Consider the following 237,351-nt stretch of genomic DNA (forward strand, 5'->3'; position numbering starts at 1 on the left):
AGATAATATTTCTGAAGAACCATTCGTTTTCATGTGCCTCTGTGCCAAGCACATGTCTGCATATCTCCATGTGGGTGACTCTGTGTTCCATAATCTCAAAATGCACCTAGCCTGGCACAGCTGCTACGGTCACATCACTCAATGGCGGCTGTTCTCTTAATTTATTCACTGGTCACTATCTGTGTCCTCAAATCTTGATGCTTGCATTTCCACGTGTGTGTGTGTCCCTCCACATCTTAAAAATAATATTCTGCATGTATTTAGCATCTTGCATGAAAATTCCATCTATAAACGTGGTAGAATTTGTAACACATGCAGTTTTCGCGTGGAGGCATGATAATACACAGACAAGCGGGCAAAATAGCCAGAACCAGTGCCAACAATTGCTCAAGCTCTGTGGTCCTATATTGAGCGGCCGGCATGTGGGTCAGGAGTGTTCCACTTTTCATCCCAGTGCGACCCGCGGTTGCACACTTCTCCGTGATGCAGGGGAGGCTCCCGGCAGGCGTTCCCGAAAAAATGAAGATGTGAAGAGAGGCGGTGAGAGTCCTGGAGGGGAGTGAACTGGCATTGGTGCAGGGAGGACAACAAACGTCTCCCATTGATACGAGGCGACATCAACAACAAACGCAATTAACAGCAACATCCAGGATCAACTGGCGAATTCGAACAACACGCAGTTAACAGCAACACCGAGTCAACTGGAGTATCTAACAATACATGGGAGTTAATAGCGACATCTATTCGGCCAGTAAATTCTAGCAACAGAGTTCACAGCAACTCCTAAAGTCTACCAGAGTACAAATAAGACACGTAGTTTACACCAACTGCTCGAGTCACACAGGGTCTCCTGTAACTGCGACGTTAACAACACACGGATACAAGTACCCTGTATTTTTATATGGCCAAGATTATATGGCCTTCCAAAGATACACAAAGAAGATACACCCCTTCGTCCCATCGTCTCTACTATCAGCTCCCCCACCTACAAACTGGCACGTTTTCTTGCTGATATACTGCGACCTTTCACTGGAAAAACCACCTCTGCGGTACTAAATTCTACTCACCTGGTATCGACAATCAAAGGCATTTCCCTGTCCCCAAACGACCTGCTTGTCAGTTTTGATGTGGTGTCCTTGTTCACCAAAGTCCCGGTACCTGACACCATCACTATCATTGAAGACCTGGTTCATCAAGGACTGCATACTGATGTACCCCCCCTGGTGAGACATTGCTTAACCAACACTTACTTCACCTGGAATGGAACTTTCTACAAACAAACTGAGGGCACCCCAATGGGCTCCCCCCTATCTCCGGTTGTAGCCAACGTATTCATGGAAAAATTTGAAACTGACGCCATCCAGACTGCCACTCTACGCCCGACCTTATGGAAGAGGTACGTTGATGACACCTTTGTCATCTGGCCACATGGCCAGCCTGCTCTAGACCAATTCCGCGACCACATCAATTCCATACACCCAGCCATCAGATTTACCATGGAGGTCGAAAAAGATGGCAAACTACCATTTTTGGATGTCTTAATTAAAAGAAGACATGATGGTTCAATGAGCCACTCTGTCTACAGGAAAGCTACCCATACAGATGCTTACTTGAAACCGGATTCCCACCACCATCCATCCCAGAAGAACTCCCTCATCAAGACTCTATACCATAGAACCCAATGCATTTCCGACCAGGAACACATTACCAGTGAACTCAAGCACGTACACCAGGCTCTCAGGGCTAATGGCTACTCCGACTACACAATCCGCAAAGCCATCACTCCAGTCATGAAGAAGGATCCTCTTGTGGAGCCACTCTTCCAGACATACAGTACCTGGGCGTTTACAAACTAAAGTGCCTCTGTGGTAGTAGCTACATTGGAGAAACCAAAAGACATATCTCGGACCGCATCCGCGAACACAAAGCAGACTTGAAACACGGTAGGACGAACTCCTCTGCCGTGGCAGATCACTGTTATAATTCAGTGGGCTCACATGACATTGACTTCTCCAAGACGGAGGTTCTTTGCAAACCAACCGGCTACCATGAGAGATTCGTTCATGAGGCCATTCACATATACAAGCACAGAGACAATTTCAACCGAGAAGATGGATTCAGGCTTAGTAACCACTGGAAAGATGTTTTAAATCATTTCTGTTCTTAATTAATTGTATTTTTACGATGACCTTCAGACCGCAGCTCTTTCGCCAGCATTGCCTCTTAATACCTCTCACACCACGGTTAATGGTATAGTTTTACAATATGGAGCATACTAGGGCCTCGCAGCTGTCTCTCTCCCCCTCCTCTGTTCCGACCATGGACGAACTCGTCCGTCTGAACGGGACCCGTAGCTATCCGTGGTGCTGAAATTTGAGGGTAAGAATTCACCCATTTTTTCGCCATATAGCATTGTGATATATAACGACTTATTGTTGGTAGCTTAGCTGATTGGAGAATATAGAGTTTATTGATAACATGAAGGTAATTTATATTTGAGTTTGTATTGGTTCACTATATAGTACTGTGAATAGCTCAGATGTGTAGTCATTTCTGTGACCAGTCACTAGCTAATCACTCAGTTGTTTCAATGCTGGATTCGCCTAGTTATTTCAATGCTAAATTCTCCTGTTTGATTTGTACTAAGGGCCTCGGTGAATGTGTATGCTCTGACTTTAACGTAGCTATTTCTGCAGCAGGTACAAGCTCTATTTCTGCAGCAGGTACAAGCTAACCACTCAGCTATCTCAATGCTAAATTCTATGCTAATTCCATTGTCAAGATGTGTATGCCTTAACTTAGCTATTTCAATGCTAAATTCTATGCTAATCCCTTTAACAATGGGTGCCTCTGCGGGTGTGTATGCTTTAACTTTTAACATAGCTATTTCTGTGACCAGTCACAAGCTAATCATTCAGCCATTTCAATGCTAAATTCTATGCTAATTCCTTTGTCAAGGCGCTTTGTTCCTCTCACACAGCTTAAAGGCCGTATCTGAACGTGGCTCTTTCACTCCAGCGCTGTCCTACCAGACAGTCTCGCCCCCTTCACCTGATGAAGGCCGCTTGTGTTGTGGCCGAAACGTCGTGAGAATATTATTGTTATTTTATTTTATAAATTTATTATTTTATTATCATTCTACGTGACTTTACCGAAAGAACCAAAGAAGAAGTACCCTGTATGGCCAGTAACACCCAGACTCAACGGCAACACCCCAAAATACACCCAGTGTCACCAACATCATCTCACATTATCATTAACAGCTGATAATACCAGCTACAGCCAGCTACATTGAGCATCACCAGCAAAATGAGTGATAAACCAGCTTTAATACTTTCCATCAAATAATGAGAAACTCATGTCCAGCGCGTGTAAATAATAAGTTTTCACACGTGCAATGCCCATGCACTCTCACACAATCACATGAACATAGATGTTAGCACTCACATGTGCACACATATGCGCAAGCTTTTTTGATAACCCTGCACCCCCTGCATTACCAGTTTAATGACTTGTTCCCACATGGATGTTGTGGTGCTGACAAGTAGACCGCAAAGAAATTATAGAAAAATAAATTTGGTTTCACGTTTTTAAGCCTTCTCTCCTGCAGGAGGGACTTTGTCAAACGTGTCTTTTGTCGCTGTGTGTGTAGGTGTTTAAGGTGGGGAGTGGTAATGAATGTTGAACTTTTTTCTTCATGCTTTTGGAGTCCCTGACTGCTCACAATCATTAAGGACCTTGATGATGGTGGGTAGGCCCGAGTAAAGCTACGTGGCTGGGAGTCAGAGCCATTCCCTGTTCACCTTTGGGTGCGACAGGGATGTGCTGTGGCTCCAACATTATTTAACATCTTTTTCGACAACGTAGTTCGAGAAGCCTTCCTTGGCTGTACTGGCGGAATATCCATCTGGTACAGATACAGTGGGAGGCTGATCAATGTGGTCAAGGGATAGCTCCCTATTGGTCAACCATTTATATATGCTGATGATCTGGTGATTGCTGTTCACTTAGAAGAAGTTGGAAGCGCTGCTGCTAGACCTGGAGCATGCTACAAACTTACCATCAGCCCCACCAAAACTAAGCACCTGGCTGGGTATTTTGTGCCATCAAACACTCCACCCCCTCAACTCCCGATTGGTGATGGGGCAGTTGTAGAGAGAGTGGAGAGTTTTCCATACCTGGGCAGTGTGCTTATGACCAGCTCCGATTTGATAGCAGAAGTCTCACTCCAAATCAGTCGAGTGGCATCTGTTCATCGGCTGGGTAAAGCTGTGTGGAAGCTTCCTGGTCTGTTGCTCCACATGAAGCCTCGGGTATTCACGGCCACCGTCATGCCCTCCTGTATTCTTGCGGAAAAGCGGACCCCCCCCCCCCCCAATGGAACATCTTCGCCAGTAAAACACATTCAGGCTGGCATGCCTACGATCCATCCTGGGTTTAGCCAGGCTGTATTGTGTGAGGACTTCACAAAATCTTGAAAGAGCTCGACAAAGTTCATCGGTGAGCTCCGGGAGGCAAGGCTGCGTTGGCTGGGTTATAGAGCCTGCATGTACAGCCACCGCATGCCTAAATAGCTTTTGTTCAGCCAGATAGAGGGGGCCAAATGGACGTGGCAGGGGCTCGAGAAGAGATGTAATCATGTGGTACAAGAGGATGTAGAGCTAAGTGTGCTTTCCGATGACTGGTACCAGCGGTGTCAAGATCGGCCTCTGTGGAGGAGGCTTGTGAAGGACGCTACTGGGTAGTTGGAGGCAGTCGCCCTTCAGCATGAACGGAGGGCTATGGAGCGACGCTCACCAACCCGAGCAAGCGCCAGGTGGCTAAACATAGTAGGTGGGCACAGTTGGGTGCACAGGTGGTGCATCGGCCAGTCGCCTCACTTTAAAGTGCACTTCGCCTGGCATAATCACCGTGGTGATGTCACCGCCACGGAGTGGCGAATGGAGGTTGTTGTTGAACTTCTTTCGCACCGTCTGCATTCAACCGTGCTAATCAGAGATGCGGGGGAAGGACAAACTAAACACAGTTTTTTAAGTTAGTTTTTAATCTAGATTTAAAAGTGCATATCACCAGTCGTTTCCTAATATCGTCAAGAAAGCATTTCAGACGGCCGAATAGGACTCAAAATGTCATTCAATTTATTTTATTTTATTTCTACGTGACTTTACCGAAAGAACCAAAGAGTAATTCCTGCAGTCACGAAAGCTTCAAATCAAGTTTGGATCGTAATTAGGTTACAAAATTAAGGTATGGAAAAGTTGAACAAGATACAGGGGTGTCTATCGATGTGTAAATAATGAACAATTCGTTGATTGGGATTGACGTTTAGGTTCACCAGGTGAGAAGAGCGCAAGACCTGGGTCACCAACATGACAAAAGCGATAGAGTGAAAACATGTACATGTACAACGGTGCAGAAAATAGAAATTATAGCAAAAACAGCCAAACAAAAACGAACACGAAACAAAACTCAACACACTCGCCATTAACACCGCTGAAAAGGAAAACGGATAGTCTGCGAAATGGCCCATCTTCATATCGCATATAATTTAGATCAATTATCGCTGGTATAACTCTAACACAATAAAAAAATCGCAAAAAAGTTGTATTATTATTACATATTTTTTAAATATAACTGACGCTGATTTAAAACTTTCGTGACTGCAGTAATTCATATTCTTAGCTCTTTCGGTAAAGTCACGTTGAAGGGAAACAATAAAATACTAAAATATATATAAAACAATAAAAATATTTTATTGTTTCCCTTCAACGTGACTTTACCGAAAGAGCTAAGAATATAACTGACGCTGTTAGCAGGGATATACATATTAATAGCTATATTTCATATTCTTAGCTCTTTCGGTAAAGTCACGTTGAAGGGAAACAATAAAATAATAAAACATATATAAAACAATAAAAATTCTCACGACGTTTCGACCATAACACAAACGGTCGTCATCAGGTGTGTGGGTTTGCATTGATGTAGACCACCCTTGGCAGTGTCACCAAAGCTCGGGGCGACGTTGAGTGACGCAGAACCGGCCAGGGTGGTGACACCTGGGGACAACACGTTGGGTCTCACGCAGGCCGAGTGGGGGCGGCTGCAGGTAGAGGATGTGACATTGTTGAGCTTGCGGCGCCGCGCTGAGTTGAATCGCAAAGACCCTGCTCATTGGGGACTTCGCAGGTAGTCCCTCAGAAGGACTTTTGATGAGGTGGGACGAGGGGCTGCAGCATCACTGCATGGTGGTTCCCACTAGCCTGCAGGGGTCGGTTGATGCGGGTAGTACACGAGAATAAATTGTTACACCTCAGGGTTCCAAAAACGTTGCCATCTCTGCAGGTGTCTGATTTGTCGCGACTTGCTTGTCGGGCTTGGGAAGTGGTTGTCGGTGGGACGGAGGATGTCGGCGGCATTGTCGTTGACAAGCCATCACTCTGGCACCCTGGCACAATGTGGCCCAGTTGCTCACACCGGAAGCAATTCGTGGGTTCTTGCGGTAGAGGGGGTCGCCCTCTCTCTCTCTGCCTCCGATCTCGGGGCCGTCGTCGTGATGTCTCCTCCCTGCGTCGACCCCAGCCTCGCACTGCCACCGCCAAGTAGCTACACAAGGGAGCAGACATCGCGGCTCTCGCGATTGTTCACCTGAAGACGGGCGCTTGTGTTGCGTTCGAAACGCCGTCATTTATTTTATTTCTACCTACGTGATTTTACCGTAAGAACCAAAGAGTATAGTGACACATGCCACGGGCCCCGCGCTTTCAAGGGCCCCCCACTTTCAAAGCGAGGGGCGTCTCGGCCTCCCCTCGCCTCCACTGCAGGAATTTCCTCTGCACATTGGATGGTGGATCGAAGGCGGCTGCCATTTCGGAGGGTGCCTCGTCCTTTCTCGGGGATGTCTCGGAACGCTGCCAGAGCGTTATCGTCGAGGGCCGTCGGCAAGGCCCGTAGAGCCTCCTCCTCCTCCGTTCATCCAACAGATTCGTATGCTGCTTCGAACCGACAGGTAAAGGCGGTCCGGTCACATTCCCTCTGCCACGAATTCCCTGACGGGAGGTAAATGTCTGGGTCGGCCCGCCGCTCCCTCGTGTGCTGCCGGAGCGATCGTGCCTTGCGTCGTTTCCCGTGCTTTGCACGAATTGGGGGGGCCGTCGGACGCGCTGTGCCGTCAGTGGGCGAATTGGTGGCCAGATGACCGCGTGGTCTCCCCAGCGGGAACATCGGCGGCTTGAAACCACCCCGTCTAAGTCCCCTTCTCGCCGCAGCCGTGGGTAATTGTGCGTCGAGCTGCGCCACGGACACCAAGAGGCTCTAGTTATTCTCATCATGCTGATCGATGTCTCTTGATGTCTCTTGTATTCTGTTCATCTGCTTCCCATTCTAGTGCTGGTTCGTCTTCGTCATCTGGTTTTCCCGACTTTCGGCATGCAGGGGACCCATATTTGTTTCCAAGGAGCCGTGACGTAAAACATTGATTATATCACACTTAATATACATTTAGTAATCTAACTCGGGTCGCTGGGTAGGTAGTGCTGCGTGCTAAACATTGTGCTTGCGTTCCCCACACACAGACACGAGGTCACGTATGCACATGCAGAAACACCCACGCGCGTTTACACACGGACACTCACGATCACGCGCATTTGTTTTTTACCAGCTAAGGCTCGCTGAGCTATTTAGCACTTTTTTTAAGTGACCCAGTCGCAAATAAAATGTCAATGAAGTGTATTAAAGCTTTCGTGACTGCATAAAATTACTCATCATACATACGTGACTTTACCGAAAAAAAACAATGAGTGAATGAAGTGTCTTATCATGTCGAAATATATTGCAGCCAAATACTCCAAACGCGTGTTTTTTAATGTGTAGGGAAAAACCGGAGAACCTGTAGTGGATTGCCTTCTTTATGAATCTTGGGGAGACCACAGAATCTAGGGGGTCTTGCAGCAGAAGGTTTTAAGGAGGGACGTTTAGTTGGTTCGATTAGGGAGGTCGAACTTGTGATGATCTTGTTAGTTTTTATAGTTAGGCTATTATTAGGGTATTTTTTATTTTTTGAGTAACTTCCATCGTTGAGTAGGTTCTGGATTTTGTTGTTGTACGAATCTTTATCCATAAATACAGTAGCGTTTCCTTTGTCTGCTGAGAAGATGACTATATCACTTCTGTTTTTTTAAATTCGCGAGTTCAGAGCGTTCATTTTTGCTGATGTTGCTAATGGGTTTCTTAGCATTCTTAAGAATACCTTCTTTGGTTCTTTCGGTAAAGTCACGTAGAATGAGAATAAAATAATAAATTGATAAAATAAAATAACACAATAATATTCTCACGACGTTTCGGCCACAACACAAGCGGCCTTCATCAGGTGAAGGGAGCGAGACTGTCTGGTAGGACCGTGCTGGAGTGAGAGAGCCACGTTCAGATCACGGCTTTTAAGCTGTGTGAGAGGAACAAAGAGCCTTGACGAAGGAATTAGCATAAAATTTAGCATTGAAAAGGCTGAATGATTAGCTTGTGACTGGTCACAGAAATAGCTATGTTAAAAGTTAAAGCATACACATCCGCAGAGGCACCCATTGTTAAAAGGAATTAGCATAGAATTTAGCATTGAAATAGCTAAATTAAGGCATTCACTTGTAACTGCTACAGAAATAGTTACGTTGAAGTCAGAGCATACACATTCACCGAGGCACTTAGTACAAATCAAAACAGGAGAATTTAGCATTGAAATAACTAGGCGAATTTAGCATTGAAATAACTGGGTGATTTGCTAGTGACTGGTCACAGAAATGACTACAAATCTGAGCTATTCACAGTACTATATAGTGAACCAATAAAAAACTAAAATATAAATTACCTTCATGTTATCAATAAACTCTATATTCTCCAATCAGCTAAGCTACCAACCATAAGTCGTTATATATCACAATGCTATATGGCGAAAAAATGGGTGGATTCTTACCCTCAAATTTCCGTACCACGGATAGCTACGGGCCCCGTTCAGACGGACGAGTTCGTCCATGGTCGGAACAGAGGAGGGGGAGAGAGACAGCTGCGAAGCCCTAGTATACTCCATGTTGTAAACCATACCATTAACCGTGGTGTGAGAGGTATTAAGAGGCAATGCTGGCGAAAGAGCTGCGGTCTGAAGGTCATCATAAAATTACAATTAATTAAGAACAGAAATGATTTCTGTTCTTAATTAATTGTAGAAATGATTTCTGTTCTTAATTAATTGTAATTTTAAGATGACCTTCAGACCGCAGCTCTTTCGCCAGCATTGCCTCTTAATACCTCTCACACCACGGTTAATGGTATGGTTTACAACATGGAGTATACTAGGGCTTCGCAGCTGTCTCTCTCCCCCTCCTCTGTTCCGACCATGGACGAACTCGTCCGTCTGAACGGGGCCCGTAGCTATCCGTGGTACGGAAATTTGAGGGTAAGAATCCACCCATTTTTTCGCCATATAGCATTGTGATATATAACGACTTATGGTTGGTAGCTTAGCTGATTGGAGAATATAGAGTTTATTGATAACATGAAGGTAATTTATATTTTAGTTTTTATTGGTTCACTATATAGTACTGTGAATAGCTCAGATTTGTAGTCATTTCTGTGACCAGTCACTAGCAAATCACCCAGTTATTTCAATGCTAAATTCGCCTAGTTATTTCAATGCTAAATTCTCCTGTTTTGATTTGTACTAAGTGCCTCGGTGAATGTGTATGCTCTGACTTCAACGTAACTATTTCTGTAGCAGTTACAAGTGAATGCCTTAATTTAGCTATTTCAATGCTAAATTCTATGCTAATTCCTTTTAACAATGGGTGCCTCTGCGGATGTGTATGCTTTAACTTTTAACATAGCTATTTCTGTGACCAGTCACAAGCTAATCATTCAGCCTTTTCAATGCTAAATTATGCTAATTCCTTCGTCAAGGCTCTTTGTTCCTCTCACATAGCTTAAAAGCCGTGATCTGAACGTGGCTCTCTCACTCCAGCGCGGTCCTACCAGACAGTCTCGCTCCCTTCACCTGATGAAGGCCGCTTGTGTTGTGGCCGAAACGTCGTGAGAATATTATTGTGTTATTTTATTTTATCAATTTATTATTTTATTCTCATTCTACGTGACTTTACCGAAAGAACCAAAGAAGATGAATCATTGCAGTCACGAAAGCTTTAAATCGAAATTCTTAAGAATAGTTGCTATTTCAGCTCTCGCAACGTCTGCTTGGATGTGTCCTATGCCTTTAAGGGCCACATCGACCTGAGAGATGATATCATCTACAGGAATATGTTTCACCGCACGTCATGTTGCTCTCGTTTTGCGGTGAACAGCACACCATTCTAAAACCTAAAATGGTATGCCAAAAGGAAATATATCGGAACTCTGCTCTGTCTCTATGTATAAACAAAAGTATTATTTAGCACATTGGCCTATTGGCTTTTCAGTCCGTGTCTCACTGCTAAAATTAGTAATGGGCAGCCCCAAAACCCTCTTGCAGCCTCTCCATACAATAGCCATTGTTAACAGTTGATTGCATGCGATTCTGCATTACCCAAAATACCGTGCAGCATCTCCAATCTGTCGCGTTATTATGGCTGCCGTGGTCACGTGACGGACTCGATGGACCCCGAGGAGCGATTCGAAGGGCCGGTGGATGCCACCGACACCATCCTGGAGCGTGTGGTGGGTGAATCTTACTTTAGTACGAGTGCAGCTGGGCTAGTGCTGGGCTGATCTGTATTTCCATGAACTGTAGTGTTTTTCCACCGTGATTGCCACGCTCCCCTCTTATTGACCAGCTCTTGGTTCCCAGCAACCCTCGTCTGGCCGTATGGTCTTACTGTTGCTAAGCAGAGACACTGAAGTCTGAAATGCAAGGCGTTTGGATTGAAGACTAGTTATGCTGATGTGGTTGTGTATTTCACACGTGTGTAGTTTGTACGTGTGACTGTGCTTGCTTATTGCACTTTGTATTGACGCTCAAGTACATGTCTGGTTGGGAGTATGGCGATGTGTGTGGTAATATGTGATGGTGTATATTTCTATGTTACTGGTTGTGTTTACATGTTGTGTTAATGTGTAATATGTAGGATGTAAGGTTGCATTAGTCATCGGATGTGTGGAAACGCATGTATTGACCAAACCACCCTAGATCTCCAATGATTAGCAGGATTGTGCATGGATATTGCTTGCATGAATGATCACAATTCCTAATCGTTATTATATGTTCCCTGCACCTCCGATTAGCATGGTTGGCTACATACGGTGTAAAATAAGTTCAACATACAAAATTCATTTCATTCTCTACTCTACGTTCCCACATTGATGCTCCCCACCAACACACTAACCCACACTGAACAAATGTGAAGTATGGTCAATTAACCCCCTCAACCCAAATTGCATGGGGAGGCCCTCATCGATGAAGTGCTGATTGAGTGAGTTGTAAATGGAGTTGTAAATAGGGTGTATGGTTGTTGCGACATGAGTAGTAGGTGTCATGTGATGTCATGTGATTGTTGAGTGTTGTATGTGATTGTATACTTTTTTTACGTGGCTTTTATGCCTTGTGTATACAATTGTGTAATTATGTCGCTGTGTGTAGTTACATAGTTGTGTTGTGTATGTGGTTGTGTCATTGTTTTGCTTCGTGTAGTGATTGTCGTCTGTTGTGCATGTGGTTGTGTAATAATTTTTCCCTGTGTGGTGCAGGGCACGTTGTTGGACGAGGTATCAGGGGTGAACAAAAATAAGGCCCCCGTGCTCCCCCAGGGAACCCTGCCCCCCAAGACCATCGTGTCCTCGTGGAATCGTCGGGTACACAAATACACGACATTCACGACGCAACACACGACGAGTATGCACTAAATTCACACGCGTTATACGTGAAGTGTTGGATCCTCGCTGCCTGAAGATCACAGGAGACGGTCTTAGATGATTGGCAGATGCACCAACTGTGACATACACACAACAAAGGCATTTGGGACCCCCACACACACAAGACATATGTATGAAGTGGTTGGGTGGCTTACGATTAATACTGGATCAGAGATACTTGAGCTGGTACCACTGTGATCCTGGGTTTTAATCTGGGTTTCAGCCACCGAAATCTCAGGTGTATTGAGATGGTCTCCATCTAGTCACCAGAAGATTGAAAACACGTTTCAACCTTCTGTCAGTTCACTGCTGTATGACTATAATTAATATAAAACGTGACACACTCAATTCAAAGCGTGTGTCTTAAACGTACAAATCAATTTTAATGAATCTGTAACGTTGCATGCCTAGTTGTCGTCGACAGTGATCCGCTGACTCAACGTTTCAGTACTCTGCTGAGTCAGCATCTCGGCTCTCACGCAGAACCAGGAGTTTGCCTCGGCGCGAGGCCGCACATTCCACGCGCTGCAGGCCAAGAACATCGCACGGCCACAGCTCAGCTTCACGCAGAGAGTGGACAACTCAAACGTGCCTTTCCTGCCCAAGCTGCGTGTGAAGCCCAATGCCCTCAAGCCGCTGCCAGCAGGTACGGAAACACATCAGGGACACATACGGCCCATGGGGCCAGATGGCATGCAACCACATTTCATACAACCCATGACTTTGATGTGTGTTGAAATTTTTTGCGCACCGTCTTACGTAGCCAACCGTGCTAATCAGAGGTGCGACTGCACTTTATATATCCCGTAACCACATGAGGCCGAGCATTTTGAAATGGCACTCAAAGAATATTCATCTCTCGCTGAATATTCATCACACTCGTACAAATAAGCACATATGTTAACATGTAATAAATGACTAATGCATCTCAAATCTTCTCATGCTGTGACATGGATCACTTTACATAAAGAACCAAAGAGTATGGATCATTGCAGTCACGGAAACTGCAAATCTAGAATATTGCATAAAAGCTGTTATGTATGCAAATAATTACATCGAGGTGCATGCTGGGAATTACTGACAAGAAGAAGACGAATACAAACTGGAAAACAAATGGAAATAAAATATGGATTGTTTTGGGGAATCAAGTTGCCTTTGGCAGGAAGCTTTACTCAAAAGGATGGACAAGAAAGTTAATGAAATAACAGCCAAAGGAGTGAATCTTTTAATATGACCACCGTGGTGATTGTGTGATGAGATTTGCTCATGCACAGACGTGAGATGAATTGTTGAATCACTCGACAGTGAAGTATGGGGAGGCCTTTACCCAGCAGTGATAAACGACGGCTAATGAGGTTGGTGTGAATGTGTGTTTGTGTGATTGCAGCACTGCGTTTACGCCGGGACGTGCGCCCGGATGACCTGGACGTACCTCCCGCCCTCGCTGACCCCCTGCACCAGCAGCGTACGCATACACAGGAAGACGTGTACGTACACACACACACACTAACATACAGACACACGCACAGATGCACACACCAATACCATCGGAGGCACAAAGATATGTACTCATGCATGCATCAACACAATAAGATTCATGTATATACGTACTAATGGAGGCACATATAAAACAACAACAACAAGCACAATTTACCACTAGTGCTAGGCTAGGTACACTCTGAGGCCATGTGAAGTGTTGAAGGCTCACTGGCAGGAGGATAATATAGATTGTTGTGCTGTTTGTGAGCACTTATGAAGATTGGCACAGCACACAAGGGGGTAGTGTGGGAAACACCATGCCCAGGTGCTGTTTATCTCCCCATTACGGATGTATATACACTGCACTAGGTACTCATTCAAGGCGGAGTTGACCTAGCAAAGGCTCAAGACCTGTTCAGAAATTCTCCAATTGTAATATGAGGCGCAAATATATCGACTTGTACACTGATGTAAAAAGTTGCGCAAAGATGTGTACGCTTAAATCTTGACTTAAAGCTTTCGTGACTGCAGGAATTCATATTATTTGGGTATTTTGGTAAAGCCACGTAGATAGATCAAATAATAAAAAATAATAAAGATAAAAATAATAAAAAATAATAATATCACGACGTTTCGATCGCAACACAAGCAATCGTCATCAGGTGAGAAATATTGCGATAGAGCTGAGAATATATGGTGGGAGCGCTGCTAAGGTAAGGAGTTATAAAAGTTTGGGATGGGTGTAGCCCAAGGGTCAGTTGGAGGGGCTACAGATGAAATTTGCATGTAAATGTAAGATCGGGTAAATCTTGACAAACGAAGCTGTGGGGGTGGCCATTGTATTGTGAGAGATTAACATGTCAATGCAAGATATTAGCATGCCAATGTAAGAGATTAGAATGTCAATATAAGAGATTTGCATGTCTATGTAAGCTCGGATAGAGCTCGGCAAGAGCATCGCCACATGGAGGTGGAAAAGGATGGCAGGCCGCCATTTACTAACACGGCTAACGGTGGTTGTGTTAGTGAATGTAACTCAAGAGAGTCAAATAACTGCTAACATAGGGAGGGAGGGAGGGAACATCACAGCCGATTTTGACCTAAACTGTTTAATAACGTCCTTCCAATGATTGCTCAGTTTGTACCCATCGGTTGAGCTTACATTTACAAGCAAATTCCTAACATTGACATGCTAATCTCTCAAAATATAATGGCCACAGCTTCATTTGTCAAGATTTACCTAATCTTATTACAGACACGATTTCAACCGAGAAGATGGGTACAAACTGAGCAATCGTTGGAAGGACGTTATTAACCAGTTTAGGTCATAACTGGCTGTGATGTTCCCTCTCTACCTACCTATGTGAGCAGTTATTTTCAACTCTCTGTTACATTCACTAACACAACAACTGTTAGCTGTGTTCGTAAATGGCGGCTTGCCATCCGTTTCCACCTCCATGTGGCGAAGCTCTTGCCGAGCTCTATCCGAGCTTACATAGACATGCAAATCTCTTATATTGACATTCTAATCTCTTACATTGGCATGCTAATATCTTGCATTGACATATTAATCTCTCACAATACAATGGCCACCACCACAGCTTCGTTTGTCAAGATTTACCCGATCTTACATTTACATACAAATTTAATCTCTAGCCCCGCCCACTGACCCTTGCGCTACACCCATCCCAAACCTTTATAACTCCTTAGCAGCGCTCCCACCATATTCTCAGCAGCTCTCCTGCGATATTTCTCACCTGATGACGATAGCTTGTGTTGTCATCAAAACGTCGTGATATTGTTATTTTTTTATCTTTTTTTTATCTACGTGGCTTTAACGAAAGACCCAAACAATATGTGTACGGTTACATGCAGACACGCAAACGCAAATCAGATACACAAACAAATAGACATTGATACACACCAGAGTGTATTTGTGTTTCATACAAGTGTGTCTGTCCTGTGACTTCCCATCAGTGAGCATTCACTGCTCGTCATGGCTTTGGAATGCACCTTGCCTGGTGCTGATGGTCTGCTGATGGTACCAGCCAGTGCTGAATTGTTGCTGCTGTTGTGTGCCCATGTGTGCGTGCAGCTTTGTCCACTCATACCAGTTTGAGCTGGAGAGTTTCACTCCCAGTGAGGAGCTCCTTCAAGAGCCAGAACCACAGGTGAACACACACGTACACACAAGTACACAAACACGAATGTGTATATACATACAAAGACAAAGGTCCCCCATATAACCTGAACATACTTTTGTGGCAAGTGCTGTTAGCGAGCACCTCCGAAGGCCGGCATGGCAAACGAGGGGCTGGGTGGTCGATACCACACCCGGCCACCTTTATCTCTTCAGTACTAATGTTTACGCACTGCACCATTTACTCAGTTGAGGCTTAGTCGACCAAGGGGAGGCCCAGAACCGGTTCAAATGATCGTCACTGGTGTTGGCTTTGAGCAGGAATCGAACTTGGGTCGCTGGGTTCATAGCGTAGTGCGCTACCGCTCCTCACATACACGTATACACACAACAAAGTGCTGGTGCTACTGCTGGTGATGTTACTTTTAACAGTGTTGATGGAGATGATGAACATGGAGCTGGTAGTGGTTGTTGGTGTTATTGTTGATGGTGCTGATGTTGTTGGTTCTGCTTGTGATGTTGATGGTCTTGATGGTGCCATTGAGCAGAAGTTCCGGCCTCTGGAGGAGACGCCACTGACCTTAGTGACCTCCTTGGAAGAACTAGTGCAGGTCAACGAAAAGCTGCTCCAGTGCAAGGAGTTCGCTGTGGACCTTGAGGTAAGGGCGGTGTGAGTGTGTGTGTCGGCGTGAGTGTCAGTTTGTGGGAAGCTGTAGTGTAGTGGTTAGCATTCTACACTATGAACCCAGCCACCCGAGTTCGATTCCCACTCATGGGCAACACTCGTGACAATTATCTGAACCGGTCCTGGGCCTCCCCTAGTTTGACTCGGCCTCAATTGAGTACCTGGTGCGATGTTTAAAAACATTGTCGCTTGGGAGACAAAGGCGGCCGGGCATGGTGCTGGCCACCCAACCCCTCGTGTGCCGTTTCGGCCTTCATAGGTGCTCTCTAACAGCACTTGTCCCAACAGTCTGTTAAAGCTCTACGGGGGATCTGTGTTTGTTGTCTGGGTGAGTGCCAGCATGTGTGTGTGACGTGTGTGGTCGTATAATATCGAGTTGTGATGTGCGGTTGGTTTGTTGGGTTGTGCCGTCTGTGTGCTTTCGTCCCGCTCGACCGCCTATCTGCCTCTTCTACTGTTGTTTGTCTGCCGACCGTTGAGCGGCTATTCCTGTGCGTGGCCCCGTAGCATCACTCATAACGTTCCTTCCTGGGCATCACCTGCCTCATGCAAATCTCGACGCGCGAAGAGGACTTCATTATCGACACACTGATGCTGCGCAACGACCTGCACATCCTCAACGAGGCCTTCACCAACCCCAAAATTGTCAAGGTGAGAGGCACGCGTGCACGTAGACATGCATAAACAAAATAATCGAGTGAGACAGCATCCCTCTCCCTCGCCGACTTTGTAGCACGACGCCTGGGTCCCTCCAGCTTGCTGCCAATGTATCATTGCACTGCCTGCACACTCGATATGAATGCCATTGGGTGAATGTTTACGACAGTAAATTGCACTTGTATTGCACCTAAAGCGTAACAAACATCTCGGGGCGCAGAATTACACGGGGAGAACAGGAGGGAGCAGAATTTTTTATTTTATTTAAAGCTTTCGTGACTGCAGGGATTCATATTCTTGGTTCTTTCGGTAAAGTCACCACGTAGAAGGGCAACAATAAAATAATAAAAATATTAAACAATAAAATTCTTGCTGTGGTTTTCACACCTGATGACCATTGCTTGTGTTGCAGTCGAAACGTCGTGAGAATTTTATTGTTTTATATATTTGTATTATTTTATTGCTTCCCTTCTACGTGGTGGTGACTTTACCGAAAGGACCAAAGAATAGGAGGGAGCAGGTCGGACCGAGCAAGGGAAATAGAGAAAGGAAGCAATTAAGGGGGGCTGGCTGCAGCCATGCCTTGTTGACAGCGGCGGCGGCGACGATGGTTACTAGGGACGTTGTAACCATATCTTGAGCACCGGCCACGTGAGAGGCGTGGTGCTTGACGCGGCGACGCAGTGGCGCAGTGATTGCCACGGTGACGTGGTGATTGACGCTGCGGTGTGGCGGGGGCGCAGGTTTTCCACGGAGCGGACTCGGACATTGAGTGGCTGCAACGTGACCTGGGCCTGTACGTGGTGGGCCTGTTCGACACGCACCCAGCGGCGCGCTCCCTCGGCCTCGCCAGAAACTCGCTCGCCCACCTCCTCATGCACTACTGCAGCCTGTCTACAGACAAGCAGTACCAGCTGGCTGACTGGCGCATCCGGTACGCACGCCGCACTTGCTCGAACCTCTGCATACGCACGCGCATGCACGGGCTAACTTTTACACACGTACAAAAACAAAGGCAAAGATCCCCTGTATAGCCTCAACTAATTGTTGGGGAAAGTGCTGTGAAGGAGGGGGTGGGTGGCCAGTACCATGCACGGCCGCCTTTGTCTCCCCAGTGGTGATGTTTACACACCGCTACACCAGGTACTCATTTGAGGCTGAGTCGAGCTAGTGAAGGGCCGGGACCGGTTCAGATAATTGTCACAGGTGTTGGCCGTGAGTAGAAATCGAACTCGTTTCACCAGGTTCATAGCACAGGGTGCTAGCCGCTACTCTACTGCTTACACATTCACACACAAGGACAAAGATCCCCCGTGTCGCCTGAATAGACTGCTGAATCTAGTTGGCCAGGGTGAGGAATTGAAGTCCCATCACTGGGTTCATAGAACAGTACATATGAAGCACTTTCACCCCCCCCCCCCCCCTCCTCAAATTATCTTAGCGAGCCCCTATTAAGGCTGGCACAATGTTTGAGAGGGTAATGTGGTAAGCATCATGCCTGACCTCCTTTGTTTCCCCAGTGCTGATGTTCATATCTTATACTAGGTACTCATTTAAGGCCCAGTCAGTCTTGGGGGAGGTCCAATACTGGTTAGCCTTCACCGGAAATGAAACATGGGTCAACAGATAAATGTTGCGGTACTTTAATATCTGCGTCTCATACACACTCGCATGCACACACTCACACACAAACACATACACACTCACAATTGCATACACACGCACACAAACACTTGCACACTTCCACGTATGCACGCCACACACACACAGGCCTCTCCTGCCAGACATGCTGCACTATGCGCGTGCCGACACGCACTACCTGCTGTACGTGTACGACCGCGTCCGCGCCGACCTGCTCACCAAGGCGCTGGGCCGACCCAACCTCCTGCAGCTTGTGTGGGACCAGAGCCGAACTGTGGCCCTCAAGGTGAGTGGCGCGTGGGCAATGGCTGAGCCAGGATTTTCAGGTGGGGGGGGGGGGGGGCAACCCCTCCAAGCAATGAAAAAAGTTAGTGTTAGTAAGTAAGGACTTGTCCTTTGGTTTTTATTTGACGCGTGTGCGGCGATGGCGCAGCCATCGATCGAGGGTCGGGTTCGAACCGCGTTGTGTGATCGGCTTCGCGCTCGCTGAAGGTGTTGATGCCTTCAGGGAAGTCGTGTCCTGTATACGCAACTGCGCACAATTCTGTGAGTCACTTATAACTGCTTTGCCGTTACTTATTACCAATTATGGACTCGGACTATTGTCCTATCATCTCATAGAGTCCCTGACACGTAATAATATGCTACAAAGTGGCAGTGAAGGTCGCAAAATGCCGATCGGATCATTGGGGGGGCACGTGCCACCCCACCCCCCACTGGCTCCACCAGTGAGCAAGTTGCAAGCCTATCTTTGTAAGCAAATCCACCATTCTCACTCTCGATCGGGACAGTTTTCCCACCTCTCCAAAAATATTGTTTATTCCGTTACAAGTCCTCAAGCAATAAATAAAGAATATATTTATCTTTTTTACTAGATCAACGAAGTGATATAGTTCATGGTGTAATGTGTGTAGACTATTGTCCTATCATCTCATAGAGTCCCTGGAACGTAATAATATGCTACACAGTGGCAGTGGAGGGGGTCTCAAAATGCCGATTTATGTTCAATGTGGTGACTCGGGCCCGCCGTACCGTTTTAATGTTCATGCATCCTAATTAGTGCATTCGCGATAAAAATTCCCACAGGAAACATTGGTTACCGACTTTCAGAACTGGTAATTGATGCTGAAAACAATTACCAGTTAACCGATGATCGTTTTAACAACCCTGGTAATTATTGCTGCCGCTGTCACTACTTGCGTGGTTCCATCTCCCTCTCTCTCCCTGTGTGCGTCTGTGTGTGTGTCTCAGCGCTACCACAAGCCGGTGTTCACCGAGGACTCCTACCTGGAGCTGCTGCACAAGCACAAACAGCCACTGGATGTGCAGCAGAGCAGCGCCGCCCGGCTCCTGTACGCCTGGCGCGACCGCACGGCACGCGCCGAGGACGAGAGCACGGGGTGAGAGCGCACGCGGCGCTGAAATAGCCGTGTACTGCACTGCATAGCATAGTGCAGCAAAGCACGGGACTTTCCAACAGCGTAGAATAACACAGCAAACGGAACAACACCACAGTGTTCAAAATTTTTAACTTGATTTATCAGAATATTTATTTAGACTGGAGGAATCCGATGAGCTATGAACTCTTTATCACAGATGTCCAGAGTAGCGACAAATGTATGAATATAAAGTATATAAGTACAAATTGCATAATTACATTAATTACTGTAGATTTTTTAACACTCAATGCACTTTAGGGCAAGGCAGCAAAACAACAACAAAAACGATCCAAGACCGCACCAAAACAACACACAGTCTAAATTTTGATTTAAAACTTTCGTGACTGCAGTAATTCATATTCTTAGCTCTTTCGGTAAAGTCACGTTGAAGGGAAACAATAAATAATAAAATATTTATAAAACAATAAAAATTATCACGACGTTTCGACCATAACACATTAAAATGGAAATATCGATACACGGGTGTTTATAATATAGCACAGTCAAACACTGGGGTGTACGACGCAGCACTTTTTAATTTACCTGATCGTGATCCTGAACCAGTTGTAGAAACTTCACATTCCAGTGCCGTAGGTCAATGGTTGCGTAGTACGATTACTGTCGCTGTTGCGTTGTTGGGCCTGTACGGCCTGTGTGATTGTTGTTATTGCTGAGATGTGCATTGTGCCCTGGCCTGACCAGTGTGTGTTGTGCTGTTGCTGTCACAGATAAGTCCTCCCAAACCACATGCTCATGAAGATCGCAGAGGAGATGCCTCGGTAAGCCGCGCACGGTTGTGGTGGGGCCGGTGGTGGCAGGGACAGTTGGGATGGTGGTGCGAGTGATACCCATGATGGTATTGACAGCGGTGGTAAGATTCGCCCTCCAACAACAACGAAGGTCAGAAGAGCGATGCTCACAATAAAGAGCGGAGTGCCGGGCGGCTAAAATGCAGCAAGTTGGCACAGTCGCGTGCACAGCTGGTGCATCTGCTCCAGTCATTGCAGTCAGTCAACCCATGGCACCTGGCTCTGTTCCGTGAGCTCCTGTTAACGAGCCTTCGACACTGCACGTGGCTTCGGAGTGCACCTGGCCTGAGACAACCGCCATGGTGATGTCACCGCCACTTATTGGCATATGGCGCCTGTTCTTGTTGTTGGTAATAGTGGTGGTGGCTGATGATTGTGCTGGTAGTAGTGAGAGTGGTAGTGATAGTGTTGATGGTGGTGCCACTCATAATGTTTTGATGTGGATGGTGATCTGGATGCTGGTGATGATATGGATATGGTGATAGTATGATGGTGATGATGAAGGTTGCATTGTGGTAATAGCATTGGTTAGTATGATCCTGATAATGACCAGGCTATATATATGTACGCCAGACAAGACAGGCTTTACGTACGTATGCCAGCCTGAACACAATATACATACGTACGCCAGGATGAACAGGCTATACATACTCATTGGTTTTTTCGGTAAAGTCACGTATGTAGAAATACAATAAATAATATAATTTTATATATTAAAATTATATTATTTATATTAATAAATAATATAATTTTATTGTATTTCTACATATGTGACTTTACCGAAAAAACCAATGAGTAATTTTATGCAGTCACGAAAGCTTTAATACTTTATTAGGCTATACATTCATAGACTTTCCTGAGCTGCCTATACGCACGTACGCCAGAATGAACAATATACGTATGTACACCAGCATGAATAGGATATATGTACGCCATCTTGAACGGATATGCTTTTGCCAGTATCAACGGCTATATGCACCCTAGTCCATGCCATTGCTGTTTGATGCAAGACAGAGAGGGAGTGCTGGCTTGTTGTAACGTTGTGCTGTTTCTGTGAGATTGTGTTGTTGCTGTGACGTGGTTTTGCCGTGATGTTGCATTGCTCTGGCGTTGTGTTGTGACGCGTGTCGCTGCTCTAACATGTTGACATCGTCGTTGCCGACGCAGGGAGCTGCAGGGCGTGCTCGCGTGCTGCAATCCGGTGCCGCCCCTCTTGAGGCAGAACGCCAATGAGCTGTGACAGCTCGTCAAGCAGGCACGCCTCGTCCCGCTCATCAAGGTGAGCGCAGAAGCGGAGGCGGCTCGGTGGAGCAGCGAGGGGTTCATAATGGACAGCCACGGTTGAGATACGGATGAAGGATAGATAGGGCAAGAGAGTCGGAGAACGAGAACAGAGACAAAAGAGTGGGAGACAGAGACTGAAAGTCATAGGGGGAGAGGGATAGCGAGCGGTCAGAGGCAGAATGTTCATAAATAAATATAATCAAACATTTCATATAATCTTGATTTGAAGCTTTCGTGACTGCGGGAATCCATACTCTTTGCTTCTTTCGGTAAAGTCACGTAGGTAGAAAAATATTAGATCACGACGTTTCGATCGCAACACAAGCAATCGTCATCAGGTGGGACAACCACACCAACTGCTGAAGACAGCAGTGGGACAACCACACCAACTGCTGTCTTCAGCAGTTGGTGTGGTTGTCCCACCTGATGACGATTGCTTGTGTTGCGATCGAAACGTCGTAATCTATTGTTTTTCTACCTACCTGACTTTACCGAAAGAACCAAAGAGTATGGATTTAATATAGGTGGTGACTGGGTGGCTCCTGGGGCCAATACTGGGTCAAACACAATGATCCGGCACTGTTTCAATAATAATTTTTTTACTTGTGACACACTGCACATTATTCGCTCACTCGAAGCGAGAGAACAACTCAGAGGCGTGAGGAGGAACCACAGACGAGCGGGAAAGGCTACCAGGCGGTGAGCCTGTGCCAAATTTCCCCCCAAACTTTGTGGTCGTCTATATATGAAGGTGTTATCAACCAATTAATGAGTGTTTACATATGGGAGGGAACCGGAGTTCCTGGAGAAAACCCACACATGCGAGGAGGCAACAGTCGATCCCATGCAGAACGAATGATGAAGTTAACCTTTGCTGTACCCCCTTCTAGCAGGCCATGCTATGACACCTGAAAAGCAACGGGAAGGGAGTTTAACACCATTTGTGTGATCCACCCACCCTTGTTGCCTCCATAGTGCTGGGTTACAGGACTTCGCCACCAACACCACCCGGCTAAGATCCTAGGTTTTGGATCTTGGGAGTTTCAGCCACCCGTGGTTAAACGACGTTCACAAATGTAGCGAGTTGATGGTCACAACCAGGCACAAGTGACTGCAAAAATAATGACTCGTTGCAGTAAAGGTTGCGTTTGTTTAATAATCTTTGCTGCTGTTCCCGCAGAGCGAAACGCCCATCAAGGCTCCATCGAGAACATTCATCACCCGGGCAGAGGTGACCAGAGACCAAAACTCATCACACAAATGCCATCTTTACTTGCGATTATAAACTCGACATCTCATTTTCTCATCCGGCACAGAACTCTTCATTTGTGGTTCTTTTTTAAAATTCCACGTCCCCAAACCGTCGTGACAATGAGGAGCTCAGTTCATGTCCGTCCTTAGAGTGTGAATAATGTTACGATTGTCGTGTAGGTTGACACCCCTGTGTGATTTTGTTGGTTCATTGCCTGACCCTGACAGTACAATCTAGATGTTTCAATCCCCCAAAGGTGACATTAATGGTATCATTTGTATGCCCACCCTAGTGTGGCACTGATTGTTCAATCAATTTTCTTCTGTGTTTTGACAGCGATTGGAAAACCCTCTCTTGTGTCCTCACGATGGCTTATCATTGGACGACAGGCAGCCAATCACAAGGCACGGTACTGAAGGTAGCTCACACTTAGTTGTGCTGGTTATATCGGCAAAGCTCATGATATGGATTATATATTTTTTATTCGTGACCAGTGATGTGTACACCTAGCCTGTCACGAGTAAATTTCATTTTATTGACATGAAAAAATACCGTGCTGTTTTTTAATATCACACTTATAATTTGAGTAGTAATCATACAAATAATTGCCATGTTCTGCGTACAAATTAAACATAATTTAGTGAAATAAATAACAAGTAATGTCCTGACTGCATTTACAGTGGGGCACAAGCAAAATAACAAAATACTTTTCAGTAACATTGTCCTAAAAGTAAAACTTACATAATAGGTGATGTTTTAAGCAATGACCCTTCTTTGGCTGCTGCGTGTATGTGCGTATTATTTCTGTGACTATCTTTGCGTCTATGTCTGTGTTCAATTGCGTGCATTTCCATTCATATGTGTGTGTATTCATTCCTGTATCTCTGTTAACGTGTCTTTATTTGCCTGTCTGCATGCGTACGTTTTGTGTGTCAGCGGTTGCAACAGGTGTGTGGCCCTGTATATTATTGCTTGTGTGTGGGTGTGTGTGTTCACGTGTGTATTGTTCAGTCTGTATCTCTGTGCATCTTCTGTGCTAGCTTATGTCTGTATGTCACTAGAGAGCGGCTGTGCAGTGGTAGTGTGTAGTGGCACGATCCTGATGGCCTAAGTTCCATTCCCGGTCACGACGAACAGCAGTAGTTTAGCTGGTTAGCGTGCTGCACTATTAACCTGGCGACCCAAGTTCGATTGCTGCTTATGGCCAACACCGGTGACGAATATCTAAACCGGTCCTGGGGCTCCCTTAGATTAATTCAGCCTTAAATGAGTACTCAGTGCGTGTAAAGCATCAGCACTGGGGAGACAAAGGTGGCTGGGTGTAGTGTTGGTCCTCCCATCCCCTTCGTGTTCTGTGCTGACCTTCGTAGATGCTCGCTAACAGCACTTGCCCTAAAAGTCTTTTCAAAGCTATATTGAGGATCTTTGACTTTTGTCTTTGTGTGGTGCAGTGGAGGGAGCACGGAGGGCGGTGCCTGCCACGCGCCCGGTCCTCACCCTGTTTGACGTGAGCCCAACATCCTCACACGACCACAACCAACCCATGTCTCATCTCCCACACCGCTGGCGAAAGCACTTTGTGTGTGATCTCGTGTGCTGTAGCTTTCTGTACCGTGCTGTGTTTGCTGTGTTAGCCATCATGTGCTGGGGCGTTCTGTGTGTTCTCTTGTGTGCTGTCGCATTCTGAGCTGTGCTGAAATTGCTGTCATGTTGCTGTAGTGCGCTGCGATGTGCTGTAGCGCTCTGCGCTCTGCTGTGGTGTGCAGAACAGCGAAGAGCAGCAGAACGAGGCTCGCACTGCTCAGAGCTCCACGTCCCAGATGAAGGCAGCGCGTGTCCTGCAGACGTTCGTCAACCCCTTTGGCATGGTGAGACATGGGGAGACAGGGACATGTGGAGGCACAGGGGTAGTTGAGTGGCATTGAGATACATGGACTTTGAGACACGGGAATTACAAGGACACCAAGACAATGCAGCGATACAAGCGACTTAGGGACGTGGGGAACACACAGGAGGCATGGTAAATGAGAGACAGATAGGAGGCATAGAGACACAATATTAGCACAGGGTCACACGTGACACGGGGTCACTTAGGATTTGGATAAAACGGTCTTTATTGACGCACAAATCCTGGAAACATGAAGACGTGGGGACTCGAGGAAGTGGTTGAAAATAAAAAGTTCGCTTGTGCATCTGTTCATGTGCTTGTGCTTGCAGTATCTACCATCCAGTGACGGGAAATCTCTGCCATTTCAAGAAAAGAAATTGGATCCTAACTCAAAAGTGTTTGAGGTAACACGTGATTGTTGTGTGCTAACATCTTGCTCACATCTCCATCATCATCATTATCTCCATCATTCCATTTCACAAACCACTTGTGCGGATGGGTGCTGAGTGAGCAATTTTAGTGGTTTGGTGATTAATGTGGTTATTTGAGTGCATGTTTGAGCAGATGAGTGGGTGAATGAATGGTTGAGTGAGTGCTTGGGTAGGTGAGAGAGTGTAGTTGAGCGCATGAGTGGTTGGATCGTTGAACGAGTACCTGAGTGGCTGAGTAAGTGAATGAGTGTTTAAGTAGTTGACTGAGTGAGTGATGAGAACCCGTTGAGTGCTATCTCATCCGTCTCTGTAGATCTGTAGTCGCTGGAAACTGATGAAAGTGCCAGAGAAACCAAAGAAGAGCTCAGCACAGCCTGCAAAAGCCAAACACGGTGAAGGCACACACACACACCATGAACACAGAGACATGCACTAATCCAGCAGTCGCAAACACTTGCACGTGCATGTGCACACACACACACATGCAGACACGTACAGAAGTCGAGGCGTTGCTCACAAACACACGACAAAAAATCGTTTCACCTTTAACAGACTTGGGGCAAGTGCTGTTAGCAAGCGTCTCTGAAGATCCAGGATTACACGAGGGGTGGGTAGTCAACACCAGGCTCGGCTGCCTTTGTTTCCCCAGCACTGATGATTACACATCGTGCCCGGTACTCATTTAAGGCTCCGTCGACCTCGGGGAGGCGCAGGACTTGATCAAATATTTGCCATTGCTGTTGATCGGAAGCGGGAATTGAAATCAGGTCACTGGGTTTGCAGTGCATTAACCAGCACACTACTGCACGCACGCGCCATGAGTGACGGATCCCCGTGTCTGCAGCGGAGAAGAAGATGAAGGTGGAGCGCCCTCAAGAGGAGCCGGTCGCCGTACCGACTGTGCGAGAGCACAATTATCTGAACCGGTCCTGGGCCTCCCCTAGTTTGACTCGGCCTCAATTGAGTACCTGGTGCGATGTTTAAAAACATTGCCGCTTGGGAGACAAAGGCGGCCGGGCGTGGTGCTGGCCACCCAACCCCTCGTGTGCCGTTTCGGCTTTCATAGGTGCTCTCTAACAGCACTTGTCCCAACAGTCTGTTAAAGCTCTACGGGGGATCTGTGTTTGTTGTCTGGGTGAGTGCCAGCATGTGAGTGTGACATGTATGGTCGTATAATATCGAGTTGTGATGTGCGGTTGGTTTGTTGGGTTGTGCCGTCTGTGTGCTTTCGTCCCGCTCGACCGCCTATCTGCCTCTTCTACTCTTGTTTGTCCGCCCACCGTTGAGCGGCTATTCCTGTGCGTGGCCCCGTAGCATCACTCATACCGTTCCTTCCTGGGCATCACCTGCCTCATGCAAATCTCGACGCGCGAAGAGGACTTCATTATCGACACACTGATGCTGCGCGACGACCTGCACATCCTCAACGAGGCCTTCACCAACCCCAACAAAATTGTCAAGGTGAGAGGCACGCGTGCACGTAGACATGCATAAACAAAATAATCGAGTGAGACAGCAAAAGAAGGAGAGAGACATCCCTCTCCCTCGCCGACTTTGTAGCACGACGCCTGGGTCCCTCCAGCTTGCTGCCAATGTATCATTGCACTGCCTGCACACTCGATATGAATGCCATTGGGTGAATGTTTACAACAATAAATTGCACTTGTATTGCACCTAAAGCGTAACAAACATCTCGGGGCGCAGAATTACACGGGGAGAACAGGAGGGAGCAGAATTTTTTATTTATTTAAAGCTTTCGTGACTGCAGGGATTCATATTCTTGGTTCTTTCGGTAAAGTCACCACGTAGAAGGGAAACAATAAAATGATAAAAATATAAAACAATAAAATTCTTGCTGTGGTTTTCACACCTGATGACGATTGCTTGTGTTGCAGTCGAAACGTCGTGAGAATTGTATTGTTTTATATTTGTATTATTTTATTGCTTCCCTTCTACGTGGTGGTGACTTTACCGAAAGGACCAAAGAATAGGAGGGAGCAGGTCGGAGCGAGCAAGGGAAATAGAGAAAGGAAGCAATTAAGGGGGGCTGGCTGCAGCCATGCCTTGTTGACAGCGGCGGCGGCGGCGACGATGGTTACTAGGGACGTTGTAACCATATCTTGAGCACCGGCCACGTGAGAGGCGTGGTGCTTGACGCGGCGACGCAGTGGCGCAGTGATTGCCACGGTGACGTGGTGATTGACGCTGCGGTGTGGCGGGGGCGCAGGTTTTCCACGGAGCGGACTCGGACATTGAGTGGCTGCAACGTGACCTGGGCCTGTACGTGGTGGGCCTGTTCGACACGCACCCAGCGGCGCGCTCCCTCGGCCTCGCCAGAAACTCGCTTGCCCACCTCCTCATGCACTACTGCAGCCTGTCTACCGACAAGCAGTACCAGCTGGCTGACTGGCGCATCCGGTACGCACGCCGCACTTGCTCGAACCTCTGCATACGCGCGCGCATGCACGGGCTAACTTGTACACACTTACAAAAACAAAGGCAAAGATCCCCTGTATAGCCTCAACTAAGGCTGAGTCGAGCTAGTGGAGGCCCGGGGCCGGTTCAGATAATTGTCACAGGTGTTTGCCGTGAGTAGAAATCGAACTCGTTTCACCAGGTTCATAGCACAGGGTGCTAGCCGCTACTCTACTGCTTACACATTCACACACAAGGACAAAGATCCCCCGTGTCGCCTGAATAGACTGCTGAATCTAGTTCGCCAGGGTGAGGAATTGAAGTCCCATCACTGGGCTCATAGAACAGTACATATGAAGCACTTTCACCTCCCTCCCCACTCAAGTTATTTTAGCGAGCCCTTATTAAGGCTGGCACAATGTTTGAAAGGGTAATGTGGTTAGCATCATGCCTGACCTCCTTTGTTTCCCCAGTGCTGATGTTCATATCTTATACTAGGTACTCATTTAAGGCCCAGTCAGTCTTGGGGGAGGTCCAATACTGGTTTTTATATCACTCCCAAATGATGTTAGCCTTCACCAGAAATGAAACATGGGTCAACAGATAAATGTTGCGGTACATTAACATCTGCGTCTCATACACACTCGCATGCACACACTCACACACAAACACATACACACTCACAATTGCATACACACGCACACCAACACTTGCACACATCCACGTATGCACGCACACACACAGGCCTCTCCTGCCAGACATGCTGCACTATGCGCGTGCCGACACGCACTACCTGCTGTACGTGTACGACCGCGTCCGCGCCGACCTGCTCACCAAGGTGCTGGGCCGACCCAACCTCCTGCAGCTTGTGTGGGACCAGAGCCGAACTGTGGCACTCAAGGTGAGTGGCGCGTGGGCAATGGCTGAGCCAGGATTTTCAGGTGGAGGGGGGCAACCCCTCCAGAAATGAAAAAAGATAGTGTTAGTAAGTAAGGACTTGTCCCTTGGTTTTTATTTGACGCGTGTGCGGCGATGGTGCAGCCATCGATCAAGGATCGAATTCGAACCGCGTTGTGTGATCGGCATCGCGCTCGCTGAAGGTGTTGATGCCTTCAGGGAAGTCGTGTCCTGTATACGCAACTGCGCACAATTCTGTGAGTCACTTATAACTGCTTTGCCGTTACTTATTGCCAATTATGGACTCGGACTATTGTCCTATCATCTCATGGAGTCCCTGACACGTAATAATATGCTACACGGTGGCAGTGAGGGTCGCAAAATGCTGATTTATTACCAATAAACCCCAATGATCCGATCTCAATTAGGGATTTCGATCGGATCATTGGGGGGGCACGTGCCACCCCACCCCCCACTGGCTCCACCAATGAGCAAGTTGCAAGCCTATCTTTGTAAGCAAATCCACCACTCTCACTCTCGAAAGTTTTCCCACCCCTCCGAAAATATTGTTTATTCCGTTAAAAGGCCTCGAGCAATAAACCAAGAATATATTTATCTTTTTAACTAGATCAACGAAGTGATATAGTTCATGGTGTAATGTGTGTAGATTATTGTCCTATCATCTCATAGAGTCCCTGGAACGTAATAATATGCTACACAGTGGCAGTGGAGGGGGTCGCAAAATGCCGATTTATGTTCAATGTGGTGACTCGGGCCCGCCGTACCGTTGTAATGTTCATGCATCCTAATTAGTGCATTCACGATAAAAAATCCCACTGGAAACATTGGTTACCGACTTTCAGAACTGGTAATTGATGCTGAAAAAAATTACCAGTTAACCGATGATCGTTTTAACATCCCAGGTAATTACTCTTTGGTTTTTTCGGTAAAGTCACGTATAAATGAGAAATAATAAAATAAGATAAGCGTACGACGTTTTGGTTGCAACACAAGCAGCCATCATCAGGTACAGAAGAGCTAAATTTACGAGAGAGAGGAAACACATAACCCCAGATGTATATACAGACACCCAAGTAGGGGGGAACTAACACAGATACAACAGGCGACACAGAGAGAGAAGCATACCAAACCCTGGTAATTATTGCTGCCGCTGTCACTACTTGCGTTGTTCCATCTCCCCCTCTCTCCCTGTGTGCGTGTGTGTGTGTCTCAGCGCTACCACAAGCCGGTGTTCACCGAGGACTCCTACCTGGAGCTGCTGCACAGGCACATGCAGCCACTGGATGTGCAGCAGTGCAGCGCCGCCCGGCTCCTGTACGCCTGGCGCGACCGCACGGCACGCGCCGAGGACGAGAGCACGGGGTGAGAGCGCCCGTGGCGCTGAAATAGCCGTGTACTGCACTGCATAGCATAGTGCAGCAAAGCACGGGACTTTCCGACAGCGTAGAATAACACAGCAAACAGAACAACACCACAGCGCTCAAAATATTTATCTTGATTTATCAGAATATTTATTTAGACTGGAGGAATCCGATGAGCTATGAACTCTTTATCACAGATGTCCAGAATAGCGAAAAATGTATCAATATGAAGTATACAAGTACAAATTGCATAATTACATTAATTACTGTAGATTTTTTTACACTCAATGCACTCTAGGGCAAGGCAGCAAAACAACAACAAAAACGATCCAAGACCGCACCAAAACAACACACAGTCCCTCAATAAAATTGCACATTAAAATGGTAATATCGATACACGGGTGTTTTATAATATAGCACAGTAAAACACTGGGGTGTACAACGCAGCACTTTTTATTTACCTGATCGTGATCCTGAACCAGTTGTGGTAATAGCATTGGTTAGTATGATCCTGATAATGACCAGGGTATGTATACGTACGCCAGACAAGACAGGCTTTACGTACGTATGCCAGCCTGAACACAATATACATACGTACGCCAGGATGAACAGGCTATACATACTCATTGTTTTTTTCGGTAAAGTCACGTATGTAGAAATACAATAAATAATATAATTTTATTGTATTTCTACATACGTGACTTTACCGAAAAAAACCAATGAGTAATTTTATGCAGTCACGAAAGCTTTAATACTTTATTAGGCTATACATACATAGACTTTCCTGAGCTGCCTATACGCACGTTCGCCAGAATGAACAATATACGTATGTACACCAGCATGAATAGGATATATGTACGCCATCTTGAACGGATATGCTTTTGCCAGTATCAACGGCTATATGCACCCTAGTCCACGCCATTGCTGTTTGATGCAAGACAGAGAGGGAGTGCTGGCTTGTTGTAACGTTGTGCTGTTTCTGTCAGATTGTGTTGTTGCTGTGACGTGGTTTTTGCCGTGATGTTGCATTGCTCTGGCGTTGTGTTGTGACGCGTGTCGCTGCTCTAACATGTTGACATCGTCGTTGCAGACGCAGGGAGCTGCAGGGCGTGCTCGCGTGCTGCAATCCGGTGCCGCCCCTCGTGAGGCAGAACGCCAATGAGCTGTGGCAGCTCGTCAAGCAGGCACGCCTCGTCCCGCTCATCAAGGTGAGCGCAGAAGCGGAGGCGGCTCGGTGGAGCAGCGAGGGGTTCATAATGGACGGCCAGGGTTGAGATACGGATGAAGGATAGATAGGGCAAGAGAGTCGGAGAACGAGAACAGAGACAAAAGAGAGTGGAAGACAGAGACTGAAAGTCATAGGGGGAGAGGGATAGCGAGTGGTCAGAGGCAGAATGTTCATAAATAAATATAATCAAACATTTAATATAATCTTGATTTGAAGCTTTCGTGACTGCAGGAATCCATACTCTTTGGTTCTTTCGGTAAAGCCACGTAGGTAGAAAAATATTAGATCACGACGTTTCGATCGCAACACAAGCAATCGTCATCAGGTGGTACAACCACACCAACTGCTGAAGACAGCAGTGGGACAACCACACCAACTGCTGAAGACAGCAGTTGGTGTGGTTGTCCCACCTGATGACGATTGCTTGTGTTGCCATCGAAACGTCGTAATCTATTGTTTTTCTACCTATCTGACTTTACCGAAAGAACCAAAGAGTATGGATTTAATATAGGTGGTGACTGGGTGGCTCCTGGGGCCAATACTGGGTCAAACACAATGATCCGGCACTGCTTCAATAATATGTTTTAACTTGTGACACACTCCACATTATTCGCTCACTCGAAGCGAGAGAACGACTCAGAGGCGTGAGAAGGAACCACAGACGAGCAGGAAAGGCTACCAGGAGGTGAGCCTGTGCCAAATTTCCCCCCAAGCTTTGTGGTCGTCTTTATATGAAGGTGTTATCAACCAATTAATGAGTGTTTACATATGGGAGGGAACCGGAGTTCCTGGAGAAAACCCACACATGCGAGGAGGCAGCAGTCGATCCCATACAGAACGAATAGATGAAGTCAACCTTTGCTGTACCCCCTTCTAGCAGGCCATGCTATGACACTTGAAAAGCAACGGGAAGGGAGTTTAACAACATTTGTGTGATCCACCCACCCTTGTTGCCTCCATAGTGCTGGGTTACAGGACTTCGCCACCAACACCACCCGGCTAAGATCCTAGGTTTTGGATCTTGGGAGTTTCAGCCACCCGTGGTTAAACGACGTTCACAAATGTAGCGAGTTGATGGTCACAACCAGGCACAAGTGACTGCAAAAATAATGACTCGTTGCAGTAAAGGTTGCCTTTGTTTAATAATCTTTGCTGCTGTTCCTGCAGAGCGAAACGCCCATCAAGGCTCCATCGAGAACATTCATCACCCGGACAGAGGTGACCAGAGACCAAAACTCATCACACAAATGCCCTCTTTACTTGCGATTATAAACTCTACATCTCCTTTTCTCATCCGGCACAGAACTCTCATTTGTGGTTCTTTTTTTAAATTCCACGTCCCCAAACCGTCGTGACAATGAGGAGCTCAGTTCATGTCCGTCCTTAGAGTGAATAATGTTCCGATTGTTGTGTAGGTTGACACCCCTGTGTGATTTTGTTGGTTCATGGCCTGACCCTGACAGTACAATCTAGATGTTTCAATCCCCCAATGGTGACATTAATGGTATCATTTGTATGCCCACCCTAGTGTGGCACTGATTGTTCAATCAATTTTCTTCTGTATTTTGACAGCGATTGGAAAACCCTCTCTTCTGTCCTCACGATGGCTTATCATTGGACGACAGGCAGCCAATCACAAGGCACGGTACTGAAGGTAGCTCACACTTAGTTGTGCTGGTTATATCGGCAAAGCTCATGATATGGATTATATTTTTTTATTCGTGACAGTGATGAGTACACATAGCCTGTCACGAGTAGATTTCATTATATTGACATGAAAAAATACTGTGCTGTTTTTTAATATCACACTCATAATTTGAGTAGTAATCATACAAATAATTGCCATGTTCTGTGTACAAATTAAACATAATTTAGTGAAATAAATAACAAATAATGCCCTGACTGCATTTACAGTGGGGCACAAGCAAAAATAACAAAATACTTTTCATAATAGGTGATGTTTTAAGCAATGACCCTTCTTTGGCTGCTGCGTATATGTGCGTATTATGTATTTCACTATCTTTGTGTCTATGTCTGTGTTCAATTGCGTGCATTTCCATTCATATGTGTGTGTATTCATTCCTGTGTCTCTGCTAACGTGTCTTTATTTGCCTGTCTGCATGCGTATGTCTTGTGTGTCAGCGGTTGCAACAGGTGTGTGGCCGTGTATATTATTGCGCGTGTGTGGGTGTGTGTGTTCACGTGTGTATTGTTCAGTCTGTATCTCTGTGCATCTTCTGTGCTAGTGTATGTCTGTATTTCACTAGAGAACGGTTGTGCAGTGGTAGTGTGTAGTGGCACGTTCCTGATGGCCTAAGTTCCATTCCCGGTCACGACGAACAGCAGTAGTTTAGCTGGTTAGCGTGCTGCACTATTAACCTGGCGACCCAAGTTCGATTGCTGCTTATGGCCAACACCGGTGACGAATATCTAAACCGGTCCTGGGGCTCCCTTAGATTCATTCAGCCTTAAATGAGTACTCAGTGCGTGTAAAGCATCAGCACTGGGGAGACAAAGGTGGCTGGGTGTAGTGTTGGTTCTCCCATCCCCTTCGTGTTCTGTGCTGACCTTCGTAGATGCTCGCTAACAGCACTTGCCCTAAAAGTCTTTTCAAGGCTATAATGAGGATCTTTGACTTTTGTCTTTGTGTGGTGCAGTGGAGGGAGCACGGAGGGCGGTGCCTGCCACGAGCCCGGTCCTCACCCTGTTTGACGTGAGCCCAACATCCTCACACGACGACAACCAACCCATGTCTCATCTCCCACACCGCTGGCGAAAGCACTGTGTGTGTGATCTCGTGTGCTGTAGCTTTCTGTACCGTGCTGTGTTTGCTGTGTTCGCCATCATGTGCTGGGGCGTTCTGTGCGTTCTCTTGTGTGCTGTCGCATTCTGAGCTGTGCTGAAATTGCTGTCATGTTGCTGTAGTGCGCTCTGATGTGCTGTAGGGCTCTGCGCTCTGCTGTGGTGTGCATGACAGCGAAGAGCAGCAGAACGAGGCTCGCACTGCTCAGAGCTCCACGTCCCAGATGAAGGCAGCGCGTGTCCTGCAGACGTTCGTCAACCCCTTTGGCATGGTGAGACATGGGGAGACAGGGACATGTGGAGGCACAGGGGTAGTTGAGTGCCAAGGAGATACATGGACTTTGAGACACGGGAATTACAAGGACACCAAGACAATGCAGCGATACAAGCGACTTAGGGACGTGGGGAACACACAGGAGGCATGGTAAATGAGAGACAGATAGGAGGCATAGAGACAATATTAGCACAGGGTCACACGTAACACGGGGTCACTTAGAATTTGGATAAAACGGTCTTCATTGACGCAGAAATCCTGGAAACATGAAGACGTGGGGACTTGAAGTGGTTGAAAATAAAAAGAGGACATGCACAGGGTCGTGTGTTTGTTTCCTTGCGCGTGTGTCCTAGTTCGCTTGTGCATCTGTTCATGTGCTTGTGCTTGCAGTATCTACCATCCAGTGACGGGAAATCTCTGCCATTTCAAGAAAAGAAATTGGATCCTAACTCAAAAGTGTTTGAGGTAATACGTGATTGTTGTGTGCTAACATCTTGCTCACATCATCATCTCCATCATCATTATCTCCATTATTCCATTTCACAAACCACTTGTGCGGATGGGTGCTGAGTGAGGAATTTTAGTGGTTTGGTGATTAATGTGGTTATTTGAGTGCATGTTTGAGCAGATGAGTGGGTGAATGAATGGTTGAGTGAGTGCTTGGGTAGGTGAGAGAGTGTAGTTGAGCGCATGAGTGGTTGGATCGTTGACCGAGTACCTGAGTGGCTGAGTAAGTGAATGAGTGTTTAAGTAGTTGACTGAGTGAGTGATGAGAACCCGTTGAGTGCTATCTCATCCGTCTCTGTAGATCTGTAGTCGCTGGAAACTGATGAAAGCGCCAGAGAAACCAAAGAAAAGCTCTGCACAGCCTGCAAAAGCCAAACACGGTGAAGGCACACACACACCATGAACACAGAGACATGCACTAATCCAGCAGTCGCAAACACTTGCACGTGCATGTGCACACACACACACATGCAGACAAGTACAGAAGTCGAGGCGTGGCTCACACACACACACACACGACAAAAACAAAAATCGTATCACCTTTAACAGACTTGGGGCAAGTGCTATTAGCAAGCGTCTCTGAAGATCCAGGATTACACGAGGGGTGGGTAGTCAACACCAGACTCGGCTGCCTTTGTTTCCCCATCACTGATGATTACACATCGTGCCCGGTACTCATTTAAGGCTCCGTCGACCTCGGGGAGGCCCAGGACTTGATCAAATATTTGCCATTGCTGTTGATCGCAAGCGGGAATTGAAATCAGGTGACTGGGTTTGCAGTGCATTAACCAGCACACTACTGCACGCACGCGCCATGAGTGACGGATCCCCGTGTCTGCAGCTAAGAAGAAGATGAAGGTGGAGCTCCCTCAAGAGGAGCCGGTCGCCGTACCGACTGTGCGAGAGCACAATTATCTGAACCGGTCCTGGGCCTCCCCTAGTTTGACTCGGCCTCAATTGAGTACCTGGTGCGATGTTTAAAAACATTGCCGCTTGGGAGACAAAGGCGGCCGGGCGTGGTGCTGGCCACCCAACCCCTCGTGTGCCGTTTCGGCCTTCATAGGTGCTCTCTAACAGCACTTGTCCCAACAGTCTGTTAAAGCTCTACGGGGGATCTGTGTTTGTTGTCTGGGTGCGTGCCAGCATGTGTGTGTGACGTGTGTGGTCGTATAATATCGAGTTGTGATGTGCGGTTGGTTTGTTGGGTTGTGCCGTCTGTGTGCTTTCGTCCCACTCGACCGCCTATCTGCCTCTTCTACTCTTGTTTGTGCGCCCACCGTTGAGCGGCTATTCCTGTGCGTGGCCCCGTAGCATCACTCATACCGTTCCTTCCTGGGCATCACCTGCCTCATGCAAATCTCGACGCGCGAAGAGGACTTCATTATCGACACACTGATGCTGCGCGACGACCTGCACATCCTCAACGAGGCCTTCACCAACCCCAAAATTGTCAAGGTGAGAGGCACGCGTGCACGTAGACATGCATAAACAAAATAATCGAGTGAGACAGCAAAACAAGGAGAGAGACATCCCTCTCCCTCGTCGACTTTGTAGCACGACGCCTGGGTCCCTCCAGCTTGCTGCCAATGTATCATTGCACTGCCTGCACACTCGATATGAATGCCATTGGGTGAATGTTTACAACAATACATTGCACTTGTATTGCACCTAAAGCGTAACAAACATCTCGGGGCGCAGAATTACACGGGGAGAACAGGAGGGAGCAGAATTTTTTTATTTTATTTAAAGCTTTCGTGACTGCGGGGATTCATATTCTTGGTTCTTTCGGTAAAGTCACCAAGTAGAAGGGCAACAATAAAATAATACAAATATAAAACAATAAAATTATTGCTGTGGTTTTCACACCTGATGATGATTGCTTGTGTTACAGTCGAAACGTCGTGAGAATTTTATTGTTTTATATTTTTATTTTTTTATTGCTTCCCTTCTACGTGGTGGTGACTTTACCGAAAGGACCAAAGAATAGGATTGAGCAGGTCGGAGCGAGCAAGGGAAATAGAGAAAGGAAGCAATTAAGGGGGGCTGGCTGCAGCCATGCCTTGTTGACAGCGGCGGCGACGATGGTTACTAGGGACGTTGTAACCGTATCTTGAGCACCGGCCATGTGAGAGGCGTGGTGCTTGACGCGGTGACGCAGTTGCGCAGTGATTGCCACGGTGACGTGGTGATTGACGCTGCGGTGTGGCGGGGGCGCAGGTTTTCCACGGAGCGGACTCGGACATTGAGTGGCTGCAACGTGACCTGGGCCTGTACGTGGTGGGCCTGTTCGACACGCACCCAGCGGCGCGCTCCCTCGGCCTCGCCAGAAACTCGCTCGCCCACCTCCTCATGCACTACTGCAGCCTGTCTACCGACAAGCAGTACCAGCTGGCTGACTGGCGCATCCGGTACGCACGCCGCACTTGCTCGAACCTCTGCGTACGCGCGCGCATGCACGGGCTAACTTGTACACACGTACAAAAACAAAGGCAAAGATCCCCTGTATAGCCTCAACTAATTGTTGGGGAAAGTGCTGTGAAGGAGGGGGTGGGTGGCCAGTACCATGCACGGCCGCCTTTGTCTCCCCAGTGGTGATGTTTACACACCGCTACACCAGGTACTCATTTGAGGCTGAGTCGAGCTCGTGGAGGCCCGGGGCCGGTTCAGTTAATTGTCACAGGTGTTGGCCGTGAGTAGAAATCGAACTCGTTTCACCAGGTTCATAGCACAGGGTGCTAGCCGCTACTCTACTGCTTACACATTCACACACAAGGACAAAGATCCCCCGTGTCGCCTGAATAGACTGCTGAATCTAGTTCGCCAGGGTGAGGAATTGAAGTCCCATCACTGGGTTCATAGAACAGTACATATGAAGCACTTTCACCCCCCCCCCCCTCCCCACTCAAGTTATCTTAGTGAGCCCCTATTAAGGCTGGCACAATGTTTGAGAGGGTAATGTGGTTAGCATCATGCCTGACCTCCTTTGTTTCCCCAGTGCTGATGTTCATATCTTATACTAGGTACTCATTTAAGGCCCAGTCAGTCTTGGGGGAGGTCCAATACTGTTTTTTATATCACTCCCAAATGATGTTAGCCTTCACCGGAAATGGAACATGGGTCAACAGATAAATGTTGCGGTACATTAACATCTGCGTCTCATACACACTCGCATGCACACACTCACACACAAACACATACACACTCACAATTGCATACACACGCACACCAACACTTGCACACATCCACGTATGCACGCACACACACACACACAGGCCTCTCCTGCCAGACATGCTGCACTGTGCGCGTGCCGACACGCACTACCTGCTGTACGTGTACGACCGCGTCCGCGCCGACCTGCTCACCAAGGCGCTGGGCCGACCCAACCTCCTGCAGCTTGTGTGGGACCAGAGCCGAACTGTGGCACTCAAGGTGAGTGGCGCGTGGGCAATGGCTGAGCCAGGATTTTCAGGTTGGGAGGGGGGGCAACCCCTCCAGCAATGAAAAAAGTAGTGTTAGTAAGTAAGGACTTGTCCTTTGGTCTTTATTTGACGTGTGTGTGGCGATGGCGCAGCCATCGATCGAGGATCGAATTCGAACAGCGTTGTGTGATCGGCATCGCGCTCGCTGAAGGTGTTTGCCTTCAGGGAAGTCGTGTCCTGTATACGCAACTGCGCACAATTCTGTGAGTCACTTAGAACTGCTTTGCCGTTACTTCTTGGCAATTATGTACTCGGACTATTGTCCTATCATCTCATCGAGTCCCTGACACGTAATATGCTACACAGTGGCAGTGGGGGTCGCAAAATGCCGATTTATTACCAATAAACCCCAATGATCCGATCTAAATTAGGGATTTCGATCGGATCATTGGGGGGGCACGTGCTACCCCACCCCCCACTGGCTCCACCAGTGAGCAAGTTACAAGCCTATCTTTGTAAGCAAATCCACCACTCTCACTCTCGATCGGGACAGTTTTCCCACCCCTCCAAAAATATTGTTTATTCCGTTACAAGGCCTCGAGCAATAAACAAAGAATATATTTATCTTTTTAACTAGATCAACGAAGTGATATAGTTCATGGTGTAATGTGTGTAGACTATTGTCCTATCATCTCATAGAGTCCTTGGAATGTAATAATATGCTACACAGTGGCAGTGGAGGGGGTCGCAAAATGCCGATTTATGTTCAATGTGGTGACGGGCCCGCCGTACCGTTTTAATGTTCATGCATCCTAATTAGTGCATTCACGATAAAAATTCCCACTGGAAACATTGGTTACCGACTTTCAGAACTGGTAATTGATGCTGAAAACAATTACCAGTTAACCGATGATCGTTTTAACAACCCTGGTAATTACTCTTTGGTTTTTTCGGTAAAGTCACGTATAAATGAGAAATAATAAAATTGCATAATAGCGTACGACGTTTTGGTTGCAACACAAGCAGCCATCATCAGGTAAAGAAGAGCTAAATTTACGAGAGAGAGGAAACACATAACCCCAGATGTATATACGGACACCCAAATAGGGGGGAACTAACACAGATACAACAGGGGACACAGAGAGAGAAGCATACCAAACAAGTCTGAACCCTGGTAATTATTGCTGCCGCTGTCACTACTTGCGTTGTTCCATCTACCTCTCTCTCCCTGTGTGCGTGTGTGTGTGTGTCTCAGCGCTACCACAAGCCGGTGTTCACCGAGGACTCCTACCTGGAGCTGCTGCACAAGCACAAGCAGCCACTGGATGTGCAGCAGAGCAGCGCCGCCCAGCTCCTGTACGCCTGGCGTGACCGCACGGCACGCGCCGAGGACGAGAGCACGGGGTGAGAGCGCACGCGGCGCTGAAATAGCCGTGTACTGCACTGCATAGCATAGTGCAGCAAAGCACGGGACTTTCCGACAGCGTATAATAACACAGCAAACAGAACAACACCACAGCGTTCAAAATCTTTATCTTGATTTATCAGAATATTTATTTAGACTGGAGGAATCCGATGAGCTATGAACTCTTTATCACAGATGTCCAGAGTAGCGAAAAATGTATGAATATAAAGTATATAAGTACAAATTGCATAATTACATGAATTACTGTAGATTTTTTAACACTCAATGCACTCTAGGGCAAGGCAGCAAAACAACAACAAAAACGATCCAAGACCGCACCAAAACAACACAGTCCCTCAATAAAATTCCACATTAAAATGGAAATATCGATACACGGGTGTTTTATAATATAGCACAGTAAAACACTGGGGTGTACGACGCAGCACTTTTTAATTTACCTGATCGCGATCCTGAACCAGTTGTAGAAACTGCACATTCCAGTGCCGTAGGTTAATGGTTGCGTAGTACGATTACTGTAGCTGTTGCGTTGTTGGGCTTGTTCGGCCTGTGCGATTATTGTTATTGCTGTGACGTGCATAGTGCCCTGGCCTGACCGGTGTGTGTTGTGCTCCTGCTGTCACAGATACGTCCTCCCAAACCACATGCTCATGAAGATCGCAGAGGAGATGCCTCGGTAAGCCGCGCACGGTGGTGGTGGGGCCGGTGGTGGCAGGGACAGTTGGGATGGTGGTGCGAGTGATACCCATGATGGTATTGACAGTGGTGGTAATATTCGCCCTACAACAACAACGAAGGGCAGAGGAGCGATGCTCACAATAAAGAGCGGAGTGCCGGGCGGCTAAAATGCAGCAAGTTGGCACAGTCGCGTGCACAGCTGGTGCATCTGCCCCAGTCATTGCAGTCAGTCAACCCATGGCACCTGGCTCTGTTCCGTGAGCTCCTGTTAGCGAGCCTTCAACACTGCACGTGGCTTCGGAGTGCACCTGGCCTGGGACAACCGCCGTGGTGATGTCACCGCCACTTAGTGGCATATGGCGCCTGTTCTTGTTGTTGGTAATAGTGGTGGTGGCTGATGATTGTGCTGGTAGTAGTGAGAGTGGTAGTGATAGTGTTGATGGTGGTGCCACTCATAATGTTTTGATGTGGATGGTGATCTGGATGCTGGTGATGATATGGATATGGTGATAGTATGATGGTGATGATGAAGTTTGCATTGTGGTACTAGCATTGGTTAGTATGATCCTGATAATGACCAGGCTATATATACACACGCCAGACAAGACAGGCTTTACGTACGTATGCCAGCCTGAACACAATATACATACGTACGCCAGGATGAATAGGCTATACATACATAGACTAACCTCAGCTGCCTATACGCACGTACGCCAGAATGAACAATATACGTATGTACACCAGCATGAATAGGATATATGTACGCCATCTTGAACGGATATGCTTTTGCCAGTATCAACGGTTATATGCACCCTAGTCCACGCCATTGCTGTTTGATGCAAGACAGAGGGACTGCTGGCTTGTTGTAACGTTGTGCTGTTTCGGTGAGATTGTGTTGTTGCTGTGACGTGGTTTTGCCGTGATGTTGCATTGCTCTGGCGTTGTGTTGTGACGTGTGTCGCTGCTCTAACATGTTGACATCGTCGTTGCCGACACAGGGAGCTGCAGGGCGTGCTCGCGTGCTGCAATCCGGTGCCGCCCCTCGTGATGCAGAACGCCAATGAGCTGTGGCAGCTCGTCAAGCAGGCACGCCTCGTCCCGCTCATCAAGGTGAGCGCAGAAGCGGAGGCGGCTCGGTGGAGCAGCGGGGGGTTCATAATGGACGGCCAGGGTTGAGATACGGATGAAGGATAGATAGGGTAAGAGAGTTGGAGAACGAGAACAGAGACAAAAGAGAGTGGGAGACAGAGACTGAAAGTCATAGGGGGAGAGGGATAGCGAGTGGTCAGAGACAGAATGTGCATAAATTAATATAATAAAACATTTAATATCATCTTGATTTGAAGCTTTCGTGACTGCAGGAATCCATACTCTTTGGTTCTTTCGGTAAAGTCACGTAGGTAGAAAAATAATAGATCACAACGTTTCGATCCAACACAAGCAATCGTCATCAGGTGGGACAACCACACCAACTGCTGAAGACAGCAGTGGGACAACCACACCAACTGCTGAAGACAGCAGTTGGTGTGGTTGTCCCACCTGATGACGATTGCTTGTGTTGCGATCGAAACGTCGTAATCTATTGTTTTCCTACCTACCTGACTTTACCGAAAGAACCAAAGAGTATGGATTTAATAAAGGTGGTGACTGGGTGGCTCCTGGGGCCAATACTGGGTCAAACACAATGATCCGGCACTGCTTCAATAATAATTTTTTAACTTGTGACACACTGGACATTATTCGCTCACTCGAAGCGAGAGAACTACTCACAGGCTCACCAGGTGGTGAGCCTGTGAGTAGTATTTGGCACAGGCTCACCACCTGGTGAGCCTGTGCCAAATTTCCCCCCAAGCTTTGTGGTCGTCTATATATGAAGGTGTTATCAACCAATGAATGAGTGTTTACATATGGGAGGGAACCGGGGTTCCTGGAGAAAACCCACGCATGCGAGGAGGCAACAGTCGATCCCATACAGAACGAACAGATGAAGTCAACCTTTGCTGTACCCCCTTCTGGCAGACCATGCTATCACACCTGAAAAGCAACGGGAAGGGAGTTTAACAACATTTGTGTGATCCACCCACCCTTATTGCCTCCATAGTGCTGGGTTACAGGACTTCACCACCAACACCACCCGGCTAAGATCCTAGGTTTTGAATCTTGGGAGTTTCAGCCACCCGTGGTTAAACGACGTTCACAAATGTAGCGAGTTGATGGTCACAATCAGGCACAAGTGACTGCAAAAGTAATGACTCGTTGCAGTAAAGGTTGCGTTTGTTTAATAATCATTGCTGCTGTTCCCGCAGAGCGAAACGCCCATCAAGGCTCCATCGAGAACATTCATCACCCGGACAGAGGTGACCAGAGACCAAAACTCATCACACAAATGCCCTCTTTACTTGCGATTATCAACTCTACATCTCATTTTCTCATCCGGCACAGAACTCTCATTTGTGGGTCTTTTTTTAATTCCACGTCCCCAAACCGTCGTGACAATGAGTAGCTCAGTTCATGTCCGTCCTTAGAGTGTGAATAATGTTCCGATTGTTGTGTAGGTTGACACCCCTGTGTGATTTTGTTGGTTCATGGCCTGACCCTGACAGTACAATCTAGATGTTTCAATCCCCCAAAGGTGACATTAATGGTATCATTTGTATGCCCACCCTAGTGTGGCACTGATTGTTCAATCAATTTTCTTCTGTGTTTGACAGCGATTGGAAAACCCTCTCTTCTGTCCTCACGATGGCTTATCATTGGACGACAGGCAGCCAATCACAAGGCACGGTACTGAGGGTAGCTCACACTTAGTTGTGCTGGTTATATTGGCAATGCTCATGATATGGATTATATTTTTTTATTCGTGACAGTTGATGAGTACACCTAGCCTGTCACGAGTAGATTTCATTTTATTGACATGAAAAAATACTGTGCTGTTTTTTAATATCACACTCATAATTTGAGTAGTAATCATACAAATAATTGCCATTCTCTGTGTACAAATTAAACATAATTTATTGAAATAAATAACAAATAATGTCCTGACTGCATTTACAGTGGGGCACAAGCAAAAATAACAAAATACTTTTCAGTAACATTGTCCTAAAAGTAAAACTTACATAATAGGTGATGTTTTAAGCAATGACCCTTCTTTGGCTGCTGCGTGTATGTGCATATTATTTATTTCGCTATCTTTGTGTCTGTGTTCAATTGCGTGCATTTTCATTCACATGTGTGTGTATCCATTCCTGTGTCTCTGTTAACATGTCTTTATTTGCCTGTCTGCATGCGTATGTCTTGTGTGTCAGCGGTTGCAACAGGTGTGTGGCCCTGCATATTATTGCATGTGTGTGGGTGTGTGTGTTCACGTGTGTATTCTTCAGTCTGTATCTCTGTGCATCTTCTGTGCTAGCGTATGTCTGTATGTCACTAGAGAGCGGTTGTGCAGTGGTAGTGTGTAGTGGCACGATCCTGACGGCCTAAGTTCCATTCCCGGTCACGACGAACAGCAGTAGTTTAGCTGGTTAGCGTGCTGCACTATTAACCTGGCGACCCAAGTTCGATTGCTGCTTATGGCCAACACCGGTGACGAATATCTAAACCGGTCCTGGGGCTCCCTTAGATTAATTCAGCCTTAAATGAGTACTCAGTGCGTGTAAAGCATCAGCACTGGGGAGACAAAGGTGGCTGGGTGTAGTGTTGGTCCTCCCATCCCCTTCGTGTTCCGTGCTGACCTTCGTAGATGCTCGCTAACAGCACTTGCACTAAAAGTCTTTTCAAGGCTATATTGAGGATCTTTGACTTTTTTCTTTGTGTGGTGCAGTGGAGGGAGCACGGAGGGCGGTGCCTGCCACGCGCCCGGTCCTCACCCTGTTTGACGTGAGCCCAACATCCTCACACGACCACAACCAACCCATGTCTCATCTCCCACACTGCTGGCGAAAGCACTGTGTGTGTGATCTCGTGTGCTGTAGCTTTCTGTACCGTGCTGTGTTTGTTGTGTTAGCCATCATGTGCTGGAGCGTTCTGTGTGTTCTCTTGTGTGCTGTCGCATTCTGAGCTGTGCTGAAATTGCTGTCATGTTGCTGTAGTGCGCTGCGATGTGCTGTAGCGCTCTGCGCTCTGCTGTGGTGTGCAGGACAGCGAAGAGCAGCAGAACGAGGCTCGCACTGCTCAGAGCTCCACGTCCCAGATGAAGGCAGCGCGTGTCCTGCAGACGTTCGTCAACCCCTTTGGCATGGTGAGACATGGGGAGACAGGGACATGTGGAGGCACAGGGGTAGTTGAGTGCCAAGGAGATACATGGACTTTGAGACACGGGAATTTCAAGGACACCAAGACAATGCAGCGATACAAGCGACTTAGGGACGTGGGGAACACACAGGAGGCATGGTAAATGAGAGACAGATAGGAGGCATAGAGACACAATATTAGCACAGGGTCACACGTAACACGGGGTCACTTAGGATTTGGATAAAACGGTCTTCATTGACACCAAATCCTGGAAACATGAAGACGTGGGGACTTGAAGTGGTTGAAAATAAAAAGTTCGCTTGTGAAAATAAAAAGTTCGCTTGTGCTTGTGCTTGCAGTATCTACCATCCAGTGACGGGAAATCTCTGCCATTTCAAGAAAAGAAATTGGATCCTAACTCAAAAGTGTTTGAGGTAACACGTGATTGTTGTGTGCTAACATCTTGCTCACATCTCCATCATCATCATTATCTCCATCATTCCATTTCACAAACCACTTGTGCGGATGGGTGCTGAGTGAGGAATTTTAGTGGTTTGGTGATTAATGTGGTTATTTGAGTGCATGTTTGAGCAGATGAGTGGGTGAATGAATGGTTGAGTGAGTGCTTGGGTAGGTGAGAGAGTGTAGTTGAGCGCATGAGTGGTTGGATCGTTGAACGAGTACCTGAGTGGCTGAGTAAGTGAATGAGTGTTTAAGTAGTTGACTGAGTGAGTGATGAGAACCCGTTGAGTGCTATCTCATCCGTCTCTGTAGATCTGTAGTCGCTGGAAACTGATGAAAGCGCCAGAGAAACCAAAGAAGAGCTCTGCACAGCCTGCAAAAGCCAAACACGGTGAAGGCACACACACACCATGAACACAGAGACATGCACTAATCCAGCAGTCGCAAACACTTGCACGTGCATGTGCACACACACACACACACATGCAAACACGTACAGAAGTCGAGGCGTTGCTCACACACACACGACAAAAACAAAAATCGTATCACCTTTAACAGACTTGGGGCAAGTGCTGTTAGCAAGTGTCTCTGAAGATCCAGGATTACACGAGGGGTGGGTAGTCAACACCAGGCTCGGCTGCCTTTGTTTCCCCAGCACTGATGATTACACATCGTGCCCGGTTCTCATTTAAGGCTCCGTCGACCTCGGGGAGGCCCAGGACTTGATCAAATATTTGCCATTGCTGTTGATCGCAAGCGGGAATTGAAATCAGGTGACTGGGTTTGCAGTGCATTAACCAGCACACTACTGCACGCACGCGCCATGAGTGACGGATCCCCGTGTCTGCAGCGGAGAAGAAGATGAAGGTGGAGCGCCCTCAAGAGGAGCCGGTCGCCGTACCGACTGTGCGAGAGCACAATTATCTGAACCGGTCCTGGGCCTCCCCTAGTTTGACTCGGCCTCAATTGAGTACCTGGTGCGATGTTTAAAAACATTGCAGCTTGGGAGACAAAGGCGGCCGGGCGTGGTGCTGGCCACCCAACCCCTCGTGTGCCGTTTCGGCCTTCATAGGTGCTCTCTAACAGCACTTGTCCCAACAGTCTGTTAAAGCTCTACGGGGGATCTGTGTTTGTTGTCTGGGTGCGTGCCAGCATGTGTGTGTGACGTGTGTGGTCGTATAATATCGAGTTGTGATGTGCGGTTGGTTTGTTGGGTTGTGCCGTCTGTGTGCTTTCGTCCCGCTCGACCGCCTATCTGCCTCTTCTACTCTTGTTTGTCCGCCCACCGTTGAGCGGCTATTCCTGTGCGTGGCCCCGTAGCATCACTCATACCGTTCCTTCCTGGGCATCACCTGCCTCATGCAAATCTCGACGCGCAAAGAGGACTTCATTATCGACACACTGATGCTGCGCGACGACCTGCACATCCTCAACGAGGCCTTCACCAACCCCAACATTGTCAAGGTGAGAGGCACGCGTGCACGTAGACATGCATAAACAAAATAATCGAGTGAGACAGCAAAACAAGGAGAGAGACATCCCTCTCCCTCGCCGACTTTGTAGCACGACGCCTGGGTCCCTCCAGCTTGCTGCCAATGTATCATTGCACTGCCTGCACACTCGATATGAATGCCATTGGGTGAATGTTTACAACAATAAATTGCACTTGTTTTGCACCTAAAGCGTAACAAACATCTCGGGGCGCAGAATTACACGGGGAGAACAGGAGGGAGCAGAATTTTTATTTTTATTTAAAGCTTTCGTGACTGCAGGGATTGATATTCTTGGTTCTTTCGGTAAAGTCACGTAGAAGGGCAACAATAAAATAATAAAAATATAAAACAATAAATTTCTTGCTGTGGTTTTCACACCTGATGATGATTGCTTGTGTTGCAGTCGAAACGCCGACTGTGCGAGAGCACAATTATCTGAACCGGTCCTGGGCCTCCCCTAGTTTGACTCGACCTCAATTGAGTACCTGGTGCGATGTTTAAAAACATTGCCGCTTGGGAGACAAAGGCGGCCGGGCGTGGTGCTGGCCACCCAACCCCTCGTGTGCCGTTTCGGCCTTCATAGGTGCTCTCTAACAGCACTTGCCCCAACAGTCTGTTAAAGCTCTACGGGGGATCTGTGTTTGTTGTCTGGGTGCGTGCCAGCATGTGTGTGTGGCGTGTGTGGTCGTATAATATCGAGTTGTGATGTGCGGTTGGTTTGTTGGGTTGTGCCGTCTGTGTGCTTTCGTCCCGCTCGACCGCCTATCTGCCTCTTCTACTCTTGTTTGTCCGCCCACCGTTGAGCGGCTATTCCTGTGCGTGGCCCCGTAGCATCACTCATACCGTTCCTTCCTGGGCATCACCTGCCTCATGCAAATCTCGACGCGCAAAGAGGACTTCATTATCGACACACTGATGCTGCGCGACGACCTGCACATCCTCAACGAGGCCTTCACCAACCCCAACAAAATTGTCAAGGTGAGAGGCACGCGTGCACGTAGACATGCATAAACAAAATAATCGAGTGAGACAGCAAAACAAGGAGAGAGACATCCCTCTCCCTCGCCGACTTTGTAGCACGACGCCTGGGTCCCTCCAGCTTGCTGCCAATGTATCATTGCACTGCCTGCACACTCGATATGAATGCCATTGGGTGAATGTTTACAACAAAAAATTGCACTTGTATTGCACCTAATGCGTAACAAACATCTCGGGGCGCAGAATTACACGGGGAGAACAGGAGGGAGCAGAATTTTTATTTTTATTTAAAGCTTTCGTGACTGCAGGGATTGATATTCTTGGTTCTTTCGGTAAAGTCACGTAGAAGGGCAACAATAAAATAATAAAAATATAAAACAATAAATTTCTTGCTGTGGTTTTCACACCTGATGATGATTGCTTGTGTTGCAGTCGAAACGTCGTGATAATTTAATTGTTTTATATTTTTATTATTTTATTGCTTCCCTTCTACGTGGTGGTGACTTTACCGAAAGGACCAAAGAATAGGAGGGAGCAGGTCGGAGCGAGCAAGGGAAATAGAGAAAGGAAGCAATTAAGGGGGGCTGGCTGCAGCCATGCCTTGTTGACAGCGGCGGCGACGATGGTTACTAGGGACGTTGTAACCAAATCTTGAGCACCGGCCACGTGAGAGGCGTGGTGCTTGACGCGGCGACGCAGTGGCGCAGTGATTGCCACGGTGACGTGGTGATTGACGCTGCGGTGTGGCGGGGGCGCAGGTTTTCCACGGAGCGGACTCGGACATTGAGTGGCTGCAACGTGACCTGGGCCTGTACGTGGTGGGCCTGTTCGACACGCACCCAGCGGCGCGCTCCCTCGGCCTCGCCAGAAACTCGCTCGCCCACCTCCTCATGCACTACTGCAGCCTGTCTACCGACAAGCAGTACCAGCTGGCTGACTGGCGCATCCGGTACGCACGCCACACTTGCTCGAACCTCTGCATACGCGCGCGCATGCACGGGCTAACTTGTACACACGTACAAAAACAAAGGCAAAGATCCCCTGTATAGCCTCAACTAATTGTTGGGGAAAGTGCTGTGAAGGAGGGGGTGGGTGGCCAGTACCATGCACGGCCGCCTTTGTCTCCCCAGTGGTGATGTTTACACACCGCTACACCAGGTACTCATTTGAGGCTGAGTCGAGCTAGTGGAGGGCCGGGACCGGTTCAGTTAATTGTCACAGGTGTTGGTCGTGAGTAGAAATCGAACTCGTTTCACCAGGTTCATAGCACAGGGTGCTAGCCGCTACTCTACTGCTTACACATTCACACACAAGGACAAAGATCCCCCGTGTCGCCTGAATAGACTGCTGAATCTAGTTTGCCAGGGTGAGGAATTGAAGTCCCATCACTGGGTTCATAGAACAGTACATATGAAGCACTTTCACCCCTCCCCACTCAAGTTATCTTAGCGAGCCCCTATTAAGGCTGGCACAATGTTTGAGAGGGTAATGTGGTTAGCATCATGGCTGACCTCCTTTGTTTCCCCAGTGGTGATGTTCATATCTTATACTAGGTGCTCATTTAAGGCCGAGGTCCAATACTGGTTTTTATATCACTCCCAAATGATGTTAGCCTTCACCGGAAATGAAACATGGGTCAACAGATAAATGTTGCGGTACATTAACATCTGCGTCTCATACACACTCGCATGCACACACTCACACACAAACACATACACACTCACAATTGCATACACACGCACACCAACACTTGCACACATCCACGTATGCACGCACACACACAGGCCTCTCCTGCCAGACATGCTGCACTATGCGCGTGCCGACACGCACTACCTGCTGTACGTGTACGACCGCGTCCGCGCCGACCTGCTCACCAAGGCGCTGGGCCGACCCAACCTCCTGCAGCTTGTGTGGGACCAGAGCCGAACTGTGGCACTCAAGGTGAGTGGCGCGTGGGCAATGGCGGAGCCAGGATTTTCAGGTGGGGGGGGGGGCAACCCCTCCAGCAATGAAAAAAGGTAGTGTTAGTAAGTAAGGACTTAAATTTTGATTTAAAGCTTTCGTGACTGCAGTAATTCATATTCTTAGTTTTTTCGGTAAAGTCACGTTGAAGAGAAACAACAAAATAACAAAATATATATAAAACAATAAAAAATTCTCTTCAACGTGACTTTACCGAAAAAACTAAGAATATAAGTAAGGACTTGTCCCTTGGTTTTTATTTGACGCGTAGTGCGGTGATGGCGCAGCCATCGATCGAGGATCGAATTCGAACCGCGTTGTGTGATCAGACTCCGACTATTGTCCTATCATCTCATCGAGTCCCTGGCACGTAATAATATGCTACACAGTGGCAGTGGGGGTCGCAAAATGCCGATATATTACCAATAAACCCCAATGATCCGATCTAAATTAGGGATTTCGATCGGATCATTGGGGGGGCACGTGACACCCCACCCCCCACTGGCTCCACCAGTGAGCAAGTTACAAGCCTATCTTTGTAAGCAAATCCACCACTCTCACTCTTGATCGGGAAAGTTTTCCCACCCCTCCAAAAATATTGTTTATTCCCTTAAAAGGCCTCGAGCAATAATCAAAGAATATATTTATCTTTTTAACTAGATCAACGAAGTGATATAGTTCATGGTGTAATGTGTGTAGACTATTGTACTATCATCTCATAGAGTCCCTGGAACGTAATAATATGCTACACAGTGGCAGTGGAGGGGGTCGCAAAATGCCGATTTATGTTCAATGTGGTGACTCGGGCCCGCCGTACCGTTTTAATGTTCATGCATCCTAATTAGTGCATTCGCGATAAAAATTCCCACTGGAAACATTGGTTACCGACTTTCAGAACTGGTAATTGATGCTGAAAACAATTACCAGTTAACCGATGATCGTTTTAACAACCCTGGTAATTATTGCTGCCTCTGTCACTACTTGCATGTTCCATCTCCCTCTCTCCCCCTGTGTGCGTGTGTGTGTGTCTCAGCGCTACCACAAGCCGGTGTTCACCGAGGACTCCTACCTGGAGCTGCTGCACAAGCACAAACAGCCACTGGATGTGCAGCAGAGCAGCGCCGCCCGGCTCCTGTACGCCTGGCGCGACCGCACGGCACGCGCCGAGGACGAGAGCACGGGGTGAGAGCACCCGCGGCGCTGAAATAGCCGTGTACTGCACTGCATAGCATAGTGCAGCAAAGCACGGGACTTTCCGACAGCGTAGAATAACACAGCAAACGGAACAACACCACAGCGTTCAAAATATTTATCTTGACTTATCAGAATATTTATTTAGACTGGAGGAATCCGATGAGCTATGAACTCTTTATCACAGATGTCCAGAGTAGCGACAAATGTATGAATATAAAGCATATAAGTAAAAATTGCATAATTACATGAATTACTGTAGATTTTTTAACACTCAATGCACTTTAGGGCAAGGCAGCAAAACAACAACAAAAACGATCCAAGACCGCACCAAAACAACACACAGTCTAAATTTTGATTTAAAACTTTCGTGACTGCAGTAATTCATATTCTTAGCTCTTTCGGTAAAGTCACGTTGAAGGGAAACAATAAATAATAAAATATATATAAAACAATAAAAATTATCACGACGTTTCGACCATAACACATTAAAATGGAAATATCGATACACGGGTGTTTTATAATATAGCACAGTAAAACACTGGGGTGTACGACGCAGCACTTTTTAATTTACCTGATCGCGATCCTGAACCAGTTGTAGAAACTGCACATTCCAGTGCCGTAGGTCAATGGTTGCGTAGTACGATTACTGTCGCTGTTGCGTTGTTGGGCCTGTACGGCCTGTGTGATTATTGTTATTGCTGAGATGTGCATAGTGCCCTGGCCTGACCGGTATGTGTTGTGCTGTTGCTGTCACAGATAAGTCCTCCCAAACCATATGCTCATGAAGATCGCAGAGGAGATGCCTCGGTAAGCCGCGCACGGTGGTGGTGGGGCCGGTGGTGGCAGGGACAGTTGGGATGGTGGTGCGAGTGATACCCATGATGGTATTGACAGTGGTGGTAATATTCGCCCTCCAACAACAACGAAGGTCAGAAGAGCGATGCTCACAATAAAGAGCGGAGTGCCGGGCGGCTAAAATGCAGCAAGTTGGCACAGTCGCGTGCACAGCTGGTGCATCTGCCCCAGTCATTGCAGTCAGTCAACCCATGGGACCTGGCTCTGTTCCGTGAGGTCCTGTTAGCGAGCCTTCGACATTGCACGTGGATTCGGAGTGCACCTGGCCTGAGACAACCGCCGTGGTGATGTCACCAACACTTATTGGCATATGGCGCCTGTTCTTGTTGTTGGTAATAGTGGTGGTGGCTGATGATTGTGCTGTTAGTAGTGAGAGTGGTAGTGATAGTGTTGATGGTGGTGCCACTCATAATGTTTTGATGTGGATGGTGATCTGGATGCTGGTGATGATATGGATATGGTGATAGTATGATGGTGATGATGAAGGTTGCATTGTGGTAATAGCATTGGTTAGTATGATCCTGATAATGACCAGGCTATATATACGTACGCCAGACAAGACAGGCTTTACGTACGTATGCCAGCCTGAACACAATATACATACGTACGCCAGGATGAACAGTCTATACATACTCATTGTTTTTTTCGGTAAAGTCACGTATGTAGAAATACAATAAAATTATATTATTATATTATTTATTGTATTTCTACATACGTGACTTTACCGAAAAAAACCAATGAGTAATTTTATGCAGTCACGAAAGCTTTAATACTTTATTAGGCTATACATCCATAGACTTTCCTGAGCTGCCTATACGCACATACGCCAGAATGAACAATATACGTATGTACACCAGCATGAATAGGATATATGTACGCCATCTTGAACGGATATGCTTTTGCCAGTATTAACGGCTATATGCACCCTAGTCCATGCCATTGCTGTTTGATGCAAGACAGAGAGGGAGTGCTGGCTTGTTGTAACGTTGTGCTGTTTCTGTGAGATTGTGTTGTTGCTGTGACGTGGTTTTGCCGTGATGTTGCATTGCTCTGGCGTTGTGTTGTGACGCGTGTCGCTGCTCTAACATGTTGACATCGTCGTTGCCGACGCAGGGAGCTGCAGGGCGTGCTCGCGTGCTGCAATCCGGTGCCGCCCCTCGTGATGCAGAACGCCAATGAGCTGTGGCAGCTCATCAAGCAGGCACGCCTCGTCCCGCTCATCAAGGTGAGCGCAGAAGCGGAGGCGGCTCGGTGGAGCAGCGAGGGGTTCATAATGGACGGCCAGGGTTGAGATACGGATGAAGGATAGATAGGGCAAGAGAGTCGGAGAACGAGAACAGAGACAAAAGAGAGTGGAAGACAGAGACTGAAAGTCATAGGGGGAGAGGGATAGCGAGTGGTCAGAGGCAGAATGTTCATAAATAAATATAATCAAACATTTAATATAATCTTGATTTGAAGCTTTCGTGACTGCAGGAATCCATACTCTTTGGTTCTTTCGGTAAAGCCACGTAGGTAGAAAAATATTAGATCACGACGTTTCGATCGCAACACAAGCAATCGTCATCAGGTGGTACAACCACACCAACTGCTGAAGACAGCAGTGGGACAACCACACCAACTGCTGAAGACAGCAGTTGGTGTGGTTGTCCCACCTGATGACGATTGCTTGTGTTGCCATCGAAACGTCGTAATCTATTGTTTTTCTACCTATCTGACTTTACCGAAAGAACCAAAGAGTATGGATTTAATATAGGTGGTGACTGGGTGGCTCCTGGGGCCAATACTGGGTCAAACACAATGATCCGGCACTGCTTCAATAATATGTTTTAACTTGTGACGCACTCCACATTATTCGCTCACTCGAAGCGAGAGAACGACTCAGAGGCGTGAGAAGGAACCACAGACGAGCAGGAAAGGCTACCAGGAGGTGAGCCTGTGCCAAATTTCCCCCCAAGCTTTGTGGTCGTCTTTATATGAAGGTGTTATCAACCAATTAATGAGTGTTTACATATGGGAGGGAACCGGAGTTCCTGGAGAAAACCCACACATGCGAGGAGGCAGCAGTCGATCCCATACAGAACGAATAGATGAAGTCAACCTTTGCTGTACCCCCTTCTAGCAGGCCATGCTATGACACTTGAAAAGCAACGGGAAGGGAGTTTAACAACATTTGTGTGATCCACCCACCCTTGTTGCCTCCATAGTGCTGGGTTACAGGACTTCGCCACCAACACCACCCGGCTAAGATCCTAGGTTTTGGATCTTGGGAGTTTCAGCCACCCGTGGTTAAACGACGTTCACAAATGTAGCGAGTTGATGGTCACAACCAGGCACAAGTGACTGCAAAAATAATGACTCGTTGCAGTAAAGGTTGCCTTTGTTTAATAATCTTTGCTGCTGTTCCTGCAGAGCGAAACGCCCATCAAGGCTCCATCGAGAACATTCATCACCCGGACAGAGGTGACCAGAGACCAAAACTCATCACACAAATGCCCTCTTTACTTGCGATTATAAACTCTACATCTCCTTTTCTCATCCGGCACAGAACTCTCATTTGTGGTTCTTTTTTTAAATTCCACGTCCCCAAACCGTCGTGACAATGAGGAGCTCAGTTCATGTCCGTCCTTAGAGTGAATAATGTTCCGATTGTTGTGTGGGTTGACACCCCTGTGTGATTTTGTTGGTTCATGGCCTGACCCTGACAGTACAATCTAGATGTTTCAATCCCCCAATGGTGACATTAATGGTATCATTTGTATGCCCACCCTAGTGTGGCACTGATTGTTCAATCAATTTTCTTCTGTATTTTGACAGCGATTGGAAAACCCTCTCTTCTGTCCTCACGATGGCTTATCATTGGACGACAGGCAGCCAATCACAAGGCACGGTACTGAAGGTAGCTCACACTTAGTTGTGCTGGTTATATCGGCAAAGCTCATGATATGGATTATATTTTTTTATTCGTGACAGTGATGAGTACACATAGCCTGTCACGAGTAGATTTCATTATATTGACATGAAAAAATACTGTGCTGTTTTTTAATATCACACTCATAATTTGAGTAGTAATCATACAAATAATTGCCATGTTCTGTGTACAAATTAAACATAATTTAGTGAAATAAATAACAAATAATGCCCTGACTGCATTTACAGTGGGGCACAAGCAAAAATAACAAAATACTTTTCATAATAGGTGATGTTTTAAGCAATGACCCTTCTTTGGCTGCTGCGTATATGTGCGTATTATGTATTTCACTATCTTTGTGTCTATGTCTGTGTTCAATTGCGTGCATTTCCATTCATATGTGTGTGTATTCATTCCTGTGTCTCTGCTAACGTGTCTTTATTTGCCTGTCTGCATGCGTATGTCTTGTGTGTCAGCGGTTGCAACAGGTGTGTGGCCGTGTATATTATTGCGCGTGTGTGGGTGTGTGTGTTCACGTGTGTATTGTTCAGTCTGTATCTCTGTGCATCTTCTGTGCTAGTGTATGTCTGTATTTCACTAGAGAACGGTTGTGCAGTGGTAGTGTGTAGTGGCACGTTCCTGATGGCCTAAGTTCCATTCCCGGTCACGACGAACAGCAGTAGTTTAGCTGGTTAGCGTGCTGCACTATTAACCTGGCGACCCAAGTTCGATTGCTGCTTATGGCCAACACCGGTGACGAATATCTAAACCGGTCCTGGGGCTCCCTTAGATTCATTCAGCCTTAAATGAGTACTCAGTGCGTGTAAAGCATCAGCACTGGGGAGACAAAGGTGGCTGGGTGTAGTGTTGGTTCTCCCATCCCCTTCGTGTTCTGTGCTGACCTTCGTAGATGCTCGCTAACAGCACTTGCCCTAAAAGTCTTTTCAAGGCTATAATGAGGATCTTTGACTTTTGTCTTTGTGTGGTGCAGTGGAGGGAGCACGGAGGGCGGTGCCTGCCACGAGCCCGGTCCTCACCCTGTTTGACGTGAGCCCAACATCCTCACACGACGACAACCAACCCATGTCTCATCTCCCACACCGCTGGCGAAAGCACTGTGTGTGTGATCTCGTGTGCTGTAGCTTTCTGTACCGTGCTGTGTTTGCTGTGTTCGCCATCATGTGCTGGGGCGTTCTGTGCGTTCTCTTGTGTGCTGTCGCATTCTGAGCTGTGCTGAAATTGCTGTCATGTTGCTGTAGTGCGCTCTGATGTGCTGTAGGGCTCTGCGCTCTGCTGTGGTGTGCATGACAGCGAAGAGCAGCAGAACGAGGCTCGCACTGCTCAGAGCTCCACGTCCCAGATGAAGGCAGCGCGTGTCCTGCAGACGTTCGTCAACCCCTTTGGCATGGTGAGACATGGGGAGACAGGGACATGTGGAGGCACAGGGGTAGTTGAGTGCCAAGGAGATACATGGACTTTGAGACACGGGAATTACAAGGACACCAAGACAATGCAGCGATACAAGCGACTTAGGGACGTGGGGAACACACAGGAGGCATGGTAAATGAGAGACAGATAGGAGGCATAGAGACAATATTAGCACAGGGTCACACGTAACACGGGGTCACTTAGAATTTGGATAAAACGGTCTTCATTGACGCAGAAATCCTGGAAACATGAAGACGTGGGGACTTGAAGTGGTTGAAAATAAAAAGAGGACATGCACAGGGTCGTGTGTTTGTTTCCTTGCGCGTGTGTCCTAGTTCGCTTGTGCATCTGTTCATGTGCTTGTGCTTGCAGTATCTACCATCCAGTGACGGGAAATCTCTGCCATTTCAAGAAAAGAAATTGGATCCTAACTCAAAAGTGTTTGAGGTAATACGTGATTGTTGTGTGCTAACATCTTGCTCACATCATCATCTCCATCATCATTATCTCCATTATTCCATTTCACAAACCACTTGTGCGGATGGGTGCTGAGTGAGGAATTTTAGTGGTTTGGTGATTAATGTGGTTATTTGAGTGCATGTTTGAGCAGATGAGTGGGTGAATGAATGGTTGAGTGAGTGCTTGGGTAGGTGAGAGAGTGTAGTTGAGCGCATGAGTGGTTGGATCGTTGACCGAGTACCTGAGTGGCTGAGTAAGTGAATGAGTGTTTAAGTAGTTGACTGAGTGAGTGATGAGAACCCGTTGAGTGCTATCTCATCCGTCTCTGTAGATCTGTAGTCGCTGGAAACTGATGAAAGCGCCAGAGAAACCAAAGAAAAGCTCTGCACAGCCTGCAAAAGCCAAACACGGTGAAGGCACACACACACACACCATGAACACAGAGACATGCACTAATCCAGCAGTCGCAAACACTTGCACGTGCATGTGCACACACACACACATGCAGACAAGTACAGAAGTCGAGGCGTGGCTCACACACACACACACACGACAAAAACAAAAATCGTATCACCTTTAACAGACTTGGGGCAAGTGCTATTAGCAAGCGTCTCTGAAGATCCAGGATTACACGAGGGGTGGGTAGTCAACACCAGACTCGGCTGCCTTTGTTTCCCCATCACTGATGATTACACATCGTGCCCGGTACTCATTTAAGGCTCCGTCGACCTCGGGGAGGCCCAGGACTTGATCAAATATTTGCCATTGCTGTTGATCGCAAGCGGGAATTGAAATCAGGTGACTGGGTTTGCAGTGCATTAACCAGCACACTACTGCACGCACGCGCCATGAGTGACGGATCCCCGTGTCTGCAGCTAAGAAGAAGATGAAGGTGGAGCTCCCTCAAGAGGAGCCGGTCGCCGTACCGACTGTGCGAGAGCACAATTATCTGAACCGGTCCTGGGCCTCCCCTAGTTTGACTCGGCCTCAATTGAGTACCTGGTGCGATGTTTAAAAACATTGCCGCTTGGGAGACAAAGGCGGCCGGGCGTGGTGCTGGCCACCCAACCCCTCGTGTGCCGTTTCGGCCTTCATAGGTGCTCTCTAACAGCACTTGTCCCAACAGTCTGTTAAAGCTCTACGGGGGATCTGTGTTTGTTGTCTGGGTGCGTGCCAGCATGTGTGTGTGACGTGTGTGGTCGTATAATATCGAGTTGTGATGTGCGGTTGGTTTGTTGGGTTGTGCCGTCTGTGTGCTTTCGTCCCACTCGACCGCCTATCTGCCTCTTCTACTCTTGTTTGTGCGCCCACCGTTGAGCGGCTATTCCTGTGCGTGGCCCCGTAGCATCACTCATACCGTTCCTTCCTGGGCATCACCTGCCTCATGCAAATCTCGACGCGCGAAGAGGACTTCATTATCGACACACTGATGCTGCGCGACGACCTGCACATCCTCAACGAGGCCTTCACCAACCCCAAAATTGTCAAGGTGAGAGGCACGCGTGCACGTAGACATGCATAAACAAAATAATCGAGTGAGACAGCAAAACAAGGAGAGAGACATCCCTCTCCCTCGTCGACTTTGTAGCACGACGCCTGGGTCCCTCCAGCTTGCTGCCAATGTATCATTGCACTGCCTGCACACTCGATATGAATGCCATTGGGTGAATGTTTACAACAATACATTGCACTTGTATTGCACCTAAAGCGTAACAAACATCTCGGGGCGCAGAATTACACGGGGAGAACAGGAGGGAGCAGAATTTTTTTATTTTATTTAAAGCTTTCGTGACTGCGGGGATTCATATTCTTGGTTCTTTCGGTAAAGTCACCAAGTAGAAGGGCAACAATAAAATAATACAAATATAAAACAATAAAATTATTGCTGTGGTTTTCACACCTGATGATGATTGCTTGTGTTACAGTCGAAACGTCGTGAGAATTTTATTGTTTTATATTTTTATTTTTTTATTGCTTCCCTTCTACGTGGTGGTGACTTTACCGAAAGGACCAAAGAATAGGATTGAGCAGGTCGGAGCGAGCAAGGGAAATAGAGAAAGGAAGCAATTAAGGGGGGCTGGCTGCAGCCATGCCTTGTTGACAGCGGCGGCGACGATGGTTACTAGGGACGTTGTAACCGTATCTTGAGCACCGGCCATGTGAGAGGCGTGGTGCTTGACGCGGTGACGCAGTTGCGCAGTGATTGCCACGGTGACGTGGTGATTGACGCTGCGGTGTGGCGGGGGCGCAGGTTTTCCACGGAGCGGACTCGGACATTGAGTGGCTGCAACGTGACCTGGGCCTGTACGTGGTGGGCCTGTTCGACACGCACCCAGCGGCGCGCTCCCTCGGCCTCGCCAGAAACTCGCTCGCCCACCTCCTCATGCACTACTGCAGCCTGTCTACCGACAAGCAGTACCAGCTGGCTGACTGGCGCATCCGGTACGCACGCCGCACTTGCTCGAACCTCTGCGTACGCGCGCGCATGCACGGGCTAACTTGTACACACGTACAAAAACAAAGGCAAAGATCCCCTGTATAGCCTCAACTAATTGTTGGGGAAAGTGCTGTGAAGGAGGGGGTGGGTGGCCAGTACCATGCACGGCCGCCTTTGTCTCCCCAGTGGTGATGTTTACACACCGCTACACCAGGTACTCATTTGAGGCTGAGTCGAGCTCGTGGAGGCCCGGGGCCGGTTCAGTTAATTGTCACAGGTGTTGGCCGTGAGTAGAAATCGAACTCGTTTCACCAGGTTCATAGCACAGGGTGCTAGCCGCTACTCTACTGCTTACACATTCACACACAAGGACAAAGATCCCCCGTGTCGCCTGAATAGACTGCTGAATCTAGTTTGCCAGGGTGAGGAATTGAAGTCCCATCACTGGGTTCATAGAACAGTACATATGAAGCACTTTCACCCCTCCCCACTCAAGTTATCTTAGCGAGCCCCTATTAAGGCTGGCACAATGTTTGAGAGGGTAATGTGGTTAGCATCATGCCTGACCTCCTTTGTTTCCCCAGTGGTGATGTTCATATCTTATACTAGGTGCTCATTTAAGGCCGAGGTCCAATACTGGTTTTTATATCACTCCCAAATGATGTTAGCCTTCACCGGAAATGAAACATGGGTCAACAGATAAATGTTGCGGTACATTAACATCTGCGTCTCATACACACTCGCATGCACACACTCACACACAAACACATACACACTCACAATTGCATACACACGCACACCAACACTTGCACACATCCACGTATGCACGCACACACACAGGCCTCTCCTGCCAGACATGCTGCACTATGCGCGTGCCGACACGCACTACCTGCTGTACGTGTACGACCGCGTCCGCGCCGACCTGCTCACCAAGGCGCTGGGCCGACCCAACCTCCTGCAGCTTGTGTGGGACCAGAGCCGAACTGTGGCACTCAAGGTGAGTGGCGCGTGGGCAATGGCGGAGCCAGGATTTTCAGGTGGGGGGGGGGGCAACCCCTCCAGCAATGAAAAAAGGTAGTGTTAGTAAGTAAGGACTTAAATTTTGATTTAAAGCTTTCGTGACTGCAGTAATTCATATTCTTAGTTTTTTCGGTAAAGTCACGTTGAAGAGAAACAACAAAATAACAAAATATATATAAAACAATAAAAAATTCTCTTCAACGTGACTTTACCGAAAAAACTAAGAATATAAGTAAGGACTTGTCCCTTGGTTTTTATTTGACGCGTAGTGCGGTGATGGCGCAGCCATCGATCGAGGATCGAATTCGAACCGCGTTGTGTGATCGGACTCCGACTATTGTCCTATCATCTCATCGAGTCCCTGGCACGTAATAATATGCTACACAGTGGCAGTGGGGGTCGCAAAATGCCGATATATTACCAATAAACCCCAATGATCCGATCTAAATTAGGGATTTCGATCGGATCATTGGGGGGGCACGTGACACCCCACCCCCCACTGGCTCCACCAGTGAGCAAGTTACAAGCCTATCTTTGTAAGCAAATCCACCACTCTCACTCTTGATCGGGAAAGTTTTCCCACCCCTCCAAAAATATTGTTTATTCCCTTAAAAGGCCTCGAGCAATAATCAAAGAATATATTTATCTTTTTAACTAGATCAACGAAGTGATATAGTTCATGGTGTAATGTGTGTAGACTATTGTACTATCATCTCATAGAGTCCCTGGAACGTAATAATATGCTACACAGTGGCAGTGGAGGGGGTCGCAAAATGCCGATTTATGTTCAATGTGGTGACTCGGGCCCGCCGTACCGTTTTAATGTTCATGCATCCTAATTAGTGCATTCGCGATAAAAATTCCCACTGGAAACATTGGTTACCGACTTTCAGAACTGGTAATTGATGCTGAAAACAATTACCAGTTAACCGATGATCGTTTTAACAACCCTGGTAATTATTGCTGCCTCTGTCACTACTTGCATGTTCCATCTCCCTCTCTCCCCCTGTGTGCGTGTGTGTGTGTCTCAGCGCTACCACAAGCCGGTGTTCACCGAGGACTCCTACCTGGAGCTGCTGCACAAGCACAAACAGCCACTGGATGTGCAGCAGAGCAGCGCCGCCCGGCTCCTGTACGCCTGGCGCGACCGCACGGCACGCGCCGAGGACGAGAGCACGGGGTGAGAGCACCCGCGGCGCTGAAATAGCCGTGTACTGCACTGCATAGCATAGTGCAGCAAAGCACGGGACTTTCCGACAGCGTAGAATAACACAGCAAACGGAACAACACCACAGCGTTCAAAATATTTATCTTGACTTATCAGAATATTTATTTAGACTGGAGGAATCCGATGAGCTATGAACTCTTTATCACAGATGTCCAGAGTAGCGACAAATGTATGAATATAAAGCATATAAGTAAAAATTGCATAATTACATGAATTACTGTAGATTTTTTAACACTCAATGCACTTTAGGGCAAGGCAGCAAAACAACAACAAAAACGATCCAAGACCGCACCAAAACAACACACAGTCTAAATTTTGATTTAAAACTTTCGTGACTGCAGTAATTCATATTCTTAGCTCTTTCGGTAAAGTCACGTTGAAGGGAAACAATAAATAATAAAATATATATAAAACAATAAAAATTATCACGACGTTTCGACCATAACACATTAAAATGGAAATATCGATACACGGGTGTTTTATAATATAGCACAGTAAAACACTGGGGTGTACGACGCAGCACTTTTTAATTTACCTGATCGCGATCCTGAACCAGTTGTAGAAACTGCACATTCCAGTGCCGTAGGTCAATGGTTGCGTAGTACGATTACTGTCGCTGTTGCGTTGTTGGGCCTGTACGGCCTGTGTGATTATTGTTATTGCTGAGATGTGCATAGTGCCCTGGCCTGACCGGTATGTGTTGTGCTGTTGCTGTCACAGATAAGTCCTCCCAAACCATATGCTCATGAAGATCGCAGAGGAGATGCCTCGGTAAGCCGCGCACGGTGGTGGTGGGGCCGGTGGTGGCAGGGACAGTTGGGATGGTGGTGCGAGTGATACCCATGATGGTATTGACAGTGGTGGTAATATTCGCCCTCCAACAACAACGAAGGTCAGAAGAGCGATGCTCACAATAAAGAGCGGAGTGCCGGGCGGCTAAAATGCAGCAAGTTGGCACAGTCGCGTGCACAGCTGGTGCATCTGCCCCAGTCATTGCAGTCAGTCAACCCATGGGACCTGGCTCTGTTCCGTGAGGTCCTGTTAGCGAGCCTTCGACATTGCACGTGGATTCGGAGTGCACCTGGCCTGAGACAACCGCCGTGGTGATGTCACCAACACTTATTGGCATATGGCGCCTGTTCTTGTTGTTGGTAATAGTGGTGGTGGCTGATGATTGTGCTGTTAGTAGTGAGAGTGGTAGTGATAGTGTTGATGGTGGTGCCACTCATAATGTTTTGATGTGGATGGTGATCTGGATGCTGGTGATGATATGGATATGGTGATAGTATGATGGTGATGATGAAGGTTGCATTGTGGTAATAGCATTGGTTAGTATGATCCTGATAATGACCAGGCTATATATACGTACGCCAGACAAGACAGGCTTTACGTACGTATGCCAGCCTGAACACAATATACATACGTACGCCAGGATGAACAGTCTATACATACTCATTGTTTTTTTCGGTAAAGTCACGTATGTAGAAATACAATAAAATTATATTATTATATTATTTATTGTATTTCTACATACGTGACTTTACCGAAAAAAACCAATAAGTAATTTTATGCAGTCACGAAAGCTTTAATACTTTATTAGGCTATACATCCATAGACTTTCCTGAGCTGCCTATACGCACATACGCCAGAATGAACAATATACGTATGTACACCAGCATGAATAGGATATATGTACGCCATCTTGAACGGATATGCTTTTGCCAGTATTAACGGCTATATGCACCCTAGTCCATGCCATTGCTGTTTGATGCAAGACAGAGAGGGAGTGCTGGCTTGTTGTAACGTTGTGCTGTTTCTGTGAGATTGTGTTGTTGCTGTGACGTGGTTTTGCCGTGATGTTGCATTGCTCTGGCGTTGTGTTGTGACGCGTGTCGCTGCTCTAACATGTTGACATCGTCGTTGCCGACGCAGGGAGCTGCAGGGCGTGCTCGCGTGCTGCAATCCGGTGCCGCCCCTCTTGAGGCAGAACTCCAATGAGCTGTGGCAGCTCGTCAAGCAGGCACGCCTCGTCCCGCTCATCAAGGTGAGCGCAGAAGCGGAGGCGGCTCGGTGGAGCAGCAAGGGGTTCATAATGGACGGCCACGGTTGAGATACGGATGAAAGATAGATAGGGCAAGAGAGTCGGAGAACGAGAACAGAGACAAAAGAGAGTGGGAGACAGAGACTGAAAGTCATAGGGGGAGAGGGATAGCGAGTGGTCAGAGGCAGAATGTTCATAAATAAATATAATCAAACATTTAATATAATCTTGATTTGAAGCTTTCGTGACTGCAGGAATCCATACTCTTTGGTTCTTTCGGTAAAGTCACGTAGGTAGAAAAATATTAGATCACGACGTTTCGATCGCAACACAAGCAATCGTCATCAGGTGGGACAACCACACCAACTGCTGAAGACAGCAGTGGGACAACCACACCAACTGCTGTCTTCAGCAGTTGGTGTGGTTGTCCCACCTGATGACGATTGCTTGTGTTGCGATCGAAACGTCGTAATCTATTGTTTTTCTACCTACCTGACTTTACCGAAAGAACCAAAGAGTATGGATTTAATATAGGTGGTGACTGGGTGGCTCCTGGGGCCAATACTGGGTCAAGCACAATGATCCGGCACTGCTTCAATAATATTTTTTTAACTTGTGACACACTGCACATTATTCGCTCACTCGAAGCGAGAGAACGACTCAGAGGCGTGAGGAGGAACCACAGACGATCGGGAAAGGCTACCAGGTGGTGAGCCTGTGCCAAATTTCCCCCCAAACTTTGTGGTCGTCTATATATGCAGGTGTTATCAACCAATTAATGAGTGTTTACATATGGGAGGGAACCGGAGTTCCTGGAGAAAACCCACACATGCGAGGAGGCAACAGTCGATCCCATGCAGAACGAATGATGAAGTCAACCTTTGCTGTACCCCCTTCTAGCAGGCCATGCTATGACACCTGAAAAGCAACGGGAAGGGAGTTTAACACCATTTGTGTGATCCACCCACCCTTGTTGCCTCCATAGTGCTGGGTTACAGGACTTCGCCACCAACACCACCCGGCTAAGATCCTAGGTTTTGGATCTTGGGAGTTTCAGCCACCCGTGGTTAAACGACGTTCACAAATGTAGCGAGTTGATGGTCACAACCAGGCACAAGTGACTGCAAAAATAATGACTCGTTGCAGTAAAGGTTGCGTTTGTTTAATAATCTTTGCTGCTGTTCCCGCAGAGCGAAACGCCCATCAAGGCTCCATCGAGAACATTCATCACCCGGGCAGAGGTGACCAGAGACCAAAACTCATCACACAAATGCCATCTTTACTTGCGATTATAAACTCGACATCTCATTTTCTCATCCGGCACAGAACTCTTCATTTGTGGTTCTTTTTTAAAATTCCACGTCCCCAAACCGTCGTGACAATGAGGAGCTCAGTTCATGTCCGTCCTTAGAGTGTGAATAATGTTACGATTGTCGTGTAGGTTGACACCCCTGTGTGATTTTGTTGGTTCATTGCCTGACCCTGACAGTACAATCTAGATGTTTCAATCCCCCAAAGGTGACATTAATGGTATCATTTGTATGCCCACCCTAGTGTGGCACTGATTGTTCAATCAATTTTCTTCTGTGTTTTGACAGCGATTGGAAAACCCTCTCTTCTGTGCTCACGATGGCTTATCATTGGACGACAGGCAGCCAATCACAAGGCACGGTACTGAAGGTAGCTCACACTTAGTTGTGCTGGTTATATCGGCAAAGCTCATGATATGGATTATATTTTTTTATTCGTGACAGTTGATGAGAGCACCTAGCCTGTCACGAGTAGATTTAATTTTATTGACATGAAAAAATACTGTGCTGTTTTTTAATATCACACTCAGAATTTGAGTAGTAATCATACAAAGAATTGCCATGTTCTGTGTACAAATTAAACATAATTTGGTGAAATAAATAACAAATAATGTCCTGACTGCATTTACAGTGGGGCACAAGCAAAAATAACAAACTACTTTTCAGTAACATTGTCCTAAAAGTAAAACTTACATAATAGGTGATGTTTTAAGCAATGACCCTTCTTTGGCTGCTGCGTATATGTGCGTATTATTTCACTATCTTTGTGTCTATGCCTGTGTTCAATTGCGTGCCTTTCCATTCATATGTGTGTATTCATTCCTGTGTCTCTGTTAACGTGTCTTTATTTGCCTGTCTGCATGCGTATGTCTTGTATGTCAGCGGTTGCAACAGGTGTGTGGCCGTGTATATTATTGCGCCTGTGTGGGTGTGTGTGTTCACGTGTGTATTGTTCAGTCTGTATCTCTGTGCATCTTCTGTGCTAGCTTATGTCTGTATGTCACTTGAGAGCGGTTGTGCAGTGGTAGTGTGTAGTGGCACGTTCCTGATGGCCTAAGTTCCATTCCCGGTCACGACGAACAGCAGTAGTTTAGCTGGTTAGCGTGCTGCACTATTAACCTGGTGACCCAAGTTCGATTGCTGCTTATGGCCAACACCGGTGACGAATATCTAAACCAGTCCTGGGGCTCCCTTACATTAATTCAGCCTTAAATGAGTACTCAGTGCGTGTAAAGCATCAGCCCTGGGGAGACAAAGGTGGCTGGGTGTAGTGTTGGTCCTCCCATCCCCTTCGTGTTCTGTGCTGACCTTCGTAGATGCTTGCTAACAGCACTTGCCCTAAAATCTTTTCAAGGCTATATTGAAGATCTTTGACTTTTGTCTTTGTGTGGTGCAGTGGAGGGAGCACGGAGGGCGGTGCCTGCCACGCGCCCGGTCCTCACCCTGTTCGACGTGAGCCCAACATCCTCACACGACCACAACCAACCCATGTCTAATCTCCCACACCGCTGGCGAAAGCACTGTGTGTGTGATCTCGTGTGCTGTAGCTTTCTGTACCGTGCTGTGTTTGCTGTGTTAGCCATCATGTGCTGGGGCGTTCTGTGCGTTCTCTTGTGTGCTGTCGCATTCTGAGCTGTGCTGAAATTGCTGTCATGTTGCTGTAGTGCGCTGCGATGTGCTGTAGCGCTCTGCGCTCTGCTGTGGTGTGCAGGACAGCGAAGAGCAGCAGAACGAGGCTCGCACTGCTCAGAGCTCCACGTCCCAGATGAAGGCAGCGCGTGTCCTGCAGACGTTCGTCAACCGCTTTGGCATGGTGAGACATTGGGAGACAGGGACATGTGGAGGCACAGGGGTAGTTGAGTGCCAAGGAGATACATGGACTTTGAGACACGGGAATTACAAGGACACCAAGACAATGCAGCGATACAAGCGACTCAGGGACGTGGGGACAGACAGGAGGCATGGTAAATGAGTGACTGATCCCCGTGTCTGCATCGGAGAAGAAGATGAAGGTGGAGTGCCCTCAAGAGGAGCCGGTCGCCGTACCGACTGTGCGAGAGCACAATTATCTGAACCAGTCCTGGGCCTCCCCTAGTTTGACTCGGCCTCAATTGAGTACCTGGTGCGATGTTTAAAAACATTGCCGCTTGGGAGACAAAGGCGGCCGGGCGTGGTGCTGGCCATCCAACCCCTCGTGTGCCGTTTCGGCCTTCATAGGTGCTCTCTAACAGCACTTGTCCCAACAGTCTGTTAAAGCTCTACGGGGGATCTGTGTTTGTTGTCTGGGTGCGTGCCAGCATGTGTGTGTGACGTGTGTGGTCGTATAATATCGAGTTGTGATGTGCGGTTGGTTTGTTGGGTTGTGCCCTCTGTGTGCTTTCGTCCCGCTCGACCGCCTATCTGCCTTTTCTACTCTTGTTTGTCCGCCCACCGTTGAGCGGCTATTCCTGTGCGTGGCCCCGTAGCATCACTCATACCGTTCCTTCCTGGGCATCACCTGCCTCATGCAAATCTCGATGCGCGAAGAGGACTTCATTATCGACACACTGATGCTGCGCGACGACCTGCACATCCTCAACGAGGCCTTCACCAACCCCAACATTGTCAAGGTGAGAGGCATGCGTGCACGTAGACATGCATAAACAAAATAATCGAGTGAGACAGCAAAACAAGGAGAGAGACATCCCTCTCCCTCGCCGACTTTGTAGCACGACGCCTGGGTCCCTCCAGTTTGCTGCCAATGTATCATTGCACTGCCTGCACACTCGATATGAATGCCATTGGGTGAATGTTTACAACAATAAATTGCACTTGTATTGCACCTAAAGCGTAACAAACATTTCGGGGCGCAGAATTACACGGGGAGAACAGGAGGGAGCAGATTTTTTTATTTATTTAAAGCTTTCGTGACTGCAGGGATTGATATTCTTGGTTCTTTCGGTAAAGTCACCACGTAGAAGGGCAACAATAAAATAATAAAAATATAAAACAATAAAATTCTTGCTGTGGTTTTCACACCTGATGATGATTGCTTGTGTTGCAGTCGAAACGTCGTGAGAATTGTATTGTTTTATATTTTTATTATTTTATTGCTTCCCTTCTACGTGGTGGTGACTTTACCGAACGGACCAAAGAATAGGAGGGAGCAGGTCGGACCGAGCAAGGGAAATAGAGAAAGGAAGCAATTAAGGGGGGCTGGCTGCAGCCATGCCTTGTTGACAGCGGCGGCGGCGACGATGGTTACTAGGGACGTTGTAACCATATCTTGAGCACCGGCCACGTGAGAGGTGTGGTGCTTGACGCGGCAACGCAGTGGCGCAGTGATTGCCACGGTGACGTGGTGATTGACGCTGCGGTGTGGCGGGGGCGCAGGTTTTCCACGGAGCGGACTCGGACATTGAGTGGCTGCAACGTGACCTGGGCCTGTACGTGGTGGGCCTGTTCGACACGCACCCAGCGGCGCGCTCCCTCGGCCTCGCCAGAAACTCGCTCGCCCACCTCCTCATGCACTACTGCAGCCTGTCTACCGACAAGCAGTACCAGCTGGCTGACTGGCGCATCCGTTACGCACGCCGCACTTGCTCGAACCTCTGCATACGCGCGCGCATGCACGGGCTAACTTGTAAGATCCCCTGTATAGCCTCAACTAATTGTTGGGGAAAGTGCTGTGAAGGAGGGGGTGGGTGGCCAGTACCATGCACGGCCGCCTTTGTCTCCCCAGTGGTGATGTTTACACACAGCTACACCAGGTACTCATTTGAGGCTGAGTCGAGCTAGTGGAGGGCCGGGACCGGTTCAGATAATTGTCACAGGTGTTGGCCGTGAGTAGAAATCGAACTCGTTTCACCAGGTTCATAGCACAGGGTGCTAGCCGCTACTCTACTGCTTACACATTCACACACAAGGACAAAGATCCCCCGTGTCGCCTGAATAGACTGCTGAATCTAGTTGGCCAGGGTGAGGAATTGAAGTCCCATCACTGGATTCATAGAACAGTACATATGAAGCACTTTCACCCCCCCTCCCCACTCAAGTTATCTTAGCGAGCCCCTATTAAGGCTGGCACAATGTTTGAGAGGGTAATGTGGTTAGCATCATGCCTGACCTCCTTTGTTTCCCCAGTGGTGATGTTCATATCTTATACTAGGTGCTCATTTAAGGCCCAGGTCCAATACTGGTTTTTATATCACTCCCAAATGATGTTAGCCTTCACCGGAAATGAAACATGTGTCAACAGATAAATGTTGCAGTACATTAACATCTGCGTCTCATACACACTCGCATGCACACACTCACACACAAACACATACACACTCACAATTGCATACACACGCACACCAACACTTGCACACATCCACGTATGCACGCACACACACAGGCCTCTCCTGCCAGACATGCTGCACTATGCGCGTGCCGACACGCACTACCTGCTGTACGTGTACGACCGCGTCCGCGCCGACCTGCTCACCAAGGCGCTGGGCCGACCCAACCTCCTGCAGCTTGTGTGGGACCAGAGCCGAACTGTGGCACTCAAGGTGAGTGGTGGGCAATGGCTGAGCCAGGATTTTCAGGTGCGGGGGGCAACCCCTCCAGCAATGAAAAAAGGTAGTGTTAGTAAGTAAGGACTTGTCCCTTGGTTTTTATTTGACGCGTAGTGCGGCGATGGCGCAGCCATCGATCGAGGGTCGAATTCGAACCGCGTTGTGTGATTGGCATCGCGCTCGCTGAAGGTGTTGATGCCTTCAGGGAAGTCGTGTCCTGTATACGCGACTGCGCACAATTCTGTGAGTCACTTATAACTGCTTTGCCGTTACTTATTGCCCTTTATGGACTCGGACTATTGTCCTATCATCTCATCGAGTCCCTGACACGTAATAATATGCTACACAGTGGCAGTGGGGGTCGCAAAATGCCGATTTATTACCAATAAACCCCAATGATCCGATCTAAATTAGGGATTTCGATCGGATCATTGGGGGGGCACGTGACACCCCACCCCCCACTGTCTCCACCAGTGAGCAAGTTACAAGCCTATCTTTGTAAGCAAATCCACCACTCTCACTCTCGATCGGGACAGTTTTCCCACCCCTCAAAAAATATTGTTTATTCCGTTACAAGGCCTCGAGCAATAAACAGAGAATATTTTTATCTTTTTAACTAGATCAACGAAGTAATATAGTTCATGGTGTAATGTGTGTAGACTATTGTCCTATCATCTCATAGAGTCCCTGGAACGTAATAATATGCTACACAGTGGCAGTGGAGGGGGTCGCAAAATGCCGATTTATGTTCAATGTGGTGATTCGGGCCCGCCGTACCGTTTTAATGTTCATGCATCCTAATTAGTGCATTCGCGGTAAAAATTCCCACTGGAAACATTGGTTACCGACTTTCAGAACTGGTAATTGATGCTGAAAACAATTACCAGTTAACCGATGATCGTTTTAACAACCCTGGTAATTATTGCTGCCGCTGTCACTACTTGCGTGGTTCCATCTCCCTCTCTCTCCCTGTGTGTGTGTCTCAGCGCTACCACAAGCCGGTGTTCACCGAGGACTCCTACCTGAAGCTGCTGCACAAGCACAAGCAGCCACTGGATGTGCAGCAGAGCAGCGCCGCCCGGCTCCTGTACGCCTGGCGCGACCGCACGGCACGCGCCGAGGACGAGAGCACGGGGTGAGAGCACCCGCGGCGCTGAAATAGCCGTGTACTGCACTGCATAGCATAGTGCAGCAAAGCACGGGACTTTCCGACAGCGTATAATAACACAGCAAACAGAACAACACCACAGCGTTCAAAATCTTTATCTTGATTTATCAGAATATTTATTTAGACTGTTGGAATCCGATGAGCTATGAACTCTTTATCACAGATGTCCAGAGTAGCGAAATATTTATGAATATAAAGTATATAAGTACAAATTGCATAATTACATGAATTACTGTAGATTTTTTAACACTCAATGGACTCTAGGGCAAGGCAGCAAAACAACAACAAAAACGATCCAAGACCGCACCAAAACAACACACAGTCCCTCAATAAAATTGCACGTTAAAATGGAAATATCGATACACGGGTGTTTTATAATATAGCACAGTAAAACACTGGGGTGTACGACGCAGCACTTTTTAATTTACCTGATCGCGATCCTGAACCAGTTGTAGAAACTGCACATTCCAGTGCCGTAGGTCAATGGTTGCGTAGTACGATTTCTGTAGCTGTTGCGTTGTTGGGCTTGTACGGCCTGTGTGATTATTGTTATTGCTGCGACGTGCATAGTGCCCTGGCCTGACCGGTGTGTGTTGTGCTCCTGCTGTCACAGATACGTCCTCCCAAACCACATGCTCATGAAGATCGCAGAGGAGATGCCTCGGTAAGCCGCGCACGGTGGTGGTGGGGCCGGTGGTGGCAGGGACAGTTGGGATGGTGGTGCGAGTGATACCCATGATGGTATTGACAGTGGTGGTAATATTCGCCCTCCAACAACAACGAAGGGCAGAGGAGCGATGCTCACAATACAGAGCGGAGTGCCGGGCGGCTAAAATGCAGCAAGTTCGCACAGTCGCGTGCATCTGCCCAAGTCATTGCAGTCAGTCAACCCATGGCACCTGGCTCTGTTCCGTGAGCTCCTGTTAGCGAGCCTTCGACACTGCACGTGGCTTCGGAGTGCACCTGGCCTGGGACAACCGCCGTGGTGATGTCACCGCCACTTATTGGCATATGGCGCCTGTTCTTGTTGTTGGTAATAGTGGTGGTGGCTGATGATTGTGCTGGTAGTAGTGAGAGTGGTAGTGATAGTGTTGATGGTGGTGCCACTCATAATGTTTTGATGTGGATGGTGATCTGGATGCTGGTGATGATATGGATATGGTGATAGTATGATGGTGATGATGAAGGTTGCATTGTGGTAATAGCATTGGTTAGTATGATCCTGATAATGACCAGGCTATATATACGTACGCCAGACAAGACAGGCTTTACGTACGTATGCCAGCCTGAACACAATATACATACGTACGCCAGGATGAACAGGTTATACATACATAGACTAACCTGAGCTGCCTATACGCACGTACGCCAGAATGAACAATATACGTATGTGCACCAGCATGAATAGGATATATGTACGCCATCTTGAACGGCTATGCTTTTGCCAGTATCAACGGCTATATGCACCCTAGTCCACGCCATTGCTGTTTGATGCAAGACAGAGGGACTGCTGGCTTGTTGTAACGTTGTGCTGTTTCTGTGAGATTGTGTTGTTGCTGTGACGTGGTTTTGCCGTGATGTTGCATTGCTCTGGCGCTGTGTTGTGACGCGTGTCGCTGCTCTAACATGTTGACATCGTCGTTGCCGACGCAGGGAGCTGCAGGGCGTGCTCGCGTGCTGCAATCCGGTGCCGCCCCTCGTGAGGCAGAACGCCAATGAGCTATGGCAGCTCGTCAAGCAGGCACGCCTCGTCCCGCTCATAAAGGTGAGCGCAGAAGCGGAGGCGGCTCGGTGGAGCAGCGAGGGGTTCATAATGGACGGCCAGGGTTGAGATACGGATGAAGGATAGATAGGGCAAGAGAGTCGGAGAACGAGAACAGAGACAAAAGAGAGTGGGAGACAGAGACTGAAAGTCATAGGGGGAGAGGGATAGCGAGTGGTCAGAGGCAGAATGTTCATAAATAAATATAATCAAACATTTAATATAATCTTGATTTGAAGCTTTTCGTGATTGCAGGAATCCATACTCTTTGGTTCTTTCGGTAAAGTCACGTAGGTAGAAAAATAATAGATCACGACGTTTCGATCGCAACACAAGCAATCGTCATCTGTCTTCAGCAGTTGGTGTGGTTGTCCCACCTGATGACGATTGCTTGTGTTGCGATCGAAACGTCGTGATCTATTGTTTTTCTACCTACCTGACTTTACCGAAAGAACCAAAGAGTATGGATTTAATATAGGTGGTGACTGGGTGGCTCCTGGGGCCAATACTGGGTCAAACACAATGATCCGGCACTGCTTCAATAATATTTTTTTTAACTTGTGACACTGCACATTATTCGCTCACTCGAAGCGAGAGAACGACTCAGAGGCGTGAGGAGGAACCACAGACGAGCGGGAAAGGCTACCAGGAGGTGAGCCTGTGCCAAATTTCCCCCCAAACTTTGTGGTCGTCTATATATGAAGGTGTTATCAACCAATTAATGAGTGTTTACATATGGGAGGGAACCGGAGTTCCTGGAGAAAACCCACACATGCGAGGAGGCAACAGTCAATCCCATACAGAACGAATAGATGAAGTCAACCTTTGCTGTACCCCCTTCTAGCAGGCCATGCTATGACACCTGAAAAGCAATGGGAAGGGAGTTTAACAACATTTGTGTGATCCACCCACCCTTGTTGCCTCCATAGTGCTGGGTTACAGGACTTTGCCACCAACACCACCCGGCTAAGATCCTAGGTTTTGGATCTTGGGAGTTTCAGCCACCCGTGGTTAAACGACGTTCACAAATGTAGCGAGTTGATGCTCACAACTAGGCACAAGTGACTGCAAAAATAATGACTCGTTGCAGTAAAGGTTGCGTTTGTTTAATAATCTTTGCTGCTGTTCCCGCAGAGCGAAACGCCCATCAAGGCTCCATCGAGAATATTCATCACCCGGACAGAGGTGACCAGAGACCAAAACTCATCACACAAATTCCCTCTTTACTTGCGATTATCAACTCTACATCTCATTTTCTCATTCGGCACAGAACTCTCATTTGTGGTTCTTTTTTTAAATTCCACGTCCCCAAACCGTCGTGACAATGAGGAGCTCAGTTCATGTCCGTCCTTAGAGTGTGAATAATGTTCCGATTGTTGTGTAGGTTGACACCCCTGTGTGATTGTTGGTTCATGGCCTGACCCTGAAAGTACATTCTAGATGTTTCAATCCCCCAAAGGTGACATTAATGGTATCATTTGTATGCCCACCCTAGTGTGGCACTGATTGTTCAATCAATTTTCTTCTGTGTTTTGACAGCGATTGGAAAATCCTCTCTTCTGTCCTCACGATGGCTTATCATTGGACGACAGGCAGCCAATCACAAGGCATGGTACTGAAGGTAGCTCACACTTAGTTTTGCTGGTTATATCGGCAAAGTTCATGATATGGATTATATTTTTTTATTCGTGACAGTGATGTGTACACCTAGCCTGTCACGAGTAGATTTCATTATATTGACATGAAAAAAATACTGTGCTGTTTTTTAATATCACACTCATAATTTGAGTAGTAATCATACAAATAATTGCCATGTTCTGTGTACAAATTAAACATAATTTAGTGACATAACAAATAATGTCCTGACTGCATTTACAGTGGGGCACAAGCAAAAATAACAAAATACTTTTCAGTAACATTGTCCTAAAAGTAAAACTTACATAATAGGTGATTTTTAAGCAATGACCCTTCTTTGGCTGCTGCGTGTATGTGCGTATTATTTATTTCACTATCTTTGTGTCTATGTCTGTGTTCAATTGCGTGCATTTCCATTCATATGTGTGTGTATTCATTCCTGTGTCTCTGTTAACGTGTCTTTATTTGCCTGTCTGCATGCGTATGTCTTGTGTGTCAGCGGTTGCAACAGGTGTGTGGCCCTGTATATTATTGCGCGTGTGTGGGTGTGTGTGTTCACGTGTGTATTCTTCAGTCTGTATCTCTGTGCATCTTCTGTGCTAGCGTATGTCTGTATGTCACTAGAGAACGGTTGTGCAGTGGTAGTGTGTAGTGGCACGATCCTGATGGCCTAAGTTCCGTTCCCGGTCACGACGAACAGCAGTTGTTTAGCTGGTTAGCGTGCTGCACTATTAACCTGGCGACCCAAGTTCGATTGCTGCTTATGGCCAACACCGGTGACGAATATCTAAACTGGTCCTGGGGCTCCCTTAGATTAATTCAGCCTTAAATGAGTACTCAGTGCGTGTAAAGCATCAGCACTGGGGAGACAAAGGTGGCTGGGTGTAGTGTTGGTCCTCCTATCCCCTTCGTGTTCTGTGCTGACCTTCGTAGATGCTCGCTAACAGCACTTGCCCTGAAAGTCTTTTCAAGGCTATATTGAGGATCTTTGACTTTTGTCTTTGTGTGGTGCAGTGGAGGGAGCACGGAGGGCGGTGCCTGCCACGCGCCCGGTCCTCACCCTGATTGACGTGAGCCCACCATCCTCACACGACCACAACCAACCCATGTCTCATCTCCCACACCGCTGGCGAAAGCACTGTGTGTGTGATCTCGTGTGCTGTAGCTTTCTGTACCGTGCTGTGTTTGCTGTGTTAGCCATCATGTGCTGGGGCGTTCTGTGCGTTCTCTTGTGTGTTGTCGCATTCTGAGCTGTGCTGAAATTGCTGTCATGTTGTTGTAGTGTGCTGCGATGTGCTGTAGCGCTCTGCGCTCTGCTGTGGTGTGCAGGACAGCGAAGAGCAGCAGAACGAGGCTCGCACTGCTCAGAGCTCCACGTCCCAGATGAAGGCAGCGCGTGTCCTGCAGACGTTCGTCAACCCCTTTGGCATGGTGAGACATGGGGAGACAGGGACATGTGGAGGCACAGGGGTAGTTGAGTGCCAAGGAGATACATGGACTTTGAGACACGGGAATTACAAGGACACCAAGACAATGCAGCGATACAAGCGACTTAGGGACGTGGGGAACACACAGGAGGCATGGTAAATGAGAGACAGATAGGAGGCATAAAGACACAATATTAGCACAGGGTCACACGTAACACGGGGTCACTTAGGATTTGGATAAAACGGTCTTCATTGACGCAGAAAGCCTGGAAACATGAAGACGTGGGGACTTGAGGAAGTGATTGAAAATAAAATAGGACATGCACAGGGTCGTTTGTTTGTTTCCTTGCGCGTGTGTGCTAGTTCGCTTGTGCATCTGTTCATGTGCTTGTGCTTGCAGTATCTACCATCCAGTGACGGGAAATCTCTGCCATTTCAAGAAAAGAAATTGGATCCCAACTCAAAAGTGTTTGAGGTAACACGTGGATGTTGTGTGCTAACATCTTGCTCACATCATCATCTCCATCATCATTATCTCCATCATTCCATTTCACAAACCACTTGTGCACACGTGCGGATGGGTTCTGAGTGAGGAATTTTAGTGGTTTGGTGATTGTGGTTATTTGAGTGCATGTTTGAGCAGATGAGTGGGTGAATGAATGGTTGAGTGAGTGCTTGGGTAGGTGAGAGAGTGTAGTTGAGTGCATGAGTGGTTGGATCGTTGAACGAGTACCTGAGTGGCTGAGTAAGTGAATGAGTGTTTAAGTAGTTGACTGAGTGAGTGATGAGAACCCGTTGAGTGCTATCTCACCCGTCTCTGTAGATCTGTAGTCGCTGGAAACTGATGAAAGCGCCAGAGAAACCAAAGAAGAGCTCTGCACAGCCTGCAAAAGCCAAACACGGTGAAGGCACACACACACACACACCATGAACACAGAGACATGCACTAATCCAGCAGTCGCAAAACACTTGCATGTGCACACACACACACACATGCAGACACGTACAGAAGTCAAGGCGTTGCTCACAAACACGACAAAAAGAAAAATCGTATCACCTTTAACAGACTTGGGGCAAGTGCTGTTAGCAAGCATCTCTGAAGATCCAGGATTACACGAGGGGTGGGTAGTCAACACCAGGCTCGGCTGCCTTTGTTTCCCCAGCACTGATGATTACACATCGTGCCCGGTACTCATTTAAGGCTCCGTCGACCTCGGGGAGACCCAGGACTTGATCAAATATTTGCCATTGCTGTTGATCGGAAGCGGGAATTGAAATCAGGTCACTGGGTTTGCAGTGCATTAACCAGCACACTACTGCACGCACGCGCCATGAGTGACGGATCCCCGTGTCTGCAGCGGAGAAGAAGATGAAGGTGGAGCGCCCTCAAGAGGAGCCGGTCGCCGTACCGACTGTGCGAGAGCAGAAACAGGTGCGCCCCGCTCACTCGCGCTCCGGCGTTTCCACGGCCAATGGGGGAACTGGGAACCTAGATTTGAAGCTTTCGTGACTGCAAGGATCCATACTCTTTGGTTCTATTCGGTAAAGTCACGTAGGTAAAAAATTAAACAACAAAAAACTCGACGTTTCGACCGCTTGTGTTGTGGCCGAAACGTCGTGATTTTTGTTGTTTTATTTTTTACCTACGTGACTTTACCGAATAGAACCAAAGAGTGTGAACTGGGAACCTGTTGCAGGACCTGCACCCCCGGGCCTTGCGTTTGTGACTGGGCTTCGTGGGACCCGGCCCCTCCTGGTGCCCTTAAGTCCCCACCCACCCAGCCCCTCCCCACTCACTGCTGCCCTTTCCCATTCCATCTGAACACCAGCCTGTGTTGGGGTAGACATTGCTTACAAAATTGCATACGAATTCAGATGCGTTATTCTTGTGAACATTCTGCATGTGTTTCAGCGAATTACGTCGTGGCGTGCAAATTTTTGCCGTCAATAAAGTGGGCATCGGTGCGCATCACAGCGGAATGGGAATGGTACATGGGCATAGAGCAATAAAAATGTAAAAAGAAACCCGTCGCGAACTCGGCGGCTTACACCGACTGAGCAAAATAAATTGCAACCGCATGAAAAATAAAGTGCACAGGGAATCGCATAAGAAAGGTAAGGAGTAAATAATAATGAAATAAACTGTTTTTTCTTTCCCTGGTGCGCTGGTGATAACTCGACGAGGGTTAACGAATCGATACCCTATCCTGTGACTCGTGACTTGATGCTGGTAGCATCGTGGGGATAACATTGGGGGAAAAGACAAAAATCCGACACAAACCAGAATACCTCCCCACTGCCGCTCTCCCCACCCCCTCCCACTGTGTTGCCTTCATTCTCTCTCGTTCGGCCTCTCCCTTACCCCTTTCCATGGGCAGGGTGCCACACGTAGAGAGGCACCGGGGGCAGCCGAGGTCACGGAGGTCGGAGGGAAAAGGCAGCGCGCGGACTCGGCCTCATTGCCAGCGCCACCACTCGTGCCAGATGACTTCACCCCCCATGAGTACACGGAGGCCGACGCTCACATCTTCACAGGTACACACACATCTTCACAAGTGCATACGTGCACATCCACATCTTCACAGGTACACAGACACGCGCACATGTACATCATCGTGGGAAAAACGCACATCTTCACAGATACGCACACACACACATCTTCACAGGTAAGGTCAATGTGTGAGGGTGGGTATGTGAAGGTCAATGTGAGCGAGTTTGAGTGGGCGAGTGAGCGAGTTGTTCCCTGTTCCAGCCGGGTGCTCTCGAGGAAGAGATCAGAACAGACACACGACTCGGCAGGACAAGGTGCGTACGTACTTAACATCACCGCTATCATCATCGTCGCCATCATAACCACCACTACCATTGTCATCACACCATCACCACCCCTAATATTACAGTTTTATCACCATCACCACTACCATCAACACCATTACAGCTACCATCATCACCATCATCACCATCATGACCATCACTGCTACCAACATCACTATCATAACTCCCATATTCATCACCATCATCACCACTATCATTGTCATCACCATCACCATCAATAACACAACCATCACCCCTACAACTAAAGTATTATCTCCACTACTTTTAACACCATCACCGCTACCATGATCACTGTCATAACCACCATATTCATCACCATCACCGTTACCGTCACCATCAACACCATTACCATCATCTCTGTAACCAGTGTTGCCTTCACCTTTAACGTCATTAACACCATCATTAATGCCGTCACCACCATCATAACCACATTCATTGGTACCACTGTCAACATCATCTTCATTCCCACCACCATTACCACGATACACGTCGTGTAGTGCATTGCGCAGTGTGTTGAATCTTTGTGCTCCGCGTGCTTTTTGTGTCGTGTGCGTGGTGTCTGTTGTGCGCATGAATGCACATTGTGTGGTGTGTGTTTGATGTTGAGTACACATTTGCGTGTATCCGTTGTGTGTTTGTGCAGCATAAGTTGTGCGGGCGGGGGCAAGGTGGTCGTACAGTCTTCAGAGGATCGGCACGGGGCATGACGTACATGCAGGGACACAGTGGCCGGTTGGAGATCCCTCTCCCATCACCTACGTCGCCCTACGTGCATTCACGTGTCTTTTGTGTCCGCGTCGGACCTTGCATATCTAAATGTTTACCCCACGTGTCCTTGTGTGTCCCTGTGGGTCGCCGCATGTCTAAATGTGTACGCACATGTCTCTGTAATGTCCCACCTTCTCTCGGTTAGTTCCCCGCATGTCCCCATGTCCCTCCGTGTCACTACGCATGCTGCGTCTTCCTTTAGATCATAGATCACGGTTCCGTGCATTTTCACGTGTGTTCCTGTGTATACGTATGCCTTTGTGTCTGCACATGCATCTGCTTGCCTTTGTGTGTCTCAGTGTCAACGGTGTCAACAGTGTTGCTTTGTGTCAGTGGTACTTCGTGTCTGCTTGTGTCTTCACGTGCCCCCCTGTAGCATTGTTACCGTGCGTGTCGGTGTGTCACCGATGCGTTATAGCACATGTCATCACACAGGGTTCTCCCACTGGCACATCTGGCCCGTGAAGGCTTTTGTAGTGGCCTGCCGAGGTATAAATACAGGTTTCCCTCACTTTATGCGGTGGATACGTTCCAAAAAAAAGGGCACACAAAGTAAAACCGCACAAGACAGCGTCCTGCCGAGTAGTATATACGTACACATGCAATGTTGTGTCACATCTGACCGCAAAGTGGCATATAGAGTGAGTTCAAAAGACATGTAGCGAATTTTGTGGAGAAATAGGTAAGTCGCATATACGTGAAATCGCACAAACCAAACCTGAATCAACTGTGGAAACCTGTAGATACAGGTTAGTGAGATGAAAAGTGATATACAAGAGATAGGGATGAGAGTTGGAGACAAACTATGGTGATTAGCTGTCACATAGCTGACATTATGACGTAAATAAGTCATGTGACGTAACATTTACGCGTGGCACGTGATATTACATCGCTAACTTTTTGTAGCCCGCCAGATAATATTTCTGAAGAACCATTCGTTTTCATGTGCCTCTGTGCCAAGCACATGTCTGCATATCTCCATGTGGGTGATTTTGTGTTCCATAATCTCAAAATGCACCTAACCTGGCACAGCTGCTACGGTCACATCACTCAATGGCGGCTGTTCTCTTAATTTATTCACTGGTCACTATCTGTGTCCTCAAATCCTGATGCTTGCATTTCCATGTGTGTGTGTCCCTCCACATCTTAAAAATAATATTCTGCATGTATTTAGCATCTTGCATGAAAATTCCATCTATAAACGTGGTAGAATTTGTAACACATGCAGTTTTCGCGTGGAGGCATGATAATACACAGACAAGCGGGGTAAATAGCCAGAACCAGTGCCAACAATTGCTCAAGCTCTGTGGTCCTATATTGAGCGGCCGGTATGTGGGTCGGGAGTGTTCCACTTTTCATCCCAGTGCGACCCGCGGTTGCTCACTTCTCCGTGATGCAGGGGAGGCTTCCGGCAGGCGTGGCCGAAAAAATGAAGATGTGAAGAGAGGCGGTGAGAGTCCTGGAGGGGAGTGAACTGGCATTGGTGCAGGGCGGACAACAAACGTCTCCCATTGATACGAGGCGACATCAACAACAAACGCAATTAACAGCAACATCCAGGATCAACTGGCGAATTCGAACAACACGCAGTTAACAGCAACACCGAGTCAACTGGAGTATCTAACAATACATGGGAGTTGATAGCGACATCTGTTCGGCCAGTAAATTCTAACAACACAGTTCACAGCAACTCCTAAAGTCTACCAGAGTACAAATAAGACGCGTAGTTTATACCAACTGCTCGAGTCACACAGGGTCTCCTGTAACTGCGACGTTAACAACACACGGATACAAGTACCCTGTGTGGCCAGTAACACCCAGACTCAACGGCAACACCCCAAAACACACCCAGTGTCACCAACATCATCTCACATTATCATTAACAGCTGATAATACCAGCTACAGCTAGCTACATTGAGCATCACCAGCAAAATGAGTGATAAACCAGCTTTAATACTTTCCATCAAATAATGAGAAACTCATGTCCTGCGCGTGTAAATAATAAGTTTTCACACGTGCAATGCCCATGCACTCTAACAGAATCACATGAACATAGATGTTAGCACTCACATGTGCACACATAAGCGCAAGCTTTTTTGATAACCCTGCACCCCCTGCATTACCAGTTTAATGACTTGTTCCCACATGGTTGTTGTGGTGCTGACAAGTAGACCGCAAAGAAATGATGTAAAAATAAATTTGGTTTCACGTTTTTAAGCCTTCTCTCCTGCAGGAGGGACTTTGTCAAACGTGTCTTTTGTCGCTGTGTGTGTAGGTGTTTAAGGTGGGGAGTGGTAATGAATGTTGAACTTTTTTCTTCATGCTTTTGGAGTCCCTGACTGCTCACAATCATTATGCTGATGATCTAGTGATTGCTGTTCACTTAGAAGAAGTTGGAAGCGCTGCTGCTAGACCTGGAGCGTGCTATAAACTTACCATCAGCCCCACCAAAACTAAGCACCTGGCTGGGTATTTTGTGCCATCAAACACTCCACCCCCTCAACTCGCGATTGGTGATGGGGCAGTTGTCGAGAGAGTGGAGAGTTTTCCATACATGGGTAGTGTGCTTATGACCAGCTCCGATTTGATAGCAGAAGTCTCACTCCGAATCAGTCGAGTGGCATCTGTTCATCGGCTGGGTAAAGCTGTGTGGAAGCTTCCTGGTTTGTTGCTCCACATGAAGCCTCGGGTATTCACGGCCACCGTCATGCCCTCCTGTATTCTTGCGGAAAAGCGGACCCCCCCCCCCCCCCCAATGGAACATCTTCGCCAGTAAGACACATTCAGGCTGGCATGCCTACGATCCATCCTGGGTTTAGCCAGGCTGGATTGTGTGAGGACCTCACAAATCCTTGAAAGAGCTCGACAAAGTTAATCGGTGAGCTCCGGCAGGCAAGGCTGCGTTGGCTGGGTTATAGAGCCTGCATGTACAGCCACCGCATGCCTAAATAGCTTTTGTTTAGCCAGATAGAGGGGGCCAAATGGACGTGGCAGGGGCTCGAGAAGAGATGCAATCATGTGGTACAAGAGGATGTAGAGCTAAGTGTGCTTTCCGATGACTGGTACCAGCGGTGTCAAGATCGGCCTCTGTGGAGGAGGCTTGTGAAGGACGCTACTGGGTAGTTGGAGGCAGTCGCCCTTCAGCATGAACGGAGGGCTATGGAGCGACGCTCACAAACCCGAGCAAGCGCCAGGTGGCTAAACATAGTAGGTGGGCACAGTTGGGTGCACAGGTGGTGCAATCAGCCAGTCGCCTCACGTTAAAGTGCACTTCGCCTGGCATAATCACCGTGGTGATGTCACCGCCACGGAGTCACGAATGGAGGTTGTTGTTGAACTTATTTCGCACCGTCTGCATTCAACCGTGCTAATTGGAGATGCGGGGGAAGGACAAACTAAACATATTTTTTTTATAAGTTAGTTTTTAATCTAGATTTAAAAGTGCATATCACCAGTGGTTTCCTAATATCGTAAAGAAAGCATTTCAGACGGCCGAATAGGACTCGAAATGTCATTCTATTGTTTATTTTATTTTCTTTCTACGTGACTTTACCGAAAGAACCAAAGAGTCATTCCTGCAGTCAAGAAAGCTTCAAATCAAGTTTGGATCGTAATTAGGTTACAAAATTAAGGTATGGAAAAGTTGAACAAGATACAGGGGTGTCTATCGATGTGTAAAGAATGAACGATTCGTTGATTGGGTTTGACGTTTAGGCTCACCAGGTGAGAAGAGCGCAAGACCTGGGTCACCAACATGACAAAAGCGATAGAGTGAAAACATGTACATGTACAACGGTGCAGAAAATAGAAATTATAGCAAAAACAGCCAAACAAAAACGAACACGAAACAAAACTCAACACACTCGCCATTAACACCGCTGAAAAGGAAAACGGATAGTCTGCGAAATGGCCCTTCTTCATATCGCATATAATTTCGATCAATTGTCGCTGGTATAACTCTAACACAATAATAAAAACATTCGCAAAAAAGTTATATTATCATTACATATTTTTAAAATATAACTGACGCTGTTAGCAGGGATATACATATTAATAGCTATATTTCATAATCTTAGCTCTTTCGGTAAAGTCACGTTGAAGGGAAACAATAAAATAATAAAATATATAAAAAACAATAAAAATTCTCACGTTTCGACCATAACACAAAAGCTATATTTCAGTTCACACTGCATTCACTGAATTAAATACATTAAAATCGATGTTCAGAAATGTTTCACTCCGTGTATATATTTACAAATGTACAGAGTTGGGGAAATATATTTATACAGAACGCGGGCGTCTATGTACAGAAGCCGTGACAGTGGGAGAGACATAGGGGCGGGGCCGTGTTGGGAGAGTGGCGTGGGAGGGCGGGGCCACAGTTTGGAGGGGGCGTGGCTACGCCGGAAGGGGGAGGGGCTGGGCAGCGTAGCGTCATTACGTGGGCGGGGCGACTTCACTTCTACGCGATTGGGCTCCCACGACGGCCGCGAGCAGCAGAATCGCGTCTCCAAACTTCAAGATATTTTTGTTTTTCTCAACGCAAGGTAAGAATCTATTTTATACTGGTAGGAACGAAGTTGTAAACTGAGTGTACCAGCCTGCAATAGATTCATGTGTCCGTCCGTCCCCTTTCAATACTTTAACGAAGTGAAATCTCGTGCTGTTCTTAAACATTTACTTATCTTAATTATCGACTTATCTTAATCATTGACTTATCTTAAACATTTACTTATCTTAAACATCGATTTATCTTAAACATCGACTTTTCTTTAAAAATTACTTATCTTGAACATCGACTTATCTTAAACATCGACTTATCTTGAACATCGACTTATCTTAACATCGACTGATCTTAATCATTGACTTATCTAATACATCGACTTGTCTTAAACATCGACTTATCTTAAACATCGACTTATCTTAAACATTTACTTATCTTTAACATCGACTTATCTTAAACATCCACTTATCTTAAACATTTACTTATCTTAAACATTGACTTAAACATCGACTTATCTTAAACATCGACTTATCTTATCTTAAACATCCACTTAAACATCGACTTATCTTAAACATTTACTTATCTTTAACATCGACTTATCTTAAACATCGACTTATCTTAAACATTTACTTATCTTAAACATCCACTTAAACATCGACTTATCTTAAACATCGATTTATTCTTAACCATCGACTTATCTTAAACATCGACTTATTTTAAGCATCGATTCATCTTAAACATCGACATCCCTCCTAGCCACGTGTCCTACCCAAGCGCACTTTTCTTCATAGTTTGGATGCTACAATTTACCTACACTACACTATACACTACACTATACACTACACACTACACTATACGTTATCTGATACTGGTAGGAACGAAGTTGTAAACTGAGTGTACCAGCCTGCAATAGATTAATGTGTCCGTCCGTCCCCTTTCAATACTTTAACGAAGTGAAATCTCGTGCTGTTGGGTGTAATAAAATTGCGCAAAATTCCAATGTTCCTACCAGCCCACCCTGCAGGGACCTGTTTTATTTATTAAGGAAGACATAAAGCTGTTATATAGACCAAAATTACTAGTTTCGAACTGTTTCGGTCGCAACACAAGCGGCCGTCTTCAGGTGAGAATAATTATCTGCTGTTGCGGTTTTATATAGGCACGGGGAGGAGGAGTTTGCCTGTAGGGGTTAGGCACGGGGGGTGGGGGGAGGAGTTTGGCTGTAGGGGTTAGGCACGGGGGGTGGGGGGAGGAGTTTGCCTGTAGGGTTAGGCACGGGGGGGGGGAGTTTGGCTGTAGGGTTAGGCACGGGGGGGGGGGGTTTGCCTGTAGGGGTTAGGCACGGGGGGGGGGGGAGTTTGCCTGTAGGGGTTAGGCACGGGGGGGGGGGGGGGAGTTTGCCTGTAGGGGTTAGGCACGGGGGGGGGGGGAGTTTGGCTGTAGGGGTTAGGCACGGGGGGGGGGAGGAGGAGTTTGGCTGTAGAGGTTCACAGGGGAGAGGGGGAGGGTTTGTGGTGTGCATGGACGGGTGGGGCTGGAGAAATTAGCAAGTAAATTGACTTGTAGTCATCGGACAACAAGACACACGGGTGGGTGAGTGAAAATCATAGCAGTTAAAATATAACGTAGTTGATCACATCCTTCCAATGATTGCTCAATCTGAATCCATCTTCTCTGATTTTCACTCACCCACCCGTGTGTCTTGTTGTCCGATGACTACAAGTCAATTTACTTGCTAATTTCTACAGCCCTACACGTCCATGCACACCACAAACCCTCCCCCTCTCTACAGCCAAACTCCTCCTCCCCGTGCCTATATAAAACCACAACAGCAGATAATTTTTCTCACCTGAAGACGGCCGCTTGTGTTGCGACCGAAACGTCGTGATTTCTTTCATTATTTTTTTTACTATCTACATGACTTTTACCGAAAGAACCAGAGAGTATGGATTCCTGCAGTAACGAAAGCTTCAAATCAAAGATATCAGAATCTTTATTTATGCTGGAGAAATCCGGTGAGCTATGAAGCTCTTTTTCCTGTCTGTACTGCATACCTATGCCTGTGATTTAGCTTTATCACGTGTGTATCACACCTACATAGGTGATGCAGAGAGATGAAATTAGGACACAAACAAGACAAAGACATGTAGGGATATGATATGAGATACGGACAAAATTAAGTCGTACAATTAGATAAAACTAGATACAAATAAGATTTAGAGGTGTAAGGAGTTGTAGCCAAGAGACATAGTATGAATGAGATATATAGGCAAGAAATAACTATAAAAGAGAGTTGACAAAATATCCAAACTTAAGATACCTATTTAGCGATATGAGAGGAGTAGATAAGGGAGAGAAATGTTGTGAACTTGCTGAATGTATGCAAGCAGGAAATAAAGGCTATCATCAAACATGATCAATTCATTGGTGGATGAAGGCCTGATAAGCCTTTACCATCTCCCACAAGTCCTTTGATGCAACAATCCATCTAGTATCTAAAAACGAGCTGATTTCATTGCTCCATCTCCACGGATGTCCTCCTCTTGGGTGTATTTAATGTTCACCCAGAAGTGAAAATGTTACACCACAGGTGGTAGTTTGGCAGCAAGTCGTGTGTGATGTGGTCGAGTGTGGCGACTCCCACCTCTATCAATACGTCTCATTAGGGGGAAAGAGCAGATAGACTACTCTATAGAGATCCCTCTCGTGGAGGCCCTTTCACCATAAGCTGTATGAGCAAGCAATTGCAGGGCTGTACTTACTTACATTTGAAGAGACTGGGTGCAACAATTGTCCAGCACCGTTTGAGCGACTGAAAAAGTCGAACCTATTTAATGAACCCAAGGGGCATGCCGGGTTGAGTTAACCCCATGTGGATTTTTTTTTATTGAAACTAATTTCAATTTAAAGAGTAATGAGGAGTTAGGAAACTACTGTCAAAACGGCCACTTGTACTGATTGCTTGCACTCTTCTGCACCACTCCCTCTTGACCAGATGGCGACAAATCTCCTCAACAATCGCTATGCGGTTTTGGAAAAACTGGGTGAAGGAACATTTGGCCAGGTGTTCAGATGCTGGGACCACAGGAACCACAAGGAGATGGCCCTCAAGATGATTGACTCCACATTAAGGTGAGAGACCAAGTCATGATTGTGCATCACAATCTTCACTGAAAAGTTTTCCTGCAACACAAACTCACGTGTGCCTACCTCGACATGAAGAATTCTATTTTAATGATGATCCTATTTTCGACATTCTCAGAAGTGTTTGTATTTCTTCACGCAGCGTCACGGACGCGGAAGTATATAACGAGGCTGGCTTCCTCAAGATGTTGAGACACAAAAGCATCATCCGGCTTGAGGAAAACTTCGTCGTGGGAGATTACCATTATCTCGTGTTGGACTACATCAAGTAAGAACACTAAGTCCATTACAAGCGTGACACTTACAGGATGTGTAAAACTACAAGCTTGGCAGCTGCTTCATCTCGATCAGTGCTCAATCCTTAGCTATGCTACACTGCATTGTTAAGAAGCAGATGCATTAACCATTTCGTAACCAGTTTGCAAAAAAGAAAACAACTATCTGCAGTCAGCACGTATTCCATGCATTGTTACACCTCGAATGTCTTACCTCACTTTTAGTGTTCTAGGACTTGCCGTGCATGTGTGGATGTGCTGGTGCCTTTGTGCTTGATGCTGTGTTTAATTAACCATCCTGCACTCTGTGTGTTGTGCGTTTTCCGTTGTCAGCGCGGGCAGCCTCTTTGACGTGGTGAACTCGAACGGAGCATTTACTCTGTCCTCCGTCAAGAGATACGCCCGATCCCTGATGGAAGTGCTGGCCTTCCTGAAGAAGAACGGCGTAGTCCATGGGGACCTCAAGCTGGTAAGGGTTTATCATTACATTTCTTTTAGAGGAATTAAGCAGGTCTAAGGGACGCTGCCATGGTGTCATGGGTAGCACACTAGACTTTAAACCCAGAGGGAATCGATTAAATTTGATCTCCCGGCTTGGCAATTGCAACAGTGGACAGGTTCTGAAATCCCAACTCTCCAACCACCCACCCACCCACCACCTCTATACACCCAGAAGGATAAATAAGTACAACACAGTTCATCACAAAGTCACAAGTGGTGGCGTAAAGTGTGGGTATTCCGACCACTTTTGAGACATTTGGCTGTGTATACGAGTAGCCCAAAACCATTTAAGTAGCTCTCTCGACCTACTCAATGATGGAGGCCTTTCTGGAAGTAGAGGGGTGAGCAAATAATTGCAGGCCTGCACCTTTACGGTGATCTTTTAAACATATCGAGCAGTGTATGCGCCTCATGCACCTGTAGCTCTTTGCCACGTGGTGGCCAGTTGAATTCCCATCACAGCTGCCTCATACAGAAGAGCTCTTATCCGTGATCATATTACCTATGACTCCCATTATCCATGGCAGCTGTAGAGTCCACAGAAACACCAATTATCCGTGACCCTATTTTCATTCTTGTACGTAATTATTCAGGTTTTTCTTTTTTTACCATCCTGAATTGCGGAACAACTCCGTTCGCGCCGATGAGAAGAGTCGCCATGTCAATTCTTCCCATTATAAGTGTTTTGTTTTCATGACCAACTTCAGTACAAGATGTTGTATTGGATCATCTTTACGAGAGTTATTGATCCCCCTGCTTCCGACTCGAGAAATAATTCATTTACACTTATAACGTTAGATGTACAGTGCACAAAATGAACGCCATTCTTCCATACAGACAGGAATCATCTTAATGGACTCTCATTTGGTTAAATACAATACAAATAATGCGTCCGTTTTCTTAATTTTTTCAGGAAAACATCTTGGTGAAAGATCACCACACGGCAGCCATCCGATTGGCCGACTTCGGAGGAAGTTTTTTTGAATATGAATTTCGTAAGTTACACTTTATATACATTTATACACATCATCACATTTCTAAATATTCCTACAGATCCTGTTATCTGGAATAATTTTGTGTTTTATATAGCGTCGTTAATGCAAATTGCGTGAACGATGCGGATGTGAACAGGCATCACGCAGTGATGCCTGCGCATGGTAGCTCCACACGAGGTATTAAGGGAATGCTCACAACTCCTTACGACCTCCAATTCACAACCGTGCATTGGGAATGTCCACTTCCGTGTAAAATCACGTCCTGTCATATTCTGTTTGTTGCGGTTGCACCCGACTTAAGAGCCGCATGGCTCACAGGGCTATACCTAATAAATGAAAACTTGAAACTTGAAAACTGTCACATATCATGCAGGACAGGGTGCGAACACATTGGGGATTCTTTTAGTGAAACTATGACTCCTACAGGCCACCTAAGCAATATTGTATTTTTTATTTTTCTCCAGCCGATGATTTCTTTGGGACGCCCGGATACAACGCTCCCGAAGTCTTGCTGGGCCAGCCGTTTGGAACATCAATTGACATGTGGGCTGCCGGGTGCATACTAGCTGAGATATCTGTCGGCAAACGACTGATGTCAATGAGCAGCGAGAGTCAGGAGATCGCTGGCATCACAAAGGTAACATTAATTTTATAATTTTGTATATTTATTAGCGAAAGATTGTGGGTTTAAATCTGGTTAGGGTTTAAATCTGGTTGGGGTTTATTCAGCCCTACAGTGTCGATAAAATGAGTACTACTTTTTTATGGAAGTCGACATTAGTTGTCATAGAGATATATTCACCTGTGACGTATGAATGGAGTTTTACCACTGACTCAGGGCTGCAGCCAGGCTATGATCACTGCCTCAATGCTCATTTGACTTTGAGTACAAATTCAATTTTAAACAGCTTCATGTTACGTGAAATCAAGTGATTACTCAATAATGAATAATTTAATCAATATGATACGAACCATGTATGTAAGTACGTACAGAAAACGCCTCTTAACTTGCCAGTGACATGAGATCAAATGTATCGTTTATTTTCAGATTGTGGGAACACCACCCTTTGAGATGCTGCACGCTGCACCAGACGGTCCTCGGTATTTCTGTGAGTACTGCAAATTTTATTTTTAATATGCGATTAGGTGTTATAACATCACTCGTCTGGCTGCACAATTACGTGAAAGTTGGGTTGTTTCCCCACGTCCTTCACAGCCTTCATTGTACATCACAGCCTTGTGCACATGAATAATATTTTAATGCATGACATCGTTTGCGATTGTACCCACTGCAGACTTCTTTGGGCAACTGACCAAGGAATGTCTGCAGGAGACCCCTCAGTGTTGCCCGCTCAAGGAGTTTCTGAAAACGAGAGACCCATTGTTCCTGGACTTCATCAGCTCCATCCTATGGTGAGTGTCCCACTCTTTGAGTTTCCCTCAACTGTAACAAAATTCCAGTAAATTTCTATATCATAAGGGAATATGCATCCCCTTTGCAATGTACAGCTATCTTGCATCTCTCTGCAGAAGAAACTAGGTAAAGAATGAAAGGGCAAATGCAGTACTGTATCCTCATTTAACGCGCTAATAGATGTTCTGTATTAAGAAAAAATGCATTTAGTGAGGAATTACCGTTTACACATTACAGAGATAAACAAATAAAAACCATGCACATTTGCACATTTTCACTATAAAATTAGCTTGCAGTCATCCCATGGCGAGAAAAAAAAACTGTGATAAGGGTACGTCACCACGTACTATTATATTATTCCGCGCATATACCTAGAATTCCTATACTGCTCAGCCATGCAGCTGAATAAAGTTGTTTGTCATGAACCGCTCAGAAAGCCCGTACCCGAATGGAAGAACTTTACTTTAGCGATAACACATTGTGTACGCACACTTTGAGCGTGGACTTACCATACCTATCTTCACATACCTGCAAACCCTTAGATACTTTATCAAGTGGATGTAAGTTTATTGTATCACTATAATGTGTAATTTGGGTATGTATATTTTGCTGATCTTCTCATCGGTACTTGTCTCTTTGTTTTCAGCTGGAACCCAAATGACCGTCTAACTCCGAAAAGTGCTCTCAAGCACCCATGGATGAGTGCAGCTCCAGCTCCACCACCTGGACTTCACCAGGCACCAGCATGCAAGATCAACTCCCATCTGGCTCCTGCAACCAAGTCCTTCCCTATTCTGGACCCCTACAACATCCCTTCCAAGACAATGGACCCCTACAAATTATGCTGGCTGGATTCGGACCCCAACAACTTCTTCATCCCGGCTCCAGCACCTTGCCACCTTCCCTCAATTCCACAACTTACTTCTCCTGGCCAAATTCCAGTCGAATCATTTTGCAGCAGCTCTTTCGGAGTGGCAATTCCCATTTTGGCCACTAAGGTGTCCACTGCCACTTTCCTTCCATCTCCAGCCGCCGTTGCAGTCCCCTTAATTGAGCCAAGGACTGACGCCTTCCTGGCTTCTGCTTCTGTTGCATTAAGCGCCGGAACCATTTTGGATGTGGAGATGCCTACAGCCACTAGCTCAACATCCACCACAAAATGCAGCATTCAGGTGGAAGATGTGAACACTGCTGTGTCTTCGACAGCATCAATTGCTGACCCCCTCCCAGAGTCGGAGACCAGAATTGATGCGGACATCAAGCCTCTGGATATTGAGGAATTTCATATTTCAATTGAGGCAGTCGATGAGGCGACCCAAAATGGAGCCGAGACGAGCATGGGCTCCATATTGCCTCTGCCTATAAACGCAGACGACACTGTTAACCCTCTCCTGGAGTCCGAGAGCACGGTTAAGGCAGACTCTAAGCCTCACGATGCTGAACAAATGAAAGCCATGGTACAGAGTGACATGGACAGTGCAGAAAAAAATATTGAGGTCCCCAAATCCCAATCACCAACCATCCGCAAGAGATTGCATCGGTTCGGACGCGCTCTTATTAAGTTCGTCTGTTGTTGTGGGGGAAGTGTTGAGGGGGATTAAATGTTTTAATATTGTCAAATATATGGGCAGCCCTCGACTTATCACCTGTTCATAAGTCGAACGGTTTATAAGACGGTCGTCAAAAATGTATTATATTTAAATGCACATAACTCATTGCTATAAATTGTTTTACCGTTTTTAAAAGGGAAACATTGTTAAACTCATAAAAATATTGTACATTTGCATTTTATACTGTAATAAATACTATATTATACATAACATACCAAATAAATGTTGGTAAATAGAAAGAAAAATCAGTTTTAACTTAACTTGCCTTGATTCCCGATGATGCTGGCTTGTTTGTCAGAAGGCGCATAATGGATCCCAACAATTTCACACACAAGGGGGCATGTAAGCGCACTCACACAAAAACATACACGACAACGATCCCCTGTATGGCCTGCCTTCACAGCGTTTATGAAGGTCGCCTTTGACTCAACAGTAGCGATGTTTACACACACCGCACCAGGTACTCATTTGAGGCCGAGTTGACCTAGGAGAGGCCCAGGACCCATTCAGATTATCATCACTGATGTTGGTTGTGAGTGGGAATTAAATGTTTTAATATTGTTAAGTATACTCTGGTTCCTTCGGTAAAGTCACGTTGGTAAAAAGTAAAAAAACAATGAAAACAACTAAATCAAATCACGACGTTTCGGAGGCAACACAAGCTTCCGTCATCAGGTGGAACAGCCACAGTAAAAAATACTATGGTGAGTAGAGAGAGCTATTTGTGACAAGCGATTATAAATGGTAAGAAGGGGGGAGGAGCCAGGGAGGACGGATGCAGGGTAGGGAGGGGGGTGAGTGTTGGGGGACAGAGATTATTGAAGCTCCTGGCCATGGTACTCATGTACAACGGATGGGGGGGGGGGGGGGGCGGCGGGGGGCGGGGGAGAGTGGGATGGGGGACAAATTTGCACGATTGAAACATTGCACGTCAAATTTCCTAGTGATGGTAGTGTGTAAGGCTGGGAGTAAAAGACCGGAGATATGGATATGAATATAAACTCTAAAGCAGCTAAAGTTTTACTTGATTAATAACATCCTTGCAATGAATGCTCAATTTTAAACCATCCTCTTGGTTGAAGTTACGACTATGTTTGTATATCTGGATGGATTCATGGACAAATCTTTGGTGGTATCCAGATGTCTTGCAGAGTACTTTGGTAGCAATGATCAGCCACAGCAGAAGAATTTGTCCTATCGTGTTTCAAATCTGACTTGTGCTCGTGAATGCGGTCAGATACGTTGCTTCGTTTCCCCAATATAGCAATCACCACAAATGCAACTCAGTTTGTAGACACCAGGGTACTGTAAGTCAGAAATGACATCCTTTACGGATGGGATTAGATCACGTATTTTGTGTATTGTACTGAATCGGACCTGGATCTTGTGTTTGTTTAGAATTTTGGAAATATTTTTGGTAACGCCTGCTATGTATGGTAACGTGATGGTTTTGATCGGAATCTCAGGGGGTTGTTTCTCCATGGTAGGTTGTTTCTCCATGGTAGGAGAAACAACTCTGGAAGGTAACCCAGAACTTGGGTTACATACAGAGCATAACTGTGAAACTGTGAGGCATAAATGTTAACTTTACAAACCTTAACCGTTTCTTTGTGCGTCGGTGAAAGTCGGAGGGAATATCGCCCCTCCCTCCAGGTTGTGCACCCAGACAGGGAGGCGCATTCGAGACAATTTATAACATTTGATTGTTTTACTTGTGGGTTTTATGGTAGGAGTATGACAACGGAATATACCGTGGGTGATCCACACAAGAACACACACTGACACACGTACGGACACACATACGGATGCAGATACATACGGACAAATCCTGACACAGCAAAAATCGAAAGAAACCCCGCCTTGTGGGCAGGATCCAAGTGAAGGGATTTTTGGGCATAAAAAGAGGATCCTGAGCATGGAAACCTCAGTTCGACCAGGGGGTCGACTCAGGAGTGAGCTGCGACCAGCGGGTCGGCTCGACTCGTCCGCAGTTCATCGGAACTCAGATGAGTTCGATCGGCTCACCGGAGCCGGCCATCGGGGGCTCGACTCATCGGAGCGGCTCCCCTTCTCATCTGCAGGCGGGCAAGACCCGCTTGACAGCTCAACTCGCCCCTGCGTGGGTCAGCCTCTGCCGATGCGGAGGTCTCTGCTGCCGCCGGGGTGGTGAGGGTCGCTGTTTGGCGACGAGGCTGCGTGCACACCGTGCATCGCCAGCCGAGTGCGCACCCGGGTCAACACTCAACCACCGTGCACGCTGCGAGCGAGCTGTGGCCGCCATCTACCGACCGCGTTCTGAACTGCAGCAGCGTATCGACGACATCCGAATCCGTTCAACACGGTGACCGCCGAATTGACTTATACGTATGACGCGCACCGCCCTCTCACCACACGACAAGCAGGCGTCTGTTTTACACAAAGATCGACTCCGAACACTGACTATTCAAAACAATTCATGTCATTCAAACATACACGGGTCCTTAACCAGAAGCCAACACTCAAGTCTATCGGCCATCAGTGACTGTGAAGGCGTCACATCGAGACCGAGTGACAACCACCCGTCGTTATAAGTATATCCATAGTTGTCCTCTTTACTATTTAGTGGGCTGTACTCTTAATCGCATGAATATTCAACAGATCCATCAATACGAATTGATTTTTGACACCTTCTTCCGTAGAGCCACGCTCTTGTGGGGAAGAGTGTGTCCCACCAGATCCTCATCAGGCGATCTGGTCCACAATCAATTAAAACTTGGTATCAGGTAAGATCTTCAGGGGAAAGGAGCACAGCATCGCATGCCCTTACTCCAAGCCATTATGTAGTCAGATAATCTGCCGATGTATCTGTTGAGATTTGTGCCTTTAAGAATAATAACTGTTTTAATTGTTTTTCTTACCGCCGTATAATCTTTAAAGTACCTTTCGTTCGTAATCGCCGCACGTACACGCGTACTCTACAGAATAATCACCTGTTCTGTGACCCAATGTGCTAACAACGTGATAAGGGTTGCATATGATCTATGATCAATAACGAGTGCGATACTGCGGGGACAATTCAAGTATAATCATTCATTATAAAGTTAAGGTTTTTGTTTAGTATAGCATTTGCAAGTTCTAATAACTCTCTTTCACTAACAACCATCGCTTTATGCGGGGTCCATGTGTTATCAAAGTGAAATCGTACAGTCGTTGATGATACTGTCTTGATACCGTGTGGATACCGTGTTGAAGTTCTGAGATTGAGAGTTCACATACATATTATAGTTAAGGTTTAATTAGAAAATAAATTGATTAATACAGAAGTGGTCGTGTGATTCTTTCCTGAAATTTTTGCGTAAGATCTGTTTCCTGCGATGAGATATGAACTCGGGAACCTAAACTATAAACACACCAATCCACACTCATTAAACTTTAAAGCGAATTATATGAACTTGGCTACCATGCAAAGCGATTTTGATAAAGAAACCCCCTCGCAAATCGAGGAGAGGGAAGGGGAAATACGGACACAAACAGGAAAACAGGAGGCCGACCACCCCGAGGTTAGAGAGAGGCAAAATATTAACCCTAAGTCACCAGGGTATTCTGTACTGATAGAGCGACAAAGGGCGGAGCTGGGGCGAAACGAGCAACATGACATAGACAACTCACCAGAAAGACGCACGCTACGCAAGTACGACCGACATGATGCAGATGACAGAGACAGCTCACTTGGTAGACTCCTTCCACGCAGGCACGACCGACGTGGAATCTATGGCAGGGACTACTCTCCGGAGAAGCACACCTCGCGCAAACATGACCAACCAGTTCCAGATAGCTCAGTCAGCTCACCAGAAAGACGCACGCTACGCAAGTGCGACCGACATGGTGCAGATGACAGAGACAGCTCACTTGGAAAACGCACCTCACGTAAGCATGACCGACGTGGAACCTACAGCAGGGATCACTCTCCAGGAAGGCGTACATCACGCCAACATGACCCATCAGATGCAGATAGCTCAGACAGCTCACCAGAGAAACGCACCTCACGCAAACATGACCAACATAACACGGGTACAAGGGACAGCTCACCAGAGAAATGCACGACACATACAAATTACCAACGCAAAACCACCCGCACCACAAATGACAAACACAGGAATCCCGACAACCATGTAGCACAAGACAAACATAAACACAGCACATCACCTAGCAGCCACCACACACGTAGTAGACGGCGTGAAGGTCAAGGACAAAAACACTCACCACATAGACACAGCTCAAGGAGATCACGCACACCAACCCACAGGCATGGATCACAAGACCCACATAATAGAAATAAGGGACACAAGCCACGGGACAGATACGAATCCTCCTCGGACAGAGGGAGACCACGACACAGACACGGGAAACATGACAGTAGTGATAGCGAAGGCAGGGACAGCTCGAGTGACAAATCCTCTGAATCTGACGCCTCTGACGACGATCAACTGTCCGAATACTCATTCAGTAGTAAGACTCTGAAATTGATGGACAAAGCGCTCGTCATAATTCCCTATTTCGATCCACACAACAAAACCAGGGATATACACAACCACATAGCTACAGTAGGACAGGAGGCTAAGATCCGGGGTCTGGGTAAATCAGCAGAAAAAGCATGTTTATTGTCAAGGAGCTTACATGAAACCGCCAGACCATGGGTAACATCCCTGCCAAATAGGGTCAAGAGCGATTTTAAGCAATTAAGCCGAGCAGTAGTTAATAGATTTGGGGAATACTCCACACTATCTGAAGGATTGAACGCGGCAAAATTGATGACTCAGCGTGCGGACGAAGACCCACGAGATTATCTCCTACGCCTCAAGAGAGCAAATTCCGCAGGTGACGTGGACAACGCCCAGGAAGAAGGGAAGATATTAAAAGTTATGTTCTTCCAATCACTAAGACCTGAAATAGTGAAGATAGTAGGAACGATGCTAGACCCCGAGACTGCCTCCTTGCGCCAGATTGAAAGCAAGGCCCACACGGCCTGGGTGAACGGACGGAGAACCACTAGCACAGCTAAAACACACATCATCACCAAAGACAAAGAACGTCTCAATCTGGAGGGAAACGAGTCTCCAGGGAATAACAACAGAACCACCCGGAACGAACATGAAACACCCCAGGAGAGGGCGCCAAATCCACTAGGATCAAAACTCAGCAGCAACACGCCGGACAACGGGTCATGGGGGACCTGGCACCCACGGCCGCCACAGCCCTGGAATATAGAAGAGGGCGGATCTTGGAACTATGGAGGATGGAGAGCGAATGACGGATCATACCTACCCCGCGGAGGCCGACGCCCACCGAACCAATCCCCATATCGTCTCCCACTGCCGCCTCCGCTAGCAATGGGGCATAGACCACAGGCAGCCAACAGGAGTCGATACGCTCACTATATTCGGATGGAAAGAGAACATCAAGAGAGTATGAAGACTCCCATGCGAACAGCCAAGACAAGAATACCAACAGAACACACGCAGGAAGAGGACGCACCCAACGCAAAGATAGCCCAAGAGAAAATAAGAAACTCAAGAAACCCCAAAGCAGTCACCGAGGTGGTACCAGAGGGTAAAGGGTACCATCTGGGGGAATTAATTCCCGTAGGACCGGTCGGACGAGTCCACGTGGAAGTAATACTGCAAGACACCCTGACCAGCCAGGGCCTTTGTGAAACGGGAGCAGAAATATCCATGATATCCAGAGACATGTTTGATGAACTCCAGACTGCCGTCCAGAGGAAGAATGAAACGTTACAGATGATGCCAAGTAGGCTCACCTACTCAGGATGCGAAGGGACCCACATGCGGCCATTGGGCAAGGTCATGATGAAGCTCACGTTCAACAAAGTCAACATGAGCCATCCACTATATGTCGTGCAGAACCCAGGAAAAGAGCTGATCATTGGGATCGAACTACTGAATCGCCTTAAACCCGTCATGAACCTTGAATCCCGACAAATATGGGCACAGTCAATGCCGGAGCAGCATAGGGATCCAGAAGATGAAGAAGTTGAAGACTTTACAGGAATTCAAATGATAACAGAAGAACTCAACGACCTGTCACGGACAATCAAGAACGAAACCAAGCGTCCAGCAGAAATATGGACCACTCAACTACTGACCAACAGACTGGGAAAGGACCTTGAGGAAACCAACCTACGAACAGTAGTTAGAAAGGACTGTCCCTTCGCGGAGTATATACCGCCCACTAGTGGTCAAACAGGTGTTAACGTGTCTTTATTTGCCTGTCTGCATGCGTATGTCTTGTGTGTCAGCGGTTGCAACAGGTGTGTGGCCGTGTATATTATTGCGCGTGTGTGGGTGAGTGTGTTCACGTGTGTATTGTTCAGTCTGTATCTCTGTGCATCTTCTGTGCTAGCGTATGTCTGTATGTCACTAGAGAACGGTTGTGCAGTGGTAGTGTGTAGTGGCACGTTCCTGATGACCTAAGTTCCATTCCCGGTCACGACGAACAGCAGTAGTTTAGCTGGTAAGCGTGCTGCACTATTAACCTGGCGACCCAAGTTCGATTGCTGCTTTTGGCCAACACCGGTGACGAATATCTAAACCGGTCCTGGGGCTCCCTTAGATTAATTCAGCCTTAAATGAGTACTCAGTGCGTGTAAAGCATCAGCACTGGGGAGACAAAGGTGGCTGGGTGTAGTGTTGGTCCTCCCATCCCCTTCGTGTTCTGTGCTGACCTTCGTAGATGCTCGCTAACAGCACTTGCCCTAAAAGTCTTTTCAAGGCTATATTGAGGATCTTTGACTTTTGTCTTTGTGTGGTGCAGTGGAGGGAGCACGGAGGGCGGTGCCTGCCACGCGCCCGGTCCTCACCCTGTTTGACGTGAGCCCAACATCCTCACACGACCACAACCAACCCATGTCTCATCTCCCACACCGCTGGCGAAAGCACTGTGTGTGATCTCGTGTGCTGTAGCTTTCTGTACCGTGCTGTGTTTGCTGTGTTAGCCATCATGTGCTGGGGCGTTCTGTGCGTTCTCTTGTGTGCTGTCGCATTCTGAGCTGTGCTGAAATTGCTGTCATGTTGCTGTAGTGCGCTGCGATGTGCTGTAGCGCTCTGCGCTCTGCTGTGGTGTGCAGGACAGCGAAGAGCAGCAGAACGAGGCTCGCACTGCTCAGAGCTCCACGTCCCAGATGAAGGCAGCGCGTGTCCTGCAGACGTTCGTCAACCCCTTTGGCATGGTGAGACATGGGGAGACAGGGACATGTGGAGGCACAGGGGTAGTTGAGTGCCAAGGAGATACATGGACTTTGAGACACGGGAATTACAAGGACACCAAGACAATGCAGCGATACAAGCGACTTAGGGACGTGGGGAACACACAGGAGGCATGGTAAATGAGAGACAGATAGGAGGCATAGAGACACAATATTAGCACAGGGTCACACGTGACACGGGGTCACTTAGGATTTGGATAAAACGGTCTTCATTGACGCAGAAATCCTGGAAACATGAAGACGTGGGGACTCGAGGAAGTGATTGAAAATAAAAAGTTCGCTTGTGCATCTGTTCATGTGCTTGTGCTTGCAGTATCTACCATCCAGTGACGGGAAATCTCTGCCATTTAAAGAAAAGAAATTGGATCCTAACTCAAAAGTGTTTGAGGTAACACGTGATTGTTGTGTGCTAACATTTTGCTCACATCATCATCTCCATCATCATCATTATCTCCATCATTCCATTTCACAAACCACTTGTGCGGATGGGTGCTGAGTGAGGAATTTTAGTGGTTTGGTGATTAATGTGGTTATTTGAGTGCATTTTTGAGCAGATGAGTGGGTGAATGAATGGTTGAGTGAGTGCTTGGGTAGGTGAGAGAGTGTAGTTGAGTGCATGAGTGGTTGGATCGTTGAACGAGTACCTGAGTGGCTGAGTAAGTGAATGAGTGTTTAAGTAGTTGACTGAGTGAGTGATGAGAACCCGTTGAGTGCTATATCACCCGTCTCTGTAGATCTGTAGTCGCTGGAAACTGATGAAAGCGCCAGAGAAACCAAAGAAGAGCTCTGCACAGTCTGCAAAAGCCAAACACGGTGAAGGCACACACACACACACACCATGAACACAGAGACATGCACTAATCCAGCAGTCACAAACACTTGCACGTGCATGTGCACACACACACACATGCAGACACGTACAGAAGTCGAGGCGTTGCTCACGCACACACACACGACAAAAACAAAAATCGTATCACCTTTAACAGACTTGGGGCAAGTGCTGTTAGCAAGCGTCTCTGAAGATCCAGGATTACACGAGGGGTGGGTAGTCAACACCAGGCTCGGCTGCCTTTGTTTCCCCAGCACTGATGATTACACATCGTGCCCGGTACTCATTTAAGGCTCCGTCGACCTCGGGGAGGCCCAGGACTTGATCAAATATTTGCCATTGCTGTTGATCGCAAGCGGGAATTGAAATCAGGTCACTGGGTTTGCAGTGCATTAACCAGCACACTACTGCACGCACGCGCCATGAGTGACGGATCCCCGTGTCTGCAGCGGAGAAGAAGATGAAGGTGGAGCGCCCTCAAGAGGAGCCGGTCGCCGTACCGACTGTGCGAGAGCAGAAACAGGTGCGCCCCGCTCACTCGCGCTCCAGCGTTTCCACGGCCAATGGGGGAACTGGGAACCTAGATTTAAAGCTTTCGTGACTGCAAGGATCCATACTCTTTGGTTCTATTCGGTAGTCACGTAGGTAAATAATAAAACAAAAATCACGACGTTTCGGCCGCTTGTGTTGTGGCTGAAACGTCGTGATTTTTGTTGTTTTATTTTTTACCTACGTGACTTTACCGAATAGAACCAAAGAGTATGAACTGGGAACCTGTTGCAGGACCTGCACCCCCGGGCCTTGCGTTTGTGACTGGGCTTCGTGGGACCCGGCCCCTCCTGGTGCCCTTAAGTCCCCACCCACCCACCCCCTCCCCACTCACTGCTGCCCTTTCCCATTCCATCTGAACACCAGCCTGTGTTGGGGTAAGACATTGCTTACAAAATTGCATACGAATTCAGATGCGTTATTCTTGTGAACATTCTGCATGTGCTTGAGCGAATTACGTCGTGGCGTGCAAATTTTTGCCGTCAATAAAGTAGGCATCGGTGCGCATCACAGCGGAATGGGAATGGTACATGGGCATAGAGCAATAAAAATGTAAAAAGAAACCCGTCGCGAACTCGGCGGCTTACACCGACTGAGCAAAATAAATTGCAACCGCATGAAAAAAAGTGCACAGGGAATCGCATAAGGTAAGGAGTAAATAATAATGAAATAAACTGTGTTTTCTTTCCCTGGTGCGCTGGTGATAACTCGACGAGGGTTAACGAATCGGTACCCTATCCTGTGACTCGTGACTTGATGCTGGTAGCATCGTGGGGATAACATTGGGGGAAAAGACAAAAATCCGACACAAACCAGAATACCTCCCCACTGCCGCTCTCCCCTCCCCACCCCCTCCCACTGTGTTGCCTTCATTCTCTCTCGTTCGGCCTCTCCCTTACCCCTTTCCATGGGCAGGGTGCCACACGTAGAGAGGCACCGGGGGCAGCCGAGGTCACGGAGGTCGGAGGGAAAAGGCAGCGCGCGGACTCGGACTCATCGCCAGCGCCACCACTCGTGCCAGATGACTTCACCCCCCACGAGTACACGGAGGCCGACGCTCACATCTTCACAGGTACACACACATCTTCACAAGTACATACGTGCACATCCACATCTTCACAGGTACACAGACACGCGCACATGTACATCATCATGGGAAAAATGCACATCTTCACAGATACGCACACACACACACATCTTCACAGGTAAGGTCAATGTGTGAATGTGAGGGTGGGTATGTGAAGGTCAATGTGAGCGAGTTTGAGTGGGCGAGTGAGCGAGTTGTTCTCTGTTCCAGCCGGGTGCTCTCGAGGAAGAGATCAGAACAGACACACGACTCGGCAGGACAAGGTGCGTACGTACTTCACATCACCGCTATCATCATCGTCGCCGTCATAACCACCACTACCATTGTCATCACACCATCACCACCCCTAATATTACAGTTTTATCACCATCACCACTACCATCAACACCATTACAGCTACTATCATCACCATCATGAAAATCACTGCTACCAACATCACTATCATAACTCCCATATTCATCACCATCATCACCACTATCATTGTCATCACCATCAATATCACAACCATCACCCCTACAACTAAAGTATTATCTCCACTACTTTTAACACCATCACCGCTACCATGATCACTGTCATAACCACCATATTCATCACCATCACCGTTACCGTCACCATCAACACCATTGCCATCATCTCTGTAACCAGTGTTGCCTTCACCTTTAACGTCATTAACACCATCATTAATGCCGTCACCACCATCATAACCACATTCATTGGTACCACTGTCAACATCATCTTCATTCCCACCACCATTACCACGATACACGTCGTGTAGTGCATTGCGCATTGTGATAAATCTTTGTGCTCCGCGTGCTTTTTGTGTCGTGTGCATGGTGTCTGTTGTGCGCATAAACGCGCATTGTGTGTGGTGTGTGTTTGATGTTGAGTACACATTTGCGTGTATCCGTTGTGTGTTTGTGCAGCATAAGTTGTGCGGGCGGGGGCAAGGTGGTCGTACAGTCTTCAGAGGATCGGCACGGGGCATGACGTACATGCAGGGACACAGTGGCCGGTAGGAGATCCCTCTCCCATCACCTATGTCGCCCTACGTGCATTCACGTGTCTTTTGTGTCCGCGTCGGACCTTGCATATCTAAATGTTTACCCCACGTGTCCTTGTGTGTCCCTGTGGGTCGCCGCATGTCTAAATGTGTACGCACATGTCTCTGTAATGTCCCACCTTCTCTCGGTTAGTTCCCCGCATGTCCCCATGTCCCTCCGTGTCACTACGCATGCTGCGTCTTCCTTTAGATCATAGATCACGGTTCCGTGCATTTTCACGTGTGTTCCTGTGTATACGTATGCCTTTGTGTCTGCACATGCATCTGCTTGCCTTTGTGTGTCTCAGTGTCAACGGTGTCAACAGTGTTGCTTTGTGTCAATGATACTTCGTGTCTGCTTGTGTCTTCACGTGCCCCCCTGTAGCATTGTTACCGTGCGTGTCGGTGTGTCACCGATGCGTTATAGCACATGTCATCACACAGGGTTCTCCGACTGGCACATCTGGCCCGTGAAGGCTTTTGTAGTGGCCTGCCGAGGTATAAATACAGGTTTCCCTCACTTTATGCGGTGGATACGTTCCAAAAAAAGGGCACACAAAGTGAAACCGCACAAGACAGCGTCCTGCCGAGTAGTATATACGTACACATGCAATGTTGTGTCACATCTGACCGCAAAGTGGCATATAGAGTGAGTTCAAAAGACATTTAGCGAATTTTGTGGAGAAATAGGTAAGCCGCATATACGTGAAATCGCACAAACCAAACCTGAATAAACTGTGGAAACCTGTAGATACAGGTTAGTGAGATGAAAAGTGATATACAAGAGATAGGGATGAGAGTTGGAGACAAACTATGGTGGTTAGCTGTCACATAGCTGACGTTATGACGTAAATAAGTCATGTGATGTAACATGTACGCGTGGCACGTGATATTACGTCGCTAACTTTTTGTAGCCCGCCAGATAATATTTCTGAAGAACCATTCGTTTTCATGTGCCTCTGTGCCAAGCACATGTCTGCATATCTCCATGTGGGTGACTTTGTGTTCCATAATCTCAAAATGCACCTAGCCTGGCACAGCTGCTACGGTCACATCACTCAATGGCGGCTGTTCTCTTAATTTATTCACTGGTCACTATCTGTGTCCTCAAATCCTGATGCTTGCATTTCCACGTGTGTGTGTGTCCCTCCACATCTTAAAAATAATATTCTGCATATATTTAGCATCTTGCATGAAAATTCCATCTATAAACGTGGTAGAATTTGTAACACATGCAGTTTTCGCGTGGAGGCATGATAATACACAGACAAGCGGGCAAAATAGCCAGAACCAGTGCCAACAATTGCTCAAGCTCTGTGGTCCTATATTGAGCGGCCGGAATGTGGGTCAGGAGTGTTCCACTTTTCATCCCAGTGCGACCCGCGGTTGCTCACTTCTCCGTGATGCAGGGGAGGCTCCCGGCAGGCGTGGCCGAAAAAATGAAGATGTGAAGAGAGGCGGTGAGAGTCCTGGAGGGGAGTGAACTGGCATTGGTGCAGGGTGGACAACAAACGTCTCCCATTGATACGAGGCGACATCAACAACAAACGCAATTAACAGCAACATCCAGGATCAACTGGCGAATTCGAACAACACGCAGTTAACAGCAACACCGAGTCAACCGGAGTATCTAACAATACATGGGAGTTGATAGCGACATCTGTTCGGCCAGTAAATTCTAACAACACAGTTCACAGCAACTCCTAAAGTCTTCCAGAGTACAAATAAGACGCGTAGTTTATACCAACTGCTCGAGTCACACAGGGTCTCCTGTAACTGCGACGTTAACAACACACGGATACAAGTACCCTGTGTGGCCAGTAACACCCAGACTCAACGGCAACACCCCAAAACACACCCAGTGTCACCAACATCATCTCACATTATCATTAACAGCTGATAATACCAGCTACAGCCAGCTACATTGAGCATCACCAGCAAAGTGAGTGATAAACCAGCTTTAATACTTTCCATAAAATAATGAGAAACTCATGTCCTGCGCGTGTAAATAATAAGTATTCACACGTGCAATGCCCATGCACTCTCACACAATCACATGAACATAGATGTTAGAACTCACATGTGCACACATAAGCGCAAGCTTTTTTGAAACCCTGCACCCCCTGCATTACCAGTTTAATGACTTGTTTCCACATGGATGTTGTGGTGCTGACAAGTAGACCACAAAGAAATGATGTAAAAATAAATTTGGTTTCACATTTTTAAGCCTTCTCTCCTGCAGGAGGGACTTTGTCAAACGTGTCTTTTGTCGCTGTGTGTAGGTGTTTAAGGTGGGGAGTGGTAATAAATGTTGAACTTTTTTCTTCATGCTTTTGGAGTCCCTGACTGCTCACAATCATTAAGGACCTTGATGATGGTGGGTAGGCCCGAGTAAAGCTACGTGGCTGGGAGTCAGAGCCATTCCCTGTTCACTTTTGGGTGCGACAGGGATGTGCTGTGGCTCCAACATTATTTAACATCTTTTTCGACAACGTAGTTCGAGAAGCCTTCCTTGGCTGTACTGGCAGAATCTCCATCTGGTACAGATACAGTGGGAGGCTGATCAATATGGTCGAGGGATAGCTCCCTATTGGTCAACCATTTATATATGCTGATGATCTGGTGATTGCTGTTCACTTAGAAGAAGTTGGAAGTGCTGCTGCTAGACCTGGAGCATGCTACAAACTTACCATCAGCCCCACCAAAACTAAGCAACTGGCTGGGTATTTTGTGCCATCAAACACTCAACTCCCGATTGGTGATGGGGTAGTTGTCGAGAGAGTGAAGAGTTTTCCATACCTGGGCATTGTACTTATGACCAGCTCCGATTTGATAGCAGAAGTCTCACTCCGAATCAGTCGAGTGGCATCTGTTCATCGGCTGGGTAAAGCTGTGTGCAAGCTTCCTGGTCTGTTGCTCCACATGAAGCCTCGGGTATTCACGGCCACCGTCATGCCCTCCTGTATTCTTGCGGAAAAGCGGACCCCCCCACCCCCCATGGAACATCTTCGCCAGTAAGACACATTCAGGCTGGCATGCCTACGATCCATCCTAGGTTTAGCCAGGCTGGATTGTGTGAGGACCTCACAAATCTTTGAAAGAGCTCGACAAAGTTAATCGGTGAGCTCCGGCAGGCAAGGCTGCGTTGGCTGGGTTATAGAGCCTGCATGTACATCCACCACATGCCTAAATAGCTTTTGTTCAGCCAGATAGAGGGGGCCAAATGGACGTGGCAGGGGCTCGAGAAGCGATGTAATCATGTGGTACAAGAGGATGTAGAGCTAAGTGTGCTTTCCGATGACTGGTACCAGCGGTGTCAAGATCGGCCTCTGTGGAGGAGGCTTGTGAAGGACGCTACTGGGTAGTTGGAGGCAGTCGCCCTTCAGCATGAACAGAGGGCTATGGAGCAGTTAAAATATAACGTAGTTGATCACATCCTTCCAATGATTGCTCAATCTGAATCCATCTTCTCTGATTTTCACTCACCCACCCGTGTGTCTTGTTGTCCGATGACTACAAGTCAATTTACTTGCTAATTTCTACAGCCCTACACGTCCATGCACATCACAAACCCTCCCCCTCTCCCCTGTGAACCTCTACAGCCAAACTCCTCCTTCCCGTGCCTAACCCCTACAGCCAAACTCCTCCTCCCCGTGCCTATATAAAACCACAACAGCAGATAATTTTTCTCACCTGAAGACGGCCGCTTGTGTTGCGACCAAAACGTCGTGATTTCTTTCATTATTTTTTTTTACTATCTACATGACTTTTACCGAAAGAACCAGAGAGTATGGATTCCTGCAGTAACGAAAGCTTCAAATCAAAGATATCAGAATCTTTATTTATGCTGGAGAAATCCGGTGAGCTATGAAGCTCTTTTTCCTGTCTGTACTGCATACCTATGCCTGTGAATTAGCTTCATCACGTGTGTATCACACCTACATAGGTGATGCAGAGAGATGAAATTAGGACACAAACAAGAGAAAGACATGTAGGGATATGATATGAGATACGGACAAAATTAAGTCGTACAATTAGATAAAACTAGATACAAATAAGATTTAGAGGTGTAAGGAGTTGTAGAGAAGAGATAGTATGAATGAGATATATAAGCAAGAAATAACTATGAAAGAGAGTTGACAAAATATCCAAACTTAAGATACCTATTTAGCGATATGAGAGGAGTAAATAAGGTAGAGAAATGTTGTGAACTTGCTGAATGTATGCAAGCAGGAAATAAAGGCTATCATCAAACATGATCAATTCATTGGTGGATGAAGGCCTGATAAACCTTTACCATCTCCCACAAGTCCTTCGATGCAACAATCCATCTAGTATCTAAAAACGAGCTGATTTCATTGCTCCATCTCCACGGATGTCCTCCTCTTGGGTGTATTTATTGTTCACCCCGAAGTGAAAATGTTACACCACAGGTGGTAGTTTGGCAGCAAGTCGTGTGTGATGTGGTCGAGTGTGGCGACTCCCACCTCTATCAATACGTCTCATTAGGGGGAAAGAGCAGATAGACTACTCTATAGAGATCCCTCTCGTGGAGGCCCTTTCACCATAAGCTGTATGAGCAAGCAATTGCAGGGCTGTACTTGCTTACAATTGAAGAGACTGGGTGCAACAATTGTCCAGCACCGTTTGAGCACTTATTTGGCCAATTTAAAGTCATAACCCGTTAATGAGCCTTGATTCATGTAAATCATCAAAGTGTCTGTTCACACAAAACCACAAAACCTCCACTGGTGGCCTTTAGCAAGTTTACTCAAATCCACGTTTCTCTGGCCATGACCAGTTATCTCCATGAGACAACCTCTGTAGACTGTAAAAGTCGAACCTATTTAATGAACCCAAGGGGCATGCCGGGTTGAGTTAACCCCATGTGGATTTTTTTTATTGAAACTAATTTCAATTTAAAGAGTAATGAGGAGTTAGGAAACTACTGTCAAAACGGCCACTTGTACTGATTGCTTGCACTCTTCTGCACCACTCCCTCTTGACCAGATGGCGACAAATCTCCTCAACAATCGCTATGCGGTTTTGGAAAAACTGGGTGAAGGAACATTTGGCCAGGTGTTCAGATGCTGGGACCACAGGAACCACAAGGAGATGGCCCTCAAGATGATTGACTCCACATTAAGGTGAGAGACCAAGTCATGATTGTGCATCACAATCTTCACTGAAAAGTTTTCCTGCAACACAAACTCACGTGTGCCTACCTCGACATGAAGAATTCTATTTTAATGATCCTATTTTCGACATTCTCAGAAGTGTTTGTATTTCTTCACGCAGCGTCACGGACGCAGAAGTATATAACGAGGCTGGCTTCCTGAAGATGTTGAGACACAAAAGCATCATCCGGCTTGAGGAAAACTTCGTCGTGGGAGATTACCATTATCTCGTGTTGGACTACATCAAGTAAGAACACTAAGTCCATTACAAGCGTGACACTTACAGGATGTGTAAAACTACAAGCTTGGCAGCTGCTTCATCTCGATCAGTGCTCAATCCTTAGCTATGCTACACTGCATTGTTAAGAAGCAGATGCATTAACCATTTCGTAACCAGTTTGCAAAAAAGAAAACAACTATCTGCAGTCAGCACGTATTCCATGCATTGTTACACCTCGAATGTCTTACCTCACCTTTAGTGTTCAAGGACTTGCCGTGCATGTGTGGATGTGCTGGTGCCTTTGTGCTTGATGCTGTGTTTAATTAACCATCCTGCACTCTGTATGTTGTGCGTTTTCCGTTGTCAGCGCGGGCAGCCTCTTTGACGTGGTGAACTCGAACGGAGCATTTACTCTGTCCTCCGTCAAGAGATACGCCCGTTCCCTGATGGAAGTGCTGGCCTTCCTGAAGAAGAACGGCGTAGTCCATGGGGACCTCAAGCTGGTAAGGGTTTATCATTACATTTCTTTTAGAGGAATTAAGCAGGTCTAAGGGACGCTGCCATGGTGTCATGGGTAGCACACTAGACTTTAAACCCAGAGGGAATCGATTCAATTTGATCTCCCGGCTTGGCAATTGCAACAGTGGACAGGTTCTGAAATCCCAACTCTCCAACCACCCACCCACCCACCACCTCTATACACCCAGAAGGATAAATAAGTACAACACAGTTCATCACAAAGTCACAAGTGGTGGCGTAAAGTGTGGGTACTCCGACCACTTTTGAGACATTTGGCTGTGTATACGAGTAGCCCAAAACCATTTAAGTAGCTCTCTCGACCTACTCAATGATGGAGGCCTTTCTGGAAGTAGAGGGGTGAGCAAATAATTGCAGGCCTGCACCTTTACGGTGATCTTTTAAACATATCGAGCAGTGTATGCGCCTCATGCACCTGTAGCTCTTTGCCACGTGGTGGCCAGTTGAATTCCCATCACAGCTGCCTCATACAGAAGAGCTCTTATCCGTGATCATATTACCTATGACTCCCATTATCCATGGCAGCTGTAGAGTCCACAGAAACACCAATTATCCGTGACCCTATTTTCATTCTTGTACGTAATTATTCAGGTTTTTCTTTTTTTACCATCCTGAATTGCGGAACAACTCCGTTCGCGCCGATGAGAAGAGTCGCCATGTCAATTCTTCCCATTATAAGTGTTTTGTTTTCATGACCAACTTCAGTACAAGATGTTGTATTGGATCATCTTTACGAGAGTTATTGATCCCCCTGCTTCCGACTCGAGAAATAATTCATTTACACTTATAACGTTAGATGTACAGTGCACAAAATGAACGCCATTCTTCCATACAGACAGGAATCATCTTAATGGACTCTCATTTGGTTAAATACAATACAAATAATGCGTCCGTTTTCTTAATTTTTTCAGGAAAACATCTTGGTGAAAGATCACCACACGGCAGCCATCCGATTGGCCGACTTCGGAGGAAGTTTTTTTGAATATGAATTTCGTAAGTTACACTTTATATACATTTATACACATCATCACATTTCTAAATATTCCTACAGATCCTGTTATCTGGAATAATTTTGTGTTTTATATAGCGTCGTTCATGCAAATTGCGTGAACGATGCTGATGTGAACAGGCATCACGCAGTGATGCCTGCGCATGGTAGCTCCACACGAGGTATTAAGGGAATGCTCACAACTCCTTACGATCTCCAATTCACAACCGTGCATTGGGAATGTCCACTTCCGTGTAAAATCACGTCCTGTCATATTCTGTTTGTTGCGGTTGCACCCGACTTAAGAGCCGCATGGCTCACAGGGCTATACCTAATAAATTAAAACTTGAAACTTGAAAACTATCACATATCATGCAGGACAGGGTGCGAACACATTGGGGATTCTTTTAGTGAAACTATGACTCCTACAGGCCACCTAAGCAATATTGTATTTTTTTTATTTTTCTCCAGCCGATGATTTATTTGGGACGCCCGGATACAACGCTCCCGAAGTATTGCTGGGCCAGCCGTTTGGAACATCAATTGACATGTGGGCTGCCGGGTGCATACTAGCTGAGATATCTGTCGGCAAACGACTGATGTCAATGAGCAGCGAGAGTCAGGAGATCGCTGGCATCACAAAGGTAACATTAATTTTATAATTTTGTATATTTATTAGCGAAAGATTGTGGGTTTAAATCTGGTTGGGGTTTATTCAGCCCTACAGTGTCGATAAAATGAGTACTACTTTTTAGGGAAGTCGACATTGGTTGTCATAGAGATATATTCACCTGTGACGTATGAATGGAGTTTTACCACTGACTCAGGGCTGCAGCCAGGCTATGATCACTGCCTCAATGCTCATTTGACTTTGAGTACAAATTCAATTTTAAACAGCTTCATGTTACGTGAAATCAAGTGATTACTCAATAATGAATAATTTAATCAATATGATACGAACCATGTATGTAAGTACGTACAGAAAACGCCTCTTAACTCGCCAGTGACATGAGATCAAATGTATCGTTTATTTTCAGATTGTGGGAACACCACCTTTTGAGATGCTGCACGCTGCACCAGACGGTCCTCGGTATTTCAGTGAGTACTGCAATTTTTTTTTTTAATATGCGATTAGGTGTTATAACATCACTCGTCTGGCTGCACAATGACGTGAAAGTTGGGTTGTTTCCCCACGTCCTTCACAGCCTTCATTGTACATCACAGCCTTGTGCACATGAATAATATTTTAATGCATGACATCGTTTGCGATTGTACCCACTGCAGACTTCTTTGGGCAACTGACCAAGGAATGTCTGCAGGAGACCCCTCAGTGTTGCCCGCTCAAGGAGTTTCTGAAAACGAGAGACCCATTGTTCCTGGACTTCATCAGCTCCATCCTATGGTGAGTGTCCCACTCTTTGAGTTTCCCTCAACTGTAACAAAATTCCAGTAAATTTCTATATCATAAGGGAATATGCATCCCCTTTGCAATGTACAGCTATCTTGCATCTCTCTGCAGAAGAAACTAGGTAAAGAATGAAAGGGCAAATGCAGTACTGTATCCTCATTTAACGCGCTAATAGATGTTCTGTATTAAGAAAAAATGCATTTAGTGAGGAATTACCGTTTACACATTACAGAGATAAACAAATAAAAACCATGCACATTTGCACATTTTCACTATAAAATTAGCTTGCAGTCATCCCATGGCGAGAAAAAAAAACTGTGATAAGGGTACGCCACCACGTACTATTATATTATTCCGCGCATATACCTAGAATTCCTATACTGCTCAGCCATGCAGCTGAATAAAGTTGTTTGTCATGAACCGCTCAGAAAGCCCGTAACAGAATGGAATAACTTTACTTTAGCGATAACACGTTGTGTACGCACACTTTGAGCGTGGACTTACCATACCTATCTTCACATACCTGCAAACCCTTAGATACTTTATCAAGTGGATGTAAGCTTATTGTATCACTTTAATGTGTCATTTGGGTATGTATATTTTGCTGATCTTCTCATCGGTACTTGTCTCTCTGTTTTCAGCTGGAACCCAAATGACCGTCTAACTCCGAAAAGTGCTCTCAAGCACCCATGGATGAGTGCAGCTCCAGCTCCACCACCTGGACTTCACCAGGCACCAGCATGCAAGATCAACTCCCATCTGGCTCCTGCAACCAAGACCTTCCCTATTCTGGACCCCTACAACATCCCTTCCAAGACAATGGACCCCTACCAATTATGCTGGCTGGATTCGGACCCCAACAACTTCTTCATCCCGGCTCCAGCACCTTGCCACCTTCCCTCAATTCCACAACTTACTTCTCCTGGCCAAATTCCAGTCGAATCATTTTGCTGCAGCTCTTCCGGAGTGGCAATTCCCATTTTGGCCACTAAGGTGTCCACTGCCACTTTCCTTCCATCTCCAGCCGCCGTTGCAGTCCCCTTAATTGAGCCAAGGACTGACGCCTTCCTGGCTTCTGCTTCTGTTGCATTAAGCGCCGGAACCATTTTGGATGTGGAGATGCCTACAGCCACTAGCTCAACATCCACCACAAAATGCAGCATTCAGGTGGAAGATGTGAACACTGCTGTGTCTTCGACAGCATCAATTGCTGACCCCCTCCCAGAGTCGGAGACCAGAATTGATGCGGACATCAAGCCTCTGGATATTGAGGAATTTCATATTTCAATTGAGGCAGTCGATGAGGCGACCCAAAATGGAGCCGAGACGAGCATGGGCTCCATATTGTCTCTGCCTATAAACGCAGACGACACTGTTAACCCTCTCCTGGAGTCCGAGAGCACGGTTAAGGCAGACTCTAAGCCTCACGATGCTGAACAAATGAAAGCCATGGTACAGAGTGACATGGACAGTGCAGAAAAAATTATTGAGGTCCCCAAATCCCAATCACCAACCATCCGCAAGAGATTGCATCGGTTCGGACGCGCTCTTATTAAGTTCGTCTGTTGTTGTGGGGGAAGTGGTGAGGGGGATTAAATGTTTTAATATTGTCAAATATATGGGCAGCCCTCGACTTATCACCTGTTCATAAGTCGAACGGTTTATAAGACGGTCGTCAAAAATGTATTATATTTAAATGCACATAACTCATTGCTATAAATTGTTTTATCATTTTTAAAAGGGAAACATTGTTAAACACATAAAAAATATTGTACATTTGCATTTTATACTGTAATAAATACTATATTATACATAACATACCAAATAAATGTTGGTAAATAGAAAGAAAAATCAGTTTTAACTTAACTTGCCTTGATTCCCGATGATGCTGGCTTGTTTGTCGGAAGGCGCATAATGGATCCCAACAATTTCACACACAAGGGGGCATGTAAGCGCACTCACACAAAAACATACACGACAACGATCCCCTGTATGGCCTGCCTTCACAGCGTTTATGAAGGTCGCCTTTGACTCAACAGTAGCGATGTTTACACACACCGCACCGGGTACTCATTTGAGGCCGAGTTGACCTAGGAGAGGCCCAGGACCCATTCAGATTATCATCACTGATGTTGGTTGTGAGTGGGAATTAAATGTTTTAATATTGTTAAGTATACTCTGGTTCCTTCGGTAAAGTCACGTTGGTAAAAAGTAAAAAAAACAATGAAAACAACTAAATCAAATCACGACGTTTCGGAGGCAACACAAGCTTCCGTCATCAGGTGGAACAGCCACAGTAAAAAATACTATGGTGAGTAGAGAGAGCTATTTGTGACAAGCGATTATAAATGGTAAGAAGGGGGGAGGAGCCAGGGAGGACGGATGCAGGGTAGGGAGGGGGGTGAGTGTTGGGGGACGGAGATTATTGAAGCTCCTGGCCATGGTACTCATGTACAACGGATGGGGGGGGGGGCGGCGGGGGGCGGCGGGGGGCGGGGGAGAGTGGGATGGGGGACAAATTTGCACGATTGAAACATTGCACGTCAAATTTCCTAGTGATGGTAGTGTGTAAGGCTGGGAGTAAAAGACCGGAGATATGGATATGAATATAAACTCTAAAGCAGCTAAAGTTTTACTTGATTAATAACATCCTTCCAATGAATGCTCAATTTTAAACCATCCTCTTGGTTGAAGTTACGACTATGTTTGTATATCTGGATGGATTCATGGACAAATCTTTGGTGGTATCCAGATGGCTTGCAGAGTACTTTGGTAGCAATGATCAGCCACAGCAGAAGAATTTGTCCTATCGTGTTTCAAATCTGACTTGTGCTCGTGAATGCGGTCAGATACATTGCTTCGTTTCCCCAATATAGCAATCACCACAAATGCAACTCAGTTTGTAGACACCAGGGTACTGTAAGTCAGGAATGACATCCTTTACGGATGGGATCAGATCACGTATTTTGTGTATTGTACTGAATCGGACCTGGATCTTGTGTTTGTTTAGAATTTTGGAAATATTTTTGGTAACGCCTGCTATGTATGGTAACGTGATGGTTTTGATCAGAATCTCAGGGGGTTGTTTCTCCATGGTAGGAGAAACAACTCTGGAAGGTAACCCAGAACTTGGGTTACATACAGAGCATAACTGTGAAACTGTGAGGCATAAATGTTAACTTTACAAACCTTAACCGTTTCTTTCTGCGTCGGTGAAAGTCGGAGGGAATATCGCCCCTCCCTCCAGGTTGTGCACCCAGACAGGGAGGCGCATTCGAGACAATTTATAACATTTGATTGTTTTACTTGTGGGTTTTATGGTAGGAGTATGACAACGGAATATACCGTGGGTGATCCACACAAGGACACACACTGACACACGTACGGACACACACACGGACGCAGATACATACGGACAAATCCTGACACAGCAAAAATCGAAAGAAACCCCGCCTTGTGGGCAGGATCCGAGTGAAGGGATTTTTGGGCATAAAAAGAGGATCCTGAGCATGGAAACCTCAGTTCGACCAGGGGGTCGACTCAGGAGCGATCTGCGACCAGCGGGTCGGCTCGACTCGTCCGCAGTTCATCGGAACTCAGATGAGTTCGATCGGCTCACCGGAGCCGGCCATCGGGGGCTCGACTCATCGGAGCGGCTCCCAATCTCATCTGCAGGCGGGCAAGACCCGCTTGACAGCTCAACTCGCCCCTGCGTGGGTCAGCCTCTGCCGACGCGGAGGTCTCTGCTGCCGCCGGGGTGGTGAGGGTCGCTGTTTGGCGACGAGGCTGCGTGCACACCGTGCATCGCCAGCCGAGTGCGCACCCGGGTCAACACTCAACCACCGTGCACGCTGCGAGCGAGCTGTGGCCGCCATCTACCGACCGCGTTCTGAACTGCAGCAGCGTATCGACGACATCCGAATCCGTTCAACACGGTGACCGCCGAATTGACTTATACGTATGACGCGCACCGCCCCCTCACCACACGACAAGCAGGCGTCTGTTTTACACAAAGATCGACTCCGAACACTGACTATTCAAAACAATTCATGTCACTCAAACATACACGGGTCCTTAACCAGAAGCCAACACTCAAGTCTATCGGCCATCAGTGGCTGTGAAGGCGTCACATCGAGACCGAGTGACAACCACCCGTCGTTATAAGTATATCCATAGTTGTCCTCTTTACTATTTAGTGGGCTGTACTCTTAATCGCATGAATATTCAACAGATCCATCAATACGAATTGATTTTTGACACCTTCTTCCGTAGAGCCACGCTCTTGTGGGGAAGGGTGTGTCCCACCAGATCCTCATCAGGCGATCTGGTCCACAATCAATTAAAACTTGGTATCAGGTAAGATCTTCAGGGGAAAGGAGCACACCATCGCATGCCCTTACTCCAAGCCATTATGTAGTCAGATAATCTGCCGATGTATCTGTTGAGATTTGTGCCTTTAAGAATAATAACTGTTTTTATTGTTTTTCTTACCGCCGTATAATCTTTAAAGTACCTTTCGTTCGAAATCGCCGCACGTATTCGCGTACTCTACAGAATAATCACCTGTTCTGTGACCCAGTGTGCTAACAACGTGATAAGGGTTGCATATGATCTATGATCAATGAGTACGATACTGCGGGGACAATTCAATATAATCATTCATTATAAAGTTAAGGTTTTTGTTTAGTATAGCATTTGCATGTTCTAATAACTCTCTTTCACTAACAACCATCGCTTAATGCGGGGTCCATGTGTTTTCAAAGTGAAATCGTACAGTCGTTGATGATACTGTCTTGATACCGTGTGGATACCGTGTTGAAGTTCTGAGATTGAGAGTTCACATACATGTTATAGTTAAGGTTTAATAGAAAATAAATTGATTAATACAGAAGTGGTCGTGTGATTCTTTCCTGAAATTTTTGCGTAAGATCTGTTTCCTGCGATGCGATATGAACTCGGGAACCTAAACTATAAACACACCAATCCACACTCATTAAACTTTAAAGCGAATGATATGAACTTGGGACCTAAAATATGAAGACTCGGGGAGTGTTAAAGCGAGAATCATTGTATTATGCTGATCAATAATACGAAGTTAGACAACGAGGCCGAATTGACACTAGCGTAACTGCACACGATTGATTGCGTTATCCTGATTGATAACCCCACCTCGTCAACGAGGCGGGACCTGATTATCATAAAGGCTTTCATCATTAACACAACCACACCCACTCGTATAATTAATACGATTACCTCTCTAATTAGCATAGTTATACGCATAATTACACGAATTAACATAATTTTGGATTAATTATGCAAATTTCGAATTTCATTTAATTTTCATTATTTTTCATCAATTTTCACACACCCACATACAGAACAAATTGGGGTCTCGTCCGGGATCTCTCGCAGACAGGTTATGCTTAAATGAAGGACCGAATCACTGTTGTACAAATCAAGGTTTTGTGAACTAACATTGCGCTGTGACGGTAAACGGTGTAAAACAAACAAAAAACGCACTCTGAAGAAAATACCAGAGTAGCAGTGTATAACAAAGACAGTGGGAGTAAGATTATTTGCTCAAATTGAACCAACATATTCTGTGATACAAATGTTTTTATGTGCGCTCTGAGGGGAATTCCAGGGTAACTCACGCCACACATGAGAGGCTAGAGTTAAGATACACTCTTAAGTCTATTAACTACACTACATAATAGAGATGGCACATGACCCGCAACGTTCTGAGGGTGACATCCCAACGCATAACACTGATACAGAGTGGCCCTCCGAGGAGGAGATAGAATCTATGGAAAAACAATATCGTGAATTTGTGTTAAAACGTACTGGACGGACTGCTAGAGAGCAGACAGAGCAGAAAGACATAATGGAGGGGAGACATAGAGAAGATGTTAAGGCACATAGGAGGAAACTACTTAAGGATGTGATGAAATGTAGCAAAGCCAAACGTGACATAAAAATTGCAGAAATAGCAAGGTTAGACTCGTATCTCCTCACACAGACAGACAGAGAAAGATTATGGACTGGGGAAAAATTTGAGAGGGAAAGGAAGGAAAAACTGTCCCTAATAGAAGAGGTAGTGCGTCTGCACGCCCTCGTGAGAGAAAAAGAGTCGGCGCTGAATGCACCAGCGGGACCCCCAGACGTCGGTACACAGAACACATACGGGAGTAACAGTTTACCACACTCCGAGCCATGCGGACGTAGCCCAGGGCCAGATCCCACACAAAGTATGGCTACAATGCAAAGCGATTTTGATAAAGAAACCCCCTCGCAAATCGAGGAGAGGGAAGGGGAAATACGGACACAAACAGGAAAACAGGAGGCCGACCACCCCGAGGTTAGAGAGAGGCAAAATATTAACCCTAAGTCACCAGGGTATTCTGTACTGATAGAGCGACAAAGGGCGGAGCTGGGGCGAAACGAGCAACATGACATAGACAACTCACCAGAAAGACGCACGCTACCCAAGTACGACCGACATGATGCAGATGACAGAGACGGCTCACTTGGTAGACTCCTTCCACGCAGGCACGACCGACGTGGAATCTATGGCAGGGACTACTCTCCGGAGAAGCGCACCTCGCGCAAACATGACCAACCAGTTCCAGATAGCTCAGTCAGCTCACCAGAAAGACGCACGCTACGCAAGTGCGACCGACATGGTGCAGATGACAGAGACAGCTCACTTGGAAAACGCACCTCACGTAAGCATGACCGACGTGGAACCTACAGCAGGGATCACTTTCCAGGAAGGCGTACATCACGCCAACATGACCCATCAGATGCAGATAGCTCAGACAGCTCACCAGAGAAACGCACCTCAAGCAAACATGACCAACATAACACGGGTACAAGGGACAGCTCACCAGAGAAACGCACGACACATTAAAATTACCAACGCAAAACCACCCGCACCACAGATGACAAACACAGGAATCCCGACAACCATGTAGCACCAGACAAACATAAACACAGCACATCACCTAGCAGCCACCACGCACGTAGTAGACGGCGTGAAGGTCAAGGACAAAAACACTCACCACATAGACACAGCTCAAGGAGATCACGCACACCAACCCACAGGCATGGATCACAAGACCCACATAAGAGAAATAAGGGACACAAGCCACGGGACAGATACGAATCCTCGGACAGAGGGAGACCACGACACAGACACGGGAAACATGACAGTAGTGATAGCGAAGGCAGGGACAGCTCGAGTGACAAATCCTCTGAATCTGACGCCTCTGACGACGATCAACTGTCCGAATACTCATTCAGTAGTAAGACTCTGAAATTGATGGACAAAGCGCTCGTCAGAATTCCCTATTTCGATCCACACAACAAAACCAGGGATATACACAACCACATAGCTACAGTAGGACAGGAGGCTAAGATCCGGGGTCTGGGTAAATCAGCAGAAAAAGCATGTTTATTGTCAAGGAGCTTACATGAAACCGCCAGACCATGGGTAACATCCCTGCCAAATAGGGTCAAGAGCGATTTTAAGCAATTAAGCCGAGCAGTAGTTAATAGATTTGGGGAATACTCCACACTATCTGAAGGATTGAACGCGGCAAAAATTGATGACTCAGCGTGCGGACGAAGACCCACGAGATTATCTCCTACGCCTCAAGAGAGCAAATTCCGCAGGTGACGTGGACAACGCCCAGGAAGAAGGGAAGATATTAAAAGTTATGTTCTTCCAATCACTAAGACCTGAAATAGTGAAGATAGTAGGAACGATGCTAGACCCCGAGACTGCCTCCTTGCGCCAGATTGAAAGCAAGGCCCACACGGCCTGGGTGAACGGACGGAGAACCACTAGCACAGCTAAAACACACATCATCACCAAAGACAAAGATCGTCTCAATCTGGAAGGAAACGAGTCTCCAGGGAATAATAACAGAACCACCCGGAACGAACATGAAACACCCCAGGAGAGGGCGCCAAATCCACGAGGATCAAAACTCAGCAGCAACACGCCGGACAACTGGTCACGGGGGACCTGGCACCCACGGCCCCCACAGCCCTGGAATATAGAAGAGGGCTGATCTTGGAACTATGGAGGATGGAGAGCGAATGACGGATCATACCTACCCCGCGGAGGCCGACGCCCACCGAACCAATCCCCATATCGTCTCCCACTGCCGCCTCCGCTAGCAATGGGGCATAGACCACAGGCAGCCAACAGGAGTCGATACGCTCACTATATTCGGATGGAAAGAGAACATCAAGAGAGTATGAAGACTCCCATGCGAACAGCCAAGAAAAGAATACCAACAAAACACACACAGGAAGAGGACGCACCCAACGCAAAGATAGCCCAAGAGAACATAAGAAACTCAAGAAACCCCAAAGCAGTCACCGAGGTGGTACCAGAGGGTAAAGGGTACCATCTGGGGGAATTAATTCCCGTAGGACCGGTCGGACGAGTCCACGTGGAAGTAATACTGCAAGACACCCTGACCAGCCAGGGCCTTTGTGATACGGGAGCAGAAATATCCATGATATCCAGAGACATGTTTGATGAACTCCAGACTGCCGTCCAGAGGAAGAATGAAACGTTACAGATGATGCCAAGTAGGCTCACCTACTCAGGATGCGAAGGGACCCACATGCGGCCATTGGGCAAGGTCATGATGAAGCTCACGTTCAACAAAGTCAACATGAGCCATCCACTATATGTCGTGCAGAACCCAGGAAAAGAGCTGATCATTGGGATCGAACTACTGAATCGCCTTAAACCCGTCATGAACCTTGAATCCCGACAAATATGGGCACAGTCAATGCCGGAGCAGCATAGGGATCCAGAAGATGAAGAAGTTGAAGACTTTACAGGAATTCAAATGATAACAGAACTCAACGACCTGTCACGGACAATCAAGAACGAAACCAAGCGTCCAGCAGAAATATGGACCACTCAACTACTGACCAACAGACTGGGAAAGGACCTTGAGGAAACCAACCTACGACCAGTAGTTCCAAAGGACTGTCCCTTAGCGGAGTATATACCGCCCACTAGTGGTCAAACAGGTGTTAACGTGTCTTTATTTGCCTGTCTGCATGCGTATGTCTTGTGTGTCAGCGGTTGCAACAGGTGTGTGGCCCTGTATATTATTGCGCGTGTGTGGGTGTGTGTGTTCACGTGTGTATTGTTCAGTCTGTATCTCTGTGCATCTTCTGTGCTAGCGTATGTCTGTATGTCGCTAGAGAGCGGTTGTGCAGTGGTAGTGTGTAGTGGCACGTTCCTGATGGCATAAGTTCCATTCCCGGTCACGACGAACAGCAGTAGTTTAGCTGGTTAGCGTGCTGCACTATTAACCTGGCGACCCAAGTTCGATTGCTGCTTATGGCCAACACCGGTGACGAATATCTAAACCGGTCCTGGGGCTCCCTTAGATTAATTCAGCCTTAAATGAGTACTCAGTGCGTGTAAAGCATCAGCACTGGGGAGACAAAGGTGGCTGGGTGTAGTGTTGGTCCTCCCATCCCCTTCGTGTTCTGTGCTGACCTTCGTAGATGCTCGCTAACATCACTTGCCCTAAAAGTCTTTTCAAGGCTATATTGAGGATCTTTGACTTTTGTCTTTGTGTGGTGCAGTGGAGGGAGCACGGAGGGCGGTGCCTGTCACGCGCCCGGTCCTCACCCTGTTTGACGTGAGCCCAACATCCACACACGACCACAACCAACCCATGTCTCATCTCCCACACCGCTGGCGAAAGCACTGTGTGTGATCTCGTGTGCTGTAGCTTTCTGTACCGTGCTGTGTTTGCTGTGTTAGCCACCATGTGCTGGGGCGTTCTGTGCGTTCTCTTGTGTGCTGTCGCATTCTGAGCTGTGCTGAAATTGCTGTCATGTTGCTGTAGTGCGCTGCGATGTGCTGTAGCGCTCTGCGCTCTGCTGTAGTGTGCAGGACAGCGAAGAGCAGCAGAACGAGGCTCGCACTGCTCAGAGCTCCACGTCCCAGATGAAGGCAGCGCGTGTCCTGCAGACGTTCGTCAACCCCTTTGGCATGGTGAGACATGGGGAGACAGGGACATGTGGAGGCACAGGGGTAGTTGAGTGCCAAGGAGATACATGGACTTTGAGACACGGGAATTACAAGGACACCAAGACAATGCAGCGATACAAGCGACTTAGGGACGTGGGGAACACACAGGAGGCATGGTAAATGAGAGACAGATAGGAGGCATAGAGACACAATATTAGCACAGGGTCACACGTGACACGGGGTCACTTAGGATTTGGATAAAACGGTCTTCATTGACGCAGAAATACTGGAAACATGAAGACGTGGGGACTCGAGGAAGTGATTGAAAATAAAAAAAAGTTCGCTTGTGCATCTGTTCATGTGCTTGTGCTTGCAGTATCTACCATCCAGTGACGGGAAATCTCTGCCATTTCAAGAAAAGAAATGGGATCCTAACTCAAAACTCTTTGAGGTAACACGTGATTATTGTGTGCTAACATCTTGCTCACATCATCATCTCCATCATCATCATCATTATCTCCATCATTCCATTTCACAAACCACTTGTGCGGATGGGTGCTGAGTGAGGAATTTTAGTGGTTTGGTGATTAATGTGGTTATTTGAGTGCATGTTTGAGCAGATGAGTGGGTGAATGAATGGTTGAGTGAGTGCTTGGGTAGGTGAGAGAGTGCAGTTGAGTGCATGAGTGGTTGGATCGTTGAACGAGTACCTGAGTGGCTGAGTAAGTGAATGAGTGTTTAAGTAGTTGACTGAGTGAGTGATGAGAACCCGTTGAGTGCTATCTCATCCGTCTCTGTAGATCTGTAGTCGCTGGAAACTGATGAAAGCGCCAGAGAAACCAAAGAAGAGCTCTGCACAGCCTGCAAAAGCCAAATACGGTGAAGGCACACACACACACACCATGAACACAGAGACATGCACTAATCCAGCAGTCACAAACACTTGCACGTGCATGTGCACACACACACACATGCAGACAAGTACAGAAGTCGAGGCGTTGCTCACGCACACACACACACGACAAAAATCGTATCACCTTTAACAGACTTGGGGCAAGTATTGTTAGCAAGCGTCTCTGAAGATCCAGGATTACACGAGGGGTGGGTAGTCAACACCAGGCTCGGCTGCCTTTGTTTCCCCAGCACTGATGATTACACATCGTGCCCGGTACTCATTTAAGGCTCGGTCGACCTCGGGGAGGCCCAGGACTTGATCAAATATTTGCCATTGCTGTTGATCGCAAGCGGGAATTGAAATCAGGTCACTGGGTTTGCAGTGCATTAACCAGCACACTACTGCACGCACGCGCCATGAGTGACGGATCCCGGTGTCTGCAGCGGAGAAGAAGATGAAGGTGGAGCGCCCTCAAGAGGAGCCGGTCGCCGTACCGACTGTGCGAGAGCAGAAACAGGTGCGCCCCGCTCACTCGCGCTCCGGCGTTTCCACGGCCAATGGGGGAACTGGGAACCTAGATTTAAAGCTTTCGTGACTGCAAGGATCCATACTCTTTGGTTCTATTCGGTAGTCACGTAGGTAAAAAATAAAACAAAAATCACGACGTTTCGGCCGCTTGTGTTGTGGCTGAAACGTCGTGATTTTTGTTGTTTTATTTTTTACCTACGTGACCGAATAGAACCAAAGAGTATGAACTGGGAACCTGTTGCAGGACCTGCACCCCCGGGCCTTGCGTTTGTGACTGGGCTTCGTGGGACCCGGCCCCTCCTGGTGCCCTTAAGTCCCCACCCACCCACCCCCTCCCCACTCACTGCTGCCCTTTCCCATTCCATCTGAACACCAGCCTGTGTTGGGGTAAGACATTGCTTACAAAATTGCATACGAATTCAGATGCGTTATTCTTGTGAACATTCTGCATGTGTTTGAGCGAATTACGTCGTGGCGTGCAAATTTTTGCCGTCAATAAAGTAGGCATCGGTGCGCATCACAGCGGAATGCGAATGGTACATGGGCATAGAGCAATAAAAATGTAAAAAGAAACCCGTCGCGAACTCGGCGGCTTACACCGACTGAGCAAAATAAATTGCAACCGCATGAAAAAAAGTGCACAGGGAATCGCATAAGGTAAGGAGTAAATAATAATGAAATAAACTGTTTTTTCTTTCCCTGGTGCGCTGGTGATAACTCGACGAGGGTTAACGAATCGGTACCCTATCCTGTGACTCGTGACTTGATGCTGGTAGCATCGTGGGGATAACATTGGGGGAAAAGACAAAAATCCGACACAAACCAGAATACCTCCCCACTGCCGCTCTCCCCTCCCCACCCCCTCCCACTGTGTTGCCTTCATTCTCTCTCGTTCGGCCTCTCCCTTACCCCTTTCCATGGGCAGGGTGCCACACGTAGAGAGGCACCGGGGGCAGCCGAGGTCACGGAGGTCGGAGGGAAAAGGCAGCGCGCGGACTCGGACTCATCGCCAGCGCCACCACTCGTGCCAGATGACTTCACCCCCCACGAGTACACGGAGGCCGACGCTCACATCTTCACAGGTACACACACATCTTCACAAGTACATACGTGCACATCCACATCTTCACAGGTACACAGACACGCGCACATGTACATCATCATGGGAAAAACGCACATCTTCAAAAAAACGCACACACACACACATCTTTACAGGTAAGGTCAATGTGTGAATGTGAGGGTGGGTATGTGAAGGTCAATGTGAGCGAGTTTGAGTGGGCGAGTGAGCGAGTTGTTCTCTGTTCCAGCCGGGTGCTCTCGAGGAAGAGATCAGAACAGACACACGACTCGGCAGGACAAGGTGCGTACGTACTTCACATCACCGCTATCATCATCGTCGCCGTCATAACCACCACTACCATTGTCATCACACCATCACCACCCCTAATATTACAGTTTTATCACCATCACCACTACCATCAACACCATTACAGCTACCATCATCACCATCATGAAAATCACTGCTACCAACATCACTATCATAACTCCCATATTCATCACCATCATCACCACTATCATTGTCATCACCATCACCATCAATAACACAACCATCACCCCTACAACTAAAGTATTATCTCCACTACTTTTAACACCAATCACCGCTACCATGATCACTGTCATAACCACCATATTCATCACCATCACCGTTACCGTCACCATCAACACCATTACCATCATCTCTGTAACCAGTGTTGCCTTCACCTTTAACGTCATTAACACCATCATTAATGCCGTCACCACCATCATAACCACATTCATTGGTACCACTGTCAACATCATCTTCATTCCCACCACCATTACCACGATACACGTCGTGTAGTGCATTGCGCATTGTGTTAAATCTTTGTGCTCCGCGTGCTTTTTGTGTCGTGTGCATGGTGTCTGTTGTGCGCATAAACGCGCATTGTGTGTGGTGTGTGTTTGATGTTGAGTACACATTTGCGTGTATCCGTTGTGTGTTTGTGCAGCATAAGTTGTGCGGGCGGGGGCAAGGTGGTCGTACAGTCTTCAGAGGATCGGCACGGGGCATGACGTACATGCAGGGACACAGTGGCCGGTAGGAGATCCCTCTCCCATCACCTATGTCGCCCTACGTGCATTCACGTGTCTTTTGTGTCCTCGTCGGACCTTGCATATCTAAATGTTTACCCCACGTGTCCTTGTGTGTCCCTGTGGGTCGCCGCAAGTCTAAATGTGTACTCACATGTCTCTGTAATGTCCCACCTTCTCTCGGTTAGTTCCCCGCATGTCCTCATGTCCCTCCGTGTCACTACGCATGCTGCGTCTTCCTTTAGATCATAGATCACGGTTCCGTGCATTTTCACGTGTGTTCCTGTGTATACGTATGCCTTTGTGTCTGCACATGCATCTGCTTGCCTTTGTGTGTCTCAGTGTCAACGGTGTCAACAGTGTTGCTTTGTGTCAGTGGTACTTCGTGTCTGCTTGTGTCTTCACGTGCCCCCCTGTAGCATTGTTACCGTGCGTGTCGGTGTGTCACCGATGCGTTATAGCACATGTCATCACACAGGGTTCTCCCACTGGCACATCTGGCCCGTGAAGGCTTTTGTAGTGGCCTGCCGAGGTATAAATACAGGTTTCCCTCACTTTATGCGGTGGATAAGTTCCCAAAAAAAGGGCACACAAAGTGAAACCGCACAAGACAGCGTCCTGCCGAGTAGTATATACGTACACATGCAATGTTGTGTCACATCTGACCGCAAAGTGGCATATAGAGTGAGTTCAAAAGACATTTAGCGAATTTTGTGGAGAAATAGGTAAGCCGCATATACGTGAAATCGCACAAACCAAACCTGAATAAACTGTGGAAACCTGTAGATACAGGTTAGTGAGATGAAAAGTGATATACAAGAGATAGGGATGAGAGTTGGAGACAAACTATGGTGATTAGCTGTCACATAGCTGACGTTATGACGTAAATAAGTCACGTGACGTAACATGTACGCGTGGCACGTGATATTCCGTCGCTAACTTTTTGTAGCCCGCCAGATAATATTTCTGAAGAACCATTCGTTTTCATGTGCCTCTGTGCCAAGCACATGTCTGCATATCTCCATGTGGGTGACTCTGTGTTCCATAATCTCAAAATGCACCTAGCCTGGCACAGCTGCTACGGTCACATCACTCAATGGCGGCTGTTCTCTTAATTTATTCACTGGTCACTATCTGTGTCCTCAAATCTTGATGCTTGCATTTCCACGTGTGTGTGTGTCCCTCCACATCTTAAAAATAATATTCTGCATGTATTTAGCATCTTGCATGAAAATTCCATCTATAAACGTGGTAGAATTTGTAACACATGCAGTTTTCGCGTGGAGGCATGATAATACACAGACAAGCGGGCAAAATAGCCAGAACCAGTGCCAACAATTGCTCAAGCTCTGTGGTCCTATATTGAGCGGCCGGCATGTGGGTCAGGAGTGTTCCACTTTTCATCCCAGTGCGACCCGCGGTTGCACACTTCTCCGTGATGCAGGGGAGGCTCCCGGCAGGCGTTCCCGAAAAAATGAAGATGTGAAGAGAGGCGGTGAGAGTCCTGGAGGGGAGTGAACTGGCATTGGTGCAGGGAGGACAACAAACGTCTCCCATTGATACGAGGCGACATCAACAACAAACGCAATTAACAGCAACATCCAGGATCAACTGGCGAATTCGAACAACACGCAGTTAACAGCAACACCGAGTCAACTGGAGTATCTAACAATACATGGGAGTTAATAGCGACATCTATTCGGCCAGTAAATTCTAGCAACAGAGTTCACAGCAACTCCTAAAGTCTACCAGAGTACAAATAAGACACGTAGTTTACACCAACTGCTCGAGTCACACAGGGTCTCCTGTAACTGCGACGTTAACAACACACGGATACAAGTACCCTGTATTTTTATATGGCCAAGATTATATGGCCTTCCAAAGATACACAAAGAAGATACACCCCTTCGTCCCATCGTCTCTACTATCAGCTCCCCCACCTACAAACTGGCACGTTTTCTTGCTGATATACTGCGACCTTTCACTGGAAAAACCACCTCTGCGGTACTAAATTCTACTCACCTGGTATCGACAATCAAAGGCATTTCCCTGTCCCCAAACGACCTGCTTGTCAGTTTTGATGTGGTGTCCTTGTTCACCAAAGTCCCGGTACCTGACACCATCACTATCATTGAAGACCTGGTTCATCAAGGACTGCATACTGATGTACCCCCCCTGGTGAGACATTGCTTAACCAACACTTACTTCACCTGGAATGGAACTTTCTACAAACAAACTGAGGGCACCCCAATGGGCTCCCCCCTATCTCCGGTTGTAGCCAACGTATTCATGGAAAAATTTGAAACTGACGCCATCCAGACTGCCACTCTACGCCCGACCTTATGGAAGAGGTACGTTGATGACACCTTTGTCATCTGGCCACATGGCCAGCCTGCTCTAGACCAATTCCGCGACCACATCAATTCCATACACCCAGCCATCAGATTTACCATGGAGGTCGAAAAAGATGGCAAACTACCATTTTTGGATGTCTTAATTAAAAGAAGACATGATGGTTCAATGAGCCACTCTGTCTACAGGAAAGCTACCCATACAGATGCTTACTTGAAACCGGATTCCCACCACCATCCATCCCAGAAGAACTCCCTCATCAAGACTCTATACCATAGAACCCAATGCATTTCCGACCAGGAACACATTACCAGTGAACTCAAGCACGTACACCAGGCTCTCAGGGCTAATGGCTACTCCGACTACACAATCCGCAAAGCCATCACTCCAGTCATGAAGAAGGATCCTCTTGTGGAGCCACTCTTCCAGACATACAGTACCTGGGCGTTTACAAACTAAAGTGCCTCTGTGGTAGTAGCTACATTGGAGAAACCAAAAGACATATCTCGGACCGCATCCGCGAACACAAAGCAGACTTGAAACACGGTAGGACGAACTCCTCTGCCGTGGCAGATCACTGTTATAATTCAGTGGGCTCACATGACATTGACTTCTCCAAGACGGAGGTTCTTTGCAAACCAACCGGCTACCATGAGAGATTCGTTCATGAGGCCATTCACATATACAAGCACAGAGACAATTTCAACCGAGAAGATGGATTCAGGCTTAGTAACCACTGGAAAGATGTTTTAAATCATTTCTGTTCTTAATTAATTGTATTTTTACGATGACCTTCAGACCGCAGCTCTTTCGCCAGCATTGCCTCTTAATACCTCTCACACCACGGTTAATGGTATAGTTTTACAATATGGAGCATACTAGGGCCTCGCAGCTGTCTCTCTCCCCCTCCTCTGTTCCGACCATGGACGAACTCGTCCGTCTGAACGGGACCCGTAGCTATCCGTGGTGCTGAAATTTGAGGGTAAGAATTCACCCATTTTTTCGCCATATAGCATTGTGATATATAACGACTTATTGTTGGTAGCTTAGCTGATTGGAGAATATAGAGTTTATTGATAACATGAAGGTAATTTATATTTGAGTTTGTATTGGTTCACTATATAGTACTGTGAATAGCTCAGATGTGTAGTCATTTCTGTGACCAGTCACTAGCTAATCACTCAGTTGTTTCAATGCTGGATTCGCCTAGTTATTTCAATGCTAAATTCTCCTGTTTGATTTGTACTAAGGGCCTCGGTGAATGTGTATGCTCTGACTTTAACGTAGCTATTTCTGCAGCAGGTACAAGCTCTATTTCTGCAGCAGGTACAAGCTAACCACTCAGCTATCTCAATGCTAAATTCTATGCTAATTCCATTGTCAAGATGTGTATGCCTTAACTTAGCTATTTCAATGCTAAATTCTATGCTAATCCCTTTAACAATGGGTGCCTCTGCGGGTGTGTATGCTTTAACTTTTAACATAGCTATTTCTGTGACCAGTCACAAGCTAATCATTCAGCCATTTCAATGCTAAATTCTATGCTAATTCCTTTGTCAAGGCGCTTTGTTCCTCTCACACAGCTTAAAGGCCGTATCTGAACGTGGCTCTTTCACTCCAGCGCTGTCCTACCAGACAGTCTCGCCCCCTTCACCTGATGAAGGCCGCTTGTGTTGTGGCCGAAACGTCGTGAGAATATTATTGTTATTTTATTTTATCAATTTATTATTTTATTATCATTCTACGTGACTTTACCGAAAGAACCAAAGAAGAAGTACCCTGTATGGCCAGTAACACCCAGACTCAACGGCAACACCCCAAAATACACCCAGTGTCACCAACATCATCTCACATTATCATTAACAGCTGATAATACCAGCTACAGCCAGCTACATTGAGCATCACCAGCAAAATGAGTGATAAACCAGCTTTAATACTTTCCATCAAATAATGAGAAACTCATGTCCAGCGCGTGTAAATAATAAGTTTTCACACGTGCAATGCCCATGCACTCTCACACAATCACATGAACATAGATGTTAGCACTCACATGTGCACACATATGCGCAAGCTTTTTTGATAACCCTGCACCCCCTGCATTACCAGTTTAATGACTTGTTCCCACATGGATGTTGTGGTGCTGACAAGTAGACCGCAAAGAAATTATAGAAAAATAAATTTGGTTTCACGTTTTTAAGCCTTCTCTCCTGCAGGAGGGACTTTGTCAAACGTGTCTTTTGTCGCTGTGTGTGTAGGTGTTTAAGGTGGGGAGTGGTAATGAATGTTGAACTTTTTTCTTCATGCTTTTGGAGTCCCTGACTGCTCACAATCATTAAGGACCTTGATGATGGTGGGTAGGCCCGAGTAAAGCTACGTGGCTGGGAGTCAGAGCCATTCCCTGTTCACCTTTGGGTGCGACAGGGATGTGCTGTGGCTCCAACATTATTTAACATCTTTTTCGACAACGTAGTTCGAGAAGCCTTCCTTGGCTGTACTGGCGGAATATCCATCTGGTACAGATACAGTGGGAGGCTGATCAATGTGGTCAAGGGATAGCTCCCTATTGGTCAACCATTTATATATGCTGATGATCTGGTGATTGCTGTTCACTTAGAAGAAGTTGGAAGCGCTGCTGCTAGACCTGGAGCATGCTACAAACTTACCATCAGCCCCACCAAAACTAAGCACCTGGCTGGGTATTTTGTGCCATCAAACACTCCACCCCCTCAACTCCCGATTGGTGATGGGGCAGTTGTAGAGAGAGTGGAGAGTTTTCCATACCTGGGCAGTGTGCTTATGACCAGCTCCGATTTGATAGCAGAAGTCTCACTCCAAATCAGTCGAGTGGCATCTGTTCATCGGCTGGGTAAAGCTGTGTGGAAGCTTCCTGGTCTGTTGCTCCACATGAAGCCTCGGGTATTCACGGCCACCGTCATGCCCTCCTGTATTCTTGCGGAAAAGCGGACCCCCCCCCCCCCAATGGAACATCTTCGCCAGTAAAACACATTCAGGCTGGCATGCCTACGATCCATCCTGGGTTTAGCCAGGCTGTATTGTGTGAGGACTTCACAAAATCTTGAAAGAGCTCGACAAAGTTCATCGGTGAGCTCCGGGAGGCAAGGCTGCGTTGGCTGGGTTATAGAGCCTGCATGTACAGCCACCGCATGCCTAAATAGCTTTTGTTCAGCCAGATAGAGGGGGCCAAATGGACGTGGCAGGGGCTCGAGAAGAGATGTAATCATGTGGTACAAGAGGATGTAGAGCTAAGTGTGCTTTCCGATGACTGGTACCAGCGGTGTCAAGATCGGCCTCTGTGGAGGAGGCTTGTGAAGGACGCTACTGGGTAGTTGGAGGCAGTCGCCCTTCAGCATGAACGGAGGGCTATGGAGCGACGCTCACCAACCCGAGCAAGCGCCAGGTGGCTAAACATAGTAGGTGGGCACAGTTGGGTGCACAGGTGGTGCATCGGCCAGTCGCCTCACTTTAAAGTGCACTTCGCCTGGCATAATCACCGTGGTGATGTCACCGCCACGGAGTGGCGAATGGAGGTTGTTGTTGAACTTCTTTCGCACCGTCTGCATTCAACCGTGCTAATCAGAGATGCGGGGGAAGGACAAACTAAACACAGTTTTTTAAGTTAGTTTTTAATCTAGATTTAAAAGTGCATATCACCAGTCGTTTCCTAATATCGTCAAGAAAGCATTTCAGACGGCCGAATAGGACTCAAAATGTCATTCAATTTATTTTATTTTATTTCTACGTGACTTTACCGAAAGAACCAAAGAGTAATTCCTGCAGTCACGAAAGCTTCAAATCAAGTTTGGATCGTAATTAGGTTACAAAATTAAGGTATGGAAAAGTTGAACAAGATACAGGGGTGTCTATCGATGTGTAAATAATGAACAATTCGTTGATTGGGATTGACGTTTAGGTTCACCAGGTGAGAAGAGCGCAAGACCTGGGTCACCAACATGACAAAAGCGATAGAGTGAAAACATGTACATGTACAACGGTGCAGAAAATAGAAATTATAGCAAAAACAGCCAAACAAAAACGAACACGAAACAAAACTCAACACACTCGCCATTAACACCGCTGAAAAGGAAAACGGATAGTCTGCGAAATGGCCCTTCTTCATATCGCATATAATTTAGATCAATTATCGCTGGTATAACTCTAACACAATAAAAAAATCGCAAAAAAGTTGTATTATTATTACATATTTTTTAAATATAACTGACGCTGATTTAAAACTTTCGTGACTGCAGTAATTCATATTCTTAGCTCTTTCGGTAAAGTCACGTTGAAGGGAAACAATAAAATACTAAAATATATATAAAACAATAAAAATATTTTATTGTTTCCCTTCAACGTGACTTTACCGAAAGAGCTAAGAATATAACTGACGCTGTTAGCAGGGATATACATATTAATAGCTATATTTCATATTCTTAGCTCTTTCGGTAAAGTCACGTTGAAGGGAAACAATAAAATAATAAAACATATATAAAACAATAAAAATTCTCACGACGTTTCGACCATAACACAAACGGTCGTCATCAGGTGTGTGGGTTTGCATTGATGTAGACCACCCTTGGCAGTGTCACCAAAGCTCGGGGCGACGTTGAGTGACGCAGAACCGGCCAGGGTGGTGACACCTGGGGACAACACGTTGGGTCTCACGCAGGCCGAGTGGGGGCGGCTGCAGGTAGAGGATGTGACATTGTTGAGCTTGCGGCGCCGCGCTGAGTTGAATCGCAAAGACCCTGCTCATTGGGGACTTCGCAGGTAGTCCCTCAGAAGGACTTTTGATGAGGTGGGACGAGGGGCTGCAGCATCACTGCATGGTGGTTCCCACTAGCCTGCAGGGGTCGGTTGATGCGGGTAGTACACGAGAATAAATTGTTACACCTCAGGGTTCCAAAAACGTTGCCATCTCTGCAGGTGTCTGATTTGTCGCGACTTGCTTGTCGGGCTTGGGAAGTGGTTGTCGGTGGGACGGAGGATGTCGGCGGCATTGTCGTTGACAAGCCATCACTCTGGCACCCTGGCACAATGTGGCCCAGTTGCTCACACCGGAAGCAATTCGTGGGTTCTTGCGGTAGAGGGGGTCGCCCTCTCTCTCTCTGCCTCCGATCTCGGGGCCGTCGTCGTGATGTCTCCTCCCTGCGTCGACCCCAGCCTCGCACTGCCACCGCCAAGTAGCTACACAAGGGAGCAGACATCGCGGCTCTCGCGATTGTTCACCTGAAGACGGGCGCTTGTGTTGCGTTCGAAACGCCGTCATTTATTTTATTTCTACCTACGTGATTTTACCGTAAGAACCAAAGAGTATAGTGACACATGCCACGGGCCCCGCGCTTTCAAGGGCCCCCCACTTTCAAAGCGAGGGGTGTCTCGGCCTCCCCTCGCCTCCACTGCAGGAATTTCCTCTGCACATTGGATGGTGGATCGAAGGCGGCTGCCATTTCGGAGGGTGCCTCGTCCTTTCTCGGGGATGTCTCGGAACGCTGCCAGAGCGTTATCGTCGAGGGCCGTCGGCAAGGCCCGTAGAGCCTCCTCCTCCTCCGTTCATCCAACAGATTCGTATGCTGCTTCGAACCGACAGGTAAAGGCGGTCCGGTCACATTCCCTCTGCCACGAATTCCCTGACCGGAGGTAAATGTCTGGGTCGGCCCGCCGCTCCCTCGTGTGCTGCCGGAGCGATCGTGCCTTGCGTCGTTTCCCGTGCTTTGCACGAATTGGGGGGGCCGTCGGACGCGCTGTGCCGTCAGTGGGCGAATTGGTGGCCAGATGACCGCGTGGTCTCCCCAGCGGGAACATCGGCGGCTTGAAACCACCCCGTCTAAGTCCCCTTCTCGCCGCAGCCGTGGGTAATTGTGCGTCGAGCTGCGCGACGGACACCAAGAGGCTCTAGTTATTCTCATCATGCTGATCGATGTCTCTTGATGTCTCTTGTATTCTGTTCATCTGCTTCCCATTCTAGTGCTGGTTCGTCTTCGTCATCTGGTTTTCCCGACTTTCGGCATGCAGGGGACCCATATTTGTTTCCAAGGAGCCGTGACGTAAAACATTGATTATATCACACTTAATATACATTTAGTAATCTAACTCGGGTCGCTGGGTAGGTAGTGCTGCGTGCTAAACATTGTGCTTGCGTTCCCCACACACAGACACGAGGTCACGTATGCACATGCAGAAACACCCACGCGCGTTTACACACGGACACTCACGATCACGCGCATTTTGTTTTTTACCAGCTAAGGCTCACTGAGCTATTTAGCACTTTTTTTAAGTGACCCAGTCGCAAATAAAATGTCAATGAAGTGTATTAAAGCTTTCGTGACTGCATAAAATTACTCATCATATATACGTGACTTTACCGAAAAAAACAATGAGTCAATGAAGTGTCTTATGTCGAAATATATTGCAGCCAAATACTCTAAACGCGTGTTTTTTAATGTGTATGGAAAAACCGGAGAACCTGTAGTGGATTGCCTTTATGAATCTTGGGGAGACCATAGAATCTAGGGGGTCTTGCAGCAGAAGGTTTTAAGGAGGGACGTTTAGTTGGTTCGATTAGGGAGGTCGAACTTGTGATGATCTTGTTGGTTTTTATAGTTAGGCTATTAGTAGGGTCATTTTTATTTTTTGAGTAACTTCCATCGTAGAGTAGGTTCTGGATTTTGTTGTTGTACGAATCTTTATCCATAATTACAGTAGCGTTTCCTTTGTCGGCTGAGAGGATGACTATATCACTTCTGTTTTTTTAAATTCGCGAGTTTAGAGCGTTCATTTTTGCTGATGTTGCTAATGGGTTTCTTAGCATTCTTAAGAATAGTGGCTATTTCAGCTCTCGCAACGTCTGCTTGGATGTGTCCTATGCCTTTAAGGGCCACATCGACCTGAGAGATGATATCATCTACAGGAATATGTTTCACCGCACGTCATGTTGCTCTCGTTTTGCGCTGAACAGCACACCATTCTAAAACCTAAAATGTTATGCCAAAAGGAAATATATCAGAACTCTGCTCTGTCTCTATGTATAAACAAAAGTATTATTTAGCACATTGGCCTATTGGCTTTTCAGTCCGTGTTTCACTGCTAAAATTAGTAATGGGCAGCCCCAAAACCCTCTTGCAGCCTCTCCATACAATAGCCATTGTTAACAGTTGATTGCATGCGATTCTGCATTACCCAAAATACCGTGCAGCATCTCCAATCTGTCGCGTTATTATGGCTGCCGTGGTCACGTGACGGACTCGATGGACCCCGAGGAGCGATTCGAAGGGCTGGTGGATGCCACCGACACCATCCTGGAGCGTGTGGTGAGTGAATCTTACTTTAGTACGAGTGCAGCTGGGCTAGTGCTGGGCTGATCTGTATTTCCATGAACTGTAGTGTTTTTCCACCGTGATTGCCACGCTCCCCTCTTATTGACCAGCTCTTGGTTCCCAGCAACCCTCGTCTGCCCGTATGGTCTTACTGTTGCTAAGCAGAGACACTGAAGTCTGAAATGCAAGGCGTTTGGATTGAAGACTACTTATGCTGATGTGGTTGTGTATTTTACACGTGTGTAGTTTGTACGTGTGACTGTGCTTGCTTATTGCACTTTGTATTGACGCTCAAGTACATGTCTGGTTGGGAGTATGGCGATGTGTGTGGTAATATGTGATGGTGTATATTTCTATGTTACTGGTTGTGTTTACATGTTGTGTTAATGTGTAATATGTAGGATGTATGGTTGCATTAGTCATCGGATGTGTGGAAATGCATGTATTGACCAAACCACCCTAGATCTCCAATGATTAGCAGGATTGTGCATGGATATTGCTTGCATGAATGATCACAATTCCTAATCGTTATTATATGTTCCCTGCACCTCCGATTAGCATGGTTGGCTACATATGGTGTGAAATAAGTTCAACATACAAAATTCATTTCATTCTCTACGTTCCCACATTGATGCTCCCCACCAACACACTAACCCACACTGAACAAATGTGAAGTATGGTCAATTAACCCCCTCAACCCAAATTGCATGGGGGAGGCCCTCATCGATGAAGTGCTGATTGAGTAAGTTGTAAATGGAGTTGTAAATAGGGTGTATGGTTGTTGCGACATGAGTAGTAGGTGTCATTTGATGTCATGTGATTGTTGAGTGTTGTATGTGATTGTATAATTTTTACGTGGCTTTTATGCCTTGTGTATACAATTGTGTAATTATGTCGCTGTGTGTAGTTACATAGTTGTGTTGTGTATGTGGTTGTGTCATTGTTTTGCTTCGTGTAGTGATTGTCGTCTGTTGTGCATGTGGTTGTGTAATAATTTTTCCCTGTGTGGTGCAGGGCACGTTGTTGGACGAGGTATCAGGGGTGAACAAAAATAAGGCCCCCGTGCTCCCCCAGGGAACCCTGCCCCCCAAGACCATCGTGTCCTCGTGGAATCGTCGGGTACACAAATACACGACATTCACGACGCAACACACGACGAGTATGCACTAAATTCACACGCCTTATACGTGAAGTGTTGGATCCTCGCTGTCTGAAGATCACAGGAGACGGTCTTAGATGATTGGCAGATGCACCAACTTTGACATACACACAACAAAGGCATTTGGGACCCCCACATACACAAGACATGTATGAAGTGGTTGGGTGGCTTACGATTAATACTGGATCAGAGATACTTGAGCTGGTACCACTGTGATCCTGGGTTTTAATCTGGGTTTCAGCCACCAAAATCTCAGGTGTATTGAGATGGTCTCCATCTAGTCACCAGAAGATTGAAAACACGTTTCAACCTTCTGTCAGTTCACTGCTGTATGACTATAATTAATATAAAACGTGACACGCTCAATTCAAAGCGTGTGTCTTAAACGTACAAATCAATTTTAATGAATCTGTATCGTTGCATGCCTAGTTGTCATCGACAGTGATCCGCTGACTCAACGTTTCAGTACTCTGCTGAGTCAGCATCTCAGCTCTCACGCAGAACCAGGAGTCTGCCTCGGCGCGAGGCCGCACATTCCACGCGCTGCAGGCCAAGAACATCGCACGGCCACAGCTCAGCTCCACGCAGAGAGTGGACAACTCAAACGTGCCTTTCCTGCCCAAGCTGCGTGTGAAGCCCAATGCCCTCAAGCCGCTGCCAGCAGGTACGGAAACACATCAGGGGTACATACGGCCCATCGGGCCAGATGGCATGCAACCACATTTCATACAACCCATGACTTTGATGTGTGTTGAAATGTTTTCGCACCGTCTTACGTAGCCAACCTGTGCTAATCAGAGGTGCGACTGCACTTTATATATCCCGTAACCACATGAGGCCGAGCATTTTGAAATGGCACTCAAAGAATATTCATCTCTCGCTGAATATTCATCACACTCGTACAAATAAGCACATATGTTAATATGTAATAAATGACTAATGCATCTCAAATCTTCTCATGCTGTGACATGGATCACTTTACCTAAAGAACCAAAGAGTATGGATCATTGCAGTCACGAAAACTTCAAATCTAGAATATTGCATAAAAGCTGTATAGTATGCAAATAATTACATCGAGGTGCATGCTGGGAATTACTGACAAGAAGAAGACGAATACAAACTGGAAAACAAATGGAAATAAAATATTGATTGTTTTGGGGAATCAAGTTGCCTTTGGCAGGTAGCTTTACTCAAAGGGATGGACAAGAATGGTAATTAAATAACAGCCAAAGGAGTGAATCTTTTAATATGACCACTGTGGTGAATGGGTGATGAGATTTGCTCATGCACAGACGTGATATGATTTGTTGAATCACTCGACAGTGAAGTATGGGGAGGCCTTTACCCAGCAGTGATAAACGACGGCTAATGAGGTTGGTGTGAATGTGTGTTTGTGTGATTGCAGCACTGCGTTTACGCCGGGACGTGCACCCGGATGACCTGGACGTACCTCCCGCCCTCGCTGACCTCCTGCACCAGCAGCGTACGCATACACAGGAAGACGTGTACGTACACACACACACTAACATACAGACACACGCACAGATGCACACACCAATACCATCGGAGGCACAAAGATATGTACTCATGCATGCATCAACACAATAAGATGAATGTATATACGTACTAATGCAGGCACATAAAACAACAACAAGCACAATTTACCACTAGTGCTAGGCTAGGTACACTCTGAGGCCACGTGAAGTGTTGAAGGCTCACTGGCAGGAGATAATATAGATTGTTGTGCTGTTTGTGAGCACTTATGAAGATTGGCACAGCACACAAGGGGGTAGTGTGGGAAACACCATGCCGAGGTGCTGGTTATCTCCCCATTACGGATGTACAGTATATACACTGCACCAGGTACTCATTCAAGGCGGAGTTCACCTAGCAAAGGCTCAAGACCAGTTCAGAAATTCTCCAATTGTAATGTGAGGCGCAAATATATCGACTCATACACTGATGTAAACAGTTGCGCAAAGATGTGTACACTTAAATCTTGACTTAAAGCTTTCGTGACTGCAGGAATTCATATTATTTGGGTATTTTGGTAAAGCCACGTAGATAGATCAAATAATAAAAAATAATAAAGATAGAAATAATAAAAATAATAACAATATCACGACGTTTCGATCGCAACACAAGCAATCGTCATATGGTGACGATTGCTTACAAGCAAATTCCTTAAATTGACATGCTAATCTCTCACAATGTAATGGCCACCCCCACAGCTTCATTTGTCAAGATTTACCTGATCTTATTACACAGACACGATTTCAACCGAGAAGATGGGTACAAACCGAGCAATCATTGGAAGGACGTTATTAACCAGTTTAGGTCATAACTGGCTGTGATGTTCCCTCTCTACTTACCTATGTGAGCAGTTACATTTCAACTCTCTGCGTTACATTCACTAACACAACCACTTTTAGAGGTGTTAGTAAATGGCGGCTTGCCATCCTTTTCCACCTCCATGTGGCAATGTTCTTGCCGAGCTCTCTCCGAGCTTACATTGACAAGCAAATTTCTTACATTGACATGCTAATCTCTTACAATGACAAGCAAATGTCTTACATTGACAAGCAAATCTCTTACATTGACATGCTAATCTCTTACATTGACATGCTAATCTCTCAAAATACAATGGCCACCCCCACAGCTTCGTTTGTCAAGATTTACCCGATCTTACATTTACATACAAATTTAATCTCTAGCCCGCCCACTGACCCTTCCGCTACACCCATCCCAAACCTTTATAACTCCTTAGCAGCGCTCCCACCATATATTCTCAGCAGCTCTCCTGCGATATTTCTCACCTGATGACAATAGCTTGTGTTGTGATCAAAACGTCGTGATATTGTTATTTTTTATCTTTATTATTTTTTATTATTTGATCTATCTATGTGGCTTCAACGAAAGACCCAAAGAATATGTGTACGGTTACATGCAGACACACAAATGCAAATTAGATACACAAACAAATAGACATTGGTACACACCAGTGTGTATTTGTGTTTCATACAAGTGTGCTTCTGTCCTGTGACTTCCCATCAGTGAGTATTCACTGATCGTCATGGCTTTGGAATGCACCTTGCCTGGTGCTGATGGTGTGCTGATGGTACCAGCCAGTGCTGAATTGTTGCTGCTGTTGTGTGCCCATGTGTGCGTGCAGCTTTGCCCACCATACCAGTTTGAGCTGGAGAGTTTCACTCCCAGTGAGGAGCTCCTTCAAGAGCCAGAACCACAGGTGAACACACACGTACACACAAGTACACACACGAATGTATATATACATACAAAGACAAAGATCCCCCATATAACCTGAACATACTTTTGCGGCAAGTGCTGTTAGCGAGCACCTCCGAAGGCCGGCATGGCAAACGAGGGGCTGGGTGGTCGATACCACACCCGGCCACCTTTATCTCTTCAGTACTAATGTTTACGCACTGCACCATTTACTCAGTTGAGGCTGAGTCGACCAAGGGGATGCCCAGAACCGGTTCAAGTGATCGTCACTGGTGTTGGCTTTGAGCAGGAATCGAACTTGGGTCGCTGGGTTCATAGCGTAGTGCGCTACCGCTCCTCACATACACGTATAAACACAACAAAGTGCTGGTGTTACTGCTGGTGATGTTACTTTTAACAGTGTTGATGGAGATGATGAACATGGAGCTGGTAGTGGTTGTTGATGTTATTGTTGATGGTGCTGATGTTGTTGGTTCTGCTTGTGATGTTGATGGTCTTGATGGTGCCGTTGAGCAGAAGTTCCGGCCTCTGGAGGAGACGCCACTGACCTTAGTGACCTCCTTGGAAGAACTAGCGCAGGTCAACGAAAAGCTGCTCCAGTGCAAGGAGTTCGCTGTGGACTTTGAGTTAAGGGCGGTGTGAGTGTGTGTATGTGTCGGCGTGAGTGTCAGTTTGTGGGAAGCTGTAGTGTAGTGGTTAGCATGCTACACTATGAACCCCGCCACCCGAGTTCGATTCCCACTCATGGGCAACACCCGTGACAATTATCTGAACCGGTCCTGGGCCTCTCCTAGTTTGACTCGGCCTCAATTGAGTACCTGGTGCGATGTTTAAAAACATTGCCGCTTGGGAGACAAAGGCGGCCGGGCATGGATGCTGGCCACCCAACCCCTCGTGTGCCGTTTCGGCCTTCATAGGTGCTCTCTAACAGCACTTGTCCCAACAGTCTGTTAAAGCTCTACGGGGGATCTGTGTTTGTTGTCTGGGTGAGTGCCAGCATGTGTGTGTGACGTGTGTGGTCGTATAATATCGAGTTGTGATGTGCGGTTGGTTTGTTGGATTGTGCCGTCTGTGTGCTTTCGTCCCGCTCGACCGCCTATCTGCCTCTTCTACTGTTGTTTGTCCGCCGACCGTTGAGCGGCTATTCCTGTGCGTGGCCCCGTAGCATCACTCATACCGTTCCTTCCTGGGCATCACCTGCCTCATGCAAATCTCGACGCGCGAAGAGGACTTCATTATCGACACACTGATGCTGCGCGACGACCTGCACATCCTCAACGAGGCCTTCACCAACCCCAACAAAATTGTCAAGGTGAGAGGCACGCGTGCACGTAGACATGCATAAACAAAATAAGCGAGTGAGACAGCAAAACAAGGAGAGAGACATCCCTCTCCCTCGCCGACTTTGTAGCACGACGCCTGGGTCCCTCCAGCTTGCTGCCAATGTATCATTGCACTGCCTGCACACTCGATATGAATGCCATTGGGTGAATGTTTGCAACAATACATTGCACTTGTATTGCACCTAAAGCGTAACAAACATCTCGGGGCGCAGAATTACACGGGGAGAACAGGAGGGAGCAGATTTTTATTTATTTATTTAAAGCTTTCGTGGCCGCAGGGATTCATATTCTTGGTTCTTTCGGTAAAGTCACCACGTAGAAGGGCAACACTAAAATAATAAAAATATAAAACAATAAAATTCTTGCTGTGGTTTTCACACCTGATGATGATTGCTTGTGTTGCAGTCGAAACGTCGTGAGAATTTTATTGTTTTATATTTGTATTATTTTATTGCTTCCCTTCTACGTGGTGGTGACTTTACCGAAAGGACCAAAGAATAGGAGGGAGCAGGTCGGAGCGAGCAAGGGAAATAGAGAAAGGAAGCAATTAAGGGGGGCTGGCTGCAGCCATGCCTTGTTGACAGCGGCGGCGGCGACGATGGTTACTAGGAACGTTGTAACCATATCTTGAGCACCGGCCACGTGAGAGGCGTGGTGCTTGACGCGGCGACGCAGTGGCACAGTGATTGCCCCGGTGACGTGGTGATTGACGCTGCGGTGTGGCGGGGGCGCAGGTTTTCCACGGAGCGGACTCGGACATTGAGTGGCTGCAACGTGACCTGGGCCTGTACGTGGTGGGCCTGTTCGAACACGCACCCAGCGGCGCGCTCCCTCGGCCTCGCCAGAAACTCGCTCGCCCACCTCCTCATGCACTACTGCAGCCTGTCTACCGACAAGCAGTACCAGCTGGCTGACTGGCGCATCCGGTACGCACGCCGCACTTGCTCGAACCTCTGCATACGCGCGCGCATGCACGGGCTAACTTGTACACCTGTACAAAAACAAAGGCAAAGATCCCCTGTATAGCCTCAACTAATTGTTGGGGAAAGTGCTGTGAAGGAGGGGGTGGGTGGCCAGTAGCATGCACGGCCGCCTTTGTCTCCCCAGTGGTGATGTTTACACACCGCTACACCAGGTACTCATTTGAGGCTGAGTCGAGCTAGTGGAGGGCCGGGACCGGTTCAGATAATTGTCACAGGTGTTGGCCGTGAGTAGAAATCGAACTCGTTTCACCAGGTTCATAGCACAGGGTGCTAGCCGATACTCTACTGCTTACACATTCACACACAAGGACAAAGATCCCCCGTGTCGCCTGAATAGACTGCTGAATCTAGTTGGCCAGGGTGAGGAATTGAAGTCCCATCACTGGGTTCATAGAACAGTACATATGAAGCACTTTCACCCCCCCCCTCCTCAAGTTATCTTAGCGAGCCCCTATTAAGGCTGGCACAATGTTTGAGAGGGTAATGTGGTAAGCATCATGCCTGACCTCCTTTGTTTCCCCAGTGCTGATGTTCATATCTTATACTAGGTACTCATTTAAGGCCCAGTCAGTCTTGGGGGAGGTCCAATACTGGTTACTATATCACTCCCAAATGATGTTAGCCTTCACCGGAAATGAAACATGGGTCAACAGATAAATGTTGCGGTACTTTAATATCTGCGTCTCATACACACTCGCATGCACACACTCACACACAAACACATACACACTCACAATTGCATACACACGCACACAAACACTTGCACACTTCCACGTATGCACGCCACACACACACAGGCCTCTCCTGCCAGACATGCTGCACTATGCGCGTGCCGACACGCACTACCTGCTGTACGTGTACGACCGCGTCCGCGCCGACCTGCTCACCAAGGCGCTGGGCCGACCCAACCTCCTGCAGCTTGTGTGGGACCAGAGCCGAACTGTGGCCCTCAAGGTGAGTGGCGCGTGGGCAATGGCTGAGCCAGGATTTTCAGGTGGGGGGGGGGGGGGCAACCCCTCCAGCAATGAAAAAAGATAGTGTTAGTAAGTAAGGACTTGTCCCTTGGTTTTTATTTGACGCGTAGTGCGGCGATGGCGCAGCCATCGATTGAGGGTCGAGTTCGAACCGCGTTGTGTGATCGGCTTCGCGCTCGCTGAAGGTGTTGATGCCTTCAGGGAAGTCGTGTCCTGTATACGCAACTGCGCACAATTCTGTGAGTCACTTATAACTGCTTTGCCGTTACTTATTACCAATTATGGACTCGGACTATTGTCCTATCATCTCATAGAGTCCCTGACACGTAATAATATGCTACAAAGTGGCAGTGAAGGTCGCAAAATGCCGATCGGATCATTGGGGGGGCACGTGCCACCCCACCCCCCACTGGCTCCACCAGTGAGCAAGTTGCAAGCCTATCTTTGTAAGCAAATCCACCATTCTCACTCTCGATCGGGACAGTTTTCCCACCTCTCCAAAAATATTGTTTATTCCGTTACAAGTCCTCAAGCAATAAATAAAGAATATATTTATCTTTTTTACTAGATCAACGAAGTGATATAGTTCATGGTGTAATGTGTGTAGACTATTGTCCTATCATCTCATAGAGTCCCTGGAACGTAATAATATGCTACACAGTGGCAGTGGAGGGGGTCTCAAAATGCCGATTTATGTTCAATGTGGTGACTCGGGCCCGCCGTACCGTTTTAATGTTCATGCATCCTAATTAGTGCATTCGCGATAAAAATTCCCACAGGAAACATTGGTTACCGACTTTCAGAACTGGTAATTGATGCTGAAAACAATTACCAGTTAACCGATGATCGTTTTAACAACCCTGGTAATTATTGCTGCCGCTGTCACTACTTGCGTGGTTCCATCTCCCTCTCTCTCCCTGTGTGCGTCTGTGTGTGTGTCTCAGCGCTACCACAAGCCGGTGTTCACCGAGGACTCCTACCTGGAGCTGCTGCACAAGCACAAACAGCCACTGGATGTGCAGCAGAGCAGCGCCGCCCGGCTCCTGTACGCCTGGCGCTACCGCACGGCACGCGCCGAGGACGAGAGCACGGGGTGAGAGCGCACGCGGCGCTGAAATAGCCGTGTACTGCACTGCATAGCATAGTGCAGCAAAGCACGGGACTTTCCAACAGCGTAGAATAACACAGCAAACGGAACAACACCACAGTGTTCAAAATTTTTAACTTGATTTATCAGAATATTTATTTAGACTGGAGGAATCCGATGAGCTATGAACTCTTTATCACAGATGTCCAGAGTAGCGACAAATGTATGAATATAAAGTATATAAGTACAAATTGCATAATTACATTAATTACTGTAGATTTTTTAACACTCAATGCACTTTAGGGCAAGGCAGCAAAACAACAACAAAAACGATCCAAGACCGCACCAAAACAACACACAGTCTAAATTTTGATTTAAAACTTTCGTGACTGCAGTAATTCATATTCTTAGCTCTTTCGGTAAAGTCACGTTGAAGGGAAACAATAAATAATAAAATATTTATAAAACAATAAAAATTATCACGACGTTTCGACCATAACACATTAAAATGGAAATATCGATACACGGGTGTTTATAATATAGCACAGTCAAACACTGGGGTGTACGACGCAGCACTTTTTAATTTACCTGATCGTGATCCTGAACCAGTTGTAGAAACTTCACATTCCAGTGCCGTAGGTCAATGGTTGCGTAGTACGATTACTGTCGCTGTTGCGTTGTTGGGCCTGTACGGCCTGTGTGATTGTTGTTATTGCTGAGATGTGCATTGTGCCCTGGCCTGACCAGTGTGTGTTGTGCTGTTGCTGTCACAGATAAGTCCTCCCAAACCACATGTTCATGAAGATCGCAGAGGAGATGCCTCGGTAAGCCGCGCACGGTTGTGGTGGGGCCGGTGGTGGCAGGGACAGTTGGGATGGTGGTGCGAGTGATACCCATGATGGTATTGACAGCGGTGGTAAGATTCGCCCTCCAACAACAACGAAGGTCAGAAGAGCGATGCTCACAATAAAGAGCGGAGTGCCGGGCGGCTAAAATGCAGCAAGTTGGCACAGTCGCGTGCACAGCTGGTGCATCTGCCCCAGTCATTGCAGTCAGTCAACCCATGGCACCTGGCTCTGTTCCGTGAGCTCCTGTTAACGAGCCTTCGACACTGCACGTGGCTTCGGAGTGCACCTGGCCTGAGACAACCGCCGTGGTGATGTCACCGCCACTTATTGGCATATGGCGCCTGTTCTTGTTGTTGGTAATAGTGGTGGTGGCTGATGATTGTGCTGGTAGTAGTGAGAGTGGTAGTGATAGTGTTGATGGTGGTGCCACTCATAATGTTTTGATGTGGATGGTGATCTGGATGCTGGTGATGATATGGATATGGTGATAGTATGATGGTGATGATGAAGGTTGCATTGTGGTAATAGCATTGGTTAGTATGATCCTGATAATGACCAGGCTATATATATGTACGCCAGACAAGACAGGCTTTACGTACGTATGCCAGCCTGAACACAATATACATACGTACGCCAGGATGAACAGGCTATACATACTCATTGGTTTTTTCGGTAAAGTCACGTATGTAGAAATACAATAAATAATATAATTTTATATATTAAAATTATATTATTTATATTAATAAATAATATAATTTTATTGTATTTCTACATACGTGACTTTACCGAAAAAACCAATGAGTAATTTTATGCAGTCACGAAAACTTTAATACTTTATTAGGCTATACATTCATAGACTTTCCTGAGCTGCCTATACGCACGTACGCCAGAATGAACAATATACGTATGTACACCAGCATGAATAGGATATATGTACGCCATCTTGAACGGATATGCTTTTGCCAGTATCAACGGCTATATGCACCCTAGTCCATGCCATTGCTGTTTGATGCAAGACAGAGAGGGAGTGCTGGCTTGTTGTAACGTTGTGCTGTTTCTGTGAGATTGTGTTGTTGCTGTGACGTGGTTTTGCCGTGATGTTGCATTGCTCTGGCGTTGTGTTGTGACGCGTGTCGCTGCTCTAACATGTTGACATCGTCGTTGCCGACGCAGGGAGCTGCAGGGCGTGCTCGCGTGCTGCAATCCGGTGCCGCCCCTCTTGAGGCAGAACGCCAATGAGCTGTGGCAGCTCGTCAAGCAGGCACGCCTCGTCCCGCTCATCAAGGTGAGCGCAGAAGCGGAGGCGGCTCGGTGGAGCAGCGAGGGGTTCATAATGGACAGCCACGGTTGAGATACGGATGAAGGATAGATAGGGCAAGAGAGTCGGAGAACGAGAACAGAGACAAAAGAGTGGGAGACAGAGACTGAAAGTCATAGGGGGAGAGGGATAGCGAGCGGTCAGAGGCAGAATGTTCATAAATAAATATAATCAAACATTTAATATAATCTTGATTTGAAGCTTTCGTGACTGCGGGAATCCATACTCTTTGGTTCTTTCGGTAAAGTCACGTAGGTAGAAAAATATTAGATCACGACGTTTCGATCGCAACACAAGCAATCGTCATCAGGTGGGACAACCACACCAACTGCTGAAGACAGCAGTGGGACAACCACACCAACTGCTGTCTTCAGCAGTTGGTGTGGTTGTCCCACCTGATGACGATTGCTTGTGTTGCGATCGAAACGTCGTAATCTATTGTTTTTCTACCTACCTGACTTTACCGAAAGAACCAAAGAGTATGGATTTAATATAGGTGGTGACTGGGTGGCTCCTGGGGCCAATACTGGGTCAAACACAATGATCCGGCACTGTTTCAATAATAATTTTTTTACTTGTGACACACTGCACATTATTCGCTCACTCGAAGCGAGAGAACAACTCAGAGGCGTGAGGAGGAACCACAGACGAGCGGGAAAGGCTACCAGGCGGTGAGCCTCTGCCAAATTTCCCCCCAAACTTTGTGGTCGTCTATATATGAAGGTGTTATCAACCAATTAATGAGTGTTTACATATGCGAGGGAACCGGAGTTCCTGGAGAAAACCCACACATGCGAGGAGGCAACAGTCGATCCCATACAGAACGAATAGATGAAGTCAACCTTTGCTGTACCCCCTTCTAGCAGGCCATGCTATGACACCTGAAAAGCAACGGGAAGGGAGTTTAACAACATTTGTGTGATCCACCCACCCTTGTTGCCTCCATAGTGCTGGGTTACAGGACTTCGCCACCAACACCACCCGGCTAAGATCCTAGGTTTTGGATCTTGGGAGTTTCAGCCACCCGTGGTTAAACGACGTTCACAAATGTAGCGAGTTGATGGTCACAACCAGGCACAAGTGACTGCAAAAGTAATGACTCGTTGCAGTAAAGGTTGCGTTTGTTTAATAATCTTTGCTGCTGTTCCCGCAGAGCGAAACGCCCATCAAGGCTCCATCGAGAACATTCATCACCCGGACAGAGGTGACCAGAGACCAAAACTCATCACACAAATGCCCTCTTTACTTGCGATTATAAACTCTACATCTCATTTTCTCATCCGGCACAGAACTCTCATTTGTGGTTCTTTTTTTTAATTCCACGTCCCAAAACCGTCGTGACAATGAGGAGCTCAGTTCATGTCCGTCCTTAGAGTGTGACTAATGTTACGATTGTCGTGTAGGTTGACACCCCTGTGTGATTTTGTTGGTTCATTGCCTGACCCTGACAGTACAATCTAGATGTTTCAATCCCCCAAAGGTGACATTAATGGTATCATTTGTATGCCCACCCTAGTGTGGCACTGATTGTTCAATCAATTTTCTTCTGTGTTTTGACAGCGATTGGAAAACCCTCTCTTGTGTCCTCACGATGGCTTATCATTGGACGACAGGCAGCCAATCACAAGGCACGGTACTGAAGGTAGCTCACACTTAGTTGTGCTGGTTATATCGGCAAAGCTCATGATATGGATTATATATTTTTTATTCGTGACCAGTGATGTGTACACCTAGCCTGTCACGAGTAAATTTCATTTTATTGACATGAAAAAATACCGTGCTTTTTTTTAATATCACACTTATAATTTGAGTAGTAATCATACAAATAATTGCCATGTTCTGCGTACAAATTAAACATAATTTAGTGAAATAAATAACAAGTAATGTCCTGACTGCATTTACAGTGGGGCACAAGCAAAATAACAAAATACTTTTCAGTAACATTGTCCTAAAAGTAAAACTTACATAATAGGTGATGTTTTAAGCAATGACCCTTCTTTGGCTGCTGCGTGTATGTGCGTATTATTTCTGTGACTATCTTTGCGTCTATGTCTGTGTTCAATTGCGTGCATTTCCATTCATATGTGTGTGTATTCATTCCTGTATCTCTGTTAACGTGTCTTTATTTGCCTGTCTGCATGCGTACGTTTTGTGTGTCAGCGGTTGCAACAGGTGTGTGGCCCTGTATATTATTGCTTGTGTGTGGGTGTGTGTGTTCACGTGTGTATTGTTCAGTCTGTATCTCTGTGCATCTTCTGTGCTAGCTTATGTCTGTATGTCACTAGAGAGCGGCTGTGCAGTGGTAGTGTGTAGTGGCACGATCCTGATGGCCTAAGTTCCATTCCCGGTCACGACGAACAGCAGTAGTTTAGCTGGTTAGCGTGCTGCACTATTAACCTGGCGACCCAAGTTCGATTGCTGCTTATGGCCAACACCGGTGACGAATATCTAAACCGGTCCTGGGGCTCCCTTAGATTAATTCAGCCTTAAATGAGTACTCAGTGCGTGTAAAGCATCAGCACTGGGGAGACAAAGGTGGCTGGGTGTAGTGTTGGTCCTCCCATCCCCTTCGTGTTCTGTGCTGACCTTCGTAGATGCTCGCTAACAGCACTTGCCCTAAAAGTCTTTTCAAAGCTATATTGAGGATCTTTGACTTTTGTCTTTGTGTGGTGCAGTGGAGGGAGCACGGAGGGCGGTGCCTGCCACGCGCCCGGTCCTCACCCTGTTTGACGTGAGCCCAACATCCTCACACGACCACAACCAACCCATGTCTCATCTCCCACACCGCTGGCGAAAGCACTTTGTGTGTGATCTCGTGTGCTGTAGCTTTCTGTACCGTGCTGTGTTTGCTGTGTTAGCCATCATGTGCTGGGGCGTTCTGTGTGTTCTCTTGTGTGCTGTCGCATTCTGAGCTGTGCTGAAATTGCTGTCATGTTGCTGTAGTGCGCTGCGATGTGCTGTAGCGCTCTGCGCTCTGCTGTGGTGTGCAGAACAGCGAAGAGCAGCAGAACGAGGCTCGCACTGCTCAGAGCTCCACGTCCCAGATGAAGGCAGCGCGTGTCCTGCAGACGTTCGTCAACCCCTTTGGCATGGTGAGACATGGGGAGACAGGGACATGTGGAGGCACAGGGGTAGTTGAGTGGCATTGAGATTCATGGACTTTGAGACACGGGAATTACAAGGACACCAAGACAATGCAGCGATACAAGCGACTTAGGGACGTGGGGAACACACAGGAGGCATGGTAAATGAGAGACAGATAGGAGGCATAGAGACACAATATTAGCACAGGGTCACACGTGACACGGGGTCACTTAGGATTTGGATAAAACGGTCTTTATTGACGCACAAATCCTGGAAACATGAAGACGTGGGGACTCGAGGAAGTGGTTGAAAATAAAAAGTTCGCTTGTGCATCTGTTCATGTGCTTGTGCTTGCAGTATCTACCATCCAGTGACGGGAAATCTCTGCCATTTCAAGAAAAGAAATTGGATCCTAACTCAAAAGTGTTTGAGGTAACACGTGATTGTTGTGTGCTAACATCTTGCTCACATCTCCATCATCATCATTATCTCCATCATTCCATTTCACAAACCACTTGTGCGGATGGGTGCTGAGTGAGCAATTTTAGTGGTTTGGTGATTAATGTGGTTATTTGAGTGCATGTTTGAGCAGATGAGTGGGTGAATGAATGGTTGAGTGAGTGCTTGGGTAGGTGAGAGAGTGTAGTTGAGCGCATGAGTGGTTGGATCGTTGAACGAGTACCTGAGTGGCTGAGTAAGTGAATGAGTGTTTAAGTAGTTGACTGAGTGAGTGATGAGAACCCGTTGAGTGCTATCTCATCCGTCTCTGTAGATCTGTAGTCGCTGGAAACTGATGAAAGCGCCAGAGAAACCAAAGAAGAGCTCTGCACAGCCTGCAAAAGCCAAACACGGTGAAGGCACACACACACCATGAACACAGAGACATGCACTAATCCAGCAGTCGCAAACACTTGCACGTGCATGTGCACACACACACACACATGCAAACACGTACAGAAGTCGAGGCGTTGCTCACACACACACGACAAAAACAAAAATCGTATCACCTTTAACAGACTTGGGGCAAGTGCTGTTAGCAAGTGTCTCTGAAGATCCAGGATTACACGAGGGGTGGGTAGTCAACACCAGGCTCGGCTGCCTTTGTTTCCCCAGCACTGATGATTACACATCGTGCCCGGTTCTCATTTAAGGCTCCGTCGACCTCGGGGAGGCCCAGGACTTGATCAAATATTTGCCATTGCTGTTGATCGCAAGCGGGAATTGAAATCAGGTCACTGGGTTTGCAGTGCATTAACCAGCACACTACTGCACGCACGCGCCATGAGTGACGGATCCCCGTGTCTGCAGCGGAGAAGAAGATGAAGGTGGAGCGCCCTCAAGAGGAGCCGGTCGCCGTACCGACTGTGCGAGAGCACAATTATCTGAACCGGTCCTGGGCCTCCCCTAGTTTGACTCGGCCTCAATTGAGTACCTGGTGCGATGTTTAAAAACATTGCCGCTTGGGAGACAAAGGCGGCCGGGCGTGGTGCTGGCCACCCAACCCCTCGTGTGCCGTTTCGGCCTTCATAGGTGCTCTCTAACAGCACTTGTCCCAACAGTCTGTTAAAGCTCTACGGGGGATCTGTGTTTGTTGTCTGGGTGCGTGCCAGCATGTGTGTGTGACGTGTGTGGTCGTATAATATCGAGTTGTGATGTGCGGTTGGTTTGTTGGGTTGTGCCGTCTGTGTGCTTTCGTCCCGCTCGACCGCCTATCTGCCTCTTCTACTCTTGTTTGTCCGCCCACCGTTGAGCGGCTATTCCTGTGCGTGGCCCCGTAGCATCACTCATACCGTTCCTTCCTGGGCATCACCTGCCTCATGCAAATCTCGACGCGCAAAGAGGACTTCATTATCGACACACTGATGCTGCGCGACGACCTGCACATCCTCAACGAGGCCTTCACCAACCCCAACATTGTCAAGGTGAGAGGCACGCGTGCACGTAGACATGCATAAACAAAATAATCGAGTGAGACAGCAAAACAAGGAGAGAGACATCCCTCTCCCTCGCCGACTTTGTAGCACGACGCCTGGGTCCCTCCAGCTTGCTGCCAATGTATCATTGCACTGCCTGCACACTCGATATGAATGCCATTGGGTGAATGTTTACAACAATAAATTGCACTTGTTTTGCACCTAAAGCGTAACAAACATCTCGGGGCGCAGAATTACACGGGGAGAACAGGAGGGAGCAGAATTTTTATTTTTATTTAAAGCTTTCGTGACTGCAGGGATTGATATTCTTGGTTCTTTCGGTAAAGTCACGTAGAAGGGCAACAATAAAATAATAAAAATATAAAACAATAAATTTCTTGCTGTGGTTTTCACACCTGATGATGATTGCTTGTGTTGCAGTCGAAACGCCGACTGTGCGAGAGCACAATTATCTGAACCGGTCCTGGGCCTCCCCTAGTTTGACTCGACCTCAATTGAGTACCTGGTGCGATGTTTAAAAACATTGCCGCTTGGGAGACAAAGGCGGCCGGGCGTGGTGCTGGCCACCCAACCCCTCGTGTGCCGTTTCGGCCTTCATAGGTGCTCTCTAACAGCACTTGCCCCAACAGTCTGTTAAAGCTCTACGGGGGATCTGTGTTTGTTGTCTGGGTGCGTGCCAGCATGTGTGTGTGGCGTGTGTGGTCGTATAATATCGAGTTGTGATGTGCGGTTGGTTTGTTGGGTTGTGCCGTCTGTGTGCTTTCGTCCCGCTCGACCGCCTATCTGCCTCTTCTACTCTTGTTTGTCCGCCCACCGTTGAGCGGCTATTCCTGTGCGTGGCCCCGTAGCATCACTCATACCGTTCCTTCCTGGGCATCACCTGCCTCATGCAAATCTCGACGCGCAAAGAGGACTTCATTATCGACACACTGATGCTGCGCGACGACCTGCACATCCTCAACGAGGCCTTCACCAACCCCAACAAAATTGTCAAGGTGAGAGGCACGCGTGCACGTAGACATGCATAAACAAAATAATCGAGTGAGACAGCAAAACAAGGAGAGAGACATCCCTCTCCCTCGCTGACTTTGTAGCACGACGCCTGGGTCCCTCCAGCTTGCTGCCAATGTATCATTGCACTGCCTGCACACTCGATATAAATGCCATTGGGTGAATGTTTACAACAAAAAATTGCACTTGTATTGCACCTAAAGCGTAACAAACATCTCGGGGCGCAGAATTACACGGGGAGAACAGGAGGGAGCAGAATTTTTATTTTTATTTAAAGCTTTCGTGACTGCAGGGATTGATATTCTTGGTTCTTTCGGTAAAGTCACGTAGAAGGGCAACAATAAAATAATAAAAATATAAAACAATAAATTTCTTGCTGTGGTTTTCACACCTGATGATGATTGCTTGTGTTGCAGTCGAAACGTCGTGATAATTTAATTGTTTTATATTTTTATTATTTTATTGCTTCCCTTCTACGTGGTGGTGACTTTACCGAAAGGACCAAAGAATAGGAGGGAGCAGGTCGGAGCGAGCAAGGGAAATAGAGAAAGGAAGCAATTAAGGGGGGCTGGCTGCAGCCATGCCTTGTTGACAGCGGCGGCGACGATGGTTACTAGGGACGTTGTAACCAAATCTTGAGCACCGGCCACGTGAGAGGCGTGGTGCTTGACGCGGCGACGCAGTGGCGCAGTGATTGCCACGGTGACGTGGTGATTGACGCTGCGGTGTGGCGGGGGCGCAGGTTTTCCACGGAGCGGACTCGGACATTGAGTGGCTGCAACGTGACCTGGGCCTGTACGTGGTGGGCCTGTTCGACACGCACCCAGCGGCGCGCTCCCTCGGCCTCGCCAGAAACTCGCTCGCCCACCTCCTCATGCACTACTGCAGCCTGTCTACCGACAAGCAGTACCAGCTGGCTGACTGGCGCATCCGGTACGCACGCCACACTTGCTCGAACCTCTGCATACGCGCGCGCATGCACGGGCTAACTTGTACACACGTACAAAAACAAAGGCAAAGATCCCCTGTATAGCCTCAACTAATTGTTGGGGAAAGTGCTGTGAAGGAGGGGGTGGGTGGCCAGTACCATGCACGGCCGCCTTTGTCTCCCCAGTGGTGATGTTTACACACCGCTACACCAGGTACTCATTTGAGGCTGAGTCGAGCTAGTGGAGGGCCGGGACCGGTTCAGTTAATTGTCACAGGTGTTGGTCGTGAGTAGAAATCGAACTCGTTTCACCAGGTTCATAGCACAGGGTGCTAGCCGCTACTCTACTGCTTACACATTCACACACAAGGACAAAGATCCCCCGTGTCGCCTGAATAGACTGCTGAATCTAGTTTGCCAGGGTGAGGAATTGAAGTCCCATCACTGGGTTCATAGAACAGTACATATGAAGCACTTTCACCCCTCCCCACTCAAGTTATCTTAGCGAGCCCCTATTAAGGCTGGCACAATGTTTGAGAGGGTAATGTGGTTAGCATCATGCCTGACCTCCTTTGTTTCCCCAGTGGTGATGTTCATATCTTATACTAGGTGCTCATTTAAGGCCGAGGTCCAATACTGGTTTTTATATCACTCCCAAATGATGTTAGCCTTCACCGGAAATGAAACATGGGTCAACAGATAAATGTTGCGGTACATTAACATCTGCGTCTCATACACACTCGCATGCACACACTCACACACAAACACATACACACTCACAATTGCATACACACGCACACCAACACTTGCACACATCCACGTATGCACGCACACACACAGGCCTCTCCTGCCAGACATGCTGCACTATGCGCGTGCCGACACGCACTACCTGCTGTACGTGTACGACCGCGTCCGCGCCGACCTGCTCACCAAGGCGCTGGGCCGACCCAACCTCCTGCAGCTTGTGTGGGACCAGAGCCGAACTGTGGCACTCAAGGTGAGTGGCGCGTGGGCAATGGCGGAGCCAGGATTTTCAGGTGGGGGGGGGGGCAACCCCTCCAGCAATGAAAAAAGGTAGTGTTAGTAAGTAAGGACTTAAATTTTGATTTAAAGCTTTCGTGACTGCAGTAATTCATATTCTTAGTTTTTTCGGTAAAGTCACGTTGAAGAGAAACAACAAAATAACAAAATATATATAAAACAATAAAAAATTCTCTTCAACGTGACTTTACCGAAAAAACTAAGAATATAAGTAAGGACTTGTCCCTTGGTTTTTATTTGACGCGTAGTGCGGTGATGGCGCAGCCATCGATCGAGGATCGAATTCGAACCGCGTTGTGTGATCGGACTCCGACTATTGTCCTATCATCTCATCGAGTCCCTGGCACGTAATAATATGCTACACAGTGGCAGTGGGGGTCGCAAAATGCCGATATATTACCAATAAACCCCAATGATCCGATCTAAATTAGGGATTTCGATCGGATCATTGGGGGGGCACGTGACACCCCACCCCCCACTGGCTCCACCAGTGAGCAAGTTACAAGCCTATCTTTGTAAGCAAATCCACCACTCTCACTCTTGATCGGGAAAGTTTTCCCACCCCTCCAAAAATATTGTTTATTCCGTTAAAAGGCCTCGAGCAATAAACAAAGAATATATTTATCTTTTTAACTAGATCAACGAAGTAATATAGTTCATGGTGTAATGTGTGTAGACTATTGTACTATCATCTCATAGAGTCCCTGGAACGTAATAATATGCTACACAGTGGCAGTGGAGGGGGTCGCAAAATGCCGATTTATGTTCAATGTGGTGACTCGGGCCCGCCGTACCGTTTTAATGTTCATGCATCCTAATTAGTGCATTCGCGATAAAAATTCCCACTGGAAACATTGGTTACCGACTTTCAGAACTGGTAATTGATGCTGAAAACAATTACCAGTTAACCGATGATCGTTTTAACAACCCTGGTAATTATTGCTGCCTCTGTCACTACTTGCATGTTCCATCTCCCTCTCTCCCCCTGTGTGCGTGTGTGTGTGTCTCAGCGCTACCACAAGCCGGTGTTCACCGAGGACTCCTACCTGGAGCTGCTGCACAAGCACAAACAGCCACTGGATGTGCAGCAGAGCAGCGCCGCCCGGCTCCTGTACGCCTGGCGCGACCGCACGGCACGCGCCGAGGACGAGAGCACGGGGTGAGAGCACCCGCGGCGCTGAAATAGCCGTGTACTGCACTGCATAGCATAGTGCAGCAAAGCACGGGACTTTCCGACAGCGTAGAATAACACAGCAAAGGGAACAACACCACAGCGTTCAAAATATTTATCTTGACTTATCAGAATATTTATTTAGACTGGAGGAATCCGATGAGCTATGAACTCTTTATCACAGATGTCCAGAGTAGCGACAAATGTATGAATATAAAGCATATAAGTAAAAATTGCATAATTACATGAATTACTGTAGATTTTTTAACACTCAATGCACTTTAGGGCAAGGCAGCAAAACAACAACAAAAACGATCCAAGACCGCACCAAAACAACACACAGTCTAAATTTTGATTTAAAACTTTCGTGACTGCAGTAATTCATATTCTTAGCTCTTTCGGTAAAGTCACGTTGAAGGGAAACAATAAATAATAAAATATATATAAAACAATAAAAGTTATCACGACGTTTTGACCATAACACATTAAAATGGAAATATCGATACACGGGTGTTTTATAATATAGCACAGTAAAACACTGGGGTGTACGACGCAGCACTTTTTAATTTACCTGATCGCGATCCTGAACCAGTTGTAGAAACTGCACATTCCAGTGCCGTAGGTCAATGGTTGCGTAGTACGATTACTGTCGCTGTTGCGTTGTTGGGCCTGTACGGCCTGTGTGATTATTGTTATTGCTGAGATGTGCATAGTGCCCTGGCCTGACCGGTATGTGTTGTGCTGTTGCTGTCACAGATAAGTCCTCCCAAACCATATGCTCATGAAGATCGCAGAGGAGATGCCTCGGTAAGCCGCGCACGGTGGTGGTGGGGCCGGTGGTGGCAGGGACAGTTGGGATGGTGGTGCGAGTGATACCCATGATGGTATTGACAGTGGTGGTAATATTCGCCCTCCAACAACAACGAAGGTCAGAAGAGCGATGCTCACAATAAAGAGCGGAGTGCCGGGCGGCTAAAATGCAGCAAGTTGGCACAGTCGCGTGCACAGCTGGTGCATCTGCCCCAGTCATTGCAGTCAGTCAACCCATGGGACCTGGCTCTGTTCCGTGAGGTCCTGTTAGCGAGCCTTCGACATTGCACGTGGATTCGGAGTGCACCTGGCCTGAGACAACCGCCGTGGTGATGTCACCAACACTTATTGGCATATGGCGCCTGTTCTTGTTGTTGGTAAAAGTGGTGGTGGCTGATGATTGTGCTGTTAGTAGTGAGAGTGGTAGTGATAGTGTTGATGGTGGTGCCACTCATAATGTTTTGATGTGGATGGTGATCTGGATGCTGGTGATGATATGGATATGGTGATAGTATGATGGTGATGATGAAGGTTGCATTGTGGTAATAGCATTGGTTAGTATGATCCTGATAATGACCAGGCTATATATACGTACGCCAGACAAGACAGGCTTTACGTACGTATGCCAGCCTGAACACAATATACATACGTACGCCAGGATGAACAGTCTATACATACTCATTGTTTTTTTCGGTAAAGTCACGTATGTAGAAATACAATAAAATTATATTATTATATTATTTATTGTATTTCTACATACGTGACTTTACCGAAAAAAAACCAATGAGTAATTTTATGCAGTCACGAAAGCTTTAATACTTTATTAGGCTATACATCCATAGACTTTCCTGAGCTGCCTATACGCACATACGCCAGAATGAACAATATACGTATGTACACCAGCATGAATAGGATATATGTACGCCATCTTGAACGGATATGCTTTTGCCAGTATTAACGGCTATATGCACCCTAGTCCATGCCATTGCTGTTTGATGCAAGACAGAGAGGGAGTGCTGGCTTGTTGTAACGTTGTGCTGTTTCTGTGAGATTGTGTTGTTGCTGTGACGTGGTTTTGCCGTGATGTTGCATTGCTCTGGCGTTGTGTTGTGACGCGTGTCGCTGCTCTAACATGTTGACATCGTCGTTGCCGACGCAGGGAGCTGCAGGGCGTGCTCGCGTGCTGCAATCCGGTGCCGCCCCTCTTGAGGCAGAACTCCAATGAGCTGTGGCAGCTCGTCAAGCAGGCATGCCTCGTCCCGCTCATCAAGGTGAGCGCAGAAGCGGAGGCGGCTCGGTGGAGTAGCAAGGGGTTCATAATGGACGGCCACGGTTGAGATACGGATGAAAGATAGATAGGGCAAGAGAGTCGGAGAACGAGAACAGAGCCAAAAGAGAGTGGGAGACAGAGACTGAAAGTCATAGGGGGAGAGGGATAGCGAGTGGTCAGAGGCAGAATGTTCATAAATATAATCAAACATTTAATATAATCTTGATTTGAAGCTTTCGTGACTGCAGGAATCCATACTCTTTGGTTCTTTCGGTAAAGTCACGTAGGTAGAAAAATATTAGATCACGACGTTTCGATCGCAACACAAGCAATCGTCATCAGGTGGGACAACCACACCAACTGCTGAAGACAGCAGTGGGACAACCACACCAACTGCTGTCTTCAGCAGTTGGTGTGGTTGTCCCACCTGATGACGATTGCTTGTGTTGCGATCGAAACGTCGTAATCTATTGTTTTTCTACCTACCTGACTTTACCGAAAGAACCAAAGAGTATGGATTTAATATAGGTGGTGACTGGGTGGCTCCTGGGGCCAATACTGGGTCAAGCACAATGATCCGGCACTGCTTCAATAATATTTTTTTAACTTGTGACACACTGCACATTATTCGCTCACTCGAAGCGAGAGAACGACTCAGAGGCGTGAGGAGGAAGCACAGACGATCGGGAAAGGCTACCAGGTGGTGAGCCTGTGCCAAATTTCCCCCCAAACTTTGTGGTCGTCTATATATGCAGGTGTTATCAACCAATTAATGAGTGTTTACATATGGGAGGGAACCGGAGTTCCTGGAGAAAACCCACACATGCGAGGAGGCAACAGTCGATCCCATGCAGAACGAATGATGAAGTCAACCTTTGCTGTACCCCCTTCTAGCAGGCCATGCTATGACACCTGAAAAGCAACGGGAAGGGAGTTTAACACCATTTGTGTGATCCACCCACCCTTGTTGCCTCCATAGTGCTGGGTTACAGGACTTCGCCACCAACACCACCCGGCTAAGATCCTAGGTTTTGGATCTTGGGAGTTTCAGCCACCCGTGGTTAAACGACGTTCACAAATGTAGCGAGTTGATGGTCACAACCAGGCACAAGTGACTGCAAAAATAATGACTCGTTGCAGTAAAGGTTGCGTTTGTTTAATAATCTTTGCTGCTGTTCCCGCAGAGCGAAACGCCCATCAAGGCTCCATCGAGAACATTCATCACCCGGGCAGAGGTGACCAGAGACCAAAACTCATCACACAAATGCCATCTTTACTTGCGATTATAAACTCGACATCTCATTTTCTCATCCGGCACAGAACTCTTCATTTGTGGTTCTTTTTTAAAATTCCACGTCCCCAAACCGTCGTGACAATGAGGAGCTCAGTTCATGTCCGTCCTTAGAGTGTGAATAATGTTACGATTGTCGTGTAGGTTGACACCCCTGTGTGATTTTGTTGGTTCATTGCCTGACCCTGACAGTACAATCTAGATGTTTCAATCCCCCAAAGGTGACATTAATGGTATCATTTGTATGCCCACCCTAGTGTGGCACTGATTGTTCAATCAATTTTCTTCTGTGTTTTGACAGCGATTGGAAAACCCTCTCTTCTGTGCTCACGATGGCTTATCATTGGACGACAGGCAGCTAATCACAAGGCACGGTACTGAAGGTAGCTCACACTTAGTTGTGCTGGTTATATCGGCAAAGCTCATGATATGGATTATATTTTTTTATTCGTGACAGTTGATGAGAGCACCTAGCCTGTCACGAGTAGATTTAATTTTATTGACATGAAAAAATACTGTGCTGTTTTTTAATATCACACTCAGAATTTGAGTAGTAATCATACAAAGAATTGCCATGTTCTGTGTACAAATTAAACATAATTTGGTGAAATAAATAACAAATAATGTCCTGACTGCATTTACAGTGGGGCACAAGCAAAAATAACAAACTACTTTTCAGTAACATTGTCCTAAAAGTAAAACTTACATAATAGGTGATGTTTTAAGCAATGACCCTTCTTTGGCTGCTGCGTATATGTGCGTATTATTTCACTATCTTTGTGTCTATGCCTGTGTTCAATTGCGTGCCTTTCCATTCATATGTGTGTATTCATTCCTGTGTCTCTGTTAACGTGTCTTTATTTGCCTGTCTGCATGCGTATGTCTTGTATGTCAGCGGTTGCAACAGGTGTGTGGCCGTGTATATTATTGCGCCTGTGTGGGTGTGTGTGTTCACGTGTGTATTGTTCAGTCTGTATCTCTGTGCATCTTCTGTGCTAGCTTATGTCTGTATGTCACTTGAGAGCGGTTGTGCAGTGGTAGTGTGTAGTGGCACGTTCCTGATGGCCTAAGTTCCATTCCCGGTCACGACGAACAGCAGTAGTTTAGCTGGTTAGCGTGCTGCACTATTAACCTGGTGACCCAAGTTCGATTGCTGCTTATGGCCAACACCGGTGACGAATATCTAAACCAGTCCTGGGGCTCCCTTACATTAATTCAGCCTTAAATGAGTACTCAGTGCGTGTAAAGCATCAGCCCTGGGGAGACAAAGGTGGCTGGGTGTAGTGTTGGTCCTCCCATCCCCTTCGTGTTCTGTGCTGACCTTCGTAGATGCTTGCTAACAGCACTTGCCCTAAAATCTTTTCAAGGCTATATTGAAGATCTTTGACTTTTGTCTTTGTGTGGTGCAGTGGAGGGAGCACGGAGGGCGGTGCCTGCCACGCGCCCGGTCCTCACCCTGTTCGACGTGAGCCCAACATCCTCACACGACCACAACCAACCCATGTCTAATCTCCCACACCGCTGGCGAAAGCACTGTGTGTGTGATCTCGTGTGCTGTAGCTTTCTGTACCGTGCTGTGTTTGCTGTGTTAGCCATCATGTGCTGGGGCGTTCTGTGCGTTCTCTTGTGTGCTGTCGCATTCTGAGCTGTGCTGAAATTGCTGTCATGTTGCTGTAGTGCGCTGCGATGTGCTGTAGCGCTCTGCGCTCTGCTGTGGTGTGCAGGACAGCGAAGAGCAGCAGAACGAGGCTCGCACTGCTCAGAGCTCCACGTCCCAGATGAAGGCAGCGCGTGTCCTGCAGACGTTCGTCAACCGCTTTGGCATGGTGAGACATTGGGAGACAGGGACATGTGGAGGCACAGGGGTAGTTGAGTGCCAAGGAGATACATGGACTTTGAGACACGGGAATTACAAGGACACCAAGACAATGCAGCGATACAAGCGACTCAGGGACGTGGGGACAGACAGGAGGCATGGTAAATGAGTGACTGATCCCCGTGTCTGCATCGGAGAAGAAGATGAAGGTGGAGTGCCCTCAAGAGGAGCCGGTCGCCGTACCGACTGTGCGAGAGCACAATTATCTGAACCAGTCCTGGGCCTCCCCTAGTTTGACTCGGCCTCAATTGAGTACCTGGTGCGATGTTTAAAAACATTGCCGCTTGGGAGACAAAGGCGGCCGGGCGTGGTGCTGGCCATCCAACCCCTCGTGTGCCGTTTCGGCCTTCATAGGTGCTCTCTAACAGCACTTGTCCCAACAGTCTGTTAAAGCTCTACGGGGGATCTGTGTTTGTTGTCTGGGTGCGTGCCAGCATGTGTGTGTGACGTGTGTGGTCGTATAATATCGAGTTGTGATGTGCGGTTGGTTTGTTGGGTTGTGCCCTCTGTGTGCTTTCGTCCCGCTCGACCGCCTATCTGCCTTTTCTACTCTTGTTTGTCCGCCCACCGTTGAGCGGCTATTCCTGTGCGTGGCCCCGTAGCATCACTCATACCGTTCCTTCCTGGGCATCACCTGCCTCATGCAAATCTCGATGCGCGAAGAGGACTTCATTATCGACACACTGATGCTGCGCGACGACCTGCACATCCTCAACGAGGCCTTCACCAACCCCAACATTGTCAAGGTGAGAGGCATGCGTGCACGTAGACATGCATAAACAAAATAATCGAGTGAGACAGCAAAACAAGGAGAGAGACATCCCTCTCCCTCGCCGACTTTGTAGCACGACGCCTGGGTCCCTCCAGTTTGCTGCCAATGTATCATTGCACTGCCTGCACACTCGATATGAATGCCATTGGGTGAATGTTTACAACAATAAATTGCACTTGTATTGCACCTAAAGCGTAACAAACATTTCGGGGCGCAGAATTACACGGGGAGAACAGGAGGGAGCAGATTTATTTATTTATTTAAAGCTTTCGTGACTGCAGGGATTGATATTCTTGGTTCTTTCGGTAAAGTCACCACGTAGAAGGGCAACAATAAAATAATAAAAATAAAAAACAATAAAATTCTTGCTGTGGTTTTCACACCTGATGATGATTGCTTGTGTTGCAGTCGAAACGTCGTGAGAATTGTATTGTTTTATATTTTTATTATTTTATTGCTTCCCTTCTACGTGGTGGTGACTTTACCGAACGGACCAAAGAATAGGAGGGAGCAGGTCGGACCGAGCAAGGGAAATAGAGAAAGGAAGCAATTAAGGGGGGCTGGCTGCAGCCATGCCTTGTTGACAGCGGCGGCGGCGACGATGGTTACTAGGGACGTTGTAACCATATCTTGAGCACCGGCCACGTGAGAGGTGTGGTGCTTGACGCGGCAACGCAGTGGCGCAGTGATTGCCACGGTGACGTGGTGATTGACGCTGCGGTGTGGCGGGGGCGCAGGTTTTCCACGGAGCGGACTCGGACATTGAGTGGCTGCAACGTGACCTGGGCCTGTACGTGGTGGGCCTGTTCGACACGCACCCAGCGGCGCGCTCCCTCGGCCTCGCCAGAAACTCGCTCGCCCACCTCCTCATGCACTACTGCAGCCTGTCTACCGACAAGCAGTACCAGCTGGCTGACTGGCGCATCCGTTACGCACGCCGCACTTGCTCGAACCTCTGCATACGCGCGCGCATGCACGGGCTAACTTGTAAGATCCCCTGTATAGCCTCAACTAATTGTTGGGGAAAGTGCTGTTAACAGACACCTGTGAAGGCCAGCACGACACAGGAGGGGGTGGGTGGCCAGTACCATGCACGGCCGCCTTTGTCTCCCCAGTGGTGATGTTTACACACAGCTACACCAGGTACTCATTTGAGGCTGAGTCGAGCTAGTGGAGGGCCGGGACCGGTTCAGATAATTGTCACAGGTGTTGGCCGTGAGTAGAAATCGAACTCGTTTCACCAGGTTCATAGCACAGGGTGCTAGCCGCTACTCTACTGCTTACACATTCACACACAAGGACAAAGATCCCCCGTGTCGCCTGAATAGACTGCTGAATCTAGTTGGCCAGGGTGAGGAATTGAAGTCCCATCACTGGATTCATAGAACAGTACATATGAAGCACTTTCACCCCCCCTCCCCACTCAAGTTATCTTAGCGAGCCCCTATTAAGGCTGGCACAATGTTTGAGAGGGTAATGTGGTTAGCATCATGCCTGACCTCCTTTGTTTCCCCAGTGGTGATGTTCATATCTTATACTAGGTGCTCATTTAAGGCCCAGGTCCAATACTGGTTTTTATATCACTCCCAAATGATGTTAGCCTTCACCGGAAATGAAACATGGGTCAACAGATAAATGTTGCGGTACATTAACATCTGCGTCTCATACACACTCGCATGCACACACGCACAAACAAACACATACACACTCACAATTGCATACACACGCACACCAACACTTGCACACATCCACGTATGCACGCACACAGACACAGGCCTCTCCTGCCAGACATGCTGCACTATGCGCGTGCCGACACGCACTACCTGCTGTACGTGTACGACCGCGTCCGCGCCGACCTGCTCACCAAGGCGCTGGGCCGACCCAACCTCCTGCAGCTTGTGTAGGACCAGAGCCGAACTGTGGCCCTCAAGGTGAGTGGTGCGTGGGCAATGGCTGAGCCAGGATTTTCAGGTGGAGGGGGGCAACCCCTCCAGCAATGAAAAAAGGTAGTGTTAGTAAGTAAGGACTTGTCCCTTGCTTTTATTTGACGCGTAGTGCGGCGATGGCGCAGCCATCGATCGAGGGTCGAGTTCGAACCGCGTTGTGTGATCGGCATTGCGCTCGCTGAAGGTGTTGATGCCTTCAGGGAAGTCGTGTCCTGTATACGCGACTGTGCACAATTCTGTGAGTCACTTATAACTGCTTTGCCGTTACTTATTGCCAATTATGGACTCCGACTATTGTCCTATCATCTCATCGAGTCCCTGGCACGTAATAATATGCTACACAGTGGCAGTGGGGGTCGCAAAATGCCGATTTATTACCAATAAACCCCAATGATCCGATCTAAATTAGGGATTTCGATCGGATCATTGGGGGGGCACGTGACACCCCACCCCCCACTGGCTCCACCAGTGAGCAAGTTACAAGCCTATCTTTGTAAGCAAATCCACCACTCTCACTCTTGATCGGGAAAGTTTTCCCACCCCTCCAAAAATATTGTTTATTCCCTTAAAAGGCCTCGAGCAATAATCAAAGAATATATTTATCTTTTTAACTAGATCAACGAAGTGATATAGTTCATGGTGTAATGTGTGTAGACTATTGTCCTATCATCTCATAGAGTCCCTGGAACGTAATAATATGCTACACAGTGGCAGTGGAGGGGGTCGCAAAATGCCGATTTATGTTCAATGTGGTGACTCGGGCCCGCCGTACCGTTTTAATGTTCATGCATCCTAATTAGTGCATTCGCGATAAAAATTCCCACTGGAAACATTGGTTACCGACTTTCAGAACTGGTAATTGATGCTGAAAACAATTGCCAGTTAACCGATGATCGTTTTAACAACCCTGGTAATTATTGCTGCCGCTGTCACTACTTGCGTGGTTCCATCTCCCTCTCTCTCCCTGTGTGCGTGTGTGTGTGTGTCTCAGTGCTACCACAAGCCGGTGTTCACTGAAGACTCCTACCTGGAGCTGCTGCACAAGCACAAGCAGCCACTGGATGTGCAGCAGAGCAGCGCCGCCCGGCTCCTGTACGCCTGGCGCGACCGCACGGCACGCACCGAGGACGAGAGCACGGGGTGAGAGCGCCCGCGGCGCTGAAATAGCCGTGTACTGCACTGCATAGCATAGTGCAGCAAAGCACGGGACTTTCCGACAGCGTAGAATAACACAGCAAAGGGAACAACACCACAGCGTTCAAAATATTTATCTTGATTTAACAGAATATTTATTTAGACTGGAGGAATCCGATGAGCTATGAACTCTTTATCACAGATGTCCAGAGTAGTGAAAAATGTATGAATATAAAGCATATAAGTACAAATTGCATAATTACATTAATTACTGTAGATTTTTTAACACTCAATGCACTCTAGTGCATGGCAGCAAAACAACAACAAAAACGATCCAAGACCGCACCAAAACAACACACAGTCCAAATTTTGATTTAAAACTTTCGTGACTGCAGTAATTCATATTCTTTGCTCTTTTGGTAAAGTCACATTGAAGGGAAACAATAAATAATAAAATATATATAAAACAATAAAAATTATCACGATGTTTCGACCATAACACATTAAAATGGAAATATCGATACACGGGTGTTTTATAATATAGCACAGTAAAACACTGGGGTGTACGACGCAGCACTTTTTAATTTACCTGATCGCGATCCTGAACCAGTTGTAGAAACTGCACATTCCAGTGCCGTAGGTCAATGGTTGCGTAGTACGATTACTGTAGCTGTTGCGTTGTTGGGCTTGTACGGCCTGTGTGATTATTGTTATTGCTGCGACGTGCATAGTGCCCTGGCCTGACCGGTGTGTGTTGTGCTCCTGCTGTCACAGATACATCCTCCCAAACCACATGCTCATGAAGATCGCAGAGGAGATGCCTCGGTAAGCCGCGCACGGTGGTGGTGGGGCCGGTGGTGGCAGGGACAGTTGGGATGGTGGTGCGAGTGATACCCATGATGGTATTGACAGTGGTGGTAATATTCGCCCTCCAACAACAACGAAGGGCAGAGGAGCGATGCTCACAATACAGAGCGGAGTGCCGGGCGGCTAAAATGCAGCAAGTTGGCACAGTCGCATGCACAGCTGGTGCATCTGCCCCAGTCATTGCAGTCAGTCAACCCATGGCACCTGGCTCTGTTCCGTGAGCTCCTGTTAGCGAGCCTTCGACACTGCACGTGGCTTCGGAGTGCACCTGGTCTGGGACAACCGCCGTGGTGATGTCACCACCACTTATTGGCATATGGCGCCTGTTCTTGTTGTTGGTAATAGTGGTGGTGGCTGATGATTGTGCTGGTAGTGAGAGTGGTAGTAATAGTGTTGATGGTGGTGCCACTCATAATGTTTTGATATGGATGGTGATCTGGATGCTGGTGATGATATGGATATGGTGATAATATGATGGTGATGATGAAGGTTGCATTGTGGTAATAGCATTGGTTAGTATGATTCTGATAATGACCAGGCTATATATACGTGCACCAGACAAGACAGGCTTTACGTACGTATCCCAGCCTGAACACAATATACATACGTACGCCAGGATGAACAGGCTATACATACATAGAGTAACCTGAGCTGCCTATATGCACGTACGCCAGAATGAACAATATGCGTATGTACACCAGCATGAATAGGATATATGTACACCATCTTGAACGGATATGCTTTTGCCAGTTTCAACAGTTATATGCACCCTAGTCCACGCCATTGCTGTTTGATGCAAGACAGAGAGGGAGTGCTGGCTTGTTGTAACGTTGTGCTGTTTCTGTGAGATTGTGTTGTTGCTGTGACGTGGTTTTGCCGTGATGTTGCATTGCTCTGGCGCTGTGTTGTGACGTGTGTCGCTGCTCTAACATGTTGACATCGTCGTTGCCGACGCAGTGAGCTGCAGGGCGTGCTCGCGTGCTGCAATCCGGTGCCGCCCCTCGTGAGGCAGAACGCCAATGAGCTGTGGCAGCTCGTCAAGCAGGCACGCCTCGTCCCGCTCATCAAGGTGAGCGCAGAAGCGGAGGCGGCTCGGTGGAGCAGCGAGGGGTTCATAATGGACGGCCAGGGTTGAGATACGGATGAAGGATAGATAGGGCAAGAGAGTCGGAGAACGAGAACAGAGACAAAAGAGAGTGGGAGACAGAGACTGAAAGTCATAGGGGGAGAGGGATAGCGAGTGGTCAGAGGCAGAATGTTCATAAATAAATATAATCAAACATTTAATATAATCTTGATTTGAAGCTTTTGTGACTGCAGGAATCCATACTCTTTGGTTCTTTCGGTAAAGCCACGTAGGTAGAAAAATATTAGATCACGACGTTTCGATCGCAACACAAGCAATAGTCATCAGGTGGTACAACCACACCAACTGCTGAAGACAGCAGTGGGACAACCACACCAACTGCTGAAGACAGCAGTTGGTGTGGTTGTCCCACCTGATGACGATTGCTTGTGTTGCGATCGAAACGTCGTGATCTATTGTTTGTCTACCTACCTGACTTTACCGAAAGAACCAAAGAGTATGGATTTAATATAGGTGGTGACTGGGTGGCTCCTGGGGCCAATACTGGGTCAAACACAATGATCCGGCACTGCTTCAATAATAATTTTTTAACTTGTGACACTGCACATTATTCGCTCACTCGAAGCGGGAGAACGACTCAGAGGCGTGAGGAGGAACCACAGACGAGTGGGAAAGGCTACCAGGCGGTGAGCCCGTGCCAAATTTCCCCCCAAGCTTTGTGGTCGTCTATATATGAAGGTGTTATCAACCAATTAATGAGTGTTTACATATGGGAGGGAACCGGAGTTCCTGGAGAAAACCCACACATGCGAGGAGGCAACAGTCGATCCCATGCAGAACGAATAGATGAAGTCAACCTTTGCTGTACCCCCTTCTAGCAGGCCATGCTATGACACCTGAAAAGCAACGGGAAGGGAGTTTAACAACATTTGTGTGATCCACCCACCTCTGTTGCCTTCATAGTGCTGGGTTACAGGACTTCGCCACCAACACCACCCGGCTAAGATCCTAGGTTTTGGATCTTGGGAGTTTCAGCCACCCGTGGTTAAACGACGTTCACAAATGTAGCGAGTTGATGGTCACAACCAGGCACAAGTGACTGCAAAAATAATGACTCGTTGCAGTAAAGGTTGCGTTTGTTTAATAATCTTTGCTGCTGTTCCCGCAGAGCGAAATGCCCATCAAGGCTCCATCGAGAACATTCATCACCCGGACAGAGGTGACCAGAGACCAAAACTCATCACACAAATGCCCTCTTTACTTGCGATTATAAACTCTACATCTCATTTTCTCATCCGGCACAGAACTCTCATTTGTGGTTATTTTTTTTAATTCCACATCCCCAAACCGTCGTGACAATGAGGAGCTCAGTTCATGTCCATTCCTAGAGTGTGAATAATGTTCCGATTGTTGTGTAGGTTGACACCCCTGTGTGATTTTGTTGGTTCATGGCCTGACCCTGAAAGTACAATCTAGATGTTTCAATCCCTCAAAGGTGACATTAATGGTATCATTTGTATGCCCACCCTAGTGTGGCACTGATTGTTCAATCAATTTTCTTCTGTGTTTTGACAGCGATTGGAAAATCCTCTCTTCTGTCCTCACGATGGCTTATCATTGGACGATAGGCAGCCAATCACAAGGCACGGTACTGAAGGTAGCTCAAACTTAGTTGTGCTGGTTATATCAGCAAAGCTCATGATATGGATCATATATTTTTTATTTGTGACAGTGATGAGTACACCTAGCCTGTCACGAGTAGATTTCATTTTATTGACATGAAAAAATACTGTGCTGTTTTTTTTAATATCACACTCATAATTTGAGTAGTAATCATACGAATAATTGCCATGTTCTGTGTACAAATTAAACAATTTGGTGAAATAAATAACAAATAATGTCCTGACTTCATTTACAGTGGGGCACAAGCAAAAATAACAAAATACTTTTCAGTAACATTGTCCTAAAAGTAAAACTTACATAATAGGTGATTTTTAGGCAATGACCCTTCTTTGGCTGCTGCTTGTATGTGCGTATTATTTCTGTGACTATCTTTGTGTCTATGTGTTCAATTGAGTGCATTTCCATTCATGTGTGTGTATTCATTCCTGTATCTCTGTTAACGTGTCTTTATTTGCCTGTCTGCATGCGTATGTCTTGTGTGTCAGCAGTTGCAACAGGTGTGTGGCCGTGTATATTATTGCGTGTGTGGGTGTGTGTGTTCACGTATGTATTCTTCAGTCTGTATCTCTGTGCATCTTCTGTGCTAGCGTATGTCTGTATGTCACTAGAGAGCGGTTGTGCAGTGGTAGTGTGTAGTGGCACGATCCTGACGGCCTAAGTTCCATTCCCGGTCACGACGAACAGCAGTAGTTTAGCTGGTTAGCGTGCTGCACTATTAACCTGGCGACCCAAGTTCAATTGCTGCTTATGGCCAACACCGGTGACGAATATCTAAACCGGTCCTGGGGCTCCCTTAGATTAATTCAGCCTTAAATGAGTACTCAGTGCGTGTAAAGCATCAGCACTGGGGAGACAAAGGTGGCTGGGTGTAGTGTTGGTCCTCCCATCCCCTTCGTGTTCCGTGCTGACCTTCGTAGATGCTCGCTAACAGCACTTGCACTAAAAGTCTTTTCAAGGCTATATTGAGGATCTTTGACTTTTTTCTTTGTGTGGTGCAGTGGAGGGAGCACGGAGGGCGGTGCCTGCCACGCGCCCGGTCCTCACCCTGTTTGACGTGAGCCCAACATCCTCACACGACCACAACCAACCCATGTCTCATCTCCCACACCGCTGGCGAAAGCACTGTGTGTGTGATCTCGTGTGCTGTAGCTTTCTGTACCGTGCTGTGTTTGCTGTGTTAGCCATCATGTGCTGGGGCGTTCTGTGCGTTCTCTTGTGTGCTGTCGCATCTGAGCTGTGCTGAAATTGCTGTCATGTTGCTGTAGTGCGCTGCGATGTGCTGTAGCGCTCTGCGCTCTGCTGTGGTGTGCAGGACAGCGAAGAGCAGCAGAACGAGGCTCGCACTGCTCAGAGCTCCACGTCCCAGATGAAGGCAGCGCGTGTCCTGCAGACGTTCGTCAACCGCTTTGGCATGGTGAGACATGGGGAGACAGGGACATGTGGAGGCACAGGGGTAGTTGAGTGGCATGGAGATACATAGACTTTGAGACACGGGAATTACAAGGACACCAAGACAATGCAGCGATACAAGCGACTTAGGGACGTGGGGAACACACAGGAGGCATGGTAAATGAGAGACAGATAGAAGGCATAGAGACACAATATTTGCATAGGGTCACACGTGACAGGGGGTCACTTAGGATTTGGATAAAACGGTCTTCATTGACGCAGAAATCCTGGAAACATGAACACGTGGGGACTCGAGGCAGTGATTGAAAATAAAAAGTTCGCTTGTGCATCTGTTCATGTGCTTGTGCTTGCAGTATCTACCATCCAGTGACGGGAAATCTCTGCCATTTCAAGAAAAGAAATTGGATCCTAACTCAAAAGTGTTTGAGGTAACACGTGATTGTTGTGTGCTAACATCTTGCTCACATCATCATCTCCATCATCATCTCCATCATTCCATTTCACAAACCAATTGTGCACACGTGCGGATGGGTGCTGAGTGAGGAATTTTAGTGGTTTGGTGATTAATGTGGTTATTTGAGTGCATGTTTGAGCAGATGAGTGGGTGAATGAATGGTTGAGTGAGTGCTTGGGTAGGTGAGAGAGTGTAGTTGAGCGCATGAGTGGTTGGATCGTTGAACGAGTACCTGAGTGGCTGAGTAAGTGAATGAGTGTTTAAGTAGTTGACTGAGTGAGTGATGAGAACCCGTTGAGTGCTATCTCATCCATCTCTGTAGATCTGTAGTCGCTGGAAACTGATGAAAGCGCCAGAGAAACCAAAGAAGAGCTCTGCACAGCCTGCAAAAGCCAAACACGGTGAAGGCACACACACACACACACCATGAACACAGAGACATGCACTAATCCAGCAGTCGCAAACACTTGCATGTGCACACACACACATGCAGACACGTACAGAAGTCGAGGCGTTGCTCACACACACACGACAAAAACAAAAATCGTATCACCTTTAACAGACTTGGGGCAAGTGCTGTTAGCAAGCGTCTCTGAAGAGCCAGGATTACACTGGGGGTGGGTAGTCAACACCAGGCTCGGCTGCCTTTGTTTCCCCAGCACTGATGATTACACATCGTGCCCGGTACTCATTTAAGGCTCCGTCGACCTCGGGGAGGCCCAGGACTTGATAAAATATTTGCCATTGCTGTTGATCGCAAGCGGGAATTGAAATCAGGTCACTGGGTTTGCAGTGCATTAACCAGCACACTACTGCACGCACGCGCCATGAGTGACGGATCCCCGTGTCTGCAGCGGAGAAGAAGATGAAGGTGGAGCGCCCTCAAGAGGAGCCGGTCGCCGTACCGACTGTGCGAGAGCACAATTATCTGAACCGGTCCTGGGCCTCCCCGAGTTTGACTCGGCCTCAATTGAGTACCTGGTGCGATGTTTAAAAACATTGCCGCTTGGGAGACAAAGGCGGCCGGGCGTGGTGCTGGCCACCCAACCCCTCGTGTGCCGTTTCGGCCTTCATAGGTGCTCTCTAACAGCACTTGTCCCAACAGTCTGTTAAAGCCATACGGGGGATCTGTGTTTGTTGTCTGGGTGAGTGCCAGCATGTGTGTGTGACGTGTGTGGTCGTATAATATCGAGTTGTGATGTGCGGTTGGCTTGTTGGGTTGTGCCGTCTGTGTGCTTTCGTCCCGCTCGACCGCCTATCTGCCTCTTCTACTCTTGTTTGTCCGCCCACCGTTGAGCGGCTATTCCTGTGCGTGGCCCCGTAGCATCACTCATACCGTTCTTTCCTGGGCATCACCTGCCTCATGCAAATCTCGACGCGCGAAGAGGACTTCATTATCGACACACTGATGCTGCGCGACGACCTGCACATCCTCAACGAGGCCTTCACCAACCCCAACATTGTCAAGGTGAGAGGCACGCGTGCACGTAGACATGCATAAACAAAATAATTGAGTGAGACAGCAAAACAAGTAGAGAGACATCCCTCTCCCTCGCCGACTTTGTAGCACGACGCCTGGGTCCCTCCAGCTTGCTGCCAATGTATCATTGCACTGCCTGCACACTCGATATGAATGCCATTGGGTGAATGTTTACAACAATAAATTGCACTTGTATTGCACCTAAAGCGTAACAAACATCTCGGGGCGCAGAATTACACGGGGAGAACAGGAGGGAGCAGAATTTTTTATTTATTTAAAGCTTTCGTGACTGCAGGGATTCATATTCTTGGTTCTTTCGGTAAAGTCACCACGTAGAAGAGCAACAATAAAATAATAAAAATATAAAACAATAAAATTCTTGCTGTGGTTTTCACACCTGATGACGATTGCTTGTGTTGCAGTCGAAACGTCGTGAGAATTGTATTGTTTTATATATTTTTATTATTTTATTGCTTCCCTTCTACGTGGTGGTGACTTTACCGAAAGGACCAAAGAATAGGAGGGAGCAGGTCGGACCGAGCAAGGGAAATAGAGAAAGGAAGCAATTAAGGGGGGCTGGCTGCAGCCATGCCTTGTTGATAGCGGCGGCGGCGACGATGGTTACTAGGGACGTTGTAACCATATCTTGAGCACCGGCCACGTGAGAGGCGTGGTGCTTGACGCGGCGACGCAGTGGCGCAGTGATTGCCACGGTGACGTGGTGATTGACGCTGCGGTGTGGCGGGGGCGCAGGTTTTCCACGGACCGGACTCGGACATTGAGTGGCTGCAACGTGACCTGGGCCTGTACGTGGTGGGCCTGTTCGACACGCACCCAGCGGCGCGCTCCCTCGGCCTTGCCAGAAACTCGCTCGCCCACCTCCTCATGCACTACTGCAGCCTGTCTACTGACAAGCAGTACCAGCTGGCTGACTGGCGCATCCGGTACGCACGCCGCACTTGTTCGAACCTCTGCATACGCGCGCGCATGCACGGGCTAACTTGTACACACGTACAAAAACAAAGGCAAAGATCCCCTGTATAGCCTCAACTAATTGTTGGGGAAAGTGCTGTTAACAGACACCTGTGAAGGCCAGCACGACACAGGAGGGGGTGGGTGGCCAGTACCATGCACGGCCGCCTTTGTCTCCCCAGTGGTGATGTTTACACACCGCTACACCAGGTACTCATTTGAGGCTGAGTCGAGCTAGTGGAGGCCCGGGACCAGTTCAGATAATTGTCACAGGTGTTGGCCGTGAGTAGAAATCGAACTCGTTTCACCAGGTTCATAGCACAGGGTGCTAGCCGCTACTCTACTGCTTACACATTCACACAAAAGGACAAAGATCCCCCGTGTCGCCTGAATAGACTGCTGAATCTAGTTGGCCAGGGTGACGAATTGAAGTCCCATCACTGGGTTCATAGAACAGTACATATGAAGCACTTTCACCCCCCCCCCTCCCCACTCAAGTTATCTTAGCGAGCCCCTATTAAGGCTGGCACAATGTTTGAGAGGGTAATGTGGTTAGCATCATGCCTGACCTCCTTTGTTTCCCCAGTGCTGATGTTCATATCTTATACTAGGTACTCATTTAGATAAATGCTGCGGTACATTAACATCTGCGTCTCATACACACTCGCATGCACACACTCACACACAAACACATACACACTCACAATTGCATACACACGCACACCAACGCTTGCACACATCCACGTATGCACGCACACACACACAGGCCTCTCCTGCCAGACATGCTGCACTATGCGCGTGCCGACACGCACTACCTGCTGTACGTGTACGACCGCGTCCGCGCCGACCTGCTCCCCAAGGCGCTGGGCCGACCCAACCTCCTGCAGCTTGTGTGGGACCAGAGCCGAACTGTGGCACTCAAGGTGAGTGGCGCGTGGGCAATGGCTGAGCCAGGATTTTCAGGTGGGAGGGGGGCAACCCCTCCAGCAATGAAAAAAGGTAGTGTTAGTAAGTAAGGACTTGTCCCTTGCTTTTATTTGACGCGTGTGCAGCGATGGCGCAGCCATCGATCGAGGGTCGAATTCGAACCGCGTTGTGTGATCGGCATCGCGCTCGCTGAAGGTGTTGATGCCTTCAGGGAAGTCGTGTCCTGTATACGCAACTGCGCCCAATTCTGTGAGTCACTTATAACTGCTTTGCCGTTACTTATTACCAATTATGGACTCGGACTATTGTCCTATCATCTCATCGAGTCCCTGACACGTAATAATATGCTACACAGTAGCAGTGAGGGTCGCAAAATGCCGATTTATTACCAATAAACCCCAATGATCCGATCTCAATTAGGGATTTCGATCGGATCATTGGGGGGGCACGTGCCACCCCACCCCCCATTGGCTCCACCAGTGAGCAAGTTGCAAGCCTATCTTTGTAAGCAAATCCACCACTCTCACTCTCGATCGGGAAAGTTTTCCCACCCCTCCAAAAATATTGTTTATTCCGTTAAAAGGCCTCGAGCAATAAACAAAGAATATATTTATCTTTTTAACTAGATCAACGAAGTGATATAGTTCATGGTGTAATGTGTGTAGACTATTGTCCTATCATCTCATAGAGTCCCTGGAACGTAATAATATGATACACAGTGGCAGTGGAGGGGGTCGCAAAATGCCGATTTATGTTCAATGTGGTGACTCGGGCCCGCCGTACCGTTTTAATGTTCATGCATCCTAATTAGTGCATTCGCGATAAAAATTCCCACTGGAAACATTGGTTACCGACTTTCAGAACTGGTAATTGATGCTGAAAACAATTGCCAGTTAACCGATGATCGTTTTAACAACCCTGGTAATTATTGCTGCCGCTGTCACTACTTGCGTGGTTCCATCTCCCTCTCTCTTCCTGTGTGCGTGTGTGTGTCTCAGCGCTACCACAAGCCGGTGTTCACCGAGGACTCCTACCTGGAGCTGCTGCACAAGCACAAGCAGCCACTGGATGTGCAGCAGTGCAGCGCCGCCCGGCTCCTGTACGCCTGGCGCAACCGCACGGCACGCGCCGAGGACGAGAGCACGGGGTAAGAGCGCCCGTGGCGCTGAAATAGCCGTGTACTGCACTGCATAGCATAGTGCAGCAAAGCACGGGACTTTCCGACAGCGTAGAATAACACAGCAAACAGAACAACACCACAGCGTTCAAAATATTTATCTTGATTTATCAGAATATTTATTTAGACTGGAGGAATCCGATGAGCTATGAACTCTTTATCACAGATGTCCAGAGTAGCGAAAAATGTATGAATATGAAGTATACAAGTACAAATTGCATAATTACATTAATTACTGTAGATTTTTTTACACTCAATGCACTCTAGGGCAAGGCAGCAAAACAACAACAAAAACGATCCAAGACCGCACCAAAACAACACACAGTCCCTCAATAAAATTGCACATTAAAATGGTAATATCGATACACGGGTGTTTTATAATATAGCACAGTAAAACACTGGGGTGTACAACGCAGCACTTTTTATTTACCTGATCGTGATCCTGAACCAGTTGTAGAAACTGCACGTTCCAGTGCCGTAGGTCAATGGTTGCGTAGTACGATTACTGTAGCTGTTGCGTTGTTGGGCTTGTACGGCCTGTGTGATTATTGTTATTGCTGCGACGTGCATAGTGCCCTGGCCTGACCGGTGTGTGTTGTGCTCCTACTGTCACAGATACGTCCTCCCAAACCACATGCTCATGAAGATTGCAGAGGAGATGCCTCGGTAAGCCGCGCACGGTGGTGGTGGGGCCGGTGGTGGCAGGGACAGTTGGGATGGTGGTGCGAGTGATACCCATGATGGTATTGACAGTGGTGGTAATATTCGCCCTCCAACAACAACGAAGGGCAGAGGAGCGATGCTCACAATAAAGAGCGAGTGCCGGGCGGCTAAAATGCAGCAAGTTGGCACAGTCGCGTGCACAGCTGGTGCATCTGCCCCAGTCATTGCAGTCAGTCAACCCATGGCACCTGGCTCTGTTCCGTGAGCTCCTGTTAGCGAGCCTTCGACACTGGACGTGGCTTCGGAGTGCACCTGGCCTGAGACAACCGCCGTGGTGATGTCACCGCCACTTATTGGCATATGGCGCCTGTTCTTGTTGTTGGTAATAGTGGTGGTGGCTGATGATTGTGCTGATAGTAGTGAGAGTGGTAGTGATAGTGTTGATGGTGGTGCCACTCATTATGTTTTGATGTGGATGGTGATCTGGATGCTGGTGATGATATGGTGATAGTATGATGGTGATGATGAAGGTTGCATTGTGGTAATAGCATTGGTTAGTATGATCCTGATAATGACCAGGCTATGTATACGTACGCCAGACAAGACAGGCTTTACGTACGTATGCCAGCCTGAACACAATATACATACGTACGCCAGGATGAACAGGCTATACATACTCATTGTTTTTTTCGGTAAAGTCACGTATGTAGAAATACAATAAATAATATAATTTTATTGTATTTCTACATACGTGACTTTACCGAAAAAACCAATGAGTAATTTTATGCAGTCACGAAAGCTTTAATACTTTATTAGGCTATACATACATAGACTTTCCTGAGCTGCCTATACGCACGTTCGCCAGAATGAACAATATACGTATGTACACCAGCATGAATAGGATATATGTACGCCATCTTGAACGGATATGCTTTTGCCAGTATCAACGGCTATATGCACCCTAGTCCACGCCATTGCTGTTTGATGCAAGACAGAGAGGGAGTGCTGGCTTGTTGTAACGTTGTGCTGTTTCTGTGAGATTGTGTTGTTGCTGTGACGTGGTTTTTGCCGTGATGTTGCATTGCTCTGGCGTTGTGTTGTGACGCGTGTCGCTGCTCTAACATGTTGACATCGTCGTTGCCGACGCAGGGAGCTGCAGGGCGTGCTCGCGTGCTGCAATCCGGTGCCGCCCCTCGTGAGGCAGAACGCCAATGAGCTGTGGCAGCTCGTCAAGCAGGCACGCCTCGTCCCGCTCATCAAGGTGAGCGCAGAAGCGGAGGCGGCTCGGTGGAGCAGCGAGGGGTTCATAATGGACGGCCAGGGTTGAGATACGGATGAAGGATAGATAAGGCAAGAGAGTCGGAGAACGAGAACAGAGACAAAAGAGAGTGGAAGACAGAGACTGAAAGTCATAGGGGGAGAGGGATAGCGAGTGGTCAGAGGCAGAATGTTCATAAATAAATATAATCAAACATTTAATATAATCTTGATTTGAAGCTTTCGTGACTGCAGGAATCCATACTCTTTGGTTCTTTCGGTAAAGCCACGTAGGTAGAAAAATATTAGATCACGACGTTTCGATCGCAACACAAGCAATCGTCATCAGGTGGTACAACCACACCAACTGCTGAAGACAGCAGTGGGACAACCACACCAACTGCTTGTGTTGCCATCGAAACGTCGTGATCTATTGTTTTTCTACCTATCTGACTTTACCGAAAGAACCAAAGAGTATGGATTTAATATAGGTGGTGACTGGGTGGCTCCTGGGGCCAATACTGGGTCAAACACAATGATCCGGCACTGCTTCAATAATATGTTTTAACTTGTGACACACTCCACATTATTCGCTCACTCGAAGCGAGAGAACGACTCAGAGGCGTGAGGAGGAACCACAGACGAGCAGGAAAGGCTACCAGGAGGTGAGCCTGTGCCAAATTTCCCCCCAAGCTTTGTGGTCGTCTTTATATGAAGGTGTTATCAACCAATTAATGAGTGTTTACATATGGGAGGGAACCGGAGTTCCTGGAGAAAACCCACCCATGCGAGGAGGCAACAGTCGATCCCATACAGAACGAATAGATGAAGTCAACCTTTGCCTTACCCCCTTCTGGCAGGCCATGCTATGACACCTGAAAAGCAACGGGAAGGGAGTTTAACACCATTTGTGTGATCCACCCACCCTTGTTGCCTCCATAGTGCTGGGTTACAGGACTTCGCCACCAACACCACCCGGCTAAGATCCTAGGTTTTGGATCTTGGGAGTTTCAGCCACCCGTGGTTAAACGACGTTCACAAATGTAGCGAGTTGATGGTCACAACCAGGCACAAGTGACTGCAAAAGTAATGACTCGTTGCAGTAAAGGTTGCGTTTGTTTAATAATCTTTGCTGCTGTTCCCGCAGAGCGAAACGCCCATCAAGGCTCCATCGAGAACATTCATCACCCGGACAGAGGTGACCAGAGACCAAAACTCATCACACAAATGCCCTCTTTACTTGCGATTATAAACTCTACATCTCCTTTTCTCATCCGGCACAGAACTCTCATTTGTGGTTCTTTTTTTAAATTCCACGTCCCCAAACCGTCGTGACAATGAGGAGCTCAGTTCATGTCCGTCCTTAGAGTGTGAATAATGTTCCGATTGTTGTGTGGGTTGACACCCCTGTGTGATTTTGTTGGTTCATGGCCTGACCCTGACAGTACAATCTAGATGTTTCAATCCCCCAATGGTGACATTAATGGTATCATTTGTATGCCCACCCTAGTGTGGCACTGATTGTTCAATCAATTTTCTTCTGTATTTTGACAGCGATTGGAAAACCCTCTCTTCTGTCCTCACGATGGCTTATCATTGGACGACAGGCAGCCAATCACAAGGCACGGTACTGAAGGTAGCTCACACTTAGTTGTGCTGGTTATATCGGCAAAGCTCATGATATGGATTATATTTTTTTATTCGTGACAGTGATGAGTACACATAGCCTGTCACGAGTAGATTTCATTATATTGACATGAAAAAATACTGTGCTGTTTTTTAATTTCACACTCATAATTTGAGTAGTAATCATACAAATAATTGCCATGTTCTGTGTACAAATTAAACATAATTTAGTGAAATAAATAACAAATAATGCCCTGACTGCATTTACAGTGGGGCACAAGCAAAAATAACAAAATACTTTTCATAATAGGTGATGTTTTAAGCAATGACCCTTCTTTGGCTGCTGCGTGTATGTGCGTATTATGTATTTCACTATCTTTGTGTCTATGTCTGTGTTCAATTGCGTGCATTTCCATTCATATGTGTGTGTATTCATTCCTGTGTCTCTGCTAACGTGTCTTTATTTGCCTGTCTGCATGCGTATGTCTTGTGTGTCAGCGGTTGCAACAGGTGTGTGGCCGTGTATATTATTGCGCGTGTGTGGGTGTGTGTGTTCACGTGTGTATTGTTCAGTCTGTATCTCTGTGCATCTTCTGTGCTAGTGTATGTCTGTATTTCACTAGAGAACGGTTGTGCAGTGGTAGTGTGTAGTGGCACGTTCCTGATGGCCTAAGTTCCATTCCCGGTCACGACGAACAGCAGTAGTTTAGCTGGTTAGCGTGCTGCACTATTAACCTGGCGACCCAAGTTCGATTGCTGCTCATGGCCAACACCGGTGACGAATATCTAAACCGGTCCTGGGGCTCCCTTAGATTAATTCAGCCTTAAATGAGTACTCAGTGCGTGTAAAGCATCAGCACTGGGGAGACAAAGGTGGCTGGGTGTAGTGTTGGTCCTTCCATCCCCTTCGTGTTCTGTGCTGACCTTCGTAGATGCTCGCTAACAGCACTTGCCCTAAAAGTCTTTTCAAGGCTATAATGAGGATCTTTGACTTTTGTCTTTGTGTGGTGCAGTGGAGGGAGCACGGAGGGCGGTGCCTGCCACGAGCCCGGTCCTCACCCTGTTTGACGTGAGCCCAACATCCTCACACGACGACAACCAACCCATGTCTCATCTCCCACACCGCTGGCGAAAGCACTGTGTGTGTGATCTCGTGTGCTGTAGCTTTCTGTACCGTGCTGTGTTTGCTGTGTTAGCCATCATGTGCTGGGGCGTTCTGTGCGTTCTCTTGTGTGCTGTCGCATTCTGAGCTGTGCTGAAATTGCTGTCATGTTGCTGTAGTGCGCTGCGATGTGCTGTAGCGCTCTGCGCTCTGCTGTGGTGTGCAGGACAGCGAAGAGCAGCAGAACAAGGCTCTCACTGCTCAGAGCTCCACGTCCCAGATGAAGGCAGCGCGTGTCCTGCAGACGTTCGTCAACCCCTTTGGCATGGTGAGACATGGGGAGACAGGGACATGTGGAGGCACAGGGGTAGTTGAGTGCCAAGGAGATACATGGACTTTGAGACACGGGAATTACAAGGACACCAAGACAATGCAGCGATACAAGCGACTTAGGGACGTGGGGAACACACAGGAGGCATGGTAAATGAGAGACAGATAGGAGGCATAGAGACACAATATTAGCACAGGGTCACACGTAACACGGGGTCACTTAGAATTTGGATAAAACGGTCTTCATTGACGCAGAAATCCTGGAAACATGAAGACGTGGGGACTTGAAGTGGTTGAAAATAAAAAGAGGACATGCACAGGGTCGTGTGTTTGTTTCCTTGCGCGTGTGTCCTAGTTCGCTTGTGCATCTGTTCATGTGCTTGTGCTTGCAGTATCTACCATCCAGTGACGGGAAATCTCTGCCATTTCAAGAAAAGAAATTGGATCCTAACTCAAAAGTGTTTGAGGTAATACGTGATTGTTGTGTGCTAACATCTTGCTCACATCATCATCTCCATCATCATTATCTCCATTATTCCATTTCACAAACCACTTGTGCGGATGGGTGCTGAGTGAGGAATTTTAGTGGTTTGGTGATTAATGTGGTTATTTGAGTGCATGTTTGAGCAGATGAGTGGGTGAATGAATGGTTGAGTGAGTGCTTGGGTAGGTGAGAGAGTGTAGTTGAGTGCATGAGTGGTTGGATCGTTGAACGAGTACCTGAGTGGCTGAGTAAGTGAATGAGTGTTTAAGTAGTTGACTGAGTGAGTGATGAGAACCCGTTGAGTGCTATCTCATCCGTCTCTAGATCTGTAGTCGCTGGAAACTGATGAAAGCGCCAGAGAAACCAAAGAAAAGCTCTGCACAGCCTGCAAAAGCCAAACACGGTGAAGGCACACACACACACACCATGAACACAGAGACATGCACTAATCCAGCAGTCGCAAACACTTGCACGTGCATGTGCACACACACACATGCAGACAAGTACAGAAGTCGAGGCGTGGCTCACACACACACACACGCCAAAAACAAAAATCGTATCACCTTTAACAGACTTGGGGCAAGTGCTATTAGCAAGCGTCTCTGAAGATCCAGGATTACACGAGGGGTGGGTAGTCAACACCAGGCTCGGCTGCCTTTGTTTCCCCAGCACTGATGATTACACATTGTGCCCGGTACTCATTTAAGGCTCCGTCGACCTCGGGGAGGCCCAGGACTTGATCAAATATTTGCCATTGCTGTTGATCGCAAGCGGGAATTGAAATCAGGTGACTGGGTTTGCAGTGCATTAACCAGCACACTACTGCACGCACGCGCCATGAGTGACGGATCCCCGTGTCTGCAGCTAAGAAGAAGATGAAGGTGGAGCTCCCTCAAGAGGAGCCGGTCGCCGTACCGACTGTGCGAGAGCACAATTATCTGAACCGGTCCTGGGCCTCCCCTAGTTTGACTCGGCCTCAATTGAGTACCTGGTGCGATGTTTAAAAACATTGCCGCTTGGGAGACAAAGGCGGCCGGGCGTGGTGCTGGCCACCCAACCCCTCGTGTGCCGTTTCGGCCTTCATAGGTGCTCTCTAACAGCACTTGTCCCAACAGTCTGTTAAAGCTCTACGGGGGATCTGTGTTTGTTGTCTGGGTGCGTGCCAGCATGTGTGTGTGACGTGTGTGGTCGTATAATATCGAGTTGTGATGTGCGGTTGGTTTGTTGGGTTGTGCCGTCTGTGTGCTTTCGTCTCGCTCGACCGCCTATCTGCCTCTTCTACTCTTGTTTGTCCGCCCACCGTTGAGCGGCTATTCCTGTGCGTGGCCCCGTAGCATCACTCATACCGTTCCTTCCTGGGCATCACCTGCCTCATGCAAATCTCGACGCGCGAAGAGGACTTCATTATCGACACACTGATGCTGCGCGACGACCTGCACATCCTCAACGAGGCCTTCACCAACCCCAAAATTGTCAAGGTGAGAGGCACGCGTGCACGTAGACATGCATAAACAAAATAATCGAGTGAGACAGCAAAACAAGGAGAGAGACATCCCTCTCCCTCGCCGACTTTGTAGCACGACGCCTGGGTCCCTCCAGCTTGCTGCCAATGTATCATTGCACTGCCTGCACACTCGATATGAATGCCATTGGGTGAATGTTTACAACAATACATTGCACTTGTATTGCACCTAAAGCGTAACAAACATCTCGGGGCGCAGAATTACACGGGGAGAACAGGAGGGAGCAGAATTTTTTTATTTTATTTAAAGCTTTCGTGACTGCGGGGATTCATATTCTTGGTTCTTTCGGTAAAGTCACCACGTAGAAGGGCAACAATAAAATAATACAAATATAAAACAATAAAATGATTGCTGTGGTTTTCACACCTGATGATGATTGCTTGTGTTACAGTCGAAACGTCGTGAGAATTTTATTGTTTTATATTTTTATTTTTTTATTGCTTCCCTTCTACGTGGTGGTGACTTTACCGAAAGGACCAAAGAATAGGATTGAGCAGGTCGGAGCGAGCAAGGGAAATAGAGAAAGGAAGCAATTAAGGGGGGCTGGCTGCAGCCATGCCTTGTTGACAGCGGCGGCGACGATGGTTACTAGGGACGTTGTAACCATATCTTGAGCACCGGCCACGTGAGAGGCGTGGTGCTTGACGCGGCGACGCAGTGGCGCAGTGATTGCCACGGTGACGTGGTGATTGACGCTGCGGTGTGGCGGGGGCGCAGGTTTTCCACGGAGCGGACTCGGACATTGAGTGGCTGCAACGTGACCTGGGCCTGTACGTGGTGGGCCTGTTCGACACGCACCCAGCGGCGCGCTCCCTCGGCCTCGCCAGAAACTCACTCGCCCACCTCCTCATGCACTACTGCAGCCTGTCTACCGACAAGCAGTACCAGCTGGCTGACTGGCGCATCCGGTACGCACGCCGCACTTGCTCGAACCTCTGCATACGCGCGCGCATGCACGGGCTAACTTGTACACACGTACAAAAACAAAGGCAAAGATCCCCTGTATAGCCTCAACTAATTGTTGGGGAAAGTGCTGTGAAGGAGGGGGTGGGTGGCCAGTACCATGCACGGCCGCCTTTGTCTCCCCAGTGGTTATGTTTACACACCGCTACACCAGGTACTCATTTGAGGCTGAGTCGAGCTAGTGGAGGGCCGGGACCGGTTCAGATAATTGTCACAGGTGTTGGCCGTGAGTAGAAATCGAACTCGTTTCACCAGGTTCATAGCACAGGGTGCTAGCCGCTACTCTACTGCTTACACATTCACACACAAGGACAAAGATCCCCCGTGTCGCCTGAATAGACTGCTGAATCTAGTTGGCCAGGGTGAGGAATTGAAGTCCCATCACTGGGTTCGTAGAACAGTACATATGAAGCACTTTCACCCCCCCCTCCCCACTCAAGTTATCTTAGCGAGCCCCTATTAAGGCTGGCACAATGTTTGAGAGGGTAATGTGGTTAGCATCATGCCTGACCTCCTTTGCTTCCCCAGTGCTGATGTTCATATCTTATACTAGGTACTCATTTAAGGCCCAGTCAGTCTTGGGGGAGGTCCAATACTGGTTTTTATATCACTCCCAAATGATGTTATCCTTCACCGGAAATGAAACATGGGTCAACAGATAAATGTTGCGGTACATTAACATCTGCGTCTCATACACACTCGTATGCACACACTCACACACAAACACATACACACTCACAATTGCATACACACGCACACCAACACTTGCACACATCCACGTATGCACGCACACACACAGGCCTCTCCTGCCAGACATGCTGCACTATGCGCGTGCCGACACGCACTACCTGCTGTACGTGTACGACCGCGTCCACGCCGACCTGCTCACCAAGGCGCTGGGCCGACCCAACCTCCTGCAGCTTGTGTGGGACCAGAGCCGAACTGTGGCACTCAAGGTGAGTGGCGCGTGGGCAATGGCTGAGCCAGGATTTTCAGGTGGAGGGGGGCAACCCCTCCAGCAATGAAAAAAGATAGTGTTAGTAAGTAAGGACTTGTTCCTTGGTTTTTATTTGACGCGTAGTGCGGCGATGGCGCAGCCATCGATCGAGGGTCGAGTTCGAACCGCGTTGTGTGATCGGCATTGCGCTCGCTGAAGGTGTTGATGCCTTCAGGGAAGTCGTGTCCTGTATACGCGACTGTGCACAATTCTGTGAGTCACTTATAACTGCTTTGCCGTTACTTATTGCCAATTATGGACTCCGACTATTGTCCTATCATCTCATCGAGTCCCTGGCACGTAATAATATGCTACACAGTGGCAGTGGGGGTCGCAAAATGCCGATTTATTACCAATAAACCCCAATGATCCGATCTAAATTAGGGATTTCGATCGGATCATTGGGGGGGCACGTGACACCCCACCCCCCACTGGCTCCACCAGTGAGCAAGTTACAAGCCTATCTTTGTAAGCAAATCCACCACTCTCACTCTTGATCGGGAAAGTTTTCCCACCCCTCCAAAAATATTGTTTATTCCCTTAAAAGGCCTCGAGCAATAATCAAAGAATATATTTATCTTTTTAACTAGATCAACGAAGTGATATGGTTCATGGTGTAATGTGTGTAGACTATTGTCCTATCATCTCATAGAGTCCCTGGAACGTAATAATATGCTACACAGTGGCAGTGGAGGGGGTCTCAAAATGCCGATTTATGTTCAATGTGGTGACTCGGGCCCGCCGTACCGTTTTAATGTTCATGCATCCTAATTAGTGCATTCGCGATAAAAATTCCCACTGGAAACATTGGTTACCGACTTTCAGAACTGGTAATTGATGCTGAAAACAATTGCCAGTTAACCGATGATCGTTTTAACAACCCTGGTAATTATTGCTGCCGCTGTCACTACTTGCGTGGTTCCATCTCCCTCTCTCTCCCTGTGTGCGTGTGTGTGTGTCTCAGTGCTACCACAAGCCGGTGTTCACCGAAGACTCCTACCTGGAGCTGCTGCACAAGCACAAGCAGCCACTGGATGTGCAGCAGAGCAGCGCCGCCCGGCTCCTGTACGCCTGGCGCGACCGCACGGCACGCACCGAGGACGAGAGCACGGGGTGAGAGCGCCCGCGGCGCTGAAATAGCCGTGTACTGCACTGCATAGCATAGTGCAGCAAAGCACGGGACTTTCCGACAGCGTAGAATAACACAGCAAAGGGAACAACACCACAGCGTTCAAAATATTTATCTTGATTTAACAGAATATTTATTTAAACTGGAGGAATCCGATGAGCTATGAACTCTTTATCACAGATGTCCAGAGTAGCGAAAAATGTATGAATATAAAGCATATAAGTACAAATTGCATAATTACATTAATTACTGTAGATTTTTTAACACTCAATGCACTCTAGTGCATGGCAGCAAAACAACAACAAAAACGATCCAAGACCGCACCAAAACAACACACAGTCCAAATTTTTATTTAAAACTTTCGTGACTGCAGTAATTCATATTCTTTGCTCTTTTGGTAAAGTCACATTGAAGGGAAACAATAAATAATAAAATATATATAAAACAATAAAAATTATCACGATGTTTCGACCATAACACATTAAAATGGAAATATCGATACACGGGTGTTTTATAATATAGCACAGTAAAACACTGGGGTGTACGACGCAGCACTTTTTAATTTACCTGATCGCGATCCTGAACCAGTTGTAGAAACTGCACATTCCAGTGCCGTAGGTCAATGGTTGCGTAGTACGATTACTGTAGCTGTTGCGTTGTTGGGCTTGTACGGCCTGTGTGATTATTGTTATTGCTGCGACGTGCATAGTGCCCTGGCCTGACCGGTGTGTGTTGTGCTCCTGCTGTCACAGATACGTCCTCCCAAACCACATGCTCATGAAGATCGCAGAGGAGATGCCTCGGTAAGCCGCGCACGGTGGTGGTGGGGCCGGTGGTGGCAGGGACAGTTGGGATTGTGGTGCGAGTGATACCCATGATGGTATTGACAGTGGTGGTAATATTCGCCCTCCAATAACAACGAAGGGCAGAGGAGCGATGCTCACAATACAGAGCGGAGTGCCGGGCGGCTAAAATGCAGCAAGTTGGCACAGTCGCGTGCACAGCTGGTGCATCTGCCCCAGTCATTGCAGTCAGTCAACCCATGGCACCTGGCTCTGTTCCGTGAGCTCCTGTTAGCGAGCCTTCGACACTGCACGTGGCTTCGGAGTGCACCTGGTCTGGGACAACCGCCGTGGTGATGTCACCACCACTTATTGGCATATGGCGCCTGTTCTTGTTGTTGGTAATAGTGGTGGTGGCTTATGATTGTGCTGGTAGTGAGAGTGGTAGTAATAGTGTTGATGGTGGTGCCACTCATAATGTTTTGATATGGATGGTGATCTGGATGCTGGTGATGATATGGATATGGTGATAATATGATGGTGATGATGAAGGTTGCATTGTGGTAATAGCATTGGTTAGTATGATTCTGATAATGACCAGGCTATATATACGTGCGCCAGACAAGACAGGCTTTACGTACGTATCCCAGCCTGAACACAATATACATACGTACGCCAGGATGAACAGGCTATACATACATAGAGTAACCTGAGCTGCCTATATGCACGTACGCCAGAATGAACAATATGCGTATGTACACCAGCATGAATAGGATATATGTACGCCATCTTGAACGGATATGCTTTTGCCAGTATCAACGGTTATATGCACCCTAGTCCACGCCATTGCTGTTTGATGCAAGACAGAGAGGGAGTGCTGGCTTGTTGTAACGTTGTGCTGTTTCTGTGAGATTGTGTTGTTGCTGTGACGTGGTTTTGCCGTGATGTTGCATTGCTCTGGCGCTGTGTTGTGACGTGTGTCGCTGCTCTAACATGTTGACATCGTCGTTGCCGACGCAGGGAGCTGCAGGGCGTGCTCGCGTGCTGCAATCCGGTGCCGCCCCTCGTGAGGCAGAACGCCAATGAGCTGTGGCAGCTCGTCAAGCAGGCACGCCTCGTCCCGCTCATCAAGGTGAGCGCAGAAGCGGAGGCGGCTCGGTGGAGCAGCGAGGGGTTCATAATGGACGGCCAGGGTTGAGATACGGATGAAGGATAGATAGGGCAAGAGAGTCGGAGAACGAGAACAGAGACAAAAGAGAGTGGGAGACAGAGACTGAAAGTCATAGGGGGAGAGGGATAGCGAGTGGTCAGAGGCAGAATGTTCATATATAAATATAATCAAACATTTAATATAATCTTGATTTGAAGCTTTCGTGACTGCAGGAATCCATACTCTTTTGGTTCTTTCGGTAAAGTCACGTAGGTAGAAAAATAATAGATCACGACGTTTCGATCGCAACACAAGTAATTGTCATCAGGTGGGACAACCACACCAACTGCTGAAGACAGCAGTGGGACAACCTCACCAACTGCTGTCTTCAGCAGTTGGTGTGGTTCTCCCACCTGATGACGATTGCTTGTGTTGCGATCGAAACGTCGTGATCTATTGTTTTTCTACCTACCTGACTTTACCGAAAGAACCAAAGAGTATGGATTTAATATAGGTGGTGACTGGATGGCTCCTGGGGCCAATACTGGGTCAAACACATTGATCCTGCACTGCTTCAATAATATTTTTTTTACTTGTGACACACTGCACATTATTCGCTCACTCGAAGCGAGAGAACGACTCAGAGGCGTGAGGAGGAACCACAGACGAGCGGGAAAGGCTACCAGGCGGTGAGCCCGTGCCAAATTTCCCCCCAAGCTTTGTGGTCGTCTATATATGAAGGTGTTATAAACCAATTAATGAGTGTTTACATATGGAAGGGAACCGGGGTTCCTGGAGAAAACCCAACAGTCGATCCCATACAGAACGAACAGATGAAGTCAACCTTTGCTGTACCCCCTTCTGGCAGGCCATGCTATGACACTTGAAAAGCAACGGGAAGGGAGTTTAACAACATTTGTGTGATCCACCCACCCTTGTTGCCTCCATAGCGCTGGGTTACAGGACTTCGCCACCAACACCACCCGGCTAAGATCCTAGGTTTTGGATCTTGGGAGTTTCAGCCACCCGTGGTTAAACGACGTTCACAAATGTAGCGAATTGATGGTCACAACCAGGCACAAGTGACTGCAAAAATAATGACTCGTTGCAGTAAATGTTGCGTTTGTTTAATAATCTTTGCTGCTGTTCCCGCAGAGCGAAACGCCCATCAAGGCTCCATCGAGAACATTCATCACCCGGACAGAGGTGACCAGAGACCAAAACTCATCACACAAATGCCCTCTTTACTTGCGATTATAAACTCTACATCTCATTTTCTCATCCGGCACAGAACTCTCATTTGTGGTTCTTTTTTTTAATTCCACGTCCCCAAACCGTCGTGACAATGAGGAGCTCAGTTCATGTCCATCCTTAGTGTGAATAATGTTCCAATTGTTGTGTAGGTTGACACCCCTGTGTGATTTTGTTGGTTCATGGCCTGACCCTGAAAGTACAATCTAGATGTTTCAATCCCTCAAAGGTGACATTAATGGTATCATTTGTATGCCCACCCTAGTGTGGCACTGATTGTTCAATCAATTTTCTTCTGTGTTTTGACAGCGATTGGAAAATCCTCTCTTCTGTCCTCATGATGGCTTATCATTGGACGATAGGCAGCCAATCACAAGGCACGGTACTGAAGGTAGCTCACACTTATTTGTGCTGGTTATATCGGCAAAGCTCATGATATGGATTATATATTTTTTATTTGTGACAGTGATGAGTACACCTAGCCTGTCACGAGTAGATTTCATTTTATTGACATGAAAAATACTGTGCTGTTTTTTTTAATATCATACTCATAATTTGAGTAGTAATCATACGAATAATTGCCATGTTCTGTGTACAAATTAAACATAATTTAGTGAAATAAATAACAAATAATGTCCTGACTGCATTTACAGTGGGGCACAAGCAAAAATAACAAAATACTTTTCAGTAACATTGTCCTAAAAGTAAAACTTACATAATAGGTGATTTTTAAGCAATGACCCTTCTTTGGCTGCTGCTTGTATGTGCGTATTATTTCTGTGACTATCTTTGTGTCTATGTGTTCAATTGCGTGCATTTCCATTCATGTGTGTGTATTCATTCCTGTATCTCTGTTAACGTGTCTTTATTTGCCTGTCTGCATGCGTATGTCTTGTGTGTCAGCAGTTGCAACAGGTGTGTGGCCGTGTATATTATTGCGTGTGTGGGTGTGTGTGTTCACGTATGTATTCTTCAGTCTGTATCTCTGTGCATCTTCTGTGCTAGCGTATGTCTGTATGTCACTAGAGAGCGGTTGTGCAGTGGTAGTGTGTAGTGGCACGATCCTGATGGCCTAAGTTCCATTCCCGGTCACGACGAACAGCAGTAGTTTAGCTGGTTAGCGTGCTGCACTATTAACCTGGCGACCCAAGTTCGATTGCTGCTTATGGCCAACACCGGTGACGAATATCTAAACCGGTCCTGGGGCTCCCTTAGATTAATTCAGCCTTAAATGAGTACTCAGTGCGTGTAAAGCATCAGCACTGGGGAGACAAAGGTGGCTGGGTGTAGTGTTGGTCCTCCCATCCCCTTCGTGTTCTGTGCTGACCTTCGTAGACGCTCACTAACAGCACTTGCCCTAAAAGTCTTTTCAAGGCTATATTGAGGATCTTTGACTTTTGTCTTTGTGTGGTGCAGTGGAGGGAGCACGGAGGGCGGTGCCTGCCACGCGCCCGGTCCTCACCCTGTTTGACGTGAGCCCAACATCCTCACACGACCACAACCAACCCATGTCTCATCTCCCACACCGCTGGCGAAAGCACTGTGTGTGATCTCGTGTGCTGTAGCTTTCTGTACCGTGCTGTGTTTGCTGTGTTAGCCATCATGTGCTGGGGCGTTCTGTGCGTTCTCTTGTGTGCTGTCGCATTCTGAGCTGTGCTGAAATTGCTGTCATGTTGCTGGAGACACAATATTAGCACAGGGTCACACGTGACACGGGGTCACTTAGGATTTGGATAAAACGGTTTTCATTGACACACAAATCCTGGAAACATGAAACGTGGGGACTTGAAGTGGTTGTAAATAAAAAGTTCGCTTGTGCATCTGTTCATGTGCTTGTGCTTGCAGTATCTACCATCCAGTGACGGGAAATCTCTGCCATTTCAAGAAAAGAAATTGGATCCTAACTCAAAAGTGTTTGAGGTAACACGTGATTGTTGTGTGCCTACATCTTGCTCACATCATCATCTCCATCATCATCATCATCTCCATCATTCCATTTCACAAACCACTTGTGCGGATGGGTGCTGAGTGAGGAATTTTAGTGGTTTGGTGATTAATGTGGTTATTTGAGTGCATGTTTGAGCAGATGAGTGGGTGAATGAATGGTTGAGTGAGTGCTTGGGTAGGTGAGAGAGTGTAGTTGAGTGCATGAGTGGTTGAATCGTTGAACGAGTACCTGAGTGGCTGAATAAGTGAATGAGTGTTTAAGTAGTTGACTGAGTGAGTGATAAGAACCCGTTGAGTGCTATCTCATCCGTCTCTGTAGATCTGTAGTCGCTGGAAACTGATGAAAACGCCAGAGAAACCAAAGAAGAGCTCTGCACAGCCTGCAAAAGCCAAACACGGTGAAGGCACACACACACACCATGAACACAGAGACATGCACTAATCCAGCAGTCGCAAACACTTGCACGTGCATGTGCACACACACACATGCAGACACGTACAGAAGTCGAGGCGTGGCTCACAAACACACGACAAAAACAAAAATCGCATCACCTTTAACAGACTTGGGGCAAGTGCTGTTAGCAAGCGTCTCTGAAGATCCAGGATTACACGAGGGGTGGGTAGTCAACACCAGGCTCGGCTGCCTTTGTTTCCCCAGCACTGATGATTACACATCGTGCCCGGTACTCATTTAAGGCTCCGTCGACCTCGGGGAGGCCCAGGACTTTATCAAATATTTGCCATTGCTGTTGATCACAAGCGGGAATTGAAATCAGGTCACTGGGTTTGCAGTGCATTAACCAGCACACTACTGCACGCACGCGCCATGAGTGACGGATCCCCGTGTCTGCAGCGGAGAAGAAGATGAAGGTGGAGCGCCCTCAAGAGGAGCCGGTCGCCGTACCGACTGTGCGAGAGCACAATTATCTGAACCGGTCCTGGGCCTCCCCTAGTTTGACTCGGCCTCAATTGAGTACCTGGTGCGATGTTTAAAAACATTGCCGCTTGGGAGACAAAGGCGGCCGGGCGTGGTGCTGACCACCCAACCCCTCGTGTGCCGTTTCGGCCTTCATAGGTGCTCTCTAACAGCACTTGTCCCAACAGTCTGTTAAAGCTCTACGGGGGATCTGTGTTTGTTGTCTGGGTGCGTGCCAGCATGTGTGTGTGACGTGTGTGGTCGTATAATATCGAGTTGTGATATGCGGTTGGTTTGTTGGGTTGTGCCGTCTGTGTGCTTTCGTCCCGCTCGACCGCCTATCTGCCTCTTCTACTCTTGTTTGTCCGCCCACCGTTGAGCGGCTATTCCTGTGCGTGGCCCCGTAGCATCACTCATACCGTTCCTTCCTGGGCATCACCTGCCTCATGCAAATCTCGACGCGCGAAGAGGACTTCATTATCGACACACTGATGCTGCGCGACGACCTGCACATCCTCAACGAGGCCTTCACCAACCCCAACATTGTCAAGGTGAGAGGCACGCGTGCACGTAGACATGCATAAACAAAATAATCGAGTGAGACAGCAAAACAAGGAGAGAGACATCCCTCTCCCTCGCCGACTTTTTAGCACGACGCCTGGGTCCCTCCAGCTTGCTGCCAATGTATCATTGCACTGCCTGCACACTCGATATGAATGCCATTGGGTGAATGTTTACAACAATAAATTGCACTTGTATTGCACCTAAAGCGTAACAAACATCTCGGGGCGCAGAATTACACGGGGAGAACAGGAGGGAGCAGAATTTTTATTTTTATTTAAAGCTTTCGTGACTGCAGGGATTGATATTCTTGGTTCTTTCGGTAAAGTCACGTAGAAGGGCAACAATAAAATAATAAAAATATAAAACAATAAATTTCTTGCTGTGGTTTTCACACCTGATGATGATTGCTTGTGTTGCAGTCGAAACGCCGACTGTGCGAGAGCACAATTATCTGAACCGGTCCTGGGCCTCCCCTAGTTTGACTCGGCCTCAATTGAGTACCTGGTGCGATGTTTAAAAACATTGCCGCTTGGGAGACAAAGGCGGCCGGGCGTGGTGCTGGCCACCCAACCCCTCGTGTGCCGTTTCGGCCTTCATAGGTGCTCTCTAACAGCACTTGCCCCAACAGTCTGTTAAAGCTCTACGGGGGATCTGTGTTTGTTGTCTGGGTGCGTGCCAGCATGTGTGTGTGACGTGTGTGGTCGTATAATATCGAGTTGTGATGTGCGGTTGGTTTGTTGGGTTGTGCCGTCTGTGTGCTTTCGTCCCGCTCGACCGCCTATCTGCCTCTTCTACTCTTGTTTGTCCGCCCACCGTTGAGCGGCTATTCCTGTGCGTGGCCCCGTAGCATCACTCATACCGTTCCTTCCTGGGCATCACCTGCCTCATGCAAATCTCGACGCGCGAAGAGGACTTCATTATCGACACACTGATGCTGCGCGACGACCTGCACATCCTCAACGAGGCCTTCACCAACCCCAACATTGTCAAGGTGAGAGGCACGCGTGCACGTAGACATGCATAAACAAAATAATCGAGTGAGACAGCAAAACAAGGAGAGAGACATCCCTCTCCCTCGCCGACTTTGTAGCACGACGCCTGGGTCCCTCCAGCTTGCTGCCAATGTATCATTGCACTGCCTGCACACTCGATATGAATGCCATTGGGTGAATGTTTACAACAATAAATTGCACTTGTATTGCACCTAAAGCGTAACAAACATCTCGGGGCGCAGAATTACACGGGGAGAACAGGAGGGAGCAGAATTTTTATTTTTATTTAAAGCTTTCGTGACTGCAGGGATTGATATTCTTGGTTCTTTCGGTAAAGTCACGTAGAAGGGCAACAATTAAATAATAAAAATATAAAACAATAAATTTCTTGCTGTGGTTTTCACACCTGATGATGATTGCTTCTGTTGCAGTCGAAACGTCGTGATAATTTAATTGTTTTATATTTTTATTATTTTATTGCTTCCCTTCTACGTGGTGGTGACTTTACCGAAAGGACCAAAGAATAGGAGGGCGCAGGTCGGACCGAGCAAGGGAAATAGAGAAAGGAAGCAATTAAGGGGGGCTGGCTGCAGCCATGCCTTGTTGACAGCGGCGGCGACGATGGTTACTTGGGACGTTGTAACCATATCTTGAGCACCGGCCACGTGAGAGGCGTGGTGCTTGACGCGGCAACGCAGTGGCGCAGTGATTGCCACGGTGACGTGGTGATTGACGCTGCGGTGTGGCGGGGGCGCAGGTTTTCCACGGAGCGGACTCGGACATTGAGTGGCTGCAACGTGACCTGGGCCTGTACGTGGTGGGCCTGTTCGACACGCATCCAGCGGCGCGCTCCCTCGGCCTCGCCAGAAACTCGCTCGCCCACCTCCTCATGCACTACTGCAGCCTGTCTACCGACAAGCAGTACCAGCTGGCTGACTGGCGCATCCGGTACGCACGCCGCACTTGCTCGAACCTCTGCATACGCGCGCGCATGCACGGGCTAACTTGTACACACGTACAAAAACAAAGGCAAAGATCCCCTGTATAGCCTCAACTAATTGTTGGGGAAAGTGCTGTGAAGGAGGGGGTGGGTGGCCAGTAGCATGCACGGCCGCCTTTGTCTCCCCAGTGGTGATGTTTACACACCGCTACACCAGGTACTCATTTGAGGCTGAGTCGAGCTAGTGGAGGGCCGGGACCGGTTCAGATAATTGTCACAGGTGTTGGCCGTGAGTAGAAATCGAACTCGTTTCACCAGGTTCATAGCACAGGGTGCTAGCCGATACTCTACTGCTTACACATTCACACACAAGGACAAAGATCCCCCGTGTCGCCTGAATAGACTGCTGAATCTAGTTGGCCAGGGTGAGGAATTGAAGTCCCATCACTGGGTTCATAGAACAGTACATATGAAGCACTTTCACCCCCCCCCCCTCCTCAAGTTATCTAAGCGAGCCCCTATTAAGGCTGTCACAATGTTTGAGAGGGTAATGTGGTAAGCATCATGCCTGACCTCCTTTGTTTCCCCAGTGCTGATGTTCATATCTTATACTAGGTACTCATTTAAGGCCCAGTCAGTCTTGGGGGAGATCCAATACTGGTTACTATATCACTCCCAAATGATGTTAGCCTTCACCGGAAATGAAACATGGGTCAACAGATAAATGTTGCGGTACTTTAATATCTGCGTCTCATACACACTCGCATGCACACACTCACACACAAACACATACACACTCACAATTGCATACACACGCACACAAACACTTGCACACTTCCACGTATGCACGCCACACACACACAGGCCTCTCCTGCCAGACATGCTGCACTATGCGCGTGCCGACACGCACTACCTGCTGTACGTGTACGACCGCGTCCGCGCCGACCTGCTCACCAAGGCGCTGGGCCGACCCAACCTCCTGCAGCTTGTGGTGGGACCAGAGCCGAACTGTGGCCCTCAAGGTGAGTGGCGCGTGGGCAATGGCTGAGCCAGGATTTTCAGGTGGGGGGGGGGGGGCAACCCCTCCAGCAATGAAAAAAGTTAGTGTTAGTAAGTAAGGACTTGTCCTTTGGTCTTTATTTGACGCGTGTGCGGCGATGGCGCAGCCATCGATCGAGGGTCGAGTTCGAACCGCGTTGTGTGATCGGCATTGCGCTCGCTGAAGGTGTTGATGCCTTCAGGGAAGTCGTGTCCTGTATACGCAACTGCGCACAATTCTGTGAGTCACTTATAACTGCTTTGCCGTTACTTATTACCAATTATGGACTCGGACTATTGTCCTATCATCTCATAGAGTCCCTGACACGTAATAATATGCTACAAAGTGGCAGTGAAGGTCGCAAAATGCCGATCGGATCATTGGGGGGGCACGTGCCACCCCACCCCCCACTGGCTCCACCAGTGAGCAAGTTGCAAGCCTATCTTTGTAAGCAAATCCACCATTCTCACTCTCGATCGGGACAGTTTTCCCACCTCTCCAAAAATATTGTTTATTCCGTTACAAGTCCTCAAGCAATAAATAAAGAATATATTTATCTTTTTTACTAGATCAACGAAGTGATATAGTTCATGGTGTAATGTGTGTAGACTATTGTCCTATCATCTCGTAGAGTCCCTGGAACGTAATAATATGCTACACAGTGGCAGTGGAGGGGGTCTCAAAATGCCGATTTATGTTCAATGTGGTGACTCGGGCCCGCCGTACCGTTTTAATGTTCATGCATCCTAATTAGTGCATTCGCGATAAAAATTCCCACAGGAAACATTGGTTACCAACTTTCAGAACTGGTAATTGATGCTGAAAACAATTACCAGTTAACCGATGATCGTTTTAACAACCCTGGTAATTATTGCTGCCGCTGTCACTACTTGCGTGGTTCCATCTCCCTCTCTCTCCCTGTGTGCGTCTGTGTGTGTGTCTCAGCGCTACCACAAGCCGGTGTTCACCGAGGACTCCTACCTGGAGCTGCTGCACAAGCACAAACAGCCACTGGATGTGCAGCAGAGCAGCGCCGCCCGGCTCCTGTACGCCTGGCGCGACCGCACGGCACGCGCCGAGGACGAGAGCACGGGGTGAGAGCGCACGCGGCGCTGAAATAGCCGTGTACTGCACTGCATAGCATAGTGCAGCAAAGCATGGGACTTTCCAACAGCGTAGAATAACACAGCAAACGGAACAACACCACAGTGTTCAACATTTTTAACTTGATTTATCAGAATATTTATTTAGACTGGAGGAATCCGATGAGCTATGAACTCTTTATCACAGATGTCCAGAGTAGCGACAAATGTATGAATATAAAGTATATAAGTGCAAATTGCATAATTACATTAATTACTGTAGATTTTTTAACACTCAATGCACTTTAGGGCAAGGCAGCAAAACAACAACAAAAACGATCCAAGACCGCACCAAAACAACACACAGTCTAAATTTTGATTTAAAACTTTCGTGACTGCAGTAATTCATATTCTTAGCTCTTTCGGTAAAGTCACGTTGAAGGGAAACAATAAATAATAAAATATTTATAAAACAATAAAAATTATCACGACGTTTCGACCATAACACATTAAAATGGAAATATCGATACACGGGTGTTTATAATATAGCACAGTCAAACACTGGGGTGTACGACGCAGCACTTTTTAATTTACCTGATCGTGATCCTGAACCAGTTGTAGAAACTTCACATTCCAGTGCCGTAGGTCAATGGTTGTGTTGTACGATTACTGTCGCTGTTGCGTTGTTGGGCCTGTACGGCCTGTGTGATTATTGTTATTGCTGAGATGTGCATTGTGCCCTGGCCTGACCGGTGTGTGTTGTGCTGTTGCTGTCACAGATAAGTCCTCCCAAACCACATGCTCATGAAGATCGCAGAGGAGATGCCTCGGTAAGCCGCGCACGGTGGTGGTGGGGCCGGTGGTGGCAGGGACAGTTGGGATGGTGGTGCGAGTGATACCCATGATGGTATTGACAGCGGTGGTAATATTCGCCCTCCAACAACAACGAAAGTCAGAAGAGTGATGCTCACAATAAAGAGCGGAGTGCCGGGCGGCTAAAATGCAGCAAGTTGGCACAGTCGCGTGCACAGCTGGTGCATCTGCCCCAGTCATTGCAGTCAGTCAACCCATGGCACCTGGCTCTGTTCCGTGAGCTCCTGTTAACGAGCCTTCGACACTGCACGTGGCTTCGGAGTGCACCTGGCCTGAGACAACCGCCGTGGTGATGTCACCGCCACTTATTGGCATATGGCGCCTGTTCTTGTTGTTGGTAATAGTGGTGGTGGCTGATGATTGTGCTGGTAGTAGTGAGAGTGGTAGTGATAGTGTTGATGGTGGTGCCACTCATAATGTTTTGATGTGGATGGTGATCTGGATGCTGGTGATGATATGGATATGGTGATAGTATGATGGTGATGATGAAGGTTGCATTGTGGTAATAGCATTGGTTAGTATGATCCTGATAATGACCAGGCTATATATACGTACGCCAGACAAGACGGGCTTTACGTACGTATGCCAGCCTGAACACAATATACATACGTACGCCAGGATGAACAGGCTATACATACTCATTGGTTTTTTCGGTAAAGTCACGTATGTAGAAATACAATAAATAATATAATTTTATTGTATTTCTACATACGTGACTTTACCGAAAAAACCAATGAGTAATTTTATGCAGTCACGAAAGCTTTAATACTTTATTAGGCTATACATTCATAGACTTTCCTGAGCTGCCTATACGCACGTACGCCAGAATGAACAATATACGTATGTACACCAGCATGAATAGGATATATGTACGCCATCTTGAACGGATATGCTTTTGCCAGTATCAACGGCTATATGCACCCTAGTCCATGCCATTGCTGTTTGAAGCAAGACAGAGAGGGAGTGCTGGCTTGTTGTAACGTTGTGCTGTTTCTGTGAGATTGTGTTGTTGCTGTGACGTGGTTTTGCCGTGATGTTGCATTGCTCTGGCGTTGTGTTGTGACGCGTGTCGCTGCTCTAACATGTTGACATCGTCGTTGCCGACGCAGGGAGCTGCAGGGCGTGCTCGCGTGCTGCAATCCGGTGCCGCCCCTCTTGAGGCAGAACGCCAATGAGCTGTGGCAGCTCGTCAAGCAGGCACGCCTCGTCCCGCTCATCAAGGTGAGCGCAGAAGCGGAGGCGGCTCGGTGGAGCAGCGAGGGGTTCATAATGGACAGCCACGGTTGAGATACGGATGAAGGATAGATAGGGCAAGAGAGTCGGAGAACGAGAACAGAGACAAAAGAGTGGGAGACAGAGACTGAAAGTCATAGGGGGAGAGGGATAGCGAGCGGTCAGAGGCAGAATGTTCATAAATAAATATAATCAAACATTTAATATAATCTTGATTTGAAGCTTTCGTGACTGCGGGAATCCATACTCTTTGGTTCTTTCGGTAAAGTCACGTAGGTATAAAATATTAGATCACGACGTTTCGATCGCAACACAAGCAATCGTCATCAGGTGGGACAACCACACCAACTGCTGAAGACAGCAGTGGGACAACCACACCAACTGCTGTCTTCAGCAGTTGGTGTGGTTGTCCCACCTGATGACGATTGCTTGTGTTGCCATCGAAACGTCGTAATCTATTGTTTTTCTACCTACCTGACTTTACCGAAAGAACCAAAGAGTATGGATTTAATATAGGTGGTGACTGGGTGGCTCCTGGGGCCAATACTGGGTCAAACACAATGATCCGGCACTGTTTCAATAATAATTTTTTAACTTGTGACACACTGCACATTATTCGCTCACTCGAAGCGAGAGAACGACTCAGAGGCGTGAGGAGGAACCACAGACGAGCGGGAAAGGCTACCAGGCGGTGAGCCTGTGCCAAATTTCCCCCCAAACTTTGTGGTCGTCTATATATGAAGGTGTTATCAACCAATTAATGAGTGTTTACATATGCGAGGGAACCGGAGTTCCTGGAGAAAACCCACACATGCGAGGAGGCAACAGTCGATCCCATACAGAACGAATAGATGAAGTCAACCTTTGCTGTACCCCCTTCTAGCAGGCCATGCTATGACACCAGAAAAGCAACGGGAAGGGAGTTTAACAACATTTGTGTGATCCACCCGCCCTTGTTGCCTCCATAGTGCTGGGTTACAGGACTTCGCCACCAACACCACCCGGCTAAGATCCTAGGTTTTGGATCTTGGGAGTTTCAGCCACCCGTGGTTAAACGACGTTCACAAATGTAGCGAGTTGATGGTCACAACCAGGCACAAGTGACTGCAAAAATAATGACTCGTTGCAGTAAAGGTTGCGTTTGTTTAATAATCTTTGCTGCTGTTCCCGCAGAGCGAAACGCCCATCAAGGCTCCATCGAGAACATTCATCACCTGGACAGAGGTGACCAGAGACCAAAACTCATCACACAAATGCCATCTTTACTTGCGATTATAAACTCGACATCTCATTTTCTCATCCGGCACAGAACTCTTCATTTGTGGTTCTTTTTTTTAATTCCACGTCCCAAAACCGTCGTGACAATGAGGAGCTCAGTTCATGTCCGTCCTTAGAGTGTGAATAATGTTACGATTGTCGTGTAGGTTGACACCCCTGTGTGATTTTGTTGGTTCATTGCCTGACCCTGAAAGTACAATCTAGATGTTTCAATCCCTCAAAGGTGACATTAATGGTATCATTTGTATGCCCACCCTAGTGTGGCACTGATTGTTCAATCAATTTTCTTCTGTGTTTTGACAGCGATTGGAAAACCCTCTCTTGTGTCCTCACGATGGCTTATCATTGGACGACAGGCAGCCAATCACAAGGCACGGTACTGAAGGTAGCTCACACTTAGTTGTGCTGGTTATATCGGCAAAGCTCATGATATGGATTATATATTTTTTATTCGTGACCAGTGATGTGTACACCTAGCCTGTCACGAGTAAATTTCATTTTATTGACATGAAAAAATACCGTGCTGTTTTTTAATATCACACTTATAATTTGAGTAGTAATCATACAAATAATTGCCATGTTCTGCGTACAAATTAAACATAATTTAGTGAAATAAATAACAAGTAATGTCCTCTTCTTTGGTTCTTTCGGTAAAGTCACGTAGAATGAGAATAAAATAATAAATTGATAAAATAAAATAACACAATAATATTCTCACGACGTTTCGGCCACAACACAAGCGCTGTCCTACCAGACAGTCTCGCTCCCTTCACCTGATGAAGGCCGCTTGTGTTGTGGCCGAAACGTCGTGAGAATATTATTGTGTTATTTTATTTTATCAATTTATTTTTTTATTCTCATTCTACGTGACTTTACCGAAAGAACCAAAGAAGATGAATCATTGCAGTCACGAAAGCTTTAAATCGAAAAGTAATGTCCTGACTGCATTTACAGTGGGGCACAAGCAAAATAACAAAATACTTTTCAGTAACATTGTCCTAAAAGTAAAACTTACATAATAGGTGATGTTTTAAGCAATGACCCTTCTTTGGCTGCTGCGTGTATGTGCGTATTATTTCTGTGACTATCTTTGCGTCTATGTCTGTGTTCAATTGCGTGCATTTCCATTCATATGTGTGTGTATTCATTCCTGTATCTCTGTTAACGTGTCTTAATTTGCCTGTCTGCATGTGTACGTTTTGTGTGTCAGCGGTTGCAACAGGTGTGTGGCCCTGTATATTATTGCTTGTGTGTGGGTGTGTGTTCACGTGTGTATTGTTCAGTCTGTATCTCTGTGCATCTTCTGTGCTAGCTTATGTCTGTATGTCACTAGAGAGCGGCTGTGCAGTGGTAGTGTGTAGTGGCACAATCCTGATGGCCTAAGTTCCATTCCCGGTCACGACGAACAGCAGTAGTTTAGCTGGTTAGCGTGCTGCACTATTAACCTGGCGACCCAAGTTCGATAGCTGCTTATGGCCAACACCGGTGACGAATATCTAAACCGGTCCTGGGGCTCCCTTAGATTAATTCAGCCTTAAATGAGTACTCAGTGCGTGTAAACCATCAGCACTGGGGAGACAAAGGTGGCTGGGTGTAGTGTTGGTCCTCCCATCCCCTTCGTGTTCTGTGCTGACCTTCGTAGATGCTCGCTAACAGCACTTGCCCTAAAAGTCTTTTCAAAGCTATATTGAGGATCTTTGACTTTTGTCTTTGTGTGGTGCAGTGGAGGGAGCACGGAGGGCGGTGCCTGCCACGCGCCCGGTCCTCACCCTGTTTGACGTGAGCCCAACATCCTCACACGACCACAACCAACCCATGTCTCATCTCCCACACCGCTGGCGAAAGCACTTTGTGCGTGATCTCGTGTGCTGTAGCTTTCTGTACCGTGCTGTGTTTGCTGTGTTAGCCATCATGTGCTGGGGCGTTCTGTGTGTTCTCTTGTGTGCTGTCGCATTCTGAGCTGTGCTGAAATTGCTGTCATGTTGCTGTAGTGCGCTGCGATGTGCTGTAGCGCTCTGCGCTCTGCTGTGGTGTGCAGGACAGCGAAGAGCAGCAGAACGAGGCTCGCACTGCTCAGAGCTCCACGTCCCAGATGAAGGCAGCGCGTGTCCTGCAGACGTTCGTCAACCCCTTTGGCATGGTGAGACATGGGGAGACAGGGACATGTGGAGGCACAGGGGTAGTTGAGTGGCATTGAGATACATGGACTTTGAGACACGGGAATTACAAGGACACCAAGACAATGCAGCGATACAAGCGACTTAGGGACGTGGGGAACACACAGGAGGCATGGTAAATGAGAGACAGATAGGAGGCATAGAGACACAATATTAGCACAGGGTCACACGTGACACGGGGTCACTTAGGATTTGGATAAAACGGTCTTTATTGACGCACAAATCCTGGAAACATGAAGACGTGGGGACTCGAGGAAGTGATTGAAAATAAAAAAGTTCGCTTGTGCATCTGTTCATGTGCTTGTGCTTGCAGTATCTACCATCCAGTGACGGGAAATCTCTGCCATTTCAAGAAAAGAAATTGGATCCTAACTCAAAAGTGTTTGAGTTAACACGTGATTGTTGTGTGCTAACATCTTGCTCACATCTCCATCATCATTATCTCCATCATTCCATTTCACAAACCACTTGTGCGGATGGGTGCTGAGTGAGCAATTTTAGTGGTTTGGTGATTAATGTGGTTATCTGAGTGCATGTTTGAGCAGATGAGTGGGTGAATGAATGGTTGAGTGAGTGCTTGGGTAGGTGAGAGAGTGTAGTTGAGCGCATGAGTGGTTGGATTGTTGAACGAGTACCTGAGTGGCTGAGTAAGTGAATGAGTGTTTAAGTAGTTGACTGAGTGAGTGATGAGAACCCGTTGAGTGCTATCTCATCCGTCTCTGTAGATCTGTAGTCGCTGGAAACTGATGAAAGCGCCAGAGAAACCAAAGAAGAGCTCGGCACAGCCTGCAAAAGCCAAACACGGTGAAGGCACACACACACCATGAACACAGAGACATGCACTAATCCAGCAGTCGCAAACACTTGCACGTGCATGTGCACACACACACACATGCAGACACGTACAGAAGTCGAGGCGTTGCTCACAAACACACGACAAAAAAATCGTTTCACCTTTAACAGACTTGGGGCAAGTGCTGTTAGCAAGCATCTCTGAAGATCCAGGATTACACGAGGGGTGGGTAGTCAACACCAGGCTCGGCTGCCTTTGTTTCCCCAGCACTGATGATTACACATCGTGCCCGGTACTCATTTAAGGCTCCGTCGACCTCGGGGAGGCCCAGGACTTGATAAAATATTTGCCATTGCTGTTGATCGGAAGCGGGAATTGAAATCAGGTCACTGGGTTTGCAGTGCATTAACCAGCACACTACTGCACGCACGCGCCATGAGTGACGGATCCCCGTGTCTGCAGCGGAGAAGAAGATGAAGGTGGAGCGCCCTCAAGAGGAGCCGGTCGCCGTATCGACTGTGCGAGAGCAGAAACAGGTGCGCCCCGCTCACTCGCGCTCCGCTGTTTCCACGGCCAATGGGGGAACTGGGAACCTAGATTTAAAGCTTTCGTGACTGCAAGGATCCATACTCTTTGGTTCTATTCGGTAAAGTCACGTAGGTAAAAAATAAAACAAATCACGACGTTTCGGCCGCTTGTGTTGTGGCCGAAACGTCGTGATTTTTGTTATTTTATTTTTTACCTACGTGACTTTACCGAATAGAACCAAAGAGTATGAACTGGGAACCTGTTGCAGGACCTGCACCCCCGGGCCTTGCGTTTGTGACTGGGCTTCGTGGGACCCGGCCCCTCCTGGTGCCCTTAAGTCCCCACCCACCCACCCCCTCCCCACTCACTGCTGCCCTTTCCCATTCCATCTGAACACCAGCCTGTGTTGGGGTAAGACATTGCTTACAAAATTGCATACGAATTCAGATACGTTATTCTTGTGAACATTCTGCATGTGTTTGAGCGAATTACTTCGTGGCGTGCAAATTTTGGCCATCAATAAAGTAGGCATCGGTGCGCATCACAGCGGAATGGGAATGGTACATGGGCATAGAGCAATAAAAATGTAAAAAGAAACCCGTCGCGAACTCGGCGGCTTACACCGACTGAGCAAAATAAATTGCAACCGCATGAAAAAAAGTGCACAGGGAATCGCATAAGAAAGGTAAGGAGTAAATAATAATGAAATAAACTGTTTTTTCTTTCCCTGGTGCGGTGGTGATAACTCGACGAGGGTTAACGAATCGGTACCCTATCCTGTGACTCGTGACTTGATGCTGGTAGCATCGTGGGGATAACATTGGGGGAAAAGACAAAAATCCGACACAAACCAGAATACCTCCCCACTGCCGCTCTCCCCTCCCCACCCCCTCCCACTGTGTTGCCTTCATTCTCTCTCGTTCGGCCTCTCCCTTACCCCTTTCCATGGGCAGGGTGCCACACGTAGAGAGGCACCGGGGGCAGCCGAGGTCACGGAGGTCGGAGGGAAAAGGCAGCGTGCGGACTCGGACTCATCGCCAGCGCCACCACTCGTGCCAGATGACTTCACCCCCCACGAGTACACGGAGACCGACGCTCACATCTTCACAGGTACACACACATCTTCACAATTACATACGTGCACATCCACATCTTCACAGGTACACAGACACGCGCACATGTACATCATCATGGGAAAAACGCACATCTTCACAGGTAAGGTCAATAACACAACCATCACCCCTACAACTAAAGTATTATCTCCACTACTTTTAACACCATCACCGCTACCATGATCACTGTCATAACCACCATATTCATCACCATCACCGTTACCGTCACCATCAACACCATTACCATCATCTCTGTAACCAGTGTTGCCTTCACCTTTAACGTCATTAACACCATCATTAATGCCGTCACCACCATCATAACCACATTCATTGGTACCACTGTCAACATCATCTTCATTTCCACCACCATTACCACGATACACGTCGTGTAGTGCATTGCGCATTGTGTTAAATCTTTGTGCTCCGCGTGCTTTTTGTGTCGTGTGCATGGTGTCTGTTGTGCGCATAAACGCGCATTGTGTGTGGTGTGTGTTTGATGTTGAGTACACATTTGCTTGTATCCGTTGTGTGTTTGTGCAGCATAAGTTGTGCGGGCGGGGGCAAGGTGGTCGTACAGTCTTCAGAGGATCGGCACGGGGCATGACGTACATGCAGGGACACAGTGGCCGGTAGAAGATCCCTCTCCCATCACCTATGTCGCCCTACGTGCATTCACGTGTCTTTTGTGTCCGCGTCGGACCTTGCATATCTAAATGTTTACCCCACGTGTCCTTGTGTGTCCCTGTGGGTCGCCGCATGTCTAAATGTGTACGCACATGTCTCTGTAATGTCCCACCTTCTCTCGGTTAGTTCCCCGCATGTCCCCATGTCCCTCCGTGTCACTACGCATGCTGCGTCTTCCTTTAGATCATAGATCACGGTTCCGTGCATTTTCACGTGTGTTCCTGTGTATACGTATGCCTTTGTGTCTGCACATGCATCTGCTTGCCTTTGTGTGTCTCAGTGTCAACGGTGTCAACAGTGTTGCTTTGTGTCAGTGATACTTCGTGTCTGCTTGTGTCTTCACGTGCCCCCCTGTAGCATTGTTACCGTGCGTGTCGGTGTGTCACCGATGCGTTATAGCACATGTCATCACACAGGGTTCTCCCACTGGCACATCTGGCCCGTGAAGGCTTTTGTAGTGGCCTGCCGAGGTATAAATACAGGTTTCCCTCACTTTATGCGGTGGATACGTTCCAAAAAAAAGGGCACACAAAGTAAAACCGCACAAGACAGCGTCCTGCCGAGTAGTATATACGTACACATGCAATGTTGTGTCACATCTGACCGCAAAGTGGCATATAGAGTGAGTTCAAAAGACATGTAGCGAATTTTGTGGAGAAATAGGTAAGTCGCATATACGTGAAATCGCACAAACCAAACCTGAATCAACTGTGGAAACCTGTAGATACAGGTTAGTGAGATGAAAAGTGATATACAAGAGATAGGGATGAGAGTTGGAGACAAACTATGGTGATTAGCTGTCACATAGCTGACATTATGACGTAAATAAGTCATGTGACGTAACATGTACGCGTGGCACGTGATATTACATCGCTAACTTTTTGTAGCCCGCCAGATAATATTTCTGAAGAACCATTCGTTTTCATGTGCCTCTGTGCCAAGCACATGTCTGCATATCTCCATGTGGGTGATTTTGTGTTCCATAATCTCAAAATGCACCTAGCCTGGCACAGCTGCTACGGTCACATCACTCAATGGCGGCTGTTCTCTTAATTTATTCACTGGTCACTATCTGTGTCCTCAAATCCTGATGCTTGCATTTCCATGTGTGTGTGTCCCTCCACATCTTAAAAATAATAATATTCTGCATGTATTTAGCATCTTGCATGAAAATTCCATCTATAAACGTGGCAGAATTTGTAACACATGCAGTTTTCGCGTGGAGGCATGAGAATACACAGACAAGCGGGGTAAATAGCCAGAACCAGTGCCAACAATTGCTCAAGCTCTGTGGTCCTATATTGAGCGGCCGGCATGTGGGTCGGGAGTGTTCCATTTTTCATCCCAGTGCGACCCGCGGTTGCTCACTTCTCCGTGATGCAGGGGAGGCTTCCGGCAGGCGTGGCCGAAAAAATGAAGATGTAAAGAGAGGCGGTGAGAGTCCTGGAGGGGAGTGAACTGGCATTGGTGCAGGGCGGACAACAAACGTCTCCCATTGATACGAGGCGACATCAACAACAAACGCAATTAACAGCAACATCCAGGATCAACTGGCGAATTCGAACAACACGCAGTTAACAGCAACACCGAGTCAACTGGAGTATCTAACAATACATGGGAGTTGATAGCGACATCTGTTCGGCCAGTAAATTCTAACAACACAGTTCACAGCAACTCCTAAAGTCTACCAGAGTACAAATAAGACGCGTAGTTTATACCAACTGCTCGAGTCACACAGGGTCTCCTGTAACTGCGACGTTAACAACACACGGATACAAGTACCCTGTGTGGCCAGTAACACCCAGACTCAACGGCAACACCCCAAAACACACCCAGTGTCACCAACATCATCTCACATTATCATTAACAGCTGATAATACCAGCTACAGCTAGCTACATTGAGCATCACCAGCAAAATGAGTGATAAACCAGCTTTAATACTTTCCATCAAATAATGAGAAACTCATGTCCTGCGCGTGTAAATAATAAGTTTTCACACGTGCAATGCCCATGCACTTTAACAGAATCACATGAACATAGATGTTAGCACTCACATGTGCACACATAAGCGCAAGCTTTTTTGATAACCCTGCACCCCCTGCATTACCAGTTTAATGACTTGTTCCCACATGGATGTTGTGGTGCTGACAAGTAGACCGCAAAGAAATGATGTAAAAATAAATTTGGTTTCACGTTTTTAAGCCTTCTCTCCTGCAGGAGGGACTTTGTCAAACGTGTCTTTTGTCGCTGTGTGTGTAGGTGTTTAAGGTGGGGAGTGGTAATGAATGTTGAACTTTTTTCTTCATGCTTTTGGAGTCCCTGACTGCTCACAATCATTATGCTGATGATCTAGTGATTGCTGTTCACTTAGAAGAAGTTGGAAGCGCTGCTGCTAGACCTGGAGCGTGCTATAAACTTACCATCAGCCCCACCAAAACTAAGCACCTGGCTGGGTATTTTGTGCCATCAAACACTCCACCCCCTCAACTCCCGATTGGTGATGGGGCAGTTGTCGAGAGAGTGGAGAGTTTTCCATACCTGGGCAGTGTGCTTATGACCAGCTCCGATTTGATACCAAAGTCTCACTCCGAATCAGTCGAGTGGCATCTGTTCATCGGCTGGGTAAAGCTGTGTGGAAGCTTCCTGGTCTGTTGCTCCACATGAAGCCTCGGGTATTCACGGCCACCGTCATGCCCTGTATTCTTGCGGAAAAGCGGACCCCCCCCCCAATGGAACATCTTCGCCAGTAAGACACATTCAGGCTGGCATGCCTACGATCCATCCTGGGTTTAGCCAGGCTGGATTGTGTGAGGACCTCACAAATCCTTGAAAGAGCTCGACAAAGTTAATCGGTGAGCTCCGGCAGGCAAGGCTGCGTTGGCTGGGTTATAGAGCCTGCATGTACAGCCACCGCATGCCTAAATAGCTTTTGTTTAGCCAGATAGAGGGGGCCAAATGGACGTGGCAGGGGCTCGAGAAGAGATGTAATCATGTGGTACAAGAGGATGTAGAGCTAAGTGTGCTTTCCGATGACTGGTACCAGCGGTGTCAAGATCGGCCTCTGTGGAGGAGGCTTGTGAAGGACGCTACTGGGTAGTTGGAGGCAGTTGCCCTTCAGCATGAACGGAGGGCTATGGAGCGACGCTCACCAACCCGAGCAAGCGCCAGGTGGCTAAACATAGTAGGTGGGCACAGTTGGGTGCACAGGTGGTGCATCGGCCAGTCGCCTCACTTTAAAGTGCACTTCGCCTGGCATAATCACCGTGGTGATGTCACCGCCACGGAGTGACGAATGGAGGTTGTTGTTGAACTTATTTCGCACCGTCTGCATTCAACCGTGCTAATTGGAGATGCGGGGGAAGGACAAACTAAACACAATTTTTTTTATAAGTTAGTTTTTAATCTAGATTTAAAAGTGCATATCACCAGTGGTTTCCTAATATCGTAAAGAAAGCATTTCAGACGGCCGAATAGGACTCGAAATGTCATTCTATTGTTTATTTTCTTTTCTTTCTACGTGACTTTACCGAAAGAACCAAAGAGTCATTCCTGCAGTCACGAAAGCTTCAAATCAAGTTTGGATCGTAATTAGGTTACAAAATTAAGGTATGGAAAAGTTGAACAAGATACAGGGGTGTCTATCGATGTGTAAAGAATGAACGATTCGTTGATTGGGTTTGACGTTTAGGCTCACCAGGTGAGAAGAGCGCAAGACCTGGGTCACCAACATGACAAAAGCGATAGAGTGAAAACATGTACATGTACAACGGTGCAGAAAATAGAAATTATAGCAAAAACAGCCAAACAAAAACGAACACGAAACAAAACTCAACACACTCGCCATTAACACCGCTGAAAAGGAAAACGGATAGTCTGCGAAATGGCCCTTCTTCATATCGCATATAATTTAGATCAATTATCGCTGGTATAACTCTAACACAATAATAAAAACATTCGCAAAAAAGTTATATTATCATTACATATTTTTAAAATATAACTGACGCTGTTAGCAGGGATATACATATTAATAGCTATATTTCATAATCTTAGCTCTTTCGGTAAAGTCACGTTGAAGGGAAACAATAAAATAATAAAATATATAAAACAATAAAAATTCTCACGTTTCGACCATAACACAAAAGCTATATTTCAGTTCACACTGCATTCACTGAATTAAATACATTAAAATCGATGTTCAGAAATGTTTCACTCCGTGTATATATTTACAAATGTACAGAGTTGGGGAAATATATTTATACAGAACGCGGGCGTCTATGTACAGAAGCCGTGACAGTGGGAGAGACATAGGGGCGGGGCCGTGTTGGGAGAGTGGCGTGGGAGGGCGGGGCCACAGTTTGGAGGGGGCGTGGCTACGCCGGAAGGGGGAGGGGCTGGGCAGCGTAGCGTCATTACGTGGGCGGGGCGACTTCACTTCTACGCGATTGGGCTCCCACGACGGCCGCGAGCAGCAGAATCGCGTCTCCAAACTTCAAGATATTTTTGTTTTTCTCAACGCAAGGTAAGAATCTATTTTATACTGGTAGGAACGAAGTTGTAAACTGAGTGTACCAGCCTGCAATAGATTCATGTGTCCGTCCGTCCCCTTTCAATACTTTAACGAAGTGAAATCTCGTGCTGTTCTTAAACATTTACTTATCTTAAACATCGACTTATCTTAATCATTGACTTATCTTAAACATCTACTTATCTTAAACATCGATTTATCTTAAACATCGACTTTTCTTAAAAAATTACTTATCTTGAACATCGACTTATCTTAAACATCGACTTATCTTGAACATCGACTTATCTTAACATCGACTGATCTTAATCATTGACTTATCTAATACATCGACTTGTCTTAAACATCGACTTATCTTAAACATCGACTTATCTTAAACATTTACTTATCTTTAACATCGACTTATCTTAAACATCCACTTATCTTAAACATTTACTTATCTTAAACATTGACTTAAACATCGACTTATCTTAAACATCGACTTATCTTATCTTAAACATCCACTTAAACATCGACTTATCTTAAACATTTACTTATCTTTAACATCGACTTATCTTAAACATCGACTTATCTTAAACATTTACTTATCTTAAACATCCACTTAAACATCGACTTATCTTAAACATCGATTTATTCTTAACCATCGACTTATCTTAAACATCGACTTATTTTAAGCATCGATTCATCTTAAACATCGACATCCCTCCTAGCCACGTGTCCTACCCAAGCGCACTTTTCTTCATAGTTTGGATGCTACAATTTACCTACACTACACTATACACTACACTATACACTACACACTACACTATACGTTATCTGATACTGGTAGGAACGAAGTTGTAAACTGAGTGTACCAGCCTGCAATAGATTAATGTGTCCGTCCGTCCCCTTTCAATACTTTAACGAAGTGAAATCTCGTGCTGTTGGGTGTAATAAAATTGCGCAAAATTCCAATGTTCCTACCAGCCCACCCTGCAGGGACCTGTTTTATTTATTAAGGAAGACATAAAGCTGTTATATAGACCAAAACTACTAGTTTCGAACTGTTTCGGTCGCAACACAAGCGGCCGTCTTCAGGTGAGAATAATTATCTGCTGTTGCGGTTTTATATAGGCACGGGGAGGAGGAGTTTGCCTGTAGGGGTTAGGCACGGGGGGTGGGGGGAGGAGTTTGGCTGTAGGGGTTAGGCACGGGGGGTGGGGGGAGGAGTTTGCCTGTAGGGTTAGGCACGGGGGGGGGGGAGTTTGGCTGTAGGGTTAGGCACGGGGGGGGGGGTTTGCCTGTAGGGGTTAGGCACGGGGGGGGGGGGAGTTTGCCTGTAGGGGTTAGGCACGGGGGGGGGGGGGGAGTTTGCCTGTAGGGGTTAGGCACGGGGGGGGGGGGGAGTTTGGCTGTAGGGGTTAGGCACGGGGGGGGGGAGGAGGAGTTTGGCTGTAGAGGTTCACAGGGGAGAGGGGGAGGGTTTGTGGTGTGCATGGACGGGTGGGGCTGGAGAAATTAGCAAGTAAATTGACTTGTAGTCATCGGACAACAAGACACACGGGTGGGTGAGTGAAAATCATAGCAGTTAAAATATAACGTAGTTGATCACATCCTTCCAATGATTGCTCAATCTGAATCCATCTTCTCTGATTTTCACTCACCCACCCGTGTGTCTTGTTGTCCGATGACTACAAGTCAATTTACTTGCTAATTTCTACAGCCCTACACGTCCATGCACACCACAAACCCTCCCCCTCTCTACAGCCAAACTCCTCCTCCCCGTGCCTATATAAAACCACAACAGCAGATAATTTTTCTCACCTGAAGACGGCCGCTTGTGTTGCGACCGAAACGTCGTGATTTCTTTCATTATTTTTTTTACTATCTACATGACTTTTACCGAAAGAACCAGAGAGTATGGATTCCTGCAGTAACGAAAGCTTCAAATCAAAGATATCAGAATCTTTATTTATGCTGGAGAAATCCGGTGAGCTATGAAGCTCTTTTTCCTGTCTGTACTGCATACCTATGCCTGTGATTTAGCTTTATCACGTGTGTATCACACCTACATAGGTGATGCAGAGAGATGAAATTAGGACACAAAGAAGACAAAGACATGTAGGGATATGATATGAGATACGGACAAAATTAAGTCGTACAATTAGATAAAACTAGATACAAATAAGATTTAGAGGTGTAAGGAGTTGTAGCCAAGAGACATAGTATGAATGAGATATATAGGCAAGAAATAACTATAAAAGAGAGTTGACAAAATATCCAAACTTAAGATACCTATTTAGCGATATGAGAGGAGTAGATAAGGGAGAGAAATGTTGTGAACTTGCTGAATGTATGCAAGCAGGAAATAAAGGCTATCATCAAACATGATCAATTCATTGGTGGATGAAGGCCTGATAAGCCTTTACCATCTCCCACAAGTCCTTTGATGCAACAATCCATCTAGTATCTAAAAACGAGCTGATTTCATTGCTCCATCTCCACGGATGTCCTCCTCTTGGGTGTATTTAATGTTCACCCAGAAGTGAAAATGTTACACCACAGGTGGTAGTTTGGCAGCAAGTCGTGTGTGATGTGGTCGAGTGTGGCGACTCCCACCTCTATCAATACGTCTCATTAGGGGGAAAGAGCAGATAGACTACTCTATAGAGATCCCTCTCGTGGAGGCCCTTTCACCATAAGCTGTATGAGCAAGCAATTGCAGGGCTGTACTTACTTACATTTGAAGAGACTGGGTGCAACAATTGTCCAGCACCGTTTGAGCGACTGAAAAAGTCGAACCTATTTAATGAACCCAAGGGGCATGCCGGGTTGAGTTAACCCCATGTGGATTTTTTTTTATTGAAACTAATTTCAATTTAAAGAGTAATGAGGAGTTAGGAAACTACTGTCAAAACGGCCACTTGTACTGATTGCTTGCACTCTTCTGCACCACTCCCTCTTGACCAGATGGCGACAAATCTCCTCAACAATCGCTATGCGGTTTTGGAAAAACTGGGTGAAGGAACATTTGGCCAGGTGTTCAGATGCTGGGACCACAGGAACCACAAGGAGATGGCCCTCAAGATGATTGACTCCACATTAAGGTGAGAGACCAAGTCATGATTGTGCATCACAATCTTCACTGAAAAGTTTTCCTGCAACACAAACTCACGTGTGCCTACCTCGACATGAAGAATTATATTTTAATGATGATCCTATTTTCGACATTCTCAGAAGTGTTTGTATTTCTTCACGCAGCGTCACGGACGCGGAAGTATATAACGAGGCTGGCTTCCTCAAGATGTTGAGACACAAAAGCATCATCCGGCTTGAGGAAAACTTCGTCGTGGGAGATTACCATTATCTCGTGTTGGACTACATCAAGTAAGAACACTAAGTCCATTACAAGCGTGACACTTACAGGATGTGTAAAACTACAAGCTTGGCAGCTGCTTCATCTCGATCAGTGCTCAATCCTTAGCTATGCTACACTGCATTGTTAAGAAGCAGATGCATTAACCATTTCGTAACCAGTTTGCAAAAAAGAAAACAACTATCTGCAGTCAGCACGTATTCCATGCATTGTTACACCTCGAATGTCTTACCTCACTTTTAGTGTTCTAGGACTTGCCGTGCATGTGTGGATGTGCTGGTGCCTTTGTGCTTGATGCTGTGTTTAATTAACCATCCTGCACTCTGTGTGTTGTGCGTTTTCCGTTGTCAGCGCGGGCAGCCTCTTTGACGTGGTGAACTCGAACGGAGCATTTACTCTGTCCTCCGTCAAGAGATACGCCCGATCCCTGATGGAAGTGCTGGCCTTCCTGAAGAAGAACGGCGTAGTCCATGGGGACCTCAAGCTGGTAAGGGTTTATCATTACATTTCTTTTAGAGGAATTAAGCAGGTCTAAGGGACGCTGCCATGGTGTCATGGGTAGCACACTAGACTTTAAACCCAGAGGGAATCGATTAAATTTGATCTCCCGGCTTGGCAATTGCAACAGTGGACAGGTTCTGAAATCCCAACTCTCCAACCACCCACCCACCCACCACCTCTATACACCCAGAAGGATAAATAAGTACAACACAGTTCATCACAAAGTCACAAGTGGTGGCGTAAAGTGTGGGTACTCCGACCACTTTTGAGACATTTGGCTGTGTATACGAGTAGCCCAAAACCATTTAAGTAGCTCTCTCGACCTACTCAATGATGGAGGCCTTTCTGGAAGTAGAGGGGTGAGCAAATAATTGCAGGCCTGCACCTTTACGGTGATCTTTTAAACATATCGAGCAGTGTATGCGCCTCATGCACCTGTAGCTCTTTGCCACGTGGTGGCCAGTTGAATTCCCATCACAGCTGCCTCATACAGAAGAGCTCTTATCCGTGATCATATTACCTATGACTCCCATTATCCATGGCAGCTGTAGAGTCCACAGAAACACCAATTATCCGTGACCCTATTTTCATTCTTGTACGTAATTATTCAGGTTTTTCTTTTTTTACCATCCTGAATTGCGGAACAACTCCGTTCGCGCCGATGAGAAGAGTCGCCATGTCAATTCTTCCCATTATAAGTGTTTTGTTTTCATGACCAACTTCAGTACAAGATGTTGTATTGGATCATCTTTACGAGAGTTATTGATCCCCCTGCTTCCGACTCGAGAAATAATTCATTTACACTTATAACGTTAGATGTACAGTGCACAAAATGAACGCCATTCTTCCATACAGACAGGAATCATCTTAATGGACTCTCATTTGGTTAAATACAATACAAATAATGCGTCCGTTTTCTTAATTTTTTCAGGAAAACATCTTGGTGAAAGATCACCACACGGCAGCCATCCGATTGGCCGACTTCGGAGGAAGTTTTTTTGAATATGAATTTCGTAAGTTACACTTTATATACATTTATACACATCATCACATTTCTAAATATTTCTACAGATCCTGTTATCTGGAATAATTTTGTGTTTTATATAGCGTCGTTAATGCAAATTGCGTGAACGATGCGGATGTGAACAGGCATCACGCAGTGATGCCTGCGCATGGTAGCTCCACACGAGGTATTAAGGGAATGCTCACAACTCCTTACGACCTCCAATTCACAACCGTGCATTGGGAATGTCCACTTCCGTGTAAAATCACGTCCTGTCATATTCTGTTTGTTGCGGTTGCACCCGACTTAAGAGCCGCATGGCTCACAGGGCTATACCTAATAAATGAAAACTTGAAACTTGAAAACTGTCACATATCATGCAGGACAGGGTGCGAACACATTGGGGATTCTTTTAGTGAAACTATGACTCCTACAGGCCACCTAAGCAATATTGTATTTTTTATTTTTCTCCAGCCGATGATTTCTTTGGGACGCCCGGATACAACGCTCCCGAAGTCTTGCTGGGCCAGCCGTTTGGAACATCAATTGACATGTGGGCTGCCGGGTGCATACTAGCTGAGATATCTGTCGGCAAACGACTGATGTCAATGAGCAGCGAGAGTCAGGAGATCGCTGGCATCACAAAGGTAACATTAATTTTATAATTTTGTATATTTATTAGCGAAAGATTGTGGGTTTAAATCTGGTTAGGGTTTAAATCTGGTTGGGGTTTATTCAGCCCTACAGTGTCGATAAAATGAGTACTACTTTTTTATGGAAGTCGACATTAGTTGTCATAGAGATATATTCACCTGTGACGTATGAATGGAGTTTTACCACTGACTCAGGGCTGCAGCCAGGCTATGATCACTGCCTCAATGCTCATTTGACTTTGAGTACAAATTCAATTTTAAACAGCTTCATGTTACGTGAAATCAAGTGATTACTCAATAATGAATAATTTAATCAATATGATACGAACCATGTATGTAAGTACGTACAGAAAACGCCTCTTAACTTGCCAGTGACATGAGATCAAATGTATCGTTTATTTTCAGATTGTGGGAACACCACCCTTTGAGATGCTGCACGCTGCACCAGACGGTCCTCGGTATTTCTGTGAGTACTGCAAATTTTATTTTTAATATGCGATTAGGTGTTATAACATCACTCGTCTGGCTGCACAATTACGTGAAAGTTGGGTTGTTTCCCCACGTCCTTCACAGCCTTCATTGTACATCACAGCCTTGTGCACATGAATAATATTTTAATGCATGACATCGTTTGCGATTGTACCCACTGCAGACTTCTTTGGGCAACTGACCAAGGAATGTCTGCAGGAGACCCCTCAGTGTTGCCCGCTCAAGGAGTTTCTGAAAACGAGAGACCCATTGTTCCTGGACTTCATCAGCTCCATCCTATGGTGAGTGTCCCACTCTTTGAGTTTCCCTCAACTGTAACAAAATTCCAGTAAATTTCTATATCATAAGGGAATATGCATCCCCTTTGCAATGTACAGCTATCTTGCATCTCTCTGCAGAAGAAACTAGGTAAAGAATGAAAGGGCAAATGCAGTACTGTATCCTCATTTAACGCGCTAATAGATGTTCTGTATTAAGAAAAAATGCATTTAGTGAGGAATTACCGTTTACACATTACAGAGATAAACAAATAAAAACCATGCACATTTGCACATTTTCACTATAAAATTAGCTTGCAGTCATCCCATGGCGAGAAAAAAAAACTGTGATAAGGGTACGTCACCACGTACTATTATATTATTCCGCGCATATACCTAGAATTCCTATACTGCTCAGCCATGCAGCTGAATAAAGTTGTTTGTCATGAACCGCTCAGAAAGCCCGTACCCGAATGGAAGAACTTTACTTTAGCGATAACACATTGTGTACGCACACTTTGAGCGTGGACTTACCATACCTATCTTCACATACCTGCAAACCCTTAGATACTTTATCAAGTGGATGTAAGTTTATTGTATCACTATAATGTGTAATTTGGGTATGTATATTTTGCTGATTTTCTCATCGGTACTTGTCTCTTTGTTTTCAGCTGGAACCCAAATGACCGTCTAACTCCGAAAAGTGCTCTCAAGCACCCATGGATGAGTGCAGCTCCAGCTCCACCACCTGGACTTCACCAGGCACCAGCATGCAAGATCAACTCCCATCTGGCTCCTGCAACCAAGTCCTTCCCTATTCTGGACCCCTACAACATCCCTTCCAAGACAATGGACCCCTACAAATTATGCTGGCTGGATTCGGACCCCAACAACTTCTTCATCCCGGCTCCAGCACCTTGCCACCTTCCCTCAATTCCACAACTTACTTCTCCTGGCCAAATTCCAGTCGAATCATTTTGCAGCAGCTCTTCCGGAGTGGCAATTCCCATTTTGGCCACTAAGGTGTCCACTGCCACTTTCCTTCCATCTCCAGCCGCCGTTGCAGTCCCCTTAATTGAGCCAAGGACTGACGCCTTCCTGGCTTCTGCTTCTGTTGCATTAAGCGCCGGAACCATTTTGGATGTGGAGATGCCTACAGCCACTAGCTCAACATCCACCACAAAATGCAGCATTCAGGTGGAAGATGTGAACACTGCTGTGTCTTCGACAGCATCAATTGCTGACCCCCTCCCAGAGTCGGAGACCAGAATTGATGCGGACATCAAGCCTCTGGATATTGAGGAATTTCATATTTCAATTGAGGCAGTCGATGAGGCGACCCAAAATGGAGCCGAGACGAGCATGGGCTCCATATTGCCTCTGCCTATAAACGCAGACGACACTGTTAACCCTCTCCTGGAGTCCGAGAGCACGGTTAAGGCAGACTCTAAGCCTCACGATGCTGAACAAATGAAAGCCATGGTACAGAGTGACATGGACAGTGCAGAAAAAAATATTGAGGTCCCCAAATCCCAATCACCAACCATCCGCAAGAGATTGCATCGGTTCGGACGCGCTCTTATTAAGTTCGTCTGTTGTTGTGGGGGAAGTGTTGAGGGGGATTAAATGTTTTAATATTGTCAAATATATGGGCAGCCCTCGACTTATCACCTGTTCATAAGTCGAACGGTTTATAAGACGGTCGTCAAAAATGTATTATATTTAAATGCACATAACTCATTGCTATAAATTGTTTTACCGTTTTTAAAAGGGAAACATTGTTAAACTCATAAAAATATTGTACATTTGCATTTTATACTGTAATAAATACTATATTATACATAACATACCAAATAAATGTTGGTAAATAGAAAGAAAAATCAGTTTTAACTTAACTTGCCTTGATTCCCGATGATGCTGGCTTGTTTGTCAGAAGGCGCATAATGGATCCCAACAATTTCACACACAAGGGGGCATGTAAGCGCACTCACACAAAAACATACACGACAACGATCCCCTGTATGGCCTGCCTTCACAGCGTTTATGAAGGTCGCCTTTGACTCAACAGTAGCGATGTTTACACACACCGCACCAGGTACTCATTTGAGGCCGAGTTGACCTAGGAGAGGCCCAGGACCCATTCAGATTATCATCACTGATGTTGGTTGTGAGTGGGAATTAAATGTTTTAATATTGTTAAGTATACTCTGGTTCCTTCGGTAAAGTCACGTTGGTAAAAAGTAAAAAAACAATGAAAACAACTAAATCAAATCACGACGTTTCGGAGGCAACACAAGCTTCCGTCATCAGGTGGAACAGCCACAGTAAAAAATACTATGGTGAGTAGAGAGAGCTATTTGTGACAAGCGATTATAAATGGTAAGAAGGGGGGAGGAGCCAGGGAGGACGGATGCAGGGTAGGGAGGGGGGTGAGTGTTGGGGGACAGAGATTATTGAAGCTCCTGGCCATGGTACTCATGTACAACGGATGGGGGGGGGGGGGGCGGCGGGGGGCGGGGGAGAGTGGGATGGGGGACAAATTTGCACGATTGAAACATTGCACGTCAAATTTCCTAGTGATGGTAGTGTGTAAGGCTGGGAGTAAAAGACCGGAGATATGGATATGAATATAAACTCTAAAGCAGCTAAAGTTTTACTTGATTAATAACATCCTTGCAATGAATGCTCAATTTTAAACCATCCTCTTGGTTGAAGTTACGACTATGTTTGTATATCTGGATGGATTCATGGACAAATCTTTGGTGGTATCCAGATGTCTTGCAGAGTACTTTGGTAGCAATGATCAGCCACAGCAGAAGAATTTGTCCTATCGTGTTTCAAATCTGACTTGTGCTCGTGAATGCGGTCAGATACGTTGCTTCGTTTCCCCAATATAGCAATCACCACAAATGCAACTCAGTTTGTAGACACCAGGGTACTGTAAGTCAGAAATGACATCCTTTACGGATGGGATTAGATCACGTATTTTGTGTATTGTACTGAATCGGACCTGGATCTTGTGTTTGTTTAGAATTTTGGAAATATTTTTGGTAACGCCTGCTATGTATGGTAACGTGATGGTTTTGATCGGAATCTCAGGGGGTTGTTTCTCCATGGTAGGAGAAACAACTCTGGAAGGTAACCCAGAACTTGGGTTACATACAGAGCATAACTGTGAAACTGTGAGGCATAAATGTTAACTTTACAAACCTTAACCGTTTCTTTGTGCGTCGGTGAAAGTCGGAGGGAATATCGCCCCTCCCTCCAGGTTGTGCACCCAGACAGGGAGGCGCATTCGAGACAATTTATAACATTTGATTGTTTTACTTGTGGGTTTTATGGTAGGAGTATGACAACGGAATATACCGTGGGTGATCCACACAAGGACACACACTGACACACGTACGGACACACACACGGACGCAGATACATACGGACAAATCCTGACACAGCAAAAATCGAAAGAAACCCCGCCTTGTGGGCAGGATCCAAGTGAAGGGATTTTTGGGCATAAAAAGAGGATCCTGAGCATGGAAACCTCAGTTCGACCAGGGGGTCGACTCAGGAGTGAGCTGCGACCAGCGGGTCGGCTCGACTCGTCCGCAGTTCATCGGAACTCAGATGAGTTCGATCGGCTCACCGGAGCCGGCCATCGGGGGCTCGACTCATCGGAGCGGCTCCCCTTCTCATCTGCAGGCGGGCAAGACCCGCTTGACAGCTCAACTCGCCCCTGCGTGGGTCAGCCTCTGCCGATGCGGAGGTCTCTGCTGCCGCCGGGGTGGTGAGGGTCGCTGTTTGGCGACGAGGCTGCGTGCACACCGTGCATCGCCAGCCGAGTGCGCACCCGGGTCAACACTCAACCACCGTGCACGCTGCGAGCGAGCTGTGGGCGCCATCTACCGACCGCGTTCTGAACTGCAGCAGCGTATCGACGACATCCGAATCCGTTCAACACGGTGACCGCCGAATTGACTTATACGTATGACGCGCACCGCCCTCTCACCACACGACAAGCAGGCGTCTGTTTTACACAAAGATCGACTCCGAACACTGACTATTCAAAACAATTCATGTCATTCAAACATACACGGGTCCTTAACCAGAAGCCAACACTCAAGTCTATCGGCCATCAGTGACTGTGAAGGCGTCACATCGAGACCGAGTGACAACCACCCGTCGTTATAAGTATATCCATAGTTGTCCTCTTTACTATTTAGTGGGCTGTACTCTTAATCGCATGAATATTCAACAGATCCATCAATACGAATTGATTTTTGACACCTTCTTCCGTAGAGCCACGCTCTTGTGGGGAAGAGTGTGTCCCACCAGATCCTCATCAGGCGATCTGGTCCACAATCAATTAAAACTTGGTATCAGGTAAGATCTTCAGGGGAAAGGAGCACAGCATCGCATGCCCTTACTCCAAGCCATTATGTAGTCAGATAATCTGCCGATGTATCTGTTGAGATTTGTGCCTTTAAGAATAATAACTGTTTTAATTGTTTTTCTTACCGCCGTATAATCTTTAAAGTACCTTTCGTTCGTAATCGCCGCACGTACACGCGTACTCTACAGAATAATCACCTGTTCTGTGACCCAATGTGCTAACAACGTGATAAGGGTTGCATATGATCTATGATCAATAACGAGTGCGATACTGCGGGGACAATTCAAGTATAATCATTCATTATAAAGTTAAGGTTTTTGTTTAGTATAGCATTTGCAAGTTCTAATAACTCTCTTTCACTAACAACCATCGCTTTATGCGGGGTCCATGTGTTATCAAAGTGAAATCGTACAGTCGTTGATGATACTGTCTTGATACCGTGTGGATACCGTGTTGAAGTTCTGAGATTGAGAGTTCACATACATATTATAGTTAAGGTTTAATTAGAAAATAAATTGATTAATACAGAAGTGGTCGTGTGATTCTTTCCTGAAATTTTTGCGTAAGATCTGTTTCCTGCGATGAGATATGAACTCGGGAACCTAAACTATAAACACACCAATCCACACTCATTAAACTTTAAAGCGAATTATATGAACTTGGCTACCATGCAAAGCGATTTTGATAAAGAAACCCCCTCGCAAATCGAGGAGAGGGAAGGGGAAATACGGACACAAACAGGAAAACAGGAGGCCGACCACCCCGAGGTTAGAGAGAGGCAAAATATTAACCCTAAGTCACCAGGGTATTCTGTACTGATAGAGCGACAAAGGGCGGAGCTGGGGCGAAACGAGCAACATGACATAGACAACTCACCAGAAAGACGCACGCTACGCAAGTACGACCGACATGATGCAGATGACAGAGACAGCTCACTTGGTAGACTCCTTCCACGCAGGCACGACCGACGTGGAATCTATGGCAGGGACTACTCTCCGGAGAAGCGCACCTCGCGCAAACATGACCAACCAGTTCCAGATAGCTCAGTCAGCTCACCAGAAAGACGCACGCTACGCAAGTGCGACCGACATGGTGCAGATGACAGAGACAGCTCACTTGGAAAACGCACCTCACGTAAGCATGACCGACGTGGAACCTACAGCAGGGATCACTCTCCAGGAAGGCGTACATCACGCCAACATGACCCATCAGATGCAGATAGCTCAGACAGCTCACCAGAGAAACGCACCTCACGCAAACATGACCAACATAACACGGGTACAAGGGACAGCTCACCAGAGAAATGCACGACACATACAAATTACCAACGCAAAACCACCCGCACCACAAATGACAAACACAGGAATCCCGACAACCATGTAGCACAAGACAAACATAAACACAGCACATCACCTAGCAGCCACCACACACGTAGTAGACGGCGTGAAGGTCAAGGACAAAAACACTCACCACATAGACACAGCTCAAGGAGATCACGCACACCAACCCACAGGCATGGATCACAAGACCCACATAATAGAAATAAGGGACACAAGCCACGGGACAGATACGAATCCTCCTCGGACAGAGGGAGACCACGACACAGACACGGGAAACATGACAGTAGTGATAGCGAAGGCAGGGACAGCTCGAGTGACAAATCCTCTGAATCTGACGCCTCTGACGACGATCAACTGTCCGAATACTCATTCAGTAGTAAGACTCTGAAATTGATGGACAAAGCGCTCGTCATAATTCCCTATTTCGATCCACACAACAAAACCAGGGATATACACAACCACATAGCTACAGTAGGACAGGAGGCTAAGATCCGGGGTCTGGGTAAATCAGCAGAAAAAGCATGTTTATTGTCAAGGAGCTTACATGAAACCGCCAGACCATGGGTAACATCCCTGCCAAATAGGGTCAAGAGCGATTTTAAGCAATTAAGCCGAGCAGTAGTTAATAGATTTGGGGAATACTCCACACTATCTGAAGGATTGAACGCGGCAAAATTGATGACTCAGCGTGCGGACGAAGACCCACGAGATTATCTCCTACGCCTCAAGAGAGCAAATTCCGCAGGTGACGTGGACAACGCCCAGGAAGAAGGGAAGATATTAAAAGTTATGTTCTTCCAATCACTAAGACCTGAAATAGTGAAGATAGTAGGAACGATGCTAGACCCCGAGACTGCCTCCTTGCGCCAGATTGAAAGCAAGGCCCACACGGCCTGGGTGAACGGACGGAGAACCACTAGCACAGCTAAAACACACATCATCACCAAAGACAAAGAACGTCTCAATCTGGAGGGAAACGAGTCTCCAGGGAATAACAACAGAACCACCCGGAACGAACATGAAACACCCCAGGAGAGGGCGCCAAATCCACTAGGATCAAAACTCAGCAGCAACACGCCGGACAACGGGTCATGGGGGACCTGGCACCCACGGCCGCCACAGCCCTGGAATATAGAAGAGGGCGGATCTTGGAACTATGGAGGATGGAGAGCGAATGACGGATCATACCTACCCCGCGGAGGCCGACGCCCACCGAACCAATCCCCATATCGTCTCCCACTGCCGCCTCCGCTAGCAATGGGGCATAGACCACAGGCAGCCAACAGGAGTCGATACGCTCACTATATTCGGATGGAAAGAGAACATCAAGAGAGTATGAAGACTCCCATGCGAACAGCCAAGACAAGAATACCAACAGAACACACGCAGGAAGAGGACGCACCCAACGCAAAGATAGCCCAAGAGAAAATAAGAAACTCAAGAAACCCCAAAGCAGTCACCGAGGTGGTACCAGAGGGTAAAGGGTACCATCTGGGGGAATTAATTCCCGTAGGACCGGTCGGACGAGTCCACGTGGAAGTAATACTGCAAGACACCCTGACCAGCCAGGGCCTTTGTGAAACGGGAGCAGAAATATCCATGATATCCAGAGACATGTTTGATGAACTCCAGACTGCCGTCCAGAGGAAGAATGAAACGTTACAGATGATGCCAAGTAGGCTCACCTACTCAGGATGCGAAGGGACCCACATGCGGCCATTGGGCAAGGTCATGATGAAGCTCACGTTCAACAAAGTCAACATGAGCCATCCACTATATGTCGTGCAGAACCCAGGAAAAGAGCTGATCATTGGGATCGAACTACTGAATCGCCTTAAACCCGTCATGAACCTTGAATCCCGACAAATATGGGCACAGTCAATGCCGGAGCAGCATAGGGATCCAGAAGATGAAGAAGTTGAAGACTTTACAGGAATTCAAATGATAACAGAAGAACTCAACGACCTGTCACGGACAATCAAGAACGAAACCAAGCGTCCAGCAGAAATATGGACCACTCAACTACTGACCAACAGACTGGGAAAGGACCTTGAGGAAACCAACCTACGAACAGTAGTTAGAAAGGACTGTCCCTTCGCGGAGTATATACCGCCCACTAGTGGTCAAACAGGTGTTAACGTGTCTTTATTTGCCTGTCTGCATGCGTATGTCTTGTGTGTCAGCGGTTGCAACAGGTGTGTGGCCGTGTATATTATTGCGCGTGTGTGGGTGAGTGTGTTCACGTGTGTATTGTTCAGTCTGTATCTCTGTGCATCTTCTGTGCTAGCGTATGTCTGTATGTCACTAGAGAACGGTTGTGCAGTGGTAGTGTGTAGTGGCACGTTCCTGATGACCTAAGTTCCATTCCCGGTCACGACGAACAGCAGTAGTTTAGCTGGTAAGCGTGCTGCACTATTAACCTGGCGACCCAAGTTCGATTGCTGCTTTTGGCCAACACCGGTGACGAATATCTAAACCGGTCCTGGGGCTCCCTTAGATTAATTCAGCCTTAAATGAGTACTCAGTGCGTGTAAAGCATCAGCACTGGGGAGACAAAGGTGGCTGGGTGTAGTGTTGGTCCTCCCATCCCCTTCGTGTTCTGTGCTGACCTTCGTAGATGCTCGCTAACAGCACTTGCCCTAAAAGTCTTTTCAAGGCTATATTGAGGATCTTTGACTTTTGTCTTTGTGTGGTGCAGTGGAGGGAGCACGGAGGGCGGTGCCTGCCACGCGCCCGGTCCTCACCCTGTTTGACGTGAGCCCAACATCCTCACACGACCACAACCAACCCATGTCTCATCTCCCACACCGCTGGCGAAAGCACTGTGTGTGATCTCGTGTGCTGTAGCTTTCTGTACCGTGCTGTGTTTGCTGTGTTAGCCATCATGTGCTGGGGCGTTCTGTGCGTTCTCTTGTGTGCTGTCGCATTCTGAGCTGTGCTGAAATTGCTGTCATGTTGCTGTAGTGCGCTGCGATGTGCTGTAGCGCTCTGCGCTCTGCTGTGGTGTGCAGGACAGCGAAGAGCAGCAGAACGAGGCTCGCACTGCTCAGAGCTCCACGTCCCAGATGAAGGCAGCGCGTGTCCTGCAGACGTTCGTCAACCCCTTTGGCATGGTGAGACATGGGGAGACAGGGACATGTGGAGGCACAGGGGTAGTTGAGTGCCAAGGAGATACATGGACTTTGAGACACGGGAATTACAAGGACACCAAGACAATGCAGCGATACAAGCGACTTAGGGACGTGGGGAACACACAGGAGGCATGGTAAATGAGAGACAGATAGGAGGCATAGAGACACAATATTAGCACAGGGTCACACGTGACACGGGGTCACTTAGGATTTGGATAAAACGGTCTTCATTGACGCAGAAATCCTGGAAACATGAAGACGTGGGGACTCGAGGAAGTGATTGAAAATAAAAAGTTCGCTTGTGCATCTGTTCATGTGCTTGTGCTTGCAGTATCTACCATCCAGTGACGGGAAATCTCTGCCATTTAAAGAAAAGAAATTGGATCCTAACTCAAAAGTGTTTGAGGTAACACGTGATTGTTGTGTGCTAACATTTTGCTCACATCATCATCTCCATCATCATCATTATCTCCATCATTCCATTTCACAAACCACTTGTGCGGATGGGTGCTGAGTGAGGAATTTTAGTGGTTTGGTGATTAATGTGGTTATTTGAGTGCATTTTTGAGCAGATGAGTGGGTGAATGAATGGTTGAGTGAGTGCTTGGGTAGGTGAGAGAGTGTAGTTGAGTGCATGAGTGGTTGGATCGTTGAACGAGTACCTGAGTGGCTGAGTAAGTGAATGAGTGTTTAAGTAGTTGACTGAGTGAGTGATGAGAACCCGTTGAGTGCTATATCACCCGTCTCTGTAGATCTGTAGTCGCTGGAAACTGATGAAAGCGCCAGAGAAACCAAAGAAGAGCTCTGCACAGTCTGCAAAAGCCAAACACGGTGAAGGCACACACACACACACACCATGAACACAGAGACATGCACTAATCCAGCAGTCACAAACACTTGCACGTGCATGTGCACACACACACACATGCAGACACGTACAGAAGTCGAGGCGTTGCTCACGCACACACACACGACAAAAACAAAAATCGTATCACCTTTAACAGACTTGGGGCAAGTGCTGTTAGCAAGCGTCTCTGAAGATCCAGGATTACACGAGGGGTGGGTAGTCAACACCAGGCTCGGCTGCCTTTGTTTCCCCAGCACTGATGATTACACATCGTGCCCGGTACTCATTTAAGGCTCCGTCGACCTCGGGGAGGCCCAGGACTTGATCAAATATTTGCCATTGCTGTTGATCGCAAGCGGGAATTGAAATCAGGTCACTGGGTTTGCAGTGCATTAACCAGCACACTACTGCACGCACGCGCCATGAGTGACGGATCCCCGTGTCTGCAGCGGAGAAGAAGATGAAGGTGGAGCGCCCTCAAGAGGAGCCGGTCGCCGTACCGACTGTGCGAGAGCAGAAACAGGTGCGCCCCGCTCACTCGCGCTCCAGCGTTTCCACGGCCAATGGGGGAACTGGGAACCTAGATTTAAAGCTTTCGTGACTGCAAGGATCCATACTCTTTGGTTCTATTCGGTAGTCACGTAGGTAAATAATAAAACAAAAATCACGACGTTTCGGCCGCTTGTGTTGTGGCTGAAACGTCGTGATTTTTGTTGTTTTATTTTTTACCTACGTGACTTTACCGAATAGAACCAAAGAGTATGAACTGGGAACCTGTTGCAGGACCTGCACCCCCGGGCCTTGCGTTTGTGACTGGGCTTCGTGGGACCCGGCCCCTCCTGGTGCCCTTAAGTCCCCACCCACCCACCCCCTCCCCACTCACTGCTGCCCTTTCCCATTCCATCTGAACACCAGCCTGTGTTGGGGTAAGACATTGCTTACAAAATTGCATACGAATTCAGATGCGTTATTCTTGTGAACATTCTGCATGTGCTTGAGCGAATTACGTCGTGGCGTGCAAATTTTTGCCGTCAATAAAGTAGGCATCGGTGCGCATCACAGCGGAATGGGAATGGTACATGGGCATAGAGCAATAAAAATGTAAAAAGAAACCCGTCGCGAACTCGGCGGCTTACACCGACTGAGCAAAATAAATTGCAACCGCATGAAAAAAAGTGCACAGGGAATCGCATAAGGTAAGGAGTAAATAATAATGAAATAAACTGTGTTTTCTTTCCCTGGTGCGCTGGTGATAACTCGACGAGGGTTAACGAATCGGTACCCTATCCTGTGACTCGTGACTTGATGCTGGTAGCATCGTGGGGATAACATTGGGGGAAAAGACAAAAATCCGACACAAACCAGAATACCTCCCCACTGCCGCTCTCCCCTCCCCACCCCCTCCCACTGTGTTGCCTTCATTCTCTCTCGTTCGGCCTCTCCCTTACCCCTTTCCATGGGCAGGGTGCCACACGTAGAGAGGCACCGGGGGCAGCCGAGGTCACGGAGGTCGGAGGGAAAAGGCAGCGCGCGGACTCGGACTCATCGCCAGCGCCACCACTCGTGCCAGATGACTTCACCCCCCACGAGTACACGGAGGCCGACGCTCACATCTTCACAGGTACACACACATCTTCACAAGTACATACGTGCACATCCACATCTTCACAGGTACACAGACACGCGCACATGTACATCATCATGGGAAAAATGCACATCTTCACAGATACGCACACACACACACATCTTCACAGGTAAGGTCAATGTGTGAATGTGAGGGTGGGTATGTGAAGGTCAATGTGAGCGAGTTTGAGTGGGCGAGTGAGCGAGTTGTTCTCTGTTCCAGCCGGGTGCTCTCGAGGAAGAGATCAGAACAGACACACGACTCGGCAGGACAAGGTGCGTACGTACTTCACATCACCGCTATCATCATCGTCGCCGTCATAACCACCACTACCATTGTCATCACACCATCACCACCCCTAATATTACAGTTTTATCACCATCACCACTACCATCAACACCATTACAGCTACTATCATCACCATCATGAAAATCACTGCTACCAACATCACTATCATAACTCCCATATTCATCACCATCATCACCACTATCATTGTCATCACCATCAATATCACAACCATCACCCCTACAACTAAAGTATTATCTCCACTACTTTTAACACCATCACCGCTACCATGATCACTGTCATAACCACCATATTCATCACCATCACCGTTACCGTCACCATCAACACCATTGCCATCATCTCTGTAACCAGTGTTGCCTTCACCTTTAACGTCATTAACACCATCATTAATGCCGTCACCACCATCATAACCACATTCATTGGTACCACTGTCAACATCATCTTCATTCCCACCACCATTACCACGATACACGTCGTGTAGTGCATTGCGCATTGTGTTAAATATTTGTGCTCCGCGTGCTTTTTGTGTCGTGTGCATGGTGTCTGTTGTGCGCATAAACGCGCATTGTGTGTGGTGTGTGTTTGATGTTGAGTACACATTTGCGTGTATCCGTTGTGTGTTTGTGCAGCATAAGTTGTGCGGGCGGGGGCAAGGTGGTCGTACAGTCTTCAGAGGATCGGCACGGGGCATGACGTACATGCAGGGACACAGTGGCCGGTAGGAGATCCCTCTCCCATCACCTATGTCGCCCTACGTGCATTCACGTGTCTTTTGTGTCCGCGTCGGACCTTGCATATCTAAATGTTTACCCCACGTGTCCTTGTGTGTCCCTGTGGGTCGCCGCATGTCTAAATGTGTACCCACATGTCTCTGTAATGTCCCACCTTCTCTCGGTTAGTTCCCCGCATGTCCCCATGTCCCTCCGTGTCACTACGCATGCTGCGTCTTCCTTTAGATCATAGATCACGGTTCCGTGCATTTTCACGTGTGTTCCTGTGTATACGTATGCCTTTGTGTCTGCACATGCATCTGCTTGCCTTTGTGTGTCTCAGTGTCAACGGTGTCAACAGTGTTGCTTTGTGTCAATGATACTTCGTGTCTGCTTGTGTCTTCACGTGCCCCCCTGTAGCATTGTTACCGTGCGTGTCGGTGTGTCACCGATGCGTTATAGCACATGTCATCACACAGGGTTCTCCGACTGGCACATCTGGCCCGTGAAGGCTTTTGTAGTGGCCTGCCGAGGTATAAATACAGGTTTCCCTCACTTTATGCGGTGGATACGTTCCAAAAAAAGGGCACACAAAGTGAAACCGCACAAGACAGCGTCCTGCCGAGTAGTATATACGTACACATGCAATGTTGTGTCACATCTGACCGCAAAGTGGCATATAGAGTGAGTTCAAAAGACATTTAGCGAATTTTGTGGAGAAATAGGTAAGCCGCATATACGTGAAATCGCACAAACCAAACCTGAATAAACTGTGGAAACCTGTAGATACAGGTTAGTGAGATGAAAAGTGATATACAAGAGATAGGGATGAGAGTTGGAGACAAACTATGGTGGTTAGCTGTCACATAGCTGACGTTATGACGTAAATAAGTCATGTGATGTAACATGTACGCGTGGCACGTGATATTACGTCGCTAACTTTTTGTAGCCCGCCAGATAATATTTCTGAAGAACCATTCGTTTTCATGTGCCTCTGTGCCAAGCACATGTCTGCATATCTCCATGTGGGTGACTTTGTGTTCCATAATCTCAAAATGCACCTAGCCTGGCACAGCTGCTACGGTCACATCACTCAATGGCGGCTGTTCTCTTAATTTATTCACTGGTCACTATCTGTGTCCTCAAATCCTGATGCTTGCATTTCCACGTGTGTGTGTGTCCCTCCACATCTTAAAAATAATATTCTGCATATATTTAGCATCTTGCATGAAAATTCCATCTATAAACGTGGTAGAATTTGTAACACATGCAGTTTTCGCGTGGAGGCATGATAATACACAGACAAGCGGGCAAAATAGCCAGAACCAGTGCCAACAATTGCTCAAGCTCTGTGGTCCTATATTGAGCGGCCGGAATGTGGGTCAGGAGTGTTCCACTTTTCATCCCAGTGCGACCCGCGGTTGCTCACTTCTCCGTGATGCAGGGGAGGCTCCCGGCAGGCGTGGCCGAAAAAATGAAGATGTGAAGAGAGGCGGTGAGAGTCCTGGAGGGGAGTGAACTGGCATTGGTGCAGGGTGGACAACAAACGTCTCCCATTGATACGAGGCGACATCAACAACAAACGCAATTAACAGCAACATCCAGGATCAACTGGCGAATTCGAACAACACGCAGTTAACAGCAACACCGAGTCAACCGGAGTATCTAACAATACATGGGAGTTGATAGCGACATCTGTTCGGCCAGTAAATTCTAACAACACAGTTCACAGCAACTCCTAAAGTCTTCCAGAGTACAAATAAGACGCGTAGTTTATACCAACTGCTCGAGTCACACAGGGTCTCCTGTAACTGCGACGTTAACAACACACGGATACAAGTACCCTGTGTGGCCAGTAACACCCAGACTCAACGGCAACACCCCAAAACACACCCAGTGTCACCAACATCATCTCACATTATCATTAACAGCTGATAATACCAGCTACAGCCAGCTACATTGAGCATCACCAGCAAAGTGAGTGATAAACCAGCTTTAATACTTTCCATAAAATAATGAGAAACTCATGTCCTGCGCGTGTAAATAATAAGTATTCACACGTGCAATGCCCATGCACTCTCACACAATCACATGAACATAGATGTTAGAACTCACATGTGCACACATAAGCGCAAGCTTTTTTGAAACCCTGCACCCCCTGCATTACCAGTTTAATGACTTGTTTCCACATGGATGTTGTGGTGCTGACAAGTAGACCACAAAGAAATGATGTAAAAATAAATTTGGTTTCACATTTTTAAGCCTTCTCTCCTGCAGGAGGGACTTTGTCAAACGTGTCTTTTGTCGCTGTGTGTAGGTGTTTAAGGTGGGGAGTGGTAATAAATGTTGAACTTTTTTCTTCATGCTTTTGGAGTCCCTGACTGCTCACAATCATTAAGGACCTTGATGATGGTGGGTAGGCCCGAGTAAAGCTACGTGGCTGGGAGTCAGAGCCATTCCCTGTTCACTTTTGGGTGCGACAGGGATGTGCTGTGGCTCCAACATTATTTAACATCTTTTTCGACAACGTAGTTCGAGAAGCCTTCCTTGGCTGTACTGGCAGAATCTCCATCTGGTACAGATACAGTGGGAGGCTGATCAATATGGTCGAGGGATAGCTCCCTATTGGTCAACCATTTATATATGCTGATGATCTGGTGATTGCTGTTCACTTAGAAGAAGTTGGAAGTGCTGCTGCTAGACCTGGAGCATGCTACAAACTTACCATCAGCCCCACCAAAACTAAGCAACTGGCTGGGTATTTTGTGCCATCAAACACTCAACTCCCGATTGGTGATGGGGTAGTTGTCGAGAGAGTGAAGAGTTTTCCATACCTGGGCATTGTACTTATGACCAGCTCCGATTTGATAGCAGAAGTCTCACTCCGAATCAGTCGAGTGGCATCTGTTCATCGGCTGGGTAAAGCTGTGTGCAAGCTTCCTGGTCTGTTGCTCCACATGAAGCCTCGGGTATTCACGGCCACCGTCATGCCCTCCTGTATTCTTGCGGAAAAGCGGACCCCCCCACCCCCCATGGAACATCTTCGCCAGTAAGACACATTCAGGCTGGCATGCCTACGATCCATCCTAGGTTTAGCCAGGCTGGATTGTGTGAGGACCTCACAAATCTTTGAAAGAGCTCGACAAAGTTAATCGGTGAGCTCCGGCAGGCAAGGCTGCGTTGGCTGGGTTATAGAGCCTGCATGTACATCCACCACATGCCTAAATAGCTTTTGTTCAGCCAGATAGAGGGGGCCAAATGGACGTGGCAGGGGCTCGAGAAGCGATGTAATCATGTGGTACAAGAGGATGTAGAGCTAAGTGTGCTTTCCGATGACTGGTACCAGCGGTGTCAAGATCGGCCTCTGTGGAGGAGGCTTGTGAAGGACGCTACTGGGTAGTTGGAGGCAGTCGCCCTTCAGCATGAACAGAGGGCTATGGAGCAGTTAAAATATAACGTAGTTGATCACATCCTTCCAATGATTGCTCAATCTGAATCCATCTTCTCTGATTTTCACTCACCCACCCGTGTGTCTTGTTGTCCGATGACTACAAGTCAATTTACTTGCTAATTTCTACAGCCCTACACGTCCATGCACATCACAAACCCTCCCCCTCTCCCCTGTGAACCTCTACAGCCAAACTCCTCCTTCCCGTGCCTAACCCCTACAGCCAAACTCCTCCTCCCCGTGCCTATATAAAACCACAACAGCAGATAATTTTTCTCACCTGAAGACGGCCGCTTGTGTTGCGACCAAAACGTCGTGATTTCTTTCATTATTTTTTTTTACTATCTACATGACTTTTACCGAAAGAACCAGAGAGTATGGATTCCTGCAGTAACGAAAGCTTCAAATCAAAGATATCAGAATCTTTATTTATGCTGGAGAAATCCGGTGAGCTATGAAGCTCTTTTTCCTGTCTGTACTGCATACCTATGCCTGTGAATTAGCTTCATCACGTGTGTATCACACCTACATAGGTGATGCAGAGAGATGAAATTAGGACACAAACAAGAGAAAGACATGTAGGGATATGATATGAGATACGGACAAAATTAAGTCGTACAATTAGATAAAACTAGATACAAATAAGATTTAGAGGTGTAAGGAGTTGTAGAGAAGAGATAGTATGAATGAGATATATAAGCAAGAAATAACTATGAAAGAGAGTTGACAAAATATCCAAACTTAAGATACCTCTTTAGCGATATGAGAGGAGTAAATAAGGTAGAGAAATGTTGTGAACTTGCTGAATGTATGCAAGCAGGAAATAAAGGCTATCATCAAACATGATCAATTCATTGGTGGATGAAGGCCTGATAAACCTTTACCATCTCCCACAAGTCCTTCGATGCAACAATCCATCTAGTATCTAAAAACGAGCTGATTTCATTGCTCCATCTCCACGGATGTCCTCCTCTTGGGTGTATTTATTGTTCACCCCGAAGTGAAAATGTTACACCACAGGTGGTAGTTTGGCAGCAAGTCGTGTGTGATGTGGTCGAGTGTGGCGACTCCCACCTCTATCAATACGTCTCATTAGGGGGAAAGAGCAGATAGACTACTCTATAGAGATCCCTCTCGTGGAGGCCCTTTCACCATAAGCTGTATGAGCAAGCAATTGCAGGGCTGTACTTGCTTACAATTGAAGAGACTGGGTGCAACAATTGTCCAGCACCGTTTGAGCACTTATTTGGCCAATTTAAAGTCATAACCCGTTAATGAGCCTTGATTCATGTAAATCATCAAAGTGTCTGTTCACACAAAACCACAAAACCTCCACTGGTGGCCTTTAGCAAGTTTACTCAAATCCACGTTTCTCTGGCCATGACCAGTTATCTCCATGAGACAACCTCTGTAGACTGTAAAAGTCGAACCTATTTAATGAACCCAAGGGGCATGCCGGGTTGAGTTAACCCCATGTGGATTTTTTTTATTGAAACTAATTTCAATTTAAAGAGTAATGAGGAGTTAGGAAACTACTGTCAAAACGGCCACTTGTACTGATTGCTTGCACTCTTCTGCACCACTCCCTCTTGACCAGATGGCGACAAATCTCCTCAACAATCGCTATGCGGTTTTGGAAAAACTGGGTGAAGGAACATTTGGCCAGGTGTTCAGATGCTGGGACCACAGGAACCACAAGGAGATGGCCCTCAAGATGATTGACTCCACATTAAGGTGAGAGACCAAGTCATGATTGTGCATCACAATCTTCACTGAAAAGTTTTCCTGCAACACAAACTCACGTGTGCCTACCTCGACATGAAGAATTCTATTTTAATGATCCTATTTTCGACATTCTCAGAAGTGTTTGTATTTCTTCACGCAGCGTCACGGACGCAGAAGTATATAACGAGGCTGGCTTCCTGAAGATGTTGAGACACAAAAGCATCATCCGGCTTGAGGAAAACTTCGTCGTGGGAGATTACCATTATCTCGTGTTGGACTACATCAAGTAAGAACACTAAGTCCATTACAAGCGTGACACTTACAGGATGTGTAAAACTACAAGCTTGGCAGCTGCTTCATCTCGATCAGTGCTCAATCCTTAGCTATGCTACACTGCATTGTTAAGAAGCAGATGCATTAACCATTTCGTAACCAGTTTGCAAAAAAGAAAACAACTATCTGCAGTCAGCACGTATTCCATGCATTGTTACACCTCGAATGTCTTACCTCACCTTTAGTGTTCTAGGACTTGCCGTGCATGTGTGGATGTGCTGGTGCCTTTGTGCTTGATGCTGTGTTTAATTAACCATCCTGCACTCTGTATGTTGTGCGTTTTCCGTTGTCAGCGCGGGCAGCCTCTTTGACGTGGTGAACTCGAACGGAGCATTTACTCTGTCCTCCGTCAAGAGATACGCCCGTTCCCTGATGGAAGTGCTGGCCTTCCTGAAGAAGAACGGCGTAGTCCATGGGGACCTCAAGCTGGTAAGGGTTTATCATTACATTTCTTTTAGAGGAATTAAGCAGGTCTAAGGGACGCTGCCATGGTGTCATGGGTAGCACACTAGACTTTAAACCCAGAGGGAATCGATTCAATTTGATCTCCCGGCTTGGCAATTGCAACAGTGGACAGGTTCTGAAATCCCAACTCTCCAACCACCCACCCACCCACCACCTCTATACACCCAGAAGGATAAATAAGTACAACACAGTTCATCACAAAGTCACAAGTGGTGGCGTAAAGTGTGGGTACTCCGACCACTTTTGAGACATTTGGCTGTGTATACGAGTAGCCCAAAACCATTTAAGTAGCTCTCTCGACCTACTCAATGATGGAGGCCTTTCTGGAAGTAGAGGGGTGAGCAAATAATTGCAGGCCTGCACCTTTACGGTGATCTTTTAAACATATCGAGCAGTGTATGCGCCTCATGCACCTGTAGCTCTTTGCCACGTGGTGGCCAGTTGAATTCCCATCACAGCTGCCTCATACAGAAGAGCTCTTATCCGTGATCATATTACCTATGACTCCCATTATCCATGGCAGCTGTAGAGTCCACAGAAACACCAATTATCCGTGACCCTATTTTCATTCTTGTACGTAATTATTCAGGTTTTTCTTTTTTTACCATCCTGAATTGCGGAACAACTCCGTTCGCGCCGATGAGAAGAGTCGCCATGTCAATTCTTCCCATTATAAGTGTTTTGTTTTCATGACCAACTTCAGTACAAGATGTTGTATTGGATCATCTTTACGAGAGTTATTGATCCCCCTGCTTCCGACTCGAGAAATAATTCATTTACACTTATAACGTTAGATGTACAGTGCACAAAATGAACGCCATTCTTCCATACAGACAGGAATCATCTTAATGGACTCTCATTTGGTTAAATACAATACAAATAATGCGTCCGTTTTCTTAATTTTTTCAGGAAAACATCTTGGTGAAAGATCACCACACGGCAGCCATCCGATTGGCCGACTTCGGAGGAAGTTTTTTTGAATATGAATTTCGTAAGTTACACTTTATATACATTTATACACATCATCACATTTCTAAATATTCCTACAGATCCTGTTATCTGGAATAATTTTGTGTTTTATATAGCGTCGTTCATGCAAATTGCGTGAACGATGCTGATGTGAACAGGCATCACGCAGTGATGCCTGCGCATGGTAGCTCCACACGAGGTATTAAGGGAATGCTCACAACTCCTTACGATCTCCAATTCACAACCGTGCATTGGGAATGTCCACTTCCGTGTAAAATCACGTCCTGTCATATTCTGTTTGTTGCGGTTGCACCCGACTTAAGAGCCGCATGGCTCACAGGGCTATACCTAATAAATTAAAACTTGAAACTTGAAAACTATCACATATCATGCAGGACAGGGTGCGAACACATTGGGGATTCTTTTAGTGAAACTATGACTCCTACAGGCCACCTAAGCAATATTGTATTTTTTTTATTTTTCTCCAGCCGATGATTTATTTGGGACGCCCGGATACAACGCTCCCGAAGTATTGCTGGGCCAGCCGTTTGGAACATCAATTGACATGTGGGCTGCCGGGTGCATACTAGCTGAGATATCTGTCGGCAAACGACTGATGTCAATGAGCAGCGAGAGTCAGGAGATCGCTGGCATCACAAAGGTAACATTAATTTTATAATTTTGTATATTTATTAGCGAAAGATTGTGGGTTTAAATCTGGTTGGGGTTTATTCAGCCCTACAGTGTCGATAAAATGAGTACTACTTTTTAGGGAAGTCGACATTGGTTGTCATAGAGATATATTCACCTGTGACGTGTGAATGGAGTTTTACCACTGACTCAGGGCTGCAGCCAGGCTATGATCACTGCCTCAATGCTCATTTGACTTTGAGTACAAATTCAATTTTAAACAGCTTCATGTTACGTGAAATCAAGTGATTACTCAATAATGAATAATTTAATCAATATGATACGAACCATGTATGTAAGTACGTACAGAAAACGCCTCTTAACTCGCCAGTGACATGAGATCAAATGTATCGTTTATTTTCAGATTGTGGGAACACCACCTTTTGAGATGCTGCACGCTGCACCAGACGGTCCTCGGTATTTCAGTGAGTACTGCAATTTTTTTTTTTAATATGCGATTAGGTGTTATAACATCACTCGTCTGGCTGCACAATGACGTGAAAGTTGGGTTGTTTCCCCACGTCCTTCACAGCCTTCATTGTACATCACAGCCTTGTGCACATGAATAATATTTTAATGCATGACATCGTTTGCGATTGTACCCACTGCAGACTTCTTTGGGCAACTGACCAAGGAATGTCTGCAGGAGACCCCTCAGTGTTGCCCGCTCAAGGAGTTTCTGAAAACGAGAGACCCATTGTTCCTGGACTTCATCAGCTCCATCCTATGGTGAGTGTCCCACTCTTTGAGTTTCCCTCAACTGTAACAAAATTCCAGTAAATTTCTATATCATAAGGGAATATGCATCCCCTTTGCAATGTACAGCTATCTTGCATCTCTCTGCAGAAGAAACTAGGTAAAGAATGAAAGGGCAAATGCAGTACTGTATCCTCATTTAACGCGCTAATAGATGTTCTGTATTAAGAAAAAATGCATTTAGTGAGGAATTACCGTTTACACATTACAGAGATAAACAAATAAAAACCATGCACATTTGCACATTTTCACTATAAAATTAGCTTGCAGTCATCCCATGGCGAGAAAAAAAAACTGTGATAAGGGTACGCCACCACGTACTATTATATTATTCCGCGCATATACCTAGAATTCCTATACTGCTCAGCCATGCAGCTGAATAAAGTTGTTTGTCATGAACCGCTCAGAAAGCCCGTAACAGAATGGAATAACTTTACTTTAGCGATAACACGTTGTGTACGCACACTTTGAGCGTGGACTTACCATACCTATCTTCACATACCTGCAAACCCTTAGATACTTTATCAAGTGGATGTAAGCTTATTGTATCACTTTAATGTGTCATTTGGGTATGTATATTTTGCTGATCTTCTCATCGGTACTTGTCTCTCTGTTTTCAGCTGGAACTCAAATGACCGTCTAACTCCGAAAAGTGCTCTCAAGCACCCATGGATGAGTGCAGCTCCAGCTCCACCACCTGGACTTCACCAGGCACCAGCATGCAAGATCAACTCCCATCTGGCTCCTGCAACCAAGACCTTCCCTATTCTGGACCCCTACAACATCCCTTCCAAGACAATGGACCCCTACCAATTATGCTGGCTGGATTCGGACCCCAACAACTTCTTCATCCCGGCTCCAGCACCTTGCCACCTTCCCTCAATTCCACAACTTACTTCTCCTGGCCAAATTCCAGTCGAATCATTTTGCTGCAGCTCTTCCGGAGTGGCAATTCCCATTTTGGCCACTAAGGTGTCCACTGCCACTTTCCTTCCATCTCCAGCCGCCGTTGCAGTCCCCTTAATTGAGCCAAGGACTGACGCCTTCCTGGCTTCTGCTTCTGTTGCATTAAGCGCCGGAACCATTTTGGATGTGGAGATGCCTACAGCCACTAGCTCAACATCCACCACAAAATGCAGCATTCAGGTGGAAGATGTGAACACTGCTGTGTCTTCGACAGCATCAATTGCTGACCCCCTCCCAGAGTCGGAGACCAGAATTGATGCGGACATCAAGCCTCTGGATATTGAGGAATTTCATATTTCAATTGAGGCAGTCGATGAGGCGACCCAAAATGGAGCCGAGACGAGCATGGGCTCCATATTGTCTCTGCCTATAAACGCAGACGACACTGTTAACCCTCTCCTGGAGTCCGAGAGCACGGTTAAGGCAGACTCTAAGCCTCACGATGCTGAACAAATGAAAGCCATGGTACAGAGTGACATGGACAGTGCAGAAAAAATTATTGAGGTCCCCAAATCCCAATCACCAACCATCCGCAAGAGATTGCATCGGTTCGGACGCGCTCTTATTAAGTTCGTCTGTTGTTGTGGGGGAAGTGGTGAGGGGGATTAAATGTTTTAATATTGTCAAATATATGGGCAGCCCTCGACTTATCACCTGTTCATAAGTCGAACGGTTTATAAGACGGTCGTCAAAAATGTATTATATTTAAATGCACATAACTCATTGCTATAAATTGTTTTATCATTTTTAAAAGGGAAACATTGTTAAACACATAAAAAATATTGTACATTTGCATTTTATACTGTAATAAATACTATATTATACATAACATACCAAATAAATGTTGGTAAATAGAAAGAAAAATCAGTTTTAACTTAACTTGCCTTGATTCCCGATGATGCTGGCTTGTTTGTCGGAAGGCGCATAATGGATCCCAACAATTTCACACACAAGGGGGCATGTAAGCGCACTCACACAAAAACATACACGACAACGATCCCCTGTATGGCCTGCCTTCACAGCGTTTATGAAGGTCGCCTTTGACTCAACAGTAGCGATGTTTACACACACCGCACCGGGTACTCATTTGAGGCCGAGTTGACCTAGGAGAGGCCCAGGACCCATTCAGATTATCATCACTGATGTTGGTTGTGAGTGGGAATTAAATGTTTTAATATTGTTAAGTATACTCTGGTTCCTTCGGTAAAGTCACGTTGGTAAAAAGTAAAAAAAACAATGAAAACAACTAAATCAAATCACGACGTTTCGGAGGCAACACAAGCTTCCGTCATCAGGTGGAACAGCCACAGTAAAAAATACTATGGTGAGTAGAGAGAGCTATTTGTGACAAGCGATTATAAATGGTAAGAAGGGGGGAGGAGCCAGGGAGGACGGATGCAGGGTAGGGAGGGGGGTGAGTGTTGGGGGACGGAGATTATTGAAGCTCCTGGCCATGGTACTCATGTACAACGGATGGGGGGGGGGGCGGCGGGGGGCGGCGGGGGGCGGGGGAGAGTGGGATGGGGGACAAATTTGCACGATTGAAACATTGCACGTCAAATTTCCTAGTGATGGTAGTGTGTAAGGCTGGGAGTAAAAGACCGGAGATATGGATATGAATATAAACTCTAAAGCAGCTAAAGTTTTACTTGATTAATAACATCCTTCCAATGAATGCTCAATTTTAAACCATCCTCTTGGTTGAAGTTACGACTATGTTTGTATATCTGGATGGATTCATGGACAAATCTTTGGTGGTATCCAGATGGCTTGCAGAGTACTTTGGTAGCAATGATCAGCCACAGCAGAAGAATTTGTCCTATCGTGTTTCAAATCTGACTTGTGCTCGTGAATGCGGTCAGATACATTGCTTCGTTTCCCCAATATAGCAATCACCACAAATGCAACTCAGTTTGTAGACACCAGGGTACTGTAAGTCAGGAATGACATCCTTTACGGATGGGATCAGATCACGTATTTTGTGTATTGTACTGAATCGGACCTGGATCTTGTGTTTGTTTAGAATTTTGGAAATATTTTTGGTAACGCCTGCTATGTATGGTAACGTGATGGTTTTGATCAGAATCTCAGGGGGTTGTTTCTCCATGGTAGGAGAAACAACTCTGGAAGGTAACCCAGAACTTGGGTTACATACAGAGCATAACTGTGAAACTGTGAGGCATAAATGTTAACTTTACAAACCTTAACCGTTTCTTTCTGCGTCGGTGAAAGTCGGAGGGAATATCGCCCCTCCCTCCAGGTTGTGCACCCAGACAGGGAGGCGCATTCGAGACAATTTATAACATTTGATTGTTTTACTTGTGGGTTTTATGGTAGGAGTATGACAACGGAATATACCGTGGGTGATCCACACAAGGACACACACTGACACACGTACGGACACACACACGGACGCAGATACATACGGACAAATCCTGACACAGCAAAAATCGAAAGAAACCCCGCCTTGTGGGCAGGATCCGAGTGAAGGGATTTTTGGGCATAAAAAGAGGATCCTGAGCATGGAAACCTCAGTTCGACCAGGGGGTCGACTCAGGAGCGATCTGCGACCAGCGGGTCGGCTCGACTCGTCCGCAGTTCATCGGAACTCAGATGAGTTCGATCGGCTCACCGGAGCCGGCCATCGG

General features: G+C 47.1%; 14 protein-coding genes and 1 long non-coding RNA gene across 34 annotated transcripts; all 15 read left to right on the forward strand.

Annotated features, from left to right (window-relative positions):
• Positions 1 to 6,119: 6,119 nt before the first annotated feature.
• LOC116939031 (exosome complex component 10) lies at positions 6,120 to 34,455 on the forward strand. The gene is given in 20 exon segments (XM_076064064.1): positions 6,120 to 7,006; positions 10,578 to 10,692; positions 11,719 to 11,823; positions 12,367 to 12,529; positions 13,271 to 13,370; positions 15,458 to 15,533; positions 16,051 to 16,161; positions 16,695 to 16,838; positions 17,588 to 17,778; positions 18,615 to 18,771; positions 19,737 to 19,885; positions 20,653 to 20,703; positions 21,901 to 22,012; positions 23,198 to 23,248; positions 23,606 to 23,687; positions 24,721 to 24,776; positions 25,036 to 25,137; positions 25,487 to 25,561; positions 25,902 to 25,980; positions 34,436 to 34,455. Coding segments are annotated over 20 exon segments (1,959 nt in total). The 5' UTR covers positions 6,120 to 6,986.
• Positions 34,456 to 35,151: 696 nt separating this feature from the next.
• On the forward strand, positions 35,152 to 48,666 carry LOC142923110 (exosome complex component 10-like). Of its 7 annotated transcripts, none has more exons than XM_076064038.1 (16): positions 35,152 to 35,473; positions 36,405 to 36,548; positions 37,311 to 37,501; positions 38,366 to 38,522; positions 39,768 to 39,916; positions 40,561 to 40,611; positions 41,612 to 41,723; positions 42,920 to 42,970; positions 43,325 to 43,397; positions 44,434 to 44,489; positions 44,749 to 44,850; positions 45,203 to 45,277; positions 45,618 to 45,696; positions 46,626 to 46,769; positions 47,630 to 47,776; positions 48,535 to 48,666. In XM_076064038.1, the coding sequence occupies exons 2-16, from the start codon at positions 36,444 to 36,446 to the stop codon at positions 48,561 to 48,563; spliced, it is 1,521 nt and encodes a 506-aa protein (XP_075920153.1). In that variant the 5' UTR covers positions 35,152 to 35,473; positions 36,405 to 36,443; the 3' UTR covers positions 48,564 to 48,666. The 7 variants fall into 7 exon arrangements, with proteins under 7 accessions (XP_075920153.1, XP_075920155.1, XP_075920156.1 ...); XM_076064040.1 differs by having other exon boundaries at positions 45,203 to 45,268; XM_076064039.1 differs by lacking the exon at positions 35,152 to 35,473 and adding an exon at positions 35,481 to 35,857.
• Positions 48,667 to 51,693: 3,027 nt separating this feature from the next.
• On the forward strand, positions 51,694 to 59,006 carry LOC142923116 (exosome complex component 10-like). The gene is made up of 10 exons (XM_076064053.1): positions 51,694 to 51,739; positions 52,901 to 53,012; positions 54,200 to 54,250; positions 54,605 to 54,686; positions 55,690 to 55,745; positions 55,978 to 56,106; positions 56,499 to 56,573; positions 56,917 to 56,995; positions 57,931 to 58,074; positions 58,837 to 59,006. The coding sequence occupies exons 1-10, from the start codon at positions 51,708 to 51,710 to the stop codon at positions 58,863 to 58,865; spliced, it is 789 nt and encodes a 262-aa protein (XP_075920168.1). The 5' UTR covers positions 51,694 to 51,707; the 3' UTR covers positions 58,866 to 59,006.
• Positions 59,007 to 61,995: 2,989 nt separating this feature from the next.
• LOC142923106 (exosome complex component 10-like) lies at positions 61,996 to 80,974 on the forward strand. Of its 6 annotated transcripts, XM_076064031.1 has the most exons (23): positions 61,996 to 62,041; positions 63,203 to 63,314; positions 64,502 to 64,552; positions 64,910 to 64,991; positions 66,018 to 66,073; positions 66,333 to 66,434; positions 67,087 to 67,230; positions 67,994 to 68,046; positions 69,000 to 69,156; positions 70,149 to 70,297; positions 70,944 to 70,994; positions 71,984 to 72,095; positions 73,227 to 73,277; positions 73,632 to 73,713; positions 74,742 to 74,797; positions 75,057 to 75,158; positions 75,555 to 75,629; positions 75,978 to 76,056; positions 76,513 to 76,586; positions 77,533 to 77,689; positions 77,907 to 77,959; positions 78,633 to 78,721; positions 80,157 to 80,974. In XM_076064031.1, the coding sequence occupies exons 1-23, from the start codon at positions 62,010 to 62,012 to the stop codon at positions 80,188 to 80,190; spliced, it is 1,953 nt and encodes a 650-aa protein (XP_075920146.1). In that variant the 5' UTR covers positions 61,996 to 62,009; the 3' UTR covers positions 80,191 to 80,974. The 6 variants fall into 6 exon arrangements, with proteins under 6 accessions (XP_075920146.1, XP_075920143.1, XP_075920147.1 ...); XM_076064028.1 differs by having other exon boundaries at positions 78,633 to 80,974; XM_076064032.1 differs by lacking the exons at positions 77,907 to 77,959; positions 78,633 to 78,721.
• Positions 80,975 to 82,207: 1,233 nt separating this feature from the next.
• On the forward strand, positions 82,208 to 91,410 carry LOC142923109 (uncharacterized). The gene is made up of 9 exons (XM_076064036.1): positions 82,208 to 83,304; positions 86,257 to 86,393; positions 86,548 to 86,673; positions 87,014 to 87,149; positions 88,095 to 88,176; positions 88,641 to 88,813; positions 89,225 to 89,285; positions 89,472 to 89,589; positions 90,237 to 91,410. The coding sequence occupies exons 2-9, from the start codon at positions 86,257 to 86,259 to the stop codon at positions 91,189 to 91,191; spliced, it is 1,788 nt and encodes a 595-aa protein (XP_075920151.1). The 5' UTR covers positions 82,208 to 83,304; the 3' UTR covers positions 91,192 to 91,410.
• A 5,705-nt stretch (positions 91,411 to 97,115) lies between these two features.
• On the forward strand, positions 97,116 to 106,040 carry LOC142923120 (exosome complex component 10-like). Of its 2 annotated transcripts, XM_076064060.1 has the most exons (9): positions 97,126 to 98,066; positions 98,324 to 98,425; positions 98,775 to 98,849; positions 99,196 to 99,274; positions 99,740 to 99,813; positions 100,755 to 100,911; positions 101,137 to 101,189; positions 101,850 to 101,938; positions 103,375 to 106,040. In XM_076064060.1, the coding sequence occupies exons 2-9, from the start codon at positions 98,378 to 98,380 to the stop codon at positions 103,406 to 103,408; spliced, it is 609 nt and encodes a 202-aa protein (XP_075920175.1). In that variant the 5' UTR covers positions 97,126 to 98,066; positions 98,324 to 98,377; the 3' UTR covers positions 103,409 to 106,040. The 2 variants fall into 2 exon arrangements, with proteins under 2 accessions (XP_075920176.1, XP_075920175.1); XM_076064061.1 differs by lacking the exons at positions 101,137 to 101,189; positions 103,375 to 106,040 and having other exon boundaries at positions 97,116 to 98,066; positions 101,850 to 101,929.
• Positions 106,041 to 108,549: 2,509 nt separating this feature from the next.
• Positions 108,550 to 112,648, forward strand: LOC142923113 (uncharacterized). Its single transcript, XM_076064050.1, has 3 exons — positions 108,550 to 109,985; positions 110,172 to 110,289; positions 110,937 to 112,648. Exons 1-3 carry the CDS (start codon positions 109,949 to 109,951, stop codon positions 111,889 to 111,891), a joined length of 1,110 nt encoding a protein of 369 aa, XP_075920165.1. The 5' UTR covers positions 108,550 to 109,948; the 3' UTR covers positions 111,892 to 112,648.
• Positions 112,649 to 119,529: 6,881 nt separating this feature from the next.
• On the forward strand, positions 119,530 to 120,756 carry LOC142923124 (uncharacterized). Its single transcript, XR_012940533.1, has 3 exons — positions 119,530 to 119,975; positions 120,233 to 120,334; positions 120,687 to 120,756. It is a non-coding gene; the product is annotated as an uncharacterized LOC142923124 (long non-coding RNA).
• A 10,170-nt stretch (positions 120,757 to 130,926) lies between these two features.
• On the forward strand, positions 130,927 to 139,198 carry LOC142923118 (exosome complex component 10-like). 2 transcript variants are annotated; one of them, XM_076064057.1, is made up of 8 exons: positions 130,927 to 131,802; positions 133,408 to 133,522; positions 134,543 to 134,647; positions 135,189 to 135,351; positions 136,093 to 136,192; positions 137,860 to 137,934; positions 138,450 to 138,559; positions 139,099 to 139,198. In XM_076064057.1, the coding sequence occupies exons 1-7, from the start codon at positions 131,783 to 131,785 to the stop codon at positions 138,478 to 138,480; spliced, it is 609 nt and encodes a 202-aa protein (XP_075920172.1). In that variant the 5' UTR covers positions 130,927 to 131,782; the 3' UTR covers positions 138,481 to 138,559; positions 139,099 to 139,198. The 2 variants fall into 2 exon arrangements, with proteins under 2 accessions (XP_075920172.1, XP_075920171.1); XM_076064056.1 differs by lacking the exon at positions 130,927 to 131,802 and adding an exon at positions 131,884 to 132,259.
• On the forward strand, positions 138,645 to 146,127 carry LOC142923125 (exosome complex component 10-like). The gene is given in 9 exon segments (XM_076064066.1): positions 138,645 to 138,662; positions 139,099 to 139,245; positions 140,011 to 140,085; positions 140,087 to 140,202; positions 141,057 to 141,213; positions 142,178 to 142,326; positions 143,094 to 143,144; positions 144,342 to 144,453; positions 145,640 to 146,127. Coding segments are annotated over 9 exon segments (930 nt in total). The 3' UTR covers positions 145,745 to 146,127.
• Positions 146,128 to 147,499: 1,372 nt separating this feature from the next.
• On the forward strand, positions 147,500 to 191,355 carry LOC142923105 (uncharacterized). Of its 6 annotated transcripts, none has more exons than XM_076064023.1 (28): positions 147,500 to 147,578; positions 148,343 to 148,421; positions 148,722 to 148,801; positions 149,349 to 149,492; positions 150,353 to 150,499; positions 151,258 to 151,448; positions 152,284 to 152,440; positions 153,495 to 153,643; positions 163,529 to 163,579; positions 164,579 to 164,690; positions 165,877 to 165,927; positions 166,284 to 166,365; positions 167,390 to 167,445; positions 167,704 to 167,805; positions 179,608 to 179,751; positions 180,514 to 180,704; positions 181,559 to 181,715; positions 182,721 to 182,869; positions 183,638 to 183,688; positions 184,688 to 184,799; positions 185,973 to 186,023; positions 186,378 to 186,459; positions 187,485 to 187,540; positions 187,914 to 187,988; positions 188,335 to 188,413; positions 189,339 to 189,482; positions 190,343 to 190,486; positions 191,245 to 191,355. In XM_076064023.1, exons 4-28 carry the CDS (start codon positions 149,388 to 149,390, stop codon positions 191,271 to 191,273), a joined length of 2,667 nt encoding a protein of 888 aa, XP_075920138.1. In that variant the 5' UTR covers positions 147,500 to 147,578; positions 148,343 to 148,421; positions 148,722 to 148,801; positions 149,349 to 149,387; the 3' UTR covers positions 191,274 to 191,355. The 6 variants fall into 6 exon arrangements, with proteins under 6 accessions (XP_075920138.1, XP_075920137.1, XP_075920140.1 ...); XM_076064022.1 differs by lacking the exon at positions 147,500 to 147,578 and adding an exon at positions 147,927 to 147,993; XM_076064025.1 differs by lacking the exons at positions 147,500 to 147,578; positions 153,495 to 153,643 and adding exons at positions 147,927 to 147,993; positions 162,612 to 162,760.
• Positions 156,408 to 161,432, forward strand: LOC142923122 (exosome complex component 10-like). The gene is made up of 5 exons (XM_076064063.1): positions 156,408 to 157,409; positions 158,436 to 158,491; positions 158,751 to 158,852; positions 159,505 to 159,648; positions 160,412 to 161,432. The coding sequence occupies exons 3-5, from the start codon at positions 158,805 to 158,807 to the stop codon at positions 160,709 to 160,711; spliced, it is 492 nt and encodes a 163-aa protein (XP_075920178.1). The 5' UTR covers positions 156,408 to 157,409; positions 158,436 to 158,491; positions 158,751 to 158,804; the 3' UTR covers positions 160,712 to 161,432.
• Positions 191,356 to 193,451: 2,096 nt separating the features above from the next.
• Positions 193,452 to 204,427, forward strand: LOC142923115 (exosome complex component 10-like). Its single transcript, XM_076064052.1, has 13 exons — positions 193,452 to 193,560; positions 194,328 to 194,378; positions 195,531 to 195,642; positions 196,828 to 196,878; positions 197,236 to 197,317; positions 198,656 to 198,711; positions 198,971 to 199,072; positions 199,423 to 199,488; positions 199,835 to 199,913; positions 200,365 to 200,438; positions 201,384 to 201,540; positions 202,083 to 202,171; positions 203,610 to 204,427. Exons 2-12 carry the CDS (start codon positions 194,347 to 194,349, stop codon positions 202,085 to 202,087), a joined length of 816 nt encoding a protein of 271 aa, XP_075920167.1. The 5' UTR covers positions 193,452 to 193,560; positions 194,328 to 194,346; the 3' UTR covers positions 202,088 to 202,171; positions 203,610 to 204,427.
• Positions 204,428 to 206,138: 1,711 nt separating this feature from the next.
• On the forward strand, positions 206,139 to 214,851 carry LOC142923107 (uncharacterized). Its single transcript, XM_076064034.1, has 9 exons — positions 206,139 to 206,745; positions 209,698 to 209,834; positions 209,989 to 210,114; positions 210,455 to 210,590; positions 211,536 to 211,617; positions 212,082 to 212,254; positions 212,666 to 212,726; positions 212,913 to 213,030; positions 213,678 to 214,851. The coding sequence occupies exons 2-9, from the start codon at positions 209,698 to 209,700 to the stop codon at positions 214,630 to 214,632; spliced, it is 1,788 nt and encodes a 595-aa protein (XP_075920149.1). The 5' UTR covers positions 206,139 to 206,745; the 3' UTR covers positions 214,633 to 214,851.
• Positions 214,852 to 220,536: 5,685 nt separating this feature from the next.
• Positions 220,537 to 229,522, forward strand: LOC142923119 (exosome complex component 10-like). Of its 2 annotated transcripts, XM_076064058.1 has the most exons (9): positions 220,548 to 221,487; positions 221,745 to 221,846; positions 222,196 to 222,270; positions 222,617 to 222,695; positions 223,161 to 223,234; positions 224,176 to 224,332; positions 224,558 to 224,610; positions 225,271 to 225,359; positions 226,796 to 229,522. In XM_076064058.1, exons 2-9 carry the CDS (start codon positions 221,799 to 221,801, stop codon positions 226,827 to 226,829), a joined length of 609 nt encoding a protein of 202 aa, XP_075920173.1. In that variant the 5' UTR covers positions 220,548 to 221,487; positions 221,745 to 221,798; the 3' UTR covers positions 226,830 to 229,522. The 2 variants fall into 2 exon arrangements, with proteins under 2 accessions (XP_075920174.1, XP_075920173.1); XM_076064059.1 differs by lacking the exons at positions 224,558 to 224,610; positions 226,796 to 229,522 and having other exon boundaries at positions 220,537 to 221,487; positions 225,271 to 225,355.
• Positions 229,523 to 237,351: the final 7,829 nt, after the last annotated feature.

This window comes from Petromyzon marinus, unplaced genomic scaffold (genome assembly GCF_048934315.1).
Source record: "Petromyzon marinus isolate PM22_M1 ecotype Great Lakes invasive population unplaced genomic scaffold, UKy_Petmar_22M1.pri1.0 PM_Scaffold_29, whole genome shotgun sequence".
In the NCBI taxonomy this organism is placed as follows: domain Eukaryota; kingdom Metazoa; phylum Chordata; class Hyperoartia; order Petromyzontiformes; family Petromyzontidae; genus Petromyzon; species Petromyzon marinus.

Bases quoted from the DNA above. Each gene is read 5' to 3' on its own strand.
- LOC142923120 (XM_076064060.1), top strand. From the start codon at position 98,378: ATGAAGGCAGCGCGTGTCCTGCAGACGTTCGTCAACCCCTTTGGCATG. The intron at 98,426-98,774 runs GTGAGACATGGG...TTGTGCTTGCAG, and splicing joins TCGTCAACCCCTTTGGCATG to TATCTACCATCCAGTGACGG. The intron at 98,850-99,195 runs GTAACACGTGAT...CCGTCTCTGTAG, and splicing joins CTAACTCAAAAGTGTTTGAG to ATCTGTAGTCGCTGGAAACT.
- LOC142923119 (XM_076064058.1), top strand. From the start codon at position 221,799: ATGAAGGCAGCGCGTGTCCTGCAGACGTTCGTCAACCCCTTTGGCATG. The intron at 222,696-223,160 runs GTGAAGGCACAC...CCGTGTCTGCAG, and splicing joins GTCTGCAAAAGCCAAACACG to CGGAGAAGAAGATGAAGGTG. The intron at 223,235-224,175 runs GTGCGCCCCGCT...TTCCATGGGCAG, and splicing joins CTGTGCGAGAGCAGAAACAG to GGTGCCACACGTAGAGAGGC.
- LOC142923109 (XM_076064036.1), top strand. From the start codon at position 86,257: ATGGCGACAAATCTCCTCAACAATCGCTATGCGGTTTTGGAAAAACTG. The intron at 89,286-89,471 runs GTGAGTACTGCA...TACCCACTGCAG, and splicing joins AGACGGTCCTCGGTATTTCT to ACTTCTTTGGGCAACTGACC. The intron at 89,590-90,236 runs GTGAGTGTCCCA...CTTTGTTTTCAG, and splicing joins TTCATCAGCTCCATCCTATG to CTGGAACCCAAATGACCGTC.
- LOC142923116 (XM_076064053.1), top strand. From the start codon at position 51,708: ATGCTCATGAAGATCGCAGAGGAGATGCCTCG. The intron at 54,251-54,604 runs GTGACCAGAGAC...GTATTTTGACAG, and splicing joins CATTCATCACCCGGACAGAG to CGATTGGAAAACCCTCTCTT. The intron at 56,996-57,930 runs GTGAAGGCACAC...GTGGCCCCGTAG, and splicing joins GCCTGCAAAAGCCAAACACG to CATCACTCATACCGTTCCTT.
- LOC142923113 (XM_076064050.1), top strand. From the start codon at position 109,949: ATGCTGCACGCTGCACCAGACGGTCCTCGGTATTTCA. The intron at 109,986-110,171 runs GTGAGTACTGCA...TACCCACTGCAG, and splicing joins AGACGGTCCTCGGTATTTCA to ACTTCTTTGGGCAACTGACC. The intron at 110,290-110,936 runs GTGAGTGTCCCA...CTCTGTTTTCAG, and splicing joins TTCATCAGCTCCATCCTATG to CTGGAACCCAAATGACCGTC.
- LOC142923115 (XM_076064052.1), top strand. From the start codon at position 194,347: ATGCTCATGAAGATCGCAGAGGAGATGCCTCG. The intron at 196,879-197,235 runs GTGACCAGAGAC...GTGTTTTGACAG, and splicing joins CATTCATCACCTGGACAGAG to CGATTGGAAAACCCTCTCTT. The intron at 197,318-198,655 runs GTAGCTCACACT...TGTGTGGTGCAG, and splicing joins CACAAGGCACGGTACTGAAG to TGGAGGGAGCACGGAGGGCG.
- LOC142923107 (XM_076064034.1), top strand. From the start codon at position 209,698: ATGGCGACAAATCTCCTCAACAATCGCTATGCGGTTTTGGAAAAACTG. The intron at 209,835-209,988 runs GTGAGAGACCAA...TTCTTCACGCAG, and splicing joins ATGATTGACTCCACATTAAG to CGTCACGGACGCGGAAGTAT. The intron at 210,591-211,535 runs GTAAGGGTTTAT...TAATTTTTTCAG, and splicing joins TCCATGGGGACCTCAAGCTG to GAAAACATCTTGGTGAAAGA.
- LOC142923105 (XM_076064023.1), top strand. From the start codon at position 149,388: ATGCAAATCTCGACGCGCAAAGAGGACTTCATTATCGACACACTGATG. The intron at 165,928-166,283 runs GTGACCAGAGAC...GTGTTTTGACAG, and splicing joins CATTCATCACCCGGACAGAG to CGATTGGAAAATCCTCTCTT. The intron at 166,366-167,389 runs GTAGCTCAAACT...TGTGTGGTGCAG, and splicing joins CACAAGGCACGGTACTGAAG to TGGAGGGAGCACGGAGGGCG.
- LOC142923106 (XM_076064028.1), top strand. From the start codon at position 62,010: ATGCTCATGAAGATCGCAGAGGAGATGCCTCG. The intron at 63,315-64,501 runs GTGAGCGCAGAA...CTGTTCCCGCAG, and splicing joins GCCTCGTCCCGCTCATCAAG to AGCGAAACGCCCATCAAGGC. The intron at 73,278-73,631 runs GTGACCAGAGAC...GTGTTTTGACAG, and splicing joins TATTCATCACCCGGACAGAG to CGATTGGAAAATCCTCTCTT.
- LOC142923110 (XM_076064038.1), top strand. From the start codon at position 36,444: ATGCAAATCTCGACGCGCGAAGAGGACTTCATTATCGACACACTGATG. The intron at 41,724-42,919 runs GTGAGCGCAGAA...CTGTTCCCGCAG, and splicing joins GCCTCGTCCCGCTCATCAAG to AGCGAAACGCCCATCAAGGC. The intron at 45,697-46,625 runs GTGAAGGCACAC...GTGGCCCCGTAG, and splicing joins GCCTGCAAAAGCCAAACACG to CATCACTCATACCGTTCCTT.
- LOC142923122 (XM_076064063.1), top strand. From the start codon at position 158,805: ATGAAGGCAGCGCGTGTCCTGCAGACGTTCGTCAACCGCTTTGGCATG. The intron at 158,853-159,504 runs GTGAGACATTGG...GTGGCCCCGTAG, and splicing joins TCGTCAACCGCTTTGGCATG to CATCACTCATACCGTTCCTT. The intron at 159,649-160,411 runs GTGAGAGGCATG...GCGGGGGCGCAG, and splicing joins CCAACCCCAACATTGTCAAG to GTTTTCCACGGAGCGGACTC.
- LOC142923118 (XM_076064056.1), top strand. From the start codon at position 132,222: ATGCAGGGGACCCATATTTGTTTCCAAGGAGCCGTGAC. The intron at 133,523-134,542 runs GTGAGTGAATCT...TGTGTGGTGCAG, and splicing joins ACACCATCCTGGAGCGTGTG to GGCACGTTGTTGGACGAGGT. The intron at 136,193-137,859 runs GTACGTACACAC...GTGTGCGTGCAG, and splicing joins ACGCATACACAGGAAGACGT to CTTTGCCCACCATACCAGTT.